Source organism: Indicator indicator, chromosome 4 (assembly GCF_027791375.1).
Source record: "Indicator indicator isolate 239-I01 chromosome 4, UM_Iind_1.1, whole genome shotgun sequence".
Taxonomy (NCBI): domain Eukaryota; kingdom Metazoa; phylum Chordata; class Aves; order Piciformes; family Indicatoridae; genus Indicator; species Indicator indicator.
The window spans coordinates 22,529,153-22,767,611 of NC_072013.1; the positions used below are offsets into that span (position 1 = coordinate 22,529,153).

Below are 238,459 nucleotides of genomic sequence, written 5' to 3' on the forward strand. Positions count from 1 at the left end.
AATTTTGGACCTCTGCTGAAGGTTACACCACATTCACTACAGCCACACAAAGCAGTGGCAGTGGCTCATCAGGAACAAAGCAATGCTGGGTCTCCTTCAGTATACCCTACTGTGGGAACATGTGAACAGGCAGGCCAGTTCTTTTACACTAATTTTTAATCTGTATACTTAAACTTATTTCCCCCTCTTTAAAATTAGGCATAAACTCTGGACATCTTTTTTGTGCTTTGCCTCTTTTTTTGGAGTGTTTTGTCCTGTATTCTTGTAGTGATAAAATTGAGGCTTAAGGTTATCTTGCAGGTGTTTGTCCTTTCCTGGATCATTCAGACTGTGTTAGATGACAGACATGCTAATGCAGAACAGCTCTGTTAGAAGTATGTTGTGATTAAAGGTGGCTGCATGGTCTTCCTTTGTAATTGGCTAGGTGCTTCCTCTAGGCAGTACAACGCTTCTTTCTTTTTAAGTAGTTCAGTATTTGTAAATACTTCTTGTAGAAATCATCAAAATCTTTCCCACAGTTCAAGCACAGTTCAGGCTCAAATAATTTCCTGTCTCTTGCAAGTTAGCAATTTTGTGTTTTTTCTTTTTTTTTTTTTCCTTTCTGTCATAGCTGCTCTCAGTTCTGGGCACTATGTATCAAGCAATACTGAACCTCTTTAGAATAAAGATTTGTAAAGCTGCTGCCAAAATAAAATGAATCTGTTCAGACCTAGTAAGTATGGAATTAAAATAAAGTTGGATAGGCCATAAATTTTCTTTACCTGAGAAGGTCATTACCAATAATTCAAGTTTCTGTGCTGAATCTGAATCTTAATATCATCACATCTGCTTTGTATTTACTTTAAAAAACCAAACCAAAAGCATAGCTGATGTTTTGGTATTATCTATCATTGCAATAGATGAGCAGTAAACACTGTTCCAGTGTACAATTGCTAGGACTCCTACAAGAGTATGGAGAGTTTGGGGATATATTTTCTGTTTTCTTCACAGCCACTGCAGAACACTAGGGATCCACAGTGCTTCCCTCTTTTTTTTCTCAGCCTTGTGCCTAGGTTCAGTTTCACAGGAGCAGGGAGGAGAGGTAGAGCAGCTGTGCCACTGTTTCTTCATGTCACCCTGTTGTTTGCCCTTAGGCGAATTTCATCTGCAGTCACCTACCCAAGACTTCCATTTTATCTGCTTTTTGATCTAATGCACTATAATGAGGGGAAGCAACTGAAAGCTGCCCTGCTACAACTCAGAGCTTCCACCAAGTTGCTTTTGAATCACACCCCAGTAAAACTCCCATCTCTGCAGGAGTGCAGCCCAGTGAAAAAATACCAGACCTCCAGACAGGTTTGCCATGAGGCACCTGGAGTGTAAGTCGTGGTAGCACACAGGTTTAATCTACCTTGCTGCTGGCTAATGAGCCCATGGGGAGCTTTGCAGTGTAAGGACAGGCAGTTCCCCAGGACCTGGGCTAGCTGAGATGTTTCTAGCCTGCACTGCAGGAAGCAGAGTAGCCTGATGGTTCTTCTGACACGTTCTCCTAGTGACATGTTCATGGGTGTGTGCACACATCATCTAGTAACACTCAAAGTGTGTTTCAGTCTAGATTGTGACCATGTGAAACTGAAGACAGTTTACATTTTTTCTTTTTTTTTTTTTTATTTCTGGGTTATTTAGCACTGCAGAATATTTCTTCCCATGAGACTTGACATTTTTGTATCGAGCAAACATGTGGAATAGTATTGACAGCATTGACAGTCTTTCCAAAACTATTCTTGAGAGTTATAAAAGCATTAAAAATATCTATTTTTATTAAGGAGAGGAGACAGGCTGGGCAAGTTTTTACCAAAAATTTGAGCCTGAAAACCTCCTTCACATTTCTGACTATCCAAAGTGCTCTTCTGTCACATTGCAACAGCAAGTGAAGCATTACATTTCAATGGATATTTCACAGTCCTGGAGTGGAAGGCACATATGGGGCCAGAAACTTTTGATTTTCCTTCTTAATATGGGCATTCAAGCCTTACGTTAGTTTCAAGTTCAGTATTAGTTTATACAGTTTTTCTGAGTTCTTATTGCTGCTCCCCTGAGCTGCACGAACCTTGCCATTTGTGGTTTGATAGGGAACTAGGTCGTGGAGTCTTTACAAATTAAATACAGAATAAAAGAAAATTCATGCTTTCCATAAACAAAGGGTGTATATGTACGCTAGGAGCAAGCAGAAGGCTGAAAGTCTGAGGCAGTGCTCCCTGATACCACCAGAAATGTTAATGAAACCATTTCTTCCGGGAATGCTATTAACACAAATTAAAATCTGGCTTTTCCTGAGATGCTACTCTGGCTCTTCCTCTTACCCACCTCTAGCTCAGGCTCCCCAGTGCTTGCACTGTGAACTGGTAACCTAGGTGGTAGTATGGATGAGCATTTCCTAGCTAGTAAACCATGTTCCCTGTGCAAAAAATTGTATTTTTCACCTGAGTTCTTGATGGAGATGTTTTTTCCCCCCCTGAGTCATGTATCTGTTCACCAGGAACTCAACACCGTTCTTCACATAGCTGTCTCAATTTCCTACAGCCTTGCATGTGATCACCCTGATAGTCAGCAGCAAGACTGGACCTGTTTCATAGAGTCATAGTCACAGGTTGGAAGAGACCTTTAAAGATCATCTATTCCAACTGCCCATGCTGTGGGCTGGGATGTCTTTGACTAGCTCTGGTTGCTCAAAGCCCTGTCCAGGGATAGGACATTCACCGCTTTTTTGGCCAACTTTTCAGTGCTCACCTCCCTCATCATAAAAAAAAAAAATTCTTCCTTATGTCTAAATCTGAACCTACCCTTTTTCAGTTTAAAACTGTTGCTCTTTGTCTTAGTGTTATTACAGGTCCTAGTAAAAAAGTCTCCATCTTTTCCTAAGCCCCCTTTAAGTACTGAAATGATGCATTAAGATCTCTCTAGAGCTTTTTATTCTCCAGGCAACTCCCTTAGCCTTTCTTCACAGGAGAGGTGTTCCATCTCTCTGGTCATTTTTGTAGCCCTCCTCTTGACCCACTCCAGTAAGTCCATATTTTTCTTGTGCTGAGGACTCCAAAGCTGGACACAGTAGTCCAAGTGAGGTCTCACCAGAGTGGAGCAGAGCAGCAAAATTACCTCACTCAACCTGCTGACCACGCTTCTGATGTAGCCCAAAGTATGGTAGGCCACCTAGGCTGCAAGTGCACATGGCCAGCTCATGTCCTTGTGCTGGTTTATTCTCTAGGAGCCCCCCATTGAGTGCCTATCTCATTTAGGTGAGCAATTAATTTCTTAGGCAGTAAGTGTCATTCCTGCAACCTAAGATCTCAGTTTCTTCTGTCTTTCTTCAGCTCACATAGGCTGGATAGACATGCTTTTCTGTGATTTAGTGGGGAAAAAAATAATCTGTGTAGAGCAGCTCAACTTCTTGTAGTTCCATGAATTATAGTATGCCACAAGTTCAGCCATGGGTAGATGCTCCAACAAGGAGGACATAGCTGTTTGGGTCTGAATTTGCAGTGATGCTCTTCAGGTCTGGATCTTGTCATTGTGAGGTGCACCATAGTGCAGATATGCTGTGCTTCCTTGGCTGATCTGCAGCTGCTAAATCTTTTAACCTTTTTGGTTCCATTTTTTTACCTGCTGGAGGATGACAAGACTTACCTGAGAGGGAATTAAGATGATTAAGTAGCTAGGTCGCAGTCTAGCTCCAGATTTAAGGATATGGTAAAGTTCGGTCTTGTTGAAGTCCTTGCTTTGCTAGAATGTTCCCATTTAAGAAGCATTTCTAAGGATGACAAACATGTTTACATGCTAAACATAGAGAAGGTCCTTCTGTATTGCTGTCCACTCATGCTTTCCTTCTCTTCTTGCATTTGTGGCTTCCCCATAGTCAGCATGTGCATTGCTTTCTTAGTTTATCCCTCATCAGTAATCCACTCTCCCAGTACCGAGGCAATCTAGAAAATACACTGAAATGGTATTAGAAAGAAGTAGGGCCATGGTTACCATAATATCTTTAATAGCATGCTGTATCCTTCTTTTTCTGTAGCTGTACACAGATCAGGAAGTTGGCTGCAGTGGTGTATCATGGCTGTATGTTTGCATGCAGCAGGAATAGCTGAACACAACCAGGACTATTGAGTGCTCATGACAAAAGCTTAGCTTAAAGAAGTAAATTCAGGCGAAAAACTGTAATTGGAATTAAGTGAGTTACACATGTGTTGGATAAGCAGGAATATGTCTTCATCACTGAACAGACCAACACTACTCAACTTGTAGTTTGTGGTCCAGAGAACATCAAAAGAGTTAAAAAATGCCTACAAAGAAAAAAAACCAAACCAAAAACAACACAAAGAATTGAAAATCATCCACACATTTCCCTACAGTTGGTATGTAGGGAAATGTCCGTTAGCTCCTTAGAGTGCTTATTACCGAGTAAAAATGTTTTTGATCCTAAAATAATTTTATTAGATGACTCTGTTTTGTCTGTCACTCTAGTTCCCAGCTGCCAAAAACAGTGCTGGGATTTGAGATAATCTGTGAATTCCTTTTTAGAAAGGATTTGTGATTTAAAATAAGAAAAATATTGGACTAGCATATTTTGACAGAATGAGGTAACTTTAATATCCTGACTTTGTCATGAATTAGTGTTGAGTGCTGCAATACATTTGCATGCTAATCTTTCTGTTAAATAACTAAATACATCAACTAGGTGAATCTAAGTCAGTTTTTGATCCCACAGCTGTTACATTGAGAAGTGAGGGTTTGAATCATCCAGTGAAGCAGCCTTGCTATTCTTGGGCAATTAATTTCTTTGACTAGTCAAATAAGTGGAAGACATATATTCATTTTACCTGTATGCTTAATAAAATGTCCTATATCTGTCCCTGTTTGCTGTTTCACTTGTCTGGTGGTATGAACCATCTGTGGGTAGGCAGAGTGAGGAGTTATGTCTCTTTATCATGCTTTGACAAGTGCACTGTTTTCCATTAGAAGAGTTTGCTGAAGTTCTGCTTTGTCAACTGCTACCAAAGTGATCCATAACTCACAATGCCATCTTATGACTCAGCCAGTAGCCCAGCACTGTGGTGGATCCTCCAAGAGCCTGACCTTCTGACTCTTGTCTAGTTCACAGCATATGAACCATGTACCAGGATAGCTATAGTGCATGGTGACCTCCAGAGTTATCAGTCTCATTATATACCCAGGAGCAGTCCAGAGCAGTGCCTTGCTCAACCTTCAAGTCAGCCTGGACAGATGGCTATCGTCTTCCATCTTCACAGGCTTCAGCTGGCCACAGTGCTGGAGGCAGGAGGAAACTTGGCCAATGCTATGGCATTAAGGTCCTACTTGAAAAGAGTTGTGTTTGTTATTGACCTTATTACAGGGAACAGCATCCTTGATGTTTGTGAACATAATGACCGTTGTGATAAGATCACTGACCATAAAAAATTGAAGTACATGCGCAAGTATTGTCAGGGTTGGGATCTGATACAGCAGTGAAGCCTTGTTTCTGCATTTGAGGACAGAGCTCAGTATGTCAAGTTTTGTGGCTTTTAAGAAGGGACCCAAAAGCTACCCAATTTCTGCCCTGGGTGTGGAAGTTGTCACTTTCAACATATAAGTGGGAACATAATAATCTCGTGTTTAACATGTTCCACCTCAAATAACAATTAACTCAAAACCTGGCACTAAGTCATGAACAACTTCTGCCCCAAGGGAGCAGAGGAGGCAGGTGGGTGGTTGTGGTGGTTTGAGCTCTGACTGGAGCTCACGAGCTCGAATGTTAATAGATTGATTCCTCCCCCTGCTCCTCTCCCTTTCTCCCGGCAGGGTGGAGAGAGGGAAGAAAGAAAAAAAAAGGGTAGGGGAGAGGGGAAGTAAATTCGTGAAAGAAATAGTCTGAAGTCGATTTGGAAGTAGGAGAAGTTTTCTTTTTTTACAAAAGGGAAAGAATAAATTTTTGTGTATATATATATCAGTAACACGGGGGTTCATAGAGGTGAGGGATGAGGGTAAGTGGGAAAATATACAAAATCAAGCCTGGAGGGCCTTGTGTTCCCTTGGATGTCAGTGGATTCAGTTAGGAGAAAGGAGGCCCCAGCCACGTGGTGAAGTGCAGGAGGCAGAGGCAGTGGCAGCAGCACTGCCGTATTTTCGAGCAGACGAGGCAGGAAAGAGAGCGAACAGCGAGGTGTCTGCCGTTTTTATAGGCTTGCTGGACAGGAAGGGGAAGTGGAATAGACCACTTTCGAGTCAGGGGACCCCCCTTCTCCCAGCAGGGGAGGGGCCAAGTACCCCCCTGGATTAAGGTTCTTTTGTCCACCTGGGGGCTGGGTCCTTTCAGCCCCATCCAGGATGGGTGTACCCCAGCACAGTGGTACAAGGAGTGGCTTTGCTGAGAAGTGGTGGGGAGAGCTGGGGCTGGTGGAACTGCCCGGGTGAGGCAGATGTGGTGAGTCCTTCCCTTTTGGGAGTTCCTGGGGGGAAAAATGGAAAGAAGTGAACATCTGGGCAGAGTTTTACATAACTGAGGAGTGGGGGGGGAGGGGGGGGGGGGGGGATACCACTAGGCTTGTTCTGTTGACCCCAGGGAATGCTCCCTCATTTTGTCGTCCCCAGAATGTTGCCCAAGGATGAGCTTCAAGGGCCTGCTTGTGTCTTCTGTGCTGCCTTACTAAACAGAAATAGTGCTAGAACAGCATGACTGCAACCCTTTGCAGGATCTCAAACCCCTGAGCCAGCATACTATTTTAAAATTTCATGGTATTAAATATGAGTGTGACAGAAATAGCAGAGGGGAGACTGAGCCAGGAAGAAAACTAATTAAGATGGAAACAAGTTTGTAAGAGCGATAAATGCACACAAGGATGTGTCTGGAGCTATGAAGCCTGTTGGTAGCATCATGGATTATCTGTCACCAGTGTCCCGACCTTGGTGGGGGATCTGGAATTGGTACTGGCATGGGTCTTGTTCATTCAGTGCTCCCAGTCTGAAATCAAAGCAGCATTGATTTCATCTGACTCCATCCCCTGAAGCAGTTCACCATGGAGCTGTGTAAATGTCTGTCAGCATCATGCTAGCAGCGCTCCAGGGAGCAGGAGGTGAGGCCTGGGCACATTGGGGCAGCCCGAGTGGAAATGATGCTCTGTGGCTAACCCTCCTCTCTCTGGTGGCTTCATGCTTCCAGGAGTTCAAATTTAAGTCACTGCATGGTCTGACTAACCCAGTGGTTTTGTAAAGATTTCCATGCAAAATTGCTAAAACAAGTCCTTCTTCTTTATTCAGGAATGCTTGGTGTGGCCTCTTATTCTTGACACTGGCCTCTAGTCTTTGATCTCTTTGTCTCTTTGGTCAAAAAATGTCAGTGCAGACTTAGATGCACCCTGTTACCAGATGTCATCTGTTATTGCCATCAGAGTCTGCTCATCATCCTTTTTCTTTGGAGGTTTGGATAGCTTTTGTGACCCTTAAAGATCATAATCCTGAGTGGGCACTGCAAAACAAAGGTTTCCTGAACAAACTTTTTAGAGGTATGCTTGGATATGAGAGGCTACAGTTATGCCTGACCTTGCTAGAGTCCTTGTCTTCCCTTTGAATGCAGTGGGATTATAATCTAATACCAATTTCCATCTCTGATTCCCAATGCCCTGTTCAGTATGATAGGCCTGACCTGCAGTTGGGCTTCACAGATGGTACCTGCATTGCAGAAAATGCTGAATGACTAGTGCCCTAAATACAACAGAGTGCAGTAGACAGGAAGAACTCTTTAATAGTAAAAAGCATAGTCACTTAAGAGGAATGTGAGAGGAGTTTGCTAGAAGACTGAATGGTGACGTTTTAAGTGTTGAAGCAGCGTAACCAAATTTGAGTAAAACCTTAAAACTCTGAGTAATCATGACAAGTGACTTTAGCACAACTGCCTAAAGAAGTTGGCTTTTGTATTTTTGTTATTTTATTAAAAGCAACAACTTTGTTAACTGCGGTGTTTTCCTAATAGTACAAAACATGTCAAATATTTTAGTGGCCTGCTCTTTAAAAAATAACCACATTAAATGCTTCACCTTCCTTGGGAATTCTCTCAGTTTGTTTCATGTGTTTGGGTATTGCAAATGCAGGAAGATAGAGAAGTGAAGACTGGCAGAGTGATTCTCTCTCTCCAGTCTCTGGGCTCTATAGGAACTGTAGTAAAGATGGAAGGACAGAGGAGAGCTTTCATGGAGACTGAAGGTGCAGCAGCCCTGTCAGCATGTCCTCAGCAGGATATGCAGCTTTGAGTACCACTTTCCTAGGGAATGAATTAATTGATGTCTCAAAACTCTTGATTTTGGGTGGGGTTTTCCAGTTTTCTAGCATCTCTTCTGTTCTCTGCTGCTTTTTTCTCTTTTGAAGTTGTCTGCATGAGGATGTAAAGGAAAATTAATCCAAATCACCTAAAATGTGAACGTGAAGTAAATTAGGTAAACTAATTAAAACATTGTATATATTGTCTGATTCAGCATTCAAGTGACCTTAATTTGATTAAGCATAATTCACATCAAAGTAAATGGTACTAAATATGAAATGGGGTTGATTTAATTAATAATGAGTGTGTCTGCAGGGATCTAATGTGGTTTGATTCATTACAGAAATGTTAATTCAGATTATCTTTCTAGAGTTTTCTCATGTAGATAAGCCCTGCAGGGTAGTTTTTTAGTTATGCCTGTACTGGTACAATTGCGTGTTTATTCCCCCTGGCTCTAGAAGGACCTTCTCACCACTCTCCTTCTGTGGGACTTCCTGAGCATATTGTTGTGGAATGTCTTGTTAATTCAGTAATCGAGACAAAGAAAATTAATCAGTTTTCTGCTGCATTAGCCAGCTTTTCACCTGGCTTGTGGCTGTGTGGTGCTCCACATGATGTGAATGTGTGATCAAGGTGGAGAGGGTGAGGACTCACTTCACCTCATGTCAATGCTTTGTGTAGGAGACACCCTTCTTCCAGCAGCATTCATATGCTGGAAGTGTAGTCTCTGCTGGATTATGTAGCACATAGTCTAGAAGAAGCTGTAAGACACCCTGGAGTTGCTTAAAGTCAGATGCTACCAAGTTTGATTTGCTTGATGTTTAGATACAACTGTCATGTATTACATGTCTGTGGCTTCTGCTGGTTTCCTTTGGCTTTTTCTCTCCTTTGTGCCTATGTAATTCTATAGCATGTACTTGCTCAATAGCAATCACCTGAGTAGCTTGTGCTTTCAATAGACTCAAGTTATACTGAACCATGTTCTTACTGTTTGTCTTCCCCTTCTCTCCATGGCTTTAAACTTCTGCAAGACTGTGTGTATATATCTATTTATCTATTTATCTATTTATCTATTTATCTATTTATCTATTTATCTATTTATCTATATATCTATATATCTATATATCTATATATCTATTTATCTATTTATCTATTTATCTATATATCTATATATCTATATATCTATATATCTATATATCTATATATCTATATATCTATATATCTATATATCTATATATCTATATATCTATATATCTATTTATCTATATATCTCACTCTCTCTCTCTCTAATCTATTTGTGTGTGTGTATATATAATTTTTTTCCATGCGATTGCAACAGGAACAGGCACATTCTAATTGCAAAGATAGAATAACTGGAATGGCTGAGACCTGCGGTTTTTACTCAAGGTATTTTTTAAGGATTTGCTTAGTTTTCAAAGGATTGTGAAAATTTCATTATGCGGTGCTTTAAATGTAAAATAAATAGGATATGTGAAGCACCTAATAGTTTCCAACAATTTGCCAAGTTGAAACAATTGAAGAGGCTTTAGGAGAAGAATGAATAATAAATATGAACTAGATAAAGCAAAGATGATCTAATTCTATAACAGTTTTATCTTCTTTTTCTGAAGATGAGTAAACTGTTATTTGAAAAATGGAGAAATTACCTCAAACCTGGCCTGAATCCTAACTTTGTTGCAAAAGTCTTTGAACCTAAGGAGGCTGGAAGGAATAATACATTATGCTTCAAAGTTCACTTGAAATCTATCCCCAGAGTATAAAGAAATGTTGACTGTACCTGTTAGCATCTTCATGCCTAGTTTCAGCTTGCACAAGGAATCACTCTGAGTCAATGGCTGAAGAGGTGCTGTCAGCCTCTAGAAGCTTTCTGTGATTATTTGGTTCATTCTGTCTGGAAACCAGGCTTTGAAACCACTGAGCTGCACCCATCTCACCCTGTTTTAATATCAGCACACCCAGACACATAAACAATGTGCTTCTTCATGAGGCGATGAAAATCAATGAGGCTTTGGAAAAACAGGCTCTTTAAAGTCATGGCCTTATTTGGAAAGTTGCAAGAAGCTTGGCTGTCACAAGAGAATGTTTTGGCTCCATGACAGTTCCTTTATACAGTTCTTCAGCAAAGAATCTCCTTTGTTTGTACAGTGATAACTTGGAAGTGTTGCATGGTTTTTCCTCCCCTTCTTAGGAATATGTGCTGGCGTAGAACCCAATACGTTGGTCAAAAGAGGCCGAAGAACCCTCTGTTTTATACAGAGTGTGTAGAGAAAAAATGTTTTCAAAGGTAAAATCAAAAAATCCTGGTTATTCAGTATTCCTGGGCAAATTCACAAATGTTTTTATTATAATTACTTTTCTATGCCCTTTTATTTTCAACTAGTTTGTTGAGTACTACCTTTTGTTTATATAAGTGTGGGATTGTTTAGGAATAATCCAGTTTGCCGTCACCCTTTTGCCCATTATGCTCCTTGGGAACATTTCCTTTGTGTTCCTGACACCTTGGGAACTATGATGGGACAAAAGAGCCTGCATGATGAAGATAAATAATAAACTGAACAGAAGGTGTCAGAGACAGACAGAAGCATTTTAGACTTGGGAGTGATATGGGGAGAGCAAGAGATGAGAAGATTATCATAGCATTTTGAAATGGTTTCAGAAGAGAAAGAGGGATTAGAGAAGAAAGTTGTGATTCTAAGTTAATAATCACTGTGGCTGTTGCTGAATCCCCTGTCCATATGATAAAACACTGAGATAGGAAAATATTGGAGAGACTTAAGTCACATAATTTAGTGAAGTCCTGAGGGAAGAGGATGTCCAAGCTACACTGACATTGGAGATCTGGGGCACAATGAGGATCAACACCATATGGATCTATCATTACCCTGATGCATAGTCACACTCAAGCATCAAGAGTACTGTTCAATAACAATGTGTTTGTACTGACCCAATGTACATTTTGGCTGTCTTCTGCTCTGCCCAGTGCCTTTCTGCTTCTGAGGAAGTGGAGAGGCAGCTGTACAAGCTTATCTCTGTCTGCAGCCCTACACTATTACATTACCAATGGTAATATTTGGCTATTGCTGACATGTCTTCAGAGAAGGAGCAGGTGGAGAGGGTGGTGAGCCTAGATCAGAGGCAGCCCAAGAGACTAGCACGGGTGGTGTTTCCCAGGCCCAAGCGTTGTCTGATAATACTAATGTCACTTAATATTGTGCTCACCTAATAGCACTCTGAGGTAGCAAAGTCTGTTAGCGTCCACTGACAGTGAAGGGGAGAGCAGGGTACTTGTAACTTAGGAGACCTTGAACTATTTAGAGCTGGTGTGGCAAATACAGTAACAGAACCCTCACTTTGGACTTTCGGAGGGCAAACTTCAGGTTGTTCAGGCAACTTATTTGGAAAGTTCCCTGGGTAACAGCCTTTAAGAAGAAAGGGGTCCAGGATGGTTGGACCTACTTCAAACAGGAGCTCCTAAAGGCACAGGAACTGGCAGTTCCCACATGCCGTAAGACGAGACGGCGGGGAAGACGACTGGCCTGGATGAGCAAGCAGCTCCTGAAGGATTTAAGGGAAAAAAAAGAGGGTTTATCACCTTTGGAAAGGGGGGGAGGCAACTAGTGATATGTTTAAGGATGTTGCTAGATCATGTAGAAGAAAAATTAGAGAGGCAAAAGCACAGTTAGAAATTAAACTGGCCGCTTCCGTGAAGGATAACAAAAAGCATTTTTATAAATATATTAATGCTAAAAAGAGGGGCAAGAGGAGCCTCCACTCTTTATTGGACGTGGAGGGTAACATTGTAACTAAGGATGAGGAGAAGGCTGAGATTCTAAATACCTTCTTTGCCTCCATTTTCAACAGTAAGGCAGAAGGACTTCAGGATAACTGGCCTCCTGAGCTGGTCGATGGGGTCAGGGAGCAGTGTTGTACTCCTGAAATCCATGTGGAATTAGTTCAAGACTTGTTGAGTCACTTGGATATTCACAAGTCCATGGGACCTGATGGGATTCATCCTAGGGTGCTGAAAGAGCTGGCAGATGAGCTGGCCAAGCCTCTCTCCATCATTTTCCACCAGTCCTGGCTCACTGGAGAGGTCCCAGAAGACTGGAAAGTGGCCAATGTGACACCCATCCACAAGAAGGGACGGACAGAAGAACCTGGGAACTACAGGCCTGTCAGCGTGACCACAGTGCCAGGGAAAATCATGGAGCAGATTGTCTTGGGGGCAATCACGGTGCACCTGAAGGATGGCCAAGGAATCAGGCCCAGCCAACATGGATTTAGGAAGGGCAGGTCCTGCCTCACCAACCTGATCTCCTTCTATGATCAGGTGACCAGCCTGGTGGACGTAGGAAAGGCTGTGGATGTAGTCTACCTGGACTTCAGCAAGGCCTTTGACACTGTCCCCCACAGCAAACTCCTGGCCAAGCTGTCAGCCTGTGGCTTGGACAGCAGCACTCTGCACTGGGTTAGGAACTGGCTGGAGGGCCGAGCCCAGAGAGTGGTGGTGAATGGTGCCACATCCAGCTGGCAGCCTGTCACTAGTGGTGTCCCCCAGGGATCAGTGCTGGGCCCCATCCTGGTCAATATCTTTATTGATGATCTGGATGAGGGGATTGAGTCAATCATCAGTAAATTTGCAGATGACACCAGTTCTGGGCCCCTCAGTTTAGGAAAGATGTTGAATTGCTGGAGCATGTCCAGAGAAGGGCAACGAGGCTGGGGAGAGGCCTTGAGCACAAGCCCTATGAGGAGAGGCTGAGGGAGCTGGGACTGTTTAGCCTGGAGAAGAGGAGGCTCAGGGGAGACCTCATTGCTGTCTACAACTACCTGAAGGGAGGTTGTAGCCAGGAGGGGGTTGGTCTCTTCTCCCAGGCAACCAGCACCAGAACAAGAGGACACAGTCTCAAGCTGCGCCAGGGGAGGTTTAGGCTGGAGGTGAGGAGAAAGTTCTTCACAGAGAGAGTGGTTGGCCATTGGAATGGGCTGCCCAGGGAGGTGGTGGAGTCACCATCCCTGGAGGTGTTCAAGAGGGGATTGGACGTGGCACTTGGTGCCATGGTTTAGATAGTCATGAGGTTTAGGGTGACAGGTTGGACTCGATGATCCTTGAGGTCTCTTCCAGCCTTCTTGATTCTGTGATTCTATGAAATACAACCAATAATATGAAGCTGGAAGGAGCAGGTATCAGGTTAAGCAGATCTGCAGTGCTCTGAGATAGAAATGTAATTTCAAAATGTGGAACAATAGTGATGCCTCTCTGTGGCTGGAAACTTTGCAGGGAATTTTATGAACAAAAGGAATGATTTTTGGATAGTATTTGAGGGTTTGTGATGATCTCTCATTCTATGAATATCAGAGTCTTGCTGCGTCTCTCTTACCTTTCAAGGTCACTGATTGCTCTGTAGTTCATTCATTCATTCATTAAATATTAGCTAAGCCAGGATTTGATGGGGATGTTTTTCTGTGATTACCTGACCATTTCCTCCAGGAAGTCATTCATACTTTGAAAGACAAATGTATCTCGTGTTAGAGTACAGGTCACACTTAGCTTTCTTTGCCTCCAAAGACAAGGGAAGTAGAATTTGGCTCACTAATAAATACTTAATACTCAAATATACGAGTCAGTTATCTAAACTATATTGCTGCCCATCCCATTTGAAAGTAGGTGGAGTTTTTTTAGGATAAAGCGAGAAAATGGGATCATTCAGTTGGGAAATGCTAAGCCAATATAGCTGGACAAGTAGTGTGTAGGCATGACTTCTCACTCTGCTTTTCCTCCTAAGGTCTCCTTGTTTCTTCCGGCTGCAAGAAACATCACTGGGCCTTGACCAGTACTGGTCAGGACTTGGGGGCCACTGGGGTCGGTTGCAGTGATGACTAGATTTTTCAAAGACCCTTTTAGCTTAGACTATGAATTGAGCAGAGAGGTCTGGCCAAATGAGCCAAAATGAGAATTCAGACTTCATCAGTGACTTCACTACTCAGTCCTGAAGCAAGCAGTGTGGCTTCCCTCACTGATCAGTTCCCTACCTCAGAAATTCGTATCTTATTAGATGTCACAGGAAAATTAGGAGTGGGATGAAAAATTATAGATGTAGAAAGCAAAGCAAGGTGCCCCAAGCATGGGGTCTGTGTTACTGTGTTGCATATTTATGAATGTTAGTGTAAGTCCTTTTGTTAGGGAACTGAATCTCATCCTCACTGCCACTGGAAACTGCGGAACAAGTGACATTTGGGTGATGTAGTGTCGTGAAAGCTGCCCAGTTGCATCGATCGTGTAAAACGCTTTTGCTGTGATGCTGGTTTTTTTTCTATTTTACTTTTTTTTTTTAATTTACATGAATTTGACTCTTTAACATAAGCTGTAGCTTTTATTTTAATGATGGGTTTGTGTTCATTTTGACACCTCCTGTAATTAAATAGTTAGACCTTATAATGTGTCACTGAAGAAATCAGTGGACTCTCTCCAGGGAGTCCAGCTGGAGCAGCAATGAGCAGCAGTTGAGGTATTTCTCAGGTTCTTAAAAAATTAAATCAGTTTTTCAATCTTCAGTCTTTCTTTATGTGATTTGCAAATAAGGGATACAAACATGATATTCAAACCAATATTTTGCAACTCAAACCGCCTGCTGTGATTTTGATTTGCCATGGTATGTCGTAAAACATCTCTTGCTTTTTCTGTCTCAAAAACATTTCGTCTTGCTGATACCCTGTGAAGAAATTGGTTAAGCTGGCAGAAACTCATGCATTTCCTGCACTGACCCTTTGGAGAGTGCAGTGTGACCAAGCCACATGCATTTCAGAGAAAGAAAGGCGTACCTGATTTGCCTCCTGTGTTGTGGAATATAGTGATGGCCTCTTCTAACTTTCTTCCAGCCTTAGGTAGCTTGCACTCTCAAATTTGTAGTCTAAATGTGTAGGTGGTTCTTGTTAAAGATGATGTGTAACCTTCCTCCACTATGTTTGTTTTCCTTAGGGAGCATGCATTGTCAATAAGTAAATTCCATGTGAGATGAGTTATCACAAAGGGAAGAGGTTGTGGGAATGACCTTAGATTTCTTCTGCAGCAGCTGCTGTAGCAGCCAGGCACACTTTGGGAGCAAGCTGGGCTTTGCCCAAGGGATTAGAAGATCCTGCTCACGGAATAGCATTGAGTTGTGGAGATTGGCAGGGACATCTGGAGATCATCTGCGTCCCACTTAGGATGTTGTCCACTTGTGTTTTGAGTATCTGTGTCCCAAGGTGGTAATGCCACAACCTCTCTGGAGAGCCTGTGCATGTTTGACCACTGTCATGGCAGAAAAGTTTCTTCTTATGTTTGAAGTGGATTTCCTGTATTTCAAAATTTGTGCCCATTGCTTCTTATTCTGTCACCTCTGAGAAGAGTCTGACTGTCTTCTGTACTCCCCCATCATGTATTTTTACACAGTGATGAATGTCTGTAAGTTGTGATGGGAGACACTGTCAAAAGCTTTACTGAAGTCAAGACTTGTGAATACGGAGTAAGCTAGAACCTGACCAGTGTGATGATGTCTTTTCTCTAGGCAAAAGCATAGCTCCAGTGGCAGCACACCAGTAGCGTTTCCCTCCTGTCAGCAAGGTCATATGGGTTAGTGTATAAAACTGCTGATGGGTGCTAGACTGTTCCAGAGCCTTGGAGGAATCAAAACATTTTTGTGTTCTCACGGGAGTGAGAAAATGTTGTCCTGGAATTGCCACAGCTTATGTCTGGTGCTGATGTCAGAAGCTGTTTCTCAACAAAGAATTCCACAGTATGTGATGAATAATTCCTTCTCACATTTATTCTACCATCTTTTGCATGAGTTGCAAGGGAAATAAAAATTTGTTCTTTATTTGCTGGAAGCAGGGGCAGCATAGATCTTAATGTGAAAGCAATACAGCTAAGTTTTGGTAAATTTCTTACCATCAGATCTTTACACTGGATAATCATTACATGTCTGGATGAAATTCTGGGTCACAATATGATCTGAGTTTTGACGTTACGTCTACATAAAATCCCTGTAAGATAATAAATAGCTCCTAACACCTCAGTGCTGTAATCACTGACTGCATAGAGGTTGCTCAACAGAAACATGGTACTTGTGGAGTTCTATCAAATCCACTAAAGTTACTTTTTGCAGAGAGAAGCAGAAGTATAAAACAGCCCTGATTTTGGTCTTGTCTATGTCCTACCATTTAATTAGGGAGTGCAGAGTTATAAGGATATTCAGTTGTTACTAGGACTACTCTTCTAATGTCAGAGAAGATGTCAAGTACACACTGATATAACTTCAAGAATAACTTCTGCCTTGCCAGTGTACTTGGTAATGAGTCCCCAGTTCAGTAGGCGTTAATGTGCTCATCTGTGTGTGGGAAGTTGCTTGGTTCATGTTGGCTGCTACTTTTGACTACAAACATGCCACTGTAAAATTTAAATGCTTGTAAGAGCTAGACCATTTCCTGCCTTGAAAATGGCAAGAAGGCAGTGTTTATGGTGGTATGTGAATACCTGTATTTGTATTCATGGCTGAATTACACAGGTTTGTGTTTGTTGATAAATACAACCCACATAAATGTCCAAATGTTTTATTGTCACCATGTGATTCAGTGGATGAACGTGTTTTTTTCAGATACTGTTTCTATATCCTTTGACATTTCATTTGATAGTGGTGATAATACAAGTCTGGTTTTAGCCTCCCACTTTTCTTTTTTCCCCAGTTAATTTCTCACAACTTGGAAAAAGTCACATTGACTAATTATAACTAGCTTGAAGGAAGTTTCCAAATGGAAGCCTGCAGTTCTTTTTATTTTCTCTGAAAGAATCGTCTATGTCTTCTGCTCTGTGCTTGTACAGATTAAGATACTAATCAGCAAAAATTAGGTATAAGATGCTGTGGCTGTCAAGTGAATATTGAGGCAGCATAATTCCTAATTGCTAAGGAGACTTCTGTCTGCAGCATGATTCACATTAATCTGTGATGCATTGAAGAAGCTATGGTTGGTAATTGTTTATCTAGGAATAAATAATACATTACTCCCTTATAGTTCAAATTCGTATAGCCCTGAACCTTTTCCTGGAAGGGATTTTGCATGGTTCTAAATGATTTTTCATAAGCAGGGAAGAATACCCAAGTCTTGGTCGTATCAACTAACATTTGAAACCTATATAAACTGAATCTCAATTTTCAATGCTTTGATGATATTTCTTCTTCTACTAATTTGACATTTATCTCACATAACCTTGTCTGTTTTTGGCTGTTATATTTTGTCTATGTGAACTGCTAGGGACCTCTTCCACTTTCAGCTTTATGTGGCAATCAGCACCATACAGTCTTAAACTCAATTGGATATTTTAGGCAGTGATCAGTAACTTAATAACCTATATGGAGCTTTTAGTTTTTATCCTGACTGGCTCAGTTCTATTGGATTTGAAGTTATGGCTTTGTGCTATCCTCAAGACCTCATTAGAAAACTGCTAAGAATCCCATTCTCTCTAGTTCATTCCAGTGCATCTTCCCTTAAGCACTAGAATAATGCAGATGGGGCTGTATTTGGGAAAACATCCCATTTCAGCCATGTGAGATGTTGTATGCTCATCTTCATCTGGTGCAGAGTATCTGTTAATGAAAAAGGTATGTGCTACTTCCAGTATTATAAGAGAAAGGCATGAAAAAGAACTCCCAGCAGCTGCCCTGCGGTCAGGCCAAGCTTTAAGATTTACAAGGCGTGAGGTATAACTCTGACCAAATCTATCAGGGAGAAAAGTGATTTCTGTTGTGCAACTATTCATGTGCTATATAAATGAAGAGGGCACATAGGTAGGAATTTTTTTTTGGTGAAGGTTAACATCACAGAATCAAACTTCAGTGTTCAAACTGAAGACCAGAGAGTGAAAGGAGCAGTTTGGACTATGGATGAGACTATTCTAGTGCATCAAAATTCACATAGTATTTTAAGGCAACATTGAGTAAGGCAATTACATTGATTAAAAGAGGCAAAAAGTTTGTTTCCACCCCACCCACCCTTTCCTTTACCAGCTGAAGGTCTGAGTCAATAATCCAATACTGAATATACCATTATTCAATAAACTTTAGGGCACTGTAATTATTTCCACAATTTTCCCAGTACCTGAACAAACTGAAGTTGCCATTCCTTTTCTGTTTCATTAATTGTTTTAAATCTTATTTTCCTAAGCCCAAGACAGACTTTGGAACTCAGACAATCCTGTTGAAAGGAGATTTTTTAGCATATTCTGGGATGCTGACTGTGATAGTCACATTCTCCACTGTGCAGAAATGTAAGAGCTGCAGTGGTTGTGTACTGATTATATATGCTGCCTTCTGATTTCTTCTTCATGAATTTAAGTAAATGCTGGATTTTTCAATGCAGTTGTGGGGGTTTTTAGAGTGGTTTTAATATCACTTCAGCATAATGATAATACAGACTTAATGACAGAAGTCTGCTGTGTTAGTAGTTTTTTCCTTGCTTCATCAAGGGAATAAATAGTTCCCTCATTAAAATATCTCAGTCTGCTTGTGATTGGGTAATGCCATCTATCATCTGGCCAAAGCTTTGGCCGGAATGGTCAGAATCTTAGGTCAAGAGCACCAATGCTAATACACTGATATATTGAATATCAGTAATCACAGAATCACAGGAAACATCTGGTTGGAAGAGACCTCAAAGATCATCCAGTCCAACCTTTGACCCAGCACTGAAGGGTCACTACTAAACCATGTTGCTAAGTGCCAGGTCTACACACTGCTTAAACACCTCAAGGGATGGTGATTCCACCACTGCTCTGGGCAGACCATTCCAACGTATGATAACTCTCTCTGTGAAGAAGTATTTCCTAGTATCTTAGTCTTGGGGAAACTAGGTTTTTACACAGAGTATCAACACAAGGCCCTCGTATGCCACTTAAATTCTAGCTAAAGCCAGAACTTTCATCATTGTGCTCTGCCTTGTTCTGGTTTGTCATATTATTTCCAGGCCTTTATTGCATCCTTTGCTTCTTTGTCAAGCTTTCATGCAGGCTAAGCACTTCTGTCACAGTCTCCCTTGTTTGTTAGAGTGCAGAATTAAAACTGCAAATTCTTCTCCAAATGCTAATGAGCTTCTTCAGTGGGAGGGGACCCTCATTGTCATATCCATGTGGCCTTGGATCAGAGGGTTGGGTCTAGGTCCCACAATTCCCATTACATTAATTGTCACACACAATGTTTAGTGTCATGTTTCTTTTCTGTGACATAATTTGATTTTGTGGTAAAGTGTTGAACTTTTTTTTTTTATCAAAGGTTTGAACTCTTTATAGAGCCAGACAGGGAATAAACAACTCCTTCTTGTAAAAAAATTCATTACTGTTTGTGGTTTCTGACATACATTCTATCTGCTTCTCGAGACTTTCAGCCTGATTCAGGGTATGAGAGGTCACAGTCTTCTTCGCTAAAAGTCATAAGGAGGTCTTATAATTCTGCATTTATTTGTGGTTTTGGCCATTGCATGTGTCACTTTCTGAAGGGACTTTTTGAAGTCCCTGCAACTCTGTTAGGTAATTCCATGCCAAACCTCATTCTTGGTGACAACATATGACCTGATGGTCTCAGATCTTGCTCTCTAATATGGGAATCCTAGTAATTAGCAGAAATGACACTATTGGTTATTTCACAGAATAGGAGCCCTGCTCTTGCTGTCTGTAATGAGACATTGTGAAAGTGATGGCTAAGCAAAAATAAATAACAACCCAGTTATCCTACTGAAACCTTTCAGCAGCTGACCTTTACTGAAATTGGAAGCTTTCTAGAGTATGTTGCCTTTCAAGTCCTTCACAGGAGACTCATTGATGACAGAAGCCTTCACTTGAACAGTTGACTATTTATTTGCTAGTGGCTCTTAAGAAATTGAAGAAATCGAAGGCCAGACACTACATTTGCTGTTAGTTCTGTAGAAAAGTTTTTGTTTTAGCTATCATGAAAAATAAATTTACTTCAAGTGAAAAACATCCCTCTTCTGCTTGAATTCAAGTTAGAGGAAGATTAGGTGAACAAGAAAAACAGAAGTTCAGACTTTCATTATTCATCCATGAAGGATCTTGGCTGTCTCTGACTTTGAAGGTAAAAAATTGTTTCCTGCAAAGTCAGTAGCAGAACACTTGCTTACAAGAAGCTACTTCACTCGTGCCCAGTTGCTTGGGTACTGTATATCATATGCATACTTCTGGTGAAGTTCATACTAAATATGGGAGATGAACTTTCTAGATGCTTGTATTGGACTCCTCTGATAGTTTTAATCTTTTATTAGGCTTTAATCAGAAGCACCCATATTGCAAGTCCTTCTCTTTCTGGACTCTTATGGAATAATTAATTTGTCAGATGGTGTGATTGTGTGTGTTTTAGGATTCCTGCAGTGTGCTTTTGTTGTCACTATCGCATTTGTTTAAAAGGAAATAAAATTAAACCCTAGGTCACCACTACATAAAAACCAACACACCCGAGATAAATGCGGATTTTTGTTTCCAGTGCTGCTCTTTGCCATGAGTGCCTTTTCCTTTCACTCCAGCCCATTTTACCTGTATTTTTCAGAGCCATGGAATCAGGTGTTGCAATTACTGTGGCCTTTGTGTCCAGGTGATCTAGCTGGCTGAATTAGGACACTTTTCCAGGCTCTGAATCCCAGTGAGGCAGCTACTGCCCTAGAGCAGAGTGAACCTCAGAAGCTGCAGTTGGGTGTGGATGTTTCAGATTCCAGCCAAAATCTTCCATGTGAGAAACTATTTCCTTGGAAACCATACCCAGCAAATAAAAGAAAGAGGCAAGTCAAGGTGAGGAGCGGCCCTCACTAGAGAAGAGGAGGCTGAGGGGAGACCTCATCACTCTGTGCAACTACCCATAGGGAGACTGGACTGAGGAAGGGACCAGACTCTTCTCCTTGATGGCAAGTGTCAGGACTAGAGGAAATGGTTGCAAGCTGGTTTTGGTGAAGTTTAGGCTGGATATTAGGAAATCCTTCTTCACTGGAAGGGTTCTCAAATCGGAGTGGTTTGCCCAGGGCAGTGGTGGAGTCGTCATCCCTTGAGGTGTTCAAAGGGTGTGTGGACCTGGTGCTTAGGGTTTAATGTTGACCCTTCAGTGCTGGGTTGAAGGTTAGACTGGATGATCTTTGAGGTCTCTTCCAATCAGATATATTCTGTGAGTCTGTGATCCTTGGGTGGCTGCATGCTGTTGTGGCAGAGATGCTGAGGCTCCTTTGGTGTGTGCACAACCATAGGATAAAACCTCCTCCTGTCCCTCCTAAGCACACTGCTGAGTTCAGCTGATGTTGTTGGAAGCCTTGGCACAGTCTCCCCAATCTCTCTGTGAATAAGACTCTTGTAATTCCCGAAGGAACATATAATAATGGCAGTAATCCAGTCTGTGCTTCTTACATGTCCAAAATTTCCCAGAGCCTTTCTATGAGGATGATGAGCTCTGGCTCCTGCAGTTGTGAGCTGTGTTTATTCACCCAGGGTTTTCAATGCTCTGGGATGCATTGTTTCAGAGAAGCAGATGCGTTGTCCATTGCTGGGTTATTCCAAGAGTGTGCCCATGTGCTTCCATGCTCTGCTTCAATGGGATCACCCTACACAGAGTAGGTGCAAACTTCACTTCCGTCTCTGGGGTGCCTCCTTGCTCCTGGTTCTTTCTGCTGGCCACTGGCACTGTAGAGGGTCCCACCAGTGCAGGGTGGCTGGGATAGGGGTGCTGCAGCTGGGCTGGGGCAGATTGGCTCCAGTTTGTCATCCCTGGGGGTGTGTGCAGTGGGGATGCTCTGACCTCAGCGCTGGCTGCGTTGTTGCCATGGAGATTGCGTGTGCTGTTGCTAGGTAGCTGAAGCATTTTTGCTTGCACACTGCAATGCCACGAAATTCTCAACTTTCCTCGTTCCTGTCTCCCTTCTTTGATTTCTCAGATATGACTTCTTTTGCTCTTACCCTCCTTCATTCAGTTTCACTGCTGTTATTTTTTTGGTGTTAACCCTATAAAACCCTAAAAAACCTGTGTGGCACTTCAGATGGGATTCATGGCAACAAATTCAGGGCTGAAGGAGTTAAAGAGGTTGAGGATAGACTGCAGAGGAAATGATTACTAGCAGATAAACTACTTTAAATGTTCTGGCATTCATGGAAGGGGAGATTTGTGGCTGCAGTCTTTTGTTCCATCACTGATGGTTTATATAAATAAAAACAGACTAAAATATCACTGCAAGGTAAGAAAATCAGCTCAAATGGGCCTAATTAATCTCTTTGGTTGCAATATATACTTAAGTTTTTAGTATCCTCTGCTTGCATTTACTGATTTTGATGTAACATGCGAATAATAATTTATCTGTTTATCCAGTATTTGACTTATTTGGCTTGAATAATAAAGATATCAGCCTGTATTCTTGGAGTATACTGCATTAATCAGACTTGCAGGAATGATCACATGGTACTCTATCGCCTTTCCCTGTTAGCTGCTGCTTGTCAGCAGCTGGCTGAGCTGTAGGCTGCAGGCCAGTATCTGCATACCCTTTCTCTTCAGAATATTTCAAATATACTCTCTCGTCATTATGCATTTTGCTGCAGTTTGACAATCTAAATGGTCCTTCTGCACGTTAAGAAGATTATTTTAAATTTCAGAGCTTTTGTGTAGTTACTAGGCCATGTATGCATTTGAAGAATTCAGGTAGGCTCTCTGTTTTATACATCAGTGTGCTTGGTTTTTTGTTCTCACCAGGATTTTGCTGTGTAATGTCAGTCAGCTCTACAGTTAGTTCTTCAATGTGCAAATATTTCTTGCATTTTAAAATCCCTACCCTCTGCATGGGGAGAGGTGCTTGAAGGGTAAGATGCAGGTAAGGGTAGCTAACTGCATGATGAAGTGCAAGGCTGGGTAATTGATTGTATCTTGCACGGATTTCATCGCCATGCAGCCAGAAGCAGCGGGTACAGTGTGGTTAAAAATACAAACCAGAAACTGTTCTGTTTAAAAGGATCTTTGCTATTTTTGGTTGTGGAGAATCTGACAGATGCTCCTTTGAGATAGAATACTGATTGTGAGAGAGAAGAGAAAATTTGTGCTTGGATTGTATATAGGATTATATTTTATGCTACTGCAGAGTATACATGTCTTGTTTTCATAGCTTTCATTTTGTAGCTCCAGAATTCTGTATGAATTACATGTGAAATAACAATATGGTTAAGTTCACTGGGGTTGAGTTGTTGTTTGCAAACATCTGAGGAACTGTGATTGTTAGAGTATAAAATTAGCACCTTTTATTTGATATTGGTTCTGCTCAGTATTGCCTCTGCCCCCTCTCCTCCTCCATCCCCACCCCCAATATAACTCAATCCTTATGCAAGTGTTGAGAGCTCCCAAAACCATAACAGATTTTTGAAGACAAAACAGAATTTCTACCCTCACTGACAAAGACGATTATTTTACCTGCAATAAAACAGTATTGGACTTGAAAAAATTCTGGTCAGTAGTTGTGGGGCAGGGGGTGTCTCACTTTTTTTTTTTTTTAATTTGGTTTGCTTAGTATGTTCAGTTCTTATAACTCATGTTATAAAATTGTCCAGATAAATTTGTGACAATGTTGTAACAGCATGAGGGATCATTTCATGATGTATTTTTCTGTATATCACTATTATAATGTATCTTAAAAGTACTCTTTCCTTTTTGGTGCAAAAATAAGAGCTTTGATCAAGTGTGTAACCAGAAGAGAGGATGAATTCTTTTTGTATATGCACTGAGCATTCTGTACCTAGTATTTTCAGATTAAACTTTCTAACCTCGGATGAAATATTGATGAAATTATTTTTGCCTTTTGTTAAAGCATTTAATATATTGACAATTTCCCATATTTTGTGTTTTGCTGATCATTCTGTATGGAAATAAGTGATACAAAAGCAGTGAAATCAGGTACAGGACACCCTGCAGCCCCCCAGATATCCTGGTTGTAGCCATGAGGACTGAGGAGATATAGCCTGATTGTGTATGCTTCTGTTGTGAAATGCTGTCTGAGGGAAAAGATTTTACTGGAAGACCAGATAATGCTGTATAACTGCAGTTGTCACTGTGCTGTCAGGAGACGTTTGAAATCTTGACATCGCTGATCGTTGGCAGTAAATTAAACTGTGAATGGGCCCCAATCTCACAAAGTATTTCAACCTGTTGGTTGGATACTATTCTTAATTGAGTGAAACTCTCTTCTCTACATGAGAAGAGAAATGGTGTTTTAAAAATCTTGGTTCAAAACAGAATTTTAGCTGTCTTTGAGTGCCTTTCCTAGATATCTTGGGCTAGGAGAGCACCTACTTTTATGACAAGAATGGTCAAATGCTGATTACACACCCATTAGGCTTATTAAATTACTTGTCATCCTCTCTTAGACTTGATTTGAAAATAGTAGTAACATTTGATGTGCAGACTGCTAGACATTTTCTTTTAAATCTTCTGCACTAGTAGGGCTGTGGTTTCTGTATAACTACATTTAAATGGCATTTATATTATTAGATAATTTTGTGGTGTTTTGTTGAGGTTGTATTTGCATGTTGACTTTTTTTTTTTTTTATGGTCTAATTATTTTCATGCCTGTGGCTATATTATGTTTTGATATGATCAAAACTTATCTGGCAAGACAAAGGAAAAACAAAGGGTCTAGTTGAGCAGCAGGATGGAAATCTCAGTCCCATGGGCTCCTAGAAGCAAAGTTACCATAGCAGTAGATGGCACTCTTCTCTGGACTAATGGCCCCTGGTCCTTGGCAGCCCCACAGTCTTTACAGGGGCCATTTTCCAAATGCATAAAACATAAGCTTGCACTCATCTCTCATCTTAACTTTCAGTGCACCTACAGGGCTTGAGTACCCAAGTATGTAGAGAAGTGGTGACCCCACTGGTGCCTGCTCATGCAGACCAAGTTTTTGTATGTTCTATTTTGCATTTTCCTTTCTGCTTGAGGCTGGGCCTTAACGTAGGACTCTTTGTATGGGTGATGAGGGCTGTGGCACCCCAGCCCACTGCCAGGAGGCAGCACTGCTGGCTGGCTGCCCAAGTTCCCTCAGAAGTTTCTGTTTGAGGCAGCTGCCTTCGCTTCCCCAGCAAAATGGTACCAGGGTATTTTTGTGAAGTACTAAAAAGCAGCCAAACCTCTCTACAGGAGTGTCTTCCTTAAGGGCTATACGTGATCCTGGTGCTGTTTGTGAAACGTTTGTACAGCCCTTTGGAATTCACTGTTACCCCTGGGGTTACTGAATGGATGAACAGAGACTTAAGTGCCTTGGAAAAAATAGGGGATGAATCCATTGAATAATTCTTATATTGGCCAAGATTGGATTATCTTCCTCTTGGGAAGAACCTAATATCCCCTGATAAAAACTTTGATCACTTTTAAAGCAAGAGTTAAAGGAACTAAGGCTCTTCTCAGTTTATAGGCTGCTGGTTTCTGTGTCATACTAGTTTGGTCCGTTTTCTTGCTGATTTTCTGTACTGACTTCATAAAACCCCAAAGCTCACATACATTTTATAACTGGAGGTAAGATTGTTCATCAGCTGTGTTTCTGTGACCTCCTTCTGACTGTACTAAGATGACTTTGCACATGAAGCCAACAGGAGGGTGGTACACTTGGTCACAAGCAGTACTCCTCATTTGGTATGTTCAGTGCAGGTTTAGTTCTCTAGCAGCAGGACACAAATGCTTTTCTTTTGTTGCCATGCCTTTATCTTTCTGGGAATACTTGGTATTCTTCACAGTGAGCTAGTGTCTGTCTATTTCTGATACACCACCCACCATGGCATCTCAGTATTTTTAACTGCATCTTCTATTCCCCCATGCTCTGAGCAAAACTGAGAATGCTACAAGAGGGAAGATCAGTCTCTCGAAGAGCTGACTCTGAACAGAGGAAACAAAATGCACTGATAAATAGAAAGCAAAGTTAAAATGAACACAAAGCATTTGGGCACCATGGTACATGTGGAACCTCTCACTTCCTGATTCTCAAAGCAGCTGCAGCAGTCAGCCAGCGATGTCAGGCAGAAGATGATCAGCTGTGTCTTGGAGCAAATGAAAGCATTGTGTTTACATTCCCTATATGCATTTAACCATTGAGTTTAACTGCAGAACTGGAACCAAACCCAGGAATTCTGATACCTGAGCCTCTTTTACTAGTGCCAAATAAAACACTGAATGTGCAAATTAGTAAAGAATTCTAGGTTTAATATGATGCTGCAAAAATTCCAGCAGCAGGTGCCTATCAAATGCTTGCTCTGACTTTGGCTGCAGCATTTTCTGCATCACAGCCAACAGTATTGATACCTCCAGGGTAGGTGGCACATTTATTAAATAACACTACAAAAGACCAATATAAACATTTTATAAAGGTGGAGATTATTTTAAAACTTGAAGGCAGGTGGCTTTTTCTTTCCTCTTTCTCAAAGAAATAGCATGTGTGCTCTACACCTACCTGAAAGGAGGTTGTAGTGAGGTGGGAGTCAGTCTCTTCTCCCAAGTAGTAAGTGAAAGGATGAGAGGAAGTGGCCTCAAGTTGCACCAGTGGGGCTTTAGTTTGGACATTAGGAAAAGTTTCTTTACTGAAGGAGTTGTCAAGCATTGGAACAGGCTGCCCAGGGAAATTGTGGAGTCACCATCCTTGGAGGTATTTAAAAGTTTTGTGCATATGGTGCATAGTGACATAGTTTAGTGGTGATTTAGGAATATTGGACTATTGGTTGGACTTGGCGATCTTAAAGTTTTCTTCCAACCAAAATATGTCGTGAAGTTGTGGTTATGATTTATGGAAAGCACAGAAGACTGATGCTTCAAAGGGATGCAGACCTATCTGCTGTGGCTTTTGCTGCTGAAAATTAGTAAGAAGGAAGACTTCTAAGTAATCCAAAATTTCAGAAATGCAACTGCAGCCTGAGTAGTCAAGCAGCTTCAAGAAGCTGTTGGTGAGACAACTGAAGGGACTTGCTTGTGTCACGAATTGCTCTTTAAAAAACAACAACAAAGAAAATAATCTGCTGTTCTTTTCTACAAGAGATAGGATCATACTGGTGAGCAAGAAGCATCAGGAGAGTTGCCAAAAGGCAATTCAGTTGCTTCAACGGTGTAGCTTCTGCAGAGAGGAATAATGGGATTGCACCACTGTGGAGAAGTGGAACAAATTGTTCTAAGTTGGTAACTGACCTCCTGGGTTAGATGGAGCAGCTACTGAAGAACACACCACATAGTGCATTTAGTCTTTTCTGACACCAGGGCAAATGAATCAGGGAGTAATTATTCCTGAAGTCAAAAGGTCTTAAAACAAAAGGGAGCAAATAAGTTTAAATTGGAGAAAATCATAATTGGTTGCAGTATCTCAACCCCTTCTAACCCATGTTGCTGAACTCAGCCATTGCATTGCTGTGTTCAAAATAGCTTCTAGGTGCTAAATAAGTACCCATAAATCTGTGAACCTAGAAGCCAGCTCAGTGTCAGCAGACATGCAGGCCTGCAGAATCTCTGCTGGCTCAACACTTGCTCCTCCTTGGACTATGTTCACCAGCAAACCAGCTTCTTAGGCTTCTCTCTTTTGTCCTTATGTGATTAAAGGAAAACTGAATGCAAAACTCCATAAAAATACATTGTTGACAGAAAGCTTTTGATGACACAGCAATTGGCAGGTCTGGCAGCTGCAAATAAGAAAATGCATGTGCCCAGGGGCAGGGAAGATTAGGGTTTCTGTAAGGTCCATAGTACATTTTACATATTCTTCACTTAAGAGTTCACCCTTCAGTTAGTGACTGAAACAAACTTGCACTAAATTAAAATAGAACCAAAAGGAACTACTTTGGGTTGTTTAGTTGGATTTTTTGTAGTTGTTGTTTTTTCTGAAAGTAGTTGCCTGAAATGTGCCCTTTACTATTTGAAAATGGTTTTAGATACTTGATTTTTGGACAGTTGGTATTTACCCACACAAGGCATACACCCTGAGGAAATGTTGCTTCCGTAAACAGCAGATTGAATCAAATGTTTTTGCTGACATATTTTTCTCTGTGACAACTGACACTGCAGTCGCCACATACTTCAGTTGTTTAGCACAGAGGCATGTGAAGAGGAGAGGAATACTTCTAAGGCAGTAACAGGAGAATACCATTGCTGAGAATGGAGATGAGCACATACTATTCTCATAGTGGCTATGTTGTAATATTTCTACTGAAGATGCAAATACCCAGAAATTCTTTGTCAGAGCTGGTGGAATTAGGTTTGGCCAGATTTTAAAAGCAAAATGTTGCTTGGGAGTATAATCTCATCCCAGATGTAAATGTGAAAGGAGATTTATCCCAGGATATCTGTTGAACCTGAGACACATCAGTGTGTATCAGGAGGTAAATTCCAGTCACATTAAAATTGATGTAAATTGTATGGGGAATATGTATTTAGTGCCTGAAATGTGGGTCTGTTTGTGGAAGTATGCATTGCTCGTATTTTTACCTTGGCCCAGCTGTACACCCTGCAGAGAAACCATCTCACTGGTGGCAAAGACTTTGCAAGGGTACTTGACATCTACTGCAGTGTAATTTATTTGCAAATGCAAGAAATTTCTTCTCCATTTCCTTTGCCTGCTAGGCATGGTAGCCTGGCTTCTATTCATTCTTCTGTTGCCTCTCTCATCTCCTGTACATGTTTATCTCCCTACCCTCAGCACACACATGCCCCATCACTTTTAAAAACCATTAGTAGTAATATTTACAAACAAGAAGTGGCTGTTGTTGTTTAATGAGGAACCAGTCACACTTTTCAGAACTAAAGCTAGTTATCAAGACACATGGTAATTGATGTCAATTTTTTAAATTAAAACAAACATGAGTACAGATGGCTTCTTTGAAGAACAGAATTTATGATAATTTCAAAATCCACCTATGGGCACCCATTAGAGCAAATAATTCAGTCTTGCCTGCCTCTTTTTTTTAAGCATTAGTGTAAAGTCTATAAAGATTTAAAGCACTTTAGTTGAACTTTCATGGAAAACAGCTGCTGTCGACTGCTTCTTACCTGCAGTGCTAGCTTCTCAGGGGTGGATGCTTGGTTTTGGCCTCTTGGTGTCTTCCAGAGGTGCTCATTATCCCTATCCCTCCCCTTAACTTCAGCAACAGAGTGTGAACATCTGACTTACCTATTGCCTTTTTTTGTGCATCAAGACCAAAGAGATCATATTGCTGGTCTTGCTGTTTCTACTACTCATATGGTAAATACAGGACATGGAGGCTTCTTCCTGTGTTACATTTTAGTCCTTAAAGGTCATCCTTGCCTTTGAAGGGGAAAGGCTTTTTCCTATTTACTCTAGTATGAGTTGGGCTGGATGGCTGACTTTGCTCTCCTGGGAAGTGGTTTGATTCCTGCAGGAATTGAGAGCACAAAGCTGGATTGCATGACCTGTGCCTCTGTTTTTGTGGAAGAGGAAGGGCAGGACCTCAGAACTTTATGTTCGAGGAGAAGCTGACTTCACCTAGCATCAGCTCAAACCCATGTGCATAAGCTTTCTGTTCATCAGCTGAAAGTGGGGACAACATGGTGCTTATGGAGAGAAAAACACTGGCAAGAAAGGTGATATTTTGTTATTAGAAGCACTTAGAATTAAAAGCACTTAGAGAGGACCTCTGTGTGCATTTAAGGAATGAGCCTTTCACTCTCTCATTGAGATTTTGTATGAGAACAGGGAGAAACTAGGGAAAGTTGCTCCCTCCTGTTCTTACAGAAGAGCTTGTGTCCAGTGCTGTGTCTCAAAGCCTCCCTTAGCTGTAAGATTTTTGCAAGTCTAGTGCCTTGCGTCCTTGGAGACCTTCTGGGTAAGGTGTGTCCATTCACTTATCTCAGCTTGATATCATACAACCTCATGTGTTTTAGATTGGCTGCCTATAAAATGAGGTTGAAAACCTCTCAATTTAAGTGGCTCATACAAAGCTTCGTAAGGGTTTGTTAAAAACACACAGGGAGAGGGGAAAAAAATAAAAAAAAAAGGACCTGAAAGAACAGCTAAAAAAAATCAACATTCAAAACAAATGTTGAAATTTCTTTGTATGATGCTGGATTGGCTCATGAGATTACACAGAATTAAAATAAAATGTTTATAGAGTTTTCTCTATTTGAAGTGATATCTGTAGTTGGGGATTACTATCTGACCAGCAGCTGGAGAGCTGCTTCCTGCCACCCAGGGTGAACATGGTTTTAGTTTCATGCTTTGTACTGCATAGCACAGCAGGGTGTATCTCCTTCAGAAATTATTGCTGCCTCCTGCTAGAGACTAACACTGTTCACGTAAAGTTATGAGAATAAAAATTTGTCCGTTGGGGGTCTGCAGTATTACCTTTCAAAAGCAGTTAGAGAAAGCTAACACTTGGTTTTATTTAATTGCAGCTACTGTAGAGCAGGGGAAGATGAGGAGAAGGAAACTCTGTGAAATAGCCCATTTGTTTCCATCTAGGTGCAGCAAACACAGCTGAGCTCTGAATAAGAAAGGGAATGACCTGGGTGGCAGGAATGTAGAGGAAAACTTTACCAGGAAAAAGATGTGTTGATGTTGCAAAGTGCTGTGAAATTTGGGGGATAATGGTCCATCTAGCAAAGATGATTGCTAGCCTGAGCTTGGGGGTGATGGCTTTGTTTCACAGGTGTAGAGCTGAGGGTCTGAATCCAAAACTGAAAGAAAATAAAACGTTTCCAGCTCTGTTTTGGTGAAAATACAAACTTTGATACTCTCCACTGTAGTGCAATTGTTCTGGTGTGGATCGGTCAGGCAGCTTGGTGTCCCCATGTTGGTTCAGGATATGAAGATGTAAATTAGAATTCTACTTTGCCTGATTCTGGATGACAGAAGAATGTTTAAAATCAGAGAGATTTAGTTTTAAATCTGGATTGTCCACAAACTAGGCAAGTGTCTTAGGCATTTAGCTACAGAGTGTGAGAGATTATGCTGCGTTTATGGAAGCTGATGTATTTCCATAAAACATGCTGTGGTAGTACTGTTGTAGTGGTCGCAGTCTAGGGATATAAACGAGGCAGTGTTGGAAGGGAGAGGGCTATCTTCTATTAAACCAGTTAACAGAATTGTCAAAAACAGGCAAGCTTATGATTACACAAACCCTTCCTGGATCGGAAACAGGGGTTTCGAACAAAGAAATTAAGAAAATTTTAAAGCCACTCAGAAGATGGATAATTCTGTGAAGTAAACTTCTGCATTTCCTTTCATTAAAGTATCATTAGCAATGGTGTAAAGCCTCAGACTAATTTTGCGTGAAGTTGCCTGTGGGTGAGAAAGAAAGAAGGGGAATATTTCTGTCAAGCTTGACAGAAATAAAAGAAGAAAAAGACTGATAAAAATGTAGGAAAAGAGATGATTGAAAATTTGTTTCAGACTGAACAGGGTTTTTGTATCAAAACGCTTGTCCTTTCTTCTGACTGTAAGAATTGGTCTAAAAAAAGAACTATTCCTGTAAGCCTTGCATCCACAGATTGTCTTTGCTTGATGAGACAGCATTTTTGGATGTTATTTCATGCTAACTGCATCGCATGTAGTTAGCAGTGTTTTGCCCTGCTAGTGCAGCTTTACTGGCAAGGGGCTGTCTTTCATAAAGTTGGGTTAAAATGGAAGTAACTCTTTTAGACATCCATTACAAATCATTTGAGATCAAAGTCACATTCTTCTTTTAATTGGGGAGTGAAAATCTAAGAGCCTTGTTTCAGAAATACAACAAAAATAGTTTTCCATGGATCAGGTTTTCACAAGAGCATGTGTCTGCTCTGATTATTCCAGGAAGGAGGACCAGCTGGATGCTATCTATGTAGAAAATCAGCCTTTGTCTTTAAAGGCTCACACAGATGTGGAATATTTTAATTATTTGAATATTTGTGTTTGTTTCACAGTGCTAAACAATGTGGAAAATGGGATTCTAAACTGGTCTATGTGTATTGGAGAGTGGAAGGAGCAGGCATTATGACTCTTAACATCACAAAAATTGCTGTTTTCTTACATCTGTGATTTCTCATTTCGTTATGTTGCAAGAAAGTAAGACTGATAGATGAAAACTTCTTATACATAAAGACACTAAAACTGGCAAGCTATGATATTCCCTGTGTGATTTTTACATCATCTTTAAGATGTGTCCGTAAGTGTTTGCAGTTGATGGAACAGTGTAGGTAGAAGTGGTCAAAGCCTTTTCAGAAGCACATGCAAGAGGGAAAAATCCACGGAAAAATTAACTTGTAACACAGAAAGATGCTGTTAGAGCAAATAAAATGCATTTTCCTTGGGACCTTGTCAGCAGAGAAAGAGATTCTTGCCTGAGCCTGGACCTTAGGCCACACGTGATACTGCTTTGCTTGAGCATAAATAAATGCCCATCTAAGCCAGATAATCATGTCATCACTTTGTGTCCTTTGAAAATAGAGAATACAGCCCAAGCTTCGCTGTGCTTTAAAGTAAGGTAGTCCATTGAGTCAAATGTAGGTGAGCTATGTGGTGCAATTGGACTCATCCCATTATGGCATTGAGATGTTTCCTTTGCAAGAGAAACAGCAAATTATTTAGGAATCCTAACTACTTAGTAATACAAAGGGTGGAGGAAAACCCAGAACTACCTTTGGAAAAGGGTCACCCTCAAAGCCTGAGGATGACCCTTCAAAGACTGTACAAGCTTGTAGGGCAAGATTATTGTTGCTAATAATATGTAACATATTCCTATCGATAGCTCCCCTATAGTAATTTTTAGCTACTTCATATAATTAATGGCATTTTCAAAATTCATTCAGCACAGGCTGATTAAACAAAGATAGGCTTTTATTTAAAATATTTATAAAGTCTAGTATGAAAGGTAGGAGAAGGAGAAGTCTTACTGCAGAAGAAGGTGAAAATAAAGTACCCACAGGGTAAGAATATGTAAGGTATTTAGGTAATTTTACATGATAATGTCTAGTTTGTTGTGGAAAATCTCGACATGGCTGACAAAGATGTACAATATCCTAGTTTTGAAGGCTGAAATAAGAGAAAAATCAATCATGAAATACAATGTGACTTCCTAACACTGAGACTTTGGAAGCAAAGGGATTGTTTGGAGGGGCACACCATGCACTTGACATCGCCTCAGCTCCTGATGCAGTTGTGCTCCTTTGGGGTACAGTTTTGTCCCCCAGAAAGGATCACGTCTCTGTCTGCGAGTGCACAAGTGCTGGGTGTGGGTGTGAGCGCAGCTCAGCTTCCCATGTCCCATCTGAGCTCTGGCCATGCTTGTGTGACTCTGGGTCTACATCAGGGTAGCCTTAGTTGCCAAATACCGTGGATTTCAGCTGGCTGCTGTTGCATGTGTGGGCGAGGGGAGAGCAAGGGGTCAGCGATTGGTTTTCCCTCTAGATGTGCGGTTTGGCTCCTGAGGTCTGGAATGTGTTTTGCTTTGACGTTTTGGTTTCTTCTGTCTGAAATATCTAAGGTTGGTCTAGCTGGCCAGGCAATGCTGAGAAAGGCAGTCCCAATCCAGGGCTGCTGGCAGGAGCTGGGCAGCTGCTGACTTTCTGCCACACACAGAGTTTTCCATGTTTGGGGTCCTGCCAAGGCTGGAGAGCCCACTATGGTTCTAGTTCTTGGGATTTTCACCACATCAGTTTCTCCAGTATATGTTTGGATCCAAGTTAGGCACTCAGCTGGTCATGTTTCACCAAATTAAAGTTTCTGGTGCTTTTTCAGGACCTCTGAGGTTTAAAAATTGTGTGTATGTAAATCATAGGTAAACAACTGTAAATTAAAACAAGTAACCTATGAACTCAGTGAGGTCTTTTAGTTGTTTCTCAGTATTTCATAATGATGATGCAGAGCCTTTTGGTGGGTGTCATGTAGAGAAACTTGAATTCTAACAATGCAGTTTGAGACATACAACCTGTTCTATACTGAGTCCATCTGGGAGAGGAGCTGTTGAGAAAATCCAATGCAAGAGAAGCAAAACCCTGCCATTGCATTGCTATTGTGGAAAAATACACACAGTACTAGAACTTTGCACTTGTGGTTTAAGATGATGAGCAAAAAGCATGTTTCCAGGGCTTTCTGTGTTGAGCAGATTACTTAAAACCAGATTCTGCCAGGCTCAGGCATGGAAGCATTAAGTTAAAAAGTCAGAAACTTGACTAAGATTGCTCACTGAAACCATTATTAAATTTTAAAGGAGGCAATGAAGCAAGGACTAGCTGTAGCTGGGTGTGGAAAATAGCTGTGGGTAAACAGGTGTTGCTTGTCACACTGAGTTTTACTTCCATGCTCAAGCAAGCTGAAGCAAGTGCAAGGCAAGCTGAGGAGGCACAGGTGCACTGGCTTTACTGGGATCACAGCCTCTCATACTGGTGTTTGCTGCAACTCTCAGAAATGTGCGTCATTGGAAGCCATTCATCCAGGAACATGGGCTGGAAGAATCATCTGTTTTTTTGTAGTCATTGTTCAGTGTGAAGATTCTAGTCTTCAGTCAAAAACCTCCATAACCTCGAGAGGGGATCAAATCTGACAGTTATCATTGTGTCAGAAAACTGAGGACTTGTCTCTAATGCTACCAGAAATGGTAGATGTATGCCTGCTGACGTGAGGCGCTGTGCTTCAGATAGGAAGCACCAGAGTGGTACCTGCCAGAAGCTCTGCCTTTTCTTTTCTGAGGACAGCTCTGCACGGGGGTGGGAAGCTCTCAGGGGGCAAGGGGTTAAACAAAAGGGGGCAGTAGAGCAGTGATGTGATCACAGCTTTGTGGACAGGGGGTAATTCATGTCTCACTGATGTTAAGTGACTGGGCTGACAGTGGTCTCTATTGGTGTCAGCCGGTTGCTTTTAATGCAGTGTTCATCCTTCATGCCATGAGTGTGGCTGCAGTAGTCTGCCTCAGCACTCAAACTCCTCAAAAAATTTTCCTAGCTGACTTCTTCCCCTCAACGTGGCACTGCCCATCCAGCAGCCCAGGGTTTCTGCAAGCCACAGAACATTGCCTCTTTGTTCTGTAGAGGGTGATGGAGCATGTCCCATGACTTTTTCCAATGAGAGGTACTAAGTGCCAATAATTAAAAGGAGGAGAGATGTTTCCATGCATAATTGTTAGAGAGGGGTTACTTACCTGTGTGTTAAAGCCAGAAAAGTGGAGGTACAGGGTGTCCTAGATCCTGAGAGTGGCACTGCTTTCAGTGGGCCTGCTGTGGTGGGTGTCCCTGGTCCAAGGATGCCTGCCCTATACCTGGCTGTATGTGTGTATCTATAGATACATATATATAGACATGTCTATATATTTGTGCCTGTGTGTTTCTACATTGTGCTGGAAATGGAAGCTGTTTTCAGATTAAAATAAAAGTGTTTGTACTATGTGACCACTTAACTTGAGCTTTCCTTGCTGGAGTTGTGAGGACGGAGGATGGAGACAGTGACACTTTTTTTCATTTTCTAGCCTAAGTTATTGTGTACAGTGGTTCAAGTGTGCCTTCTAGACAGGAATTATTCATATTTGTCTATTAATTACACAGACAAAATGAATTCATGGACATGAATTCATTACTGAAATGAAAATTTATTTGTATGCTACATGTCAAGAACTAGTCATTTGTAGTAATATTTAGGCAAAACATGAGGAATTATTTTTTTCAGTAGTACATGATTTTAACAGTCAATAAAAAGGGAAACATGATGAAAAACTTGCAGAGTGTCAGATCAGCAGATACATAAATCCCAGAGAAATAGGCGTGAGAATTCCACTGAGAAGGACTATTCAAAAGCACATGCAAAATAATTTTGTCTGGTTTAAAGGTAAGTACCAGTTTCACCAACTGAGCCTCTGTTGAACTGAAGGCTACAACTGCCAAAGCGTCCCAGGACCTGAACTCTTCTTCCTCTGTTCTTCTTCAGAGTGACTGAACTAGGCTGTATACTGGGGCATGCTTCTAACTGTCTTATCAAATATTAAGCACACAAGTATATAAATAATTTCAATGTTACTGTCCTAACATCTTTATTGCAGTTATAAGGCACTAGTTACTGTCCCTTTATTAAGAGTAAGTTGGGGTTTTTTTCTGTTTAATTTGGAAATGAATTGATAGTTTTCTTCTTGCCAACTATGGCATGGGAGAGAATGAATTTCACAGTGAACTTTGTCTATAATAAGACACATAATCTGTTTGACTTAGTTGTAAAGAAGGCAGTTGTTTAAAGCAGCTGGTTGAGTACACAGATGTTCTGGTTGAGGGCAATCCAATATTAAAACGGCATCATAGAGCAACAAATTCTCATTTTTAAATGAATGGCTGAACAAAATAAATATTACCCATAATGATAGTGGCAGATATTTATCTTCTGGAAGCATGTGTTCAAAAGGTGCTGAACAACTGAGCCTTCTTTCTAGCAGAAAATCCTGTGTTGCACTTCTTAAGAAAGAAAAGGTGCATTCACTGGCTTGCTGGACTCCATTCCCTACTGCAACATTGCTGCCTGAGTCTGCAAGTGAAATGACAGTGGCTATGCAAAGAGGTTTTATTCATTCACAGACATAAGAAAGGTTGTGAAGTCATACAAGAAAGTTAATGTGCTTGAGTCAGGGTCCTACTCCTCTCCTTGGGCCAGTAGAGTTGAATTCTTAGGGTGAGATGGAGCCCAGCTGCCTCAGTGAGTTTCTTGTGAGAACTGAGCTTTTGATTGTAATATTTTACCCATTTCATGAATGCCCGCCCAGTGAAGCATGTGTTGGACTTTCTCTCCCCACTGCCGAAGAGGATGTCAACCTATGCAATTTCCTGACACGTCATTTCTTTGAACTTGCACAGCTGCCCCCTCAGGGCTGCAAAGTTTCCAGCACTAGGGCCTGCCAGTTCTGTAAGCTTCTAGATATGAATTCTAATCTCAGTTTTCATTTTTAAAAAATAAAATTTTCCTTGACTTTCTTCTTACAGAGAAAATGGAGTTATTTCCGGTAAGAAAAATGTTGGTGCTGTTATATTTCTGGGCACAAGGTGGAAGAGAGGATGAGATGTGATGTGACTATTTCATATACCTATAACAATAAAAAGAGGTGTGATGCCTCCAATTATACCAATTAAATCAGTTAAACATTAAATTTCCTTCTTTTCACAGTGCCCCTGCTTTATGTAAGCCTGTTCTCTTCTGCAGTTTCCAACATCAGGAGCTCTTTATAGCCTGCCCTGTCAGTTTAAAGACCAAGGCAATTTTGTATTGCATGTTTTTCAGGTGAGAACTCCTCACAGAAGGCACCCAAAAGCCTGTGGGAAGCAGGGGATCACCTGAGAGCAGCAGGGGAGCCCAGGAACACCAGAGTAGTTGAAGTTGTGGGAGTATATTATAAAGAGCAGTTGTGGTTATTTTCCCATTCTCTCTTCTGGCTGCTGTTTTGATCAGCTGGTCAGATTTTCTAGAAGTTTTCATCACACAGACCCTACATCTCTGATTATTGTAATCTAGTTGCCTGCTTGCATGGTCTTGAGAGCACTGATAAAAGGAGCCTTGTTCTAGGAGTGTTGTGTCTTGGCCCAGCCTTTGGAGATCATGAGGTGTGGGGCATGTAAGAGTTTGGCATCTCTGAGTTTGAAGAACTAAGGTCAAAATTACTGATGTCAGCAACTTTAGCAGAACATGATCAAATTTATTCAGATTCCCTGCCCTGTTATTTAGATCAGAGTCAGGATGGGCCTCAGAAAAGAGTGGATGTGTGTGGCATATTAAGGGGTGAGTGGATTGGTAGCACAGCCTGGGGGCAGCTGGGGTTTCTTCCTAGATTTGCACTGGGGTGACTTTGGGCAAAACATATTCACTGTCTGCAAAATGGGGGTAGTGAGACTCCTGGGGTGTGAACGTACTGTGGTAGAGAAAGTCTTCTTCAACAAACAGCTTAGGTGTTTTCCTTTTGGATAGCTCCTCTTGGATATAGTTGCTTGTATATGTACATGTCATGCTGCTTTTTAATGTGACTTCACAGCAAAGCTCACCTGTGGCAAAAGGTGACAATATATAGGCTTTTAACACATTCATTTAAATTTAACTATCTTTCCAGGAAAATATTTGAAAGTATTTTCTCCAGATAAGAGGTTTTGTCGTGAAAATGGATGTGCTACCTCAGGGCAAATGCAGTATCTTACTGCTCATAACACAGTTACTTTAAATCTTCTCCTTTATTGAGAATGTCATTATCCTTGTTGAGGATTCCTCCAATAGTCTATCAGGGAGACTGTTAGAGAAGCAGATGAGTCATGTGAAGCCTTGTGTCTCTTAGTGCATGTTTGCAAACCTAATTTTAGTCAGTCTACTCTATTCTGCTCTGCCAACATTAGATAACATTGTTGCAGCTATGCAAGTGTTTAAATCAAAGAGAGTCTCCAGATAAATATAATTAGGAAAACTAGTTCCCGTTGGCTATTTTCAGCCAGGGATCACAAATGCATCTTCTTCTTCTTTTTCTTTTAACAGGGTACCTAAACTTGGGGTTCCAGGATTCAGACCCATTGGCTGTGGCAGGCTTTGTAGCATGTCCTTAACTGTACAAACCTCTAAATGTGTGGCTAACATTTCCTCCGCATCATCCTACTTAAAACTGATAGTTACTACTACGTTCTGCCTGGAAATATCCTCATGAAACACAGCAGCAGTTTAGATAAAGATTTCTCAACTTGCTAGCAAATTGTCCTGTTTACTGTTAATTTTTGACAACATTGCCTCCATTAGCTTTGAATTTGAGCACTTCCTCACAGTAATGAATTTAACCCCTTTGTCTGTGGGAAGTCTGGGATCTGATCCTTATTTTGCAAATTCTGCTAGTCTTGCTTTCCAGCTCACCAGCTAACCTCTGTGAACTCTGTGCTAGGTGGGAACAATTGGATTCAAATCAAGACATGCATCCCAGTTTAACAGAGAACTCGAGTGCACATTTCAATCCAAAACATGTGCTTCAAAGCTTTGTGATAGGTATCTTAGAGCTTAAACATGTCTTCAGAGCTTTAGCAAACTGAATTTAGCTAATGTACAAAGTTATTCTTCTGTTGGACTGTTTGTTAACTTGGAACAATGGGATCCTGCTCCATGAGTCCAATCTGAAGATTATGTGACCCTGAAGACTGGTTGGTGAAGCTCTCTGTACCGATGAGGTTAGGTGGTGAAGGCTGTGTAAGCACACTTGCCTTATCTAGATATTGGTGGTATTTTGTATTTCCTTTCTGAGATTTGCCTCTGCCACAGTCAACACTGTGTGTAAAGAAACACCTTGGAGATTTTATTGCTGTGGTCAATGAAATAAAAGGGGAAATGGGAGACAGAGTTGTCTGTATGGTCACAAACTAAAGTGAATATAAATAAAGTGAACAGGAGCAGAACCCGATGTGAACTGAGCACATCCAACTGAACACATCTCAAAAGGGAGGATGAAACTGGTAGCCTTTGCAAATTTGCTATTAAATGCTACATCTGATGCTATTGCAAGAGGCTTTTTACAGTATTAGTTTCTTCTGATGAAATTTGAGAGGTACTAGATGACAACAATTTATTTGAACATCTATTCATATTCTTGCTGTAATGTGTTTTAGAGTCCTGTGTGGATTATATTTGGTGTTGTGAGGACACACTCACACAGCCTCTGTTGCTTTGTCCTGGAATTCTTGTTCTGATTTGCCGGCTGTGGCAACTTGCTCCAGGATCTCCTTGGCTTTTTGTCTGAAATGGACCAGATTTGAAGTTTCTGTACTGTCTAAATGGCTGTGTTGGTGGAATGAACTAAAATCACAAAATCTTCTTTGCAAGGTGAGACTTCTGGCTCCTTCCCTTTCCTTGCAACTACATCACCTGCCTGCCAGCCACAGTTACCTCAGAGCAAGGTGGAGTGCCTAAGTGTGGAAGAGGTAGCTAGCTCCGAACAGCAGCAAGTGAACGCAGTGGTTAAAGAGAAGAACAAGACTGACCAGTGTCCCTAGTGTGCAGGGAATGTCTGACTCATGTTTTGGACACCCATTTCACACTTCCCTGCAGCTGTGCTGCATCTCACATGCCTGCAGAGCTGTGTTGCAGGGCTTCTCACAGCTTGAGATCCCACAGTTGCAGCTGGTCTGTGACCAGCTGTCCAGGATGGCTGGAGCGTGGGGCCATAGAGCAGGACAAATGCTGATATGTAGTCCAGAAGGAGGTTCCTGCACTGGAAAAGCTCCTAAAAACGTATCACTTAGCAAGATCTTAATGCCAAGGAGCATTATCTGATCTCACAGTGAGACATGTGAGGTCTCATCCTCTGGGATAGCAATTTGCTGAGGAAGTGAGGTTGAAATATCTCCCTCTTGGCCTTCTTGATCCTTCAGGCTTACCTTTCCATGTGAATTTTCTCCCTCTCCTTCCTCTGCCAGTACCCTGCTATGTGCCAAGGGTGGGAAGTACCCTTGCTTATGTGTCACCTATTGTCTGGATAAACACAGATTCACTGCTATTGACATTGGTTCACAAGCCCTCCAGTCTGTTAAAAGTTTTTATTTATATAAACAAAGCATATTTTTAAGTGTAAGCAATGTTTGGCCATGGTAACAGAGAGCTCTAGCAGGTGTCATTTAAGGCTTCTAGAAATGAGACAGCAGTTCCCAAGTGGAACATGCAGTGAGCTGGCTGCTTAGCTAAAGGAAGCTGGCCAGCCTCCACTGGATTTGACCCAGGACAACCAGATTAACACAGAACCAAAAAACTCCACTTGTTTTCTTTCTAGCAAGCAGTGTTGCCTTCTCTTGTGTCTCAGCAATCTGTCCTTCTCTCTCTTGCTGCATCTTTCTCCATCTCCTTTTTCCTGATACTCTCCATTCTCACTCCTGCTGCAGGGAGCTGACCTGCAAACATGCCAGTCACTTGGGTGGAGTAACTCAAGAACAATTTTGCCTTCTTGTCACTTAGATATTCCAGGAAGTAAATGCTATCTTTGGTTTTGGAAAAGGCCAGTGGAAAACTTGTAAGAGGCAGGTGAACTTCTGTGGCACATGCATATAGCAGTTCTGTGCTGTCATTGTGTAAAAGTGTTGGGATGGCATGGCAGGAGTGATCCCGTGAAGCTGGACTGCATGTCAAGTTAGGAAGAGTCTGAGAAGCACAAGACCCTGGAGCAGCCCTTTGGCAGGTCTTGCTCCTGGACTGCATGCACAGGTTGGGCATTTGCCTTCTGGTGGTAGAACTCCACCTACAAATCCTAATGAAGAATCTGTTAGAGATCTTCCAGGTGCTAGTTGTGGCTGAACCGTTCTTGCACATCTGTCAAATGTTTTGCTGCAAGAAGGGTGTCTCATGAGCCACTTCATGAGAAGGCTTAGATGGGAGCATATTGCCAATGCAGTGTTGGCTGAGTTAAGAAAGAAACCCTCAAACGCTTTATTTTCAGGAATTTTTTTTAATTAGATTGAAAAAAAAATCAGATAGTTAAAGAAGGCAGTTAAATGTGAAAAAATAGAGAAGATAATGGAGTTAACTGTGGATTAAAATTGGTCTTGAATAATGTTTGAAATTATTTGTATTTATCCTGGTGTCTCTGTTAGTGGAGCTTTATTAATGGCATACTCAGCAAGCTTGGTTAGAATGAAAACTTCAAGTAATAGTACTATAATCTATTTAAGAAGAGCTTTGAAATATGAAACACAGCAGGAGAAACAGGTGTTGGAAAAAATTTAGGCTGAGAAAGCCATTATTAGGTTATTTTATGCCTTCAATGTATTTGATTACCTGATCATTATCTGAACACTATTTAGAAAAGGTGGGACATGGTGAGAGATGCACTTTCTCCTTCAAGTCTTGCTGCAGATGTTGAAAGACTTCTATAACTGCATGTCAATTCATGACCAGCTGAAGCAGCTTCAGAAGCTGGGAGAAGGTTCTTTACTTGATACTTGGTTAGAAGTAGCGTCAGGTTGCAAATCATGAATAAAATCAGAAATCAGTACTTTTGAAATGAAAGCTTTTATCAAACTTAGGGTGTTACTCAATCTAAGTAATATGGAAATTCACCTGAAGTGGAAAACCAATACAAGAAGGTGGCAAGAAAGATTTGGGGGTTGGGGGTTACCTTGGGTAAGGCAATAAATATATGTAAGGTAATATGTAAACTGTGTTTTATATTTTCTAGTCTGAGAGCCTTTGTCAAGGCTTCCTGCTTGGCAGGAAGAAGGTTTGTGTTTGCTTGGTTTATATCTTCAAAAAGGAGTTGCTAAAATCTACTTTCACTTAAGAATATTTTAGTCAGTGCTGCATTTCCAGCTCTTGAAGTTACAAAAATATCTATGTACAGAAAAGGTGGAAGTCTGAAAGTTGTTTATATTTAAGGACTAAACTACTGTTGCCTCTTCCTGCAGAAGCATAGAGAGGTTGTATTCATTCCTGCTGTTTCACCTGCAGTGGGTTAATATTGTGAATTCAGAATTTGAAAACTGAATAGAATAAACAAAGTTTTTGTATTTTTAACATTTTCCTAGTGTTATAATTATGAATAAAAATGTAATCAATGAGATCTGCTAGCTCTAAAACTGTGGAGGAGAAAAAGCTCACAGTCTGTCAGTTGAGTGTGATGGTAGGTGATATTTTATTTTTATTTTGCAATATTTTAAAGTTAATTTTTAGATGATACTTAGGGGTTTATATAAGCTTATTTTTGTATGGTGTGATTGAAAATTGGGATTTCCTCACTACACAGTTTGGCAAATCAAAACCAGAAAAAAATATGGAATGCTAAATGTACACTTTTGTCTATGTTAATGTAAAACTTAGAATTCTGAGTAAAGGTACGTTTAATCTGTGTAATTGCTTGTTGTGTTTAGATGCTGAAAAGAAAGCACCACATTTATTCTAACCAGTAAGAGTTTTCTTTGGGAAAGGAAAGGCTCCAACCCTGAAAGTGTTCAAAGGCAGGCTGAATGGGGCCTTCAGCAACCTGGTCTAGTGGAGAGTGTCCCTGCCCATGTAAGGGACATGGGAAATAGATGATCTTTAAGGTCTTTTCCAATGCACACTATTCTAAGAAGCTTTAAAAAACACGAAGGCAAACCAAAACAGACAGTACAGAGCTTTTGCAGTGGTGGTAAAATTACTCTAATGTCCCCTTATGAAAGAATCCTTTGCTTTTATTGGCAAGGTTTGAAAGTATCTCAGATTGAAAAGCAGCACTTATTTTCTGGTTTAATTTGAAAGAAAAGGTTTGTTATATCCAAAAAATTATGGGTTTAATATAATTCATCCATAATAGTTAAATTTTCTGTTTTCTATAAGAGAAATAAATAGCCATTATGTGCTGATCTCGCCTTAGAGTTGTTTATTGTAATGTGATGGTTTGTTCTGCTTTCAAGTGTCATTAATCCCCAAGAAGTAAATCAGAGTTTCTGAATAAGCTTTTATTTGTTAAATTTGACTGGGATTTAATCCTTTTCATTATTAAAAATGCTTTTCTTTTTATGAAGATGCCTTGTTAGGAAGTATAGCATGAGCATGGGGAAAAATTACATTGTGCTTGTCTTCCTGCCCCAGTGGTGCAAAGCCAGCTACAACCCCATCCCCCTTTGAAAAAGTAGCTTGTTATTATTTTCTCCAAAATAAAAGCTCTAGAAGGTCACTGGGCACTTGAAAAGGCACACTCTGGCAATATTTGAGTCAGCAGTAAACCCATACACAATGCAGAAGAGAAGTCCATACATACGGTATATGTGAAAATACTGAAATTTCACAGGAGGAATTGGGGTTTTTGGGTGGGGTTTTTTGTGTGTGTGTGTGTGTGTGTGTGTGTGTAGGGTTGTATAAAGTTTTACTCTCTCCATTGTAAAAATTACTCATAATCTCTACAACAGAAGCTTTTTTCTGCTAGGGCTCACCTCACGATGTCATGCTGATGTGGTTTTTCTTTTGGGGCTTTTTATTTCTTGCTTTTACATTTAAAATTCCAACTAAAACATAGCTTGATGGAAACTGTCCGTATCCCTTGGTTTGGGCAAAGTCTTTGTGTTTACAGTGAGGTGAGTGAGGTGCAGGTTTAGATGCTGGATTTAGTATGGATGTGTGATGGGGCTGCAAAACAAATGTTTGAGATGGACAAAAGGATCTCTGAGGATGAGGTGAATACGGAAAAGGCATAGGTGGAATATCCTGCAAAATCCTCAGAACTGTTTTTGATGCTTTTGTTGTCAGAAAGGGCTTGCCATCAAATTTAAATGATGGTTATTCAGTCTTTGAGATTGCTACAAGGGATACAAAATTGCACATCTGCTTCATCCTCTCCTGAATTTCATTCTTCAATCTTCAAAAATAAAAGGAGTGACTTTTAAATATGTATCCAAAGTTTTATTATACCTACTGTGCGTAGAGCAACCTTGGTAAAAAACTCCAGAAAATGCAAATTATGTGCTATGAATAGATAAATGATTCCTAAGCAATAATGTGAGCTAAATAACCTTTGTACCTTAGCAAACTGCCAAATCTGCAGTGAAATCTGGTAGTTGAATAATGCATTGGGTTTGATGCTGCATGTGGCTCTGGACATGGAAAGCAAGATCCTCCAGCCCTGGCAGTGGGGCTGCACTGTAGAGGATGACACTGGAGGAGGTTCAGCCACAGCATCTCAGTGAAATTGGTGGGTGTATTTTCACTAAAAAGTAATGTTCAGGATTAGCTAATTTAGGCTTCTTTAGTCCCTTCATATTCCTTTTCAAAAGCAAAGCTGCCTTTCAGGACCATTTGTTGAAAGCAGAATTTTCCATCAGGCTAGGCTTGGGGGAAAAGACAAAATATCCTCTTACAATGAGAAGCACATTGCACCAGTGTCTACCAGCACCAAGGTGAAAGAACACAATCATAACTATGTCTTATTATAGGCTTCTGAGTTTGGTGAGGTTTTCTTCCCCATTTGTTTCTGTTTTAAGAATGGCAGTAAATCCTTTTAGGATGAGCATATCTTAAGTAATTTGTGTTCTAATGGGGATGTCTATGTAAATCATGCTTTATCATCCTAAATGCCACTTTCTATTCCTCTTTGTCATTTCCGAACATATTTTCAGCTGTATCAGCCACAGTGGATGCTTTTAAAAAATGCTTTGCTATTACGTCATTCTGCTACTGACTCAAAGAAGGAAAATGGTAAGCCTAGCTCTCAAACTGATGCATACTCTGTCTGCTTCAATGAAATCAATATGCTCATCTCCACCTACTCTGGCCTGGGGTTATCTTTGTGATCTACATACCAGAAGAACATTTTATCATTACAAGCATTTGAAAATTAATCCTCTAAAGGCAGTATTTTATTTTCTCTTAAACTTGAATTTAGTAAAATGTTCACAACATTTCTTTCCTCTGAAAAAGTCAGTGGCTCTTAATTGTGAGAGAAATGCATGTGATTTTTTTTTTTCTCTAGTGACATGGTTTCATCTGTACTATGGCTCACATAATTCTGTTCTTACCACAATGACATTCCTGAGCTTACACCCAAGATAAATTTGTCTTGATGTATGCTAGGTTATTTATCCATGGAAACAGAGGAAGGGGAAGCAAACTGGCTGCTGCTGTGGCTGTGCACATGCTAGAAAATCTGCTGGCAGCAAACACGGCACAGGGTGAAAAGTTAGTTGCCCTGATTCTGTCTTTTCCAGAAAGTCAGAGAGACAAAGCTGCCCTGAGTCCCCTGAGCGGGCAGTGCCGGCCGCCAGGCACGTGGGTGTGCTCCACTTGCTCGTGCAGCTGAGTGCAGCATGCAGTGCTCCCTGCATGGTACCAGCCATCACTCTTCATAATGTCAGGATCTCACAGAACCAATTTTGCACTGAGCTGATCAGTATTTCAGTGGAAATTCAACTCTTCAAAGTATACCTTAGATGCTACACTAAAGGTCATCTCCACTGTTGTTCTTCACCCTTGATGTGACCCAGCATTGTAAAAACGAGCTGCACTGATGATGTGACTGGGCAAGTAGAGAACCACACTGTGTAGCTATGGGAACAGAAACATAAGTGTGACCCACTAATAACCATGTGTTAACTTAAAGTTGCTCAAAGGTTATATCTTCATCTAGTGAACTGAAAAAAATTGCCATTGTCTTTCTCTGCTTCCATCAGCAATTGCTCATGGTGGGTTTTTTTTTTCCCCTTGTGCAGCCATGGTCTGCAATCTCAAATTGTGGTAATAGCACCCATCAGATTGATTGTAATGCCACATGGGTAGATAGCAGGGGTGCCTTAGTGCAGCCAGCATCCTCCTTGTGGAGATTACAGCCATCAATTTCCATCAGCTGCAAGCATCTACAACATGATTCTTGGGTATAGAAATGTCAGTTGGTTCCCAAGGCTAAGCAGGTTTCCATTTGGCAACCATTCCTCCATGCTCAGTATCAGTGCTATAAAAACATCCTCAGCAGGTTTTATTTGCTTTGGCTCCATAATATATAAGCCTGCAACGTATGTATTTTCCTCTACTGCATTAGATTGGTACCCAGAGTGGTACCTTTGAGACTATGGATGCGTTCTAGCTTTTGCTGTCTGATCAGAAGTGTTTCAGATTATTCAGTACTGGTGTCTTGGAAAAAACAACCTTTAAACCCTAGTTAAACATGGTGTGAGCCAAGCCTGGAATTTCAGGAGTATAGTGAGAGAAGATCCATTTGCAGGGCAGTAGGCTCAAAGCGTCATCAGCTGTGAGGAAATACCGCATCTCAACATGGCAGGCTCAGCACACGAAAAACTTACAGTCTGACTTTGGAGGCCTCTTGAAAACTTAACTTGTATGCTTCTGTAACCCTGCACCACATCCAGCTGCCCTGGTCCCTTCTGCTCAGCCCTGTTTGCTGGTGACTGCTGAAGCAGATGCCAAACCTTGAGAGCGGGTTGTGAGCCTGTAATTCTGGCAAAATGCTGGCCTCGTGGTGTAGGTTCCCCTAGGATCCTTTATGCAGCCCTCCCTATCACTGTAGATGCAGTTCCTTTATAAACATTGGAAGTTAAGAGAGACTGAGGATTTCCCAGTGGAAGTCCTGAGGGCAAACAAACACTACTGTTTCTCCAGAGGAGACTCCACAACTTCTGAGGCTGCCCAGAGAGGTTGTGGAGTCTCCTTCTTTGGAGACTTTAAAAACCCACCTGGATGTGTTCCCATGCAGCCTACCCTAGGTGATCCTGCTTTGGGAGGGGGGTTGGACTTGATGATATCTGGAGATCCCTTCCAACCTCTAATGTTCTATGATTCATATATGTGTCCGGAGTTATGGGGAAGTTGTGGTCTGGTCCAGCTCCTGTGGACAAAAATTTGAATCTGAAACCCTAAATCTTGTTTCTTCCTCAGTCGTTCCCCTGCCCTTCCCACTCTGCTGCAGATGCAAGGTCTCTGTTCATATGTGGTCCTTACTTTATTACTACTCTGGTCTGAAAGCATGCACAAGTAGGAGCTGTGGCCCTGATACTCTAATCTGCATTTTAACATTGATTTCTGTCATGGAAGAGCTGATGCCAGGGTGGAGATGAAGGGTAAGGAACCTCACAGAAAAGGAGACACCTTGGATGAAGCAGCTGGGGGCTGTGGAGTTGAAGCTGATCCTTCCACGAAGCATCAGATCATACAGGCTGCAGGTATGTATCTCCACTGCAGCTAGTAAAACTCCTATGCTCAGCAGCTTTGAGGTGGACTTTGTGAAGGCTTTCCAAGCACCCATTCCCAGGATACTTCTAAACACTGCCTGTGATTACTCCAGAAACCACAACTATAGCACTTGGAGGAAGAAGAAAGGCTTAATAAACCCAAATGTGTTTGTTAACAGTAATTCACAGCAGGCACTGTGGCTGAGCCTGCCAGCTGCAAGACTGCATTTAGCCAGGCTTTAAAAGGAGGGTCAGCTCTGGCTCTGGAGGAACTTACTGCTCCCCTCCTATTGTCTGGATAAATAAATTCATTTATAGTGATGCCTGGAAATGGTGTGCCAGTCACATGCTGAACTGATAAAGAGGAGACAGAGTAATTTGTACCATGAATTTGCAAAACTTTCTCCTTTAGGCCTTCTGTTAATAAAGGGCCTGATTCCTTCCTGTTCTTTTCCAAGTGGTGGTTTGTACCTGCAGGAACTATGCAGGGCACTTGTCATGTCAGACACTGGTTTAGAGCACTTGATCATGCAACACTATAAAACAGCATTTATTTCTTTATACAACTGTATGTTCTAGAACTATCAGGAGTTGTAAATATTCTAAATACACCTTGTTCCTTTGCTAGCTCTGGGTTCACTGTGGCAAAGCTGCTTTCCTTCTGAAAAAGATGAGGATGTGGTGGAAAGGAAGAGGCACCTCCCATGCTATAGCAAATCTGACTGGTGACGTGTGGGAGGTGGGTCTAGGACTTTAAATGCCACCATCTGAATGCCCCAACTGAACCAGGCATGATGAAATTACATGGGCCATCCTTCCTTTCACAGCTTGCTTCCTGGAAATGTTCAGGGAAGATGTTTACACCATCCTTAGTTTCTCTATTGCAGAGTTCCAGTCTTCCACCCAAATCTTCCTCCTGTTAGAGCCAAATGAATTGTTGCCTTTGGCTTCATCTCCAAAGGCAGAGTCTCAGCCTAGTTCTTTGGGAGACCTTTCTCTGCAAGTAGGTGACTGACTCTAGGGACAGCAACAGGGGCTTTGCAATTCTGAACTCATTCATTCTGGGCTCTTGTAATAGGGGGCAATATCTTACTGCTGATGTACCACCACATCACCCACCTTGGCTCCCTTCTCTTTCCCTATCAGTACTAACTGCAAACCATCTGCTGTGGCCTTCCTGCCATGTGTATGTTTACTCTTTCCTCTGGTGTGAGTTGTGTGTGCCTGTTGTGCCCTAATTTTTGGAACAAGGAATTTCAGGGAATGGAAGAGTATGTCCTTACAAATGAGAAAAAAACACTCCTACAAGATCAGTGGATTTCTGTCAGTACAAAATTAATTTGAGGGAGAACAATCTCCATCCCTTCTCTGCATTCCTCCATCCTTTTCCCCAAGGTCTTGTAAACAGAAAACTGCTTCTGGAAATGGCTTTATGCAGCCATGTAGTTATGGTGGAGATCAGTAAGGAATAGCAGCACTTCTGCAGCACACAGCAATTGACATGAACTTTCATCTCCTGCTGTGATACCAAGTGTACTGTGACCCTGGTTCCTTACCTTCTTTATACGTGTCACTTCAGGCTTGGTTTTTCTTGATTACTGACAAGCAAGGTACAGATTTTACTGTACTGTGGCAAGTAAAACCTTTGATGCCATTCAGTGTGGGCCATGTGAGATGCCATCCAAGAGCAAGTCTTGAAATGGTCTTAAAAGGATGGGAAGAAATTAAAAGCATTAGTAAAGGAATGGGAACACTATTATAAATATGTTGTTTGTTTGGTTTTTTAAAGTATTTAAGATTGGGCAGCATGGTGCCTACCTGCTTAAATTGTTTCTTTCAGAAGTCATTGTTGATGGCAATCACATTGCACTGGTCTGGAAAGCTGGACTGAACAGTGAGATAAATGAGTTATGTTTTTGGATTGTGCATTATCATGTTGCTGTAATTAAGCTAAACATGTCAATTATCCACTTACAGAAATTAGTTGCAGAATAGGCTTTAAAAGTGTCCAGGATGGGATTAAACCAGCAGCGTGTTGTGGGATGTGATGAGTGATGCTGAGCCTCTCTCCATGTCTGTGCCTTCTTTCCTAAGGATGTGGGAGAAAAGAAGGAAGGAAGGTCTTGGACTACAGTACAAAGCCTCCAGTCAGTGTGCTGTACTTAGTGTTCACCTTTGCCTTGGTGGAGGTGAGCTGGAGAACATCACATATCAGGTTAAAAATCTAAGAGGGAGTTAGAGCTAATTGAGCCACAGTGTTAAGCAGTCTGTTGTTCTAGGGTACTTGAACATGGCAGAGAGAGGATTTAGTGCAGGGATTTTGATCTGTCTGTAGCAGTGGTGCAGCTCTTGTCAAGGGAATACGGTGCAATAGATCAGAGTTAAATTAAAAGTCACTTGAAGTATGTATAAATGAGAAGAGATACCTCTTTTCATGCTTAGCTGAACTTGATGCGTGACAATATATGAACCAGTCTCTGGTGGTCGTTTTTAATAGTAAGTGAAAAACCCAGAGAGTATAAATTGCTTGTGTTTCTTCATGGCAAAACTGGATTATACGCAATCTGGAAGGAAACAATATATTAGGCAGCATAAAACTAATTTGTGTATTGCCTGTTAATCTTTCAGTGTTAGTGCTGACTGAAGCTGGGCTTGTTCTGGAGTTTGTTTTTTGGAATTTTTTTTCTGATTTGGAGGTTGTTTTGTATTGTCAGTAAAAGAAGTTAAGCATTGGATTGATTAGTTGAATGTTTAAAGGCTGCATTGAGCATCACCATGAATGCTGTGATCTTTAGAGGCAGTGACAGCTTTCCCTCTGGCTATTAACATGTCTGCTTTATACAACACAAATGTCAACATCACTGCTCCTCTAATTAGAGCAGTAGGTCAAACAGTGTCTTTGTCTGTAGAGGAATCTGAGCCATTTGCCAGAAAAAAACACTTTCTAAGCTTGATTTTTTTTTTTTTTTAAGGTTTATTTCCTGTGATAACCTACCAATGGTGTTTTTCAGAGTGGGGCATTTTTGCTTTCTGTAGAAAGGGAAATACACAGAGGAGATTCTCCCTGAAGCTGTTCAGCCTAAGCTGCAAAGCAAACCTTCTGCAGCAATCCCAGCTCGCTACAGGTCTGACCTGCATGAGGGGGTTGCATTGATTTCATTTTGTTCAAACACAAGAAATCTGTGTTCCCAGAGACAGTTTAAATAGTAATAGTGTTTTAAGCTCTAGAGGCTTATGAAGGTAGAGTTATACAGTGCTGTCCTGTAACACAGTTTTCTGCTGACTGATGCAAAGCAAAATTGCCATGATTGTCCTCATTTGGGTACTCTACTAGTGGCACCAGTTTGATTTTGCCTTTTCTGATTTGTTTTTAAGTAGAATTTAGCATCATTCCCATAATGATAAATCTTCCACTTAAGACTAAGGAGCCAGTGCTGCTTGCCTTGAATATCTGTAAGATGTGATTGCTATTTACATTTTATCCCATTTGTTTTCTGACAATGTTGCTTCTCTTTCAATGCGCTACGGGTCTTGCTAACTGAAATTGCCTGTAGCTTTATGGAAATAGATTGAAAATTGTTTTAAACTAGACAGTGGCTTTATCAGTTTTATTTAAAACTGATTTTGAGTTTTGATGGCTTAGTAGTTGGTGAGTGTCCAGTGGAAATTCTCAGATTTCAGAACTGCAGGGTTTTTTTAGAGTAAGTAGTAATCAAATGAGTTAATGCAGCTGTGAGCTGCTGTAAACACTTTAATGGAAGAAGAATGCCAGCAGTAGACAGAAAGTCACAACGATCTTTCCTCCTTAAAGAAAAGCACCTTGAAGAACATTGCCTAGGACAGATCAGCAATGGATGGTTTGGATATGATTGCTCTGTTTATTCTTCTCATTAGCATTTGGCACAACCACTTGTGCTTCCTTTCTCCTGCCTGTTTCCCTTACCCTACAGTGACATGTAAAAAGATCAGAGTGGTCGTGGGTAACAGCTTGCAGGTTATGTGGTCATTGGCCTGTACTCTTGAGCAAATATGAAGCACATGGAAAGCACAAAGAACAGTAATTCATTATCCCTCCTCTAACCTGTCCTGGGTCAAAGCCTTGTGTCATTGATGGACACCTCTTCTGTGTCTAGGCTGCCTTTTGCTGGTCTGAAGGTGATCCTTGTGGTGTGGGTTGGGGTGTGCTGCTTCCTGCACATGAAGATGGTGTGAAGGGATCTGCCTGCTGCCTTCCTGCTGCAATCTGCTAAAAGAACTGCTCAAGTGGTTTACCTGTCTCAGGGTTACCTGAGAAAGGAAATAATTTTCTGGACATCCCTGCAAGATGCTGAAACATGCTTTTTTACTAGTGGGAGAAAAGCTTATCACAGATTGGTAGTTGAGAACCTGAAATTACTGCAATTGCTTGTGCTGTCACAATGAAAAACTCTCTTCTCCCTTTCTGCCATGTTCCCCCAGCACTGTGCTGGCACACTGCCTCAGGAGAGATGAAGCTCCTGCAGAGAGGGGTTTTCTGTTTGTTGGAGGAGCTGTGCTTTGCTGCCATGGTTTTTCTTGGTTGGTGGTTGGTTTTGGTTTTTTTTTTTTTTTGGTGGTGTTTTGGCTTTTTTCCCCTCACATTTCTTCAGTGACTGTTCTAGAGAAAATTAAAGCTGTTCATTCCCCCAGACAGGAGCTGTACTTGCAGATTTATGTTGCCCTTCTCTGAAGAGGCAGTGCTGCTTCTGCCAAATTAGTTGTAGCAGATCTATGACCTGAAGGCTGTTCTTCGGTAGGCTGGGATTAAACTATCCAACATACTTCAAATATAAACACTACTTCTATAAAGAAGCTCAGACAGCGAATACCAGGTGCCAAGTCATCTTTGGATTTCAAAGTGGTGTCTAATGTGTCTTTAGAAATCCCAGTCTTACCACTAAAAACCAAATGGCATGGAAGTAACTGAATTTGGCTTAATTTTCTTTTTGTTGCTGCAGGACAGACCTATCCATCAATGTCTGTCTATCAGGTTTTCAATTTCTTATTGAATATAAGGTGAAGGGATGCTAGGTTGCTATTTCCTTTTTGGTTTTTTGTTTTGAGAATAAGAATGTTCTTATGTGCACCAAAATACTGTAATTGAACAGGATGAAATAATTTTGGCTATTGTTTGTGTAAAACAAGTCTTATACAGAAATCATCCATAGGTACTACATGCATCAGTAATGGGACCAGTAATACTCAATATGTTCATCAAGAACCTGAATGAGGGCACATAGTGCACTGTGAGCAAGTTTGCTGATGACCCAAAACAGGGCAGAGTTTCTTAGTTTGCATAAACAGTTTGGCTTACAATAGTTTGGTACAAGTATAGCTTGTGGGATGTTCTGGCTCCTGGTCAAGTGATGCTCTCTGCACCCCTCAACGAAGGAGACCCAGGAATGGGTACCAAGGTTGTGAATGGCTACCGAGTTGGCTGGTACCTTTAGGAATGAGCTGGGGAGCTGTGTTGTTTTGGAAACACGTCTCTGTAGCTCTCACACTGAAGATGCTGTGTCACCCATGCTGGTGTACCCTGGGTGTTCTCTGGTAGTGCTGCTGAGCAGGAGACATTTCTTTCTGTTCTTCACTCTGCAGTGCTGCCCTGTGCGCTGTCTCTGAGGGAACACTTCATTGCACAGTGTTTTACCTTTATTACAAGGAGATAGATGCTCATTAGGGCATCACAGTTATAAACAGAGACATAATTTTGCTTGAGGAAGACCATAATATTAGTCTGGTACCTGGAAAGTAATCTTATGTGAAGCAGGGTTATGTCAAAGTGTAAGTGTACACTTTTAAGTGTATGATGTAATTGAAAATGTTTATAAAATGTACAGATGAAAAAGTGAAGGGAAATGTAAATCTACAAAACCTCTCTTACTCTCTCCTACCATTTAGCCAGTTGTTTTCTGGATCTTTAATGTTGTGACCCATACAGAGCGACTCTGCCCTCATCCCTTGGTTTTAGAGGGCTCCCATCCCAGCAGAGCACACTCACTTTCCAGAGACCTCCAAGGATTTCTGTCATACTATTTTTTCCTTGTGTTAATTTATGCAACTAATTAGATCAAGAGATCACTGTTAATTCCTTCTGATAAAACCCCATGGTTGGCCTCCCATCTTTGGTGATGCAGGTGTAGCTGTGGTAGAGCAGGTCATACAGCCCTTACAGTCTGCCCATGAATCTCTACAGCTCAGCTCTGCTTGTAGCTCCTGCTGCACAGTGCAAGGAGCTCCCTCCGCTGAGCTGCATCTTGTGCAGTGCCTGTGATTTGAGACGTGCACAGATGCACGTAAAGTTGGAGTCTCGTTCTTGCACGTGACTGCGGTCACGTGGAGGTAATGCTATGTTTGAAGAGACTGATGCCCAAAATCTATCTTAAAGGGATTCTGGGACAAGAGAACAATTTGGAATGTGGAACAAACCTCTTTCTTTTCTGAACCTTACACTTACCTGAGAGTTTTTTGGTTCACTCAGCAGCAGCTAGCAAAAGCAAGCGTGATACTTTTGTAGCAGGGAATCGTCAATCCCACAGATGCCACAGCTGGTGTGCTGTGTGAACGTGCTGCTGAGTGAGCAATATTCTGCCTGTTTTCTGAGTGGTTTCTCTTAAATACTGCAGTGCCTTGAGACTGCAAAGACTGCAGTAAGCTTGGCAGCAGTGAGCATGGCAATGTGCATGGCAAAGGCTGAAGATATGTGCCTGAGGCATGTCACAGACCAAGAGAGCCTGCATAGAAACCGAGACACAGAAAACCTCGTGGATCAGCAGATTTTATTCTCAGTGGTGTGAACTGAACTCTTAAGTGGCAGTGGAAATGAGAGACTAAGAGCAATGAGGCTTATGGCACACCAATTAATAGCTGGTGTGTTGATTGGGGTTTCTTTTCTGTTCGTTGGAGTTTTTTGGGGTTTTGTCGGTGGCAGTGTTTTTTTGTGCTGTGGGGTTTTGTTTGTTTGTCTGTTTATTTTCCTTTTTTCTATTGTTTGGAGGCAGACAGGAGGAATCCCCAACAGCAAAATACCTCTGTCCAGAAAGATATGGGGGAGGGATGGAAAAGCAGACAAATGATAACATTTCTACTAGTTGTGTAAAACAAAGCTGGAAGCTGTGCAGACTACCATAACCTTCACAGAGCAGCAGGGAAATTTTGTTTTCACACATCACGTATTTCAGAGCAGCGTTCCCCAAATCCACGGTCTGATTTCCAGCTGTGGTTGTATTATCAAGTAAATAAAGACCATTGTCTGGATGTTAGAAGCCAGTCAGCCCAGGCAGAAAGAGATGAGACAGGCAAAGAAGGCAGAAATATTAAAGAGAAAGGGCTCATGGCAAAAAATGCAGACAGTATTTAGGAAAATGGTTCTTTGAAACTAATGCTTCTAACCCAGTTCCAGTACCCGTCACGGGAATGCGAGCAGGATGTGAATAGGGGGTCTTAGAGGTCAGTGTTTTATGCATTAATCTGTGACTGCCTAAACTGAGTGTGCAGCCCAAGAGACAATTGAGAGCTTTGCCCGATTTGTATTCTGTTTACACTTTGGAGAGTAGGTTTCAGTAGACCAAATAACTGGAACACTGCTTAGCTAATAACAATTGTAAAGTTCACTGAGGGAGAACTTGCTGTGAACTAACGGAAAGTTTCTTTATCAGTTTTGATTTTTGGTAAGCTCTTTGTGGTGTAGAGAGAAGCTAGCATGGATGTAGGGGAAGAGGTTGGAGGTTATGGCAGTTTATTAACTTTCAAAAGTTTTGTGGTTCTTGTTTGGTTTTTAATTAACAATTTAATCAGATTTGGATGCTGATTTCTATATTTGCATTGGAGCTGAACAATAATAGTTGCTCCACCTGAAAGAGGGCTTTGTCTTTTGATCCCACCGGGTTGTGGCTATTTAGCATTACTGTAGAGACTACGCTGCCTTAAGTCCAGCCAAGTGGAAGATGTACTGCAGGCAGTACATTGCTCCTTCTTACAGATCCTCCACCACTTCATGTCAGCCCTCTTCAATTTGTTATTTTGGGAGATGTTGGAGCTTTAGAAAGTTCTTGGAGGCATTAGCAGGCAAGGGGAGTTGAACTGCTTTTGAAACTTGCCCTGTTCTCTGTATGCACCTCTCCTTTCTGTAATTTGTTGACTTTTGGTTCTTAAAACTCTTTTTTTCCCCAAGACATTGTATCAGTTATGCAAAGGAACAGTTCTAAATATTTTAACACTGTTACAGTAAAGCCTGGGTTCTGTTATGAAATATACATCTTGAAATCTAGTCTGTTGAATGCTTCCAGTCCATATAATGGCTCAAGGACTAAACTTAAGCTTCTGGTGGAGGGCTTGTCATGCCTGTCTGAAGTGCTGACATCCTACATGTTTTAGGCGATAAAAAAATGCCAGAGAACTAGAAAGCTATACTTCTGAGAAAAGTCTGTAGTTACCAATATGAAGGAGAGGACAAGATAGGGAATATGGGAATTAGAAAGAATTTTCAACCTGATGAAGTGTAACTGTGTTTACTGCTACTTAACAAGTGTAGATTTGAAGTCAAAGGAATTTATATGGTCTTGTTTTACAGCTCAGCACCACAGAATAACCGAGTCTTCCATTTCAAATGGTTGTTCAAAGATTATTTGATTCTTTTTTCTTCTTAATCAGCATTAACTTGAGGGAAATTCATTCCATTCCCCTTCTTTTAGTTGTTTTAGCTTTCCAGATTGACAGAAGGACTTTAAATTTCTAGTATAGAATTCTGGAAATTTGACTGAAAATTGCTTTGTCTTAGATTTTACTTTATATTTTTCCACAAAAATTTTCCAGTCACAATGAATTTCTCTTTACGGATTATTGTAGCTCATTAGAAATGAAGGGTGCTGCTTCACAAAATCTTGACGTTTAACAGACCCTACCTGGGGCTCAGTCATGGGTCTGTATTATTTGTCATCTATTTATGCAGTGGCCCTCAAAATGAGGTGTAGATGAGACACTGGAGTAGAGAAAGAGGATACTAAAATTCTAGTAGTGAATGTTTACAATTTCTAAATATATATTGGGACATGTGAGTCTTTTTTCAGATAGGCATGTACAGTCAAAAAAATTTGGAGACCATTATTCTAGTGACATTTTTAGCTCAGCCACAAAAAAATGTGGAAGCATCTTTGTCATCTCTGAGTTGTGACAAGTGTCACGAACCATAGGAACATCTTTTCCGTGTTACAGACACGGGTAATTTCATGGGAACTCCAAAACCTATGATATGACTCGTGAGGTTGATGTTGAACATTCTTTATGCTGCTCCCAGTGCATCCTTTATGATCTCTTTCTAGCCTTTTTTGTACCTTCAGGTTTTGTTGTTACAGGAGATTGTTTTCATAACATTTAATGAAATTTGCAACAAGAGAAATGTAGCCAAAATGCTTAAATTTACTGTCTGAAGTGCTTTTAGAAGTTTAGTGCTGGATACTGTTACATATAAACATCAGTGGTGAAATGATACTGTATTTGGCAATTAAAGCGACTGTGCATGCCATTGTGGAGGCTTTGGCAGTTATTGGCTGTAGATGGAAGAGCTGGTGAGGATACTGGTGGTGGAGGCAGGGAGCTGTACTTTAGGAGGCCCTCACTACCAATCCCTTTTTAGTTTGCTTTCCTAAAGAAATAAGGCTTATGTCATTGCTTCACTTTTCTGTCTGTCCCATCCTTTTCCTTCTCTCCACCACCTTCCCTGCAACTGACCAGCAGACCTATGTGTCGGTGTGAGCTGAAATTCCACCCCCCACCGACAATAACCAGGCTAGCTCAGTCTGGAAGCAAATGAAAAGCTGTATTTACAAGCAGATGAAATGCAATGAATATGTACAAATATACAAAATTCACAACATTTACAAATATATACAATCAACAGAAAAGCACAACCGATCTCCCTTTGCTTCCCCCCAAGGGGACCCTCCCAAAGGGGGCCTCCCTCTCCCAGGAGCTTCCCCCCCAGACCCCCCTGGACAGAGAAGCAGAGTTTAGTTAGAGCAGAAAGTTGTTAACTTAGCTGCCAAGGTCAGTACGTGTTATCTTCAGCCAGAAGAGAAGAAGAAACAGCAGCCAGACAGCCCAGCAACTGCCCCCACTGCCGAACGCAGAATGTGCAGAATGCCTACTTTGTTTTGGGTAATAGTTCTTAAACATTTCTATCTATCCAATGGAAGTGTTTAGAACAATTGTTATTTTGCTTTCTTACACCCAATAGTGACTTATTTACATTCTTTCACTTTCTCTGTTTTGAACTTTGCAAGGAAAAATTAAAAAGACAGTTTCAAACCATCACAACCTAGAAGCGTCAACTTTGTCTGAGAGAAGAATAAACATCACTGGTTTGTGAGACTCAGCAAGTGGATGGAGAGGAGCACTTCAGACTGGAGCCCTTCCTAAAGTAAAGGCAGCATATGGTTGACCAGCTGCTCCCTGCCAACCTGTCCGTGTCATGTAGCTGACTGTTTAGTAGACATTTAGTTCCTGAGAAGTGGCACTGTATGGTGTCTGTGCTTGATGGGAATGTCACAGGGGACATAACATCATTTTAGAAGAGGTAAGGAAAGTTGCTGGGCTAAAAAGGTTAAAAATCACAGGAAAGCAAGAATACTTCTGACATTATTCAAAAATGTCTTTCATCTTTGGTGTCTTGTGTATTGCAAAAAACATTCAGCTTTGGTGTTGAAAAATACATAATTGTCTTGCAAAATCCGAAACACTGCATGCAAACAAGTCTAGTCCACAAGTGAGCTCAGGACTCAGAGATCCTGTTTTCAGTTTTGGCACTCATCAAATATTTTTATCTGCCAGGCAATGGGCATAAGTCTTTGCCAAGAAATAATGGAAGCATGGAAGGAGGAGGAAAGGAAGGAGTTGCCAGGACAACTTTTGTTTTGTTAAGTACTGTCAGTAGTTGCTTACTGCACATCTCTATTCACGATTTCTCCTTGTGTTTATTTTTACTAAAATAATCTGAAATTTATTATTCTTCTGAAAGTTAGGGGAAAAAAGACTCCCTACTGATTAGAGCATGTTTATATGCACATTTTTGAGTGCAGCTTATCTATATTTGGTGCCCACGTTGAAGGGGACTGAACCTTTTCCATGATGGAAAGCTACCAATGATCATACCTGCAATGTTAAGCTTTTATCAGAATGAAGATGCTTAATCTAAATACATAGTATTTCTCAGTTGTACTGACTGTTGTTTATGTCCAGGTATAATTTGTTATTCTTCCAAGCTGAATCATATCTGCAAATATTCAGATCACATTCATTACCCATCATCATCAGTGCAGTCATTGGGTTTAAGATGAGGCTCCAAGAGCCCAATATGATATACCTGATCTTACTGCCTGCTCAATGACAGAGATGATATAAAAGATACGTATCTGCTGCAACTGAAATTGCTAATGGGAGTTTTCCACCAACTTAGCAAGGATGGAGCAGGGATCAAGTCATGCAAAACTAGCTGAGCATTCTGTTAAATGTTGTAAGAGATTATTGTACAAGCTGCTCCTTATCTACTGCAAGACATGAAAAAGGGGAAGGAATACGGATATGTTACTGTTATTACAGGAAAGGGCTTTCCTGTGTGTCTTTTCCACAGTGTGTTACATGGTAATGAAAGACACGGTGACTCGATATGGCAAACTGTTGACCATACTCATTCCACCTTCAGGGATCCTTCTGCAAGTTGCAGTTTCACTGTGTTTGTAGGTAAATTCTTATGTTCAACCTGGTCTGTTGTGAGAGGAACAAATACCAGAAACAAGTGTAGAAACAAGGTCAGGCTTTCTTCATCTCAGTGTTAACCTAGTCTCTTGTCCTCTTACAACCTCAACAAATGCCACCCTAGTGCATCTTTCTTCCCTAAGCAGTAGAGCTCACTAGCTTTTGTATCCCTCCTGCGCAGCACAGCCTTCACTTTACTGTTGCGCTTTGGGCTCTGACTTCTAAGGGATGGTGGCATTGCTGTCTTGAAAAGTGTTTTCCCAAAGAATATCAAATGTTCTCAGTCTGGCAACCTAAACATCAGATAAGCACATGCCTTTAGAGAAGTGCAAGTAATAAAAATACTGTTAAACATAATTTCTGATTGCTTTCTGGCGTCTTCTTCCCCTCCAAGCTCTTCAGCTGTTTTTACATTCCTTCTCTTCGCTCCAGCATCTCTTATATCAGAAAGTCTTTCCTGGCCTTCACGCCTGCTAGGTTGTGCATCATCCATCCATGTGCCTCTAAAAGGCTTATGACAAAAACTTTTCCAGTGGGTTATGGTGTCCATAGCATGCTATAGAGGTGTCTCATGATGCAAGTGTCTTATCTGCTCAGTAAAATATGATGCTTGAATTACATTAGTTAGTGGTAGATAGCTGTAAATAACAAAGGTTACTACTAGAAAGGAGCAAGTGCTAGCTTTGAGAAGGAAGCTCCTAATCTCTCTTTGAAACTGCTGAAGTTGGTATTTGTTTTTTCTGATCAAAACACCAGAAATTGATATGACCTCCCCATAAATTTTGAGCTACAAAAAATTAATGTATGCAGTTCAAATGCCCACTGCCTACAGGTGCTGAAACCACTTGTGATAATCTGTTTACTAAAGTCTAAGAAAAAAAGGGAAGCTGAGTGTGAAAACATACCTGCTGTGGAGCAGCGTTGGGGGGATAGCATGTGCTTTTTACATAGCTATGGGAATATTTTGAAGCTGATACCCCAAATGAGTTTTTATTGACAGACTGTTGCTAATAGCTCTGTAGCTATTTGCAATATATTGATTTGCTTTAAAAGAGTTTTTATATGGAAAAGTACACCTCTTAAAATCTGAGGTATTGAAAAGGGTTTGAAATTCTGTTTTTGGTTGTGTGTTTTTTTGGTTGTTTTTTTTTTTTTTTTTTTTTTACTAGCCTTCAGAAAAGAGGCTAAGGGATGATAAGCCTTGTCTGGGGGCAATGACTTCACTGCTGTTGGAGCAGGTGTGAGTGCTCTGGCTGGTTCTATATGTGTGGAGGTGCCTGGTGCCTGCTGCCTGCAGCAGTGAGATGCCCATACTGGTGGCTGCAGTGAGATTGCTAACATGGATGCTTTGATTCTTTTGCACTACTGGTTGCCATGAAACAATATGGAAGTGTTTGTTTAATAAGGACTGTAAAATGTCACAGCCACTCAGGACTCTTAAATACTTTCATACTTTTAGGAGAATTTTTCTGGCAACTTTGATCATATTAAATAAATTTCCCATGGTATCATAATGCTCCATTTGTTGCAAACGTGCTGATTTGTGGTTTTGCAATTAGCTGACTCAAGCAAAAATAAATCATATGTATCTTGTGTATGAAGTGGCAGTTTATTTCTCTCCATATGGTTTATAAGTTGTTCTGTGCTGCTTAATGTGGGGTCTGGGCTTACTGCCCATTGCTCATCACAGTTTATAGAGAGGAAAATTGAAGGTAGCCATGGAGTTAATTTTTGCAGTACAATTATTTCCTTAATGCAATACCTAAGCTGTTTGCATCAGCCAAAACAGTCTCCTTGAAAGCAGATGAGTCCTGACTGTTCCCTCTGCAAAGTGAGGGGGTAGAGATGAAATCATTTTAGGAAAGAGCACTGTATGCATTAAGAGTCAGGGGCTTCCTGACTGGCAAATATAGGGCTTCTCCAATCTTGCATATCTCAGGTCATTTAAAAGATTTGATGTTTTACATTTTCCTGCCATATGTTTATTTATCAATAATTGGAAGGACATAAGTGAGTGGCTAAGTCATGTAGAATCATAGAATCAGTCAGGGTTGGAAGGGACCACAAGGATCATCTAGTTCCAACCCCCCTGCCATGGGCAGGGACACCTCACACTAGATCAGGCTGGCCAGAGCCTCATCCAGCCTGGCCTTAAACACCTCCAGGGATGGGGCCTCAACCACCTCCCTGGAAAACCCATTCCAGGCTCTCACCACTCGCATGGGGAAGAACTTCTTCCTCACATCCAGTCTGAACCTCCCCACTTCCAGCTTTATTCCATGTCTCTTTTAAGTCCATAGCAAAACTTCCTTGAACCTCACCAATGATGGAATTGCATTCGAAATTAATAGTCTCAAGAAGATTTTCATTTATAAAACATGCTCAGTGCAGGAACAATTGTTTTGCTATCAAAGTGGCAGTCAGCAGAGTTAGTTGTAGCTCTTGTAATACTGAATAAGTATATTCTACTCTCCTTTAAAATGAATGAAAAGCATGAAAAAAATAGATTTGAGAGACCAATAGCATGTATTAACATACAAGGTTAAACTTTCGGAGGACAAAGATTTTTTTTTTTTTTTTCTGTCTCATCAGCATGTTTAGCATGATTGCAGATCTCGCTGTATGAGGAAGTGTCTTTCATTCGAAGACTATTAACAGCGGTGAAATTAGTTTTGTGAGTCTGAATATGTAACTGCGTATTTTATGTAGCATTTGTGCATATATTCATACAATTGTAGTTTATGAAATTAGAGTGTACAGTTTCAGTGTGAACTTTCAGATTTCTTAGTCATGAGATTATTAAATGAAAGGCACTGTCATATGCAAATTTTAACTTTTGTTCAATGTAATAAGATGCCTTTTGAGTGTAACTGAATTAGAGCCAAATGTGTGAAATTAAAAACAAAGGTGTGAAATATGTGCTTATGAAGAAAAAATAAAAAAATCATGTTTGCCTTCAAATAGCTCCTAGGTTATTATAATTTTATTTTTGTATTATGATTGTAAAAGTCTTTTTAGAGCATAAACAGCATTCACAGCTTTTTAGAGCACAAACATTCTCCAGTGTGTTGTTTCATTCTTAAAAATTAGTAGTATCTCCAAACTAGTATTTGGAGATGAGTCATTCTGAGGCTGAGACACTCAACTTTGTGCATTCAGTCTGTAGCTCTAAGGATTGAAAATATATAATGTATTTGTTTTATACAAGTCATCTTTCATCTGGTGATGAAACTCTCTCCAACAGAGGGAAATACAGTACTTGGACATCTTTGGAACATGAACGCCTAGTCCATGTTCCTAGCATGTCCATGCTGCCTAGGCCAGCAGACATGCTCTTTGGAAACCCATGGGAATATTCCCACAACTGCAACTAAAGCCTCACTTCTGTGTTCAGGAATACTGATCTTCACAAACAGATCTCAGCACATGACTGAAATAATGTCTTCATCCAGCATATGGTCCTTTGTGAGGACTAGATAGAAATCAGCCACTGGGTCTTATTTGCCATGTGTCCTAGAATGCTGTTGTCTTCCAAGTGCTCCCTTTCTAGTCTAGGGCCACAGAGGCAATTTTAGAAATGCAAAGAGGTGATTAGAGGCACTTCTGCTGGCATGTATGTTGTAATGCTTAATGAAATTAATTTGGCTTATAATAGGGATGGTGAGTGGGCTTTGTTCCACTCACTGTCATTGTTTCCCAGAGTGACATTGGATGTGTCAGTAGTGAGCTGCTCTTTGCTGCGCTTTGGGCATGCATAGTGCTAGCAGAAGCTGGGAGGATGCTGAGGTTTCAGGTGTGCTCCAAGGTGTTTTGTGTCCAGGTGAACCCAATGTTTAAAACCAGATTATTCCAGCTGATATTATTATAGATGGTATTTAAGTTTAAGAAGAATTATATCTGCTTGGTTTAGCAGCAGGAAAACTATTCTGACGACTAAGTTCTGTCTCCTTCCCTCCAGATGAGTGACTCTAACCCCGACACATGAAATCAGAGAAATAGTCTCCTCAGATCTTTCCTTAGTCCATCTTCCTGCATCCCTCTGCCTGGAACAGTGGGGTCAGTGTGGCTGGTCTTGGCAATTAGTGATTTGAGTCCATAGTTATTTGGAGATATATTTTTCAGATTATGTTATTCTTTTCTAATACATGCAGGAAGGTACTGTTTGCGTGGACAAACTATGCAATAGTAGTCTAAGCAGTGCATGAGCTATACAGAGGAACTGCTACTTGATGCAAAATGAAGTCATGTTTTAAATTCATGAAAAGAATGGGTTTTTTTAATTGAAAGGTGGTGCCCCAAATCCACCCAGATCTCAAAGCATAAAGGTATAGTATCAAAAATGCAGCCAAACTGAAATCTCAGAAAAGTGGTAATAAAATGTTTCATTAAACAGGAAAAAAAATTTAAAAAAATACCCCACACGACAGAAAAATTATTGCTTAAATGTCACTGAGAACTTTAATTTCTTCTTTGGTTTTAAACTTCCTCCATTAATTGAAAACCAAAACCCTGCAGTGAAATGGATATTTACTGCAGAGGAATCACAAGCTACAGCTGAATGGCTGATGCACTAGCAACCATGAAATCAACCAGATTTTGACACTCCTGGTTTCTCTAGATGCCATTTCACCAACAGTTTCTGCAGATCTTTCAGTTGGACCATGGAACCATTATTTTGGAACAGGAAAACCAGTGAAGAAGGCACTCTACTTCTCCACTCAGAGTGGTGTTTGAAGCCTTTGCTTCCCAACAGAAACTGCACTGAAGTATTTTTGTAGCTGGTGCACCTTGCCAAATTCAGCCTATTTCTTACACTCCTCCCTCCTTGCTGTATTAAGTGGGGATCTAAGATTATTCACATATATGTAGCACCCTGCAACTACTTCAAAGACGTAAGGGATTGTGTGATTTCCTGAAGACTGGTCTCCCCAGGGCTCTGCAGGTTTTGCTCACATCAGTGGAGACTTCAGGGTCTCCCAGAGCTGATTCACAGGGAAAGCCTATGTGCCTGGTGTGCTACATGCTGCCTCTGTGGTAAAACCACAGCTCCTTACTGTGTTTCAAGCAGGTCTTCAAGAACTGAATGGCTCTGCAGGTTTGTGGGGTGCTCTGGGAGGTTACCTGGGTGTCATGGGTGCTCTGGATTGTCAAGCTCAGACAGATGGGCAAAAGGGATCAAAATGGGTGAGAAAGATAGCTTTTGTGCAATGGTTTACAGGAGGGAGATAATTCATTTGCATTGCACTTTAGGGAACTAGATTCAGATTTAGTAATGCATCTGTTCCTAGGTTGTGTAATGACTGAGTGGACACAAATTGTCTCAGCAAAATGCTGCAACAACACGAGCGGGTGCAAACTCTCCTTCCCCTTTCCATCCGCTGATCCTGTACTACCTTCTGGGATCACATTGTGAAGTGGTTTAAGTAATGCCATGGAAGAAGTATCTTCTTAAGAATGGATGATCTTGGAGGTCTCTTCCAACCTGGCTGATTCTAAGATTGGATTCTAAGATTCTATGTGTGTTTAAGTGTTTAATAGCACTATGAAGGTAAAGGACATAAAGTCTTAAGGCAAAGAGTGCTTGTGGTGGCCTGTGCTAGGGAGAGGCAGTTGGTTTGTTCTGCAGCTGTTTGCATTTTATATTTGCATTGTCCTTGTTTGTGTAATCACAGATAATGGATGACGTGTTTAGACACATTAAGAGAACTTGTGAGCACACTGACAGAACTCCACATTTTCACAAGAAATTATCTTCAGGAATAGAACTTCAGCTTTCTCTACTTGCAACCAGACTGTGGCAGGGTCCATCCTGTTCTCCCTGTTGTGTTCTCTGCTGTTGATCTCCTCATGACATGATTCATCCTTACCCTGAGGCAAAGCTGGGAGGAGTAGACAGTGTTCACAGGGTTTTTACATCCGTGTGTGCAAGTATGCCAGGCGAAGGAATGGGATGTCATTCTAAAAGCTGCTTGATTGTTTACTTTTTTTCTGTGAAGATACATTTCTTAATTTATGTACTGATGATGATTCCCCAATTAGGACAATGGAGTTGGAGAGCAGACATAAAAAAAGTTTTTCTCTCTCTGGACCTTGAATTAGCCAGGTGTAAGGCAGCTCCCATCCAAATGCTGTATTGCCATGGCAAATGAGAGTCAGTGTGCACTACCCTGGGCATTGTGCCATGACAATGTAAGTTCTGGGCTGGAGCTGGCCCCCAGCCACCTGTAGGAAAAGCCAGGCTGATGGTGAGGTAGGGCAGGGGCCCTTGCTGCTGCCAGGGCCCCTGGGTTTGGTTCTGTGCCATGCAAACGCCCATGCCATAAATGAATAATAGCAATTTTTTATGAGTCTGAGTTTTGTTTACTTTTGCTTTTTCTTGAACAGTGACCCTGTGCCTTAAGACAATAAGTGAAACGTTTTCAATATCTGTGCCACCAATGAAGCAAAGGGAATGCATCTAATCTTAATCTGTATTGTTTGGACTTTTGTTCAGTAAATCATCTGAAAGAAGAAATACATTTCTTCTTTAAAGTCCCTTCCCCGCCCCTGCTGTACAAGTGAGTGTTACATCCTGCCCTCCTGCTCACTCAATAGCACTTCCCTTTCCTGTTTTGGTTCTAAGCCTTCATAGAGTCTCCTGGCTTGTCTCCCTGCCAAATTTGTCGTGTGTTCAGTAATCAGGTGAAATAGCCCGTTTGGATTTAAGCACACGTGCCAGACTTGACTGGATACTCCTGTAGGATTACCTGCCAGGTATTTCTCAATGGCAAGCATGTAAGTATCTGGGGACCATGCAGGATCGCAGAATTTGTTGACCAGGTTTAATGTGGCAGGATGGGAAGGAAAGCGTGGACTGTTATGAATGTAGAAGGTCTTTGTTTTGGTTATGGCCTCATAGGAAAATTTATAATTGTATAAAATGGTAATTAAGCTTTTATGTCAATGTTACATTAGTATGCATCCTCTGGTAGTGAGAGAGAGGCTCACTTGGTGGAATGAGCCTCCTTCATTCCTGGTCTACCTCAGTCAGCTCCAGGGAAATTGTCACAGGTTTATTTGCATTTCTTCTGGGACTGAAGGGAAACCGAGGCAAAGCAACGCGAGCTTTAATGAAAGACCTTTATGCTGATTTCCTGTATTCACTTACAAGGCTGCCTCTCCTGATTATTAGTTATGATTATGATCTTTCAAAGCCTTTGTTTAAGATACTGTTCTCCTGAAATATGGACATGGCTGAGAGCCCTCAGTCATATATTTTCACTTTACAGTTCAATTCTGGGTTTTACATAATGTGTATTCTACAAGATTAGTTACTTCTTCTTTTTATTTCTGTAATTTAAGAGTGAAGGGAAATAGTTTATATTAATAGCAACATGATTTAGTCAAGTTGGTTTTTTCCTCTTCTTGACTAATTGGGTTCATAGTGTTTCCCCAGGCCATTTGCTTGATGTATTTTTAGGAAATTCTCAAATTGTATCTTCAAGGTTGTATGCAATATCTGAAAGTGAGCCACACACTTCATTGCAGAAAGACATACTGTGTGATTAAAGCATTCATGGAGCAATGGAGTTTGTGCATTAGGAGACAGAGGTGACTCAGTCTTGTTGGAGAATGTGGAAGCTGAAGGGAAAGTTTCCCTGAGCATGTGTTGGTTCTGGAAGTCTAACTACCTTGCAGCAATGGCTCTTCTCTGAATTACTACTGTTCCTCTGTAAAGTGCCTTTTGCAAAGCAGCTCCTTTAAAGCATTTTTTTAAAGCTGTTGTGATACTGATGACTGGAGTTCTGCTTAGAATCATTTGAATTCTTACACTTCTGTTTGCAAACTGTACCATAAAAATGAAGGGTTAAAATTAACTCCATCTCATAGTTTCAAAATCTCAGCCACATAAACTAAGCAGATGTGCTGGCTTACAGAGACATCAATCAGCAGCTACTCTATTGGCCCTAAATCTCCACTGATTGGCAGTTGTGCTATTATAGTGCTGCAGCAGACTATGAGAGGTCAGGGCTCTCCGTGGACTTTCACTGGTGGTGCTGAAGACTGAGCTGTTCTGGACTGACAGTCAGGCCCAGGTGGAACATCTCTTCCACTGCATTATCATTTTGCATACTTTGTTTATTTTTTTTTAGTTCTACTCACTTCTCCCATGCTGAAGAGCACTGTGGGGTAACAGAAGGTTATGCAAATTTCTGTCATCATGCCAGGATTGCATGGATGTTCGCAAATTTAGCAACTCATCTCCCAAAGTCCTGGCTTAGTGTCAGTCCTGGGTGCCTCTTAATCTCTCTTTTTCGATTTCCTTCTGAAGTGTGCAATGACTGTCTGCAGTAGATAGTAGATGTGGCAATTCCAATTGTGTATGACAATGTAAAAAGGCAGAATTAAAAGTTAATGTGTCATTGCTAGCAGAAACAAGTAACTCTCAAATATTTTCCTTATGGAGGTGAACTGGTGTTCATCTTACTATTGGTAATGCTTTAGGTACATACAATATTTCCATTTCCTTCTCTATAAAATATGACAGTTGTTTTGAGAGCTACTCATGAAAGAGACTTTGTGCTGTTTTCTTGTAATTATTTAATATTAAACTGTTCAGATGCTGAAGTTCAGCATCAGTGGAGGAAGGTGATGGCCAGGCAGCTGCAGCAAATGCTCAGCGCAAAAGCCTCATATTGTGCTGGCAATGCCGACGAAGACAAGAAGCAAAGGCAGGTCTTCAGTGTGTACATGCAAGCTGAGCAGGAGACCAAAAAATAGAAGCTCTCCTGGGAACTGGGTTTCACTTCAGGCTGACTGGGGCAAGAGCATCACTGTCATGGATTTCTCTCTGCCCAAGCAGGCAATCAGGAGTGAGTGCAAACTGAGGACTTCTGACCACTGGGTCTATGAGTTGGTTTTTCAAGGAGTCCCAGGAAGTGTGACTCCAAAAAGCAACTGGAGATAGTGATTATGGCATCTCAATATTGTGTATAAACCTCTGACTATTTTTCTGCTCTGCTGTTTTTCTAAATGTCTGCTAGAAAAAGATTCAGGCTTCCACATATCACTGAAGATTGAAGGCACCTATCTGGATGTAAAGTCCTATGCATTTTCACTGTGCTTTAGTTTGATGAGTGGCTAAATGCTATTGTTTATGAGGGTTTTGTGTGTTACTGAGGAAATGAGTTCTTCAGTGCTGTGGGTGAGCAGCGGTGGCACTGACAATGCTGCATGTTTGGCGACAGAGAGAAGTAGACTTTGAAAAAGGAGGTGCCAGAAGAAGCCACAAGTGAGACTGACACTATATTGGAGAAACAGGGTTGTGAGCAAAGATGGCAGTGAATCTGTGCTGGAAGGCTGGAGAGCCATTGCACTCCAACAGTTTTATCTGTAATATACACAGGTCTCAGACATGCTCTATATGAGCCCAGATGACCTGACTGACGTGTTCAGAGGGTTTCCCAGGGGTTTTTTGGGGTTTTTTGTAAATCTTGTTGTCAAACAGAAATGCCCTCCTCTTCCTATAAAGATAAGTAATGAAACACTTCCTCGCATCACAGCCGTTATTATATTTATTGTAGTGAAACCAAATAAAATGTTTAGGAAATCAGTTCATTAGAGTTTGTGGTGCACTTGATATGCTGCAGGAACATGATTTATAGCTTACTAATTTTGAGGATGATATAAATACATACCACACAGACCACATGTGTCCATGTACAAGATTTTATGTTTACAAGAGCTGTCTAAGCAGACATTGAAGAAAATTGCTGGCATCTAAAATCACCACCAGCAACTACTTCTTTCACTTCAGGTTTAACCACACAACTGTGACTCTGTAAGCAGAGTCGGTAGAGGAGTGAGATGTGTTAAATGGCTTGTGAGTTATCTCACATGTTCTCAGTGTTGAATATTTGTTCCCAGGTAGGACAAGCCTTGGGCAAAATAGTATTAACAGTTTCTGACACCAATAAGGGATGGTTAGTTCAGTACAAAGTAATTTTGAATTTTTAATCATTTGTAAAGTAGGGAGAGGAGGGGAGGAAATGGATGTGAAATAGAAAATACAATAAATATTTGTAAAAGTATCTGCATTTCCTAAGACTACCAGAAGACAGCTTGTTTGAAGGTGAGAGAATCATGAGCAGCTTGAAACAAGGTAGATATGTATACTAGGTTCAAAGCATGATAGCTTGATTTCTATCAGGGGAGCTTTCACAGTTTATGCGGAGTGAATTTCTGCCCCAGGGAAACAGTTCTGTCTATAAACACAAAGGACAGTGGAAGTCTCCTGGTCCAACTGACTTTCTGGAGTACAGCCCACGGAATTAAGTGTTAACCTTGAGGTTGGATACTTGCAGTCATTTGTTGCACTTCTGAGAACATGATTTGATGGCTCTATGAGAAAGTATTTTAAACCTCTCCCATTGCTTCCTGGAGAGGTGACGTCTGGGTGGGCTGGTTGTGGGCTGGGAGTTCAAACAGGGCTGGGATCACTTTGCACCATGGCAGGATCTGCAAAGAGGCACTGGTCAGAGGTGGGCTCTCAGTGACTCAGTACCACACTCTGCAAAAGTTATATTCATAGGAATATGCCTTGTAAGTAGAGAAAATGTGTCACTGGAGCAGTGCAGCTTGGCCTCTCATCTTTTTTTTAGTCTGTGTCAGGAGAGAAAAACAGAAGACCCTTCAGAGCCTTTCTACCAAATACTTGCCATTATGGTTTACTTCATTATTCCTCTTTATTCTCTATACCAGGTCTTTCATGGTTCAGTTTTGAGCTTTTTGCCCAAATGCATGTGCATAACCCACTGGGCTAGACAGAGTGAAACAGGAGGACTTTTCCCCAATCCAAGGCTCCCCAACTCCTTACCTCCACAGTCACTTCTGTCAACTCACTTCCCCTTGTTCCATACTCCTATTTAATTACTTCCACTCAATCAGGTAATGTCAGGCACTCCCATTAAGTCTCATGTGATAATTCACCAAAAATACAGATATTTTCCTTAAGACTCTCTGTGTTATTTTTTCCATACTCCTTAGTGGATCTTTTTTGGCTATGAGTCCTTGGTAATCATAAATTTACCAGCCAGGTAAGCCAGGAAAGAAAACACTACATTTCTCAGATTCTTGCAGAGACAGAAGAGGAGAATACATTTCTGGCTGCAGCCACCTTTATTGCAGCACTATCTTAAAGGGCAGCCTCTTTGCCACCCCCAGCTGATTGAGGTAGTGTCTGTACTTTAGTTGATACCTTTAAGATTGATGTGACCCATTTGATGCTGGAAGTGCTGCTGGCATCATAGCTAGCAAAGCAGCAAAGAGGAGACAGCAAACCTATTTGGCCATCCCAAACATGCCACTCAGCCACCACTCTCTCCAGGGCTGAGCAAAAGGGTAAAAGCTGACCCTTTCAAGAAGGATTAACTCCAAATTAGCTAATCTGCTGATTTGTGAAGACAAATCCTAAACAGAAGAGGTGGAAGAGAGTGGGTCAGAATAGGTTACACAAAATGAAACAAACAGTATCATTATATATATATATATAAAATAGAATGTTGTAATACCAAAGCAATATTCTGTAAGTCTCAATGATGAATAATGGATTTTAGGTACAAGCTGTGAAGAAAGAATTTCCTGGTCCAGGCTGCTTTTATCAGATAGGAAGTTAATCAGATCTGCTTTAACTTCAGGCAAACAAGGTGGTCCTGGTGCAGAGGTTTACTATCCCATAGATATAAAACTCTGAGGAGAAAACATTTTAAGAATAGGTAGGGTTAGATGTTATGATTTGGATATAAAAGAGTCCCTAAGAAGAACCTCTTCTCTTCCATGTATAAATAAAATGTCTTAAATCTGCTCTAGGGCAAAGTGTAGCACATTGGAGTAGGTGTTATGCACAAATCTGCACAATGTTGTAATTAAAATCCTTCCATGATGCTGGAAACCCAGGTGGATGTCTCTAACAGCTTGCATGTTAATATGACACAAAAAGTCAATAGGGCATTTAGTAATGTTTGGACAAGTATGTGAAACTTGATGAATATTCTCTATTTTTCATTAACTTTAATGTATTCTTAGGAAAATAAGGCAAGTTCTAGAAGCTACATTCATGACTTTGTGTATAAATATTGATGTCTGACAGACTGTACTCATGAAGAAGTGTGACTACGCATAATAGTGTGACTAAACTCCATAATAATTACCTGTTATGTGTAGTTGACCTGAGTGTCAATGCTGTATGATCCCAAAAATAACAAAATTTTTTTGGAGCTTTGTGAAATCATTGTTACTTGATTCACAGTTAAAGTAACGGACTACAGAGAGGGTAATAGAGAAGTTCTCACTGACCTGTATAAGAGGAATGTTTTCTAAACTGTTTTCATATAGTCCCCTTAAAGCAGCAGTAGAAGAGTTGTGCTTTTTTGTGGGTAGGACAAGTAGAGAGTCTTCAGGCATATTGAGTTACATCTCCATGTAGAATGAGACAGGAAGCTAGCGATGGGTCCCTGGGGGCATTTTAGGTTGTGAAAGATTGATGAAGTGCTTTGCAGGAAAGGATTCCCCTCATACTGTACTTGTTTTATGTTCCTTTCTGTTATTTCACTGGAGGCCTGATAACAGGCTTAATCCTGTTTCTGTTTATATGAATGATGAAAATCTTCCATTGACTGCAGGGAGAGCAGAGATGGGGCTTGATGTGTTGCTTTATATTACAGTAGCAATTGGTTATTATGCATTAAATATTGCTTCTGGGCTCCACATCCATACTTCAGTCATGGGGTTGTAGAGGGGTTCTTTGCTGCAGTTTTAAGTTACAGCAGTCTGAAGACAAAGCTGCTGTATTCATTGGAATCTGGATATGGCCATGGTAAGGCACTCATGTCTGTAGGGTTCACTGTGTTCTCTTTGTTGTAAATAAGTATAATTTAATTAATTTTGACTAATTAAGGAGCTAGTGGCAACTGTGGGTTCCAGAATTCAGCTGAGATGGAGATGACTTTGGATCTCAGACTAGCTCTGATGAAACCAGTGGCATAGTCTTGCTTACTTAGTACATCATGGCTTGTAGTGACCAGCAAGGACTAAGGAGAAAGACCTGGTGTTACGTTGGCTGAGTGTGACTCTCCCAGGGACCATGTTTTCTGAGAGACTGGTGGCAATCTGGGCAGGAGGTTGCTGTGGCTCTGGGCAACTGCTTCTCCTCCCAGCTCTGAAGCTGAAGGTGGCATATGACACTTGGTAGGCAGATAGGCATCATCCAGCCATAGGACTGCACTGGAGATTATTTTCACCCATTCCACATGGCAAGGCAGTGTACTTGCCTTTTCCTAGTGCATTTCTGTCCTGTCCTCCTCATCTGTGAATCTAAAGCAGAGTGAGCATCACTGGGCAGGTCTGGAAGATGTAGGCAATGCTGCTGCCACTGCCAGTCTGTGCCTCTTGCACCAGTTGGAGGATTAGACAGGCTGGAGCAAGCTCAAATCCCTCAGCTGCTAGTGTCAGATATGGAGAAGCTGCCTTAGCTTACCTTAAAAAAAAGGGATGGAGAGGTATTTGCTGGGTAAGTGCATCAACAAAGCCAGAGCCGCTCTCCAGGGTATCTTGCATGACAAAGTCACAGCAACTGAGGGATGATCTTGATTTTATAAATTTTCATTAACATAAGTAAAATAATGTTTAGTCATTCTGATCTCAATGTATGGTTTCAGTAACAGAATATAGCATGCTACATAATAAAAAAACTACTTTATTCTCAATTTTCTTACTTTGTTCTTTATGGAGATATCTGCCAGCATCATTGCTCCCTCTGTAAATGTGAAGAGTTAACAGGCTCTTTCTCACAGCCTGGAGGAGGTCTGTGGGCTACCTGGAGTCTGTACAAAGTGACTGATAAAACAATCTGGTATCTGTATACCAGTGTATACATCTGCCTTGGAATTCTTTTTGAGACCCACATATCAGAAAAGATTGAAAATTGATGCTGTAATCTACTCAGATCCTCTTAATACTTACAGTAATGTGCTCCCTTACATTAAAAGGATGACAGTGATGGGATCAAGTGGGTTGGGTTTGCGACATTTGGTGCAATATACAAGTGGTATAATTTGGCACAGTAGCAGTGCAGGGATATGATTTAGCAGCATCCAGAAGCTTCTTGTGTGTTTGTGAGCAAGCAAGGCATTACTGAGGCAAAATTTTAAAAAAAAAATTATGTATATATATGTTCAGGAGAGGGGAGAAAAGGGATTTGTGTGCAAAAAGGATTACCGCTTGATACTGCACTGCCAAAAATTATTTAACACAGCTTGGGCCAAAGAAGGCAGGTGTATATAAATGTATATAGGTCTGAAGTTAATGAGATGCTCATGAACTTAATATCTTTTCAGGACATAAATCCTAACAGCTTTATCTAGGCCTAATGTGCACTATTTGCTCGTTGGCTATCCCTCTTACATTTGAAGATCTCTCATCTCCAACATTTGGAGGATTCTTTTTTCCTTTTTATAAAGAGCTCTTTTTTTCTCTGTTATAAGAAAAGTTAGGAAGTCAGGAGAGTGGGAGGTGGACTCCTGATCCATATTGATGTCATCTCAATAGTATTTGCCAGTGGCATTTCTTGCACATGAAAGGTGTGTTTTAGCATGAATCTGGCACGTATATATTAGTCACAAATATGCAAGCAAGAGGTTAAGAACTGATGAATTTCTGTTAATCTACAGGACAAATATACTTCTATATTAATGCTATACAAAATAATGGCTATTTACATTAACACTGAAATGCATTCATGGAATCCCCTTTCCCACTTTCTTTGTGACTGTTGAAGGAAAAAGAGTTTGTGTTTTGCACCATGTGTTCTGGGACTTCTAAGTGCGTCAGTCAGTCTGGGTATTAGGCATCAGCTGGATTAATATAATCGATTTCTGCAGTTTACCTAACATAGCTTTTGGTTCAAGGTCTGGTTGCTTCCAGTTTTAAACGTGGAACTCAGCTGTGGATGTCATATTTATTTTGTCAGTAATATATATGTCAGTAAGTTTTCATGTAAATGTGCAAGGCTTCACTTGCCAATAGGTACATAAAATAAATTGAGCATTGAGACTGTTGGACAGGTTTTATAACATTTGTGTGAAACAAGTTATTCCTCAGGGCCTAATATTTTTATATAAATTAGATTATCAGTTCAAAACAGCAGCATACCAGAGTTTTTTAAACCTATGAACACATACATGCCAGCTTTAATTTACCAGGCAGATTGTATTCAAAGGATTAGCAGATCTCTTATAAAACATATGTTGCAAATAGTTCTGATAATATCTGTTAGTTTCTTTTCCTTTAGGTATTTTTGCTAGTGCACAGCAAACTCAATGGCTTTTTTTCCTGATTTTGTTGTTTTTACTTTCTAGTGAACAGAGTATTTGCCAAGCCCGGGCTTCAGTTATGGTCTATGACGATACCAGTAAGAAATGGGTGCCAATCAAACCTGGACAGCAGGGATTCAGCAGAATCAACATATACCACAACACGGCCACAAACACCTTCAGGGTAGTTGGAGTTAAACTGCAAGATCAACAAGTGAGTAACTGTATTGAGTTTCCTGTAAATTAACCTTTGATCTCATTTGATACTGTCAGTTCTATACTTCATGCAGTCTAGCAACATTTCCTGCTCCCTGCAAAGTGCCTACAAGCCATTCAAACTTTGTATTTGTATTTTTTTACACACAGAACGTCGTAATTTATTATTGCTTATTTGCAAACAGAATTTTTGGTAGATGCCAGACAGATTTCAATGTAACTTTTCCCTCCTCCATTTTTTGCTTTGTGAAATGATTCTTATTTCATTCTGTAGGTTTTGCTTTCAGCTCCCCCAACTTACTTTTTGCTTATGTTTAGCCCTACATATATATATATGTGTGTGTGTGTATATATATATATATATATATATAAAGGCAGTCATTCTGCACTGCCATCTCACAAAGTGTGATTGCTACATTGTTGTGATAAGTAATTAGTTCCTTGTGATGCATCGTAAAATCCGAGGTGCAGGCTGTGATCTGATTTACAGCAGCCTAAGTCCTCAGGAGCTCCTTGGTATTAAAGGAGCTATATGGGATTTAGATAACCAGAACCGGGATCAGACCCCCCTCAGCCACCAAATCACAGTGCTGAGCCCTGGGCTGCCATGGCATGGCTGCAGGCAGCCTGGCTCATGGGTGTGCCAGGTGGTGCCTTGCATCAGAAGCTCTGTAAGTAGATGTCATGTTTAGGCCATAAATTAAAAAAAATATACTCAAGTGGAGTAGCAGTGCTGTACCTGAGGGCTATTTGCATTTTAAAGCAGAAATTTCAGACTTGGGGACTCCCTGTGTGTTGGCATGAGGCCAGCACAGCAGTTGCAACCCCACCTGCCTGGGCTGCCTGCCTCCCGTGCTCGTCTTGAGCCCTCAACCTGGCAAAAGACTCAGAAAAGGGTGGGCAACAGGAGGCAACACTGCTCCTGGGAAGGCATGGTGAGCACTGCTGCCACTGTGAGATGGGCAGGGACCTGGCAAGGAAGGCCAAATGAAGCCAAATCAGAAAGCAGGAGCTAGGGCACCATCACCTCTCAAGTGTCAGAAATGTTACGTTGTCCAATTTGCTTATGGAAATGCAGATGATGTCCCTCAGCTGTCAGCTGTAATTATGCTTAGACCAAATGGAAGAGTTAGTCAGGCTGGTTACTGGGTGTGTCAATGACTTTGCTTCACTGTCCATATACACAGTCATCATTTTGAAATGGGAAAAGCAGAATAGAATTAGGGAGTTGGAGTTTTTTTTAGCTCCTTGCAGTGCACTTTTGGCCTTTATCTTCCTCGATAGAGCAAAGGTAATATATTAATGTAAGTCCATTTCAAAAATAGTAAAATATTTTAGAAATTAAATGAAATATAGCAGCTTCTTAGTCAGTTGTGAAACTAAGTAACGCTTCTGAACAGGCTGTGCTGGCTGTTTATTTTTACATAGCCAGCAGGTGAATGTAAATGATTTTCATGTGACTGCAGTCTGACATGGGTCAGAATAGTTGGTGTAAAACAAGCCAAAGTCATAAAGTCTACATATATCTCATATACCTGAGATTATGTACCAGAGGTCTGTCTTAATTGGAGTATACATTTGAAAGAATAGAATATATTAAAAACTCAAATCATGTGCTTTAAACATGTTTTGCATTAACTGTAACATTGCTTACAAATGTTTCTACTTACAAGGAGCCTACATGCCTTCTAAAAATCTTTTCTGTTCAGCAGGAAACAGGAAAAAAAAATATTTTTCTAGAGTTCACAGACTAAAAGTCCTTCCTCAGACAAACAAAAAAGGACCTCAGTCACTTAATCTGTCTAAAAGAGAGTATTCACCTTAAATATGATTAGAGAAACAGTAAATTGTAGACAGCATAGCAGTGTAGTATTAAAAGGAACATTCTGAAAGTCTCAAGAATCACAACTTAATATATTTTATAAGTCTCACATGGTATCATAAGCTTGCTAGGCTTGCTAAGTATTTGCATTTAATGAGAACAGAAAATAATTTCTGTTAAAATAATTCTCTGTACAAGAAATGTCATGCTTGTTCTCAGGTTGTGCTAAATCACACTGGAAGTAAGGTTTTAGTAAAAGCTGTTACTTTGCCAAGAAAGCCATATTTTTCTGAAAAGGACCAATCTTTAGCTAATATGGGATTTGGCATATAATGAAGCTAATGAAGCCATACAGATTTCTGAAAGTCAAGAAAACAGTTTAAAATGTGTAACACAACAATACGACAGAGGAACAATTTAAATTTTATTACATACTGCTTGGCAAGGTGTAGACTAGAATAATCTTTGACTTCACCCCTGCCTGCCTCTAATGTTTCCCTTTTAATTTTTGTTGGTTTATAGTACACCTCTCATCTCTTTAATTTTCATCCTCTTTCATTTTTTCATGTATCTTCTGTGGACTTACAGTTTTGGTTTTATCTAGCTGCCTGTTTTCTAGCTCCTATTTGGAGCATGTGCTGAGAGTTTCTAATACTGCTTTCTCATTCTGCTTACTTTATCTGCATTTATCTTCTTCACTAGCTGATGGCGTGTAAAACGTTCACCACAAAGAAATAGGGTTTTTAGAGTGGCAGAACTTCAGCATCGTTCTCACCACCAGGAAGTGGTCACCTGACTTCTTGTTCTTCTTTTGTGTCTGGGTGACGTGCTCATCGTGTGCTTGCGTGCAGCAGTGCCAGTGGTGCATGAATTCCACTTTCTGCTCTTCACAGATGTGCACATTGGCAGACTCATGCTGGCACGAATGGTAATCTTCAGAAAACCAGAAGACTACTTTTGATGCTTTGAAGTAGCCACAGAGGCCAGAACTGTTTTGAAGCTAGGGCCAGAACAGTATTACAGTCACTCAACATCATGAGCTTTGATGTTTCCTTGCAGCCTTCGTTTTCTTGAAGCCCAATACTTCCTTGCAAGCAAACAGCTTATTCTCATGTTGCAGCTGCCAGTTGTAACCTAGCCTGCCGTAAAGGTGAAGTGTGTTATCTTCAGTCACCATGTGAGAAGTTCACAAAGCTAGAAACATACCAGAGTCCATATTTTTGGTTTTGCTGATGAGTAGTAGCTCCCCAGCTCCAGGCTTTGGAGCCCAATCAACAGAGGGTTTAAATATAACGATTTTACAGCGAGTGATTTCAGCTCAGTGTGATCTCATCGCCAAAAGGCGTGTATTAATAAATAGATGGGGAGGAGGGTGCAAGTCAAAACTGAATCACATCTCCTGAGGGTTTGATGTATTGATGTGGCTAAGAAGTGAATGTAAAAACAGGGCCTTGGGGAAGGTGGGACATTTTGCATTTGAGCCTAAGCCAAAACTGAAATGGCGACAACATTCTTGGGGTATAAACTAAACCACGTTTTTTGAAAAATAAGGAACCAATTAATCATCACAGTAACTTACTAGAAGTTGGTCAGGTTTGGGCCTGTTTACGGAAATAAGGAATCTGACCTCAGCTGTAGCAGTTTTTAGTTGCTGTGCCGTGGCCTCCCTGGTTTAGTAGTGGTATGAGTGCTCCCTGTGAGAGAAGTCTGAGCAGTGACAGTGCTGCAGTCTGTTACCTGAACTGGTAACAAACTTCTGAACTGTTTTATACTCTGGAGAAGCAACAAATGTCTTGTTCTGGTTGAATAAGCAAGGGTATGTGTGGTAAGACTTGTGTGAGAGCTCTTCTTATGATCTTGCTTGTAGTTATGCCTCAGATGTGGTCCTGAAGCCCGCTCAATCCCTTCTAGCCCCATTCCTGTGAGTCTTGTCAGCCACCACCATCATTACTGCTGCCAACGTACAACTCAACAGCATACAGACTGCAGTCAGAGGAAAGGGCTTCTTGGTTTTGAGCTTTTTAATAAGTCACAAAATCCCCTGCCTGCCCCAGAATACCTACACTTAGAAACTAAATTGAAAGCATGAAGGGAAGTACCAAGCAGAAGTGAATCAGATTGTTTTTTCACGTTATAGTGATGGGAGTATTGACGGGTGACAACGTATTCGTATTATGCACAACAGATCCATGAAACTCCTTCTTATACAAAATCATTGAAATCCAGATTTTAGCATGGTACAAAGTGCCACAGACATTTGTATCAGTAGCAAGACTATTTTGTTTCAAGATAGAAAATACTAACACGAGTTGGAAAAGAAAAACAGGCGCAAAACCTGTAGTGTTTCAGCTTTTAAGACAAGCTGTGTAAAGAGTTATAGGAAAAACTGTTTATGGACAAATCCATTACTTATTTCTGCAAGAAACATGTATTATAGACTACAGCTGAAGATTAAAAGATGAACTGTTGGCCTGTTCAGCATGGCAGATGTTATCTTACTGACGTATGAAGCTTTTAAGATCCCTTAGAAACACCTGTTAAACAGCTCCTATGCCCCAAGAGGGAGACTTCTTTATTTCAGTTGCTGCTCTGAAGTAAGTAGTTGTCATCATGTGCCTTGCAGGGTCTCAACACCATCTGTACCAGATACCTGTGTGTGCTCATTCTTAACAAAAGCAGAAGAACCCACCCTCATTTTTCTGTATTCCAGAAACATTAGCCAAAGGAGATAAGTGAAACCGACTATTTCATGTTTCATTTCCTAGTTTGAAACTGTTTTGAGTTTGTTATAACGTGTAGGCATTCTGATGATTAATGAAGGTCAACATTTAAAGTCTTTCTTTATTCAACTGAAGGGATCAAACCCTCAGATTCTCTGAGTTTCTTGAGTTGATGTTTAGGGAAAGCAAATTTGAGTTCTATGAAATCATTTTTGGCATAGTTTTTTACACTATGCAACTACACTAACCCTCTGATGCTGTTTTGACTTTAATAGTGCTTTCCTTAACAGCATGCACCAAGATCCCTCTTCCTATTCCTGAATAGCAGTGCCCAGCCCACCTAATTTACAGATGAGCCATACAAACTAGTTTCATGGAGGATTTTCCATTGATTGGCTTTCGATGAGGACCAGAAACTGTGCGATTGTTCTGGCTTCCGGTAAAACTCCAGCCAAAATATCTCCATTTGTAGAGACAATCTCAGATATTCAAACCCAGGTTTCCTATATTTGAATATTGAACTTTAGAGTTTTCCTGCTCATAATTTTAATTTTCTGTGTCCCTGGTGTTCCCTTCTGTCCTTGTTCCACCCAGGGGGGTGGTGGAGTCACCATTCCTGGAGGTCTTCAAAAAAAAGATTGGATGTGGCACTTGGAGCCATGGTTTAGTTGTCGTGAGGTATTAAGTAATAGGTTGGACCTGATGATCTCTGAGGTCTTTTCCAACCTGGTTGATTCTGTGATTCTGTGATTTCCTACTTTTTTTCTGTTTTCAACTGCCCTGTGCCTGTTTAATGAGAATAATTATGATCCCTTCTGTTGGCATTTTGTTTCTTAGATTTGTGTGACAACAGAGTACCATCGTCAGCCCACAGATGGGTATCTCAGGGGTGCTGTCTCTGCCACAGGTCCTTCTGGCTTATTAATGGTGCAGCAAACACTTCTGCCTTTCCATCTTCACCTCAAGCAGCTTATGCTTTTAGCATTGGATGTTTCTGATCAGATTTCAGGTGTACTGTGTAGCTTGGTGCCCTTCACATTCCCTGCCCAAGGACAAATAGGGTATTGTATTTAGCAGATTAGATTGAAACATACAGAAACACTCTCCTGCTGCAGTCACCACATACCTGGAATTTATACAATGTACAGCAGGGGAGGAGGTGGGAGAGGAAATATTTGCTTGTCCGGTTTTGTCATTGTCTATCTGATTATAGAGAGAAAACTTTCTTAACATAAGAACCTAGTGGTGATCGGTCACATGGGTGGAGAAAAGCAAAGCTGGTGCAATGTTTGCATTTATCTTCTGTAGGGCAGGGTGAGTGCCAAGAGCTCTATCTGGCTCATTTTCTGACAATTGTGCATGATCGTAAGAGCTGCCTATGAATTGCCTTTACCAATGTAATTAAGCTTTACCAAAGGATTGGGTTTTATCCCACTGAAAACAGAACTATTTTTAATCTTCATTCCTTTCTTTCAAATCACAGGTAGTGATTAATTACTCAATTGTGAAAGGACTGAAGTACAATCAAGCAACACCTACCTTTCATCAATGGCGCGATGCACGGCAGGTCTATGGCTTGAATTTTGCAAGCAAAGAAGAGGCTACCACATTCTCCAATGCAATGCTGTTTGCCCTGAATATCATGAACTCACAAGATGGAGGTAAATTAGCAGCTACTCTGCTCTTCAGTAATCTGTGTTTGTTATCAGTCACCTGGTGAAGAGGTATTGGAGAGTATGTCATTATAAAACACATTATAATAAAAAATATTCATCTCTGATAGACAGCCTATAGATCAGCATTGCTGTGGTATGAACTGTACAGTTTTTCAGTTCTGGTTTTTTTTTTTTTTCTAATTCCTCATGGTGCCTTAACTTGTGATAGGAAATTAATGTGTTTTTTGGGAAAGCCTCTATAGACAAGTAAACCCACAGATTTATGTGGATCTATACATGCGTTGTATGATATGGAGGATGGCAGAAAGTAACTTGAAATAAACAGAAGTTAGAGTAGAATTAGCAACATTTTATGAGGTAGAGCACAGAGCTGGTATTTCCTGTGTGCTGGGTGTCAGCTACAGCTGTTTGCTCTTATGGGCTGGCTTTCAAAAAGAGTAGCGTGTGGCACCTTGATTATTTCATAGGGAAAAAATGGAAAGGCTTGTACTCTGGGCTTTGACTGATGTTATTCCTAAGTATTGTATTGACTGCAGTTCAAGTTTTACTGTTCTGTGACATTATGATTGCACTAACTTGATGAGAACCCAAAACGAAGTCCTGGTTTGTAAATGGAATACAGATTTTGATCTGCAGTATCTGGATGAAGCACTGCCCTCTCATGCCTATGGTCTCTCTGCAGCTCCTGGGCTGGGAGCAGAAAGCAGTCCTTGTGTGGTGTTCTTTAATTCTACAAAATACACACCACAATCCTGTTTTCCTTTTGAAAACACAGTGAGTCAAGGCTTACATCACTTACTGCCATCCAGGTTTCACTGCAGTGTTACCTGGTAATGGACAGCAGCTCTGCAGAGAGAGGTTGTCTCTTGACAATTTTCAGCATACAAATACGCCCTACTGAAAGGTGTATTTGCAATATAAAAAGTTCTTCTTTTTTCTTTTTGCTATTTCCATTCATCCTGTTACACTGACAAATGCAAAAGTCATCACAAATAAAGAAATGTATTCAGTTCTGAGCTTCATTTGAAGTACTGAGGAGCGAATTCTGCCTTCTTCAGCTGGAACTTTCTCAGTTCTAGTTGTTCCACAGCAGAAAATTCAGGAGGAAATCTGATCAACACTTAGCAGTCCTAAACTCAGGCAAGTTTGAAGAGTATGGATCTTTTGGGCTGCTCGTATGTGTTCAGCCCTTTGAGACCACCGGACAGACTCCAAAATTTGGATACATGGACTATAGTCTTGGTGTGGTGGTTGGTTTAATGTCTATGAAAAGTCTGTCTTTCTTTTGAAAGTTATTCAGTTTCGTTTTATTTTGTTTCCATCTGACTCTTCCCGTCAAAGGGAATGGGGCTTTTGCAGGATTTTGAGGTTGTTCAAGGGAGGTACCATGTGGAAACACAAGTCTCAAGATGAGAATTTATTACTCTTAGGCTAAACTGAAAGAAACCATCTTAAGATAGGTACTTTAATTATGTTAGCTACTTCTAGAAAAGTACAGGTATTTTTTAAAAAGTATTTTTGAGCACTTAAAAAACCTATTAGATTTCTGAGAAGCATATGAATATATGGCAAATAAGGATTTGCATTTTGGTGGGTATTCTTTTATTCATTTACTTAGCACACCAAAGTGTGTTAGATACTTTTCTGACATAAGATCCAGATCATGTTGCATTTAATGTTTGTAGTTGTCACACAAATAGATATGAATTGGGTCACAGCTGAAAAAAAAATCCAACTTTCTAGAGAAAAAAACCCACAATCTGGTAAATATTCAGGCTTCAACAACCACTTTTCTCTCATACATAAAGAATTAAAAGTTTCAAAGATTGCCAGTTGTCCCTTTCTTTACAGCTCAACTTGTGAAAAATTGAAATTTGGTTTAAAGGAAATTTGTGGGGGTTTTGTCCAAAAAAAATCCTCTGATTTGATGAAATAAATTTTTAAAATACTAATTATAAAAATATTTTAAATAAAAAATATTTCTATAAGTATTTCCATTTAAAAGTTTATTACCTACAAAATCATGATAGATTATATTGAGGGCGTTTATGTCATCCTAAGTTTCCCAGTTATTGCAGTGATTCTCAGCATGTGAGTTGACAGCAAAGGTACATAATTGATATAAGGTATAAAGTGTTTTTTCAGATGTGCTTTTCTAGACTCATACAGTGCTTAAGCTTTTGTGGGCATGAATTAGTGCAAATAGGAATTCACACAAGCACACATATCCATATGTCTTTCCAGGCACAACCAGTGCCTGCATTTTCCATCCATTCTGCTGCCTGCATGCTGCATTAGCATTTGCTTTTTCATAGAGAAAAATCATTAAGGAAGAATTTATTTATTGAATCTATGCATCCAGGTATTCAAGTTGCTCATGAGATTATGCAGATGGATGAAAGTTTTAAGGAATGCATTTGTAGGTACTGTGAATGCATGTGTTTAGATAGTTGATACAGAGTCTGGCTTCCATGACTGCTTCTCCCTTCACTCTACCGCCCACTTTCGTAGACTAAAATTAATCATGGTAGACTATGACAGAAAACCTGAGACTACATCATATCTTCAGCAGACGTAGAGTCAGGGTACTGTAACATTTGGGAAAATAACTAGTCTGGGTTGTAAAGTTGTGTGGGCTTTTGAATGGTGCATTAAGCTGAATTAGGTAAAAAAAAAATACAGCAGTCTGTGTTTCGGGGAGTTAGAAACACTTTTTAGGCAGTGCTGACTTGGAAATGAATGAGTCACTTCAAATGAATATAGATTTATGAACTGGTATTGAGAATTACTGTACTGCCCCACTTTTTCATGAGAGAGGCTACAGTAGTTGAGCTCATTCACTGTAGATGCTGATCAGTCTGTGTTGATTGCATGGGCCACTAGTGGAAACTAAACCAAGTGCTTCATTAAATGCCTAAGGTTAAATGGGCTTAATCAGATTCTACATCCAGGCTGTGTTAATCAAGATCATCCCTGGGGAGGGATTATTCCCAGGAGTCTTGACATTCCAGTTTGAGAAAGCTGGGAGAAAAGCCATACTCTAACTTGCTGGCTAGCTGTATTTCTGCAGTGGATGAACTCATAGTTTCATCCACAGGAAGGGGTGGTAATCTTATGCATGGCCAAATTCTCAGTGCAGTGATGGAAGCCTCTCCCAGTGCACATCCTCAGGGTAGAGTGAAGCAAGTCTTGCAGTGCAGGAGCTGAACACGTCCTCAGCTCAGTCTTGCGCTTTGTAAGGAAGCTAATGGTCATGTTAGGAGTAATCTGAAATGAGATAAGACTAAGAAAAAAAAATACAAATGTGTACCATCCTTCCTTTAAAGGCTGACAGTTGCCTCACAGTTGTTTACCTGCCAGTTTGTTTATATCCCTAATTACTTGATTCCCTTATATGTTTCTTTAATCTCTTCTTCTTTATAATAAAAAATGAAGACTTGGTTCTCAGCCAGCCTGCAAAATGAGAGCAAATAATAACATTGACTTGCTCATCACCAATCTCTTGCTTACACTTCTTTAATGATATCATTTAGGAAGACCATTAGTGTGACAAATTACTTCCCATTAAATTGTTTTTCTTTTATGAGTGTCCACTTTGTGAAGCCAGACGTTTTGCTAGCATAAATTAGCTGATGCAAGGAGTGCTTACTGTATCACCTGCTGCCAAGTTTCATGGGGGACAGAGTATTATCTCTTCCTGTCCAGAGATACTGATGAAAAAGTATTTTGCACAGATCCCACCCACAGGCTGTTTGATCTTTGGTAAGCAGACAAGGTTGAAGTTCTTCAGGGTCACATCCCCTTAGATTTAACAAATGCAATGACTGGTAACAGCATGGCACAGTTATTAGAGCAAGATGTAAGGTGAGAATATCAGTAAGCTAAAATAGCAAGTTCTTCACTGTTGTAATTTTGTAAGAAAGATGGTGGTACCTGTGGTGAGGTAACTCCTTATGCAAGGCTAATGGAACATGTACATTCAGTGCTTCTCTGAGTGACAGCATGTACACTCAGTTACACCTCCCTGAGAAAGGAATGAGACTATTTTCTCTCCTTTCTTGCTCCCCAAATCACTAAGAACAGGAAAATGGCTTCATTTCTTTCCTTCTTTAGATGCTCACTTTATATCCTGTCCTTGTTTCCATGCTGATCCCCGACAGTACCTGCATGTTTCCATGCTGCAGAAGAAGGCAGTGGCTTGGCTCTGTGGCTTGGTGGTGACCAACTCCAAGGGCATCTTGGGCTTCCATGGCTTAAGGACTTGGTACCTCTTGGAGAAGAATTGAGAGTCTGATCTATGCAGCCTAATGGTCAATGCCACCCATGACAGTGAATATAACATACTGTGGATTTCTGCTTTTCTTTTGATATCTTTGTCCTGGAGATTTGGATAGTTATTGTTGACTTACAGTTCAGTAAAGTCATTTTTCTAAACATAAACACCATGTGCTGGTAAGCCTTATTCAGAGGGCCATGTTGCAGAATTGAAGTTGAAGACATCAGGTGTCTTATCTGACTAAGAAGGGAGAAGCTGGAAGATAGTATTAAATAGTAAGGGAGAGTTTTGAACAAAATGGCTAATGCTTTATTTATTCTTTTTTTATTCTAAGAAAGCCATTTTCTTGTTCTGACTGTAAGTGGCTTACACACCACGTGATACAAACATTTGTGGGTCACAGAGGGTGCAGAGTTCAACCATGCATCTTCCAGCATGGAACTTCACAGACACAGCTTTAACTCTGAAGGGAGGATGTTTTGTCAGAAGGATTGCTCTTTACTCCTTTTCTTCTAATTAGCAGATCTGGTGGCTTTTCCTTTCCACCACTGTGAATTATTTGGCATGTATTTCTCCATCCCCTTTCCCATAAGTTGGATTTGGTGAAGATCTTCAGAGTTTGAGATCTTTTTCCACTCCTTCAGTCATTCTGCTCGTATCCTTGTCCTGAAGTGAGTGTATCTTGGTACTACTGGGAAGAAGATCCTTGGAAAGTGCTTTCAGCCCTCTGAAGTAAGAGAATGTAAGAATAAAGCATTGATTGATCTAACAGCAGACAAACTGTCAGTATGTAGCATACATTCTCTCCTGGTTAGATTTCCGAAGTATTTGCAAGGTTTCTGTCAGTGCAGGGTATGTGCAAAGATTATGGTGCGCTGCATTTTTTTAACATAGAATTTTGTAATGTTATATTCAGTTCATTTTCTCATTAGAATTTTTCACGCTAGTCCTACGTCTCTTGATATTTCAGTGGCACTGAAGTGTAACTGCTAGGAAAGCCAGTCAGCTGCATTCATCTTCTACAATGCAGTGACTGTTTTATGTGATAATATTGCCCCAAGAGTTCCCAGCACCACAGAGGACGCAGTGTGGGAGGACAAAAAACTGCATCTTCATTACAGTACTGCATAATACATAAAATAACTCATCAATAATGGAGGGGACCTACCACAGATCACAATGCCCACTTGCAGCCAGCTGGTTCCAAAACTAAGCTGGTGTAAAAAGATCCATGCCCATGCAAGGCACTTTGCGTACTGCTCTGCAGACTCATTTCCCGTGCTATCAAGTGTGCTGCTGCAGGCTATAAACTACTAAGACAGTGTATTTGTTGTGGTTTAGCACACTTTAAAGTGTGCTAATAATATTTAAAGATTCATGCATCATCATTGGCCTTCCAGTATCTGAAGGGGGCCTATAAGAAAGCTGGGGAGGGACTTTTTAGGATATCAGGTAGTGATAGGACTAGGGGGAATGGAATGAAGCTGGAAGCGGGGAGATTCAGGCTAGACGTGAGGAAGAAGTTCTTCACCATGCGAGTGGTGAGACCCTGGAATGGGTTGTCCAGGGAGGTGGTTGAGGCCCCATCCCTGGAGGTGTTTAAGGCCAGGCTGGATGAGGCTCTGGCCAGCCTCATCTAGTGTGGGGTGTCCCTGCCCGTGGCAGGGGGGTTGGAACTAGATGATCCTTGTGGTCCCTGACTGATTCTATGATTCTGTGTGGACATTACACGACTGCAGGCACACCATTCTGCTGCAGAGCTTTTAACCAAATCATCCCAGAAGTGGCTCCTATTTATAATGTAGGCATAGAGAATTTGTAAATATCAAACTTCTAAACCTACTAGTGTAAATATGACCTGTGTGGTCAGACACTTCATGCTAGCCAAAACAGCACCCTACAGGCAATGGTTAATTGAGTGCAGGTTAAGCTTTTTCTTCTTTAAAAATCAAAGCTTTCCTAGGGGAATAAGTCTTTCCATAATAACATTTTTTGAAAGCACTAGAGAAATAAGTTTCACAATTTTTCCAACATCATGCTTACTCCGGTTTCAATACAAAATATAGTCACCCAGAAATGCTCTGTGAGCAGTTTCTAATCTAACTTGCTGTATTTCATAAGTCAGTGAAGAGGGAGGGAAAATTTAAGTAAAATGATGAGAATTTTTCCTTTCATCTGCTGTATTACTTTATTAGTGGAATTGTGCCAGAAAAATCTATCCAACATAAATAATCTTTCAGTATATTGCTATATACCAGAGAAATAAATGCCTTCCTCTACGAACTTAAGAGAGATGAACTGTCACTCAGCAAACTAGGTGTGAATTTGTTTTCTTGAGCAACCAATGAAGACCAGTGCCATACCATATGTTCAGCAGATCCCATCTCTGCCTGGCCCTTTGAGAGCAGGAGTCCCTTGTGACCCCAAAGAGAAAACATCTTATCAGTCTGTAGTAGTGTTCACATCTTGCTTTCAGGGTTCTTTCTTTTCTTACTGTGCTGGTGGAGGCGAAAATCCTCATACAAATCCACTGCTTGTGGTTCTGGAACAACCAACTTTTCAAGTGTGCCCTGCTTGCAAAATTGCTCATGTACCCTCTTCTCGGGTTAATCTTGATTTCCTCAGATGCATATATGACACATCTAAGAACCCAGGTACACTTCATAAGTTGAGTTCACATTGAAAGAAACACATTTAAAACCATAAATCAAAGAAGTTGGCCCAGCAAAAAGAAGCAGTAAGTAAAACTGGTTAATTTTCTGTTTTAGCTTGGCTCCAGCTGACTGGAGAAGAGGTGAATTGCTTCATTCATGAATAGATAAACTGGGATTGCAGACTCCTTTCAGTGTTATAAGTGTTGTAAATATCATTGCTATTATTCGTCTGTCAGGAAGTATCAAACTGTTATTTAATTACTCTGCTCTACAGAAGTAGGCATCATTTTTTGCGATTCAATTTTTCAGTCCCCCAGATGGCAGAGATCAGTGGCAGAAAGTCTTACAGGGCAGTGAAGTGCTGTCCCAGTGTTATGCTAATAAGAACCTATGGCATCTTGCTTGTGTGTGTCTTGGCCACTTTTCTGCAGGACTCTATTATAGCCCTGCTTAGAGCAGCAGCAGTGCTGGAGTTGCTGTTCCACATCTAGAACAACAAAAGGTGCCTCTTTTCTTTGAAGAGCATAACAAATCCAACAGCTCTTGAGTCTCTCACTGATGCTTTTGCTGTGCTGAATTCTTCTGCACTAAATGGAAACCACTTCAGGAAGGAAACTCTTTGGGGAGAAAATTGTTAAGAGATTTAAGAGATACTTACTCACATTGAAAGCAAAGACTTCTCCTAGAGAGATTCCCTAGCACCATTGCCCTCAAACACTTGTGCATTGCCTTGAAACTGGTGCAAACTGGCAAAGTTCCCAGAGCTCAGCAGCTGGAGATGCAATGTGGCTTTTTCATGAGACTACAGTAAGTGGCAGAAGAATGTATTTGCTTAGAAAAAAAAAAGAAATTAATCAAAATTTAAGAAGCCCAGTAATTTATGTGCAAGTAGGGTAGGCCAGGTTTAGGCTAGTATTCATTTGGACATCATTTCTAGGGTGTTTGCTTGCTGAATATACCTCTTCATCTGGTGATAGCTCCTTTTGGGGTGTTAACTTGGACTATACATACATTATGCCCTCTGTCAAGCCACAGCAGTGAGTGGAGCTCAGCCTTGAGCCACAGAAATGTGAAAGCAGCCTTGCCTCACCAGATGCCATGACTCAGAAGCAGCTCCATGTCCCTCTTCCTCCTCTGCTTGCTCTCCTCTCCCCAGTCATGGCAAGAGAAGGAGTACCTGCCATGAGCCTAGGCCAGTAGTGCCCTGCAGGTACCCTCAGTGTGCAGCACCTCATGTGGGTGGTGGTGGGCTCTGTCCTGACTCTGCCCCTTGGGCTCTGTGCAGGCAATGAGCAAAGGGCTGGACTGATACCCCAATCTGCTGCATAAGCCATTAGCCTGTGCTTGGAGTCCAGCTCTTCAAAAATCTGAAGCACATGAAGAGGAAATGGCTTTTTGTGATGAGAACAGTATTTTTCTCTTTACTTTTCCCAGTGCTGTATGTGACATATTGAACCTCAGTGCATTTTGTTTTGCTCAGCAGTAACAGGTTATGGGACATTTATTTATTGATTGGGCATCTGATTTCTTTCAGTGAAAGAAAAATTGTTCCTTGGAGGAGATATGGGGTTTGGATGTTTTGTTTTTTTGTTTTGTTTTAAAAAAAGAAACCACAAAAAACACTACTTTCAGTTTTGTATTCATTTTCTGTCATTCTTAAAGTGCTTTGATATTTGGTGTCCCAGAGTAGTTCCTAAAAATAACATGACTTCACTTGTATCGTAACAAGAATTGCTTTTTTAAGGCACATTGTCCTTCTTTTGAGACTTTGCGTGAGTTAGAGGTGCTGTAATTCCACGCAGAACAATGCTCTTTTTACCTCTGTACATACACTGACATCTCACCCCACTCTTCAGACTGATCCACACTACTTTTAAATGTAGTAATAGTTCATAATACGTGATTTACAGATTCACAGATTGCATTGGATTGGAGTGGGCCCTCAAAGGTCATCTTGTGCAGTGAGCTGGGATACCTCCAACTAGGTCAGGCTGCCCAAGGCCACATCAAGTCTGATCTTGAATGTCTCCAGAGATGGTGCCTCAACCACATCCCTGGGCAACCTGTTCCAGTATTTTATCACTCTCATTGTAAAGAAATTCTTCCTTATGTCCAACCCTGCTCCAGTTTAAAACAATTGCCCCTTGTCCTATCCCTACATGCCCTTTTAAACAGTCCCTCCCCAGGCTTCCTGTGCTCCCTCAGATATTGAAATGTAGCTATAAGGTCTCCCTGTCACCTTCCCTTCTTCAGGATGAACAACCCAAATTCTTTCAGCCTGTCTTCATAGGAGATGTGCTCCAGCCCTGTGACCATCTTTGTGGCCCTCCTCTGGACCTGCTCCAGCAGGTCCAAGTCTCTCTTCTGTTGGAAGCCCCAGACCCTGACACAGTACTCCAGGTGAGGTCTCACCAGAGCAGAGTGGCAGAATGATGTCATATCCGTGATTCATTTGAGATGAGATACACGAATGTGTAGGGAGTAAAACAGATTTGGATTATTAATTGCTGAGCGGGCAAGGAACTTGGTTTGTTTTTTATTTAGTAGACTCTGGATTCCCAGCTAAGACCCAGATCTTTTAATAGCTTGCTGTTACACAGTAATCCATGCACTCCCCTAGCTGTAATCCACCTCTTGTGTGTGTGATTGCTCACGTAAGTAATAATTGTGTGACTGCGATACTCCGGTGAGATCCTCCTATGGATTAGAAATGTAGGCATCTATAGTGCAGGGCTTTGTATCTGGTCTAGGCTGTATGTGTGGTCAGGGAACAGTAGCAGATGCTCCTAGGACAGTCAGTTACATATTTTAGGTGTCTCTACCAAGCACCTCTAGGCAAAATTCAGCCTATTTTTCCTCTCTTTTTCTGTCACTGACTGTAAAGGACCCTAAGAACCCTTCTCCAGTACATGCTAATTTTGCTATGATCTTCTCACAAGCTTTCTGATTAATAGGTTAACTATTTGTAATTATGCTGTAATGGATTATTAACTACAATAGTAATTAAGTCTCTAGTTTCCAGGTCCCTAATTTACTATTATTAAACCAATGCATGTAAGCTGTATTTTTAGTGGTTCCATGTGGATTTCCCTGGGATAGTTAGTGAGAATTTGCAGTACATTTACGTTGTGTCTGTATGTGGGTGTTCACGTGAGCAAAGTACATCAGATGATTACCTCTTCTCGAGCTGCCTGAGCTTTGATGGTCTTTGTACATGTAAATTTTTGAATTTTATACCAGAAATGAACTTGGGGAGAGGTTCATACATGCATAGATAGGAGTCAGAAATAGCTTGCTGGGCTGAGAGGATTTTTCATATGTAGTCAAAATAAATCTAATAGTAATTTGAAATTTCTTTCTAAATTCTGTTTTCATTTTGTGCCATTGTTTGCTGTGTGAACCACATTCACTAAAAATGTGTTCTCAATGTTTAGGACCAGAGCACTGAGCTGGGACAGTCAGTGGTGCAGCTGAGGAGGAAGGGCACAGCTCTGCAGCCCTCTTTGACAGCATGCTCATCTGAAGGGAAAATCTGCTGCTTAATTCCAACCACTGAGTGAATCACCATATGCTTCTGCCAGCAAAGAATGTAGAGCAGCTTCTGCTGCTAGCTGGTAGTCCCCATGGAGCTCACACAAAGTCTATTAATTGCCTTCTTAGATGACTCCATGCACTCATCCAGCATCTTATCTTCACCAAGCCAGGGACCTGAAAGCTCTAGATTGTGTGTCATTCTGCAAGCAGAACCTCAGAACCTTACAGAAATGGCTGTTGTAATTTCTCTAGTTAATCCTAATGAAGCAATACAGCTGAAAGTGGAATTCATTTGACTGAACTTCAGCCACATATATGCTAGGGATCTAGTCTACAGTAGCTGTGTAGTTTCTTTTCCACTCCACAGAGTGAAAACATTGAGGTGGTGAGTGTGGATGTTGTCCTGTGCTGCTGGCCCATGGCTCAACAAGCTGCATAGGTTCTGTGACACAGCAGGGAGTGAACCACAGCTGTGGTAAAATGGAACAATCTCGGGCTGTCATGAAGTTTAGAAAGGAAATAATCAGCTATCAGGTGATTTTAGTTCATGAAGAGCCTCACCTTTGCCCTTGTACGTGCTCAGCTGCACAGCTGAGAAGGCAGCATGATTCAGGACTTGAAGGTGCATTTAAAAATCTTCTCCAGTTCTAATGATAAAAAGGCCAAACTCTGCAAAGAAATCACCATCAATGTGATTTGCATGGATTGTTTTATCTGTTGGCCTTGATTAGTATTCGTAAGCGCTCTATCAAAAACATCAGTTTAATGTCATTTCCTCTGCTGCTGGCTCCCAGGGCCTCCCTCTAGTGGTTAGTGCAGCCAAGAAAAGCGCTGCGTACGTCTGTGCAGAACACCATGGTGTTAGAGGTGGATAATGTGGGCGCAGCAATGTAAGCGAGAAAGATAAAGGGGAAAATAAGCCTATTTCATTTCCTGAAAGGAAGGAAAATAACAGCAATTACTTAATGTACTGATTTTGCTCTATTTGGATGCAAGCCTTAGCCTGCTAGGGAAGATAATTCTTAAATAAGCCCATTTCTCCAATATTGATCAAGTCTTGCATAAAAGATCCATCTTGTACTCTTCTTAATTGCCCCAGGATCTCACTGAGGTGATAGTTTGGTGCCCAAAAAATTCAAAGCTGGTCTCTTAGCTCTCAGTTCTGATTGGTGGGATCCAAGGTTTGTATCATGGACGATGGCAACGTTTCCTTTGCTGCACGTGCTCAGCACTTGCAGTTTCACCCTGACATAAATGTGTGAGGAACCATCCTCCTCTGTATGCGCAAAATAGTGCTTCATTTCTTCACTTGATTCTGAAACAGTGAACACAGTGAAACTGCTGCAGTCATCTCTGTGTTTTAACCAAATGCTTCTGAATCTTCTGAGAAAGCACCTGTGACCATCAGACTAGAATATGCTGGCTAGAAACTAGTCCATATGTATGGGCCATAAAGCTACTACTTCATAGACAGTAGGACTGATTCTCCCTCAGAGGGTCTTCAGTTCAGTGTGCTCAGTTTACTGTAACTGCAGGCTTAACCTCTTGCCATGCTCCTTTGGTGCTTTTCTTTACCATCTTCAGGGTGTTCCTCCTGAGTCCCTTCTAAGTCTTCCTTTCTTATTATGTCTGTCTCCCTTCTTTATGGAGACAGTAGGAAAAAAAAATCAACATTTCTATAGATAAGAATATGTAGTAGTGTCTTAAGCAATGAATAGCTCCAAAGGCATGTCCACCTAGCCTGAAGTTAAGCACTGCATGCTCTGATCCACTACTGCTCCTAGTCTGAAGGTCCAGTAAGATAGGGGAATGTGTACAGAGGCACCCATTTAATGACATCCTATCTCAGCAATATAATTAACCAAATTTTGTACTTTGCAAAAACAGGTACCCAAATTATGGGAAAGGTAAGTTTTCTTTCAATTCTGTGTAGAAAGATTGTAAATTTGAGGTCAATTATTATTACAGAGGCCTGATGTACCACAACCAGACAACAGATACATAGAGGATTACATTTTCATACATAATCAGTGGATCTATCACTCTTTTACAACGAGGACATGACTTTATTTTACTCAGAAGACCATGCATAATTCAATATAAGGAAGTCTTTTTTTTTTTTTTTATTCTGATCTTATGCAAGACTCAGGATATGAGCCAAGGGAATTACTGATTTAATTCTTCACAGTTTCTAGTGGTGTTCTGCAGACTGGCAGAATGGTGCTGTGAGGAGCTTGGGAGGCAGCTGGCTTAAAGGTACTTTCCAAAAACATGCCCCCTATATCAGCTGTAAGTGTTACACAGAAGGCAGAGCTGTAAAACTATGTCACACGTGGAGGCACTGAGCTTCTAAAGTGCTGACCAGGAGACAATGCAAGAGAAACTATCCCATTGTGTTTTGTAAAGCAGAAATTTTAGAATCAGTTATTTGTAGAGGTGACGAGCTATGATTTACCATCTGCAAATCTTCTCTTGTATACTGTTCTCTAAGCAAGTTGATGTAAACATTGGGAAAAGAATAGGGCCTCTTGATTTGACATTCAAATCTTGTTTCTCTTGAAAGAGTGTGAAGGATGGGAATGGGTGAGGTGGGAGGAAGCCAACCATAACAACACTGTGGGGGACAGCGTCAAAGGCTTTACTGACGTCCACATAAACAACATCCGCAGCCTTTCCTTCATCCATGAAGCGGGGCAGTTTGTTGTAGAGAGAGATCAGGTTCATCAAGCAGGACCTGCCCTTCATGAGCCCATGCTGCCTGTTGCCTTGCACATGCCACATAAGGGCACTCAAGATGATCTACTTCATGACCTTCCCTGGTACCAAGGTCAGACTGGCAGTTTTTTTTCACGCCGTTAAAAATAAACACACAGTCAGAAGTCATTGGGATTATCACTTCTTTTGAATGCTTGAACTCACTAAAAGTGAATTGTTTGCTGTTGTGAAGAAATGGTACGTTTCCTGCCAGAAAATGTGTGGCAGAGCAAGGAGCAGAACTGCAGCTACCTACATGCCAGTCTGGTGCTTTGTGGACAGGAACAGCAGGACATTCAGAAGGTTGAATAATGTCAGAAATCCATTTGAATATGGATTGTCCTGACATTGAATGGATGTTCATTTCTAAGGTCTTTTAGGTTATGGGGTGTTTGTTTTTAGTTCTTTCAGCATAGCATAAGCAACCAGTATTGGCATCCACAATAGAAATGACTCTGCACATTTGGATCTGGGTGCTTAAGTTCCCCTGTCTCATTTACAAATACACGTCTTTCCATTCCGCTTCTCAAAGTGCTTTGCCAGCAAATCTTACGGGATCCTTGCTAAATGCAAAAGAAAACACTTCGAATCAGCAAAATGGCAAGGCTGAAAAGAAACAGCCTTTCAGTGTCCTCCAGAGCCTGCCAAATCACTAAGTGCTGATGATAACTAACAAAGGTGGCACGTCTAATGCCAAGGCTGGCAAGAGTCAGCAGGCACAAATGGGAGGGGCACCCTTGAGCTGGGAGAAAGGGAGAGAGGGAGGGAGGGATGGATGGACGGAACCAAGGGGTAGTGGCAGCATATGATCTGCTTCATGCAGCACTCTGGAGACAAGTGGGTGAAGTGTGTGGACAGGTTTCTGGATCTGTAGTGGAGGCAGGAGGTACTGGGTGAAAGCTTGGTCCCTGTAGAGTCAGCAGCAAAACTCCTAACTCTGAGATAAACAAGGAATTCACTCCTAGTTTGTGAAAGAAAGAAGTGTTTGAGAAGTGTAACAAAGGTGAGGATCCAAAGGGAAGCATGGAAGGGAATCTCAAAGAGCCACTTCACACTGGAATGGGTTGCCCAGGAAGGTTGTGGAGGTGTTCAAGGCCAGGCTGTGTGAGGCCTTGAGCGGCCTGCACCTAGTGGAAGATGTCCCTGCCCATGGCAGGGGGTTGGAACTGGATGAGCTTTAGGGTGGCTTCCAACCCAGGCCATCCTGTGATTCTGTGATTTTGTTTTGGTAGCTCAAATGCTTTTTGTAAGCAAATTCAGCTGTCCAAATGGTCATGGCCAGGAGGTTGGAACTAGATGATCTTTAAGGTCCCTTCCTACCTTAACCACTCTATGAAGCTATACTTGCTGTTGATTGTTTCATTCCTCATCTTTCTGACTTTTCTTATCACTCTAAATTAATATTTACGCTTCAGAGCTAAATCTTGAAAAATAAATAGAGATAAAACGCTCTTTAGGAGAGCTGGCATTTGGCTATTTTTTTTTTTTAACTATCTGTTGTAACATTCCTGTAAACCCAGAATAACAGCATGTTTTGTGCTGTTACTGTCATGATTTTCTTACAGATGAGATTGCCCCTGGCTTTTCATTGTTTCATCAGCCTAACAGTGCAACCCCCAATTGTATTCTTTTTGCTTGTCAGAGTTTACTGCTGTGGCCAGAATTTGGCCAGCTAGGGTTGTATTCTATATATTTCTTGGGTTAGATCACGTTATTTTGCAGTTAGATCTTTCAGCACCACCGTCATTTTAAATAATGTCTTCCCTGACACTGCAAATGTTGCAGAGAGTTGTAGGCAGATGGCCACTGAATTGAGCTGTTAGGGCTGGCGGCAGGGTCAGGTTGGTCAGCAAGCCTTAATACACAAGAGATTATTTACAGTCATACATTGAGAAACCATCGCTAAAACCTCAACAGTGCAGAGAAGTGTTCTTGGTCATGCTGCAAAGGTCAGCATTAACGTGTTGGGCACATCACTGGGGGCTGAGTATGCAAGTGCTGCTCCAAAGTCTGTTTTGTAGGCGGGTTTTCTCACGCAGGTCATTGCCACAGCTTATATGCATTTGAATTTCTCTTTGGCTTTAGAAGTTAAGTTACAGGTACAACAGCAAACAAACTGTGTGTTTCTTCTGGAGCATTCTTAAGGTGCATCATGTCTGGGGAACTCACCAAGACATCTAGACCTGGCATGAGGTGGGTTCTTAAGTCACCATTTCATCAACATTGGGAAAAATCTTTTCAAGGATTTTTGAGATTCCTTTAAAGGAATTTTCCCCAGAAACACATTGCACGTGATAGTACTTTAGTAATAGTAATTAAACCACAGAATTTTACTGTAAAATTCTTTTTTTTCACTGGTGCACTAGAAACAGTACTGCAGTAATGACTCCTGGGCAGCAGTATCTTGAATTACTGGATTTCGTATTATTTTTATTATGGGTTATTTTTAGCATTAATATTAATTTGCTACTAATGTGAGAACAGTAGCTATTTAAACAAAACTGCAAAACATATTGTCAGCTTTCACACTACATAAATTAAACTAGTAATTTCTCATATTGCATGAGAAACAGACATAGGAGGGTGTTTGGGGTTTTTATAATATAAAATTATTCTGAAAGTGTCTTTTTTTTTTTTCCATTGGTGGTTTTGAGGAAGAGCTTTGCTAACATAAAATTAAGAAAGTGTGTATGGAAAATCAGGAGGAAAGCTGTGTAAGCTGTCTTTGTCCCCTAGCTGTGCCCATACTTGACTGCCCAGGATTGTCCCTGCTTCTGGTCTCCTTGTTGCTGGGTGCAGCATGGAAACAATGCATAACTTTTAATGATTACTTCCAGGGCTGCTTGTGTTGTTTTCCCTTTAAAAGTGGTTATGCTCATCAGTTGATTTATGAGTTTCATTTTCTATGTTCTGCAGCACTTTTAAAGGGGTCATTTGTGCTTTAAAATCAGATGGTTTGGGTTGTTTGGGGTTTTTTCAGTTTAACGCTGGTTACAGAATTTTAAATTTTTCTTCCTGGAATTTCCTCACCATGTTTCAGTCTTCTGACAGAACTCAGTGAATACAGAAGTTACAGTTAAATCTTAGTCTCTCATTTTTTCAGCTGGAGTGTGGTTTTCCCGTCATGCAACTCCTATTAGCATGAGAGCATTTAGTGATGAGCTGTATTTGCTGAGACTTCTGCCATCATGACCCAAGCTGTTTGGGGTTTCTCCTCTGTGGTGGGTTTATCAACAGAGGTGGCTGGTCTGATGACCCCTTTTCTATCAATCTTTTTTCTCCCTGTTAGTGACAGAAAGTTAATCAAGTGCTTTTACTTCAGTATTCTGTTCATGTTATTTTTTGTGATTTTGTTGTTGGTTGGGGTTTTTTTTAAGAGCAAACCCCAAATGTTGATAGGGTGAAGCACAGTGTCTGAGCTGGCTTCTTTTTAAAAAAAAAAAGAAAATCTGGTGTTCTGGGGTGGTATTTTTTCACAGCATATACAGTTCCCCTAAAAGGAGATGCTTCAGGAACCCATAGGAATTGGATTATTAATTTTTATAGGGCTGAGTATACATTGCTTGTAGTACGTGGGAAAATAATGAAATCCCCAAAACCATAGTCATATGGCTGAACAATCTGATAGTCAGGAGTCTGTGGCTTGAAACTCTCTCTAAAAGAGGGCTAACAGCTGCACCTTGTGGGCTTGGAATGCCCTGCAGAGATTAAGGAAAGAAGTCCTTTGTCTTGATACTTTCATTAACTAACTTTCAGAAGTTATTGGCAGGGATTTGTCTTCTTAGAATAGATCTTTATTTTGGGGTGGTATAGAAAGGGCATGTTTACAATGACAGCACTCTAGAGAGAGTATTATTAAAAGGATTTATATTTGTTTGCATGTCAGATCAAGGTCCTATACCATTCACCATGTGAATTAAGCACAGATAATATGGGCTTTCCTGATGGATTTCTATGTTGTACTGCAGTGAAATCTTAATAATATAATAATAAAAAAAACAGATATAAAAACATATCATATTGTATACATAAATAATGCATTTTATTCACATGGATTTATATTTCACAGAAATTAAAGGTCATTCTAACTGAACAGGGAAGAAAGTTTACAGTTGGAAAGACAATGCAGGGTTGCATATCCTTAGTGTTACTCCCCTCAAGGAATAGTGCTTCATTTCCTGTGACTGAGGCAGCAGTCAGTGTGCACCCAGATGCCAGTCCTGCACTCCACCACCCCATTTATGGCATGCAAACAGTGTGACAGTGCCTTGGCAGAACCGGCAGTTTATGAGACTTGAGGTATGATGAGGAGACAAAAAGAGCAGTAATCCCAGCTCTGAGCAGAGCAGGTCTGGAGGACATGGAGGCAGCAGTGCTGTCCCTTCTGGCACCTCACAGGTCTGTAGCATCAAGGAGAATTTGGATATTTGAATCACATTCTTGCCCTTGTAAGATGTGATCACCTGCAGCAGGAGTGTGCAAAATTTTGTGTTCCTGAAAATCTGTGCTACACCAACCAGACGTACCAACATACACCAATTTTAGTCACAGAATCATAGAATGATTTGAGTGGTAAGGGAACTGCTGAAGACCATCTAATGCAACTCCCCTGTCCTGGGCAGGTACACCAAACACTGGAACAGGATGTCCAGGGAAGTGGTTGAGTCACTATCCCTGGAGGTATTTAGAAGACATGTAGACATGGTGTACCTGCAAACATGATTTAGTGATAGACTTGGCAGTGTCAGGTTGTAATTGAGCTTGATGATCTTAAGAGTCTTTTCCAACCTAAATGATCTTTCACTAGCTCAGGCCATCCCATCCTACCTGACCTTGAACATTTCCAGTGATGGATTATCCATAACTACTCCAGGCAACCTGTTCCAGTACTATCTGAGCACACTGAGCTATATAACATGCCTGGTGCAAGTTCTGGTTTGTAGGCATCACACCTTTCTTCCAGGTACAGGATGAAGCCAACATCCTCATCCACTTCATGGTATCCCAGTGAGAGATTACCTCTCACCAGTAAAATGTGCTAGTTAGAAAAGGAAATAAAATGCTCCCACATGCCCAAATGTGAGCGACTGTAGGGTTTATAAACACAGCCAGGGCTTTTTTGTTTCTGACTGGTGATAGTAAGAGACCATTGTGCCTTCATTGCTTCACAAGATCTAGGTTTAAAGTGCCAATGTATCACTTAGACAGAAATAAAACTGCATTTTCTTTTTTAATATGTGAACTCTGCTGCTGTGTGTTGTAAATCCTGCAGGTCTTTCTCTTACATGACAGTTTTACACTGCACTGCCTTTGTGCAGTCATTTCTGATTTGCAAGTTTGGTGGAAGCTGAATCTATTGATTTTATCAAATGCTATGTATTCCTATTGAAGACTGGGAGTAATACATGAAACAATCATGGGATAGATTTTTCTGAATGGCTTATTTTAATGCTGCTTGCATGAGAGGCTTTCTCTATTCACTAACTCAGCTGACCTCTGTGGTCACCTGCACGTCTCTCATGCAGTTGAGCTTTGTGAAGAAATTTGCAGCATCATTATAAAATGAATTTTAGTGTAACAGACAGCAAATATTAATTCTATCTATATTTTGGTTTATTTTCCAGCTGTGAACTGTGGTAATTTTCCTTATTTCTTTCTTTCGGAGTTGATCCAAACACAAGGGATGACATATTTCAGCAATAAGAACTGGTGATGATTTGTTGTGCCAGCTTAGAACAAGTATATACTGCAAGTTTAACAGGACAAGTTTGGTTTCATAATTGGTTTATTGGAATGCTGTGATATGTTGCAGAAGCAGGCATCAGGCCTGCAGTGGGCTTAGGCAGCATTTTCTCTCCTCATGCTTTCCTAAGAACTGAGGAAGGATGTCTTTGCCTTGTGATACTATTTAAAGCAGGCTTGGTCATGTGTGCATAGTGTATTGATTGTGTGTGTGTAGTGTCTTACACAATGGAGCAGTTAGCTGCTGGGGAGATTAGCAGGAGGATGGGACACTTTTCTTGCTTTTTCCTTCCCTTGTTCCATTGTTGAAACGTCAGTTAAGACAGAAGTCTAGTTCAGGAGTGAGGAAGTGACTGCTGTGAGGCTATTTTGACAAGTCCTGAGCACCTCAGCAGTTGGTTCTGTCTCTGGAACTTGAAAATGCTTCATGTCCTTCAAAAGCAAATCCCATCTGCCTTTTTTGAGAGTCTACAAGTGCTGGCTCTCCATCTGGTTCATTTCAGTCCAGAGTGTATAGCCCCAAAGCTGGCTCTGATGGTCTCAGAAAAGCCAAAGTGCCTGCCTTCTGGATCATCCTAATTTTGCATTATTTCAGATGAGTTGTTGTTGTTGTTATTTTTATGGAAAGTACAAGTAAAGCACAACAGCTAGCTGGGAAGCAGAAATGTATGCAGCCTTTCCAAATCAAACATTTTCAATGAGAAAGGGATGGGCTTTGGTTTGCAGGCTTTCAGTTCAGTAGTCCTAAAGCACTAGATGTTTTGAAAACAACAAAAATTAAATACATTTATTATTCTGCCAAGATTTATTTGAGTGAAAATTCCTAGTTTGGCTGAGGGGGAAGGAATATAACTTGATTTTCTGAAGGATACCGAAAGATTCCCTGTGAACTAAAGAGACCAAGGAATTAAGAAATATATACATTCCTGTCTTGCATTTGGACAGTAAGAGAAGTAGTTGGAGAAAATCTTACAAAACATGCTGTGCATTGGTAAAGAACCATTATAAAGTCTTTCAGATGACCATATTTTGAAGATTAATTATTTTCAACTGTTAAAGTAGAAACACAATATAATGATGCTTCCAGGCCTGCTATTAAAATGCATCACTTCCGTTCATTTGCTTCAGCCCAGGTTTGGGATTGCAGGTGTGTACTTGAAGTAACCACTTTGGTCATCAAATGTGAGAGCTCAGAGGTTTATGTTTAAGTACGTGATTGCCTACTTGTGGTGGGATACCAAGTGACATTGTAGTATAACAGCACAGAAGAGCAAAATGTTGACATGAGGAGGTTTGAGAGGACTCACTGTGCTGCCAACTTCTTTCCCAAATTTCTTAAACCCCTGGGGCAGGAAGGAGATGGGTCAGGAGAACTCATCTCCAGCGAGTCTGTACAGCATACCCTTGCCACGAGCTGTGACAGTCAGTGCATGGTTGCGTTCTCACAGGTAAGTCGTAGTTTGTAGAACTGTTTCATTGCAAGTCAGCTGCAGCCTCAGCAGCTGCATGGTACTACTGAGAACAACATGATCTCTGGCAAAGAAACCTTTTTCATCATGAGAACTTTTGATTCTGCCTTTCCTTGTTATATGTTACTTTTGATCATTCCCATCTTCAGCTGAACATGCCTTTGCTTATTCTCCAAGACCACGCACACTGGCATGACAGCCAGGCACAGTGTGGCTATCCATCAGAAGGCAGACCTCAAGGAGGGATGCCCTTGAGAGAGCCATTGTGACATCCCTCTCCCTGAGTGCAGCTGCAGTTTCCATCTGTAGTGCCCAGGAGGTCTGTCCGTTGCCATCCCTCACCCATCCTGTTGTCTGTCTCTCTATTAATGGCCCTGACAGCTAAGAGTCCTGAACCAGCATTGGTTTGCCTCTTGCTTTCCCTCTCTGCATAAACCTGAAAATAACATCTCTCTTTTTTTTTTTTTTTTTTAGCTCCTTCTCATCCTTTCAGAACATGTCCAGATGTATTAACTGTTTCTTATGTTAACCCTGGGTCTTTCACATGCACTCTCTGAAGCTGTTGCAGAGCTTCTCAGGGTGTTCACAGCTGAGATGCCTAACTTACAGTTCTGTCAGCTGCACATCCAGGCAGGCTCTTCAGACAACCCAGATCAGTGCAACATCATCTGCCAGTCACAGTAGTGAATGCCTGCTCCTTGGCTGACACCATTCTTGACCTGGAGCCTGGTTCCCCTCCATGGGCTGGCAGAGGCTAGCCTGGTCCTCAGCATGTCTTAAAACAGGCAACAGTGTTGCCCACAATCAGCTGGCAAGGACACAGAGAGAGAGAGGACAAGATGGTCCTTTGCCATTTCAGCCTTGTGGCTGCTCTCCAGCTTCCCTGGCCCAGTACCCCCCCTTAATTTAGGAAATTGAAAAGGAGCATAGCACACATTGGTGTGTTACTGTCACTGATCCAGACACATATCTGAAACTTAGCACCCTACAGGCTGGTTATGAATAAAAATTAACTCCACCTCAGCCAGGGATGGTACACAAATGTTTGTGTGGGGATGCTGGCATCTGCCCCTGACAAGGCAGTCCGTGGTCAGGGCAGGGCAGAGTGGGCATCCAGGCAGGCACAAAACACTTAACAGCTGATTTTCCAATGCCAGGTCACAGGTGCGGTGAGCAGAGCAGGGTCCTGGAGGTAGCAGGTCAGTACAAAGGCTTACAGGAGCTGCTGTATGTTACCATGACATAGGATGCCATGCAAAAAGGTGGCAGGGTTAGGAAGAGCAGCCCTGTGTTTTACTCAGTTTCATCCCTTTGCTATAGGGTTTTCTTTGCAGTAGGTTTGCTATGCAGTACTCCACACACGTACTTTTTTTTCAATAGGCAGAGTGGAGGTATAGAGCTACCAGCTGCTCCCAGTCTGCAAACCCCTACACATTCAGAGAGGGTGGTCACTCACCACAGATCATGAGGTGACCCCCATGGAAGTATTTAAATGAATCATCTCTCATTAATGCAGGCAATGGGTTTGTTCATTCGTACCTGATCCTGTATTTTCATTTAGGAGTTTAAACTGAAGAAGAGCTAAAGGATTTGTCAGATGCATGACTGTATGTAAATTGCCATGGTAACCACTGCATTTCATGTGCTCAGGGCGTTTTCCTAAATTCAGCAAGAATCTGTAGCTGTGTTTATTTATGCATCTCAAAGTCAAATTCCATTAAACCCTTAGCTGGTTTGGGTTTTTTTCAGCATCTCTTTTTCTTTCTTATCACTATTTTAGCTCTACATTTTTCTTTTCCTTTCCAATTGAGTGCCTTTTTGGAGCACAGGCCCTTACCTGTACCAGAGTCTCCTTTTAATTACAAGAGCAATCATCACCTAGAACAACTCTTCTTTTAAACAAAGAGTAGAGTAGCACTGGAGGAATTGTCATCATTTAGCTTACTTAATCTCATTTGGGAACTCTGAAGCCTGCAAATGGTGTTCCAGGTCAAATACCCTGAGATCTCACAGTCTTAGGAAATGATTTATTATTCGATGAACATAAATCTTCTGGCTCGGAGTACTTTGCTGCAGCATATAGAGTAACATTTGTCTCATTTAGGTGTTTGGTGCTGCTAGGAATTTCAATGCTAAGTTAACATCCTTCTGCTTTTTGATCACACGAGGTCATATGCAACAGTGGAGCTCAAGTTTGGGAAACCATTTAGGAGAACATTAACCATACTTAGGTATTAAATGCTGAATTAGATTTGAAGTAATTACCCTAATTAAGATCTGGAAGCTGCTTAGTGGACCCCAGGGCATCAGCAAGTAACTCATTTTACAGTAACAACCACAGTCAGATGAAGTTCTCGTATTTGCTCTCTGAATGCTGTGGAAACCAGTGATATTTGATTCCTTAATTTTCCCAGTGTCTCCAATATTTAGGGGCCTCTGGAGACCTTCTAGTCCAGGCATCTGCTTAAAGCACAACTAAACTAAAAATGTTGCTCAGGACCTTGTCTCAGTGAATTTTGAGCATCACCAAGGATGGAGACTTCTCCATGTGGCCAAGCCGTTGCCCCAGGTCAGTACCTTTCCCATCACAAACCAGTTAGGCATTGCTCCTCAGGCTTCCTTTCTTTGAGCTAAACAAAACAAGTGTCCTGGCATCTGCTCATGTGCCATTTACAGCTCCCAGCCATCTTCACTATGCTCCACTGAATGATGGCACTATGGTAATAGTTCTCTTGTGTCCTATAGGGTCCAGAGCTGGGCTCAGGTCATCTAGTCCAGCCTTTGACCCAGCACTGCAAGAAGTTACACTGGCTTTCATTTCAGCTGGTCTCCTTCCAGGCCAGTGCTTAAAGTATCTTGTCAGAGTGAGGGTAGCAAAACATAAAGGTTTCTACATTATGCTCCATCTTTTAAAGTACATGGTGAGTCAGCATCACCCTACCTCAGTGCAGAAGTCAACATGGGAATCAAGGGACACCCAGTGGGGTAATGTCCTTAACCTGCACCTTGCTAGCTTGCCTGGGCTGTTGTGCCACCTTGGCATGTCCCTGCCATGTTGGGCAGGCATGCCCTAATGAGAGGTCATTATTGCTCCATTGAACAAGAAGTATTTCTTTTCATTTAGGCTGTGTGCTATAGCTCCAAGTCACAGCTGTGCTTTCTGTGAGAGTATGGAGTGAGAAGAGTAAAAACCGTTTCTTGATCTAAGACCAACTGCAACACTGGGAAAACTCTGTGTACTTCCCAAAGAACATGGGAAGCAAAGAGCTTTTGACTTGTTGATAATTATCTCTTGAAAGTAAGGTAGCCTGTCTGTAGTTCACAGAGCAACGCTTTAAGATTGTGTCACATACAGACTGAGTAAAATTTAGTTGCAGAAAGCTTTATGATAAACTTAATTGTTCATCAAAAAACAAGCACCAAAACAAAAGCACCTGATTTTAAAAGATCATGAGACAAAATTAAACTGATCTGACTTTAGTAGTGGAAAGAAGGGTCTACCATATGCCCCAAGTGCAAAAGTAAAACCTTCTGTATATTTTTGATTGTCCAGTCCCATTGTTCCTGCTTCTGCTGCAGCGTATCTAATGGATGAAAGAGGGGCTTATGAAAGGCTTTTGTGCCACATCCTCAAGATAGTAGAACAATTCTGGATAGGATTGAAATTAATGTAAGGAGGACTTGTGGAGGGATTGATAGAGCAAGGTTCTGACTTCAACAAATCTCAAGAATGTGCTCTAGACTCCTTGTAATTCCAGGAGAGATAGGGTACTGGCTGCTGTTACACAGAGCTCAGTACTTTACAGAATTGGGTCTTCACCTACCACTTCAAGTATGTTGTCCCAAATCAAGCAAGCAAATGCCTATGAAATAAGTTGTCTTCACCACTGTCTTCTTCCATGAACTGAAAACAAGGATATTGGTAGAGACAAGAATTTTGCTATGGTTGCAAAAGCAGCACAGATATTCCCAGTGGAAGACTCCTCTTCTTTGGGTTTCACTGAGCCATCCTCAGTGTATTTTGTGTATGTGTCTGTCTCACAGATCAAGGCTCAGGATGCTGTAAGACTCAGGGTTTGGCAGTACTCCTCCTGATCTGGCTGATGGGAGATCTGTGCTGCTGGAGGGTGTCCCTGCCTCACAAATTAAAATCTCCTTATTAGAAGATCACGACTTACTTGCCTAGATTAAGATCTGCCTGGGACAGGGAGTAACTCCATGCATATATTTGTCAGCACCTAGCAAACAGCATCTAAAAATAAAGCCAAGGTATCATTGACAGTAGCCCACAATTAAAGATTTACTAATACGGATAAAAAGGTTCATTTTCTTAGTTTTTTTTCTCATAAATTTGCCAGGATAACTGACTTAATATAAGTTAACCATATGTATATATGAAAAACCTGATTTTATTCAGCAGCATGATATCCCTGTAGAAGAAAATATGAAAACTGAAATTCATTAGGGAAACATTTTCTGCTACAGTTGCTGCTCAGTGTGAGGGTCCAGTTTGTCTAATTCACAATGATGTGTAGACAAGGCTGCAGAACAAGAAATACACAAACATACATTTAATGTTAGTTACATTTCTTGTTCATGCATACTTTAGCTAAAGTCTTGGTACAATAAAATTTCAGATTCTTTTTCTGTGTCCCTATTCAAATATTCATGGTTGTATTCTCACAGTATGTTCTCTCTGTTAAAGAATGGATTCTGAATCCTACCTTGAGGTAAACACAGAAAACAAGGGCATATGTTCATGCCAAACTTTGGTCCTGCTTATAATGTATGGATTCTGTAGCAACAGCTACAGCCAGCTCTGTATGTCAAAATCAATGGACAGATGATGCTTAGGCACAACATTAGCAATGTGAAGTTATTGGATGTTCTAGGACTGAGATGCATCACATTAAGAACATGTGCAGGTTTCATTTCTTGTTTCTGCTAGGGAATGGGAAAATGCTGTTTACCCAAGAGGACAGATCAGCACAGAAAACATCATAGTCTAGATCTCATCTATCAGGAAATTGTGTCCATTACGTTCAGAGGAGTAGCACGAAGTTCCAGGTAAAGGAGCTGGTTGATGTTCATCTTTCACTCTTCATGTACAAGTGCAAAAGCAACTATCTTAAGATATAGTCCAAATGTTTAATTCTGCTTATTTCACTATAAAAGAACAGTGAATATTGCTAATACTACCTTTCACAGTAATAGAACTAAAAACCTACTAATAAGTGATTAATTTTTTGTTGTCAGTGGAAAAGAAAAATATAATTTGGCATGCAAGAAAGCAGCTTTAGAAAGCATCACTGTGCTTGAGCATGAGTAATTCCTAAAAAAAAACAATTCATAACATCTGTCGAAGTTATTTAGTTCCCTAACTTTGCCTGTGTTGGACACTTAATTATTACTCATACAATCATTTTAGTGTTTCATACTGTGTTCCTATGTAGGTTCCTACTGCAAAAAGAAGTAAATTTGTTAGTGCTGTTTATTATTTATGTTATACCCTAGGTAGAAAGAAAGAAAACTGACAAGATCCAACCTCACTTTAGTTCCTAGGAAAGGCTATTTCATTATTTTTCACCCCTTTGAAGTGCCAGGTCTCTGAAATATCTTTCTAATGATACAAATGCAAAATAAATATGTAGAGGAATGAATCAGGATGCAGAACGTCGAAGAAGGCAAGACATTTTGAGGTTGTGCTATGCAGAGGGATGGGAGCAGCATCTCAGTGTTGGAGGGTGTGCATGCTGTGTCCCCAGGCTCATGGTGCTGGCTCTGGTTCAGCAGCCAGGCAGGAGTTTCTCTTCGTCAATGAACCAGCTGTTACAGCAGATGATCGTGCTGAATTTCAGGTCATTTGATAACTAGGGCAGGCAGCCGTGTTTTGCAGTTCAGCTTGGGTGACACGTAGATTAAGAACTTCATCAGCACGATGCAGAATTGCTCACGTTTCTTGGCTGCTTGGATGGATTTGTGCTGGAGGTGGAAGGAGGGGTTCAGCCAGGTTCTGTCTTTGGCAGCCAGATAGCAAGTGCTGTCTCCTGCTTGGCAGAACATTGCTGGTTTTTTTAGCTTTACTATGAATGACATTCAGCATGGTTCTTATTTAGGCTATCGATTAAATCCACAAGCTGTTGGCAGGTCTGGAAGGCTCTGCTTGGTCATGTAGCTGCTTCTTCAATGTGAATTGTGGCGCTGACTTCCAGACTTGAAAAAAAAATGCTTATACCCATGTGAGGGAATGGCAAGGAAAGCTACCCAATTCTTTCACTTGCTTGGCAATGTCTGAGAGGGAAAGGACACATGGGGAGGGGGAAGTCCATAAGGGGGAGGAGCAGCCCAGCCATGCTCCTTGCTCAAGCTGCTCAGAAGAAAAATGGCAAAGCTTGCTCAGGGACAGAGGAGGGATTAATGTAAAATTCTGGGGAAAGCAGCTGGAAATATCATGGTAATTTTCTCAGCCTGACAGTTTTTTAAACTGTAATGGGTTCCCAGAGAGTCAAGCAGATCTTTGGTGTAAAGGAATTGATAACTGGTAATGCAGGATTCCTGGATTTTTACAGTCAAAGGAGATCATGAAAGCCATCTCTGTGTTCAAACCTGTGGTGTTCTGCCCACAGATTCCTTACCAAGTATGCAATGCCCTGCTAGTGCTGGAAAGGCACATTTTAGAAAGCCACAATCTGGATTTAATAACTGCATCTGATAAAGAATCAACCACTTACCCAGTTAAGTTTTCTCAGTTGGCTCATTGCCATCACTGGTAAAATACTGTGTCTGAAAAGCTACACCTTGCTTCTGAAAGCACCGAGCCCAGGCACCTGCCCTGCTGATGCTAATACACAGTGTCCAAACTGGACTGTCCAGTCATCCCAGTGCTGGGCAGGATGTGGTCAGCCTGCCCTCCACCTGAGTGTGTAGGCACAGAGTGAGGCTAAAAGAGGATGCTGGGGAGCTGAAACAAGGATAGTGTAAGCAATGTGGGAAGAAAAGCAAGGCTGCAATGTATTTTAAGAAATAACCTAGAAGAGTCTTTTTGGTATAAATAAGGTTGGTCTTAATGTAATTTAGAAAGCCATATCTGTCCTCTTTGCCCCCAAGCTTCTCATAATGTGTTGAAATGCATCTACAATTTGAAATGGTAAACATTTAAGAAGAGTGGAGCAGTAGGTATTTTGGCAGAGAGCAGGGTTGCCAAAGAGGCCTGTCATGTTAGAGGTGGCAGTAAAACTTGGTTTCTGTGTTTCAAAGTGAATAAACCCTTTAAGGCAAACAGCTATTTTAAACTCTCATTCTGGGAAGCCCTTTTTCCCTTGTGCTAGGAGGGAAGATATGTGCCCTGTGTCACAGCTGTCTCACAACCACTTACCTCACCAGCCTCCTTCCAATAAGGAAAGGCAGATAATGGGACAGAAAATGGGTCACTCGAGCTTGATGATTCATAAATCTCTGTTCCTGCTCAGCAGGAGGGGTCCCATTGTGGGTGTTACCAAACAGGTATTCATTACTCACTACAAGGAGAGCTTGCATGCTGTGCCTCCTCACAAGGCTTACTCTGGCACACCCAACAGTGAGTCACCAGTGGTGAGCAGAATGGTGAGCCAAGATACAGAGTGATATTCCATTTCCTCAACCCTCCCTGAATCTGTGGGTATTTTGGTAGAGCTTGTGGCTTAGTCTCTTAGGATTACGCTCATCCCAGCTATATGTACAGGACTCAAAGTCTGGTGTGGAGTCTCATCCAGGCTCCTACTGTAATCAGTGGAGAGACACTCTCCAGGGAGAATTCGTCCCTCTTTCAGACTGGCACTGATAACTGAGGAGCTTTTAGGAGACTGGTGACAGACACCACCAGAAGTTTGCAAAGCTGAAATATTTTTGAATTGTGCTGGCTTGCCTCTTTACAGGATTTTGGGGCTTTTTCTTGGGTCTCAGGCTTTCTGCATCATACGAAACATACATCACAGTCTCCCTCAAATTATCTATTCTTGCTCTCAGTGAACAGAATGCATTTTCTGAACATTTCCCAGTGAATCATAATCAATTTGCAAGTTTAAATTATATATAGTTGAGCCATCTGAGAAGTATCGAATCCATGCCAGCACTCAGAATCATAGAATTGTTAGAGTTGGAAGGGACCTCAAGGATCATCTAGTTCCAACCCCCCTGCCATGGACAGGGACACCTCACACTAGACCAGGTTGCTCAGAGCCACATCCAGCCGGGCCTTCAAAACCTCCAGGGATGGGACTTCTACCACCTCCCTGGGTAACCTGTTCCAGTGTCTCACCACCCTCATGGCATAAAACTGCTTCCTAACATCCTATCTGAATCTCTCCACTTCCAGCTTTGCTCCATTCCCCCTAGTCCTGTCACTATCTGACATCCTAAAAAGTCCCTCCCCAGCTTTCTTGAAGGCCCCCTTCAGATACTGGAAGGTAACAATAAGGTCTCCTCAGAGCCTTCTCTTCTCCAGACTGAACAGCAGACAGACTCTTTCAGTCTGTCCTCATAGGAGAGGTGCTCCAGCCCTCTGATCATCCTGGTGGCCCTTCTCTGGACACATTCCAGCACATCCAGATCTTTCTTGTAATAGGGGCTCCAGAACTGGACACAGTAGTCCAGGTGGGGTCTCACCAGAGCTGAGTAGAGGAGGAGAATCACCTCCCTCAACCTGCTGGCTGTGCTTCTCTTGATGCAGCCCAGGATGTGATTGGCTTTCCAGGCTGTAAATGCACACTGGTGGCTCATGTTGAGCTTCTCATCCACCAGCACCCCCAAGTCCCTCTCCTCAGGGCTGCTTTCTAGCCAGTTACTGCCCAGCCTACATCGGTGCTTGGGATTGCCCCGACCCAGATGCAGGACTCTGCACTTGTTCTTGTTGAACCTCATGAGGTTGGCTTGTGCCCACCCAGGTCTCTCTGGATGCCATCCCTTCCTTCCAGTGTGTCTGCTGCACCACACAGCACAGTGCACAGAGGGTGCACTCCATGCCACTGTCCATGTCGCCAGCAAAGGTGTTGAACAAAACTGGTCCCAGGACTGACCCCTGAGGGACTCCGCTTGTCACTGGCCTCCACCTGGACATGGACCCATTGACAGCCACTCTTTGGGTGCAGCTATCAAGCCAGTTATTTATCCACTGAATGGTCCATCCATCAAACCCAGACTGCACCAGCTTGGAGACCAGGATGTGGTGTGGGACAGTGTCAAAGGCTTTGCTCAGGTCCAGGTAAATGTCAGTTGCTCAGCCTTCATCTATTAACGTTGTGACCTTGTCATAGAAGGCCACCAGGTTTGTCAGGCAGGATTTGCCCTTCCTTTATACCAAATTATCTTAATAGCAGTGTAGCACAGAAAGTTAAATTAATTGCATGTTTTTGTAGAAGACAATTTGGAAAGCAATCTATTGTAATACAGGTATGCTGCTAGTTACTATATATAATTGTCACCACACTGTGGGCTACTGACAGCAGCATAAATAACTTGAAAGCAGGGCAACTGTCACCAGAAATGACTTACCAATCTTTATCTTGCCTGTAGTTATTTTGCCCCTAGCAGTACCCTGCAAAGAGAAGATATGTGAAGTGCAAGCATGTCTTTCAAAAATAGGTTAATTTAGTATCACACACACTGATATGATTTAATCATAACATATTATTAGAGCATAGCATCAATGCAAGATACTCCAATGCAGATAAATTTCTGGTAGCTGTAATCTTTGCTCCAGTTGATGGGGGATTTCTGGGCTCAGCCTGAGAGATTCACATCTGCCTGGAATGCTTCTTGATTTCTGTTTTCTTGGCAGAAACTTTCAGTCTTGCATCCTACCCATCTCACTTTCATGGGCAAGTCTTGGTTCAGGCACCTGAACCTGGGCTGTGCATGTTACAAGGTTACAAGCTACATCCCTAGGTTGGTCTCAGTCCCTTGTACCATTATTGCAGAGACTGAAGTTTGGGAGAGAATCCATCAGCTTGGTGTCCTGGCTTGGTAAGGGTTCAGTCAAGGTCTCCATGCAGGGAGCAACTCCACAGAGACAAAATGTGGAGATGAGAGGCATGCTTTTTCCCGGGTCTTAAATCTGGTCCATACAATCTTAATTCCAACCAAATTGCTAGGCTATGTGAATGTGGTGTCTATAGAATAACAGCCATCCTGCAATCATCGTAGTCTGGTGGGAAACACTTCAGCTCTCCTTGGCATGGTGCCCAGGAGTCCTTTGGAAGTATGATGGAAATGGAGTTAAAAACAGAGAAAGGCAATATTAAAAATTAAGTCTAGTTCAATATAAGCAGCTTCTACAGGTAAAGCAAAATATCTGACACTGATCCTCAATTAAAGAAATGAGCTTTCATCTTCAGAACTACAGTGATCTGAGCAATGGCATGGCAATGGCTTTTTTAATATATTTTGCCCAGCTGAGGAACTTAGAAGTTCATTGCTCTCCTTATTGAGTGTTCTCTAGAGCTCTTTAGAGTACAGACCTTTTCAAAGTGCCAGTGGCTAAAGACACTACTAAAATCCTGAAACCAAGCACTTAGTTCCCTTCATAGTTTTATTTCAGTTATGGCACAGCCTCTGGGTTCTTAGCTCTCTAATGCGCTGTTAAGTGACTCTTCAAGCATGAGTAATAGATATTAGGAATAAAAGAGAAAGTCAGCCTTTTCAATTAAGGGCAAAATGTACTGAAAGTAAAATTACACAAGTTATATCAGCTGCATATTGGCAGCTCAGTCTCCAGATGTAATCAGTAGGAGCTCTGACAGGTAATTACAGTCTTCTGCAAAAGGCTTCATGTAGGAGAGCTACCTGCTTGCCTGCTACCACTTGCAGGATCAGAGCTGTCCTTTAGTTTTACTGCTGTGGATTGTGGAATTACAGTTTCCCAGCACCTGTTTAAAAAAAGATTTTTTTCCTAGCACATCTCCTTTCTGAAGACTGCTGCACCAGGTAAGCACTGGGCATCAAGAGTGATTTGTAAGCCTTTGCTGTAGACTCAGTGATGATTTGTATTTGTCAAAATGCACAACTGATTTCCTGTTGCAGGAATTAGAGGGGCAGTTAGTTGAAGTAGTGTTTGCCTTCTAACCAGCTGGTCTGGTTCATGCTTAAAATAGGGTCAAGGTTGTTTTTCACACAGGGGCAAGAGATGAATTGAATTGTTAATTAAAATCTTTTTAGGTGCACATCCACAAGCACTGCTTGTTCAAGAATCATCTGTCCTGCCACAAGCAAGCTGGCCCATAACGTTTGTGAAGGCAGAGGCAAATAACAATAGTAAGAAATGAGGTTTCTGGAGGGGTTTCTGCCCAGTACCAGGTTCCACACAGCAGAATATTACTTTTAAGTGACTTGCATACAGCTGGCAGCAGATGAACCAGAGTTTAGGAATCCCAGCATAAGTGTTATATTTGGTCACAGTATTTTCAACCACATCTGAATATTTTTTTCCAAACTTAGACCAACATTGATAGTGTCCAGCAGGTCATAGCTTTCTTTGCCCCAAGTAGGAAGCACATCATGCTTTCTGGGGCAGCTGCTTTTTCAAGTTCTCTAATTACTTTTCTGATGGGCTGTGCTGCTATTTCCCACTTCCGAGGGGTCACTTTGTTGCTGTTGTTTGTGGATCCCAATCTTCACTTCAGAGTCAGAAGTGATGGTGAAGTCCCTGAGAGAACCTGTTCCCAGTTTGTATGTGCTCACTTTGCAGATCATCTAAAGCCATGCTGTGCCACTTAGTCATATGGTGGCATGTCTCTGCTGCCCCAGTTTGAGTTTGAATGAGCTAAATAAAAACATTATTTTAATTTTAGGGTTAGGTGGAGGGAGAAGTAAGCATGCCAGCACTCACTGGTTTTCTTGCATGCATAGCAGAGTGTGTTGGCAGGGTGTTTTCTGTGCAGGTGGTACATCTGCAGAAGGATCTGCAGGACTTTGTTAATCTCTGCTAGAGCAGTCTGAGATTTGCTGAGATACTGTTTGTCCCTGAAGGATATTTTTCATCTGTTTATTAGTCATGAGCATATCTAATTCCTTAGCAACCCAATTTTTAGTATAGAAGAGCTAAGTGTGTAGGACAAAAATAAAGAAAATACGAAGTAAGAGATAGTCTTGGCCAAATATATCAATGAAAGAGTTAGATGCATTCTTTTAAGAGAATGAAGTTCTACATCTTTGGGTTTACAGATTCCCTCATTAGTTTGACATACTGTTTTTAATTGCCAGGATTTGTGTAGTACTGTTTTCTTGTGAAAGAGCAGGTGGTTCCACTAGTGGTGTAGGATAAGGCAATGCTTCAGAGATTAAAGATGGCAGTTTACACCAGCTGGATGCTTCCCTTCGTTGTAAGATATAGGAGGAAAACAATGGAGAAGAAAAAGGATTGGAATGTCCTGAAAAGTAAGAATGGAATAGTTTGAACATACCTTTTTCTTTAGAAAAACTGGAGTTCTGATGATAAAATGTAGTGTAAAATGTTAGTATTGAAATGCAGATTTTATTAATCTAAATTTATTTCTGGGTTTTTTTAAACTCTCAGAAAGTAATTACATAATTATAGCTTTATGGCTATAGAAACTTTAATTTAGACTCAAGTTTGAGTGTACTATTCCTGTTTGCTGAAGTGCCTCTAATGGCTTTATGAGCCAGCAAACAGAAAATAATAGCTAGTGCAGGTAGAATTTCAACCGTCTGGGTGCCATAGTGAAAAGGATAGTTCGCTATTAACAGAGTTTTTGCTGCCTCAAATATTAATTAGTCAATACTTGTATCTGATGGTGGAACACACCTGAGAAGTATTGATATTGTACACTTAAAATAGGACATGAATAATTCATAGCAACAAGCATTAGAAAATATGATAAGCAACTTTCCTATTAGAATATCTATGTATCACCCATACACTCCGAGTATATTGCAGGAGGCAGGTACAGAGAGTGAGTAACTACTCAGTTATGCTAAATATGTATTGTTTGAGAAGGATAGGAGTATCTCTGATATATGGCAAAGTAGGTATGAACCTGTCCATCTGAGGTTTCACCTACTCCAACTGAAGGAAGGGGCTTCTAGTTTTTATTTAGCATATTCTAGAAATTAGATACTAGATAAAAGATTGATCAGTAGGTCAAAACATTAATTGATGTAAATCAGAGTATTTGCACTGAAGCTGTGATGATACATCCCTTAAACTAGCTATGAATGTGATTGAAGAGTACAGGATTGGGCTGTGTGAAGTCCCTAGTAGACAGAATAATATAAAGTCAAGGAGAAGGGAAAGGTACAGGTCAAAGGACTGGTGATAAGACAAAGGCGACAGCAAATAAATGTTCTGTTTATCCTCCTCATACAAAGTATCCACTGACTTCAACTGGACTGCCTCTGTTGGAACCACCATACTTAAATACAGAAAAGTGATGAGCAGACAAAGTAGAAAGGGTGGAAAGTATTAGGATCAGAGGAGCTCAGGAATGGTAGGATGATAAAAAGAAATGAAGGAAAGTAGATGGGGATTTTAAGCCATTGATATTTATTTCTGAATCCAGCATGTTCACACTTACATTTTAAGACAAGTGCTCAACATTCATCACTGATGAAAGCCCTCTGACTTCAGCAGCTATGCTGCCAGTGAATTTGATCCTGTGTGTTCATTTGCAGTAATTTTTTTCCCAGCTAACTTCCTGCTTATTCACGCTTTGCATTTATTGTAATTACTTACATGAAGGCAAACATACGGTGGTCTGATTGGGGCAGGAGACAGAAAATACAATTTCCTTCTGACTTTCATGGTAATATGTGAAAGTTCAGACAGGCTTCAGACACCCTGAAGGGTTGTGATAGGTGAGGAAGAGGATCCAATTAAATATTTAAGTGGCCAGGCCCACTTTGCTGCTGTGGTGGTGGATAGATTACACCTGGTGAAACCTGGTCTGTAGCAGGGTGGTTGGTAAGTGCTGGGCATGAGGAGGGTGTAGAGAGGAGTGTGCTGAGGAGGTTGCTGTCATACTATGGTCAGCAGGGAATGGATTTGGCACTGCTTCTGCCTCTGCCACTGTGACTGCATCGTCCTGTGCCGAATGTCTTGTAGGTGATGGAAACCTCCCAACTACCTTGTGCACCCTATCCCTTGCATGCTGTGCTCTGGTGGGAGCCATCTCAGGAAGGGCGAAGGGCTGCTTGCACCAGGGTGATTTTGCATGGAAATACTTTGTGCCACCAGTCAGTTGTGCTAGGAAATCACGTGCAGTTGTAGCTCGTCAGTGGATCATTTGTCTTTTTCTTGCTTTTAATTCCAGCAGGCAGGTAGTAGGGTGCTGAGATAATATCTGAGAGGAATGACCCAGTAGGTTCAGATGATGCTGGCATTAGTTAAGGCTGTTAAATCAGGAGACATCATTATGACGAGAATGTGGGATGATGATTTCTGAATCAATGTGTTGGATTTCTTCTGTCTTTACTTGCTAAAGAATATAATCTGTACTCATGGAATAGATATTGGTGGGGGGGGGGGGGGGAAAAACAATGGGTATGAACAAGGGCAACATTTTATACCTGCTAAAGCTACCTGGATATTGAGCTATTTTTTTCTCTTGTGACTGCTGATTCCTGTTAGCTTTTCTGGAAATGAGGATTTGTGGAGTTGTGAAGTGTTGGACTATTTAGGCTGTGAAGGATTAGTGGATTTACTGTGGAGCTTTCCAGTTAGTGGGACTTCTGGTTCCCTCAAGCAGAGCACTTGGCTTCTGGTTTTAATGTGAATGGGATCAGGTACTGTATTTGAAATTTTTTAAATCTGTAGAATTTATGAGACTAGTGTGTTTATTGCCAAAGAGGACTGCCCATTGCTAATGTTTTTTCATATGTTTTCATAGATCACTCCATTAATTGTGTTTCACTGAAAAGTCCTCTGCCTTTCAGCATTCTGTCCAGGTAGAGGTGCCCATCCTAGTGATTTTAGAGCAGCGCTGTCTGGATCTTAAGCATTAACTAAATGCAAACTGTGTGTTCATAATGTGATGTTTTCTGAGTGTACATTTTGCTTTGATGCATGTATGGGGCTCTGCTGTTCTCCACATTGTGAGGACTTTACTATCTCACTAGAATGAAAAATGGTGACACTTTAAAACTGAGAGATTTGCCTTGCATGTTATTCTAGGTGCCTTGGGTGCTGCACCAGGCTACACTAAGCATATATATTTTCCTGATTTTGTGTGTCATAAGTCTTATTGTTAAACAAAAGTAGAGATATGTTTGACAAGCCAAATGTATAAATATCAGCTGATTGAACTCCTGTACATGCCAGAGGCCTTGCTCATTTTCCCTGTGACTTCAGAGATTAAATTTGCTTTTTATCTGATGAATAGAATTGCAAGTATGAAGTGAGCATGAATGGGTGTATATGCTGGTACTCCTGTGAAAATGTACACGTGGTCACACTTGGCTAAAGGAAGATATTCAGTTTATATTTCATAAGATGGATGCATGTGGCTTGAGACATTGCCCCATGAGGCCAGTGGGAAAGTGCTTTCTGAGCTTGCTGATGCTTTTACTGCAGAGCAGGAGGATAGCATTGCCAGTGCTCCCTTCTCTTCTGGGACAGAGCCTAGCAAACTGTCACCAAAGCAAAACAATTAATGTCCTTGTTAAATCCAAATTTGGGAAAATATCTTTGTAATATAAGCCATATGTCTAGATGGTGTTTATTGATTTATACCCTTGGGTTCTTTGGAGCATCTACTGCCTGAGCTCTGGCGTTAATCAGACTCCCACGCAGTGGCAGGAAGGTGACAGCTCCTCAGTATGGCTAATGCTCTTGAGTTTAACAAGAGTCTGATGATATTTCTTGTTCCACTACTGCCCAATGATGCAAGATTATGATCTTAACCTTTCTGGAGAGGTTTCAACCTTTTTTTTTTTTTTTTAGGTAATCTTATACTCCTGAATTTTATAGATTACTTTTTTCCCTGATGGCACTGATTGAAATCTTGTCCCACTGCCCTCCCCATACATGTTTATAAAGCCAGCAACACTGGACTCACACACTTAGAAATTCATCAACGCTTTTTTTTCCCTCAAAAACCCCCAACTATTCCCATAGCTTTCTGTGCACGTACCATTTTTCTCAGAGCCAGAGGCTCTGATCCCATAACCAAATGAAACTGCCTGCACAAGCAAGGTTGTTTCTCTAAATGCAGCAGAGCCCCTGTGTCAGCCTCTGAACAGGAGGGAATTGCTGGTGGTCTCCCTGCTCAGTGCTGCTTGGCAGGTGGCTTCCTGGCCCATGTTTGTTTCATTCTTTTATGTGAGAGGTAACCTAAGCTGTGCTCCTGAGCTGAAGCACTGATGCTGTGATAAATACACCTGAACCATGTTCTTAACATATTAGAAATGATCCCTGCTATCAGAGTGCAGTTGCTTATGCAGGAGCTGCATTAGCACTGTCTCATCACTGTTGCACTCAGAATGAGTTTTTCTCCTTCAGCACAACCAAGACACCAACATGAAAAGTTATCAAATGCTGTGCCAGTGCCATGATGAATAAACAGCCTGGATCAAGCAATTACCATCACAGTTTTTGCAAAATAACTAAATTACTAACTTTAGCAGCTCAGTCAAAGGCCCACTGGTCTCGTGTTGATGTGTTCGGCAGCGCTTCTGGTGAATTGATGCTGATTTCTTTCTAATCCTCTTGCAGCACTGGATCTTTGCATTGCTTTGTATTTGGTAACTTCTTTCTGGATCTTATGTCTTCCACTCTGTTCTGGACACATGCATAGCTATGTAGTTGTGTATAGAGAGACCTATGCAATTCCATTTGTTTTCCTAAAAAAAAAAAAAATCCACCAAACAAACCAACCCACAACTGTGCATACTCCTGCACATATATACCTACCAGAGGTATGAACTAATGATAGGGTAGGGCACTCCCATGTTAAATACCAGGCTTGTTTTTCCAGCGCTGTCACTGTCCTTAAATCTTATCCAAAAGTTTCAGCACTAAGTGATAAATCAGTTTTCAGTTTGATGAACAGACTTCATACAGACCCTCTGTGCTTACATCTGTATTTCAGGTTAAAGAGGGCTCATTTCATGGTAAACTAATCCTACAGGTAAAAGATAAAAGTGAAGTAATTGCAGTCATGGGACCTGTTTTGTTTTTTTTTTTTAAAGTTTCTGAGTTGAATGTTTCTGTAATTTAGCTGAGAGCTGGTACCTAGATACACACAGCTTCACATTCAGTACAGGATAAGGTAAAATGAGGTTGTGTGGAAAGTTGTTGGGAATGATTTTTAAGATGTATCTTACTTTGCACTGCCACAGACTTTCAGTGCTGTCAGTCACTAAATGCTGAGGGAAGTAGAGAAGATTTCTGGCACAGAGCTGAAAGTTCTCATTTTGCTACAATTTTCTTGCCTTAGGTCAAACCAAAACTAATATGGTCTACATCAGAATAAGAGTGCTTTAGGTGATGTTTTACATATGTTTAAGTGTGTCAGTAGCAAATCTCACCTGTAGGTAAATTGATGCAAACAAATTTTTCTTGTGCTGGCATTGTCAGAGTGCAAATATGTCCCTTCTGCCTTATGATATTGCTGAAGCTTATTTAAGGCTAATAAAGTTCTTTTCTTAGAGGAAATGCTGAGTCCATGTGTAAATGATGTTATAGAAAGCATTTAATGTACTCTGTTCTGAATGCTGTGGAGGCATTCAGCCTGTGAATAACACTGTGGAACTATTTAAAGTTAATGTTTAATAGGAATGAGGCAAACTGTCTGAAAGCTGACTTTGTGGCACTGTATCCAAACCCTCCCTTCGGTGGGTGTGTTCTCTCCCTCTCGGCCAGGGTGTTTTTGCTTACTGTGATTCACGTAATCCAGCAGGATCCTGTAGAGCTGTAAGAGCTCTGTTGTTCAGTTAACAGTGCAACAAAACCTAAAGCCATTATATATTTTTAAACTGAGCCACTAGTGACCCATGGACAAAAACTTTCCTATTCATCTATCTGTCCATGTTTTCCCTCAGCCCCTGCATCTCTGCCAGAGAAATGCTCTCCACAGCATGCTTAAGACATGGGTTCCTGCATGTCAGGCAAGGCAGGATGTGCAGAGTCCCAAACGACTGGTATGGAAATACAGTGGCAGTACATGTGAGGGGCCTGTGGCTCTGCCCAGCTGTAGTGATGAGGCACAATAAGTGGGATGATCCTTCTTCCCAGTCCTTTAACTCACCATGGAAATTTAGGTCTACATCTAACTCTGGTTGTGCTAGCTTGGGCTCCAGAAGTAGTGTAGACGCCCTGCTTTATCTTTGTGCTTTATCTAGTCTAATTAGATCAGAGCGTTGTCCAAGATAATTGTCTCTACTAATGAGTTGGAGCACAGTGTCACTACCACAGCAGCGTTGCACCCAGTTCCTGTGTCAGCTCCCTTGGTGTGCAGTGCCTTATAGCATGTGGCTATGCCAGGCCATCTTCAATATATAGTGCCCAACAGGACAGACTGGAGGGGCTGAGAGCAGGTTGAAGTCCTCAGGGCAGAGACAGATGTGTAAAATGCTGACAGAGTCTCTACTGCAGCAGTGTAATTGCCCAACAGCAGCAATAGAGCTAAAATTACAGCCAGACTGTGAACAAGGGAAGTGGTGGTATATGAGGAGGCAGATAACTTCCTCCTCCAGCTGGGGTCCACTTGATGTTATGTTGATATCACAAGGCTGGTCTGCTTGGCAGGGCTGGGACAGCCAGGAGCTGCATAGGAGTGAAGGCAGAGACAGCAAAATGCACCATCCAGCCATGTCCCAGCTGGGTTTGCAGGCCAGCCCCAGGAGCTGGCAGCAGCCTAACCAGAAACTCCCTTCCCTGTACACTGATATGGGGAGTGGTAGGCCAGGCTGTGTCTGAACAGGGGCATGGGGATTAACATTGGTCAGAAATGCTCTTGCCAACTGTCAGAAAATGCCATTTTATTTGAAAGGCATTTCTGTGGGAAAGAAAAACTTTGCAGAAACTTGTAATCTGGAATTATCTCCTGTATTCTGGTCAGGATAAACAAGTGTTTATGTCACATTCGCAGGATATAAATGATAAGTCAGACCTGTTGCCTGGAACCTGAATCTCCCACAATCCAAGTATGTGCTTAAAGCATCAAGCAATGAGAGATTCTGGTGTCTCTAATGGATGAAAGATCTGTTAATGGGGTAGATTGGGCCTTCTGTGTTGAAGAAGCACAAAACCCTGGTTGCTCAGGGAAATAGGCCTAGTTTTGCCACTTTCATGAATGCATACAGCCAGTGGTGCTCACAATTATAGTGTAAGTAAAAGAGGAAGAAGAAATGCCACTTGGGGCTACCCCAGCAGGAGAGAAATTATGATATTGTTCCTGCTTGCTCATGCCTTCCTGCCACAGCTACACCAGAGTGGAAACCAGAGTATGGGTTTTCCCATGGTGACAGCTTTGGTCCTATTTTGTGGCTGTCCATGGGTCCGGACGTCCATCTCCAAGCAGCAGCAGAGTGCAGTGGTGCTGGAATGGCCACTGACATATGGAAACCATCACACCTCCCATGAAAACTGCCTTATGCCAAGAGTTCCCCATCACCATTTTTAGGAACAGCTCTGGAAGAGTAGAGCAAGTGGTGGGGCAGCTGAGCAGGAGGAGAAAAAAGCAAACATGGCAAACGTCCATGTGCTTCTAAAATGTGCCTTGAGCTGAATCACAAGATTCTTGTGTAAAAGCATAGTTAATTATTGCAAAGCAAGAAAGCGAGGAAATGCAAACATTTGCTGTGTGTATCTTGCATTAGTTAATTGCTAAAAATGTAGATTGCAACAGCAGTGAAGCTGCAAATAGGTTAGTAACAAAACTAACTCTCCTGGCTATTGTGCTGAGAAGCCAGGAGATCTGTAAGGCTGTTCCCAAAAGTTGTCAAGGTTGGAGGCAGCTGAGATGGCAACTCAAGAGGCATGTTTAAGGGAGGATGCTGTCCCAAAGAGCACATACTGCTCATATCTGCTCAAGTCTGAGAAATATCTAAAACTATGGAGAAGAGGTAAACCTTGAAATCCACTTGAATTTTAAAAACTCTCAAACAGATGTCTGCTGTATGTGCATAGGAAAGCATACACATGGAACCAAGCATAAAAATAATCCCCACCTTCAGTATCTGTATGATCTTTGGCTGAACATGTTCATGGCAAGCTTAAGGATGCGAGGAGCAAGCTCCACTATTACAGAGATGAAAGTTGTTTGCAGCCTTCACATCCAATGGTGGTATGCTTTGGTCTGCTGGGAAGTCTGTTTTTGTGATATCCCAATCTGGAATACGTGGGCTTGATTTTTCAGAAAGTGCTGTGTTGCCTCTCTGCAAATGTTATTCCTTAAACTTGTATTTAAAATATGCACAATTTCATCAGGATCAGTCAATGCTCTGGAAATTCTGACTGTGATGCATATCTGCCATCTTTCTGGTTTTCACACAGTCATACTTCCTAAATTCATATTCAGGTGACATACTGCCTGGCAGAAACATATAAAGGAAATGGAGAGAAATATCCTTAACAATTTTTGATTGATGTATTCGGGGTTGTGTTTCATTCTGATTTGCTGCGTTAGGATAACTTTTAAAAGAATGAAATTTTACATTTGAGGATGAAAAAATAAGATAAACATCATAATTTCCTGCGTAGAATGGATCTCTCAGTGCTGTTTATCAAAAATTGCTTTTGCGTTTAATAGAACTCTAATCTGTTTAGTCCCAGTTGAACCCCACCTTGTCAAATCAGTGAAACAATCTTTCTATGGAATGCAAGACCACTGTAGCTTATGTTACCAAAATTTCTATTTATTTTAAGAATAATTATTTCTTTCTTAAAATGGCATAAAGTATCAGTGTGCTTGATTAAGTGTCCACGAACAGGAATTAAATTATCAGAGTCAGGAGAAGTTACTTAAATAATGACGTGCATAGTTGGGTTTTGTTAGTGAATGCCAGTGAAGGCTCAGTGTGTATCCTGCAGAAGCATAAGGCTGACAGTGTTGTATAAAGAAAAGGCACCTTTGTAAAAGGCTTGTTAAATTTCATATCTCCTTGCCCTCAAGTAGCTTCTTGATGTCAGTTCAGCACCAGAGCAGCCTTAGCTAGCACATCTGCTCACAAACTCAGCACTGTGGCTGAATTCCTGCACAAGTGCAGAATAATCCAGGGATGCTAGATATGAACCCTTCGGAAGCTAGAAATGCATCTCAGTGTGATGGATTGTCCTCCTGCATTAGTATATAGTCTACTGCTACCATGATGCCAAGTTTCTGGAGAAATCTGCTCACATGTTTAGCCATTAGTTTCTCCCAGTGAGCCTAAAAGTTTATAGGAGGCGATTTGTGTCATAGGGGGGAAAATGAATTAATAAAAAGAGTAAAGAAAGCATAATAATGGTTGAGGTTTTCCTCTCATAGTAAGAAGGAGAAGCAATTATTCCGAGTGGCATTGGGCTTTGAAAAAGTCAGTCACGTTTGCTTTCCTGATAGCATTCTCTCATGTTTTCTGTAGGTCCAGCTGCCCAGCGCCAGGTCCAGAATGGGCCATCTCCAGATGAGATGGAAGCACAGAGAAGGTAAGTGGAGTTAATCAATTATGTTAGAGTTGTGGTTTGTAGCTTGGATTAATGTGCAGTCCTTGTTCATCAATAAGCACTGTTCTTTTTACTTGTACCAAATTTAAGCTGATTCTGAGTTCTCTGCAAGTAATGTTTCAGTAATGACTTTTTTAAAGGTGAACCAAAGCCCTAGGTAAACCTTTTACTCAAAGGCAAATGTGAGACTTGCTGATCAGAGTTAAAGACAAAGCATGTGTAATGGTAACTTATTGTGTGTGTGTTTCTCAAGCACACTAAGAGAGCCTAATCTTACCCTGTTCTAGGTCAGGACGGACCATACACACCCTCAGAAATGGCTTATGCCCATTTTGCATATGACTTTTTCCTATATCATATGCCATTCCTTTCATCAATGTTTTGCTCAGGGTTATAAATGAAAGTGTAAAGTCATATACTTCACCTTTACACATATGTCCAGACTTAGTGCCATTATTACACATGGCCTTTTCTCTAGCTGCTAGGAGCAATCTCCTTGACATCAAAGAGAAGGTGAGCAGAAGTGTCTGTCCTTATATGCCTGTCTCCATAATCAAATTATGAGGCTCATCTCATTTCAGCTTTGCTGATTCAGCCCAGATTCCTGTAGTAGCCATAGAAATCCCTGCAGCAGCAGTAGCTTCAGCTTCCTTCACTAAGACATACCTGTCCCATTCTGGACAAAGTCTTCTGGTTTGTCCATGCTGCCAGAGCTGTGATCTGTCTGCCCAGCATCAGTGGTGTCCACACCAGCAGCACTGCTTACCCAGGCTTGTGCTTCTGTTTTGAAGTATAGGCTTGTGCACACAACAAAAAGCACTCTGGTTCCCCATATTCCAGCTCACTGCAAGTGTGCTCCTGCTACTGTATGAGAAACACCAGAGAATATTCTGCTGTAACGTGTAGAAGCTAGTGGGCCTCACTTCATCAAGAGTGCACTGAACTACACAAATCAGCAGGACCTGTGGCTGCCCCAAGTTTGGTGTTGACATTACTTAAATGAGGTGTCTGTCATTGCTTCTGTAGTGAGAGGAGAATCAGCAATTAGTGCAACTAAAAATATTAGTGCAATAAAAAAAAAGTGCAATTAAGCCTCCAGAGGACTTGGCCCAATGTTAGGTTGTTAGGTTCAGCTAGTAAAGAGCTTTCTAAGGATTTTAGTGGAACCAGATCTACAAGGGGCAGTTCATCACCAAAGATGTCGGATGTTGGTCTGATGTGACAGGCACTCCGTAGGCTCAGCCATCATTTGCAGGTGCAATTTGTAAGCAGGCATCCTGCCTCTGTGGGTTGTGTAGTATTTTCATGCTCCCGGAACATCAGTGGTGAGGTGTTGCAATACATTGTTACATTGATGCTCCAGGGCTACTGTTCTGACTGGTCCTTATACAAAGCCACCGACAGGACATACAAGTCAATCCTAAAGGTCAGAGGAAAGCTCCTGCCCACTCAGAGCGGCGGGGGATGCTGCCTGTCCACACTGCCTGGCTGAAAGGACTGATCCAGCTCTTCATTCAACCAGTGGAAATCACTGATTCTTTAGACCGTATGTTACTCAGGCCTCAAATTTAGGTGTCTATTATATTTAAAGTGTGAGCAGCTTAACTATGTTAGAAAAAAAAAACACACACACACAAAACAGCTTATTGTTTTTCATTTAGAGGCAGTAAAAGCCTTTTAGGTAGGTATTTTACTGCTACAGGGCACATTGTTTTGGGAAAGCTTCTTTTTTTTTCCACTGGACTGGAACAAGTTAGGGCAGTAGATGCACTTGGATGTTACTGCATCTGCACTAGAGGATTTTCAGCTTTAATTATGCTAATGTGTTCTTAAGCATAGAGTAGACCTAATTTTAGGACTAGCTTTTAAAAAATATCTTATAAGCAGGCAAGTAAATGAAGTTATGGTAAATACCCTGCAAATGTGTCTGTTTAAAAGGGTTTTAGAGACCTTTACACAGATGCTAAAAGAATATATTTTTAAGTCAGCGTCTCCTCCTGTACTTTGCTCCTTGCATACTCCGTAAGCAACCTTGTGCCAATGTCAGGCTTTATTTAGTTCCACTGGAATATATTTGACTTCCTAAGGCTGTAAGAACTTCTCCTTTTAGCATGTGTGGGAGGGTGTATTTGGCAACATATATATACTGCTTTTTCCCAAGGGCAGACAGGTCTGGCATGAACTCCAATGACAAATGGCAGTGGCTGACCCTTGTTTGGGGAGCATGCCACACCTCTCTCTGCTCTGCAGTGGTTCTGAATGACTCAGAAACATCTCTTGCCCATATTTATTTCCTGGTCTGTCAGACAGGAGTTTTCCAACTCGGTCCTCCAGATAAACCTAGATTTTCTCACAGGTTTAATGAGGAAAATGTGTTGAGTTGATGTTTATCATCAAATTTTACTAATAAATGCCAAGCTATTGTAGGGGATTATATGCTTAGGATATTCTTAGTACCTGTGTTTACAGCTGAAATTTTAGCAGTGTAATTGATGCTGTTGCATAGTGTCGATCCCGTAACTATCAAAGAAGAGTCGGAGTATATACCGGAGAAAAGATTTCTATTAATTTGGTTTAAATTGTCACAGCTCAAATGAAACCAGTTGAATCAGCCAACTAAGACTGTTCCTCAAAACTGTTTCCTCTTTGCACATATAACAATTTTCTTAGATGCTTATAATAGCTTTCCAGAATTCACCAATGTTTGATGGATTGCCTGTCCTGAACAGAAAAACAATTTAGGCTGGATCCCTCCACGGCAAAATCTCTTTCCCCTCTATTGAATTAGAAATGAAATATGGGAAATTTGTTTTGAAAATTAAGACTTTTTTTTTTCCTACATAATGTAATTTTATTTTTTTGGACTTTTTTTTTTTCTCTTTCAGAAGCTTCTCTTGGTATTATTTTAAATTTCAGGCTTAAGAAAGTACAAGTAAAAATGTAGCACAGACATCTTTCTAAAATACTATGTAAAGAGTCAAAATAGAATTGTTGCTCAGAGTTAAGCTTGCCTTACTATAGAGACCATGAGGTAAAACTGAAAAAAAAAACCCCAAAAAAACTCTATACAGCTAAGACTGGCCCAGATGTGTTTAGAACTAATTCAAGGCAAATTTGGCCTTAGAAAAAATTATAATAAAACTTATATTGAGTGCTTCAGAAAGGTAATTTCAGAGTTGTGTTTTAGTATTGTTAAAATCTTTAGTGCACATCCATGCATGTGGCAAAAACCCTGGCAAATATTCTAGCTTTTAGCTATCAGTATTTTTAACAAGGGAAATGTCAAAGTGGGTTTATGTCAGGGGTCAGAGCCTTAGCTTTCTGCAGAAGTGCAAAAGTGTGCCAGAGAAGACCTCTGCTGATAGACCCTGGGAACTGCACATCTCTAGAAAGCAGATCATGGGAGAAGGCTTGGCAGGGCATTTTCCTATGGGGCACCAGGCCTGGGTAGCACAGGAGCTAGCAGTTCCTGGAAGAAAGGTGCCGAAAAGCAGCAGCACAATCAGCATTTGTGCAGGAAAGGTGTTGGTCGTGCTACCCATGGCCCCACGCTGGCCAAAACACAGGTGTCACCCCTGGCGCAGAAGGTTCCAAGCTGTCAGCCAGGCTGTCCAGTGCCAACAAATGGCTTGGCTGTGCAGCTAGACAAAACAGGTTTTGTACAGTCAGCACCTAACCACCCCTTACTTGTGTGCTTCAGATTAATGACATACACTATGGCTGTGCTTTCCTGGGCCTTGGGCACTGGCTTTTCCTTACGTAGAGTCCATTGAGGAGCTATCTTAAATGATTCAAGCAACTCCTGTAGTGTCTGCCAGGTGCTGGGCAATGTCCTGGTTATATTTCCCCAACATGTGCAATGGCACTGCTGTGATCAGGGCAAGTGAAATCAAACCTCTCTCCATCTCATGGGATCAGCATTTCTGTGAGGAACTGGCTCACACCACCTGGGACATACAGCTTGAGTGCTTCTCAGTGTATAAAGCTTTTACTCAAATTATAAAGAATACACAATGACTGAGGGTTTTTTCATTGCTGTTTTAGACAAGTGATGGAGCAACAGCAACAGCGCCAGGAATCTCTGGAAAGAAGAACCTCTACCACAGGCACGTATCAAACCAAGCAGATATAGTCTCTCCCTGCTTGTCTTCTCTAGATGTAGTAGGGTTTTGCATCAAGCTATACAAGACCTAAACTGCTAAAACTGGTAGTAGTTATGATGAGATTTTAAAGCATTTTCAGCTAGGAACTTCCATACGTTCAGGCATGGCTGTGTTGCTTCACAGAGGCTCAGGTCTGGGCCATGCAAGTGCAGCTCAACAGGTTTTGCACTTGGCATAATTTGTACAGCTGATGGGGATTTTAAATGTACCAAGGACACCTGGCTGTGCTTCTTCCACACTCATGAAGAGAGCAGGTAACATGGTCACTGCAAGAGTGACTCCATGCTTTCACCACAAAGGGTTTGGTGTCTGGGTTGTGCCAGGTCAGGTGCTTCCACAGTGCAGAGGAAAATACAGCTCTGGATGCTCATCAGTGGGGATTTTGTGGTCATGAAGTGAGGAGTCTTCTGTGAGCTTAATGCAAAAAAATATATATATTTAATGAGCTTACAAAAATCTTCTATAGCATATTAAGTTCCAGTAAGCTGAGAGAAGAGATGACAGAAATAGTTTATAACTAAAAAGTGTGGCTTTGCCTCTCTGAAAGAAGGCAGAGCAAGCAAGCCAAGATGGCCATCTTGTGTTTGGGCTTTTTTTGGGGGGGAAGTTTTTTTAGTTAATCTGGCCACATAAGTGGAATGTTTTTCCTCAGCTGTTAGAACTTTTCAGGTTTTGGCTTGAAAACAGCTCACATATACACACTTACCTTAGTCAGCAACAGAGGCTGGGTGCTGATTTGGCAGAGGTTAATGCACGCTATTCTGCATAGGGAACGTAGCCAAAATCTTGCCTCCCAGGGGCTTATGGCTGTCCACTCCCTGGCTACAAAGTGGCCACCACTTTCACTTGCAGCTGCCCATGGTACAAGGGTGGTGCTCATCATCCTGACTCAGATTCACAACCGATTTAGATGAGCCTTGCTGGCACTGAAGTGCACAGCCCATCCTGTGATGCCAGGGTCCTGTTCTGCATAGCTGCGAGGAAGCACACAGACCTTAACCATGTTGCCAGGGTCCTCCTCTACAGAGCCCTCTGGTTCTGCCAAGCACTGGAAGCCCCCAAGCTAGTGCCTTTTCTTCTTTGCTTTGTTTGAGTTTGGTTGCATTTACTTTGGTTTCTTTTTCTGCATTCTGCTTTGCCCTGTTTCATTCTTTGCTGCATACCCATCTTATTCTTTTCATTTGTCTTTTCTGTTCTTTTAGTTTCCACCCTTCAGGCTCCTTCTTCTCAGGCCCAGTCTCCTCCTCCCATGAGCAGTAATTGCACCATTCCTGCCACTGGTGCTGTCCCTCCTTCCCAGCCTCATTCCAGCACTGTCTTTTTGGCACCTGCTGTCCCTAAGCCTGCTGGTCAGTCCTCTTTCAACTCCCCACAGAGATGCAGAGAGCTTCCACAGCTCTTGCACAGGCACTCAGCCTCCGAGTTGCCAATGACACCAGGTTCCTCTCCTGCAGCCTACACAAACCACAGGACCCTAATGGGGGGTATCAGGCGAACCTCGCTGTCTCCACCACCTCCCCATCCTGCTCACTCTCCCTTCGCCTCTCGCCAGCCTCTCAGGCACTATTCTCTTTCATGCTCTTTGCGATCTTCTGCTTCCTCTGCTACAAATGCACCACCTCTGGATAGGGGTGATGTCCAGCAGCCACGTGGTCCCACCATCCTGCCTGTGATTCCTGTCCCACCTGACAGGGTCAAGGAATCCGCAGATAAAGCAGGCCAGGGGACCTCCGCAAATGTACCTCTGAATGGCCATCCTGAAGAACAAATTGCTTTAGGCCTTTCTGGGACCCAGGTGAAAAGTGTGGATGGGTTCTTCTTTCCACACCTAGGAGCTGCACCCTCCTGCCTGCTGCCCACTGTCACCAGTTCCCCCAGCTTCTTTGGCCAGGCTCCCTCCCCATCCTCCCATCCATCACTGCATCCTCCACAGCAGTGGTATCAGCCCATGTCACATTGTCTTCCATTGCCTCCCCCTAATGCTGCTGTATCTGAGGTGACTATGCCCAGGAGGACCCCTCCTTACATGACTTCATCAGCCATTGCCCACTTGAGTAAGTACTAATTTTGAATGAGTTGCAACCTGTTTAAAGCCTTAGCTTTCAGCTGTTTAAAAAGCCTCATTGATACTGCTCATGACCACTAGAAAAAGGTCTGAGAGACCCAAGGCTGCTCCTGCTGTATGTGATGTATGAAACCAAGGTGGCAAAGTAGCAAAATCATGAGGCCATGACTCATGACTGATCCAGGAACCTTCTGACTTAAAAGCAAGGCCAAAAAAAGCAAAAATTACAGGACCAGACCACCATAGCTGGGTTGTTGCAATGCATATTCTTACTGTGTTAGCCTAGAAGAAGATTCTCATCATTCAACGGAGTGCATTTGACAGCAAGTTTCAAAAAAAATAAACAAACAAACAAACAAAAAAAAACCCCGAACTGTTTTCAGCTGGTCCAAATGTACCAAATAGGCTCTTCTGAAGCTAGAGGCCAAGCCTGTGGTAGACTTGCTGTCTATGTAGCAATACTTGTTAGGAGTTGTGATTTTTATTCTGAAGTGATATTTCTGTTACCAGCAAAAGATATAGTATAAATTTTGTCATAGTTATTCAGAATCCCCAGTGCTTGTGTAATTTATTTCACTCCAGAAATTCTATTCCTGGTATAAACTGCTTTTATAGTTGAAAGCTTGTCACTATAACTATTCCAGCAAACCTTTTTCATTGTAGACAGATCAAGAGCTTGGGTTTGCCATTTTATAGATGGTCTTGACTTCTAGTGCTCATCTAAAGCCTGCAGAGTCAGTACAGTTGCAAGTAGTGCCCATTTGCAATTCAGATTGTATGTTTTGTGACTTGGATCCATTCCTGTTTATAACCACATATAATGCTTAAATGATGTGCCTAGAAAAGGAAGAAATCTGAGACATTTGATATCATTTTATGCAAAAAATTTTATTGCAACTACTGGTGGCTTAGTCCTTCAGCTGATATAAATCCTTCAAATTCACTTAGTTCAATAAAGTTATTTTAAACTCACATCAGTCCATTATTTTGACTCAATTCAATTTTGGCCTCAGGCTGGCCTCTAATTAGGTAGGTGTAACTTTTCAATTACAATTAAGTGTACCCACAATGAATTACTATCTATTATGTTTGTGAAAAGAGGGCTTGAAATGTTTAAAGTACCTCTGATAACAGCTATGTTTCATTTCAAGAATGGGAGTGTGAAGCACTAACCACAGAAATAAGGCAGTATTGTAAGAAAATGTAGATAAGGAAAAAACCAGGCTGCTAATGTTAAATGCACTTTTCAAATGTCAAAACCCACCTGTCTTTCAAAGTAACACTTACTGACCAACTAAACCAGTGATGATAAATCAGCAGCAGTGTGTTCTGAGAGAGTTAACATGGGGAAATACGCTTGGGGGAGGTATATTTGCTCAACTGGCCCATTACAGACAGACAAAACGCTGCAATGGAGTTACCCACCATCAGCCCTCCAACAGGCTGCTGCCTTGAGGAGCTTTGATGAGCCTAAAGGTTCTTGAAGCAGGATTCTTCCCCCATTATTTTTCAATATTGGCTGAGGCCACATGCTTTCTGTTCAGCTGAAAGGAGGATGTGTTGCTGTAGCGCATGATTCTGGTGAAAAGATTGTATTAACCAAAGTCCACAAAGTTGGCTGATGTAGTTTATTACCTCCACGTAGAAAACTATGGGAGAAGAAGAAGGTGTCACTTGGCAAGCATGGTCTGTGTTGATTTCAGCACAGAACAAACCATTACGCCAGCCAGGGCAGAAGAGAAAGGAGAGGCTATTTTATCAATGACAGGGTCTTGCAGGAAGACACAACTATAGCTGATGCAACTACCATTTTCCATTCTTCTGTGTGCTTGATGCTTCCTTGCATTGCTCACTCCTCATGCAGTCAGGTCATGGTCTTGGGAGTGGGAACATGACTTTGTGTGCAGGCTGGAGGAAATTATGCTTCATGTCTAATTCGTATTCTCTGTGTTTCAGGCCCAGCACTTCCACCTGGTCATCCCAGTGGTGCTGCCGTGATCCCTGCTTCATCCGGGGGGCCCCCACCTCCACCACCACCCCCAGTCCCTCCACCACCCATGGGAGCTGCACCACCCCCACCACCACCGCTGCCGGCAGGTGCTGGACAAGGGGCTGGCACTGAGGATGGGTCAGTGTCAGGGCTTGCAGCAGCTCTGGCTGGTGCCAAACTAAGGAGAGTTCAGCGGGTAAGGAGGTGGCACTGGGACTCCCTGATGGGCTCTTCTGTGCTGTGGGAAAGCCTGGCTCAGCTGATGTAATGGTCTGTAAATCTGTAGTGAGCCATGCTTCAGCTGACCATTAGGTGAACTTTTAAACGTGGGTTTGTAGGGCAAATAAAGCTGAGCAGGAAGTGTTTGGTAGAATTTCTATTCTTTAGACAATGTTAATTAACAAACGGCTGCAAGTTCTTATGTTGCCAGGATTTAATTACTTCAGCAAAGTCCACCAGTGTTCTATCTGGTAGGCTTTCAGTTGTTATAAGTGGTTAAAACTGCACCATGCTTCACATTAATAGGTGTCTGCTTAGGTGAGAGTTGTGTAGCCATAAACATAGTCATGAACAAACAACACTGTGGGCTTTTTTATCATTTGCCCTCATATTTGCCTCACCCAGACTGTTCCTAGTTTTAATAAGGTCTGTGTGTGTCTTCATCCCAAGGCAAAAACCCGTCTCTGGTTTTGAGCTGTGATTGTGATTGCTGTTCCTAATAATTAGGAGAACTAATCATTAAGGGTATGGTTGTAAGTGAAACTTCATTAATCCTGATGTTGATTTCTGTCTTAAGCCAGAAGATGGTTCAGGAGGGTCCAGCCCCAGTGGGGTCTCTAAGAGCGATGCCAATCGAACAAGTAGCGGAGGAGGTGGACTAATGGAAGAAATGAATAAATTACTGGCAAAAAGGTTTGTACTTAGACATCAAGTAAGCACTAACATGAGCCCTGCAGCAAACCATGGAACAAGGTTCTGTTAATTTTGGTTAGCAATGGGTATGTTTGGTGCTTCTGTGCAATTTGATAGGTCCTACGTAGGTGTTAATTGCCAGCATCGCTTGGCCTTTAATATGAAAGTGTAGGTGCTGCAGCAATGATTCCTGGCAGAGTTTAGCTGCTATATCAAATCCTGCAGTGTGGTAGCCTTCAAAGTGGGTGATAAATATATTCTCCAGGGTTTTGCCATTTTACCAGATCTATTTCAAATTTACTGTTTGGGAAGAGTAAACTATGAAAGGAACTTAGACAAATCATTCTTTATTGAGCTCCAAAGTACAGACATAAGTGGTGGTATAAAGGATATCTGTCTAAGTTTAGTGGCCCCCATAAGAACAGGACTGAAATACAAGCAGAATAATGAACGAGCCATTAACATTTCTAGACCAGTAAAGTTTGTTGCAGGATATAAATCTAACATTTGTTTCTTACCCTGGCAAATATTTCCCTTGCTCGGATTTGTAACCACTATAACTTTTTCTCCTTGGAAGAATCAAGTAAATATTAAAGAAAGGCCATAAAAGATATTACTGATTTAATAAAAGTATTAAGCAGTCGATTATCTGGAAATAATTCCCGTGGAGCACTGTGTCTAGCAAACACGTGCTTTTCTCATCACATTTTCCATCAAATTTGCATCAAATCCTCTGATTTGTTTATCCAGTGAGGCTTTTCTTTTGGCAGTGATATGAAAAAAAAAAAAAGGGAAAATCTTTTGACAAACTTGTGTCAGTGTTTTGAAACTCAGAAGCTTTTCTAAGTGCCACTTGCATTCTTCAATGATACAAAACTATCATCTTTGTTTACTCTTGTGTCCAGTTGCTTCAGTGGATGTGTTGCAGCTCTTAGCCATTTGCTTCTCAGAAAGTTTTTCCTCTCCTTGGGAAGCAGGACCAAGTGTGAGGGTCTCAGGCCCTCAGTCAACTTTTGTAGGTACCACCAACAGTGCCAGTCCTGACACTACAGGGATCAGGATCTCTGCTGCCTTTGAATTGGATTTGACATAGCAATAATTTCCTATCACTCACCAAAGGCACTTGAAAACCCAGGCTGGTGCACTTGTTTCCAGACTCCTGATCTCCAGCCACAGCTTTCCCACCCTGGAGGAAGCTGGGGTCTTGGCTGGGCAGAAATGGGGCCTGATCTTTCCAAGTGATGGTGGACCTGGGTTGGAGGTCTTTTCTGACTGTCTTCCCATGACTTGGCAGCACTACCACAGCCTGTTCCCTGGATGGGAACAGGGATGTGGGTATATAGAATGGGTGGCAAAATTTATGAAGCTGGCTGAGAAGAGTCATCACTGAAATACCCATCTGAACCACCTTAGGGGAGAGTTGGACTGGTCCTGAGAAACCCCTCTGAGTTGTTTCTCCTATGTAGAATGAAGAAGCCACCGTTTCCTAGAGAGCCCTAGAGAGAAGCTATCTCTTTCTTATGTGGTTTCATACCCAGGTGCACTTCCTTCCTCCCCTTTCACACCTTTCCTTATGCTCTTCACACTGCGTTCCCCTGGTGTTGCCTGATAGTGTTGCCCCTCTCGCTGAGTTGTATCGCTGAGATCTGGATTCCTCACCTCCATCAAAATCCTACACAACTGAACATATCCAGTCTTTGTTCCATTCCCTACAATGAACTAAGTAAATAATAATTCCCACCAGAGCTTGAATCAGCCTTCCTCCATGGAAGGTGTTTCTGGAGGACTGACTGTGTGTCCTATCTCATGTTCTTTTGCAAAGGAGGAAAGCAGCATCGCAGTCAGACAAGCCAGCTGACAAAAAGGAAGAGGAAAGCCAAAACGTAAGTGAAAAATTCCTCACTGTTGTGCTCTTGCAAATATATTGATGTGCTGCCTTGTGATCTAAAGACCTGTGCTCATTCTCTGTGGGTGGCAGGCAATGACAAGTAGTGCTGGTTCAGGAATAGATTTGCACATTCAATCAAAAGCTAAATATAGCTACTTCTACCTTTCCAGGAAACAGCACCCTGTAACTAAGAACTGCCACCTTATTCATAGGTGAGGTATAGTCCAAACCAGGTGGATAGGAACTTTCTCATGAGCTGATATGAGTATTGTAGCATGCAGTACATTCTTGCCCTTTAACAAGATGGCCTTTAAACAATATGTTTCGTATTTTGAATGTGTGGCTTCAGTTAAGCTGAACACCACCCATATAGTGTAACTTTGGATTGCCATCCTCCATGCAAAGCAAGAATTGTCTGTCTTCAGACCCCATAGTGCCCATAAAATGCCTTGGGGTGTTGAGGGGAGGGCAGTAAAGGGGAAAAGGTATATTAACCATTAGGCCGTTCAGAAGTTAAAATATGTGTTTGTTATACTTACACTGAAAGGAGACAGAGTTTGGACACCTTTTGGGAACTTTGATTAATTTCTGATTTAACTGTTCTATCTGTATGTTGTCCACAAAAGCAATTAAACAAGAGTTTTGATTTGACTCAGTCTTTGCACTGAACTTGATGCATCAATTTTGAGTTCACCACGCAGATTAAAACACTTTTTTACCTGATGAACTGGTAAGGCATCCAAGATGTTTAAGTGTCAGGATAGGCCAGGATTGATAGTGTTCCTTCCTGTACAGTGGCTTTCTGGGCTGCATTCCTGTTGCTAGCCAGTAGCCTTGTAAGGCTCAGTCATGACTGCAAGTTCATAAAGCATCGCATGTGCCTCCTATCACCTATACAGAGATATTGCATCCAAACACAAAGTAACTGCTGTTCAGTAGGTCTCACCTCAGTCCAAAAGGTCTGTAGCAAGAGTAGGAATAAGCACTTTGCACTTTTTAAGGAGAAAAGTAGTTATTTTTTGCATGTTCCTCAAGGGATGCTACAAGCATGGTGTTCCCCTATTGAACCTGCTATGGAACCATTGCTCTTAATCTTGCCCCAAAGCTGGTTTGAACTATATACTCAGAGATGAAAGGCACCATTTAACTTCTAACTATTCAGCCTTTGCTGTCTTTATGCCTCTTCTTGAAGATCTGCATTAGTTTATATCCCAAATCAAGCTTTTCAATAGCACCATATTATTTAAAAAGGTGGTTTAGAGAACATTGGTTTAGTGTCTTGAGAACAGTCTGTGTTGGAGATACCTTCTGCCAAACTGGCTGCAATTCTGTTTTACAATACACAGTTAATGCTTTGCCTGAGTGTGTTTTGAGGTCTGCTGAGCAATAGTGATATTACATATGTGGGTAAAATTGGTTTATAATCTGTCACACATAAATTCCAAAAAAAGCATTCAAATGTGTGATGCAGTGCTCAGTCTTCTACTTAGGAGTAGTATTGATTGATGAGTATTGATTCTGTTAGTACTTGGGCTGCTCTCACTGATACCAGTGGCTGTCCTGGGCTGGGGGGGTAAAAAAAACAAAAAAAAAAAAAGAGGTGAGATCTGACCTACTGTTCCTTCAGATAGCTCAGTTTCCATGTCAAGAATCAAGAAGGTTGGAAGAGACCTCAAAGATCATCGAGTCAAACCTGTCACCCTAAACCTTATGACTATCTAAACCATGGCACCAAGTGCCACGTCCAATCCCCTCTTGAACACCTCCAGGGATGGTGACTCCACCACCTCCCTGGGCAGCCCATTCCAATGGCCAACCACTCTCTCTGTGAAGAACTTTCTCCTCACCTCCAGCCTAAACCTCCCCTGGCGCAGCTTGAGACTGTGTCCTCTTGTTCTGGTGCTGGTTGCCTGGGAGAAGAGACCAACCCCCTCCTGGCTACAACCTCCCTACAGGTAGTTGTAGACAGCAATGAGGTCTCCCCTGAGCCTCCTCTTCTCCAGGCTAAACAGTCCCAGCTCCCTCAGCCTCTCCTCATAGGGCTTGTGCTCAAGGCCTCTCACCAGCCTCGTTGCCCTTCTCTGGACATGCTCCAGCAATTCAACATCTTTCCTAAACTGAGGGGCCCAGAACTGGACACAGTCCTCAAGGTGTGGCCTAACTAGTGCTGTGTACAGGGGTACAATGACCTCCCTGCTCCTGCTGGCCACACTATGCCTGATGCAGGCCAGGATGCCATTGGCTCTCTTGGCCACCTGGGCACACTGCTGGCTCATGTTCAGGCACCTGTCAACCAGTACCCCCAGGTCCCTTTCCACCTGGCTGCTCTCCAGCCACTCTGACCCCAGCCTGTAGCTCTGCATGGGGTTGTTGTGGCCAAAGTGCAGCACCCGGCACTTGGACTTGTTGAATGCCATCCTGTTGGACTCTGCCCATCTGTCCAACCTGTCAAGGTCCCTCTGCAGAGCCCTTCTACCTTCTAACAGATCAACATCTGCTCCCAGCTTGGTGTCATCTGCAAATTTACTGATGATTGACTCAATCCCCTCATCCAGATCATCAATAAAGATATTGAACAGGATGGGGCCCAGCACTGATCCCCGGGGGACACCACTAGTGACAGGCTGCCAGCTGGATGTGGCACCATTCACCACCACTCTCTGGGCTCGGCCCTCCAGCCAGTTCCTAACCCAGTGCAGAGTGCTGCTGTCCAAGCCACAGGCTGACAGCTTGGCCAGGAGTTTGCTGTGGGGGACAGTGTCAAAGGCCTTGCTGAAGTCCAGGTAGACTACATCCACAGCCTTTCCTACGTCCACCAGGCTGGTCACCTGATCATAGAAGGAGATCAGGTTGGTGAGGCAGGACCTGCCCTTCCTAAATCCATGTTGGCTGGGCCTGATTCCTTGGCCATCCTTCAGGTGCGCTGTGATTGCCCCCAAGACAATCTGCTCCATGATTTTCCCTGGCACTGAGGTCAGGCTGACAGGCCTGTAGTTCCCAGGTTCTTCTGTCCGTCCCTTCTTGTGGATGGGTGTCACATTGGCCACTTTCCAGTCTTCTGGGACCTCTCCAGTGAGCCAGGACTGGTGGAAAATGATGGAGAGAGGCTTGGCCAGCTCATCTGCCAGCTCTTTCAGCACCCTAGGATGAATCCCATCAGGTCCCATGGACTTGTGAATATCCAAGTGACTCAACAAGTCTTGAACTAATTCCACATGGATTTCAGGAGTACAACACTGCTCCTTGACCCCATCGACCAGCTCAGGAGGCCAGTTATCCTGAAGTCCTCCTGCCTTACTGTTGAAAATGGAGGCAAAGAAGGTATTTAGAATCTCAGCCTTCTCCTCATCCTTAGTTACAATGTTACCCTCCACGTCCAGTAAAGAGTGGAGGCTCCTCTTGCCCCTCTTTTTAGCATTAATATATTTATAAAAATGCTTTTTGTTATCCTTCACGGAAGCAGCCAGTTTAATTTCTAACTGTGCTTTTGCCTCTCTAATTTTTCTTCTACATGATCTAGCAACATCCTTAAACATATCACTAGTTGCCTCCCCCCCTTTCCAAAGGCGATAAACCCTCTTTTTTTCCCTTAAATCCTTCAGGAGCTGCTTGCTCATCCAGGCCAGTCGTCTTCCCCGCCGGCTCGTCTTACGGCATGTGGGAACTGCCAGTTCCTGTGCCTTTAGGAGCTCCTGTTTGAAGTAGGTCCAACCATCCTGGACCTCTTTGTTCTTAAGGGCTGTTACCCAGGGAACTTTCCAAATAAGTTGCCTGAACAACCTGAAGTTTGCCCTCCGAAAGTCCAAAGTGAGGGTTCTGTTACTGCTCCTCCCTATCTCCCTGCATATTGAAAACTCCACTATCTCATGGTCGCTGCACCCTAGACAGCCTCCAACCATCACATCTCCCACCAGCCCTTCTCTATTTGAGAACAGCAGATCAAGCAGAGCCTTACCCCTGGTAGGTTCACCTAAGAGCTGCATCAGGAAGCTGTCATCCATACACTCTAGGAACCTTCTGGACTGTCTCCTCTCTGCTGAATTAAGTTCCCAGCAGATGTCTGGTAGGTTAAAGTCCCCCACAAGGACAAGGTCTGATGATCTTGAGACAGCTTCCAGCTGCTTATAGAATATCTCATCGGCCTCCTTGTCCTGGTTGGGTGGTCTATAACAGACTCCAACCAGGATGTCAGTTTTGTGTGGCCTCCCTCTGATTTTAACCCATAAGCATTCAATCCTTTCATCTGCAACCTCAAGTTCTGAGGCATCAAAGGATTCCCTAATATACAGGACCACCCCTCCTCCTCTTCTCCCTTGCCTGTCTCTCCTAAAGAGCTTATAACCCTCCAGTGCAGTACTCCAATTGTGAGAATTGTCCCACCGTGCTTCTGTGATGGCAACTACATCATAGTTCTCCTGGTGAACCAAGAGTTCCAGTTCCTCTTGTTTGTTGCCCATACTGCGTGCATTGGTGTACATGCACTTCAGCTGGGCTGCTGATTTCACCAGTTTGTGTGGTCCTCCCTCCTCTCCAGGGAGACTGGTTTCCACACCCACCCCCTTCAGACCTAGTTTAAAGCCCTCCCAATGAGTCCTGCCAAGCCCAGTGCCAGCACCCTCTTACCCTTTCTAGATAAATTCAACCCATCTTGGTCCAGCAGGTTAGGTGCAGTAAGAGTTGCCCCGTGATCAGAGAAGCCAAAATTCCGCTGCTGGCACCATGTCCTAAGCCAACTGTTGATGGTGTGGGTTTTCCTGTTCCTCTCAGTGTACACCACTGCTGCTGAGGGAACTGAGCAGAACACCACTTGAGCTCCTGCCCCGTCAATTGATTTCCCAAGGGCCTTAATTTCCTTTTTAATCTTCCTGGTGCTGCTCTTTTCAATTTCTTCACTTCCAGCCTGGATTACCAGCAATGGGTAATAGCCAGAGGGCTGGATTAGTTTAGGTAATCTTTGGGTGATGTCCCTCACCCGGGCCCCAGGTAGGCAGCACACCTCCCTATGGGATGGGTCGGGACGACATATGGGTCCCTCTGTTCCCCTCAAGAGAGTCTCCAATAACTACAGCCTTTCTCTTTTTCTTTGTAGCACTGGTCCTTAAGGTTTGGGAGGGCTGCTTCATCTTTGGCATCTCCTTGATTGGTTCCTCTGCACTACTCTCATCCACATTGCCCTCAGCCTGCAGAGTCTCGTAGTTATTGCTCAAGGGCAGCGGGGGAGGGGAAGAGGGTCAGGGTGCATTCCCTTTGCTTCCTCTGACAGGGACCTGTATCCATCCTCCACTGCTCCCCTCAACTGGAGAGGGTTGCAAAGCTTGTTCCCACACATCCAACTCCCTTTCACATTCTTGTATGGTCCTGAGCCTTGCTACTTCCGCTTTCAGCTCAGCCATTTCATCCTTCAGCTCAGCTACCAAATTTAAGAGACAATTCACCTGGTCACACCTGACACAGGTGTCTCCTTCAGCCTCCACACCAAGTGCCAGGCTCGAACACTCACTGCAGCTAGAAGCCTGAACACCAGCATGCTTGTAGAGAGACTCAGTCTGGGAACCTACTGCATGTTTAACACCCTTTGTCCGAGTTGTTACCATGGTAGGTACCTTCAGGCAAGAGATCTTAAGATCGGAGATTTTATTGAGAGTTGTTTTTTTTTCTTTTTTTCCCTCGTATCCTGTCAGCTGACCTGGCACGTGCAAGCAGGCAAGGAGCCTATAGCTCACCAGCCAAAATGGCGTCGCGCCCTCAGCCCCACCGGGTTTTAAAAATTCCCGCGGCTGACGTCACAATCCCAAGCAGGGACGCGAGAGGACGACCGCTGGTTGTCGCTCTCTGCCACGGGTCCTTCCGACCCGCAAACCCTGAAAAGAAACGAAAAGAGAGAGAACCCAAAGCAGGCACAGCGGACCCGGTGTCGATCCCGATCAGCTCACCAGCCAAAATGGTGACACAGACTTTCTAAATTTGGGAAATGGAAGGTTTGTATTCAGATACAAGCAGCCAGCTCTTCAGAATGGTAATTCAGGCTGTTTGATTGAATGTGGTTTTGAGATGAGAGTGATTCAGTGGAATCATGAAAACATAGCAATATTTAGAAGGGGAAAAAAAAGGAAACATATATTTTGCCATGCTAAAGAGAGAGAAGGGTTGAAGCTTAAATGGACTTGAGCCCATACTTTGGCAGGATTGTTTTCTGGATGTGCTTGAAGGAAACTTGCTTTTGTACCACCTGTGCTACAGCTGGTCTTCAGGGTAGAAGAGGATTCTGCACTTCATCTCCTAAATTCAGTAATGTCCTGGTTTTCTCTTTGTAGGATGATGCTAGCACCTCTCCTTCACCCAGTACACGAGGTCCTGCCCAGCAGCAGCAAAATTCGTCAGGTATTAAATACAACTGATAGTGCTGTAGTAGTCTTCTTAATTTAATCTTCTCTGCCACCTCCTGACTCTGGGTTCATCATCCTGCTTCTAAGTGCAGCAGCAGTAACTAAAAGAAAAATTCCCAAATATCTATTGTTTTAAAAACTGTACTCAGCAAGAAATTATGATTTTATATGCTTCACAGCACAAGAAAATGATAATACAGCCAGTTTAGTTAATGAGGTCTAGTCATGTAGCTAAGGATCTGTCTCTTCAACATTTTGCACCCAAATCAAAGAGCAAAAAGCTGTATTATTTTACTTTTGGTAGTGTAGCTGTCCTGATTTATACAGTTAAGGTTTGAGCCTCAAACTGTTATCCTTCCTTAATCTAGTAGTAAGCCTGATACTGAGAGTTACTGGGTGAAATTAAGGAGCCACCAAAATCTGGTTTTCCTATGATGAACTGAAGTAACTGAGTAGATAAGCTGCAAGAAAATGAGATTCATCCTTGCATCAGCCTTGGCTTTCATAAATGCTAAAAATCTCTCCCAAGGGAATGAGTATTTAACCATTCCAGCTTCCTTTTGGAACAAAGCCATGATTTGCATGCTTTGCAAGGGAAGAGGAACAAGCCATGAGAAAGATGTATGTAAATGAGGAACACAATCTAGAGATTTCCTGGGAGTGCCCATAATTCTTTTAAAGAGCTTTTTAGAACCTCACAGAGAGCAAATCCTTGGGTGTTAGTGTTATTCAAGTCTCTGAAACAGTTCTGTTTATTTTAGACTGTTAACATAGTGGGAGACTGGGAGGGACAGTAAGCGTTTTCAGTAGCAGGAGATATGTAGTGCAGCTTTTACGATGTTCTGCAAGTTAGAAGTGAGGGCACAATATTCAATAAATTCTCTGTGGAGATTCACATGGTGAGGATCTCACTGGCTGATTTTTAGATATATCCACATTCTCTGCAAACTATGCAGACAAAAACTCTTCAGATTTTTTAACTTAAAATATAAAGAAATGTTGTACTGAATTAAACAAGACTTGTAGCAAGAAGACCTTATTTTGTATTAGAAGCGATTTATGCTTTTCCTCCTAGTGTTCCATTTCCATGTCTTTTTAGCGTTGTTTAACTACCCAGTCCCTAATTAGAGGAATCATTAAGCAGATTTTTCCAGTGATTTCTTCTATAATATAGACAACTACACTCATTCAGGAATCCTGTTTTCCTGGATCCTTCTTAGTTACTCATCCTCAGTGAATGAAAGCAGCTGTATAAGACAATGAACTTCAGCATGTTTTTATTGTTAGAGAAAAACCAATAAACTGTAACTTTTTCATTTTTGTTTTTCAGACTCTGGGAAGAAGCCATGGGAAAGGAGCAATTCTGTTGAAAAGCCTGTATCTTCATTACTTTCTAGGTGAGCTGAACAGGATGTCCCTGAGGCTGACTAGCAGTCGGGATGGTCATGCTGTCCCCATGCCACCTGCACAACTCATGTCTTGTTTCATTCCATTGCTGTAGAAATCCATCAGTGGTGAAGAGCTGTGACGCTAAGAGCCCCACACAATCCCACGTGTCTTCTAGGTACTGGCTAACAGCCTGGCTTCTTAACTGTCTTGGCTTGTCCTTTGGTTAATCCCATTATTCAGCACTAATGTTCATCTTCTGTCACAACTTTTACTCATTCTCTTACAATTTGGTTTGTCAGTCATGGCACAAAGTGTGAAGGTACAGTGTGTCATGTCAAAGGCTCGCTCCATGGAAACATCCCCCTGCTCAGGTGGGAGCGTGCTCACAGATGTTAGTTGTACTTATGCAAGTGCTTGAAACCTCTGTGCTCTTGAATCAGAGGCACAGGCTTGGCAGTGTGCTGTGCCATGTGGAAGGCGGATTTTACAGAATCTTTTTACAGCAGGTTCAGGAAGAACCTGCCATTAGGAGAATTTTTCATGGTCCAGCTTCTGCAGAAATTCAAAAGCAAAGGCAGAATTTATCTGAATAGCCTGAAACTGGGAGGAGGGAATTTATTCTTCCATCCATGCAAAAGCAGCAGGTGGATGAGAAAGGAGAGCAAACCTTGGTGTGGTAAGTTAATAACATCAAGCTGTAAAAAAAAAAAAAAAGCACAGACACAGTCAGGGCATTCAGAAATACGGGGTGCAAAAACTGGCAGGTATCAAAAAGCAAGAAGCCTCAAGTAGAACTCCAGAAGTTCAGTTGGTCAGAACAGCTAGGCTGCAATATCACCACCCAATTTCTTATCCCCAGAGACTGAGATAAAGTTTGATGTTGGACAGCTAAAGACTTCCATTGCTGGTGCAGGACCATCCAGTATTACTGCAGTATTGAACACCAAAATAGATGGATAAGATGAATAAGGAGCTAGAACACAGGCTTACGCATTTAGCCTTCACTGCAAAGAAATGTGCCTTGTTTTACAGTGTTCCCTATACAACAGTGCAGAGCCTGCAGAGAGGAAGCTGCCAGTGGCAACTATATGCACTTCTTGATCCTGTGTTACAAAGATGATGGCACAGGCCCTGCCCAAACACGCAGAGGGGATGCACCATTGTTACTAGAGCAAAATATAGTCTCTCCAGCTCTCCTAAAACTAATGGGACATGTTGGTTCTAGGAAATGTGCATGAATTTCCAAATAGATATAGAAAGAGCTTATTCCGGGGAATGGGAATGAAATGTGGGCTATTTCAAGCAGCCATCAAATTTTCACCAGCTATCTTCCATCCTGGGAGAAGAAGGAATTCTGTAGTAAAAAAAATGCTTTCTTAGTTTAACACCTGGAGTAGTCCTCAGTCTTTGCTTGCTCAGATGACTTCAATGGGGGAAGTCGGGGCAGGTTTCAAAAGGTTTCAGCAGTGACCTGTTTCCATTCCTGTTCAGTTTGATGGCATTTGTATCTGTCTTAATTCCCATTTCAGCTGTGAGATGGTATGAGACGTTAGAATTTTCCCAAGAAAGGGTCAAGACCAAGCATACCCTCAGGACTGGCAGAATCTCTGCCCCAGTTTGTACCCAGAGATGATAGGAAAGTTATTTGAAGCCATTTCTACAAATTGTATAGCATGGTTAATTTTTTAAAATGGTTTAGAGTTACTGATTAAAAGAGAAAAATCAAGCAGCTTCTGCTGTCTTTATGCATTTTATCAGCTGTCTTCAGAGTTCAGCCCACTGACTAATGCCATCCTGGAAGAATAACAACCTTACGTGTACTAGCCAATAAGGCCAGATTAGTTTTGTTCCTCAGCCAAGAAAAAGTGCTAACAACCTCTGCTTGACTCAGGCCTTCCAAGCAAAGGATTGCAGGGTTATTATTTTCCATATAATATTTTTATAACCTGTATTCTAGTATCACTTTAGCACCCAATTGAAGTCTGGATGGCCAAGACAGGGTTGTTGTACAGAAAGCAGCCTATGAGAGAGAACCAAATATTGCAAATTGGAAATGCTGTAATAAAATACATTTTAAAACAGGCTTTATCCCCTGAAGACATCTCAGCATTTTCTAGTCTGAAATCACACCAAAAAAAAAAAAAGTAAATTACATTTCAGCTCAGTCTTTGTACTCCCATCAGTATGTCTGCAGTAGGAGAAGTCTTTTGAGGGTCAGGCTGTGCAAGCAGGACAAGTGCTGCTCTGTGGCTGCCCAACACGCCTGAGCAGCACAAGAGGGAGCTCAAACATGGGTGCTCCTGCTCTGGGGTGGATTTCGTACATACCATCAGGTGGGTGTAGCTTTGCGTTCATTGCAAGGAACTGACTGGCTTTTCTGTCCTCTTCTCCCATTTCTCAAGGATGAAGCCAGTGAGCAGCAGCAATGATGTGGCTATGGATGCCTTAGATTTTGATCGAATGAAACAGGTGAGTGAAGAGGTCTTTCACCCTTAAGAGATTGGACAAACTACCCATTTTCCCCCATGCATGCGCTGTACAAGCGAAACAGCTGTTCAGTCCTTTGATTTCCTCTATAACTAGGTGTTAGAGAGGGCTAGCTAGTGAGCAGAAAGAGAGCACAGTCTCAATGCTACTTTATCAAGATGTCTGTAGAGAAATATGCAAAGAAATATGTCAGCATCTTCTGCATCCTTGGCCTGGGAATGCAGATGTAGCTGTTAGTAGTACTAGGTTCTGATTGTCAGCAGAGGTGGGGAACAAGCACAGCCATGTTAAACTTGCATTTTTTTCCACCAGTTAGAAGGAAATTCTGAGCAGCTGACTTGTGTTTTGTCTCATCAGGAAATATTGGAGGAAGTTGTAAGAGAGTTACACAAAGTGAAAGAGGAGATAATTGATGGTAAGAAAGAGAAAAATTATTATTTTTCTCATCTTTATGACTAATTTCCCATAGATAAGATGACAGGAACTGCAGAGAGTTTCCCTGGTGTTTTCAGACTTCTCTGAGCAGCTCTGATTTATATACATATTTGATGAACAAGTATCTATCTTATTTGAGCTCTGATCATGACATTGTGTTTACATTATTTTTGTGCTGTTGACAAGCATTTTCACCCCCAACCTGTGGGAAATTCACTGGCTGGTGTTTCTCACAGGTGAGAAACAGGGTGAGAAAGGACTTGCCCATAGCCCATGGTGTGTCAATTTATCACTATCAGGGAGTGTGAAATCACCTGTAATTAGCTGGTCACACAGGTCCAAGGATGAGGAGGTGACAAACCTACCAGATCAAAAATGCTTCCTGAGCATCTTCTGTAGGCTTCCAGTGCTTGAAGAGCTATTGCAGACATTTCTTCAATTACAGCTTCCCAAATAGCCACATAATAGCCATACTTAATTGAAAGGGACAACATACAGTGGTACATGTATCAGTACTCTTTATAAAATTGCTCTGCAAGATATGAGGAAATGTGTTTTTCAGGGCCATTATTGAAATGCACAGCCAAATATCTGTTTGAAGCACACATTAGGGCATAGGAAGATGCATGTCTACACTCTGCACTCCCATCAAGATTCACAGAGAAAGGGAAAAACAGAGACCGTAAACCAGCTAAAATCCATTCCCAGCCCCCTTGCCCTAGACCTGTGCACTCAAAAAACTTAGGGCAGCTTGCAGTTGAGGAGACTCTTGCCTATATGCTACTGTCCCAGCAGCTTGGCCCTCCAATCCTCCCTAGTTCATTCCAGTGCAAAATAAGGCATTCACATAAACCAGATACTGCTGCTTCAGCCAGTACTGCAGTTTGCAAACAAACAGCTGACTGCTTTCCCTTACTCATCCTTTTCCCCTCCACTCATCTTTTACCAGCGTGTACTTTCTGCAACCTCCGCGCTTAGCGTTTTCCATTACACTGGATGTAACATTATGCATTAACTTTTTGGTTTGGTTTTCTAGCCATACGGCAGGAGTTGAGTAGAATCAGTACAACATAATGATTGCAAAGCATTTGGACGGTACAAAGAATGCTAGGAAGATCGGATCAGTTCTAAGTGTACCAAGGTCATGCAAGATGGTGAGAGAGGACACCGGCACTGTCTTTGTTCTTATACCCTTTTTATTAGCAGACTCAGCACACTTTGAAGCTTGCTGCTGCCTTGAATTTGCTTCATTTTAAAAGTCTTAATCTAAAGAATATTAAATTTTAAAATTCTGGATTTTTTAGATTTCATCTGACACTGCACATTGGATTTGTCAGCCTTTTTGTATTTTGTATTTGCTTATTTAAATGTATTACCTTTCTTTTTAGTAGTAGATAAGAACACATGTGAACCATTTGCTTTTGATAGATGACTTCAAAGTAATTTACTAGTAGTCTGCAATGTAAATGAAGATCCTTTGCCAACAGAAATGTATTGTGGCATCACCAGAAGAAACAGAGACATGTTAGTTGTCAGCCAACAAGTTCTTTGTCTCAAAGTTATCACAATATAAAAAATGGTACGTCAGTGCATCACAGTATCTGTGTTCATATTGGTAATAAACTGTTTATTGTCCACATGGCCCTGCCTTCCTTTGTTTTGTTCCTTCCCTAAGCTCCTGCACTTTTGTGTCATTTCAGTTGATGACAAGAAGGTGACTGAGACTCACTGTGGGGTGATACCTCTGCCTGGCCAGCACTGCAGAGCATGAGAGAGCCTGAGCATGTTACAGCTGGTAGAGTGGCAGCAACCCTGCCTTCTTTTACAGGAAGATGTGGCTTTTGCCTGCCTGGCCCTCCAGGTATCACCTGCCAAGCAGGTTGCAGCAACCTCAGCAACTTCTTGCCAGTGAAGGGCAGTGGTTTATGGCTCTTCTCAGGCCACCACTAACTGTTCCACTGCAAAAACTTACACTTACAAGGGCTTCTAGGAAATAAAAGGGAGGCATTTATGGAGAGCAAGGCTACTGAAAGCATTAGGAGGATGCAAACTGAAATCATTGGCACAACACTGCTGACCTAGAGGTTTGAGGGAAATCATTTCTTATTATCTCATATCTTATTTGTCAGTGTTGTGCAGGTGAAATCAAAAGTATGACTAGAAGACACAGCATACACCCAGTCATATCTTTCAAGTCATACTTTTTTTTTTTTAGAGCCATTCTTTCCACCAGTACCATCTTGGTTATTTCTGCTTGACTTAGTTTGGCACAAGCTTTACATGGCAGTAGTCTTGATACCATCTTCTTGTTAAATTTGCACAAAAAGCAAGAGATTGGAGTCCAGCTATTGAAATCTCATATATTTTCCAAGTCCCATACTTTGGCTTCAGGCCTTCCTGAAAATTTTGTTTTAAAAGCCAGGCCCCAGATATGGTTTTAGGATCAGAGCCTAATGTAGCAGCCCAATGGAGTCTGTGGTTGTTCTGTCACTCACATCCCCCAGACTCCATGGAGCACAGCAGCAGGCAGGACTAACTGCCTGCCAGCAACAGGAGACCCAGGACAGAAGGTGGGGTGTGCCTTGCAGTTAGTCGCAAAACGTTACCTGCTTTCACTTGGAGGGCATGACAGTTGTCCTTCTGCACTTTTCAACCCCATCTGCCTTTTAGAAGAGTCCTTTTTACAGTGTAGTTATACTGTAGATTAAATACTGGAGAAAGAGGAGAAATTTGAGTTTAATCCAACAGTGAGCTCCAGACCGAGCCTGCTGTCTGTTAGCTGTTTAATACCAGCAGAAGGTGAGAGGTTAAACAGCAGGGCAAGATTTCACATAGAAACTAAAGCAGGCAGGCACTGATGTGCATCATGAGACAACAACCCCAGTACCACAAGGAGGAGTTTTTCCAGTAGGAATAACACAGACAAGCATAAGTACCAGATAAGATTTTTGCAACAGAATGTTATAACCTTACACAGTAGCTGATCCATTTCTTAATTGTAAATCTATTTAATGGCATACCTGACAATGGCAAATACTTCTGCACCTCAGGTGACCACAACTGGTCAATGCAACTCTCCCATAAGTTTGATTAAGTCTCAGGAAATTGGGGCCCAGCCTGGGTTCTGTTTTCCTTTGGACTGTGGCATTATGCCTAAGGTCAGTAACAACTGCATAGTAATTGGGGCTGAGTGCACAGCCCCTCTGTTAACATCAGCCACTTGCTGTAAATGAGCTTTTCTTATTTTCTTCTACCTTTGCAGGCCTCATATAATTAAGACATAACCTGAAGTTTGCACAGGGACACTTAATAGCCTTGGAGCAAAGTGCAGGGGGTTGGCAGGGTAAGCTTGGCTGATAGGGGCAGGGGAGCAGTTCTAGCATGACTAATGCTTTGCTAGTTCTCAGCTTACAGCTCCAGCAACAGGGATGCTCAAGGTGGCTTATTTGTAGTAGTAGCACTGGAGGATTTATTTCGTCCTCACAGGCACTGATGCAGTCCACCTGCTGCCTCTGTAGAGAAGAGTGTCTCTTCATCCTGGGCTTGTTGAGCTGCTGCAACAGGGAAGGCCACAAGCATTTTACATAACAGAAATTAAACAGGGCATTAACCTCCACTCCACTATTTCATACAGCTATTTGTTCCTCCTTTCTTCTCTTGACAGAGCATTAATGTGGCCACAGAATGAAGGAGATGTGAATTAATTTCAAAGCTAAGAGAATAAAACTGTAGCCCTCTTAATGTACTTTACCTAGAGCCATATGTCCTGGTGTTTATGGAAAAAAAAACCCAGCACCCTTCTGCCAACCTTACCAGTAGTAGCAAGGACAAGTCCCCATGGAAAAGGCCAAATCAGAGTCTTCTGCAGCAGCATCCACACACACTGAAACTCAGCTTGCACCGTATACCTGCAGGCCGTATGTTTCCAGCCACTTCAAATTCCTGCTGAGATGGAGAATGTAGAGCAGGAAGGCTGTAGGGCTGCCTGGGCAAAGCCATGTGGGACCATGATGGAAAAACTGATGGAACAACTGATGGAACACAGGATGAGAACCAGTTCCCCTCTGTGTCCATCTAGGCTGGTAATCCATAGACCACATAGGTGACTGCATCTTGGAACAACTCTGTAAGGGAATGAAACAAGGTCATTCTCCACAGAGAAGGACAATGGTTGTATTGAGGAAGACAGCATAATCTTTATTACGGTTTTTCTATTAACTTGCTAACTTGGCCTAGAGAGTGGAGGAACACCTGGCCAAGGACACAGGGAGCTGAATACATGATCATGGAGTACTAGCAGCATTGAAGTAAATTAATGAAAGAAATGAAGCTTCCTGACATGAGCACTGACACAAAAGTTAATGGAGGTCCAACACCAAAGCTTCCTGCTTTGGGAGAAAGGAGACTTGAATAATTCAACCAACCAACCTGAAGTCTGAAGTGTCAGAAGAAGCCCCATTCTTCCTCTTCTTTTCCAGAAGCACCAAAACAGTATCTGAATGCGCTGGTATTCAGCCCCTGCAGCACAAAGGATCTGGCACTGCTGAGCAGACCTGAGCATTTACCCACCTGCCAAAATCAGATGGGTGAGAAAAATGCAGGCCAGGAGATGGAGGAGAAAGAATCCAAACTGCAGCAAGCTAGCACAGCTGCCTGGTGGCCCAGGCTAGCAATCAGACAGAATAAATCATTGAATCCAGGGCTGCAGGAGGAAGGAAAAAAACTGTTTATTGAGGAAATCTGGCTTCCCAGGTATAATAACATTCTTTGAGGGACCAATGAGAATTCACAATAATCCTTTTCTTTTTACAGACATGGATTTCCAGAAGAAAACAAAAAATTCGAAGTGAAAGGGTCAGAGTATAAGAGGACCTTTATAAATCTCTCTTTTAACCATTTAGTAAGGACAGAAAGAAGTCGTTATCTTTCCAGAGTGGAGGGAATTTATTAGATGGCATTTGACCTCCTGACTCCCAAGATGTTGTTACGCTTGGAAAAAGGCTTTTGATGATATGGAATTACTGAAGTTAGGCAGAAGTTTATAGTTGAAGAGGACAAGCAGAAAGATTTAGCTATTCCAGTGGGTAAACACAGAGGATGAAGGTTAATTTCAATAGCACAAAGACACACAGGGAGAGAAACAACCCCCAAGCTCCATGTTCCAGGTATGTGACAACTTTTATATAGTTGGAATGCCACATGCTGATAGAGAAAAAAATTTCACAATTATTCTGAAAGTGGTTAGGAACAAATATCATAATGTCTCAGTGTCTTCTCTCTCTTATACCCCTTTCAGCACAGAGGAGTTAGGAGTATATGTCAGTGAAGACCAAGAAAGGTGAATCACAGCAATTTAAACTAGAGCCTTGCCATTCCTAAAAGGTCTTACAGTGGGGAAGAGGATGAAAACCATGAAGTTATGGATACTGTTGAAAAGCTGAGAAAACACCACCCAGTTCCTCCAGGGGCACACCCATGCTGCTGATAGGCAGCAAGCAGAAGAGTAAAGGAAAGGTTTCTCTATGCCACAGTTCAGCTCTTCCAGTTAGCCACACTATTAGATCCTAAGAATAAAAATATATTTAGAAAAGGTTTAGACAAAGCCCTGGAATAAATGTCAAACAGTAGCTAATAAAATAATTGTACAAATGTACAAAAATACACATATATCGGCAGTGCATATACAAAAATCTCTGCTATCAGCAATTACCAGAAGAGATTAGATTAGACAAAACATTCAGCTAAAGGCACTTGTGTTCTCCAGAAAGTATCATTTGCTACTGTGTGCCAGTCCTCCCTTCTTCACAGTCCTGTACACACAGAGCATCTACATCTATCCTGGTATGAAGAGACACCAATCCTGAGCTACACACACACGTGCACACACCAAACATAATGCACCAAATATTCTCGATTGCAGATCAGGCCAAAACCCAGACTTAGGCACACATGGCCCAGGAAGCTAATTCTAATCCTAGAACAAAGGTTCACATAATCATAGCTCACTCTAATCTAGTTTCTCAGGGTTACATGCACAAATATCCTTTACTGAAAAGTATCAGTAGTCTAAAATAGTGCATCCAATAGTGCTTCATTTTCACACATTCTCTTGGTCTAAGGAGCGTGAGCAACAGCTGATTCAGCACACACAAACATCCTACTTCTGCCAAAAATTCAAGTTATTCAAATGAAGAAAGAAAACATCAATGCAGCAGGCAGAGCTAGTCCATTAGCTTTCTTTTGCCAGCTTGCATAGCCTCTTAACCCTTGAATAAGGGCCAATAGTGTCATCAAAAACAAAGTCCCACAGAACTCGAATCCAGGACTGGTGATGTGGGAGGTTATCGTAATATTCTGCTGCAATCTTCTTCACCTGGAAGAAGAAGAGAGAAGAAGCTGTTTAGCTGCACAGTGTCGGGTGTGTTTCATTCTTCATGCTCGCATCTGATAGCACAGCCATAACCGGAAGTTACTTGTTACTGCTTGTGAGCTTCTGAAGTGCAGCCAAATGAGATATACTTAAATACATTTACTTCTTAGCACATTTCCGAGGTAAATTGTGCCTCACAGTCTCACTGAGTTTGAAAGATGCTGCCTTCAGTCAGACCTATTTTCTCCCATTTTGGAGGTGGAGGGATCTCCACAACAAGGTGCCTAATCCACCTTATGATTTGCAAGACTCCAACACACTGTATTTAAAGCTCTGTTTGCCACTCATAATACTTGTCTGCTGAGGGTTCTGTGTAGGAGAAATACCAACTGAGAAAACACCAGACACAGCCTTGCCCACGCTTGGTTTTCTTTCTATTCTGCTACAGTGATGCAAATCTGAGAGACACATTCCTCCAGCAGGCAGAGGAAATTGCAGGGGCAATCCATTCTCCTCAATCTGCTGTTTAAAATGCTGCAAGATCTATTATTAAGTCACAAGCCTAATGAAATTTCATCCCTGTTACAAATCCCCAAGTCTTAGGACTTGCCATGAGAGAAGCGTTGCACATAATTGAGGGTAGAACTTTTAAGTGGGAGCAAGGCCAGAGACAGAGAACAAAGAGGTTTCAAACCTGGCAGGTTCAAGGGACTATGGGGATTCCCAAGTTATCAGTAGTCCATGCTCCAGCTAGATACTGTAAACACACTTGTGAAGCATCAGAGTCTGTTAACTATTATACATTTGCACATAAACTGCTTGGGCATTGTTTTATTACACCTCCACCTCTTAGACAAATAAAGCTCTACTCCAGAGCAGTTTGTTCTGCTAGACAGCATGACTTCTCTAAAAATCCTGCAGAATTTTAAAGCCATCCATGCTTAGCACAGTGCAGCCTTCCAGTGAAGAGGAAAAGGGCTACACAAACTCTCATCTGGGAGGAGGTTCTCACCAGCATCTGAAGTGGAATGGTGGGAATGTTAACACCACATTTTGACTGTTTGTGAAAATGTAAAAATCCCCACAAAAGTTAAATTATAAGCCAGTATGGCTCGTTGCTAGCTGCCTTGTTAATTCAGTTTCCTAGCAGACACTTCCCTGTGAGGCAGGCTGGGTAACACACAAGTTCCCTTAAGATCTTTTACCACTGTACCTCAGTGCCTGTGCACTCCTCACACTTGTGCCATGATAGTGGTGTGGTGGAGGTGGAATCACAGAATGACTTAGGTTGAAAGGGACCTTACAGATCATCTATTCCAACCTCCCCTCCATGGGCAGGAGCTGACTGTATTCTGCCTTTCACTGAATACCTCTAGCTTCCTCATAATTCCTTATATCCTGCTTTGAAATGCTGGTCTCTGCTTCAAACATGGTTCATTTTCAATGGGATTTACACAGTATTAGCATTTCCCCTTACAGGTATTTTTTAATGACTGAAGAAAGGTGATTGACAGAGACCAGGCAAGATCTCTGGAGATGCAGATTTAGTTTCCTGAACTCCTTCTGTAACCACAGTCAGAAACAATTTAATGTGGGGTTTGTATCCTCCCTTTTCCAGATGGGTAAGTGACACAGAAGATGAGAGGAAGGACTATTTAAATAGTAAGCTCCCTTGATTCCCTCAAATGAAAGCCACTAATGAAGCCTTATGCAAACACAAAAATGATCTCAGATACCTAGCTTCAAAAGCTTGACTCCAGCTCTATTGTTGTCATTCCCCAGCGTATTGCTGCTTATAGACCTTCCATCCTACCTCTGCCTGAATTTTGACTTGGAACAGTAATTCAGCCCCATTTAGAGCTGAATTCACACAGCAAGTCTACCATTCTCCTTTTCTCCAGACCCCCCATGTGTTTCTGCCCCAGTGAAAAAAAGTATCTGATCCAGGCACATTTTTCTGAGTCCCAGTATAGTCTGGGCATAGCACTGAAAAGCTAAGGTGGACACAACATGCAGGTCTGGAAACTTGCACTTACGTACATTCCATACACATGCTATTTTATAATTAGGATGATTAATCAATATACTCAGCAGTGAATTTTGAGGCAGATCATACACAAGCTTATTCTGGAAGCAGTCATGACTGTGGCAAGCTGCTTGCCAATGTCTGGTGGCAGAAGACTTGCTTGTTCACCAAGCATATCCAATTAGCACCTTCCTGCAGTATATGGTGGCAGCTCATTCTGAATAGGAATCAGAACAGATGACCAGGAGCTTGCACTGAAGTGGCACTCTAGGCCAACTGTGGGGCAGTAACTCACCCCTATGTGTAGTTCTTTGCTCTACCTGGCTTTGTACCCAGCAGCACCCTGTGCAGGAAGGCAGGCAGCACTTGCATCATCGGCAAGGTCCCTGTGTCCTGAGCAGGACAACTCTATGAGATCTACAGAAACACTGTTGAGAAGAGGGTAAACTACAATAAAATATTTGTGACAGAGGAATGGAGAAAAGGGAACATTTAGTAAATGCAGTTAGAGGGAGGACTTCTGAAGGTTTTTCTTATGGAAATGACAAGGAAGTTTGTTAGGTGCATGTTCCCTTTTCGCTGTCATGTGGCAGGAAACAATTTTAAAAGTGGTTTCTCTTTTACAACAGATCTATGCAAAAGTGTCCTGACAAAACCAGCTTATCTATTGTAATTTATTTCAGCATCTCCATATGTAAATCAAAATTATCTCCTCCTTACACACCAGAGTATCTGAAGGGTGGGAGGGCAGAAAATAATTGGATTTTAATGCAGATTCCATTTCAAATATGCCATTAAAATGTATCTATTAAGAATGTTAGAGGCTGGAAGTGTCATCCTCCATGTTGTGTTCTGGCTGCAGTACAAAACTTGTGGGTGGCAATTTCCAGAAGCCAGTTTTGCAGCCAGATCATAGATAGACTTAGAGGATGACATTGTGACATATTCCTAAATCCTTCTCCTGACTTCCTCCTTCAGGCTTTCCATCTTTTGTTGGAGGTAGTCCATTTGATTCAGTTCCTTCCTTCCACCCTCCCTTCCTCCCCACAGATCTCAACTATAAGTCATAACCCATTGCTAGTTTGTGAATAGAAGTCATCATGAAAGGATAACAAGAGAGAAAAGTCACAAGAAGGTTATTAAGAACTTGACACCTGCTATATTGAGGCTTTCCTTCAAGTAGATCAAGGTGGTAGGTAAGAAATCACATCTTTTAGACTAGAACTTTGCTTCTAGTTTTGTGCTTGTAGAGTACAGCAACGGGATCCCAATCCTACTGCATTGTATCTGATAAGTTCAACCTAGCATTTTGCCATGGCTCTTATAGAACCTTTGTCCTGGGACTATACAGAAGCTAGAGATCCTTATGACAAGAAGCTGAAAAATTATGTTTAGAACATTAGAAGGAGTATCACAAAAGTTCCCTCTATAGTCCCTGCACTGAAGAGCAGGGACTCAAGAGCACTCATGCTAGCCCTCCTAATCATCACAGGGTTAATTAAATCTGCATTTCAAAACCAGCACATCTACCATGTTTTCCAGTCTTGTCTGCCTAATAAATCTGGTTCCATACCATGTATTTTCCTTTTCCCACAAGCTTAATGAGTAACTAGTTTGCCTCTGGTAAGATTGCAGTTTTTATTGCAGTTTGTAGGAAGAATACAGAGTTCCCCCTTTTTCCCTCCCTTTCCATAAGTACATTAAATCCATCACATAATAAAGAATGGAACTTTCTACTTGTTGGCAAACAATGCAATATTTTGATTATATGGCTTTATGCAAAGATTAATCAAGTCCTAAGTCTGTAGTGTTTTCTTAGAGCAGGTTTCTTGTGTAATCTCTCATTATACTAGTGGGATAAGTTCTTACTTCACACTTGTGTCACTCATCTTTAACATCTACAAGCTTACAGCAGAGCCTAATTCTTCTTTCAAAACTGTCACACTCCTAGGACAAAGGCTTTTCCAGTGGCAAACACATTACTCAGAACATTCTGAATGATACGCCTTATAACAAAGGACAAAGCTGAATTTACTTTTCTGATAAGCAAGGGGAAGAGCCAGTTACTTTCCAAGATTAAGATCCAGATATTCTCTGATCCTATTCCTCCTTTCTCAATCACACAGGAATTAAATAAAGATCTTTATTCCACTTCCTACTTGCCAATAATTAAAAAAAAAAAAAGTCTAAGAGGTCATATATATTATACAACAGTTCAAGTGACTAGAGTCAAGTTCTAGAGAGAAGAGCTGAAAAAAAGGCTTTTGCTCAGTGAAGAATTTGCTGGGAAGTTCAGCAGAGGAGAGTGATGGAAGGGTTCTGCCCTTACCTGTTAGGAAGTTCAAACATTGAAGCTATGCAAAGAGGACCTTTCATCCCCTTATCTCCTTTTACCAAATAGGCAGAGATAATCAACTTGTTTTAATGGATAAAGGATTTTCTACAGTAACAATTTTGCCAGAGGATTTTCACTTCCTAATAGATTTTCACTTATAATTGATCACTTGTCAAAGACTCAAATTTTTCCATACAGCTGTCAGGCAACAATGAACAAACCTGATACCTCCTCCACAGCAGTAAGGTTCCACAGACTTCAGCTGCCCAAGAACTAAAAACAGATAAACATGAGCCCATGAAATGCAACTAAATAACTCTATCCTCTTTACACAGAAGGGCAGACACTTCCAGCTGCTGCACTGCCTCAAGGAATTAGGCTGAACTATTATTTGTGATGTGGGTGGGGAAGAGCTTTTCAGGTCTCAGTCAGACTGGGAGCAATGGTCCCAGCAAGTTCATTTAGTCACTCTCCTCCTCCCTGGTATAAGATACAGAGCTAACCTACTTTTCTTTTATTTGCATTTCAGTAATCTAAGTATCTAAGCCTATCTAACAAGTTTGAACATTTGAAACTAAAGCAAAGCTTACGCACTTCTCAGCTGAGCTATCAGGAGTATCAGCAATGGGAGTGCCTAACAGAACTTCACATGTGAACCTGGGCTGCTTTACCCTGCTCCAGGAACAGCTAGTTCCTCCAGGACAGACCTCCAGTAGTAAAGGTGGTGTTAAAACAGAACCACAGGCTATATAGAAGCTCACCATGCTCTTCTACACCACAAGAAAATCTCCTCTCACATAGTATTTCTGAGATGAAAAACATTGATCTGCTGCCTGGACATACCATAATAAAAATTGTGTGTGTTATGCAGTAGTGGGGAGGTCACAGACTCTGAACTTCAGACTCCTCAGTTCTACCTCCACCTCGTACGGCTATTGCAGAAGTAGCTCCCAACTTTGCATCAGACTGGAGACAGAAGATATTTTCTTTCCTATTATGCCAGAGGATTTATATGCAGGAGTCATACTTCGAAGTCACGTACCTCTAACACTGAGCACCTGCTGAGGAATCTTTGTATTAAAGTCAGAAGAGCATCTATATACCTGCAGGGAGACTGAAAACCATTTCTAGACACCTGGGCTTTGCAAATTTGATTCCCACAACTGATAAAATGTAAACAAAAAGGGGCTTGACTTTCAAAAGAGGAAAGCCACAGCACTTTCCCAATGACAGATAAGGCATCCTAAGTTTCTGTGGGTGGGGCAGCAGTGCTAAAACAAGTCATGTAGAGTGGAGCTCTGTTTTGTAGTGCAGAAACATACCCAAATTCTTATGTAATCTCAAAAATAGAAGGACTTTTGTTCGACATTAATTGAGCAATCTAGTTAGTAGATTGATCATTAGACAAAATTCAAGTAGTAATTGCCATCTGCTTTACTTTGAAAGTTTAAAGGCACATCTAAAGAGATGAAACCTGGTTACTGAGGGGAGAAAATGCAAAAATTCAGAGCATTATTGGAGGGTTTTATCCTGAAAACAGTATCCCTCAAGCCCTCTGAGACTCAGGTGTTCTTGTTTCCATAAAAGAAATGAAATATTGCAGCAGTTTAGCAGCCATTTCTCTCAATCTCCTGCTTAAAATGAAAAAAAGAAATCCAAAAAGTTTTCTTTTTTTCCTTTCGCACACCTCCCCCCCTTTTTAAAAACTGATTCATTGCTATGATTTGGAATGAGTTCTTTGAGATAGTTTACCAATTTTCATAAAAGTCCAATTCACACTTGCTCATTCAGTACTTACCATTGGCAACCTGCATCCAGGAATGCTGGGGAAGTCATGATGCTCCATGTGGTAGCCTACATTAAAGGTGAGCCAGTTCAGAGGTCCGTAATAAGAGTAAGTCTCATACCCTTTTAAGAACATGTAGTGTTCTGCTATGAAGTGCCCAGAAATGGGGTGTATACCCATGCAAAGAATTGTACCTGCTATTAAGTAAATAATAGGTTTGAGCCCCCAAAGGTAGTAGATTATAAGGTCTATAGAAAACTGGATGAGAGCATTAAAAATTTCCATCTGTGTTACTGCCTTAGGGTTCACATACAGTGGTCTCAAACTGTAGAACAGAGGTTGGAGGAAAAGCCAAAGCAGTTTCCGAAGTGGTGTACAGAAGAACCAGCCTTCAAAGTCTGTTGGAATGTCCACATCCAGGCTGTCCCCACCAAGGTATCGATGATGGTCAATGTGGTATTTCTTGAAGGAGGCAGAATAAGGGATGCCAATCGGCAAGTTGGCAAAGACTGCAAACCATCGGTTCCACTTGGCCTGCTTGTTCCCAAAGGCGACATTGTGTGAAATGTCATGGATGGCTAGGGACAGCGAATGGTTGATGCAACCCCCAAAAGCATAAGCCCAGAAGAAAATCCATTTCCAAGATAATTCTTTTATCATGTAGCATGCTTGAAACTGCATGAAAACCATTCCAGATACAATCCACTTTAAGTGTGGATCTGGTCCCATTAGAGTCTTTATCTCTGGATACTTTGCTAAAGTGAAAAACACAGAGAAACATTTCATTAGATCACAATTTGGTAAACATCATCACCACTGACACTGCCTATTTTTATCACCCTATGTTTGAAGCCCTGGTTTTATAAAATGGCAATTCCACAGTAAATTTACCACAGGAAAAGCTTTACTAATGTATGGGTTCCATTCCCACCTCCAGCATCACATCCATTTGTAACTGACATTGATATAGATATATAGATATGTAGATATATAGATATAATTAAAAACAAAATTACCCTGATGGTCAATATGTGGCATCATGGCTTCAGAATGATGAGTATTAGTATGCCAAAACCCACCAGATTTAAGATGAAAGAAGCACCTTATGTCAAGTTTTTTATTTTCTTTTTTTGTTTTGCCTAATTCAGATGCTATTTTCCACAAAAAGGATAAAACTGCCTTCTTTGCAGCCCTTGCACACTGTTGCTTCAGAAATACTAGCAAAGACAGACGAGCAACAGGCTTGCCAGGTTTTGTTCTGTGGTTAGATGACAAATGCAACATTAAAAAAAAATCCTACATATTTGAGTGTTCAGCAGTGCTTACAACGCTTACAGCTCTTCCCACGTGGTAACAAGACCAGGAAAAAAAAAAAAATCAGTAACATTAGCAGGAATTTGTAAGACAGAATTACAGATTTTTTTTAATCTGTTCTCATTTATTTGCCTTTTCAGAAATCACACACCAAAACCAGGCATGCAAGTCACATAGATAATCCCAGAGTAGCTTCATGTAGCCTCACAAATACTGCAATACAGCATCACAGAGGCAGGGGCTGGGCTTGCCAGGTGTCACTTGTGTCAAGTCAGGACCAAATTACTGATCTCTAGTTCTACTGCCCATTCATGTGTCCTTTCAAGAAAAAGAAAATACACAGAAGTACAGCTTATCTTCTGAGTGCTGTTCATTGCTTCTTTACAACCCAAAACTTCCAGGTATTAACTTGTACATTAATTTTTTCACTCTTCTACTCATACTTTGCATTTCCTCCCTCCTTTAACTCATACTCTGAATTTCTCAATAATTACAGCTTACAGAGATAAGACTGCAGGATACTCATTCTGAACCCAGAGGTTATGCAGCATGTCCCTGTAAGTTTGATAGGCCTATTTTATGACTGGAAAGGTAAACTTAATCGGAATGTCACAGTATAACACCAGTGCAATAAAATGAGATTATAAAGATTTGCATCTATGCAGCTGCATATACTATAAATAAATGCTGGAGATGATACACAACTTCATGAGACCTTGCAAGCAGTGGCAGAAACTGGATGTTTTGGGTTTTTTTCATAAAAGTGAATCCTGAGACATTTGTAGAAAACCAGAGAGATTAAGCACTACTTCAGGAAGCAGGTTAGTGTGGTCACACCCTACAACTATTCCAACAACTTCTGAGTCTGTTGGTCAACTTCAGCCCAGCGTAACAGAGGTTAGAGACCATAAAGATTAGACAAGTGCTATGGAAGATGAGAAAATGAGATGTTCTCAACTGTTCCTCTTCAGAGGAGAAGGGGGTGCGGTGGTTTGGCAAAAATCACCAAGAGGAGTATTCAGGCAAGAGATTTATTTTTTGAAGTGGTGAGAAAGATCTAGTAAAAGCTCACCTCTTTCTAAAGTCAGCCAGAGATTTTGATAAAAATCTCTGCAAAGCCCAGGGTTTCATTTGTTTGTTTGCTGTTTCATTTTTGTCCTAGTTTTTGCAGGTTTTGAAGTTACAGTTTTTCACACTAGAACTGCTAATGTGCTAGAAATTGTTCTCTGGTACTTACTAAAATTTCACACAAAATGTTGAGATACTCACTCTAAAGAATAACCTGATGTAATGACCTGGTCAGAAAATCTCTTACAGGAAAAAAAGAAATTTAAAAAGTTAAGTAGCTTAGTATCCTGCTTATCCAGAACACCTTTTAATAAATAAAGCCATTCAGTCATACAATTAGTAAGGATAAGTTACTGCAGTCAACAGAAGAGATGAAGAAATGTAAAACAATCAAATCTGTCCCTCAGGTCAAATTGATGCCACTTTGACCAGGAAAAAAAAAGGTTTTAATGGGATGAGAAAATGACTAAGAGATGCTTTATATTATAGTTTGAGAACAATGACAGATTTTGACCTATTTCTTTTTGTGGCAGCCAGCAAGGACTGTAGATTACATTTAAGAGGTTTCAGAGCAGTAAATGCCAACTGGCAGCAACAGTGTCTTCAGGTAGGAATGCAAATGGGTTGCATTTCACAGAATTACCTAGATTAGGTCATCTAGTCCAGTCATTAGCCCAACACTGACAAGTCCTCAACTAAACCATATTCCAAAACACTACATCTACACGACTCTTAAATACATCCAGGGATGGGGACTCCACTACTGCCCTTGATAAGCTGTTCCAATGTCTGATAACCTTTTAAGTAAAGGAATTCTTCCTAATATCCAACTTAAACTTCCTTGGTGCAATTTAAGGCCATTTCCTCTTGTTTTACCACTTCTGGCTTGATTGAACAGACCAACCACCACCTCACTACAGCTTCCTTTCAGGAATTTGTAGAGAGCGATGAGGTCTCCTCTGAGCCTCCATTTTCTCCAAACAGAACGATCCCGGTTTCCTCAGCCTCTCCTCATAAGACTTGTTCTCTGGCCCCTTCACCAGTTTCATTGCCCTTCTTTGGACATGCTCCAGCACCTCAATGTCCTTCTTGTAGCCAGGGCCTCAAACTAGAGCACAGGACTTCAGATGTGGCCTCACCAGAACTAAGTAAAATCACTTTCCTATTCTTACTGGCCATGCTATTCCTTCTATAGGCCAGGATACCATTGGCCCTCCTGGCCACCTGAGCACACTGCTGGCTCGTGTTCAGCCAGCTGTCAATCTACACTCCCAGGTCCCTTGTGGATAAACAGCTTTCCAGTCACTCTTCCCCAATCCTGTAGGGCTGCTGGGAGTTGTAACCAAAGTCCAGAACCTGGCATTTGGCCTTATTGAAACTCATGCAATTGGTCTTGGTTCATCAGCCTAGTCTATCTAGATCCCTCTGTGGAGTCCTCCTATCCTCAAGCAGATCAACATTTCCACCCAGCTTGGTGTTGTCTGCAAACTCAAGAGTGCACTCAATCCCATCATCCAGATCATTGACAAAGATCTTAAGCAGCAGTGGCACCAACATTGAGCCCTGGGGAACGCCACCCATGACTAGCCACCAATTGGATTTAACTCTGTTCACCACTCTTTGGGGCCACCTGTCCAGCCAGTTTTTCACCCAGTGAAGGACATGCCCATCCAGACCACAAGTCACCAGTTTCTCCAGGAGAATGCTGTGGGAAACTGTATCAAATGCTTTACTGAAGCATGACAGCATCCAACATGTTTTCTTCATTGACTAAGTTGTAGAAGATGAGGTTGGTTAAGCACAACCTGCCTTTCACAAACCTGTGATGACTGAGCCTGATCATCTGCTTATCCTGTACGTGCTGCATGACGGTACTCAAGATGATCTGCTCCACCAGCTTCCCTAGCACCAACATCAGACTGACAAGCCTGTAGTTTCCCAAATCCTCCTTCCTGCCCTTCTTGTAGACTGGTGTCACAATGACTAACTTTCAGTCAGCTGGGACCTCCCCAGTGAACCACGAATGCTGAAAAATGATGGAAAGTAGCTTGGTGAGCACCTCCACCAGCTCTCTCAGAATTCTGGAGTGGATTCCATCTGGTCCCATAGACTTGTGTACATCTATGTGGTGCAGCAGGACATCTCTTCCTGGATTGCAGAGGTATCATTCTGCTCCTGGTCTCTGTCTTATAGCTCAGGGGGCTGGATCCCCAAAGTACAACTGGTACTATTACCAAAGACTGAGGTAAAGAAAGCATCAGGCACCTCAGCCTTTTCCTCATCCCTAGTCACGTTTCCTCCTGCATCTAACAGAGAATCGTAGAATCATAGAATCAGTCAGGGTTGGAAGGGACCACAAGGATCATCTAGTTCCAACCCCCCTGCCATGGGCAGGGACACCTCACACTAGATCAGGCTGGCCAGAGCCTCATCCAGCCTGGCCTTAAACACCTCCAGGGATGGGGCCCCAACCACCTCCCTGGACAACCCATTCCAGGGTCTCACCACTCTCATGGGGAAGAACTTCTTCCTCACTTCCAGCCTGAATCTCCCCACTTCCAGCTTTATTCCAGTCCCCCCAGTCCTGTCACTACCTGAGATCCTAAAAAGTCCCTCCCCAGCTTTCTTGTAGGCCCCCTTCAGATACTGGAAGGCCACAATAAGGTCACCTCGGAGCCTTCTCTTCTCCAGACTGAACAGCCCCAACTCTTTCATTCTGTCATCATAGGAGAGGTGCTCCAGCCCTCTGATCATCCTGGTGGCCCTTCTCTGGACACGTTCCAGCATGTCCATATCCCTCTTGTAATAGGGGCTCCAAAACTGGATACAGCACTCCAGGTGGGGTCTCACCAGAGCGGAGTAGAGGGAGAGAATCACCTCCCTTGACCTGCTGGCCACACTTCTCCTGATGCAGCCCAGGATCTGGTTGGCTTTCTGGGCTGCCAGTGCACACTGACAGCTCATGTTGAGCTTCTCATCCACCAGCACCCCCAAGTCCCTCTCCTCAGGGCTGCCCTCCAGCCAGTCACTGCCCCAGCCTGTATTTGTGCTTGGGATTTCCTCGACCCAGATGCAGGACCTTGCACTTTGTCTTGTTGAACCTCATGAGGTTGGCTTGTGCCCACCTCTCCAGCCTGTCAAGGTCCCTCTGGATGGCATCCCTTCCCTCCACTGTGTCAACCACACCACACAGCCTGGTGTCATCAGCAAACTTGCTGAGGGTGCACTCAATGCCACTGTCCATGTCGCCAGCAAAGATATTCAACAAGACTGGTCCCAGGACTGATCCCTGAGGGACTCCACTTGTCACTGGCCTCCACTGGGACATGGAGCCACTGACAACCACTCTTTGGGTACAGCCATCAAGCCAGTTCTTTATCCATCTCCTGGTCCACCCATCAAACCCATGTGTCACCAATTTGGAGACCAGGATGTGGTGTGGGACAGTGTCGAAGGCTTTGCTTGGGTCCAGGTAAATGACATCAGTTGCTCGCCCCTCATCGATTAATGTTGTGACCTTTTCATAGAAGGCCACCAGGTTTGTCAGGTAGGATTTGCCCTTGGTAAACCCATGCTGACTGTACCAAATCACCTCTTCACTATTCTTCTGTCTCAGCAGTGCCTCCAGGAGAATCTGCTCCATGATCTTACCAGACACAGAGGTGAGACTGACTGGCCTGTGAGTTCCCTGGTTCTTCCTTCTTCCCCTTTTTGAAAACGGAAGTCATGTTCCCCCTTTTCCAGTCAGTGGGCACTTCCCCAGACTGCCAGGACTTTTGGAATATAATAGAGAGGGGTTTAGCAACCTCATCTGCCAGTTCTCTCAGTACCCGTGGGTGTACCCCATCAGGTCCCATGGACTTGAACACTTTCAGGTTCTTCAGGTGATCACAAACCTGATCTTCACTTATGATGGGCAGTTCTTCCTTCTGGTTCTTGCCATTAGCTTCCATGACTATTCCAGGAGTGTGGCTGGAGGCCCTTGCAGTGAAAACTGAGGTAAAGAAGTCATTGAGAACCTCAGCCTTTTCCAGGTCACTTGTGACCATTTCACCTGTTTCCTTTCTGAGGGGGCCCACACCTTCCCTAGTCTTCTTTTTACCTTTAATATACCTGTAGAAATTCTTAGTGTTCCCTTTAACCTCCCTGGCTAGATTCAATTCAACCTGTGCTTTGGCTTTCCTAACCAGGGCTCTTGCTGCTCGGGCAGCTTCCTTATATACCCCCATTCTAGCTGTCCTTTCTTCCACTCCTTGTAGAGCTTCCTTTTAAGTGACAGCATGTCCAGGAGCAACTTGATCATCCACGCAGGCCTCCTAGCATTCTCTTTGTTGGTATACATTGCTCATGGACATACAGGAGGTGATCCTTGAATACTGACCAGCTGTCCTGGGCCCCTCTTCCCTCTAGGGCTTTGTCCCACGACACTTTGGCCAGTAGATCCCTGAAGCAATCCAAGTCTGCACGCCTGAAGTCTAGGGTCGTAAGCTTAGAATATGTCCTTCTGGTTGCCCTGAGGATCTTAAATTCAACTGCTTCATGGTCACTGTAGCCAAGGCTATCTCTGAGCCTCACATTGGTTACCAGCCCTTCCCTGCTGGTGAGAACAAGGTCCAGCATAGCACCTTTTCTCATTGGTTTCTCTACCATTTGGAGGAGGAAGTTGTCATCTCTGCAATCCAGGAACGTCCTGGATTGCTGGTGCCTTGCTGTGTTGAAGGTTTTCCCTGGCCCTTCTTTTGCTGACAATTTATTTATAGAAATAGTCCTTACTGTCTTTTATAGCCAAAGTCAGTTAATTTGTAGCAAGGCTTTCTCACTGCATAGCCTCAGAACTCCTTTGTAGTCATCATGTGGGACCTGCCCCTTCTTCCAAAGGCCATAAGCTCTCCTTTTTACCCTAAGTTGAAGCCAAAGCTCCCTCTTCAGCCAGGCAGATCTTTGCTGTGGGCTTGTCTCACAGCACATAGGGATAGCCTGCTCCTGCGCACTGACACCCTCTTGAAGAATGTCCAGCCTTCCTGGACTCCTTTGCCCTTCAGGACTGCCTCCCAAAGGATTCTGTCAAGCAGTCTCCTAAGCAAGTCAAAGTCTGTCCTTCAGAAGTCCAAGGTGGCAGTTCTACTGCCCCCCTTTCCTTACTTCTCTAAGAATAGAGAACTCAGTCATTTCATGATCTCTGTGCCCTAGGCGACCTCCAACTGTCACATCGCCCACCAGCCCTTCTCTGTTCAAAAGTGCAGGTCCAGCAGGGCACCTTCCCTAATAGTTTCACTCACCAGCTGCATAAGGAGGTTATCTTCAACACACTCTAGGAACCTCTGGGACTGTTCCCTCTCTGCTGTGGGTGACAGCCATTAAATAACTTGCTGGAGTTTAATATTAAATTAAACACATGATTAACTCCCCTGCAATGGTAAATTTTTGCATACTAGTTAAACCACAATACCAAGTCTGTTTATCATTAATACTGATAAACCCTTCCTGTTTCTATGGCATGGAGAAACCTCAGGGAGGCTGAGAGGTGGGGCTGCCAGGCTCACTGGCAGCTGAAAGCTCTGCTGATGGAGCAGGCTGCATTGGTTCAGGAGCACTTCGCATGCAAGATGTTGGATGCTGGCTGTTCAAAACTTGAGAGCAAGCACTCTTCAGTGAGTCACATTTAATCTCGGCTTAAGCGATCCTGATGACTGCAGTTTATATATAACATGCTAACACAAAGATGTGACAACATAAATATGTATCTCGTTTTTCCCTTGTGTTCATGCTTTCAGTTAGCAGAAGGAATGCTAGCAAGACAAGACAGAGCTCTTATAGTTTAAAAACCTGGACAACCCTGTAAGGCTGCTGTACAAGTGTCTGTAGGTGCTGTGCAGGTCCAACATCAGCCATCTGCATGTTCCAAAGGTGACAGAGAAACAGAGGCAGGGCTGTTGTGCAGTGCTGAACCAGGAGCCATAAAGGACTATGTCACATAGTCCTGTCACAAAAGACCTGTCACAGCCATACAGTAAAGACCACCTTAGTTTCCTACACACTGCACTTGGAGAACTAAATAGACTTTCCACTCTTGAGACTGATAGTGTTTCATACTATGAGACATCTGAAAAGAGATTTTCATCATGCTGCTCTTTCCTGAATTGCTTCCATTTTGGTCTTCCTGAGCACTTTTCCAATATAAAAATAATGAGCTTTTATATGGCCAGAGTCCCAACAAGAACTGAGTTGGGGCTAATATATAACAAAGAGCATAAAATGCAATCTATAGTGAGCTCTTCATTATGCACCATCATGGTACCAACTGGGCACAGAAATAAGAGGAAAAAAAAATGCATCTTTCAGCCATTCTAGATAAGGGAGATGGGGACTCACAAAGTTATGTGACCACAAGAGACCAGGATTTGCCCTTCGGTACAACAGACCAAGACAACTCCAGTTACTTGGATGTCCCCACAGGACATTCTTCACCCTCCAACTTAAGAAAGTCTGCCCGTCAGACAGCTTATCCACATGTACTGCTTCTAATCATCCAGACCGAGTTCTTGTACTATCATTCAGAGGGTGGGGACACTGGTGCAGATATACAGCAGTGCAGAAGCATGACTTTTCTGTCTTCAAGGTCAGCACACTGCAAAAGCAGTGCAGGCACTTTAGTATAGTAGGTAGATGTAGTTAATAATTCTGCCCAGACAGCTCCACAGTCTCTATGCCATAACCTTAGAGCAGCTGAAATCTGCATCACAGCAATGAAAACCAGCATTCCCTCTTGTATGACAGTGTGGGTCAATGAACAGCAGTCAAGAGAGAACAAATGCTACAAGTGTATTTTCAGAAGTGTTCGTGATTCTAAACCAACTCATTTACTCATTTAGCAGAGATCACACCTCTGTTGTATGTAAGCATCAGTCACCTTTCTAGAGACAGGTCGCACTGTAAAACTGAAAAATTACTCTGACTATACATTGTTTTCCTTGATGCTCCTCCCTGGAGATCCAGGAGCACTAACTATAGCCCTAAAAGCAACCCTGAGTTAGGGCTCGAGTAATTGGTTCTGGAGACATCCTCAGTTATCAGGTCCTGGTGTCCTGAATACTCACTTGTACTCTGTTCTCATTGACCATACTCCTGAGATGACTCAAGAGAGACCTAGTTAGAACTCAGTGATGGCACCAGACACAATTTCTCATGATGTGACACCCCATACTTAGCACTTGCGTATTTTGGCATGGAAAGCATTTAAATGTGGGCAAGAGCTGTCCACAAACACAGAAATGGTGGAAGCTTAAAGGAACAACAGCCCTGCTCACATCCACAAGGAGCTAATAGTCATAAGAGAAGAAATTTAATTTATCTCCCTTTATGTTGACCAGAAGTGCAGCTTACATGTATAGTCAAAGTAGAGGTATTACTCAGTATAAGACTTTCAGAAGACCTGTTAAAGAGAAGGGGGAAAAAAAACAACCCAAAATCTCTGCACTGCTGCTGTCCTGGACTATGTTCAGCTCATGGATGTGCTCATAAACAGCACAGTACACTTGAGTCCTCAGCACAGGAAAGACATGGACCTGTTAGAGTGGTCTAGAGAAGGACTACTAAAACTATCAGAGGGATGGAACACCTCTGGCTCTGGGTAGACCTTATTGTGGCTTTTTAATGCTTAAAGGGAACTTTTATACGAAAGACGGGGACAGACATATTAGCTGCAACAGGACAAGGGGTCACAGTTTTAAATAGGGTGGATTTGGTGATCCTGAGGGTCTTTTCCAACCTGAATGTTTCTGTGATTCTATTTAGACTAGATAAAAGGAAGAAACTGTTTACATTGAGGGTGGCAAAATACTTGAACAGGTTGCCCAGAGGGGTAATAGATGCTCCATCCCTGGAAACATTCAAGGTCACATTGGACTGGGCTCTGAGCAACCTGATCTAGCTGAAGATTTTCTTGATTATTGCAAGGGGGTTGGACAAGATCACCTTTAAAAGTCCTTTCCAACCCAAACTATTCCATGATTCTATGATTCATTCAAACAATTCATGAGCCAGAACACAGGTAGGACAGGCACAGAGGACAACATGAATGGCAAAAGCTTCTGGCTTTACACATTTGCCTGCCCACTCCAGTATGCAAAGTGGTAAGAAACCTTTTTTGGCCCAACTAACTACACTGAATTTTTATATATCCGCTGTGCGAGGACAAAGGTCTTAATCTTGTGTTTGCCACCCACAAGCTCATAAACTTCTTTGTGCTAGCTAGTCCAAATGAGATGGGCCACCCAGAAGCGGCCACCAGAGGCAAAGCACTGCAGTGCTACCATGTTACTGATGTTGTCAGAGATGGGTGGTGTCATCATCGCTATGAGAGCATCTGTAACCTGTTTGTGCTTATTGATTAGCTGATCAGAGCAGAGGGATGTAGGAGTGCTAGAAAGAGGGCCTCCAGCTCCCTCTGAAACTAAAATCTGCAGCACAGAGTAAACTCAAGTCTTCAGTCCCACTTAATACATTTTCAGCAAAAGACCACAAGCACCTAAAACAGTGACTTTCTGCTCATGTGGTTTATTTCATAGGTGATCCCCACAAGGAATTGGCGTTAGCACTGAGATCTCAGCTACTCTGAATGTTCTCTTCAGAGAACATGCTCATCAGTGGCAGCACTGTGCCCACATACTGCAGCATAAAAGGAAAACAAACTCATGGCTTCTTTGCCAGAAGCATATGTAATTCAGCGCTTTGATTTAAGCTAAGGAGATATGTATCTCACACATTTCAGTAGGTACAGTTCAGCAGAATTTTCATAAATGTGAGGTTTAAATAGGCAACAGAAGAGTTTGCTGGGAGAAATTACAGACTAATCTCTAAATAAATGAGCAGAGCTGAAGCTATTATGCTCAAATCGACTGAATGCAAAGATAAAATGAATTTTGGCTTTTTTCTCCCTCCCCCCACCCCAGCCTTTCTACAGGATAAAACACATATAAAACACTTGCACCATCCCACTCCAAAATAACTTGTCAAAGAACCAAGTATATAAATATTAATTATTCTTGGATGTTAGGTCATATTCAGATACTCCTAACCTACCCTGAACAACACTGATTCATCCCTCATCCTCTGCAGCAAACACTTCCCTAAGGATCCTGTGAGGCAAGACATTTTTTGACCAACCTATTTTATAAAGTCAGATCTAACCCACAGCACAAATAAGATCTATTATTTCCATGCCAAAACATATTGCTCATCACTTGCATTTGGAAAACTCTTTGCATGTGAGACGACCATTCATGGTGTGCTTATGGTGTTACCAGTATCTGAATGATGACTTTTTCATCTTCTCTCAAGACCTAAAAATCACCAACACTTCACACTGTGGAAGATCAGATTTCCAATTATTTCAATCTAAGAGACTCTATAATAGCATTTATGTAAGTATACAGCAAGGCTAAATGTATCCATATGAAAAAACTTTTCATTGACCAAGTTAGTTTTTAGCCATGTCTTTCCCTAACACAGCTCACTGCACAAAAATCCCAGTCCTGACACAAGGCAGTAACAAGCTTTTCAGAGAGTGAAAGAACAGCAATGAAACAATTCCATTTCATAAACTGAAAAGTGTGGATAACTTGTTCAGGAACGTGAATAACATGATCAGAGTAGAAATGTGTGGCAGTTTAGGCTGGCTGCCCCCTGCCACTGCTACATGGGATACACCTCTGGTGTCCCAGGTGCCCACCCAGTAGGGGTAGACACAGGAAACGGCGTATTTCTACCCATAAATCCTGTGCCCTATAAATCCATCTGCAGAGTCATATTCTTTCTCTTTCTTCCCTCTCTGCCCCCGTGGGAGATGCTCTCTCTTATCAGGTAATGGTGGGGGAGTATCTCAGGCCCCTTAGGCCTGACTAGGCCTAATGCCAGGAGGAGAATGGAGTGGGGGCAGGCTCAGACCTGGCTAGCCTGAAACTTGCCTAGCAGTGGGGGGGGGGGGGGGGGAAAGAGCCCTGAGGGTTTGGGTATACCCTCAGGTGGGAGGAGGGAAGGATTGGAAGCCTCTGGGAATTGTGTAAGGGACTCTGTATGCTTTAGGATATTCTTTGCCACTATGCTTTGTAGTGTTTTTGTAGCTTCACCAATCGCTTTTCCATTTAAACTCTCCAATCTGTTTGTGTCATTGTTTTGTCCCTTTTGGGGCAAGAGACGTTCTGTCTGGCCTCAAACCAGTACAAAGTGCCAGCTTGGCAAGAAGTTTGTGACTTAGAAGCAGTTGGCAGCTAGACCAAGCACAAGATACATCTCAATATCTTCAGCCTGAAAGGAAGATACTACAAAAAGATAAAAGAGAAAGTATCATCTCTCTCGTGCAAAATGTTGATCTGTTTGCTGGTATAATTATAACCATTAGGAATCACATCCTAGTAGGTGCATCTAATGCAACACTCAAGTTTCAGTGCTTAACAACTAAATCATTAACCTGTTGGGAGGAAAACACTTCCTTTTACCAGCATGAAATGTTGTCCCCAGGGCACTGCTATATACAAGATCATAAAATACATCAATACATGCAGATATTTGTTTGTTTGTATGTAAGAGTCTTACAGTGCACTCCAGCTCAATAAAAACTAGACACTTCAGGAAGCATAGAATCTTGATGCAAGGGGTTCGCTGACACTCAGCCTTTGAATAATACAGTGGTGATCATTATATCAAGATCATATGGGATATCATGATTGTTTCAATAACTTCTGGTAACAGTTTGGTATTCATTCCACTAGTTTCATGATCGATTCTGCCAAACACAGATTGTTCTGCTCACATGCTCCACGTCTCTCTTTGCATGTTGTATTTCTCTATGCTCTTCCTTCCGCTCCCACACCTGGGGCAGGGTGAGCTGCAAGGAAGAAAATGAACCTTGATTCTGATCATTGGTTCTGAACCCAAACAGAGTGGGGTCAAAACCTCTGCAAGCATGCAGCTAAAAAGTCCTGGAAAGAGTTTGCAGCAGTAAGGGTAAGATAGCCCAGCCACACCAGTACCTCCTTATATTACAACTTCATAATGGTTCACAGTCCCTACTCTATAGCAAGATCAGGAAAGCAAGATATTAGCCAAGGAACAGACCCAACATACACATTCCTGTGCATAGCTCACCAAAACATAGCCCTTTTGATTGGAAGGATGAGTAGCATAACACCAAGAAGCATCACTTTATATAATTACACCATTTGACTCTCTATCATGATTACATAGTAGAATAATTATTATTTTTCTGGATACAATAGAAACCTAGTCCAGGATATTCCACCATCACAACTATCTCAGAAATGTTTTTGTAATTGAGATTAATCCTGGTTTAATCTATAAAATCATGGAGGAGTAAAGAAACTACACCTAATTACCACAGGGCCTATACAGTACCTTAGCCATAAACTCCAGTTCCTTCCTCTATTAAAAACAAAACAACACCTGTCAAAATTTTATACTGCTTATAAGAGGGAAGCTAAAAAACCAGTCAAACAACCCAAACAGAAAATAGGGGGAGAAACCTCAAACAAACAAACCTAACCAAACAAAAAACAAACAAGCAAAAAACAAAAAAAAATCTTTATTAATAAAATGTTGAAAAACAAATATTTTCAGGAGATATACAACAAATATTCTAATGTTCTTCAACAATTCTGAACTAATAGTTCTTCTCAAAAACCGTCTTTAGAAAAGCCCAACCCCTTCTCCCCCCCCCAAACCTCCAATTGAAGGGACTCGTGGATGCAGTTAAACGCTGCACCTACAACATGGAAGCACAAGAGTGCACCTTGCCCCTGAGAAGCAGCGGGTCCTTCTGTTGTTCTCCAGGAAACACTCGCCCACACCCTCGCTTGTTTCATTGCGCTACGAAGACACTGGGTACATTTACCTGCAGGACACCGCCCGGCCGTGCCCCGTGCAGCTCCGGCAGCGGGCCGGCCACCGCGGTCCCTACGCAGGCAGCTGCCGCCAGATGCGGGGCACGGGACTCAGCCCCGGCCGCGGGGGATCGCCCCGCGGTGACACCCCCTCGGCGCCAGCTCCGCTGCCAGCTCCACCGCCCCTGTGACCCTACTGGGTGCAGAAGCGCACGGTTCAGCCGCCGGCGCCCACCGTGCCTCCCCGCTGCCTCCGTAAGACGAGGCTGTGCCGAAAGAACTGGCGAGAGTGTCGCCGTCCAGAGAAAAACCCTCTCTGAGCCCCCGGCTTGCAGCGCCCTCTCTCCGCAGCCCGGTCAATGCCCCTCACTGCTCTCAGCGCCGGACCCGGGACGGGACCCCCGTTCCGCCCACCCCCCACCGTCCAGTGCTGCAACCCAGCCCGGCTGCCTAGACTGACGGCGGCCACTTCCAAGCCCCTCGACATACCCAGAATCTCCTTTCTGCGCTGTGTGTGGGGCTGCTCCGTGTAGACCCACTCGAAGTCGTCTCGGGTAACATGATTCCCCATAGCTCCCGCTGCACGCCGCACTGCTCTACGCTGTACTTATAGCTCCGCGCTGCGTAGGGGCGGCTCTTCCTGCCTCCGCCCCACCGGCTGCTTCTCGCCTCTGGCGGGCACCTGGACTGTGACTGTGGAGGGAGTCTCGGCTATGCAGAGCGAGAAGCTGCGTGCTTCGCTCGACTGTGGGGGTAGTTGGGGAAACTGCGGGGTGTTCTCCAAGAGGAGAACCGATTCCTCAGGACTGGCTCTCGGGGCAAGAGATGGGTGACTGAGGCTCACCTTGCTGTAGAAACCTCGAAGGCAACCGGCGGAAGAGTGAGATGAGAGGTGGTTTGCATGGTAGCAGGATCCCCATCATGCTGCTGCTACCGCCCTGGGGCCTCCCAGGATTCGGCATAGCCACTACATGTAAGCGCTCCTGGATGCCCTCCCCACGGGGAGATCACCAGCACTGCAGGAGGGTTCTTGGCCGCTTCCAAACAAGGGTTTTGTAAAGCAAGAGCAGTCAAAACACCATAAATCCAGTGCCATAGCTCCAAGCAAAGGGATGTAATATCTAGGACAGTGTGAAGATGACCGATACCTAACATACATTTCCTTGACCTTCTGAAAAATCCTGTGTGAGCTGTTCCAGTAGCATCCAACCCTTGACTGGGTCACACTTCACTCCCGGGAGTCGGCAGTCCATTTCCTAGGTGCATTACTACTGACCTAGCAGGAAATCTTCCCACAGCTCACTTGGGAACAAAGACAGGGAAAGGACTTGCTAATGTTACAGCTAAAGCAACATTGCTAACCTTACAACTAAACCAACATTGCTAACCTCTCTAGCCTCTCTGATTCACAGGGAGAGGAGTTACACCATGTTTCTGCACAAACACAACCCAAAATTAAAGTGCTGCTGTGGTTCCCACTATGCTTTTTTGCAAGCCCATACCTGACCCGCTGACCATCTTCAGTGTTCACTATCCCTGTCATTACTCTTTTCACTGATACTGGCCAATTTGAATCAAGTTCCACACTCAGAAGAAAAATTTGTTTCATTCTGTTTCAGTATGAATCTTTTTAGTTCCCTCCATACTCTCTTTATACTCAGAAACACCTCTCACAGTTTGAAGTTAAAAGGGGCAAAAAAGCAGCCTTGTAAATATGAAATGTAAATATTTTTCAGCAATAATTTTTATCTGCCAACACTGGCAATACTATCACCTATTTAATTTAACTATTCAACATTTCTTGATAGCAGAGTTCTATGAATTACTATGGGTTAAAACCCACTAACCAACCCTCAAATCCAAGCCCTGCCACGTGACTGCTAGAAAGCTTTAGCTTTTTTTTTTTTTTTTTTCTTCCTTAAGTGGTCTAAATGTAAACCCTTGACTACTTAAAGGTCCAAAGCAGGTTGAGTGGAAGGCATATGGTGTGAAGCTAAGCAGCTTTACCCAGAGCGCAAGCAGGGGTTCAAACTATGTTGCTTTTATAGGTCAGCTCTCTGTAAATACAATGGTTTCTTCATCATTGCTCCAGCATGAGGTTGGTATTCTCCCATAAAGTTACAACGCCCAACCCAGTTAATGAATTGTTAATCCAAGTTAAGGTTATTAGATGTTTCTATAACGAATGAATTGTTCAGAGAGCAGATGCATCACTTCTCAGCTTAAACCTTTAATTGGTTCAAACGTTTTGGCTTGTTGACAGTATCGGTAGTGAAGTCAAAGATGACATGAATGTGACAACAGCTTTCTATCACTTTCTGCTCAGGACTGCTCAAGGCAGCTAAAAAGGCAAATAGTAGGGTAATACATGCAGTTGAAAGGAAAACAAATATAACTTCATCCCTAAAAGTTTATCCAATAGGCTAGTTCTATTGTATATGGTAAGTTATACATGGGAAGTTAAGAATGTCCTTTGCAGGCAAGTGCGTTGTCTTTGTGTAACTTATTACTATAGGTTCAACTTGACCACATGAGAAGAGCAAAAAACTTTTCTGTCTCCATTGAGTTGGCATCTCTTTTGGAGAATAGCATTTCATGGTTTATATTTCTATAACAAGCCAAACAAATTATATTAATTCAAGAATAATTGTGGATGCCAGACAAACAAGAAATGCCAGCTTCATGTCTCTGGAATTGGCAGAAGTATTATCCAGTTCTGATCATTTGGCAACCTTGGTTTTATAGCACCCAGTAGAGTGAACACAGGCTTACAGTCATTCACAAAGGTGAGGGGATTTTAATAGCACCTGGCCAGCTCTTTTAAAAAATTGAATATATAGTATTTATGAGTACTATAATGACAGTGAACTTTACAGGTTCATGTACACTACACTTTATGACAGTTTAAACATGCTTCATGTGATTGTGTTCTCCTAGTTGTAGCATTCCTTTCTTATGCAATTTCCTATACTTGTTCAGGATTTCTAACTATTGATAACCCTACATGAGCTTCTCAACAAGAGAAGCACCATTGTTGACTCTATGTAGGGTATCACCAAATATATCATTTACATGGTTTAAGTACACATCACATTCACCTTCATCATTCCAGCTGGCAATTTCCAGGGTAAAAAAGACAAAAATCTTTTTCTCCACTGAGGACATGACCTACAATACGCAGCTCTGAAACAAGACGTACTGGTCCTCTTTTCCACACAGCCAGGCAGACTTATTTCCCCACCCAAAGATGTCTTTCCACCAGCTGACTTCCCAACATGAATGTACTTCTGCTATGCAACCCAGCTACTTCCTCCTTCCATTTATTAAAAGAACAGGTGACACAGTAATTGCAGCAGGAACACCTGCACGTTTCCCAGTGGCTATTGCCAACCTGAAGAGCAGGCTGGATTTTTGAGGTGTCTTAATTCTACCCTGATGTGCAGGTCTTAACACCTCTTCTAGTTTCCACAGACTAACCTTTATTAAAGTTGATGTTCTGGAAATAAAGTTGTTTGGCAGTTTTATTTCAAAATAAGATGTTTTTTTTCCTCTGAATAAAGTCCCATGAAAGACTTGTATTTTCAGTTCCTGCATCATCTAGTTTCTTCGCTGTATAAATTGGATCTTCCTTCAGGTATTTTGATTACCTGAAGAAAATATTGCTCTATATTTGCTTGTTTAGAGAACATTTTGCAGTCATTTTGAATTGGGTGTCACGTTCTGACTTGATGTATAGTGACAAGGTTTACAATGTGATGTATATTATTGTACAAAGTCACGTTTTCATGCCAGTACAGTTTGTAGATGAGCCATGTCATCAACACAGACAGACACACAGAGGGGTTAGCTCAGAGGAAATAATTTTCTCTTTTCCCCTCTTACCTGTGCTGATTCTGCTCTGGCCCTCTCTGGGATTCTTTCCACTGCATTAACTGTGTGACTCTTTCCACTGCATTAACTCTGTGACAGAGCTGTGAGTTGAATTGACCAAGCAAAGGCAATGAGGAGCTGGTGCAACAGAGAATGACATTTTCCCTTTGCCAGTGGGAATTTGCTAGATATATTTGGTCATATTACTTGTAACCCATCCTTTATGCAAGAAGGTGCTTTCATAACAGCTAGCACAACAGCCATGGTTGCTCAGCACTCAGGTAATCCTGCTGGATGTAGGCTGGTTCATTGTGTCTCTGCCAAGGAGCATCCAAAAGGAAAAGTGAGGTTCAAAGAAATCAACAGTTCCCTATGAGACCAGCTCACTTCTGCCCAACTTCATCACCCCTTACTCTCTGCCAGCTTTCCCAGTATCTCATCTCTTTGAAGAGGTGTGCCACTGTCTCCAGTCAGCCTTGCCAGAGACTGCAGAACATGGTGCAGCTCACAGGAGGGTGAATAACTCCCTCTTGGGTCAGGAGCAGGCGAAAGTACAGCGGGAGAACCATAAAAATCCAGCACCAGCATCACACGGGGCTTGGACCCCCATGCCCCTCGCCCTCTCCACCTGCAGGGATACTGGCAGACGGCTGCGCGGCTCGAAGGCTCTGCAGCAAAAAGCATTGCATAACGCTGCTCCTCGTTGCCTCCCCTTTACGGGTCACCAGCCTGCCCGGCTAGCAGAGCCCTGGGCCGAGGCTCAGCTGCAGGCACTGCCCGGCCCCACGCGCTGCCCGGCTCCGCGGCCACCGCAGCCCGCCCCCTACCGGCACCGCGCCGCTACCAACGCTCCCGGCGGCGACCGCAGCCCGCCCCCTACCGGCACCGCGCCGCTACCAACGCTCCCGGCGGCGTCCGCGGCCCGCCCCCTACCGGCACCTCGCCGCTACCAACGCGCCCCCCTGCTGCCGGGGAGCCCCCCTGCTGCCGGCCCGCACAAAGGACCAGACTCCCGTCTGCGCGCTCCGCAGCGAGACGAAGAGCGTTTTCCACGCTCAGCGCGGCTGTAGCAGCTCTCCGCGACCACTCTGAGGTGCTGCACGGGTCGAGTCAGCTTGGGCCACTCTCCTTGGGAGCAACCGCTCTGCCGGTGGACCTGTCCTAGAAATGACCTTGGGGTCATGACTAGTACTTCTGCACTTATTTTGCCTCATATCGTTATGCATTTTCTTCCAGGAAGTCTAATTGTCCTACGAATTTATTGGAAATGAACAAAAGGGAAGCCTATGACTTGGGAAGTGCTAACTTCACAGAAGCCATAAATTGGATTTGACAGAACTCAAATGTGCTCACCTCCTTTAGAAACATGTGCTTAAAGAATTTTAAAATGCGTTGGCTTGATCATGAAATAGAAGCCTAACAAATGAAGGCCTGCTCTATTTAACAACACAGCTATGATTGAGTACAGAGCATATTTAGAAAGACTGCTTCTGCAGAATTCCAATAAAAACAATTTCCTCTTCTGCATAAATATTTTTTCACATCACAGCTTTTTCAAATAATCACAATCTTTCTGCGAAGCAATTTATTCCACAAAGAGTTTTATATTGTTTAGAGAATTTGCAATCACTGTCATAAGATATATTTGTTATTACAGAATTTAAGTACTTACCCCATTAACAGGTTTTTATACCCTCCCTGCAACCTTGGCATTTCAGGAAAAAGTTTCATTAGCATCTTAGTACAAATACCTGAATGAAGTGTATTAACTGGACTTCCTTTCCACAGCAAAAATATTATATGCAAAAATAACATCTGTAATCCCTTATCCAAATGTGAGAACATAAAGTGTTTCCTTTTGACAAAGACTCAGGATTATGAAATTATATGGGTCCTGTGAGGAAAGGCATAAGTTTAAATGGGATTTTATCTCCTCCCTCTCAAAGCTTTGATGCAACCCTATACTGCTGTGCATCACTAATAAGACAGCATTTTTTACACCTAACTTTGGCAGATCTGCTCTTTCAGACTTGCCTCCTGATACTCAGCTTTCAATCTGGTGTACTTGATTCATCTCAGTGCTGCTGAGCTCACTTCTGACAATAGGAGTGACATAAGGTTAAGAGGGGTACTTTGTTCAGAGGTTGAAGTGGGAAGTTGTGCTTTGAGCGGTGGGGGGGGAACCACTTGAAAATGGCTAGCTGTGTAAATGTATAGATGTGCCTGCATAAAGGTAGAATTCCCACTGCAGGGAACAGTTGGAGAAAAACTTTGGTAACCAACTGTGCTAAATTCCAGAGATGATGTCAAGCAACCTCTGGTTTTGCTTTGGAGAAATAATGTTACTTGGTATTTATATTTTCTCAACACACAGTCGCTTGACCTAAGATTTGTCAATAAGTAAAATTGCAGCCTTTCCTCCAAAAAGTTTTAGTTACAAGTCCTTCTAACAGAAGCACACTAGGAAAAGTATAGATCAGCTTTGCTCATGCCTAGAGTGTGAGTATTTATACTTATGTTTTAGCAAACTGTCAGAGAACACTGAGTCACTACCTATTGCCTTGTAGAAACCCAGCTAAGTTGATTTAAAAAAAAAAAAAAGTGCCCACAGGCTTTCATCGAGACTATAGCAATTTCTATTTTTTATTTATTTTAATTCATTAGCTTTATTAATCTTAGAATCATAGAATAGAATCATAGAATCATAGAATCAAGAAGGCTGGAAGAGACCTCAAAGATCATCGAGTCCAACCTGTCACCCTAAACCTCATGACTATCTAAACCATGGCACCAAGTGCCACGTCCAATCCCCTCTTGAACACCTCCAGGGATGGTGACTCCACCACCTCCCTGGGCAGCCCATTCCAATGGCCAACCACTCTCTCTGTGAAGAACTTTCTCCTCACCTCCAGCCTATACCTCCCCTGGCGCAGCTTGAGACTGTGTCCTCTTGTTCTGGTGCTGGTTGCCTGGGAGAAGAGACCAAACCCCTCCTGGCTACAACCTCATTTTCTTTTAAAATGTAATATTAACTGTAGGGGTACTTCTTTCTTAATGATACTGGGATTTATCAATACCAGGTGACTTTAACAAAAGCTGAGTCTTCAGCACTTCCCAGCATCAGGTCTGGCATTTGTAACCCAAGCAAATGCAGATGCAGGGGGAGGGCTAAGAAGCCCTGCTGTCAAACAATAGGCATGACTAGGAGCTGCAGATTTGCTTCCTGGTCCCGGGAATGAGCAGTTAGGACATGCATTCAAAGATATAGGCTGTGCTGGCAGGTGTGAAATCAAATCATGTTGCCTCAACTAATAGGTATATTTCCCAGAAGTTTCTGCTTCTTGTGTTGTCTATAATTTGCAAGATATAGCCTATTCAGATGTTTGCACATCCTCTGTTGATAGGTTTAATATGACTATTTTGTAAAGGCAGAGGGTTTTTGTAAGGGTTACATGCCCTCAGCCACCAAATCAGGAATGGATGAGAAAACCTTCAGTTTTGATTATCAGCTTCACACTTCAGTAATAATTGTTTGTATTTTCCATGCACGACAAAAAGGCTATATGTTTCTGGATCGAGGATTAGGCCTACTAATTCATGTATCCTTTCACACAGTAAGAAAAACAAATTATATGATCTTGTCCTCACAGCAAAACCTGTTTAATGAGACTGGAGTAATCAGTGACCATAATTTAGAAATTAGTTTGGAATGGTGGCAGTGCAAACCCTGTCTCCCTCCCTCTACAAAATTACAGATGAGAGAAAATCCTTCCTCATTGTCACAAAGACACAAGAAGATGACAAGTGGAGGAGAGCATTATAAATCTCAGCAAATTAATTAGTGTAGATTTTTTATCTGGTTGGTTTGCTTTAAGTGAACAATCTAAAGTAGGATGCAGTACGGCAAAGAAAACAAGTTGCTAAAAGTACTATGAAAGGAAGCAGAGAAAAGAAGTGCAAACAGGGTTCATTGCTTCTTCCTTGTCATGGTGAGCAAGTAGAACTTTATGCTTTTAATGAATCTCTAAATGTGTTTTGTAGAAGTCCATAAACAAATCGTGATCAGGTATTTCCCTCATGTATAATTAGCAATCTGAGGAGAGGGAGCAGTGACATTTGTAGAAGAAGCCAGTGGGCCATAAAAGCCAGGCATGGCAGCAGCCTTATTAGATCATCTGGAGATGAGTAGGCTAAACTACAAAGGATTACAAAAGTAAAGTTAAAGCCCGATTTCCTGCAGAGCAGCAAAGACCTAGGAAAAGGGGTCTAGGAAAGAATGGCACAGATAATTAAAATTTTTCTTAGTATATTACTTTAATGGCATTGTAAAACCTGGTTTAGATTTCTTCCCAAGGTGTTTTTTTTGTTTTGGTGTTTGGTTTGGGGGTTTTTTGGGGAGGAGAGGTTTGATTGGGTTGGGGTTTTGTGGGTTTTTTTTGGGGGGGGGTTGGGGGTTTTGGGGGGTTTCTTATTCAAGACTTCTTCTGTTGTAATTGATTAATAAGCTATTCTAGCTGAAGATAAAGAAATTTGGTATCTTGAACCAGCAGAACTTATTCATTATCTTAGCTAAGTCTTTAAAAAGTGTTAACTAGAGAACCCTGCATTGTCAACTACTATCTTTTTCTCCATTAAGTGACTCTGTACCTGGCAAGAACAAAAATACATTAAAAAGCTAACCATATCATGCTTTTAACTGGATACACAAGTATTATGTTTAGTGATTGGTGTTGATTTACAATGGAAGGGTTAATCTTTTTTCTCAAACATTAGACAAGTAGTTTGTGGGAGAACAAGAAGAAACAAAATAGGATATCAGAATTTTCCAAATCAGTGAATTTGAAAGGCTGGCTGAAATAAATTGAGAAAAGGGATTGTTGACCCCAGTAGAGGAAACAGAGAAGGCTGTAGATGATAGCTGTGAAAAGCTCAGTCTTTTCACAAGCTTCACACTTTTCTCTCTCTTTCTCACTGAATAGGACTACAAGAAAAAAAAAAATTATAAAACAAATGTTGATTTTTTTGTTCATTCTTTGTGAAAGATTAACTTATTTTGTGTGATCGTCATTTACTTAAAATATAACAAACTTTCATATTTACCAGGTAATTCTTGTTTAAAAGAAGAGTTACCCTCATTTTGGCTTGATACAGCTAAGATACAGACCAGAATACTTAGTTCTGTAGTATGAAATAAGAAATAGCTCTTTACCCAGATATCACGCAATCAGACATTATACACAAAGTTGAATTAGTAGAGCAATGACAACCATGGGTTTATGAAACTGGAAACTACTAGTTCACCACAACAACAACAAAAAAACACAGGAGAGGAAAAAACATAATATTGAGTTGCTAATAACGTTGAGTTCTGACCATCATCTGCTGATGCTATATTGATGCTATATCTGATAGATGGGTTGTAAGAATACTCCTGAACCAGAGTGGTGCTGCAATACCTCATGCATCCAATATCTTCCTGTACTATGAGCAGCACTGCTGATTTCACTGCAGATAAACTGCACTTAACAAATGCTGTAAATCTAATCATGACACAGAACATCCCAGGAGTTGCAAAACGAAATTTCAAATTAAAGAAAAAAGAAATAGAGCCATACTTTTCTGGTAGTGCCCAGTGAAAGGGCACCAATGAGGCAACAGGCAGAAACTGAAATAAAAAAAAATTACTTAAATGTGAGGAAAGAACGTTGAGGGCAGTCAAGCATGGGAACAGGTTTCCCGGAGAGGCTGTGAAGCCATCATCCTTGGAGATACTCAAAGGCAAACAGAATACAGCCCTGAACAACCTGTTGTATTTGACCCCACTTTTGACAAAGTGTTTGGAGTACACAATCTTTAAAGATCAATTGTAGCCTCAGCTTTTCCATGATTCTGTGAAACTGAAAAGATCAATTACTCTTCTTTAAAGCTCAGGCTTTGTATCCTTTGGAGTAAATCGAAATAAAACATGATTTTTCAAAACATGCATGTATGTCATCTATGCATACTAAATAGTGGCAGTAACCTGTCTTCAGAATGCTTACACTATATAAAAAAACTAAAAGCTGAAGACAGTCTTACAGAACATGCATCTTTTTTTTTCCCCCCCCGCCTCCCTCCTTCCCTCTCTTCTCTCTTCTCCATCTTTTAGAATCATAGAATTGTTAGGACTGGAAGGGACCTCAAGGATCATCTAGTTCCAATCCCCCTCCCATGGGCAGGGACACCTCACACTAGATCAGGTTGCTCAGAGCCACATCCAGCCTGGCCTTCAAAACTTCCAGGGAAGAGGCTTCCACCACCTCCCTGGGCAACCTGTTCCAGTGTCTCACCACCCTCATGGTGCAAAACTTCCTAGCATCCAATCTGAGTCTACCCTTTTCTAGTTTTGCTCCACTCCCCCTGGTCCTAAAATCACCTGACACCCTAAAAAGTCCCCAAGTGCCTCAGCCACACGTTTCTTGAACACCTCCAGGCATGGTGACTCCACCACCTCCTTGGACAGCCTGTTCCAATCCCTGGCCACTCTTGCAGCAAAGAAATTATTGGGAGGGACATGCTGTAACGGTCCTTGCCCACTGTTTTGAAAGCCCTGACAGCCAAATGCATTGCACTTCCAGGCCCCAGCCTGGTTTTCTCTCTTGAGCCTCTTACTAATAGCTCAGGTATATGTGGATAGCACTAATTCTTATAAGACTGTACCAAAATTAAAAGGTCAGCTCTCAATAACTCATAGCCTTCTAACTTCTCTGAGCAATGACTGTACAGAGTAACTATACTGTTTTTTGCTTGCTTTGCAGCTGTCGTCTCTCTGAATCCTGAGGTTTTCCCCTGCCTACTCAGCTCCTGAAGACAGGCAGACATATGAGCCAGTTAAGTTCCAAAGAAAGAAAGGCTCTGAGGAGAAAACTCATATGGTTTTGCACTTTCAGTCACATATGCCTACGACTTGAAACTGCTACCAAGAATTTTGTAGTGCCAAGAAAGGTGAGTGGAGAAAAAACAATGCTGTGAGGGGGGCATGTGCTTGAAAAGGTAAAACCTGGTTTCTGCAGAGTGATGGTGGACTGTGGTTTACTACAGCAGATTTTAAGGGAGAAACCAGAAAAAAACCCACAAAAAACAACAACAAAACTCCAAACCACAAAGCAGCTACGTGTGAGGCATCTAGATCTTGTAGAGAATATATATTTCCTGAAACCTTATTTGTTATGAACACTTCCTTCAAATTTAAAGTTTAAAAAAAAATTTTAATTAAGTTTCTTTACCCCTCACTTTTTAGATTTGGCTAAGAAACAAGCTGGAATTTTGAGGATGGCAAGCAAAATGGGATGTGTAAGGCAGGAATGTAAGAAATTATCAAGGGAGTAATTTCTGATGTTATCTAGGCAGGCGGGGAAAAGGGGGCTGTGGGGTTTTTTTGTTTGTTGTTTTTGGTGTTTTGTTTTTTTTTTTTTAATACCTTTTCACTGGGTAGCTTTCACATCTTTATTTTTGCTTGTTGCTGTTTTTTTTTTTCCCTCAACAAGCAGTTGGAAAACTGGTATACGTCTAATCTTGGCAGTTAATGCAAAAGAATCACATAGTATTTGAGCAAATCGTCTCATTCAGGATGAAGTGTGTAATGGATTTAAAACATAGAGCTGGTGAAAAACATTTTGTTCCTTGCAACATTTCTCACTGACAAACAACAAAATTTTAAGAATTACAAAATAGGAATGTTGTAGCAAGACATTGAAACAACGTATGAGGAAAAGTAGGAAACACTTGCAATATTCAAAATAGGGTGATTTTGACTTGCAAACTTAAAAGTGCCTTTTCTAGTCAATATGATAGTCATGTTTACAGGAAAAAGACAATAATGAAATGCTGTTGTACAAGATTGTTAAACTATTATCACTGACCTGGATTTAAAAAAAAAAAAAATTACATTGATAAGAGAAACTCATGACTTGGTTCCTATATTTAACAAAGCACATTTACACTAACACACAAAAAAACGCCTCCAAACCAAAATGACCCAAAATAATCACTTCAGGGCCCAATCCCACTTGCTCTAAAGTACATGTCAACTCTGGTGGGAATTCAAGAGAAGGATCAAATGCATGACTAACAGAAAAAAAACTATACATGAATTGTGCATTCCCCCTCTTCCCCTTGTCCCCCTTCCCTTTCCCCTCTCCCCTCCCCGTAACTCCATAATGAACTCGTTATTTTTTATTACAGTTCCTTGGCTGGAGGACAAGGGAGACTCATAATAATTTTTTAATATTCTTATTTTAATAAGTTACAGGCACTATTTTCCCACACTTACATTTGCCCTTACAAATGGCAGAATCTATGTGTAAAGGTCTGGAAATCTCTCTCCAAGATTTAAAAATAGCCTTCATTCTATGAGAATTTTGCATCAATAAACGACACCTTGTAGTTTGTTAAAATGAAAGTGCTAAGTGTGATTGGAGAGCAGGAATTCCCAGATGTCTACAAGTTAAGTAAATTTGTTGCTATTTCTGATATTTGTTAGGAAACTATTTCCTGATCTTGTAATCAGCCCAGAGCTCAATATTGCTGGCTAGAGACTTGGACTAGACTAACTTCAAGAATACTTCATGCTGAGTTAGATGAAGAAAGCATTTCTTAGATGGAATCTTTTATATCATGGGAACTTGGGATATGAGCAAGAGAGGTATGAGAAGTGAAGATAGAAGTGGAATATATACTTGCAGCAGCATAATAAATACTTGAGGCAAACCCCTACTTATAGTTAATAGTACCTTAACATATAAGGGGAAGAAAAAGTAATGCTAACAGCACTATATAAATACTTTCACACATGTTTGTTCGTATCAGGATACACAGATGTTTCTTTGGAAATACTGGTCCTGATTTATATGCACACAAGCCTGAACAATTACAAAGCTAATAATCAAATAAATGCAAAATAGTAATGAGTTGTATTTTTCTCTCGGCATCTCTCCACAAGGGGCTAAGGAAAGGATGTCCTGTCACAGCTGGCAGAAAGGAAGTAAGTGTGTCTAGAGAAGGAAGCTGCTGCCCTTGCAAAGCACGTATTTTTTGTCGTCGTTTGAAATTTTGGTGAGCAATGGAGTTCAGGTATGGAGAGATGTGTTAAGGCAAATAAACACACTTGATAATTTTATTTTAAATGAGGGGATCACTTTACCTGCTAAAATTTTGTGCAGTGATTGAATTACAATGTATCACTTATTTCAAACTCAGCTTCTGAATAACCGAGTTCATGAACTTGGCTACTGATCGCCTCCACCGATTGCGATGTGACCTTAGACCCTGTTCCCGCAGTCAGCAGTGTGGAAACGAGAACCATTGCTCCCAAAAGCAAGTTGCCTGTGCGGTTTTGAGTGAAAGACCGCAGAAAGCACTGTGCTGTACGCCGTGCTGACTCCCTTCAACAAAAATAAAAGGAGGAAAATCGATGAGTACCGCTACCACTTCGTAGGTAAAATTCAAATGAGGCGACCCTGCCGACTGCCTCCTAAGGCTTTTCCGGCGACTGCAGAAGCCGAGCCCGGCGCTCCGCAGGGGCCTGCCGATCGTCCCGTGGCGGGACCCCGCCGACATCTCTCGGCCCAAGATAGGGCTGGGCTCCGGGCCGGCTGCTTAGCCAGCCGTTGCGGGGCGGGCTGTGCTCACCCAGCCAGTCGGCTGGGGAAACGCCAGGACGCGGCCATTACTGCCGGTCTCTGTTTTAGGCGCAGACTCCCCTGCGCCCCGACCCCGCAGCTTCCTGCAGGCCAGCCCACCACACACTCGGGCTTCCAGCTGTATTGCCCGCGCCCGCCGACCGTTAACCGCCAGGCTGTTGGCGCGCCACCTGCTGGCGCCTCGAGAAACGGGTCCAGCTACCTCCAGCGGCATGTACAGCACCTATCCCCGGCGGAGAAGAGAATGGAACGCCGGATCAGCAGCCGCACAAGCAGTGGGCCAGGCACGGTGCTTCCGCACGAGGAGGAGCCAGGAAGTAGGGGCGGGGCAGGCGACGGAGGCGGTGACAACGCCAGGAGGTGCACTCCGCATTCGCAGCGCTCCTTGATAGGCTGGCGGCGGAAAACGAGGGCAGGCTACTGCAGCACGGCGCACCTCTGTAGGCTACTTCTCTCGCCTGGGTGAGCTGTGGGCGTGAAGGGCGGTGCGATTGGCCGTTTAGCGGCGGGGGGCGGGCCCCGGCGGCAGTGGCCGCCCGGGGCTGGGGTCTGTCTCGGCGGCAGCAGCGGAAGTCTCGCGAGGGAGCGTAGCCGGGATTTGGCGGCTGGCTGCCTCCCTCTCGCTGGCTGCGAGGAGCTGGTGTTTGTGTGGAAGGGGGAGGAGGATAAGAAGCGAGAGGAGCTCGAACCCTACCATCCGCCGAGGGGAGCGGACCGGAGTTCCCTCGCCGCCCGCGGAGCTATCTCCCCGCTTCGTCCCGCCATGGCCTCGGGAGACACCTTATACATAGCCACGGACGGCTCGGAGATGCCGGCCGAGATCGTGGAGCTACACGAAATCGAGGTAGAGACCATCCCGGTGGAGACCATAGAGACCACCGTGGTCGGCGGCGAGGAGGACGAGGAAGAGGAGGACGAAGACGAGTGTTGCGAGGAGTGCGGCCCGCACCACCCACACCATCACTACCACCACCACCAGCCCATGATCGCGCTGCAGCCTTTGGTTTCGGACGGGGACCCTAGTGGGGCGGGCGGCGGCGCGGCTGGCGGCGGCGGGGGACAGCTCCATCTGCACCACCACCACCAAGAGGTGATTCTGGTGCAGACTCGCGAAGAGGTCGTAGGGGGAGACGACTCGGACGGACTGCGGGCCGACGACGGCTTCGAGGACCAGATCCTCATCCCAGTGCCGGCCCCCGCCGGGGAGGACGAGTATATTGAGCAGACCCTGGTTACCGTGGCCGCCGCCGGCAGCAAGAGCGGAGGCGGCGGCTCCTCCTCGGCCGGCGGAGGAGGCCGCGTTAAGAAGGGCGGCAGCGGCAAGAAGAGCAGCAAGAAGAGTTACCTGAGCGGGGGAGGCGGCGGTGGGGCCGAGGGCGGCGGCGGCAGGAAATGGGAGCAGAAGCAGGTGCAGATCAAGACCCTGGAGGGGGAGTTCTCGGTCACCATGTGGGCCTCGGGTAAGTGCGCGCCGGACCCCTCCCTCCCCGGGCCCCTGACTCTGCCGGCGGCTGCCCGGTTCGTCTCGGACAGTTTTGTTTTGAAGGGAGGCCATGTTTTGATGTGTGTGATGGGCGCCGCCATGTTCATCGCCAGGGCAAGTATGGCGGCTCCCCGAAAAGATGGCGGGGTCTGTGCTGCTGCCGCCGCTGCTCCTGCCCGGCTCCGGCGGGGGGAAGGAAAGATGGCGGCGGCCGCCAAGATGGCGGCGGCTGAGGGGGGTGCGAGAGGGAGGGCGGCAGCGCGTCGCTGGCTCTAGGACTAGGCCGCAATGGCGTAGTTTCTGCAGCAGGGGGAGGCGGGGTGTGCGGGCGGGCACAGGGTGCGGGGCGAAACCAACCTCCTCTTTTCTCCCCCCGTCCCCGCCCCACCGCTGCTGCTGCCGCCGCCGCTCCCCGTGCCGCCCCGCCGCTCTCTCCACGCCTGCCCCTCGCCCTTCCCTCCCTCGGCCGCCGCCCCCCGGCGCCCTCTGTCCTCCTTCTCCTCCGTTTCTCGGCCCGCCATCCGTTCCCGGCCGCCGCTACCTTGCCGGCTCCTCGCCTGCTACTCCTTTCCCTCCCGCCCTGCGCTGTCGCCGCCGCGTACCCGTGGCCCCATTGGGCCGCATTTTAATACCGAACGCAGACGGCGGCCCCGCATGAGGCGTGTGCTCAGAGCCACGACCGTTATTTGTGGCGGGGAGAACCGCTCGCCCCAGCGCCACAGTCCCGACGGTTCTCCCCGGCCCGGGGGACAGCGTTTTCCCCGAAATACCGTTTCACAGCTCGCCCGGTGGGGGTGGGCCTGGGGGCGGCCTGGTACCGGGCTGCCGGGCCGCTGCGGTAGCCAGGCGGGCTGTGGGTGGGGCGTCCCCGCCCGAAGCCGGCTATGCCGGCGGGGGAAAGACACTCTCCGGCCCCGCGGGGGCTGACCGCGTCTCCCGCCGACTTCAGAGGGAGCGTCCACAGACAACCGGCCCTTCAGAAATCCTCAGGAACCGGGGTCTGACAGCCGGGCGGTGCCTCAGCACTCTGGAGGCAAACCTCCGTCCCTGTGAGCTGCGGGAAGAAAAGGAGACGTTTTTGGTTGACATGCTGAAACCTTTCAGCTTTTCCTTGGTTACGTCTACAGCGTTAAATAAGGATTTTACGTGGGCGCAGGGAGTCTGTTTTACGTGAGATTGTATATGATTTTTTGAGGACTTGAGGGTTTTGGGGAGTGTCTTAAAGGGAGTAAAAGCTTGTTAAGATGTTTAGTATCTTCGGGATTGGGAATAAACCTGCCCACTTTTATCTGTCACTACTTTCTGATTATTTCCTTTAAAACCTTGGAGCGGGGGGAGAGAGAGAGACGAGTATTTTTAGTCAGCACGAAAATGTTACTTGTGGCACTTTCAGTGGGTTTGGGTGGTTGGGTTTTTTTGTGGTTTGTTTTTGTTCGTTCGTTTGTTTTACTGTATTGCTGGCAGCCAGGCTAGGTAGTCAAAGGTTGGTGCTGAAGTTACATAAATTGGGGGGGGGGGGGGGAAGCGGTCAAATAGTTCAGGTAATACTTAGATTATCAATATAGTACTCAAAGACCACACAATTTATCTTGCGTATCATAATTTTGGTGCTCTTTTGAATTCTTGAAGAGTGTAGTAAGATGCTCTTTAAGCCTCTGATGTAGGATGTTTACTCTCTGTTAGGTTTGTGAACGACCAGTAGTTAGGGCAGTGTAAAAGGAAAAGTGTATTGAGTGGTTGAGTTCACTTGTCTGAAAAGATGAAAGGAATGGTGATTCTATTTTTTTTAAATATAATTACTCGCAGTTTTCCTAGAGTATGAGACACCTCTCGTATATAGTTGTTTGACAGTCTAGTCAATCTGATTTAAGTTCCCTGCTTCCTTATGAGCAAAAAATGGACTTTAAGAGCTTTCCAAATGCTGTTTACTAGAATGAGGTTTTATATGTTTGGGTATCATTGTATGAAACCTGAATAAATCCACTTGCTGGATTTTTTTCTTAAAATTGACCATCCAAGAAAATAGATAATACAATCTAGCGTAGTCTTCTGCCTTTTGGAAGCTACCTAAGATAGTTGAATGCAAGTGGATGTATGATTCATGGGCTAGGAGGGTACAGGACCTCATGGAGATAAACTGATGATTTCAGTGCCTGATAGAATGTTTCCTTGTATCTTTTGCATGCTGATTATTACTTGACTGAAGTGAAGTATATGTATAATCTTGATTCTCTTTCTTACACAACTTTTACATCAGGGTAGCCATATTAATTTCAGTGGTTTGTTCTTTATGACCATGACAATGCAAGCTCAGTGAGAATGATACCCACTTGTAGCCTGTTGGAGGTTGAATTGCGTTGCTATGCTCAAGTCAATTGTATCCATGATGCAGAAAGATGCAAAATACTATTCTGACTTGACTTCTGATGCCATAAGGCCCACAGAAGCAAAAGCAGAACATACATAGATGAAAGAAAAATAGCAAAGTTTGACCTTCCCTCCCGGTGTGCATGCATGAACATACCACACAGCCCCACCACCCCCTGCTTCCAACAGTCTTCGGTAATAACCTGCTCAGCTCAGAGTGATGTGAAGGTTTACCGAGCCTATTGGATAGGCTTTTATGCTTCTTACCCTGATTATTGAATGTTATGGAAGTGGTCTGAAGTGGTCAAATGCTGAAGTTCATAGTCTGCCTTCTGAAATTTTAGAAGGGGAGTAATTTCCAGAAAAATTCCAAAAGAAGCAAACTGCAGAAAACCAAAACAAAACCACCAAGAAGACATGAGAACAAACCTACTGGCTTGCGAAAGCATAGTTGTACTAATGTCTCCCCACAGATTTGGGTGTACTTTTATCGTGGACAAAGATAATAGTTTTTACCTCTGTATTTTGACATCATTAAAGACTTGGTTGCACACTGATGTAATTGATTTAAATGCTTAACAAAAAGTTTATCAAAAGATGAATAGTAAATAAGCCCGTGCATCAAGATAAAACAATGAGCCCTATATTGCTGAGTATTTGAATGGAGAACAAGGGCACTGTGCTCACCACAGAGTGGGAAGACAATGTGAATTAATTACTTGTTACTGTTCTATGGTGCTGCTGTATTAGCTCCTTTACAAGTGGTACCAAATTTAGCCGGTCATAAATATTTGTCCATAAATAAGTATACCACCTCTGGTAGCACCTTTTGAAATAAGTAGAAATAATCAGTGAAATATATAGCAATGTGATTAAAGGAGACTTCTCAACCCTCCTCTTGTTAGGTAGTTTCTTGAAGCTGCAGTACTGTTGTTGGCAATGGTTTTCAATTTGCCATAGCTTCTCCTATCACCTTTGTATCTATGGTGATATCAGACTTGTGGCCCATGATTACTTTAATTAAAGTGTTTGAAACAGGAATGCTTTGTTCTAGTTCAGATTAGTTTTCCATATCTTCCAGAATGGAATTATTTGTCTTTCTGCATGTGCAAAAATAGGACCTGAACAAAGACATTCTGTTTTCTCAAAGGGTTGAAGAGGTGTGTATGGTAGTGTGTTCTCTGTGCTGTCTAATATCTATGCTCATAATTTTCATTGAGTTATCTTGTAATGGATTAAGAAAATTGTATGCAGTTAATGGGGCTCTCCAAGTGAGACCCCAAGTTTATACCAGTAAAATTTGTTTTTATGAAGTGGAATTTATTTGTGCCTTTGCTAGATTCAACTTGAATCATCTTCTTTAGTGACTTGTCTCCATGTTGGGTGTGCAGCAGTGATGGGAGAATGGAAGGATTCTTAGAAATCACTTTGTCAGATTGCACTTGCAAAACTGATTGTTATATGCAGGAGCATTTGGGAAGGTGGTGCTGAAATTCTGGCTCTACAAAGTGAAAGTGCTGGAATTTCAAGCAGCTGGAGCTTTATTTTGGGGCCTGGGGGATTTGAGGGCATTAGTGTAACTATACTTGAAAACCTCAGATAGGTGTTGGCTGAAACTATTACTGTTAGCATAGGTAGTTTGCAAGCTTAAGGCTGAAGTAGCACAACCAAAGCAAGCATTGTGCATAGATGTTAACTTGCTTTGGGATCTTATTCCTTGGTGGGAAAGACAAAGATGCAGAAGTTGTGTATGATTTGGAAATTATTCTTGATAATCCAGAAGTCTGTGCTATGGACTCATGTTTGGAAACTCGGGTTCATTTTGGCTTTCTAGAAGGGTCTTAAAAGACCTCTTAAAAAAAAAGTTTAGTAGTTTAATGTTTAAAAAAAATAGAAGTGTTTTCATCTGACTTTATCACATTGCAGGGATGATAAAACTAATAATCTGCTGTCTGATCAGTTTTCTTACATAGTACAAGTGATTGATGAGTCATTTAGTTAAGTTGTGGACCTATATCAAGGATGGCCAAAATTCTTTGTGATGACAGATAGGTAATGAACTTCTTATATGAAAATTTTTCACAGTGGGGGCAGAAAATGATTGCCTGTTTCCTTTAAAATATTAAGAAGATAATGCTTTTCTAATACAATAGTATAGGCTGTTGGTATCCATAAGCATTGAGTCTCCTCTGACATTTTTAACATTTTTGCCAGGGAGTCTTAGAGAATAAGGTAGATATTCTCCTGAAGCTGTTTTAAATATCTTTTCAGTTTTGAAAGTGAAAGACATGAATGCAATTAGTCACTTAGAACATCTCAGTTGAGTTGCCTCATAGCCCACCTTCAAACTAGGATCCTGTAACCTGCTGTTGGATTCTTCCCTTAAGAGGTCCCTGTCGCTTGTGTGGTGATGATTCAGAAGGTTGTAGTGCTTCAGCAGAGTGTCTCACAAATGTTGAAGTCAGGCGATGACTATGGATACATGCAGCCTTTTTGTCAGTTCCTGTCTCAGTGGTGTGAAATAAGAGATGGGTGACACAGAGAATGAAGAACCTGTTCTCCAGCTGTGTGCAGAGCACATTAGATGGAAAGTGACCTAGCAGATTGAGGTTAAAAAATTACATACTGTGTAATATGGAATTTAATATTCAGAAGTGTCAGCTAAATAACTCTAATATTTAACAAGCTAATTATGCTTCTTTGCTTCCATACATGACCAATGAATAAATTTGCCGTAGGAGACTGCAATGTGGTAGCAATTACAAAGCTGTTACCACAGTGCATTGTTACCATGTAGTTGCTGAATACATCCTCTATCATGTAGTTGCGTTGCAGTGATTCCTAAAAAAAAAAAAAATTTAACTGTGTGATCATAAAAAGAAAATTTTAAATGTTCTTCATCCTTTTATTTGCTAAGCAGAATGTCTTTTTAACTTGGTATCTTGAGGGGGAAGTAATAGGATTAGATTTCATTGCTTTACTACCAAGTGTACCTTCTGAACTCCTTTTTCCATTCCTAATTTTCCATGGGGGAAAACTGATTGAGTAAGAATGCGGTTTTCCTGTCCTATAATAGAGAAGGAGGATAGCTTGGAGAATTCAGGATCTAGAAGTGGAATATGATGGCTAAAATAAAGAATAATTGAGGCAGAATTACTGACAGGACTTCTTGGGTTGAGAGTTGAGGGAGAGGGAGTCATCTTTATGAATTGGGAGGAGTTCTGAAGACGTCAGCTGGAGCTAGTTACTATTCTTGAAGTGCATGAAATAACAGGGCTCTGAGGTGGATGGATTTTCTCTGCAACAGAAGACCTGCAAGAGAAAACATGGTAATAAAAGCAAAAGGTGATCAATAAAGTCTTGGGAAACATTCCACAATCTTTTGTCATTATATGTTACAGGGAATTGGCATTTGCTAGTTTTATCCCAGTAATCTGGCTTCTTGCTAATTCAGTTGGTACTTGAGCTTGGTACTCTTAAAACTTCTGCCTATTTCACCAGTATAAATATGTTTTAAGTGGCAGTTTAAAAGACAAGGCTGGCTAATATGCTAAGCTTTCACTGATCTTTGTAAAAAAATTTTTTTTTTACATACTTGCTTTGAAGTGCAGAAGGGAGTCCAGTTCAAGACACATATTGCTCCTATATAGGGCATGAGAGAAATGAGTACACTGAACATGAAGATTTGTTTGGTTGTGTCTTAAACAGATACATAGAACAACCCACTTGAGGGTAAATGTCTTAATGTACTTGGGCATAGAGGTATGTTAGGGCATATTTGTGGTGTCTCTAACATCAGTATTTTACAGCTGTGTAATGTAAATATCAGACATCTTATTGCTGTAGCTGGTAGTACATATTTTTGTGAAGATAAAGTGATTAACTGACATGCATTCAGATCTTTAATACTTTGCAGAAGATGAGACTAAAATCATGTTCCAAGTTCCTTACAGAAAGCTGCATTAGATGAATAAGAAAAGCACTGAATACACACTGAAGCAGAATGCCTTTATATTTGAGTCTGCCCAAGGAATACAGGAGTGGTTTTAAGGGAGAAAACAACGCAGATCAGATAGAGTATAGCAGTTAATTTCCTTTTCCTGGCTGGCTCCATGGCTCTGTTGGTATTTAGCTTGCATGGGTGGTATCCAGATTAGTTGGCATGGGCATAAACTGCATGGAGTTACTTTACAATGCCTTATTTGTACTGTCCTTCTCAATAGGTGTCACTAGAATTTGATGGTTGTATTTCTGTTTTGCTTTGAATGCAGAATATTTGATTCTCTGATGCTTCTTGAGAGGAAAAGGGGGAAATAATTTGGATGTAGTGGACATCAGGACTTCCTTTGAAGGCAGAAAAAAGCAAGCAATTTACCCTGTTTAAAGTGAGACTATCAGTTAAATTTGTAAGCCTTAGTGAATGTTTGAACTTTAGCCTCCAAACTTTGATCTGCCAAGTCCAGGTTGGTAGGGGATCATAGATACACTTGCGATAAATTTGTCCATAAAAAACATTGATAAAATTCATCCAAACATCTTCCAATGAAGTGTTGGAGCTTTTTTGTTTGTGGTGTTTTTGTATTGTTCTCGTTTTGCATTCCCATTGAATTGATGTCATAGGATGTTTTCTAACTAGGATGGTGTGGATACTAAAGAGCTGTTGAAATCCGCTGCTACTGTTTGGAGAAGTATTTGACTTTTGGTGTGAATGAGATACTCTATCATGAAAGACCTTGGCCTGATATAACAGTTCAGGATAAATGTTTTCTGTATTGGTTGTTTAAGTCTGTTTTGTTTTAAATTAGTCTTCAAAATTGCAAACATGTTGCTGTAGGGTTAAATTGTTTTGATATAGGGAAACTTGACTGTTTTTCATTTTCACGTAACTGTCAATACCTTGAAAAGATTCTCATTAAGGCTGGCTTGTTAAGTCTTTGATAAGGCTGACTTTCAGTTTGGCCATCAGAAGATCTGAAAGGATGTATACAAAATTTCTGTGTTGACTCATGCGTCTGATTTGAGGCAGGAAATGAAAAATTGTTCCTGTCATGACCATTGTCACACAGTCAAACTGGAAATTCTGGGTAGCTGTTGAAGCGGTTGCATTAAAGGCAGCTGATCTCATCTATCTAGTCTGCAGCATGAAGAAGGCATCGCTTTCAGCTTTACAGAAGTTTTGTGCTCTTCTGGGCTTCAAAATGTCTTTCTATTGTCAGGCATTGCAAGTAACTTCTCAAGCTTCTGTGTGGAAGATCAAATTGTTGCCGAATTGGGGGTTTATTTTCTTGAATTTGTAACTCCCGCAGGTGCTGTAAAACTTACTGTATAATCCTTGCTTAAGGCAAATTCAGTTGCTTCCTTTAAAGCGTAAAGACTGAAAGGTAGTGTGGCGATTGGGAAAATTAGTTTTGGGGAGAGAGAAAAAATTACAAAATGTTAATTTTATAGTTTATTGAAGTTTAATGTTGTAGACAGTGTTTTCTTACTAGCACTCCTGTGTTTGCAGCATTGGAGTCTATTTTCCTCTTTCACCATGGAACATATACGTGAACTGCTATTTGATCTGGTAGATCAGATTAAACCCCAAACTAGCAGTAACATTTCTAGAAATAGCTCAGTGGCAAACATGAAAAGCAGGCATTACAAATTGAATAGAAATTTGTCCTTTGTATATTTATTTTATTTGCATATGTACTTGTCCTAGCTTTGAACTTGAACCTAAGTTATGGAATAATGAATAATGTTATTTCCTGTGTTTTTGTTTAGAGAAGGAACCTAACAACAAATCACACCCACAAAAAAAACCCCATCCAAAACAAGACCTAAACAAACAAAACCCCATTGCATTACTTTGTGTTTTTTGGTTTTTTTTTTTGTGTATGCTTATTTATTTGAATAGGGGAAATGCCATTTCTGCCACACCACCTTGTATTTCCATTCCTTAAATGTTACCTGGAAAATACAACTTCCTGTTAATGTTTGTAAATACTTTGACATTTTAAGCCCTTTGTGTAGTAAAGTGGTTTACAGAATCTGCTCCCCATGCACAGGGTAGGAGTAGTAGTGTAGTGGCAAGTTTATTAATATTAAAGTGAGTAATTAGAACCATAGAAATACTTTTCTAGAACACTTGCTGTTCTAGGTGTATTTGAGGGTTGAAAACAGGAGTGATGTTGGTGTGTGCACTGCCGAACATCGGTGGATGTTTGTTCTCTGCATTCTTTGTGTCTGTTAAACGGGAAGAGGAGGGAAAGAAAGCATTGTGTCTTGACATGTTACAAGGTCTGAATGTGAGTAGACAGTGATAGCAGGTCTTCTAGCTGTTTTCACTGCAGTCCTTGAGTGCAGATCCATAGGAGAGGCTCTAGAGCAGTATCTTAACTGGCATGCAGACCAAAGCTCTGAATCTTTACATAGTAGAGTGGGAAAGAGCTTAGGCTGGCCTCTGCCACGGAAGGCAGAAGCCTCTTTGGGAGGGAGTCATGCTGTTTAGCATTTTCCATTCTTTCAGATCTTTGCAGGTTTGAAAAACTTTGAGCAGATGCTGAAGCCTACTAGCAGTTGTTTTTACATTTCTTGTCCCTCCATGACGCTTCTGTTGGAGGTCAAAGGAGTCTAAAGACTCCAGGGTAAAGATCACTATTTCTAACGTCTTGCGATAACTAACTGCCACTACTCTAATAGGCTTGCTTTGTTACCTACTGCTGTTTAGACACAAAATAAATATGGTGGAGGTTAGTCTTGAAGAGGTTAAGGAAGTTAAGTGTTTAGGCATTGTTTCAGGAAAAGCGCATTATCTTTCAAATGCAGCCAACATTTATAGATTTTTTTTTTTCTACTTAGTTCTTTAGTTCTATGTTTAAGTGGATAAGCCACAATTCTTTCAGTGTTCTTTATGCTGTAACCGGATGTCTTTTTACAATTAGCATGGGAGTCTGGAAATGCAGTGTATTCTTTTAAGTGTACAGCAACGGTGAGTTTGTGTTGAGATGCACCTTGATAAACTTATGTACTGTTTTGATCTTCAGTATGTATTGAATGCAGTATTTTGTGTATTTCAGATGATAAAAAAGATATTGACCATGAAACGGTGGTGGAAGAGCAGATCATTGGAGAGAATTCTCCTCCAGATTACTCAGAATACATGACAGGGAAGAAACTTCCTCCTGGTGGGATACCTGGCATTGACCTCTCAGACCCCAAACAACTAGCTGAATTTGCTAGGTAAGTAGGAAGAAAAGATGTTTAAAATGGTTTTCTTTTCACTGCTTTAATTATGAAACTGTTGGGCCAGATAAATGCTAGATTTAGTATGGCTCCCTGTTCCATTCAATCAGACTCGGAAACATGAGACTTAATTCAGGACAGAGTAGCTGATATTGTGTTAAAATAATTGGATTTTATAGTCAGCGGTGACTCCCTCTGTGACTTTGGTTTTTAGTTCTTGCAGGGTAAAACAGGACCTAAATAAGTTGATAAACTGTATATTACATGACAGACTGTATCTTTCATGTGAGTAGTCTTAGATTCTTCAGTATGAAGGGATCCAGTAAGTGAGACGCAATATTCAGTCTGTAAAGGCACTTAATTGCTCTTTCTCATCTGCTTCTTACTTCTAAGCTCTAGGCCTTAAACTTCTGTTTAAAGGAGTGTCTTACACTTTCAAATGCCACTGATAATTGCAGTTTCACAGGTGGCAACTATACTGCTTGAATTTTCCTCTAGTGATTCAGAATTGTCATCAGTTTACATATCAGTGTGTTGATCGGAGTTACAAGGTGACTTTTACTTTAAACTAGAGGTGAAGTGATAGAAACTCTCATGGGGTAGTACCAAAAGCATCATGTGTTTCTTCCTGTTTCTTCTGCATAGCCTCTGACTCTGGTATGGAGTGCTCAGGGCAGCATTAAATTGATGCTGGTGTTTCCAAATATCCAAGCTCAACTGCTAGCCTTCTGCAGCTGCTGTAATTGGTTTTTCTCCTGTCAAAAGCAAAACTTTGTATGTATTGAAGCCGCAATCATTTTAATTTTGTTACCAGCTGGCAGCTCTTCAGAACTCTGGTGCACAATTCTGATGTGTATAGTCTGATGTTATGACTCTTCCTTTGTCAGTAGAGGGAGAAGTTAGGGGATTTTTTGTTTTGGTTGGTTTTGTTGTTTTTTTAATCGCTGGATTTTCCAATGAGTCGCTAGATGGCAAGAACTGTTGAGATGAGGTTCTAGTCTGTTTTTTTTGGTTAGGTGGATCTTGGTATCCAGCGCATACATTTACTTGTTTTACTATTGATGAAAATGACTCTTCTCCTCTAAGACCTGCTGTAAGGTTAATGCCTTTTTTTTTTTTTTTTTTGTGGAATCAGATATGTAGGTGATACTATGCACTGTATTCTAATTCCCTTACTTAAAATTTTCCGCTCATAATGTGTTTAGAATGTTATTCTCAGTTATTTTAATAGAACCAAGTTTTTAGCATGTTTTAAACACTTGGGTATTGAATCTTTTGCAAGAAGTTACTTTCTCATAGGGTATTCTCTATGCAAATACTCTAGATGGGTTTGAATACTTGAAATGGTTGCCAGGATTTGGGCTTTCTGAAATGACCAGATTGTTTCTATCAGATCTGTCTGCATATTTCTTAAGAATATAAAATACATTGCATCTTTCTGCAGAGAAAAGAGTGGCATCTGACAGTAATTTAAAATTACTACTCTTTTTATTCTAGGAAGTTCTATAGCTAGAATTTGTAGTAGATGATAGAAAAACTGAGTTCTGTGTGTACAGTCTCTTGCGTAAATGTATTTCTGTACAGCAAATAAAATGTAATCCACTTCAGTCGTAAGAAAAATACATGGTAGAGTAAGCAGTATGCTCAGGCTATACAACCTATGAAGAATTGTGCTGATAGCTTAATTTTAGGTATGTGAAAACTTGAAGCAGCATTTTAAGATTTTTTTTTTTTAACTGATGTGTTTGTCAGAGCTGACGACTGTCAATCATTTATTCTTGCCTTGAAAAAAGGGAGAAGTAAGAAAATGCTAGTTGTATGCTAGATCTTAAATAATTATGTATAGCTCAGGCTGAAGATTATGGATATTTTTGAGTGTTGCTCTTAAGGTCTTGGAAGCATGTTGACGGGACAGACTCCTTTTAGCTAGGAACGTGAACTCAAGCACTAATAAGTACAAAACTATTTTTATACTATTTTTATACTGATCGCTTGTTGATCTAGACTGCTGTGTGCAGTATCACTGGAAAATGAAACTGGTTTTTCATGTGCTGGCATTTGGTTTGAGTTCTTAGGAATACAGTTATTCATTGTAAAATAATATTTAGTCTGAAGTTCTGTGAAAACGTCAAGCATTGATGGTTGCTTTACAGTTCAGAATTTTAAAATTCTCAGTAACTGTATTCTGTAAACTTTGAGCAGCAGGTGATGTTGAAACTTTTAAACTTACTAAGTGGCTTCACATGCTGTAAGGTTTTGAATAATAAGTATTTTGATGACTTGAAAAAAAGATGTCCACATGTTCCACGTGTAAAGAAGCATGTAAAATGGAATGCTAACTGTATTGTGCAGTTGAGAGCAAATTATTCTGGGCTGCTTTCCTGTTTTCATTGATGTAGTTGGAAGACTCTCACTATACATTTGTAGAAATTAGCTACTCAAAATCAAGCTAGATTAATCGTGCAGTTCATTTTGAGTAAGGATAAATTGCATCATTGATTCTTAGGGACAACATTGAGGTTCAGTTTAAGTGAGGAAAGCTTGAGTTCTAGTTAACAGCTTTCACACAGGATTCTGAAGTTCTTATCGTGGTCTGGCTAGCAAGAGGTAAGGCAGGGATGGACTTAATGCCTGCAGTCTTCTATAGCTCTGCAGCCTTTTCCATTAAAAAAAAATTTAAAAATCGCACCACGGCTCCTCAGCAGCTAGGTGGCACCAACAGTGAGCAGTTGGACTGTCTCGTGATGCAATTGTCTTTCACCCGCTGTTTTTTAATGCATTTGTCACTGAGTCATGCAGCAGGAATCTGGACCCTTTAACTGGAACTCTTACAGTTTTTCCTGGAAAGGCTTTCATATATTCTGAAACTATTGAAAACACTGTGAATAAACAAGCTGTGTCAGAATGTTAAGATAATGTTTGGCAATACATAGACAAATTACCATAATTTATACCTGGCTGGGCAATGTATTGCCTTTTACAAATTATATATTCTGTTGTAAAGCTCATGATTTTCTCTGGTATGCTTTAAAAATGCAATCAAAAAGAAAACCTTAAAACATTTGTGGATTTCTCTTAGGCAATCATATCAGATGGTGAAATGTTAGTGGTGAATTATCTGCTCAGAAAGAAATAAAACCTAATAAATTACCATGTTCCCATTTGATGCCTTCAACTAGGATACTAGAAATCCCTTCAAGTGAACTACAAAATTTAATCCAAGTCTAAACTGACTACAGGAAATTGTGTAGATAGCTGTGAAGAGGTCATAACTGCATGTAACAAAAGCTTGGTGAAGTAGCAGACCTGTTTCTGGTTGATGTGTATGGCAAATTCCCTGAAACAAAGCCACTACAAAGGATATCCCTGATTGCTTGCTTCCTACCCTCCAGGCAAATCCATGACTGTCTAAAGACTGGAATACAGACATCAGTAAACCTTAGAAATTAGAGGGGAATGTGCTATAGCTGGGATATTTTCACAGCAATGAGTCCTAGTGGTAAAAACTTCACTCTCCATGGCTTTGTCTTCAGCTCTGCTTAGTACCTTCTCTGAAGTGGAGCCATTGTGAGGACTGCCTTTCCTTTCCAAAACTAGTTCAAAAACAAAGGAGAGGAAACTGCACTAGAGTTTGAAACTGGATTCTCTTCTTAAAAGTGACAAAGCGTTCTGGTCAATTAGATTTATGACTTAATCCTTTTTATAAGGTATGTGCTTTTGGTCTTTTTACAGACAAGCTTAAAGGGTGATAAAGTGGCAATTGCTTTACTCAGTGTTGTTCTAAAGGAGAGGAAATACCTTGCTCTGTGCCACACTGCAAAGGTCACTCTCTCTGTTCACACATATTCTTTGTAACTGGGACAAAGCTAGTAATTATTTTTTACAGATGCTTGGAGTGAAAGACAACTCTTTTGATTACATTTTCCTACTTACCTGTGACCCACGCACGGCAAGAGATTGGCTAGAGGCTCTGTGGTTGTAGATAAATTCCTGGTACACAGTGTGCCACTCCCCTTTTGTCTATTTATCCAGAAGCCAGTCTAGCCAGTTTCAGTTCTTCAGCACAAGTGAATTCTTGTAGCAGCGTAGAGCCGTGGCGCTCACGTTATTTCTGCTTCAGTAGGGTAGCACAAAGGGAATGCCAGAGTGAGGGAACAGATCAGAAGTGCCAGTGACTGCTGATAGGGAATAATTTCTTCTTCTAACAGTTCTTAGGGATGTAGTTATGAGCACAGGTCAACATAATTTCTGGTTATCAGAGGACCTCTAGGATATACCAGAGAATTTGCCTTGAGAGAGTAATGCTGTTTTAAGTTGGTTTATGTATAGAAGAAGAAGAAAGGATGTGAGTTTAACAGAGGCAAAAAAAGGGAGATGATGAACAAGGAAGAAATTGTATATTGGAATTTGTTTTTTGACTTTGTGATTTCCTTTATTCCTGTCCTTAACACTGTTTCGGTAGCTAACTTTTAAAATTGGGTCTATCTATAAGACAGTAAGTTGTGGAGATTGACAGAGGTTTGAGGTGGGGATTAATTCTGTCAATGTACACTTCTTTCAGTTCAGCTGGTTAGATGAAAGGAGTAGCTTACTTTCTGATGTGACTGAGTGGCTTGCTCTATTTTGAGGAACTGCATGGTTTAATACCTGTGATTTGACTCAGTCTTCTTTATGGGTGGATAAGAGAGTGTGGTTTTTATGGAGCTCATTCTGTGAGGCTCTTGGGTTGCACACCTTCCTGCTCCCTCTGCTGTCCGTATTCACTCCCTCCACTTCATCAGTAAAAGTTAACAGACTTCTTTAATCACAGTGTTGCAGTGTCTCAATCCAAAAGGTACACTTGCTATTTTTTCACAGTTAGCTAGTCTGTGTTGCCACTACTAGGCACAGCTCATATAAACTCACGGCAGAATGGAAAATCTGGTCTTGCAGTGTAAACTGACTTTCTGCAGAGGAAGCTGGTTCTAAAGTTCCAGCCAAGTATTAATGTGTGTCAGCAGTTGTTTTTAAATAGTAGTATGTGTTAGAGTTCTGTTTTTAATGTTTCAGGCTAAGAAAACTTGGATGAAGCTGATGGAGATGCTCTGCTGGGCAGGATCCAAAAGTCTTAACCACCAGCAAGAGCTACCTGCAACAGTGTAATTAATTAAGACCATCAGCCCAGGTTCTAGTCTGGTCTCCTTTTGCAGAAAGTTAATTTTAAAGTAAGACCAAAATATTTTTTTTTCTAATACATTTGAATATGTAAGTCTTTAAATTCTTCTTTGAATGTTGTCTGTATGGATTCCACAGCCTAGTGAGCAAGATAATATTTTGGACAAAATGATCTGTCATAGCTGTCATGTCTTTAGTCCAAATGTATGAGGGGCCCAGCAACTTCTTACTGCATGTAGCAGTGAAATGCAAACCTGGATGCTGTTGGCTGCCTAAGTGTCTTTTGTTTTGTTGATTAGCTTGGTTGCCTGTGGAACCCTGTGCCTTATACACAGTCTTCACGTGGGAAGTTTAGGTTACCCACTTCAAGTTACAAATAGGGTTTAACACTATGAGCAGTCGAATCTTGTATCCAATGTGAAAAATGCAGCTGTGGCCCACTAAAGCTATTTACCACATATATTGTTGGTGATTCCTTTTCTGTTTAATTTCTCCCTTTGCAAGTGGTCAGTTAGTACTTGAGAACTATAGTGGTTTTACTCATTCTGATGAGGTCAACAACAAAGATATTGGGCCTAGGATTACTTTGCGTTGTTTTATGGGGGCTGAAGGAATGATTAAGCCAGCAACTCTAACTCTTGTTACTTGTTGAGGAGGTGCCAGCTTTGTCCCCTAAGGGTGTTTGTTCTCTTCATGTCCCATCATGTCAAGACCTTCTTCTGTGTGTCCATTTTGGCATAACAGATGCTCATTTCTGTGTCTTTTCCTCTTGAAAAATAACAGAGACATAATAAGGTGAATCCCATGCAAGGAGTAGGTGAAAGCTGCTCTTTTTTTGTGTGTGTGTGTGTGTTATTTCCTGTAGCCTCAGTACATGTAGTACTGCCAGTCTAGAACCTCACTGGAGAATGTAGTCAGAAAGTTAAGCCCAATCATATGTTTGGATTTAGGTACTTAATACTTTATCAAGCGCAATCATTCTCTATTCCAATTGGATTATATACGTTAAGCAATAAGGTTGTTTAAATAGGTCTATAATCTTGCAAAAAGAGAAGTTATCAGGAAGATTAAGATAATAAAGAGGCTGGCCTGCAGGAACAGATACAGTTTGTTGTGTTGAGGATGCTTCTGCCCTTAAATTGATGCAGCGTTTAGATACGCCGTTGCTGATGGTGTAAGAGGAGCTTTGTCAACAGAAATACCTCACACCTGTTGCTAGTATCTGCAGTTGAGGAGATTGTTGGAGATATAATGCTCTTCACGCTCTCATTACTTGAAGACAGGACTACAAGATTGAAAAGTAAAGGCAGGCAGAAGAACAGTGGACTTCCATGGAATTAGTGTCCACACAGCTGGCTCCTTTCTGACATTCAGATAGGTGGCTGTTACAACAGGACTGTTCTACCATTGTTTTTTGTGTGGAGTCTTACTGTGTTTCAGTTGCCTAACACATGATAGTTTGCTGGGCTCCTTATGTAGTCAATGGAAACAAATGGCACCTGTAAATGAGTGGTAAAGATCCCTATCAGGACTAAGAGTAAACAGATGATTACTTGGATCCCACTCTTGGCAAATGACGTGTACAACAGCTTACAGTAAGAATAATCACAATTTCTGTGAGTATAATGGATGCCTGCCTTATGTAGATTCCACAACTTGCCTGTTTTCCTGCTTCTCTGGAGTTTTCTTCTGACGTCTTGTGTGGTGAAAATACTGAAGAATGATAGAGGCTGCTCTATGCTTGATGTCTGGGTGCAGGGATGGAGAGAGAGTGAAGATAAATAGGCCACACGGGTACTGGCACCAAAAACGTTTTCAAACAAAACCTCCTAATTACAATTGCTCTAAGTCAGAAAAAACCTGTTTTCACAGGTTTTTTCAAAGGGCTAGGAGGGTAGTATTAAATATCTTTGTATGTGAGACATTCTTCTAGAAAAGCTGACCTTCCCAAAAGCCAAATTGTACTGTTACTATGAAGGTTTTGAAAATTTTAAACTGCATTCTACTGATGCATGTAATGCTGTTGAATAAATGTGCACATTATGTAGGCAGTTAGGGGAAAAGAGCTTTCTACTAATGTTTTTCTACTAATGATTGGATTTTTCTTTTATCTTTAAGAATGAAACCAAGAAAAATTAAAGAAGACGATGCTCCACGAACGATAGCTTGTCCTCACAAAGTAAGTACTTAGCTTCTTAGTAGGTAGCAATTTGTAGACCAGATTTTTGTATTGGTATTTTTTCTTGAGAATGAATAACTAAAATATCTTACTGTTAATGGACTGCACTCAGTTAACTGTATTTTAGTTACTGTTCTTTAGACGCTTCCTTAAAAACCTTTCACTAAATAATATATTATTCCCATTCCTTGTCTTAAGGTTAGTACATCCCTAATCTTCTGGTAACCATGATGCACAGTCCCTAACATGCTGGTTTTACTGTTGTGAATTCCTGCCACCCAAGAATACATACTTGAAAGAATGTTCTGAAAGCTGTTCAAAGTACGTTCCTAAGATCTATATATCCTCTGCTTGGAAACTATGACAGATTTGGAGTCTAGATCAGGAATCAGCAATTTATGGTGCAGATGCCAAAGTCAGCATTATTGGAAGACTTCGAGTTACATTCTGCAGAGCTGGAAGGTGCACCATCTTGAGAGAGAGGCATCTTGGAGATATGATTCTAACCCACTGGTAGCTGGGAAGCCTCTGTCTTGAACAAATGTTGCCAGTCACCTGGATTGGCAGCATCTAGCTTTACTGCATTATCCAGCTTTTGTAGAGCTTCTGTTAGCTGACTTTGTAATGAAAAAAAGACAAACACAAGCTTGCTGACTTCTGGTCTAGATAAGTGTGATCCTAAGGAAATAATCAGGGCAGATAGCTAATAGTACACATTAGAGAGCCTGAATAGAAGGCTTCATTTTGATAGCCATATTCCAAGGAATTTACTGGATTTCTCTTTGTTGCTTATGTTGATTTCCAGTTCTTCATGTTCTACAAGTGTCATGTTTTTCTTGTAATATAGTATGTGGAGATACACGAGCTCCTTACAATACCAAGGAATGCTGCCTTCATTGCTTTGATTTAGTTTTTCATAGCTTCAACTTCATCTGAACAGGGGTAAAAAAGACTCTTCTATCCTTCCACTCTCTCTCTTCTAGTGTTTCTAGGTTTTGTGCCTTTGTGACTTGAATTTAAAAAAGGAAAATATTGTAGAAGATGTAACTGTTCCTCTCAAGAGGCCAGGAGGGACTTTGAAATAAATGCAAAAAAGGTGGATGGTATGCTTATTTTGGTGCTGCTTTACCTCACCTGGTTCTATTACATGCAATGAATCGTGGCAGAAGACTTCTTAAATTAGTCAAAGAAATTCTAGTTCCTGAATAGAGAACTCTTCCTGAAAGTGGCATTTGCCCCTTTTTAAAGAAATAAGGTGTAAATAAGTGTGGTTACTAATTTTTTGAGGAGGAAGAAAGTACCTCCAAAGAAGAAGTCTGCAGAATTTAAGATGAGCAAGTTAATGTTCCTTTAGGTTCCATTGGCGAATTTCATGCCTCACAACAGTGATGTTGGTAGACTAGTTTTTATGTAAGTTTAAACATCACTTTTGAGTACAGATAGAATTTACAGTTGTTAATGGGATTTTTTGAGGGGAATTGGAACCTTGAGGAAGACATTTATAACATAGTAGATGTCTATTGATTGTCACTAAAAGGGGGAAAAAAGACAAAAAATAGCTAAAGGAGAACATCAAGTTGCTCTTTAGTGTATTCTGAAATCAAAGTAGCTTTCCTACGTCAATGCAGATTGAGACTTCTGATGCTGTGCATGAGTTAATGTGAGTATATTCTGCTTGTAGGTTCAGTCGGCACTAACTCAGATTCTTCAACCTTATTCAGTTGCTCAGGGTCACTTTGTAGGTTTAAACTGTAGAAGCAGTAGCAGTCTTTCTAATTCTCAAGGCGGTAGTGATGAATGTGCTGCTGGCAGTTAGGACAAGGTAGTTCCTGTAAGCTGGTACATGCTGGACACCCTCTTGCTCCATTTCTCCTCAGGAAGAAGACGGAATGTTGGGAGATGGAGTGGTGCACCTAAAAATTAGTGCTAGAGAATATTCTGTGGTGTATGAGTACTCCAGTATTACAAAATATAGTCTCTAAGAGTGTAGCACCCTGAAGAATATACCATGGGTATCCATGAACTATCATTCTGTCTTTTGTTGTTTGGTTGTTGTTGGTTTCTTTTTCCCTTTGGTTTGTTTTGTGTTTTTTTTTTTTTGTTTCCCCCCCTCCTTTTTTTTTCCCCTGTAAAACTGTGAGTGCCTTTGACTCATTTGCTTCTATTAGAGCTGCATCTTCTCTATGAGACTGTCATATTATTCATCTGACTTGAGGAGAGGGGTTGGGGCTTTTTTGTTTAGGATTATGTGAGAGGTCTGGAGTTTTTTGTGTCAGCTTTTCAAACGATTCGTTTTCTTGGTGTTTCTTTTTTTTAAATGTAAAGGGTTTCCCTTTGATGGCCAATATTAAGGAAGTATTCAGGATGTAAAAGCATTTTAAGTGCTTATACTGTAGCAGATAAAACCTTTATCAGAACTAGCTTATCTACTAATTGAGTTTCACTGTTGTTTTTAAGGGCTGCACAAAGATGTTCAGGGACAACTCTGCCATGAGGAAGCATCTGCACACTCATGGCCCTCGGGTACATGTATGTGCAGAATGTGGCAAGGCCTTTGTGGAGAGCTCAAAACTAAAGCGACATCAGCTAGTTCATACCGGAGAGAAACCCTTTCAGGTATTGTTAACCTCCAGACATTGGTGAATATATGCAGATGGTAACTGTACCCTAGCTTCCATATGACTTTGGGGATACTGTGTTTTTTCTAAAATCAAATGAGGCTCTGAATGATCACTTAAAAACGGGAAGTTCCCTTAAGATACTTTGGCTATTGTTTAACTGTTTCCCTGGGCTTTTGTTAGAAATTAGCAAATGGTATATATGTGGGAAATACCTTTCAAAATATGATGTAGTTAGCCACTTTAAAAATGAAGTCTGCAGTTACTACTGAATGAGTAAAATGTTTCTTTCTCCTCATCTTTTCAACTTAGCACCTAGAGACAACTGGGACTCTGGGCTATTTGTTGAATTGACTCATGATTTTCAGTAGTGGCTATTAAGCAGTATCCAACAAAATTATGGTAGTCACTGAATCTCCTCCTGATCATATGAAGTCACATGAGCCTCTGATCCCAGAAGTCTCCTGCCTACTTCGTATGATAGTTGTTACAATTTTGTGTTGTTTTGTTTTTTACAAAGAGATTCATAGTCTTGAGCATATGTCCAGTACACATTTAAGAGAGGTGTCTTTTTTTTTTATTTTTACTTGATCTGCAGTCCTCAGGCATTCACTTAGATGCATGTGCTGGAGTTGTGTGGTAATCTAAGTATTTACCACGAAAGCTGCTGCCCTTTGTATTCCAAGTCCATATTAAAACTAAAGCTTGTAAAATGAGCAGATCTTTGCAAATTATCACTGAAAAAGGGAAATTCTGATGCGAAGCATTGTTTGTTTCTAGTACAGTATAGTAAAATGTCATTTCATATGCAGAGAAGATGCTTCAGTGAAAGCATTTGCTTGCAAGCTGGAAGTTATTTCCCTCTTTGAAAATAGCTATACTACTGTGGCAAAACAACCTAAAGTAATCCTCTTAATTTGTAATGCAGTTTAGAAGTGATGCCCACAGCTTCACCGATAATGATCTTCAGCATCCAACTTGCTGTTTGTGCAGTCTAGTGATTTATGAGGCATATTCTTCTACTGGGCAACTGACATTTTGGTGCTATTTTGTTGGCTAATGGACTCTGTCTTTTCCTTCCAACAGTGTACATTTGAAGGATGTGGAAAGCGTTTTTCACTGGACTTCAATTTACGCACACACGTGCGAATTCATACTGGTGACAGGCCCTATGTTTGCCCATTTGACGGCTGCAATAAGAAGTTTGCGCAATCAACTAACCTGAAATCTCACATCTTAACACATGCTAAGGCCAAAAACAACCAGTGAAAGTTGGAGGAGAAAGTTCTTGAACTCAAAGCATCTTACAGGAATATGAATTGGAAATAAATATGCCTCCCCTTTGTATATTGTTTCTAGGAAAGAATTTTAAAAAGAACCCTACAAACCTAAAGGACGTGTTTTGATAAGTAGTAAATAAAAAGCAAAAAATTCACAAAAAACTTTAAGGTGACGTTGCTAAGATGCTCTACCTTGCTCTGTTATCCTGTTTCAAGAACACGGTGTTTTGTAAAGTGTGGCCCCAACTGGAGGGGTCAGTTCATGAACTTGCATCCAAAAAGACAATTCTTTATACAACAGTGCTAAAATTGGACTTCTTTTCACGTTCTTATAAATATGAAGCTCACCTGTTGCTTACAATTTTTTTAATTTTGTATTTTCCAAGTGTGCATATTGTACACTTTTTGGGGATATGCGTGGTAATGCTATGTGTGATTTTACTGGAGGTTGATAACTTGGCTTGCGGTAGATTTTCATTAAAAGAATGGGCAGTTACATGCATACTTCAAAAGTATTTTCCTGTAAAAAAAAAAAGTTATATAGATTTTGTTTGCTATCTTAATTTTGGTTGTATTCTTTGATGTTAACACATTTTGTATAATTGTATCGTATAGCTGTAATGAAATCATGTAGTATCAAATATTAGATGTGATTTAATAGTGTTAATCAATTTAAACCCATTTTAGTCACTTTTTTTGGAGAAATACTGCCAGATGCTGATGTTCAGTGTAATTTCTTTGCCTGTTCAGTTACGGAAAGTGGTGCTCAGTTGTAGAATGTATTGTACAGGCACTGACCGTTTATTAACACCTGATAATATGTACATCCCATGTAATAGAAAGGGCAACAATAAAACAGTGGTCCTAACGAAAGAATATGGCAGAAAATGATCTGTAAGGACAGTCTATTTTCTTGTGTTGTCCAGAGCAGTCCTACCTAGTTCCTCTTGCCCTCCCAGAAATTGGAAGCTAAATAAACTCGAGTTTCCTTTTACTTTGCATTCAATTACAATGATTTGTGGTGGACTTACATAATGCCATGTCAAGTGATGCACCTAAACAGAATTGCTGGCTCTGGTTCTGAGTGATCCAGACTTCCAGTAATTGGAATGATAAATTTGGAAACTTGTCAGTGTAGTTTTCCGTGTGCCTGGACAACTAGGTAAAAAAGTACAGTAAATAACTAAATGGGCCCCTTTGTTTAGTCAAGGTAAGTAATCTTGGAGGTGTAAATACCATAACAATAGAAGGTGAGGGAATGGTAGGATTTGAGCACACCAAAAAAACGCTGGGGAGGGAGGGGGAAAGAAAAACCAATAGAAAATTGTCTTTTTCTTTTGGCTGACTTTTTTTGGCTGACTGGACACTTTATTTCAAAACAGGAACTCTGAGTTCTCAGAATTTGGACTTTGGATGGTTGAACTAAAAGTTGTTACTAATCATTTGTTCAGGTGTTTGAAGTAAGAAATTTGCAGTAAAGTGTGACCAATTAATGCACATACATATGCACAGAAATGCATAGGTATTTTTTGGAGGGATGTGACATTTTTAATGTAGTAAAAGTTTGTTAATCTCTTTCTGAATTCTGTTCTTGCAACGTTCATCAAATCTTTCATTGCTAATGCTGTAAAACTTACTTTTGAGTCCACTTTTGGTTTTAGTGGAAAAAACTATGGGTAATAACGAAGCTACACTTAAACCCAAGGGAATTTTCATCCATACATGAGTTAATCTGAACACTGCAGATGTAGTTTGAGGTTATTAAGGGTAGAAAGATGGGGTGTTTCATTGTAAAGTATGTATTAGAAATTTGGCAGATTGTTTTGTGTGGTTTTTTTTTTTGGTTTTTTTTTTTTTTTTATATATATATATATAAGCAATTCTTGAACAGGACAATATACTGAAACTTGTATAGTTAAATTAAATTCTGTATACAGTTAAATTAGTGACTGTTCTTTTTGAAGGAAATAAAATAAGTTCAGTCTAGTTCTAATTTATCTTTTTTTTTTCGTGCACACTATATGTAACGGTGTTAGGCTTGCACAGACGTTTGCTTTCCTCTGCCATAAGGTGGTAACCATTTTGGTGAACTGCAAGGTTCATACTGTGATAGTGTTGCTACTTCATCCTTGAACACACATTTCAGACTAATTTTATTAAATACTGATTGGAGGATTAACTGGGAACTGCAACTTGTATTGCATCTGGTCATATTGCATCTCATTATGGGGAGACGCAAAAAATGTTAATCTAAGCCTCAAATCAGTAGCATTCGATACATTTCTGAGAGTAATAGGAATGCTTAGTAGTAACATGAAAGGTGTTTTATAACTAGTTAATTCCATACTGAGTGTGAATAAATACTTGCACTGAGTAGTTTCTGTAAGTTATTTAAGCTTTCAAAGTATAATTGGCATATCATTTTATTAAAATGTCATGCATAGTTGATTCCAGAGTTCTCTTTATGGATTTTCTGTCAAGAAACTACAGGGCTTGAGAATAACAACCCAAACTTTGTTAGTCTCCTGTTGACAAGTTCCTGCATTGTACCACCAGTTTGTTGATCAAGTAAGGGGAGTAAAGTTCAGGGGTGAGGGAAATGCAGCCAGCGGTTTTAAAGCTGGCAAAAGATTTTAAGTGCTTGCTCCTCATGCCTGTTCTGCTCATGTGATATAACGTTTTGTTTTGTTTGGTTCTCCTGCTGTCAATTTCTGTAGCTGTGTGTCTTTTAGACTTGGACTGCTTTTTAAAAGGTAGAGCTGACCAGACTTTTCTAGTTGTGTCTGTTGTCTGCTAGTAACAGTAGGTCCTGCCTTAAATGCAAGGTAACTGAACTTGAATACTTATTCATTCTGGAGATTGTCCATCTTGAAAAGGTTGTAGGAGAAGTCCAAGTACAGATTTGAAATGCTAAGTGAATAGATTTTTAGTGAAACAATACTAGGTAAGCAGCTGAACTTGTACTTGATTTTTAGTTAACTTCATTCTGAAGAGATTGACTGTTGAGGTAGTACAATTTGACGTTTCTATATGCAGTGGCCACAAATTGTCAATCAACAAACCCGAATTTTTAAATGCATTCTAACATCTTGCCAGCATTAATCTAGGTTTTAATGCAGAGATCCTTTCCCTCTGCCAATTCCACAATAAGTAAAAGCAAAAGAAGAAAGAATTGATGGAAATAGCAAAACTATTAAGGATCTAAAATATTTTGAACAAAGCTAATCCCTTCAAAGTGCTAGATGAAGAGGAATGGCAGTGGTGATAAAAGGTGTTTCTCCTTGATCATCACCTTAGGTGCTCGCAGAATGTTTAACCAACACATGCCTGAGACTGATTAATCTTTCTGCTTGGTCAAAATGAACAAACTCAAGTACAGTGTGTGCTCAGCTGAATCCTCAATATGCAGTTCCTTAATGCCTTGAAGTAGAGAAAAATCAGTATTTTTGTCGGGGCTGCCTGAGAAATCATTCTAGGATGTCATATCAGTCAAGTGGTAGCTGTTCTTGGTGCTGGTTGATCCAGTTCTACAATGACAGCACTTTAGTTACAGCAAATTTTTTTCAGACATCTCCAGTTTTGGGAATTTCTTAAATATTCTGGTATTGTTTTGTTTGCTGGTTGGAACCATTCCTTCTATTACATGTTACAGTATGAACATAGTGTCCCTCTTCTGAGTTGCTGTTCTCACTGGGTACCTATCTTAACTGGAAACTCTCTTTGGGAGCAAGCCACAAGTTCTTTAGAAATATTTGTAATTTGGAGAGGGAGAGTCTTGAAGGGTCCTTGCAGGACTTTGGGATGCTTTCTCATGCCACCTCTGTATGAAGTATTCTTGTAGATTAAGCGTGATTTCTTTCTAAACAAGCTGCTGTTAGGCAGCATCTACTCCAAGGCTTTTTTTCAGTCTGTACAGATACTCATGGATAGTATTTTGCCAGGAGATGGCAGTGAATTACCAGTTTTTACAATGTAACCAGCAGACAGAGTAGCAGTGTCAGGGTGCCCCTGTGAAGTCAAGTGTGTGTAGGGTGTCCTGTGGTGTTTAGTAGACTGACAAGCTTGGCATGTGCCAGTGTCAAAGTTTCCCACACACCAGTACAGAAGAATAAATACAACTCTGTGCTGATTTCTGAGAATCCCAAGCATATTTGTGCATTCATAAAATGCACCAGCAAGGCAATGAAAATAAAGACTCAGAACTGCTTAGTGTGATCATGTATTTTTATTTCGTTATTCTCTTTAAAGAGAAATGTGGAAATCTAATGTCATGTAGTGTTAATGAGTGTGCTTTGAAATGTAAGTGGCTGTTTTGGTTATCCAATGGACGTATAAAACACCGCTGCTCCATTCCAGCAGTGGCTTCCTAAAACATCTTCAGCTTAGCTGAGGGAGTTAGCCATTTGATTTCCCTAGGTCTGTTGTTCTTTGTAATGTTTGCAAGGCCATTGCAGAGTTGGCAGGACAGATGTTGCATCAGTGAGCCCTGCATTGCTGTTCTTCAGGGAATTAGGTAAAACATTCTTCTCTGCAGCAGGCCCACAGTAAAGAAGAGGGATGTTGTTCGTGAATAACAGGTATGTTTTTGATAAATCATGGAGCAGGTAAAGATGAAGGTGTAAGATGGATTCCTTGTTTGGTGGAAAATCCATATGCAGAAGGAGCTTGATAACTGGATATGTCCCTAGTGTACTTCAGCCAAACCTTATCTGAGCAATCAATTGAATTGTAAAGCAAATCTGTAGACCTGCCTTAATGTTTTAAGGATTCATTAATGTCCTTCAGAGCTGCAGCATTCTTGCCAAGGACCCTAATAACGTTGCCAGTTGTGATACTGGTTTGCAAAGGTTTTGGCTGCCTCAGGTGGGACATCATGCAGCTTATGTTTTGGCTTATTTTTTCACATGTTTCTTTTTTCTCAGCAAAACAAAAGATTTGGCCTTTGGATATAGTGTCCTTCAGTCTTCAATCTTAAATGGTGCTTTGACTGAACCTCTGATGGATTTATATTAATCCAACAACTCCCATAATTTGAAAGCGCATGCGAATATTTGTCATTTGGAAGTGGATTGTAAGGAATAATACTATGGCAAGTCTTCAGGTTTTCCTCTTGTGGGTTTTGTTGTTGTTTGTTTTTTTTTTGTTTTGGTTTTTTTTTGTTTGTTTGTTTTTATTCTTTCCTCTTGCATAGGTTAGGCATGAGCGATTTAATCTCATGTTTTTCCTGAGCGTGAAATGGAATTGTACAGTCTCCGTTACAAACTGGTAGGGAAGCAGGTATCTGCCCAGGGGAAATCAAGGGTAAGAGAGTTATTTTTACTTTTACCTCCTTAATTGCAGTTGAAAAGCTTAAACTTTACTAGTAGCCTGTTTGCATATTAACTGTTGTAGATTTTTGCTTAAGTGAAAACACATCAATGTATAAAGAAGGTATGTGGTTTGGTTGATTGCAGCACTTGAGTATATCTGATCTAGGATAAATCTCAGCTTTAAGCAACTAGATCAGGTCCTAGAATAAGAATACTAATTTTCTTTGGTACTAACTTTAGTCAAATTACCTGGCAACGTTTCTGTTTTGATATATTTAGCTTAACAGAGCATGAGGTCAAGCTTCATTATGAATTTACTCTTTTATTGATTGACACAGATATTGAAATAGCACAACTCTATTTTACAGTTAATAAAAAATGTTGTGGTTTTTTTCAGTAAGAAAAAGCATAATGTATCAATGATGATAACAATACCATGAAGCAATTTAACTATATTAGATGTAAAATTTAATGGACCTGAAGAATATTTTGTGAACGTTAGAACTTGCCTGTCTTGCATTGATATCAGTGAATTAGGGTGGTATTTTTTTTACTGCAGACCTTGCCTTGCTTTCTTTCAATTTAGTTATTGATGAAACTATAGAGCTTAAAATCACATTATAGGTAAAATCAATTAAAACTGATAAACTGTAAGTAGACAAGCATTTACTGTATATCATATTGTGCATATTATGTCCCTATTTTTTGTTGTTGTAAGTGATAACCATTTTTGTAATCAGGGCAGCACTTGTGCAGCTTCCTCATGATTTCAAAGCGTATTTCCACTAGGTTCAGCCCAGCAAGTTCTCTGGTTGCCTGCTGGTTTGAGGCCCTGCTGTAGCTGAGCTCCACTCAGCTGCTCATAGAACTGCCCCCTCCACCCCTTTCCCCATTAGGATGGGTAGGAGGAATTGGGAACAAACTACAAAATTGGGGGTTCAGATAAAGTTTAACAGAACAATACAAAGAGCAATTAACAACTGGAATGACAGCAATAGTAAAAAAAAAAAAAAGAAAGAAAAATATGAAACGAGTAATAAAAAATGCACTCTTTAGACACCCCCCGTGCTGCCTAGGCCACATATATGCACTGCCTCCTTCATACAGCGGGCAAGATGTTCATGGTATAGAATACCCCACTGACTGGTTCAGCTGGATATCCTGGACATGCCCCTCCCAACTTCTTGTGATGAAAATGAACTGTATCCTAGCCAAACCCAGGACACCTACTCCCTTGCTGAGCCTCCCAGAGTCACATTGTCCCTTAGGTTCTTCATCTCTCTCCATGGCTGTGATGTTTGGAATGTTGCCTTGGGTAAGCTTCTATTTCCTCTGGATGGTTTTCTGGTGGAAGAGGGGTTTAAATGCACTAATTAAGTAATAGTGTTTGGCACACTTCTGGGCTTTAAGTTGTTTATTCACAGATGGAAAGTCTGGCTAACAATGGCTGTTTACACTTCCAGCAGAGTAGTAAACATATATGTCATTTCAAAAAACCAACCATTTCTGCAAGGTCAAGTTTTTATACTAGTGTCTTATCTTTCCCAGTGTACTTTCTGCACCTGCAATGTACAGGTTTTCATCCTCTGCATATCTTGCTTACTCTTTCATGTGAACTGCAAAAAAACTATATACAGAGAAAGGCAAGAAAGAGGACCTAAAGAAACCCCAAGACAAGCCCAAAGGATAGTCATGTTATGATTGCAGACATGATAAATTAACTCAATTTCACCCCAGTAGCTTTACCAATATAACTTTAAAACTTGGAAAGTTTTGTGAAAGTTTTGGAAAGTGCCTGAATGCTGCTTTTCCTCTCATCCTGATTGAGCATGTTTGTGGCTGCAATTTAAAACACTGGCATGATCTATCCATTAGTGGGGTGAGTCATAAAGAGTCTGTAGAGCATGGAGACTTTATAGTAGCAGAGTGTTTACCTTTTTATTACCTTCAGTTGTTCTGATATTAATAGAGCATCTGTTACCCAGTATCATGCAGTTTTGTCTGATTTTGCTGAATTAGCTGATAACATTAAAAATCTAACAGGAAGGAACTGATGTGGGGGTTTTTGTGGGTTTTGACTTTTTTTTTTTTAAAAAAGCTGAGCCTTTTGTGTAGCTTGATTTAATAGTTAAGTGGTGCATAGATTTCAAGCAATTGACATCAGACTAGGTTAAAAGCTAGCTTTTACCATCATTTTAGGCTTGAGAAACCTGGGTGAATTTCTAGAGGTAATGTGAATACTTGCAATAAATACAGCAAGTAAAACACTGTATAGTCCTTTCTGTTTTAATGATGTTACTGCCTTTTAGAGACACCTGTTTGGTGATTCCAAGTATTGGTTCTGTGTCATGGTTCAATGTTGTTGTCCCTGCTGAGAGAACATAAGGTACTGAACTGGAACTGCCCTGGTCACAGTTAGTTGCAGTGGTGGCCTTTTCTGATCTAGCAAGCTGATGCTTGACAGGGTTTCTTTCAGTCACGTGTATCTATGGCTTACAAAGATGAATTAGCAGAGTCAGTGCCTGAAATAACCTCTACCAGCAATGAGAGGCCTTCTTCATATGTCATAACACGCATCACCCGGCTTCTCCTGCCTGTCTTTTTATTTGGAGAGCTGATGCTCTGTAGGTTAGTTGAGTTGTCTGAAAACACAGAGCTACAACCTATGAAGATTTTTGCTCAACTTGTGCATCTTGGAGCCAAGCATTCTTCCAGTTCAGACAGGAGCAATACTGTCAGCAGACCTGGTACTTGATTCTGATGTGACTCTGCAGGGACTGTCTTCTGTAGTTCTGCAACCTTGGTGCTGACCAGGACTACTTAAACCAAATAAATGCAGGACATAAAGGATCCTAGCATACTGCCAGCTCTTTAGTGCTAAAAGCAGGGTTGTTCTCTAAGTAGGTGTATCTTCAGTGAGGTACTCAGTGAAAAGATCAATTTGAAGAAGTGACCTCAGGCAACTTCCCTTCTTCACTTCAATGAACTGATATACTCTTAAGTCAGAGCAAGGCACTGCTCTTCCTGGAGGTGTGTGAAAGGCAGATAGGGAACAAGTTCCTTCAAAACCCCCACCATCTGGCAAGGTAGATTTAACAGAAGGAAGCATCTGAGCAAAGCATAAGAAACTTTCAAGAACCAAAGTTAAATTTTTTAAAAAATTTATTTTCTCAATTTTATATACAATAATTACAGATTACTGTACAAAGGTGTAAATGGTCGTTGCTGTGAGTTGTTGTGCATATGCAGCTTAGTAGACAGATTTAACATTCAATTTGAATCTCAGTGCAAGTAGGCACTAAAACATCCATCATACCTCCAAGGTATAAGAAGACATACCAGTTTTACAGGTTTCGCCAGCGTATTTTCTTACAGTGCAAAATGCTGTGAAATAAGGTTTCTTTAGAAAATTGGTATAAATTAAACACATATTGCACTTGTCCCAGCTACAAGTGTAACAAGTTCCACTTACTGAACTATTCCAATACATTTTAAAACATTCCTCTCACACCTGCGCTCCTTCCTCCTGGTTCTGTGTGCCAAGTATGTGTCGTTCTTACTCCAAATCTTAAATAACTGTTTATAGCTCTTGAACTTAATATCAGTTTATTCAAGAAACATTTATTTAAAAAAAAATTAAAATTACAGCAGTTAGCGTAACAAGAAAATTCTCCAAAACCCTTTTCAGTCTTTCCAGTAGCACTATAACCCAACACATAAAAACACAGTGTATTGAACACCAACCCTTTCAGACACTCTTCTATTTAGAACCTCCAGTTCTAAATATGTATATGTTTTTACAGTACTTCAAGCTGCTAAGCTAACATTGAACCCACAAATACTTTGTGCAGTACCACACAGGTAGGACTTTGACTTCTGTACATCACTGACTGCTATGGGGTGTGTTGGGAAAAATGGCTCAAAGCTGCATTAACTTCAGAGAACAAAGTCTACTTGGTCTGAATCTAGCCAATACAATCAGTGCACTCACCTCATGAGAAACAGAGGTGAAGGCAAATAGCATTGATCTTACTAGATGTGAGTATCCCTAGATACTTACTTACAAGCCTTGAGATTTAAAGGAACAAGTGCATATGAGTGCAGATGCTAACTCTGTGCTTAAGACATTTATTCAAAGTTGAAAAGGGAACAGCTTAAGGACAAATTATTTTATTTTTTAACAAACCAGTATGAACAAGTTGCTACTAAAACCATTGACATATAAAAGTAGAGGAAAAACAAAACACATGGCTAGCTGAATGCTAGCTTAAACAGTTTGGGGTTACCTGAAAGATGCATCCAACATTTAATTCCTCTCCCTACTTCACCTCAGAGGACTTTACTTATTCCTGTAACATACAAAAAGAGCATTTCCTTTCTCAAAATGTTTCTAGATTCAACTCAACTCAGTCTTTCAGAACATGAGTGGAAGAAAAACCTGATTTCTGGTATGACAACGCTGTCCAGATGCTCTTCTGGAGCTGCAATGTTGATTGTACAGTACTTTCTATAGGCAGGCCCCCATCTTACTTGGATATACTAGATATGAAGTCCTTACTAAGGCAATATGCTGTTTATACAAGTAATGAGATGAAATCCTAATTTGACGGATTTAGGAATCCTTTATACAGATAGCACATGTTTATACCAGTTGTGCAGGTCAATGGTTTATGTTTTAAAAGACCCAATCAGCCCAGCTTTGGATCAGGAGAACAAACAGTTCAGGTTCACAAACTGGAAGGCTGCTGCATTACTGGACCTGGTTCACATTCATGAAGGTTGTCTTCTGACCTCATATACATTAGGAACACAGTAACAGTAGCAAAGGTAGCTGCATTGACAGGAAAAGCACGAAGAAGTGTGGAAGTAAGACCTCTTGTGAACACTCTCCAGCCTTCTTCATGGTAACTCTTTCTGATGCAGTCTAAAATGCCGTTATATTGTGTAACACCTCCCACTCCATCGGCCTGAAGCCTAGATTTGATCACATCCACAGGATAAGTTGAGATCCAGGAAACAATACCTGACATCCCCCCGGAAAACAGCAGTTTGGGAATAACGTAGCTGTCTTCAGCTTCACAGCCTAAATATCTGGTCATACAGTCATAGGTCAGGAAGTAAAAGCCAAAGCTTGGAGTCTCTCTTATGAGTGTAGAGACCATGCCCCTGTTGATACCCCTCAGCCCTTCCTTTCGGTAGATTTTGATCAAACAATCCAGAGAATTTTTGTAGTTCTTTGTTTTTAGTTTGTATTCACCTGTTCCTTGAAGCTGCATTCTTGTCTTTGCCAACTCCATGGGGCAGCAGATGATGCACTGGATAGCCCCTGCTGCTGACCCTGCAAGGAACTGGTTTAGAGGAGTGTCCTTTCCAAGAGCACGCAGTGTGTTTCCTTGTACACCAAACACAAGCGCATTAATGAAGGTCAGTCCCATCATTGGTGACCCAATACCTTTATAGAGTCCAAAAGCCTAATAGAAGAAGGAAGGAAAAATGCTTTTTAACAGTGGTGTTGATAACCTCCTGAGACTGGTCAGAACATGGCCTTTCTGGCTCTCCCTTGTGCCCTAACTTCCAAAAAGTGCCCAGATCGATACCATCTTGCTTTGTAATAATAATTTCATTGCTGCCTAGAACACAAACATCTAAACAATTTTAGCAATATAGTTGGACACATCCAAAAATAATCTTAGTCTGTCCAGAGAAAAGCTTTCTGGTAAGTTTTATACTTTAAGTAGTTAAAATCCTAAAGCTACCCTTTTAGTTATGGTCTTCAAGCTTTATCAGAAGAAAACTCCTCACTCATTTCTTCCCTCATTACTTGTATTACTTGGATTCTCAGATAATTAGCCATTCAAATAACTCATCTTACTTCTAAAGTTAACTTCAAAATATCAACTTCCAACTTGTGATCTTCTTCATGAAATTTCTGGCAAAATTGTGACTATCTGCACTGTGAGAGAACACCTTTGTCTTGATCTTCAATATTTGTGGAGTTTAAGAGCTTTCTCACCCTTCTGACACAAAATAGGAAAGCATTAATTTGTACTTACAGATTCTTGCTTTATGATGGACTGAAAGCAATGGAAGGTCCCACGGTAGAGAGGTTTCTCTACATTTTGAACTTGTAGTCGAACCTATAAAAATTTGTATGAGATACTGAATTGTATGTCAAGAGCAGCCTAATTGGTAAACTACTGTCATGTGTTTGTGTGTGCAGATTTGCTATAGCCACATATATGCAAGAGCTGGACACTGGACAAAATAATTTCTTAAAATATTCTTTTAGGGTTTTTTCCCTTAATTTTGGGGTTGAAAACATGAAGGGAAGATGGTTATTAATTTCTTTTGAATAATAGAATAAGAGTATGTGGAAGTACAACAGGGTACAATTATCTAGGATTTCAGACTGAAGTTTTCCAGTACTGACTACAGTAAGTACTTTCTTATGCTGCCAAGAATGCTTCTGTTCACACTAAGGTCTATCTCTACAAACCTGATATAGTTCTATAAATAATAATTTACAAGTCAAGTATTAAATTAAGGATAACTGCAAAAAGGATGGAAACTTTCAACACCACCACCCATGGTGTTTTGGCTACCAGACTTGAGACCATTCACTGAGATCTGATTTTTATCTTTTAATTTTTTTTCTGTACAGAGGGTAGCTGGGAACAGACCCTTAAGTTTTTGGTTGTTTTGTTTGGTTTTTTTTTTTGTGTGTGTTTGTTTTTTTTTCCTGCATACAGAAAGAATAAAACTCCAGTTGTCAAGTTTCAGTCTGTTGTTTTGTTTGGTGGTTTGAAACTTGCTACATGCAAACAATTTGCAAGAGTGTAGCTCTTTCAAAACTTTTGATGTTAGTAATTGGTTAACCAAAACTGACATGCTGGTTAACTGGTGATATTAGGACACAAACCAATTGCCCAGATGTTTTTTTAACATTTAATGGGAAAGTCTAATTATTTTTTTTCTTGGTAATTTGTCCTCAACATATTTCAAACAAATGAAAAAAAAGCCTCAAAGCTACCTAGGTCATGCAAAATCCTACACTGCAATAAATTCCATGAATTGGTTTCACTGGATTGGGGAAGTTAGAAATCTCTTTTTGATCTCCAGCAAGGAGCTATGATGTTCCTCAGAAAAGATGCTTATCAACCATTTAATGCTGCTGATGCAACTCCAGGGCAAAAAACTTGAAGACTCTTATTCTGAACAAAAGACAAGATTATCAGGTCTACGTGAGAGATTCCTGACTGTAAATTTTTTTATCTCTGCTTAAGTAATAATAAACACCACCACAACAATGTAAGACCCACAAGATAATGTAGGTCTAGAAAAGGATTTGAGGTTAAGTTTCTTTGAGGCAAAAAATTATTTACAGTTTCAATGCCCTTCATATTCCTACAAAACATTTTCAGTGTCTTTATAGTATATATGTTAGTGTATGCGAGCCAGACTGGGAGGCTGAGATCACGTCAGGTTTTTTAAGACGGAAAAAGGATTTAAAAAATTCTTAAGAGTTAAAAGTAGGCTTATAGTAGGATTCAAAGAAAATAAGTCCTTTGTTACTCAAAGTCACATTTGGGGGCTGACAGATTGCTAAAACTGCTCAATTAGACCTACAGGCAAAGTCATAAATCTTAATAGCTGTCAGAACTGCACAAAATGAAGGTTTTAATCCCTTTATAATTTGCTGCTATTGTTTCAAACTCTGTCCGTGAAGTCAGGGGAATTAGACATGTTATGGTGTTTGGGAGAACTGCAGCTTAGAGACCTTTTAACTTTTCTATATGCTTGTCTTTAGCAGTTTAGAATTAATCACTCTGCATATAGGATGAATTTCCAAGTGGCAAACAGCTCCAACTATTTTTGTCTAAATAATTTGTAAAACATTGACCAATTAAGTCTTGATACATGATAAAATATTTAGAGTACTGATGCTCCAGGTTTGTTTCCTTTGAGCATGTCAGTGACCACATAAGAATGCCCACATTACCAAATTGCCAGGTAAGGCAATAATTGCACATGAAACTATTTAATGGATCTTACTACCATATTCAACAAGTTCCTTAATGTGTACAACTATAGGAAGGATGAATTGTGTGCAACCTTTAACCCCCTTTTATTTGTTGCCTGATATTCTAGTTTCCTCCTTCTTTGAAACCACTGTTAGTAAGGTTTTAGGTCCAATAGTAACAGGTCCAATAGTAACACACTGTAATTTTAAAGTACTAAAGACTTGCACAAATGTACTCTGACTAAACAAAAAGAATCACACTCCCAGAACTGTCCAAATATTTAGTAATGTGCAGAATGAATGGCCTATAAGTGTTTGAGCAACAAAAATGTCCTCTAAAGATTGGTAGTGGTTAAGACCTCAATAACAGTGTGCCTGAAATCCAATTTTAGAGCCATTGTGTATGGAAGTGTATGTAGCCAGAAATGCATACCAGAAAGTTCAGAATAAAACTTCTAAAGAAAAAAAAACAAAACAAACAAACAAAAAAAGGGGCAAACAAACAAAAAGAGATATTTAAACCCCACTCCCTCCATGGCATAGCCACAGGAGAGGGGCACATCAGTTTAAATCTAAAAAGGGAAAACGCTTTGTAAGTCTTTTAGATCTTTAGCTGAACCAGTACATTTGGGAGTAAATAAAGACTGAGAGAAACAGAAGTGTTCACCTGGGCTATACTTACTAGGTAACTCTCCCGTGATGAGGCTTATCTGTCATCTACAACAAAGTAACACTTTTGCTGTTAATGAAGACAGCCCCTAGCTCAGAAAGTAAAGGCAGTTAAAAGCAAAAAAGCAATTTTATACATTACATCAACAAACCAGGGATATGGAGTTTGCCAGTTCTGAGATAAGCTCACTTGTGAGTTTTGCAGGGTGACTTCATTTACTCGATCTCTCCCTGTGTGTCCCACCATCCCCCTCCCCGCTTTGTGAAACATGATCACTGGCCAAAAAAGGAGCTTAAAAGCCACAACAGAATTAAAATTCAGGCTTATCCAAGCAGCTTTCTCATTGTTCAATTATATTAAAAACTTACAGTCTAAGATGACTATCAGCTAGCCCTTTAAACACTGCAGAACTGAAGAAAGGGTTAATTCTTATCACATATACATACACAATAAGTTATGGAGTGCCTTTTTTTATTTTAAAAGGACTGGTTATAGTGTTAGTTTTCCCCACATATGGTGATGACTGCCAGCTAATAACACGAACATTAGTATTTACAAAAAACAGATAAAAGTTTGTAATACCTTCTAATGGGCATGAAAATATAGTGTGCCTGATTGGATTTTATAAAATTGTTAAAGTCATCTGCAAACAAACTATTTTACTGTAAATCAAGATGCTTTTTCTAAACCCATCTGTTTTGCATTAATATATCTGCTGGCGATCCCCAGTTTTGTGGACACTTAAATTCTTAGTTTCATGTACTAGAAGCTATTCCACCTTAAAAATAGCAAATACCATCACCACATGCTTAACTTTTGTCTGGGCATAGAATTTCAGCAGTTTTTCTAGCTTTAGTGAAATGACCCATTACCTTAGGTTAAGCTTGTAAAACTTGGCAGTATGGGGGGGTGAGAAAAAAGACAGCTGCCCCTTTACCACTGTGAAAAAAAAGTCTGGATAATACCATTCTTGAAAATATATACTAGAAGTCAACCCAATTACTTAACGGTCGAATTTACCACACTCTGAGAAACATACATACAGTTCTTAGTATTTGAGCAGCTTGCACTTGACTGGCAAGGGCTAATACTCTCTAGTTAGGAAAATTTGTTTTGAACTAAACCTGTGCTTGAATACAGAACATGGTGATGACCTCAGTAACACTATCAGCTCTTTGCATATCTAAATTCGGCAAGATAGAGGTACTCTGAATATAGATCTAGGGAGTGGCATGTTGTCTGCTGCAGTCAAGTGATGTGGTGTATTAATTTAGCAGGGAATATTGGAATCCCTTCTTCTGTTCTTCCCAGTGCAAGACTTTGGATAAGGCTGTCAAAAAGTCATTTGTCATGCCATTCTGAAAAGTGGGCTTGAACCCCAGGAGTCCTGGCTGAAGGACCCTCCAGGAGATTCCAAATCTTATCTTTGAAGTAGTCATCCTCGGTATGCATAATACATACAGCTAAAAGATCATCAGAAAGATAAATTTTAACTTGAAGAGTTATAAAAATATATAGTAATACGAAGATGGAGGAAGAAGCCTGCAGACAAGCTTCATGCTGTGGGTTTTTATCCACTTACACCCTTTGTCTAAGGTAAAAAAAATGTAATGCTTAAGGAGTAAGTAGCAGAGTTTGAGGGGAAAACAAACCACAAATTTTCAACCTAGTAACAAAGTAGGTTTGACTTACAAATGCAGGGGGAGGCAGTTTTAGCAGTTAGTAATGAACAGCTGCAGAGAAGCAAGCTTAGAACAAAATTAAGTTAAATGTAAGGTCATATTTTCAAACACAACATTGTGACTGCACTGGTAGATTGTAGGTTAGGCCAATTTTGTTATGTTAATGTTAATGTATTTAATCATAAAAAAAAATATTTTTTTTTCACTTCTAAAAAGCTGGAGAATGCAAATCTACAAACAGCGGTTAAGGAGGCCTGCTCCAAACTTTTCAGCACAGATTTACGCTCCTAGAGTGTCTGAGGATTTTTTTTTCCTCCCCTACTTATTGGAAAACTTTACATTTCCTATCTAGAGACAAAGGTATTTCATAATCAACCCACCTTAACAGTGTCAAATGGGTGTCCTACCAGCACTCCTGCAGCACCTGAAACAAAACACAACCCATGGTTATGACTCATTTTCTTCCTGGGTCTGGGGCTACAGTAGCCCAAGCACGACCACCAGCCTGAGGTGTAAGCACACAGCATTATTGGTAAGCCTGGTAAAGAGCATCCTATTAAGTTAGAAGAGATTTACAGTTCAGTCTTTCAGGCCTATACTAGGTGACACTATGCTCCCATCAAGCTTCAGAGCCACAGGCAGGGTTGAGGTGTGTGACTACAGAACTTGTCACATCATACAGGATATTCATCAGTGATTCCCGGCCTCAGCCTAAGGCAAATCCAGGCATTATAAATTGAAAATTTTCTCTAAAGCACAATATTTCGTGTATGTGCCATTCTGAAAGCTTCTCTAGAGGAAGAAGACAATCCCTGCTTTCTGCCCACAGCCTTTCCAGATGCACCTGCAGAAGGACCATGCATTACCAAAACTCTTTGCTATATTCTAGCGTCAAAAGACTTAAAAGTTACATGCAGGTCTCTCTAGCCAATATGAACACGTGCACTCCACACTGAAAAACACCAGCACTGGCTAAAGCAAGAGATCCTCCTGCTCCCTAAAGCTGTGAACCAAAGTGGAAGTTCAATCCATTTGTGACCTTCTCACACGTGCAGAAAAGTAATGTCCCTCCCTCTGTCCCAGAGGATGTGTCAGGAATGCAAAGCCCCACTCTAGGATGGGGTAGTCCAGGCTGGTCAATGCCAGCACAGCAGCAAGATAGTCCAAGTCACAAAAATAGTGATGTGCACTGTGTTTCACATGAAAAGATCAGTGGCACAACCAACCATATGGGATCCCTGGCAAGGCAACGATCACTAGGATCAAGTCAGCAAGAAGCTAAACAAGATAAAATAAAAACGTAATCTCTTTGCCAGGTTGTCAAAGAGAAGAGCAAAGGCAAATAACTGAAAAGACGCGAGAACAAATCTCCTGAACAGCTGCTAAAAATAGCAAGCTGCAGGCCATAAGCAGATGCAGGGGGAAGCACAAGACGAGCAGGCAGATTCTCTCCTCTGCCTGATGCTGAAGCTCCTCGCTATAAATATTTCCAGGTCGGAGGGGTTCCCGCGCCTGCCGCTGCCCCTTTGCTCATCCCGAAAGAGCTCCCTCCCTACCCACCGCTGCATCCAGCCCCTCAGGGCAAACCCGGACGCTGCGGCACCGACACGGGGAGGGACAGCCCACACCACCACCCCCGCCCCACCACGGCAGGAAATCCCCGAGATCTTTCTCTGCCGCATCCGCGCTGCCACTGCCCAGCCTCAGCGGGGGAGGCTCGGAGCTGCCCGGCTCCGGCACCCACCTGCAGCAAGGCGGCCCCTTTTCATTGCCCCCCCCCCGCCCTTGCACAACGTGATCCTCCGCTGCCAACGTAGCAGCTCCGGGCCGAGCTCTCCCCTTCATCCGCCCCTCTTTATTCCTCCCCATTCTTTTTTCTAATTTTTTTTAATCCTTTCCTATTCCCTTTTCTTTTTTTCCGTCCCCTTTTAATCCCCCTTGTTTTTCCTTTTCTCCTTTCTCTTTTGCCCTTTATTTCTCCTTCGCCCGCTTTCCTTTTCCTTCCCCCCCCCCCCCCCCCCCCCCAGTCCCCTTTCCCCGCCTTTACCCCACATTTTTATTTGTCGGGATTTTTTTTTTCTTTTTCTTCCTTAAGCCCCCCACCCCGCTTCTCACCGCCGATGCATCCCGCGAGGAAATCCAGAGCCATGCTTGTACCCTCGGTCTCCGGCGGGCCCAGCCCTTACACGATGCCCTCCGTTCACTGCCACCGCTCGCCTCGCCGTCCGTCCTTTCTACCGCACGTCCCCCCCCTCCCCGCCAGAGAAGGGCAGGGCCGCGCCTCCGAAGGGGCGGGCATCGGGACAACTCCCCCGCATCGCCTGCAGACACTGGCGGCTGAGCCGGGGCGGCTCCGGGCAAGGGGCGGGACGGCGATGAGACTACCGGGGCTGAAAGTACCGGGGCCGGAGCCGCGAAAGGGGTGCCCGCCGGTGCCAGACTCGCCTTCCGTGGCCCTCTCCCTCCGCACCATTCGTTCGCGGATGCAGGTGGGAAATTAAACAGAAGTAAAGGCAGAAAGAAATTTTGGAGAATGGGAGAAATGGGGGCAGAGCATTCCGCCCGCGGAGCTTCAATAATCTCAAAGTTGGTTTGGGTGGTTCAGGGATGCTCTCCGGGGACATCTTGTTTTCAGGATGAGGCATCTCTGGACTCTGGCTGGTGGAAAGCCTGTGGAACCAATGGGTTAAGGCGTTCAGGTGATAACAGGGTTGAAAAGCCTCTACGACCTCTTCTATTGAAGAAACTCTCAGAGATTTGAAGTAGTTAAGCCTTCAGAAGACCGCAGGGACCCTGGAAGAGTTTAAAGCCAGATTAGATGGGGCTTTGCACAACTTGATCTAGTTGAACGTGGTCCTGCCCAGGACAAGGTAGGTCGAAGGTCCTTCCAACCTGAACCGTTCTGTGATTCCATAATCAAACTCACCTACACAATGTTGGCCTGGAGCAGGGAGGAAGGGTTGCACCAACAGATCTGGGCTCTGTGCTAACTGCTGCCCCCATGCATAACTGGAAGTTGCAGGGATAAGACCCTGCCGCTGATGATCCAGGGCACAAATGAGTAGCCTGCTGCAGATGAGGTGTAGGGAAGCCTTGGATCTCAGTTTTATACATTGCTGCTGTGCTTCATCGTGCAGAAGAGGCTTTCCCTGTTTTATATTATCTCTCTTCTCCTACTTTCCTGGCTTCAAGGTGCCCTGATGCCAGAGGCTTTAAACGGAAAACTCAAGCTCTTATGGTTTCTAAAGAGAGCCATGTTGAAGCCGCTAGTTATTTCTGCTGGCAATGTGTGAGAAAGGGGAATACCAGTGGTTAGAACAATGAGTAGCCTATTCAAGCTTTGCTGAAAGTAACATGATCTTCCCCGGGGCCCTGCAAAGTCAGCTTTTAGAAAGTAAGTTCCAGAAGCAAAGCAGAGTGGAGAAGCAGAAAAACAGCTGGATTCCGCCCCCTTTCTCTCCAGGACATGATAGTCATTTTCTAGGTATAGTAGCTCAATACAAAGCTGATACATTCTTGCAGTAGAATAACACAATACAAATCAAGCCATTTTTTTCCCTTCTGTACAAAGAAAATACACACAAAATGAATGAACGCAAGGATGCTTCCAAGGTGGTCCAAAACTAATGCTACAGAACAAAACCTGAGCAGCTCTTGGGCTATCATTCCAATTAATAAGCAGATAAGAAGGAAATGAAACACATTTAATGAATCCCTGACCTTCTTCCTCACATCTTCTTCCAACCAAATGCTCATTTGGGTTCCTTCTCATACCTGAACACTGCCAAATCAAATCAAGCATTCAGGTGCCTCCAGGATGCTTTGGATTCCCTGATCCACGTGTCTGTCCTACCTGGGGACAATCAGTTTGCATTAGAAAGCAGGCTGGCCCTGCCTTTTGCTGCAGCACTGATGGCTTTCGGAGCTGCCCACTCCTGCTGTATCATGCACTATTCTAATAGGGACCTTAGACTTTGCCAAACCATGCACCTGCAGCCAGTACTTGAAGTCAGACAGGAAGCCCAGAATGGTCCTTTTTCCCCTAAACATTTCTTTCTGGGAATCTTGTCTACTCTGGCTACCATGAGAGGAACTACAATCATGTGCACAAGTCTGCAGGTGAAAATCCCAGGTGTTATATGCATCTGCCTTGTAGCACAAGCCTTAGAAGGATCAGCTTAGCCCAAAACATTCCTGGCTAAAGTGTTTCTAATCTGTTATTCAAATCCTCTGATCTCCCAAGCAATTTACCTCAGAGAAATTACCTTTTTCACCAGAAGTATTATGTAATTTTCATGTCCACACACAATAGACAAAGAAAACATTTCCTGTCTCTTTGAAGGTACTTCTTAGGTTATCTGAAGACAGTTTCAATATTAGTCTTTCTTCTCTGAATTATATTGATAATTATATTTTGACCTCCATTTTTTCCGACTCCTTCCCTTTCTTCAGTTCTGGACTTCCTGGAACTGACCCCTAAGGCTTTGCTGTACAAGTAATAGATTACCTTGATGTCTACATTTAGCCCATATCTGGCACTAAACTACAGCAGTTTCTCTATTACCTGGTGATGTCTCCTCAGCAGAGAAGGCTGTGAAAAGAAGAGAGGACTTGTGGGGTGAAATAAAAACAGATTTGATGAAATAATCAAACTGATACCAATGCAAATATAAAGTATCAAAAGTCATACTTACCTCAGTAAATGTACAGTGGTCACAATAAACAGGAAAACAACCCTCAGGAAAGGAGGAGCAGAGTCAGAAAACATCCAAGATGGAGCATGAACAGGTAAACCTCTATCCCTACTAAATCTCCCCCTTTATAGTGAACATGACATTTATGGAATGAGATACACCTGTAAGCCAACTCCAGTCAGCTGCACTGGCTGACTTTAAACTGCTAACTGCCTGCAGAGTATGCCTGGCCTAGGCTTCTGTCCCAGTGACCAGGACACTTGGGTGTTTGCATACAACAGTTTTTCATATATCTGAATATGAGATCAGATATTTGCAAGAGTCATAACATATAACATATATAACACATAACATGTAACATATAACATATAACTGATTTATGGGCACATGATGTGTCCCAGATCCTTTTCAGTAAATCAGCTGTGTGCAGCAATGTTCTTTGTCTTGTACTTGCAGTTTGTTTCTACATAGTCATTCCTAGCTGTCCCTGCTAAATTGCTTTTCCCAGATTGTTTTTCTGGTTTGTCAAGATCACTTGCGTTCTAATCTTACTGTTGATGTTTGTGCAGCCCCTCCCAGGTTGCTGCAATCTCCAAAGGCCTGTCTTGTTCCTGCATGCTTGAGCTGTTCCTAATAAGGTTTATTCAATGCTACTGCATGTTGTATTCAATGCTGATGAATCCCACTGGAGCAGGCACATACTTTAAAGGGGGCAGGGGACACATTATAAATTAACACAGAGAACATCAAGAGCTCATTGGTATAAAGTTTGAGATGTCAAGGGATGGTTCACTAAGGAACAAGCATGACTTCAGTCTCACTGGGGAGTTTCCCTTTTGTTCATTTTTTCTTGATTGGGTTTTTGTTTTGTTTTTCATTTCAGTACACTTGTGAGGCAACATTGTAAGAACGTGGAGAAGTTTATTAAACTTGTCTGTAAGGTGGGACAGTGAGTCAATATAGGTGCTTATTTTTGTGTGTGTCTTTCATAGGAGCTTTGTGATAAAGGAAAGGAAGCCATATGGCATTTACAATTTGGTAGTATTACTTAGGGCAAATGTTTTGTCTCTTGATCTGTACTGCCTTATGTGTGCAGTACAGATACAGTTTTGGAGAGGAGAGCTAACCCAGGACTCAAGGAAAGACAGATTTAATGGTTCCCCTCTTCATTCAGGCTGTTTTTCTAGATTGTTCAAAAGCTATGTCTGATCTTGCATCTGCTTTGCTGATGTGTGATGCCTCTGGCTCAGAGTGTGACTCAGCTGTTAGGAGCCCTTGTGCCCTTAAGGCTTCATTGATTCAGCTCAGCTCTGACTGACTTTTTATTCTGCTAAACCAGATTTGAACATAAGTTGTAACTGTCTGAGATGAATCCCTTAGAAAGCTGCAGTCAGGGGTTGTGCTTTCTGTGCTTTCTTCTTCTTTGGGAGCATTTAGCTTCTCTGCTGGATAGTGAAATGTGGGCTCATCAAACTGAGAAAACAGAAAAGAAAGAGCTGATGGCAGCTTGGGAAACATACAGAATCTACCAGCACACAGAGCAGCTGCACTGCCACATGTCTGAGAGAAAATCTTGAGGTTATAATTTATTATTATCCTTCTTCAAAGACCCTCTTCCCTTTGCCCTATTGTCTTTTAGGTTGGAATGGTAGCAATTCAGGTGGAAGAGGCTTTGCAGGTGACACTGGAGAGGTGACATAGTAGAGAAGGTTTTCCTTTGTTCTTGTGGCAAGAAGTGACTCTTCCCTAAAGGCAGCTCTCTGCTGCCTTTACCACCCAGGGAAGATCTAGGAAAAGGTGAGCCCAGACAGAAGCCTGGGAAAGGGAATTGGGAGAGTAGGGAGGGGAACAGAATAAGGTGGAGAGTAAAGAAGCAACAGAGCAGAATTAGCACCACAGGTAAATAAAATGCAAAAAGAAAGGGCAAAAGCAGAGTGAAGCAGAAAAAGAACAGAAATGTGGCATTGCAATAAACTTGTAGAAGTTCTGGTAGCAGTGGCATGTAATGAAATACACATTGTTGACTCAGGTGTTTCAAAATCCTTCTGTTTGCCTGTGAGTTTGGCACCAACAATTGGCTGTAGATATGTCCCACTAGAATGTGAATGAAGGGTGGTGGATGGTGGGCCTTCCCTTTGCTCCTCAGAGCTCCACTGGGGCTTGGCCAGCTCTGTAACTACCTGGCAGGAAAATTTCCTTTCATATAGCTAACCTTCTGCCCTCAGCTTTTTCTTTATCTTCTAAGGTAATGCACTGCTGCATCATCACATCTTCAGTACTTGTAAAATTACCCATAAAATTGAATTACTTCCTCTTTTTATTTTGAGCTGGTGCTGGATTTTGAACTTTTCCTTCCTAGCACCTACCTGGGCTCCCTGAATCACTCTTCAAAGACTTTTTGGAGCAGCAGCTCTCTCTCTCTTTCCTGTTTATGATGTCAGCTTAGGTGGCACTTAGATCATGTGCATGCAGCACTGCTTGCAAGGAAAACCTTTCATTTTTCAGAGACAGCAGTCCAGCACAACTAGGTTTGAAGATCATCTAGTGCTTCACCAAATGGCTGATCATCTAAAGCAGCAATGAATAAATCCAAACGGTCAAATGTGGTAAATATTTGGACACAATATTCAGTGCATAAGAAAATCTTTGAAGATGAGCTGCTCTGTGGAAACACCCAGTGTCTGAAAAAGGGTCTTCTCCAGGTGAATTCATTGAGTACCTTTGCTTGGATTTGAGTCCATTTTCTTTGTTTTCCTAAACAGTGTTGTATTCATTGCCATACTTGTACTCATTACCCCCCCTCAGTATTATGTTATTGAGTCAGGTCATTAGGATACTCCAGATCCTCAGGATGAAGCTGGTTTTGAAGACAGAGCAGATAAGGCATTATTTGTAGGGGACTAGATGCCTTTATTATCCATTAACTTCATGACCTTGGGTGGCTTTAGGGTATTCTCTGATGTTATTTTCCCACTTGCTTCAAAGGTACTGTATATCAAATGTTGAAACTTTCCAGCCTGATAAAATCCCTTGATAAGGCTGGTATTTCAAACCATGAGATGCAACTGAAGCGTTTGTACAAGAGTCAGGTGAAACAACTGCCTTGTTTACAGATGGATAGGGCTTTGTGATCCCACAATATGTCCTGGTCAGAATCCCAGGATTTAAGACCCCTTCTCTTCCAAGTGAAATTATGGCAGGCAAGCAACTCTCTGAACTAGTATCTGAGGTTCCAAGCTTGTGAGAGGCAAGAGACTGAGAGGTAGTGAAGGAAGGGAGTGGTTTAGTACGCTATAAATTGTAAAGTGTTTGGTGTAGTTCCAACTTTCCAAGCTTTATCCTGGTAAAGTGGAAACATTTTTATTATGTGGCACACATTTCTTCTGGAAATCATGACCCTAGCCATTTTAAGCAGAAGTGGCCAAATTCTGACATGTACCTTCTGTTTTTTTTTCTCAACCTCTCCTCCAGGTGACATTGTCTATGTGGAGGAGCATTTTAATTTGGGTTACTGGTTTTAAATATATTGTTCTGCTGCAGAAGGCAAGAAGAAAAATCATAACTTGCACCTAAACCAGTAAACAACATTCATGGTTACTCTGAAGAAGAATCCATCCCTGTTCATAGTTAAGTATTGTTTTGTTTGAAATACAAATCCATAGCCAACCCCCTGGATGCTTCCCTGGAAACACATGAGAAATGAACTGATCAAAAAGCCAGAAAAAGCCACCTACAGGCATTAGTCCAAAGTAATTTCTTTGGCATTATCTTTAATTTCAAAGATCATAAATACTTTGAGTTCTGTTAACTAACCTGCTGAGTCTTTTCTGTTTTGCAGTCAGCAAGCAGGCTACAGAAGGGTAGACCTACAAAAACACACCTCCATGTTGGGTCTTTTCTTCTTTCTTCATAGGCTCCATCTTTATTCTCTGACCTGTGTTATGATGGCTAAGACATGATAATTATTTTTGAGTGTATGTTTGGGGAAGGAACTGAGTCTAAAGTACCTGAAATATTATGAGGGATCTCTCCTCGTATGTTTGCTGCAGGTGGAGTGAGTTTCTTTGCTGTTGGCCTTTGTTGGAGAAGACCAGAATGCATGCAGACAGCAATACAGAGAGCAGGTCTCTGGCAGAACCCAAATGCTAAGCTGTTTAGCAGCACAGTTTTAAGATGCCAGAGACCACAAAGAGGCATGCTGAGATAAGAGAGTGAACACTGAGTTCAGTTACCTGAATTAGTAACTATCAGCTCAGGAGCTTTATCCATCTCTCCTGTATGTTACTCTGTCACTCAGCAAATACACACGTAACTGGCAACAGTGAGAAAAAAATCATTCAGAATCATTCAGAAAAGAAAGGTAAAAACTCAGTAGCTGGCATCTTTACATAAGTTTTCAAGCCTGGATTTGCAGACAATATAGTCTAAGCCTCAGGCTGTTCCCATGAAGTAAAAATGTGCAATTATGCCCATTTCATAGATAAGGAAACTGATAAATCTGATTTGTCCTAAGAGAACAGGAGTCAGAGCTAGGAGGACAACCTTCTTTGCCTGCCTTCTGCCTTTGTTTTTAAGCCACAGGACCATTACTGTGAGGCAAATGTTTTTTTCAGTGCCAACAGCTATACAAATATGCTTTCAACACCATGTACTTGAAACCTTCTGGCACAGTTTGTATCCACATGCAAAGTCAGTGACTGGGAGACCAGGTCTCCATCTGAATCTAAATACTAAGTTATTCAACAGTGTAGACACACAGTGTGATGCACCAGTCAGTAATAAATGAAGAGGAATAGCATTAAAAAAATTAAAAGGCAGGAATGTTGTGAGGCAGTACCACTAAGGTGGTAGAGATGCATTTTTAATATCTTGGACTGTGTTTCAGACAGCTTCCTGCTGGGTCATATGTGAGCTTCCAGCTGTCACATGGAATATATTTGTTGTTGCGTTGTTCAGTCATACAGAAAAGCCACCATTTCTCAGAAACTGAAAGAACAGGCTTAGCAGAATGACTAACGTGCCTCTGCAGAAACTTCCTAAGTACTCTGTGAGATGGGCACTCATACAGCTCTGAACTGATGCCAGGAAACAGACAAGAGTGGTAAGTGAGGCTATGAACTTCATATGATATTCACTGTTGGTACTGGTGTCTCACTATTCTTTGCTAATGTTTGGGGTGCTCCTGAAAAAGCTACAGAAACTTCTGGCTCAATTTTTCTCCAGCTCAAGCCAAAGGAAAAAGTCAGGTTGGTGTTGGAGGCACAGAATTGTATATCTGCTGATTAAATGGGTCTGTATTTCTGCCAGGACAGGGCACACTGCTTTTACAGAGATTTGTGGCACAGATCCCTGAATTAGTATTGACCAAGCCAGCATGAGTGACAGTAGCTCTTTGCCCCACAACAGTATGTGGATCTTCTCTGGTATTGAACTTTGCTTTGCAATAGATTTTTTAAGAGGTGCTTTGGTTTTGCTTGAATGCATTAATTAATTTAGTGTTTTCCATTTCTCAGAGATAAAAAAAAAAATCTGAAATCCTTTTGTATATATGCCCTCTTAACATAAGCTCATAATCATGCTGGTATTTAGAAAAAGGTCTCTTTTCTGAACTCATTGGTGCCAGGTTTGCCAGTTGAGTGTATTTATAACAATCTTTCCACATGATTTTAGCAGCTAATATCAAAGTCCTAAATAATAATGCTTTATAGTTCTAGAGCAGGGTTTTCTTCCTGATTTCCAGGTAGCTATGATGTTGTTAAATCACATTAAATTAGATATTTCCAAAGGGAAGAAAGACTGTCAGCTAGTCAAAATGATGCACCATCTAAGCCATTTTTCACCGGTGTACAGCAGAACTTGGAGGTCACTGACTGTATCTTCTGTTTATTACACGGAAGGAAATTCCAAGTGCAATCAGAAAGTCAATAACAGTCCTGACATTCCCTCTTTGTGTTGGATCACAGCCAAGAGTCTTCCTGAAGTGCTAGCAATGCCAGCTGACATAAAATCCTTTCCCAGATTTGACTGCAGTGATGCACTGTCACGTGTCACACATACGGTGTTTGTGTAGGCTGGGTGCTAATGTTGCTACTTCCACCTTTTCCAATGATTTACCTGTAGCTCTCTGAGAATTACCTGATTCCTTGCAGTGACTTCATGGCAGTGGATATACACACACCAACTGTGCTGATGAGAAGATTAGACATAGGGAGATCGAGTGACTTGCCCAAAGCAAGAAAATCTCTGCAACCTCTTAGATCACTACAATAATCTTCAGTACTCTTGGAAACATTATTGTCCTTTCCCTTGGAAATGCATGTAGAAACATTCCAATCTTATATGAGCTTTCCAGAGATTAAATCACTGATCACTTCCACTTTTCTAAAAGTGGTACAGTTGCAAATCCTCAGAGGGGTTTTCTTGCTAGTTTTGATAGTTTTGCTGTGAAATTCCTGCTGTGAATGTTTGAATCCTTGAAAATAAGCGTTTTTCATTAGTACCTGAGATAAAGGACAATGACATACTTTGATTGGCAAACCAATCCTGGCTCCACAGCTGGAGCCAGGAGCTAACACCCATCTTTCCTCCCACCACCACACAAGCCAAGCACCAGACTATGCCAGCTGAGCATTGCTGGTGTCACTCTTTCCTGTTCTGCAGGGAACAGCCAGCCCAGAATTGCAAGCTCCATTTAGACTCTCTCCTCAAAAGAGACCAAACGGAAAAAGAAATTTGGTGCTAGGAGGTTCCCTTCATGGTTTTGTTTGTCTCTGTGTGGCTTGTAAAGCACCTTTTTTCCACATGCTTAGACATGGTTGTAACTGGTGACAGGAAAGAGCTAGCCCAGAATTGCAAGCTCCATTTAGATTCTCTCCTCAACGGAGAGTAAATGGAAAAAGAAATTTGGTGCTAGGAGGTTCCCTTCTTGTGTTACCCCCCAATGCTTTTCTTTGTCTCTGTGCAGCTTGTAAAGCACCTTTTTTGCACGTGCTTAGACATGGCTGTAACTGGTGACAGGAAAGAGCTAGCCGAAAATTGCAAACTCCATTTAGACTCTCTCCTCATACACTTGTACTAGTCCTCGTACCCCACTGATGCTTTAGCTGTGGAGCAGATATTTCTGCTTTGGCGGGCAGAGAGCTGCCTCCTTTTTTAATGCAAATGGGGAATTTAATCCACCATGCACTGTGCAAAATCAAGGCCTTTCTTGATTTTCTGTCACTTGGTTTCATATTTTCCTGGACATCGCTTCATATTGTCAGATCTGTCTTGTCATCTGACAGCAGCTTCCATGCTCTGCATTCTCAAAATCCCCTGTGAAATTCACCCATTTTAAATAAACCACTCTTAAATAATTTGCTTCTGGAAGGAAGAATTTGAGAGTTATTTCTAGTGGAGTACTATCCCTTCTGGATGCTCAAAGCATGCGTTTCATGTGTAATTTCCTAGGACATGCTTTGGGAAGACCACCTAGGTTGAGATTTCTTTAGTCTGTATTTTTTGGCTTGTCTCTGCTGATGTGTGGCGTTACAGCCTAGATTCTGATAAGTGTTCCTTGTGAGGCTGGTATGTGAGATCTGGTTCATCTCTGAAACCTGGAGAAGAGAAAATTAAGGAGAGTGCTCCTTCAGCTCAGTGTGAAGGACAGTGAGACCTCAAGGACTGTGCCTTTAGGAGGACTCCTGGTAAGAGAAGCTGAATTGCTGCCTTGAGAACTGCCCTCTTTAGCAGGGAGTTGGTCTGTACTGTTCAGGGTGTGCTAACAAATAGCAGCTAACACAGTAACACAGGACTAGTGTCTCACGTGGGGCTTCCTTCACACCAAATTACATTCTTCTGTCATCGTTGCTCATCTGCAAACACTTCAACACTTTCAGGGGGCTCCTATTCTGGAAGACTCTGCCCTTGCTGGGTTGAATTTATCACACACAGCTGATGAGTGTGGCAGTGGATGCTCTTTGTCTCCAAGTCCTGCTCCCATTGGGGCCAAGTGACTGGAGGCTACAGTAGTGACGACTGTTTGGTGGGGCTTGTGTTGCCACGTTAAGTCTCCATCGAGGTGAAATGTACCTGAAATAGCTGTGTGTGTGCGTTTCTCCAGAGTCAGCTGCCCCCAGGGACTCCTTCATATGACAAGGTGAAATGTCTCAAGCCCAAAACATTCCTCTTTCTGATTGCTGCCTTCTGAGTGGCCTCTCTTTGCAGAGCGTTTCCAGTCAGGCGGAAAATGTGACTTCTCCTGGTATATCTCATTGAGGTGATGGAAATCATTATCAGAAGGTTATCAGAATGCTTTGTGGTATATAAAACAAACTAACAGTTTGACAGAAGCATTGGTGTGAATTAAGGTTAAAACTATGAAAATATGAATCTGTTTAAATGGAAGGGTTTGGTTTTGGTTTTGGGTTTTTAAATGAATTTTTAAGTTTTGTAGGATAATTAAAGTTGGAAAAGACCTCTAAGATCATTGAGTCCAACCATCATGACTAATAAACTATATCTTGAAGCTTCTACATGCTTCTTGAACACCTCCAGGGATGGTGACTCCCCACCTCCCCAGACAGACAGTTCCAGCACCTGACTCCTCTTCCAGTGAAGAAATTTTTCCTAATATCCAATATAAACTTCCCATGGCACAACTTAAGCCCATGTTTCATGAGGAAGATTCTTTTGGAGCTATTCAGTTCAGCTAAAGAAAGTAGAATCATAGAATCACAGAATTCTTTTGCTTGGAAAAGACCTCTGCGATCATTGAGTCCAACCTGACTCCATCGTGGTCATTAAACCATGTTCTGAAGCTGTATGTCTATACATTTTTTTTTTTTAACAGCTCCAGGAACAGTGACTGTTCCAATGCCTGACCACATGGTAAACAATTTCTCTTAATATCCAATCTAAACCTCCTGTGGTGCAATTTGAGGCCATTTCCTCTCATGCTCCCACTTGATACAAGGGAAAAGAGACCAACACAGCTCACATGCTGCCCCTTCACAAGAGACTGTGTCCTTGTCCCCATGTGTCACTGGTGTGATAGGTCTCACATCTGGTCCCACTGCTGGAGAGAGCCTGCAAGGACAGCAACTGGGAATGGTCGGAGGGACAAGTGGAAATGGCACCTTTCCCCATACTTGGCATGTACGGACTGTCAATGAACTGTTAATAACTCCTGCATGGACACCAGGTATAACAAGGAAGGGCTACTGAATAACCCAGTGTGTTTTTGCCTCTGCCTTGCTATCTGTCTAGGTAATATTTTACTGTTGGTTTTAAGTTTTTGCTGTCCTTGCATGATGTTACTGGAATAAGTTGTTCTTTCCAGTGCAAAAAGGGTTAAGGGAAGGGGAAGGGTGCATAAGAAATTGTGGCAAGCAAGCTGCTAAAACTCCTTTAATTTTGAGTTCCCAGAAGCTCTGAACCCTCACACTGAGTTGTGCTATATGTCACTGACACATGAGCCTGTCTAAAATATTCACTTCAGTGAGAAATACGTTCTTGTGAATTTGCAGGAGACAGGACTGGGGACTAAAGTCCTCAGCTCGTCTATGAAGCCAACCCAGGGAGGGCAGCAGCCATGAAATAGTCTTTACTCTTTGCTGCCAGTGCACCTTGGCTCTGACCCAAGGCAACCTCTTCAAAAGGAGTACAATTCAGGTCAGAACTTGGCAAGCCCCTCACTGCATCAGGACTTTGGTTTCTAGATTCACTCTGGGCAGAACTTAACCTCTCCTGTGCAGATGTGACAGCTCTCTGGTATGGGGCTGGTGTGCAAAACCAGGCAATATGGCATATTCTTGAGCTCTTGGTTCCCCTTGAGCAGTGAGTTTCTCTCTGCTTTTCTCTGTCTCCTGCTGAGATCAGCACCCTGTGTGGGGAGTAAATTGGGAAGGGAAATAAAAGGTGCTGGACCAATCTCCTGGCAAAATCCGTCTCCCATCTCCCCTGCAGGGCAAAACACTGGAGTATGGGTTGCAGCAACAGTGATTCCTGCTCCATCACTGAACTCAGTAATGAACTGACATTGGAAAGGGAGTTGGGAGAGTGAGCAGGAATTGAAGAAGCAGAGCGCCTCCAGGGGCTGGGAAAACTACGCTGCTGCCTGAAAGGGAAGCAAATGCTTTGTATGTGATTGAACTAATTTCTGGGCTTCATCACTAGTATACACAGTAAGCAGGTAATC

General features: G+C 41.7%; 4 protein-coding genes across 4 annotated transcripts; 2 read left to right on the plus strand and 2 right to left on the minus strand.

The window, feature by feature from the left end:
- Positions 1-47,810: 47,810 nt before the first annotated feature.
- Positions 47,811-146,629, plus strand: EVL (Enah/Vasp-like). The gene is made up of 16 exons (XM_054400663.1): positions 47,811-47,919; positions 53,266-53,386; positions 75,090-75,258; positions 81,286-81,463; positions 123,457-123,520; positions 127,583-127,644; positions 128,904-129,755; positions 131,723-131,952; positions 132,553-132,668; positions 134,491-134,551; positions 140,871-140,937; positions 142,273-142,339; positions 142,444-142,506; positions 144,734-144,800; positions 145,176-145,233; positions 146,290-146,629. Exons 1-16 carry the CDS (start codon positions 47,811-47,813, stop codon positions 146,325-146,327), a joined length of 2,322 nt encoding a protein of 773 aa, XP_054256638.1. The 3' UTR covers positions 146,328-146,629.
- Positions 146,630-151,482: 4,853 nt separating this feature from the next.
- On the minus strand, positions 151,483-172,620 carry DEGS2 (delta 4-desaturase, sphingolipid 2). Its single transcript, XM_054400504.1, has 3 exons — positions 172,539-172,620; positions 157,783-158,525; positions 151,483-151,626 (listed from the first exon to the last, which is right to left on the minus strand). The coding sequence occupies exons 1-3, from the start codon at positions 172,618-172,620 to the stop codon at positions 151,483-151,485; spliced, it is 969 nt and encodes a 322-aa protein (XP_054256479.1).
- A 13,552-nt stretch (positions 172,621-186,172) lies between these two features.
- YY1 (YY1 transcription factor) lies at positions 186,173-209,730 on the plus strand. Its single transcript, XM_054400072.1, has 5 exons — positions 186,173-187,059; positions 196,511-196,673; positions 203,949-204,009; positions 206,467-206,625; positions 207,714-209,730. Exons 1-5 carry the CDS (start codon positions 186,363-186,365, stop codon positions 207,894-207,896), a joined length of 1,263 nt encoding a protein of 420 aa, XP_054256047.1. The 5' UTR covers positions 186,173-186,362; the 3' UTR covers positions 207,897-209,730.
- Positions 209,731-217,856: 8,126 nt separating this feature from the next.
- On the minus strand, positions 217,857-225,737 carry SLC25A29 (solute carrier family 25 member 29). Its single transcript, XM_054400542.1, has 4 exons — positions 225,704-225,737; positions 223,969-224,012; positions 219,270-219,353; positions 217,857-218,687 (listed from the first exon to the last, which is right to left on the minus strand). The coding sequence occupies exons 1-4, from the start codon at positions 225,735-225,737 to the stop codon at positions 217,944-217,946; spliced, it is 906 nt and encodes a 301-aa protein (XP_054256517.1). The 3' UTR covers positions 217,857-217,943.
- Positions 225,738-238,459: the final 12,722 nt, after the last annotated feature.

Bases quoted from the DNA above. Each gene is read 5' to 3' on its own strand.
- EVL (XM_054400663.1), top strand. From the start codon at position 47,811: ATGAAGGGTAAGGAACCTCACAGAAAAGGAGACACCTTGGATGAAGCA. The intron at 81,464-123,456 runs GTAAATTAGCAG...TGTTTTCTGTAG, and splicing joins CATGAACTCACAAGATGGAG to GTCCAGCTGCCCAGCGCCAG. The intron at 140,938-142,272 runs GTATTAAATACA...TTTGTTTTTCAG, and splicing joins GCAGCAGCAAAATTCGTCAG to ACTCTGGGAAGAAGCCATGG.
- SLC25A29 (XM_054400542.1), bottom strand. From the start codon at position 225,737: ATGGCTCTGGATTTCCTCGCGGGATGCATCGGCG. The intron at 219,354-223,968 runs GTGGGTTGATTA...AAATTTTTATAG, and splicing joins ACCCATTTGACACTGTTAAG to GTTCGACTACAAGTTCAAAA. The intron at 218,688-219,269 runs GTAAGTACAAAT...TTCTTCTATTAG, and splicing joins CCATCATAAAGCAAGAATCT to GCTTTTGGACTCTATAAAGG.
- YY1 (XM_054400072.1), top strand. From the start codon at position 186,363: ATGGCCTCGGGAGACACCTTATACATAGCCACGGACGGCTCGGAGATG. The intron at 187,060-196,510 runs GTAAGTGCGCGC...TGTGTATTTCAG, and splicing joins GGTCACCATGTGGGCCTCGG to ATGATAAAAAAGATATTGAC. The intron at 206,626-207,713 runs GTATTGTTAACC...TCCTTCCAACAG, and splicing joins CCGGAGAGAAACCCTTTCAG to TGTACATTTGAAGGATGTGG.
- DEGS2 (XM_054400504.1), bottom strand. From the start codon at position 172,620: ATGGGGAATCATGTTACCCGAGACGACTTCGAGTGGGTCTACACGGAG. The intron at 158,526-172,538 runs GTATGTCGAGGG...TTTTCACTTTAG, and splicing joins GCGCAGAAAGGAGATTCTGG to CAAAGTATCCAGAGATAAAG. The intron at 151,627-157,782 runs GTAAGTACTGAA...TTCTTCTTCCAG, and splicing joins CTGGATGCAGGTTGCCAATG to GTGAAGAAGATTGCAGCAGA.